The sequence below is a fragment of the Vulpes vulpes genome, chromosome 2 (genome assembly GCF_048418805.1).
Source record: "Vulpes vulpes isolate BD-2025 chromosome 2, VulVul3, whole genome shotgun sequence".
Taxonomy (NCBI): Eukaryota; Metazoa; Chordata; class Mammalia; order Carnivora; family Canidae; genus Vulpes; species Vulpes vulpes.
This window is the reverse complement of record NC_132781.1, coordinates 18,955,171-19,231,898: the sequence shown is the minus strand read 5'-3', so window position 1 is coordinate 19,231,898 and position 276,728 is coordinate 18,955,171. Positions and strand designations below refer to the sequence as shown.

The 276,728-nt window shown below is 51.5% G+C and overlaps 13 protein-coding genes and 1 long non-coding RNA gene across 63 annotated transcripts; 6 read left to right on the top strand and 8 right to left on the bottom strand.

Annotated features, from left to right (window-relative positions):
* The first annotated feature begins 21,080 nt into the window (after positions 1-21,080).
* Positions 21,081-26,236, top strand: NAGS (N-acetylglutamate synthase). 2 transcript variants are annotated; one of them, XM_072747077.1, is made up of 7 exons: positions 21,081-21,633; positions 22,234-22,508; positions 22,619-22,832; positions 23,089-23,269; positions 23,605-23,776; positions 23,872-24,054; positions 24,640-26,236. In XM_072747077.1, the coding sequence occupies exons 1-7, from the start codon at positions 21,199-21,201 to the stop codon at positions 24,791-24,793; spliced, it is 1,614 nt and encodes a 537-aa protein (XP_072603178.1). In that variant the 5' UTR covers positions 21,081-21,198; the 3' UTR covers positions 24,794-26,236. The 2 variants fall into 2 exon arrangements, with proteins under 2 accessions (XP_072603178.1, XP_072603179.1); XM_072747078.1 differs by lacking the exon at positions 23,872-24,054.
* TMEM101 (transmembrane protein 101) lies at positions 26,207-30,000 on the bottom strand. The gene is made up of 4 exons (XM_025986894.2): positions 29,733-30,000; positions 29,274-29,454; positions 27,998-28,144; positions 26,207-27,212 (listed from the first exon to the last, which is right to left on the bottom strand). The coding sequence occupies exons 1-4, from the start codon at positions 29,867-29,869 to the stop codon at positions 26,904-26,906; spliced, it is 774 nt and encodes a 257-aa protein (XP_025842679.1). The 5' UTR covers positions 29,870-30,000; the 3' UTR covers positions 26,207-26,903.
* A 10,804-nt stretch (positions 30,001-40,804) lies between these two features.
* LSM12 (LSM12 homolog) lies at positions 40,805-65,924 on the bottom strand. 2 transcript variants are annotated; one of them, XM_072747076.1, is made up of 6 exons: positions 65,458-65,924; positions 63,484-63,748; positions 61,543-61,676; positions 44,797-44,906; positions 43,261-43,387; positions 40,805-42,462 (listed from the first exon to the last, which is right to left on the bottom strand). In XM_072747076.1, exons 2-6 carry the CDS (start codon positions 63,605-63,607, stop codon positions 42,370-42,372), a joined length of 588 nt encoding a protein of 195 aa, XP_072603177.1. In that variant the 5' UTR covers positions 63,608-63,748; positions 65,458-65,924; the 3' UTR covers positions 40,805-42,369. The 2 variants fall into 2 exon arrangements, with proteins under 2 accessions (XP_072603177.1, XP_025842658.1); XM_025986873.2 differs by having other exon boundaries at positions 63,484-65,584.
* Positions 65,925-65,929: 5 nt separating this feature from the next.
* Positions 65,930-70,480, top strand: G6PC3 (glucose-6-phosphatase catalytic subunit 3). Its single transcript, XM_025986895.2, has 6 exons — positions 65,930-66,496; positions 68,364-68,470; positions 68,851-68,941; positions 69,135-69,253; positions 69,445-69,586; positions 69,817-70,480. Exons 1-6 carry the CDS (start codon positions 66,279-66,281, stop codon positions 70,178-70,180), a joined length of 1,041 nt encoding a protein of 346 aa, XP_025842680.1. The 5' UTR covers positions 65,930-66,278; the 3' UTR covers positions 70,181-70,480.
* A 1,962-nt stretch (positions 70,481-72,442) lies between these two features.
* On the bottom strand, positions 72,443-109,536 carry HDAC5 (histone deacetylase 5). Of its 17 annotated transcripts, none has more exons than XM_072747074.1 (29): positions 108,865-109,002; positions 103,325-103,535; positions 98,773-98,895; positions 96,159-96,233; positions 93,807-93,935; positions 84,690-84,949; positions 84,439-84,583; positions 84,219-84,333; positions 83,763-83,893; positions 83,485-83,631; positions 83,282-83,394; positions 82,827-82,958; positions 82,376-82,598; positions 80,057-80,268; positions 79,499-79,792; positions 78,587-78,752; positions 77,818-77,951; positions 77,340-77,460; positions 76,816-76,865; positions 76,545-76,652; positions 76,071-76,126; positions 75,836-75,923; positions 74,559-74,678; positions 74,205-74,302; positions 73,912-74,030; positions 73,286-73,419; positions 72,948-73,032; positions 72,650-72,815; positions 72,443-72,564 (listed from the first exon to the last, which is right to left on the bottom strand). In XM_072747074.1, the coding sequence occupies exons 6-29, from the start codon at positions 84,918-84,920 to the stop codon at positions 72,525-72,527; spliced, it is 3,228 nt and encodes a 1,075-aa protein (XP_072603175.1). In that variant the 5' UTR covers positions 84,921-84,949; positions 93,807-93,935; positions 96,159-96,233; positions 98,773-98,895; positions 103,325-103,535; positions 108,865-109,002; the 3' UTR covers positions 72,443-72,524. The 17 variants fall into 17 exon arrangements, with proteins under 17 accessions (XP_072603175.1, XP_072603168.1, XP_072603169.1 ...); XM_072747067.1 differs by lacking the exon at positions 93,807-93,935 and adding an exon at positions 86,503-86,622 and having other exon boundaries at positions 108,865-108,999; XM_072747068.1 differs by lacking the exon at positions 93,807-93,935 and adding an exon at positions 86,503-86,622 and having other exon boundaries at positions 96,159-96,230; positions 108,865-108,999.
* Positions 109,537-109,979: 443 nt separating this feature from the next.
* LOC140597735 (uncharacterized) lies at positions 109,980-119,315 on the bottom strand. Its single transcript, XR_011999622.1, has 4 exons — positions 119,190-119,315; positions 115,088-115,246; positions 110,855-110,948; positions 109,980-110,079 (listed from the first exon to the last, which is right to left on the bottom strand). It is a non-coding gene; the product is annotated as an uncharacterized lncRNA (long non-coding RNA).
* Positions 119,316-124,071: 4,756 nt separating this feature from the next.
* On the top strand, positions 124,072-139,106 carry HROB (homologous recombination factor with OB-fold). The gene is made up of 10 exons (XM_072742660.1): positions 124,072-124,325; positions 125,236-125,286; positions 128,897-130,039; positions 131,294-131,377; positions 133,150-133,290; positions 134,071-134,179; positions 134,364-134,449; positions 134,711-134,836; positions 136,381-136,498; positions 138,449-139,106. Exons 1-10 carry the CDS (start codon positions 124,323-124,325, stop codon positions 138,538-138,540), a joined length of 1,953 nt encoding a protein of 650 aa, XP_072598761.1. The 5' UTR covers positions 124,072-124,322; the 3' UTR covers positions 138,541-139,106.
* Positions 139,107-143,113: 4,007 nt separating this feature from the next.
* ASB16 (ankyrin repeat and SOCS box containing 16) lies at positions 143,114-151,585 on the top strand. The gene is made up of 5 exons (XM_072747057.1): positions 143,114-143,535; positions 145,574-145,841; positions 148,791-149,283; positions 149,698-149,811; positions 150,260-151,585. The coding sequence occupies exons 1-5, from the start codon at positions 143,235-143,237 to the stop codon at positions 150,443-150,445; spliced, it is 1,362 nt and encodes a 453-aa protein (XP_072603158.1). The 5' UTR covers positions 143,114-143,234; the 3' UTR covers positions 150,446-151,585.
* Positions 151,586-159,643: 8,058 nt separating this feature from the next.
* On the top strand, positions 159,644-163,907 carry TMUB2 (transmembrane and ubiquitin like domain containing 2). 8 transcript variants are annotated; one of them, XM_025986946.2, is made up of 5 exons: positions 159,644-159,779; positions 160,329-160,453; positions 161,132-161,294; positions 161,813-162,379; positions 162,631-163,907. In XM_025986946.2, exons 3-5 carry the CDS (start codon positions 161,290-161,292, stop codon positions 162,995-162,997), a joined length of 939 nt encoding a protein of 312 aa, XP_025842731.1. In that variant the 5' UTR covers positions 159,644-159,779; positions 160,329-160,453; positions 161,132-161,289; the 3' UTR covers positions 162,998-163,907. The 8 variants fall into 8 exon arrangements, with proteins under 8 accessions (XP_025842731.1, XP_025842728.1, XP_025842733.1 ...); XM_025986947.2 differs by having other exon boundaries at positions 159,685-159,779; positions 161,039-161,294; XM_072747056.1 differs by having other exon boundaries at positions 159,720-159,833; positions 161,039-161,294.
* A 77-nt stretch (positions 163,908-163,984) lies between these two features.
* Positions 163,985-171,916, bottom strand: ATXN7L3 (ataxin 7 like 3). 4 transcript variants are annotated; one of them, XM_072747051.1, is made up of 13 exons: positions 171,443-171,916; positions 169,969-170,079; positions 169,543-169,675; positions 169,166-169,337; positions 168,889-168,986; positions 168,661-168,683; positions 168,288-168,354; positions 168,048-168,133; positions 167,667-167,735; positions 167,350-167,393; positions 167,006-167,077; positions 166,754-166,911; positions 163,985-166,640 (listed from the first exon to the last, which is right to left on the bottom strand). In XM_072747051.1, exons 2-13 carry the CDS (start codon positions 170,017-170,019, stop codon positions 166,492-166,494), a joined length of 1,122 nt encoding a protein of 373 aa, XP_072603152.1. In that variant the 5' UTR covers positions 170,020-170,079; positions 171,443-171,916; the 3' UTR covers positions 163,985-166,491. The 4 variants fall into 4 exon arrangements, with proteins under 4 accessions (XP_072603152.1, XP_072603154.1, XP_072603153.1 ...); XM_072747053.1 differs by having other exon boundaries at positions 168,048-168,076; XM_072747052.1 differs by having other exon boundaries at positions 168,288-168,333.
* Positions 171,917-177,196: 5,280 nt separating this feature from the next.
* Positions 177,197-193,450, bottom strand: UBTF (upstream binding transcription factor). Of its 8 annotated transcripts, none has more exons than XM_072747045.1 (21): positions 193,013-193,450; positions 189,954-190,079; positions 188,333-188,508; positions 187,694-187,777; positions 187,441-187,596; positions 184,992-185,056; positions 184,585-184,705; positions 184,116-184,226; positions 183,644-183,777; positions 183,339-183,480; positions 183,004-183,045; positions 182,766-182,879; positions 182,523-182,678; positions 182,004-182,159; positions 181,791-181,901; positions 181,314-181,402; positions 181,020-181,209; positions 179,999-180,046; positions 179,825-179,896; positions 179,583-179,726; positions 177,197-179,493 (listed from the first exon to the last, which is right to left on the bottom strand). In XM_072747045.1, exons 2-21 carry the CDS (start codon positions 190,009-190,011, stop codon positions 179,368-179,370), a joined length of 2,295 nt encoding a protein of 764 aa, XP_072603146.1. In that variant the 5' UTR covers positions 190,012-190,079; positions 193,013-193,450; the 3' UTR covers positions 177,197-179,367. The 8 variants fall into 8 exon arrangements, with proteins under 8 accessions (XP_072603146.1, XP_072603144.1, XP_072603145.1 ...); XM_072747043.1 differs by lacking the exon at positions 193,013-193,450 and adding an exon at positions 192,548-192,723; XM_072747044.1 differs by lacking the exon at positions 193,013-193,450 and adding an exon at positions 191,204-191,336.
* An 18,665-nt stretch (positions 193,451-212,115) lies between these two features.
* Positions 212,116-228,877, bottom strand: SLC4A1 (solute carrier family 4 member 1 (Diego blood group)). Of its 3 annotated transcripts, XM_025986922.2 has the most exons (20): positions 228,680-228,877; positions 225,136-225,217; positions 224,921-225,011; positions 223,744-223,823; positions 222,731-222,911; positions 222,494-222,629; positions 221,942-222,065; positions 221,747-221,828; positions 221,424-221,605; positions 220,710-220,920; positions 220,271-220,483; positions 219,946-220,094; positions 219,639-219,833; positions 218,172-218,345; positions 217,627-217,716; positions 216,981-217,147; positions 216,181-216,434; positions 215,006-215,175; positions 214,736-214,912; positions 212,116-213,802 (listed from the first exon to the last, which is right to left on the bottom strand). In XM_025986922.2, exons 2-20 carry the CDS (start codon positions 225,169-225,171, stop codon positions 213,722-213,724), a joined length of 2,793 nt encoding a protein of 930 aa, XP_025842707.2. In that variant the 5' UTR covers positions 225,172-225,217; positions 228,680-228,877; the 3' UTR covers positions 212,116-213,721. The 3 variants fall into 3 exon arrangements, with proteins under 3 accessions (XP_025842707.2, XP_072603143.1, XP_072603142.1); XM_072747042.1 differs by lacking the exons at positions 224,921-225,011; positions 225,136-225,217; positions 228,680-228,877 and adding an exon at positions 224,127-224,379; XM_072747041.1 differs by lacking the exons at positions 224,921-225,011; positions 225,136-225,217; positions 228,680-228,877 and adding an exon at positions 223,982-224,350.
* Positions 228,878-252,369: 23,492 nt separating this feature from the next.
* Positions 252,370-261,984, top strand: RUNDC3A (RUN domain containing 3A). Of its 9 annotated transcripts, none has more exons than XM_072747035.1 (12): positions 252,370-252,433; positions 252,525-252,694; positions 256,374-256,489; positions 257,070-257,218; positions 257,387-257,472; positions 258,437-258,526; positions 258,637-258,717; positions 258,817-258,982; positions 259,081-259,238; positions 259,975-260,112; positions 260,244-260,350; positions 261,378-261,984. In XM_072747035.1, exons 2-12 carry the CDS (start codon positions 252,588-252,590, stop codon positions 261,518-261,520), a joined length of 1,341 nt encoding a protein of 446 aa, XP_072603136.1. In that variant the 5' UTR covers positions 252,370-252,433; positions 252,525-252,587; the 3' UTR covers positions 261,521-261,984. The 9 variants fall into 9 exon arrangements, with proteins under 9 accessions (XP_072603136.1, XP_072603139.1, XP_072603137.1 ...); XM_072747038.1 differs by lacking the exon at positions 261,378-261,984 and adding an exon at positions 260,772-261,139 and having other exon boundaries at positions 257,082-257,218; XM_072747036.1 differs by lacking the exon at positions 261,378-261,984 and adding an exon at positions 260,772-261,139 and having other exon boundaries at positions 252,400-252,433.
* Positions 261,985-262,625: 641 nt separating this feature from the next.
* Positions 262,626-268,316, bottom strand: SLC25A39 (solute carrier family 25 member 39). Of its 5 annotated transcripts, none has more exons than XM_025986890.2 (12): positions 267,335-268,316; positions 265,945-266,044; positions 265,757-265,816; positions 265,592-265,636; positions 265,227-265,360; positions 264,797-264,864; positions 264,530-264,654; positions 264,181-264,354; positions 263,740-263,849; positions 263,436-263,517; positions 263,270-263,350; positions 262,626-263,154 (listed from the first exon to the last, which is right to left on the bottom strand). In XM_025986890.2, the coding sequence occupies exons 2-12, from the start codon at positions 266,027-266,029 to the stop codon at positions 263,039-263,041; spliced, it is 1,080 nt and encodes a 359-aa protein (XP_025842675.1). In that variant the 5' UTR covers positions 266,030-266,044; positions 267,335-268,316; the 3' UTR covers positions 262,626-263,038. The 5 variants fall into 5 exon arrangements, with proteins under 5 accessions (XP_025842675.1, XP_072603140.1, XP_072603141.1 ...); XM_072747039.1 differs by having other exon boundaries at positions 268,097-268,305; XM_072747040.1 differs by having other exon boundaries at positions 265,227-265,336; positions 267,335-267,885.
* Between the last annotated feature and the right edge of the window lie 8,412 nt (positions 268,317-276,728).

The following is a 276,728-nucleotide window of genomic DNA, read 5'->3' as shown; positions in this document are numbered from 1 at the left end:
GCAAATTAGATCAACTCAGAGTAATCCGTTCTTAATGATTTCTGATCATGTCTTCCTTTCCACATACTTGCAAACTGAGGGTGGTGGAAAAGGCGTGGATCCTGGAGACAGACTGTTCTGGGTTTGAATCTCACTTGGATTTCTCAGCTGTGTGACTTTGGGCAAGTTGCTTGACCTTTCTGAGCTTCTCTGCAGAAAGGGAATAATAAAGCCCATGTCACAGGCTTCTCTTGATAAATAAAATAACAGATATATCTGTGTATCCCTCCCCATCCAAACTGTGGTCTCCTCGAGGCCAAGGCCTGGGCTTCTTATCTTTGCATCCCACAGTGCCCAGCACAGAGGGGGACCCTCACCCCACCCCCTGCCCCCAATATCCCTTCCACTCCTCACTCTACTTCTCCACCCCCAGCATCTCCCCACCCCTCTCCACATCTCTCACTAACTCCCTTTCCACACATTGTCCCCTCCTTCCTCACCCAGAGCCTCTCACTTCTCCCTCTCCCTCTCCCTTACCTCCCCTGCCCAGCCCAGGTGACAGGTTTCACCCCTACTCCACCCCATGTCCCCTGTGCAGCCCGTGGCCTGCTCCACGGCCCCCATGGAGTGATAAAGTGGTGTCAACTCATTTGCTCAATCACTTGTTAGCAGCTCCATTAGTTCTGAGGCTCCATGGAAAGCCATTACTGTGACTCAGTCTGTGCCATCCATGCCCGGAGCAGGCAGGTGACAGCAGACAGAGGAGAAAACACAACATGACCCACCATCCGCCCTCCTGGCGCCTCCCAGGCCAAGGCCCAGGCCGGCTGCTCTGAAACTAGGGCTCCAGAAGCCTCTCCCTGACACCCCCTTGTTCCCACAGGACCCAGGGAGGGTGTGGGCGGTGCTGCCCCCAGCTGGAAGACACTGGCCTGAGAAGGGGGGGGGCGGCACAGACCCGCCCATTCCTCACCATGACAAGTTCCTGGCCCTCCCTGCTTCCCCCCTCCTTCACCCCTCTGGCCACTTTCTCCGGCCTCCCTCCGCCTGCCTCTCTCCTCTGCTCAGCGCTGGGGTCCCCGGAACCACAGCCCAGCCGTCCCGCTCCCGCCACTGCCATAGGGGTCTTTCTGCTCGCAGGCCCCACTCCAGGCTGGGGCTAACGGGGAAACCTCGTGCAACTGCTGTCCCAGACCCAGGGCTCTTAAAAACCATCACTAGCTGAGAAGGAGATTCTCTCTACAATAAGCATTCTTTATTTATTAATTTTTTTAATGGTTTATTTACTTATTGGAGATGGAGAAAGAGAGAACGTGGAGTGGCGGAGAGGAGCAGAGGGAGGGGTAGAGAATGCAAGCAGCTTTTCCACTGAGCAGGGAGCCTGCTATGGGTCTCGATCTTATGACCCTGATCACAATGAGAGCCAAAACCAAGTCAGACACTTAACCTACTGAGCCACCCAGGAGCCCCTACAATGAGATCTTGGGACGCCTGGGTGGCTCAGCGGTAGAGCGTCTGCCTTTGGCTCCAGTCGTGATCCCAGAGTCCTGGGATCGAGTCCCACATCAGGCTCCCCACCGGGAGCCTACTCCTCCCTCTGCCTATGTCTCTGCCTCTCTCTTTGTCTCTCATGAATAAATAAATAAAATCTTTTTTAAAAAAGAGTTCTTAAGCAGGTCCTGTGATGGGCTTTGGGAATCTGTGAACCCCTTGAAGTTGCATGACAAAATTTGTGTGAAGGGACATCCTTCTGAGGAAGCCCATCGGTGGCTTCCAGGAATATTTAAAGCCCCTCCATGCTCTCCCCCCAGTCACCTCCCTCTCCTGCTGGTGAGGCCTGGCAGCATTGGGAATTACACCCCAGACACTTCGTTTGGGTTCGTCCATCAGAGAGAAATGCAACACGTTCTCTATAATACTTTGCTATTTGTAAGTCACACAGTCAGGATTTTTCTTTGCTCCTACAACAGTAAAGGTAGGAGGAAATGCTGCCTGTAGAGGTCACGCCCACTCCCACTCTGTGGCTGGGCTCCCCAAAGCACAGCCCTCAACATCCTGCATCCGAAGGACAGAGGTGCTTGTCCGTCTGCCCGCTGCACTGTGGGCACCTCACATGCAGTGTCCTTGACTTACTTCTCTGCATCAGAGTCCCCAGTCGAGTGCCAAGCTGGAGAAGAGCTTCAATATATGTCTGTTGGACAAAGATATGAAAGACTCTCTATTTCACAGACAAAGATATGAGACACAAAGAGGTAAAGTGACTTGCTTCCATGAGGTCACCTAATCTTAGTCAGCTAGGTCTGAGTCTCTGAAAGGCCTGGCTCTCTGGTCCTGGGCTGATGGGGTGGCTTGGGATGTGTTCTCTAACTCTTCCTGATTATCCCCAAATCTATTCTTCTCTTCTTCATTAGTCAGATAACCTCAGACTTAGCTGAAACCTAGCCATCCAGAATTAAAAAAAAAAAAAAAAAAAAACACAGTCCCAATCTCTCTTGCAATTAGTTATGTAGATGGGACTAAGTTCTGGCCAATGAATTGCAAATGAAAGTAATATTTATAATTTCCAGGAAGTGTCATTAAAGGCATTTTAAGACACCATAATAGTGTGTGGTATGTTTTTTGGGTTTTTTTTCTGCTTCTTCCTCCTTTCTGTTTGCTGGAGAAAGACCAAATGGTTGGAGCTCAAGCAGCCATTTTGGACCATAAGGCAAAGGACACATCTTAGCCAGAGTGGAAGTCCTGACAGGCCCTGGATCCCTGACAATTCACTACCACACCTACCCTGGAGAATAAAACTTTGTATGTTTACAGCAATCATTCTCACCTCACAACTTGTTAGAAAGACATATTCTCAAGCCCCATCCTGAACTACTGAATCAGAATCTGGGGGTAAGGACTGGGTTTTAACAAGGCCTCTGCTTGATTCTGATGCACACTCAAGTTTGAGAACCACCAGGTTGAGGCATTATAAATTTCAGTTTTTCTTTACTTTCAGCTGGACCTAATCCCCAGTGCTAAAACATCCAAGGGGAAACAAGACTCCTGGGCAAGGATGGCATCTGCCTATACAGCATCTTTGTGGAAAAAAAAATTTTTAAGTACTCCCTTCTCTAATAACAAGAAAAACTGTAAATGTAGTTGACTATAATCCCATGACTTGAGCAACTAGAAGTAGGCCAAAGGGGAAATGAGGACGTTGGCATCCAGATGAGGCCTAGGGATGGGAGCGATGGAAGAGGAGAAGAGGAAAAAAACAGGGCAGAGAGAGTTTAGTCTGTGACAGAGAGCTTAGATTCATCCAAATGGTAGTTCTATAAATGTGTTTTTTTAAGATTTATTTATTTGAGAGAGTGTGTGCATGAGCAGTGGGAGGAAAGTGGGGGAGGGAGAAAGAGAATCTTAAGCAGGCTCCGTGCCCAGTGTGGAGCCTAACACAGAGCCTGATGCAGGGCTTGATCTCATGACCTTGAGATCATGACCTGAGCTGAAACCAAGAGTCAGACGCTTAACCAACTGTGCCCCTCTATAAATGTTTTAAATTTTTTTCAACTTTTTTATTGGAGAAACTATACATTGCTGTGAACAAACTGCAACTGTTCAGTTCAATGGGTTTCCACAGACTAAACACACCAGTGTAACCAGCATCCAGTGTAAGAGATGGAACACATTGCCAGTCTCCCAGAAGTCCTCCTATTACCTATATGCTAGTACTTGGTGGCCTTGCTCCCAGGCAGGAGTCAGGCAAAAAAAAAAAAAAAAAAAAAAAAGAGGTTTAGCCAAGGTTCTGGCAAAAGCAGGAGTACTAGGAAATAAAGCAGATTTGGGCATGTGGCAGAAACAGGCATGACTGGACAGAACTGGACAGTCATTCAAGCTAATGAGATGTCAGTAAGGCTTAGGTTTGAAACTGGGCCAAGCTGGATTCTGGGCTCCACTGGGAGCCTGGGCCTTTCCCTGCTCTGGGGGCAGCTGTTCATTTTGTCTTAGAGAAGATGGTTTGTCCTTCAGACAACCTTGGCAAGGGGTACCTGCGAAGGAAAAGGATGGTGGTGGCTCCAAGTCTGTGGCCTCCCGCAGCATGTTGAGATCCTGAAAGCAGCTGGGAGGGGAAAGCAGGGATCTAAGGAGAGTTTGGGGGGCAGAGCTGACTGCCTTGGGACGAGGGAGGTGGTGAGAGGTTGTGGTCACCTCCCAAGGGCTCTCCCAGTGAGGCCCCTCTCTACCTCAGTCCCCAGCTCTGGAGCCTGCTCGGTGTCCCACAGCCCCCAGCCCCACCGGGACTCAGATGGCCTAAGCCCCCACCCCCTGCTTCTGGGACCCTGTCCCCAAGGGAAGGAGGGTGAGAGCTGGTAGGGAGTAGGGGATAGATCCCTGGGGCCTGGCTGGAGGCGACACCGCTGGCTGGGAGGGCTGTTACCCCAGGGGCTCTCATCACGGGAAGACTCCTTCAGATGCCCACCTGCACCCACCGCCCACCCTCCCGCACGGCGCGCACCCAGCTCTCACCCTCTGGGCGCTGGAGGCCGCAGGCGGACCCGGCGGGCAGGTCCGCCCACTCCGCGCCCTCTCCCAGCCCTGCCCCCACACCCGGGCGGCCGGCGGGGACGGCCACGGTCGCACGCCGCCCCGCCCTCCCGGGGGTCCTGCGCCCGCGGCGGCGCGAGGCGAGCGGCAGGTGTTTGCACAGCTAAGTGGCGTCTGTGTACAGAGCCGGCGAGCGCCGCGCCGCGCTTATCTCCCGCAAACACATTATCTCCCGCAACCGCAGCAGCGCGCAGCGCCGGAACCCCTCGCCCCGCCGCGCTCATCCGGCCGGCGCTGATAAGGACCGGAGGGAGCGGGGGACACCGCCACTTCCCGGCACCCTGCCCGCCTCCGATCGCCCCGCGGATCCGGAGAGGCGATGGGGTCGCTGCGAGGAGCCCCCCCCCCCGGGAGGCCGGAGAGCCCCCGCGCCCTGCGCCTCCGGCTGCCCGCCCCCACCGGCCCCGGCCCCTCCTCTCCCGGGCCCCGCCTCGGCCACCGGGCCTGGCTGCCCCGTGCCTGTCTGTCTGTCTGTCAGCCCCGGCCTCCTTCCCCTGGTGGCGGCGACACAGCCAGGGAGCCACGTCTTGACCTGGATTCCCAACGGGTGGGAGCCGGGGCTCGGCAGGAGTTCCTAAACACCACTACCACCGCCACCTCTACCACTACGACTGCTCTACTACTAGATCTAGTTTGACCGAGGCTTAACTGGGGCGCAGGGCGCGCACCCAGCCTGCGAAGCATCACAATCACCCACTGCATTTTCCCAACAAGCTCTCAACCTCTCGGTGAGGGAGGCACGGTTAACCGATTCCCACTTTGCGGAGGCGGAAACTGCTGACTTCGGCTGCAAACCTTAGCGCACAGATTTGAATCTGGCGCCTTGTGAACCCAGAGCCTGCACCGACCTCCTCCCAAGAGACCAGCGGGTCGGTCCAGCCTCCTCGGTTTACCGAGGAAGACACTGAGGCACAGCGGCAAAAGGAGCTGACATCTGGGTGTCAAGGCACGGACTCGGCTCTGAGGTCACTGAAATTGATTGCCTAAAGTCTAGACTGGGACCTGGCCAGATCGTTAAATCTCGATTTTGCTCTTAATTAAATCCAGTCTGGTTGCACGAGACGGTGGTACTGGGCATGACTTTGTTCTCCTCCAAACTTGTAGGAAAGTGGTTATGTGACTTTTACGATGAAAGTGAAAAAGCCCTTCTAAACACATAGAAATAGGGGATCCCTGGGTGGCGCAGCGGTTTGGCGCCTGCCTTTGGCCCAGGGCGCGATCCTGGAGACCCGGGATTGAGTCCCACGTCGGGCTCCTGGTGCATGGAGCCTGCTTCTCCCTCTGCCTGTGTCTCTGCCTCTCTCTCTCTCTCTCTCTCTCTGTGACTATCATAAGTAAATAAAAAATTTAAAAAAAAATTTAAAAAATAAATAAATAAATAAATACATAGAAATAACATGACAATAAATGAAATGAATACATTAAAAATGTGTAAGTTAGACTACATTAAAATATGACATTTCTCTATATAATAAAAAAACTAAATTATTATTATTATTATTATTATTATTTTAAAATTTATGATAGTTAAACAAGAAATAATTAAAAATAAATATATAATCCATAAGACATTGTTCTCTTTATTTTCTTGGCACTCTAGCCCCAGCTAGGAAATGATATTTTTCAAATTTGCTCAGGGGGTGGGAGACCCTGCTTCTTCCTCGTGGGATCCCCCCTGACTTCCTGAGAGCTGGCCCTAGGCTGGCCTGCCAGCAGGGACATCTACCCTAGTGCATGAGTATATCACCCAAACTCCACCTGCTGTCACCCCTTCTTTCCTGCCTGGCCTCTGCAGGGTGAGAATTTGTCCTGTCCACCAGCTCCCTGTCCCCTGTCTCCCCATCTTGTCAGAAGGCCCCAGGACTACAACTTTATGTCTTCCACTGTCACCTCCCTGCCCCAGAGCCAAAGCCTGGCCCCCTCTCCCCAACCCCTCCAGCCTTGATCCAGCAACAAGGCCCAAGGAAGGACCAGAGCCCAAAATGGCTGTGGTCTCAGCAGAAAAAAAGCAGAGGCCAGGCTCTGTGCCTAGGAGGAGCAGAGATTCAAGATTGGCCAGGAGTAAGCAACAGGGAGGGCCCCTTGGCCCATAAAGAGAAGTGAGTGTCTAGGTCTTTTTCTCCTGAAGACACCCAAGTATATGTCCATAAGGTGAGGCATTTGGGGTGTCTAAGGAGGAGGCTAGCTGCCCCCATTAGTCTGCATGGTTTACCCCAAGACTGAGTTTCTTGAAGTATAAAGGAAAGGATCCTTTGAGGACTGTGGCCCCAGACAAGCCTAAACTGGAATCTCAGTCTTAAAGCCCATTGATTTTGCCTTTCTGAGCCTCAGTTTCCATCATATGTAAATCCCATCCTTGCAAGGCCATTGGAAGGAACACAGAAAATAGACGAAAAAACTGTGAAACCATACCTGGGGCTGTAATGCCTGCCCCAGGACTCGGAACCACCATAAGTCACCATCAGGGGAGCCTGCATGTTCCTGCCTCTCTACCCTGCCACCTGCTCATAAGTGGATGGATTCTCCAGCCCAGCTGCCATAAACCTTTTTTTTTTTAAATCCCAGCTCAGTGTGTCTGCTGCACGCTGAGCACACTGCTAAGCATGTTACGTTTACGCCCCATTGCAATCCTATAAGGTCTGCGTTATTAGCTCCATTTTACTGATAAAGAAACTGAGGCTCAGGGAGGTTAAGCAGCTTGCCGCAGGTCCCACAGCAGGTAAGTGGATACCACAGCAAAAGCTGAGGCCAATCTGGCCCTTGGTCCGAGCTCCTTCCTCTGTCTCCGGCTGCCCTCATGGAGCCCGATGGCTGCACATTCCTTGGGCGTCTGTGTCCACTCCCCTGGTGGTCAGCACAGACGTGGGTGACTCTGAAGCCACATCTCTATTACCAACATTTCCAGACTGGGCAGGGCTCTCCCCTCCTCTGCCCTTATTAATTTTACCAGGAGCCTCCTGAGAAAACCAGACCTCCCTCTCTCCCCGCACCCCTGCTGCTCTCTGGCTTAATTACTTCTCCTCCTGGCTGTAATGAATGTCTCTGAACCCCTGAGACAGGAAGCTTCATCAGGAAGAGCTGCCTTCATGATTCAGCCCTGCCTCCCCCAGCCCTGTTCCTTTGGACCCAGACAGAGGCCCAGCCTCAGCCTCATCTCCAACACAGCCCCAGCTTCAGCTACAGAGGGCATCTCTGGCTGGGAGACTCCCTTGGCCCCTCAGCCTCCCTGCCCCCCATGGATTGCAGGCCCTAAAACCAGACCATAAGTGGTCTGCCCCAGACTTGGGGGTGGGGTCTAGATCTTTGAACCCTCATCCGCAATCTGCCCGCAAACATTGGAGCTGATGGCTCAGCAAGGCAACTCCTCCTGGCTTCCTGTGTACCCACACCCCCAGAGGTCAGCACACAGAGGGTGTTCTTTCCTCTTATTCATTCACCCCATATTCCAGGAGCACCTACTCCATACCAGTCCCTGCTCCAGGCACCTGGGGATATAAGAAAGAGCAAGATAGACAAGCGGTGAGCCCTCTGGGAATTTATGGTCCAGCAAGAATACAGCCCAAAACAAGTGAACAAGCACAGAAATACAATTACCTTTGACCCTGGAACAACACAGGTTTGAACTACATGGATCCACTTATACGTCGGCCTTTTCAATAAATACAGTACAGTCCTGTAAATGTATTTTCTCTTCTTTATGATTTTAATAACATATTCTTTTCTGTAGCTTACTTTATTATTATTTTTTTAGATTTTATTTATTTATTCATGAGAGATCAGAGAGAGACAGAGAGAGAGGCAGAGACACAGGCAGTGGGAGAAGCAGGCTCCATGCAGGGAGCCCAACGTGGGACTCGATCTCGGGTCCCCAGGATCACGCCCTGGGCTAAAGGCGGCACTAAACCACTGAGCCATCCGGGCTGCCCTGTAACTTACTTTATTGTGAAAACACAGTATATAGTACATCTAACATAGAAAATGTGTGTTAGGGTATCCCTGGGTGGCTCAGCGGTTAAGTGCCTGCCTTTGGCCCAGGGCGTGATCCTGGAGTCCCAGGATCGAGTCCCAAGTCGGGGTCCTGGCATGGAGCCTGCTTCTCCCTCCTCCTGTGTCTCTGCCTCTCTCTCTCTCTCTATGTCTATCATGAATAAATAAATAAATAAATCTTTTTAAAAAATGTGTGTTAATCAGCTGTTTATAAGGCTTCCGGTCAACAGTAGCGTAGTAGTAGTTAAGCTTTAGGGGAGTCAAAAGTTATACATAGATTTTTGACTGTGCAGGGGGTTGACATCCCTACCCCCCGCATTGTTCAAGGGTCAACTGTATTTATAGTGGGAAGTGAGATAGAGTGATAACTTGAGCAGCAGCGATGGGAAGGAAGAGATGGCACAGACGCTTCCATGCCATCCTATTCGAACCCTATATTGGAAGCCCTTACAGCGGCCTGCCCATCATCCTTCATACGTCAAGGGCAGCAGGGTCTTACTGGGTCCTCACCTCCAATCACCTGGGGCTTCCCCCTCTATACCCACCCCATCCCTCACGTCAAACAGCCACGGGGAGAAGAGAGGGTCACCGGTGTGGGAGCCCCAGAGCCTTCATGTCAGGGAGGAGGGCGGCAGAATGAAGACAGTATCCTCTGCAGCCCCCCGACATTCCCCTTCTGCCTCTCCACCCTCCCACTGGGGTCCCTTATCCTTCCTTCAGACCCCGCACCCATCACCGAAGTAATTTCCAGGTAGACTAAAGAGTTACACATAAAAAATAAATTGAGCCACAGAAAATCAGGAAGAAAGCACAATCAGAACTCTTGAGGGAAGAGGTCTTTACAGAGGACTGGACGAAATCACAAGAAAAAGGTCAACAGCTTTGCCCACAGAAGCATTAAACGCATGTGTGTGTCATAAAAGCGCAACTGAAATGACGCATGAACACCCTCTTTTAGCCAGGCTCGCTCCTAATCTGTCCTATATGGAGCCCGGAGGAAGCTTCCCTCCCTCACCCCCAGCCCTCACCTTACCGAGTGTGGGTGGGCTGTCGCCCCTGAATGCTCCCTGGCACCCGGCTGCTGCTCCGTCTTCTATCAGAGCGCCTTGTGAATGTCGGTTTCAATTTTGATCCTCATGGTCTATGAGCACCTTGACATCTTGTTGTTTATATTTATAATCTCCACACCTAGCACACAGAAATACTTTACGCAAACTAAAATTCATTAAGTTGTTTAGTGGATATCTGCTCTATTTTCTCCTTCTCCGGGTTGTTTTTTTTTAATTATAGTAAAATATCCATAACCTAGATGCGCCTGGGTGGCTCAGTGGTTGAGGATCTGCCTTTGGCTCAGGTCTCGATTCCAGGACTCCCGGGATCCTGGGATCGAGTCTATTATCAGGCTCCCCATGGAAAGCCTGCTTCTCCCTCTGCCTGTGTCTCTGCCTCTCTCTGTGTCTCTAATGAATAAATAAATAAAATCTTTAAAAATATATATACATAACATAGACACCAAAAAAATTTCACGTAACATGAAATCTACCATCTTAAGTTTGAGGAAATGCCATACTGTTTCCATAGCAATGACACCATTTTACATTCCCACCAACAGTGTGCAGAGATGCCAATTTCTCCATATCCTCACCAACACTTGTTACTTTCTCGTGTTTTTGACCGTAGTCATCCTAACACATACGAGGAAGCATCTTATTGTTGTGGTTTTTTGGGGGTAGCTAATCTCTTTATTAATCTCTATGCCCAACATGGGGCTCAAACTCACAACCCTGAGATCAAGAGTTGCACGCTCCACCTACTGAGCCAGTGAGGCTCCCCTTACCGTTGTTTTGATTTGCATTTCCCAATAACTAGTTTTTAAATAAGTCAAGAAACTAAAAAGAAAAGAAAGAAATCCATATAACAGATATGACAAAGAGTAATAGCTTTTTTAAAAATATATTTTATTTTATTCATGAGAGACACAGACATAGGCAGAGGGAGAAGCAGACTTCCTCTGGGGAGCCCCAAGCAGGACTCGATCTCAGGACCCCAGGATTACGCCCTGAGCCGAAGGCAGACGCTCAGCTCCTGAGCCACCAAGGTGCCTTGACAAATGGTAATATCTTTTATATGTAAAATGAATACACTTCTTTTTTTAATTTTTATTTACTTATGATAGTCACACAGAGAGAGAGAGAGGCAGAGACACAGGCAGAGGGAGAAGCAGGCTCCGTGCACTGGGAGCCTGACGTGGGATTCGATCCCGGGTCTCCAGGATCATGCCCTGGGCCAAAGGCAGGCGCCAAACCGCTGCGCCACCCAGGAATCCCTGTAAAATGAATATACAAACCTCTACGTAAAACATTAGGATACAAAAAGATAAGTGGACATGAAGAGACAACTTCGAAAGAGGAAAGGTAACATAAGAACAGATGGCATCACTGGTCACCAAAAAAGACAAAATAGAATACCGTGTTTTACCTGGGAAGATTTCAAAATGTAAAAAATAAATAAAGAGATAAAACTCACTGCTGGCGAGAGTGCTGGCATTCTCAGACATACTCATCCATTCAGGGCTGATGAATGTGTGTTGGGACAACCCTTTTGAAAAGTAATTTCCAAAGACTCAGTGGGAATTTATGCACTTTATGGATTCAGTTTCTGGGCACTTACCGAAATAAACTAATTTCAGCAATATTTGCAAAAATGTGTACCACAGTTTATTTATAGCAGTGAAAACTTGGAAGTAGCATAAATCTTTAATAACAGCATATTCAGTAATAAATTTTAAAATATTCCTACAAAAAAAAAATAAAATAAAATAAAATAAAATATTCCTACAGTGTAACACTGGGCAACTGTGCAGTTGATTGTGAAGTTTATGAGATGAGAAGCTGTTTGGGACCTTTAAGTGGGGAAAGCAGAATACAAAATTTTACCTGCAATATGATCTCAACCCAGAAAAAAAAAAAAAATAAAGGTAGAAAGTGTGTATAAAAATATACAGCAGGGGGCGCCTGGCTGGGGCAGGTGGTGGAGCCACTCTTGATCTCAGGGTGAGTTTCAGGTCCACATCAGATGTGGAGATCACTTAAAAATAAAATCTTAAAAAAAAAAAAAATACAGCAGACTGGTGGAAGCTTTCTCTGGCTGATGAGCCTGTGGGTAACTCTTTTCCGCCTGGGTGCTTCATCTCTTCTCATCATATACCTCTCCCCAAATGGAAAATGTAATCACAATCTTTCATAAACTTTGACCAGATAGTCCCTTTTCTGAATATTTATCCTTAAAAAAAATCATTCAGCAATTTGAAGGAAAATGTTATGCGTGAAGTGCTAATTATGGGGTTGGTTTTTTTTTAAGATTTTATTTATCCTTCTGAGCCGGGAGCCTGATGTGGGGCTTGACCCTAGTACCCCAAGATCATGACCTGAGCTGAAAACAGACACTTAACCTACTGAGCCACCCAGGCGCTCCTATGTTTATAATCACATATAAGTTGGATGCAAATCGAATGTTTAATAATAGAAATTAATTAAATGAACAAGGGAATTTTACCCTTGTTGAAATCTTTGTCACTAAAAGGCACAATTAAGAAGTGTGACAGGTTGAATTGTGAACCCCCCCCCCCCAATAAAAGATATGTTGAAGTCCTAACACCTAGTACCTCAGAATAGTACCTTATTTGGAAACAGGATGTTGCAGTCTTAATTTGTTAAAATGAGGTCATCCTAGAGTAGGGTGGCACTTAATCCAGTATGTCTGTTGTCCTTCTAAGAAGAGGAGACAAGCCCAGGGAGAAGGTAGCCATCCAACCCCAAAGACAGAGATGAGTGGTTCATCTACAAGCCAAGGAATGCCAAGGATTGCCAGCAAATACCAAAAGTTGAAAGAGCCAAGGAAGCATTCCCCCATATAGGTTTCAGGTGGTCCTGCAGTCGTCTGGATCTTGGACTTCTAGCCTCCTCACCTGTGAGGCCATAAATTTCTGCTACTTCCAGCCACCCAGTCTGTGGCACTTTGTTAGGGCGACCCTAGGAAACTAATATAGGATCTAATGTGAAAAACTTTCCTGACATCTTAAGTGAAAATCAGAAAAATATTTGTAGGTACACAATGACACAGCCAATGTTTGTTTCTTTAATGTACAAGAAGAGCATGGAACCACATGGACCAAATGCAAAAGCAGCTATCCATTGGTAGGCTAGGTAGGTTTTATTTATCCAGTTTTATATTTTTATAATGGGGAAAAAAGGGGGGTTGGGTTTTTGTTGTTGTTGTTGTTATTTTTTTAAGTATACCCTGAATGTGACCACCAGCTCCTCTTTTCACTCCCACTGTCAGACCCCTGGTCCTGCCTGGGATCCACCATCCCCACCCCTCCGACCCACCCCTACCCTTAACCTCCAGGAGCCCAGCTGAGATCGGGTCCCTCATTCCTCAAAGTCCTGCAGTGGTTCCCCGGGTCTCCTTACCCTGCACCCACTCCACTGGCCTCACGACCCACGGCGTTGCCCTTCCCCACCCCTGCCCTTGCCCTGCCACACCAGCAGGTTCACGAACATCGGTACTTTCCCTGGGGTTTCTCAGTCTGACCTGCAACCACCGGTGAATCAGTAAATCGGGAGGGAAGTCAGCTTTCTCCCCACGAACAAGACCAAAGGGAGTGGAAGCCAGTCTGTGAGGCTGGGACTTGAAACCCCGGCGTCCGACCCCACATCAAGGCAAGGGCGGAGCCTGCCCCGGGTCCACTCGCCCAGCGCCCTGCCCGGGCCACAGTGGGCGCTCCCTTCGGTTGTCCCGACTCAGGACGCCTGAACCCCCTCCTCCCACCTTTGCCCCCCAGTAAAACCTCCCAGTCCTCCTGACTCCCCCTTTGGCTGCACCCTCACTCCCAGAGCTGGTCTACACGCGGGAGGTGTCAGGATGCGAGAGCAGCGCACGAAGAGGGGGTGGCTCTGGAAGGGCGTGGGCTGGGGTGGGGGCAGCCAGAGCCCGGGGCGGGCAGCAAGCCTGGGCACGAAGGGACCAAGAGCCTGCCCCCCAACACGCGGCCCCGGTCCGGTACTCGCTCGCCCCTGGAACCGATAGCTGTAACTCCGCAAGGAGCGCACCCGGCCTCGGGCCGCCGGGCCGACACCGCCCTCTCGTGGCAATGGGTGTAATTACAAGCTGCAGCCGCCCGCGGAACAGCGTCCTTATCCGCCAAGGACCGTAGAGCCTGACGGTAGAGCCCGAGGTTCCCTGAGTCCAGAGGGCGGGCTGTTCAACCTTAGGACAGTTTCCTAAGCCCTGATACTCCACAATCCCCTGCCTCCACAGCAGCTTCGCCTTGGGACGTGCACATATTAGGATGAGGCCATATGAAACTTCCATTTATTGACTTACAAAAACACAAAACATACGAAAGATACACATAAGCTCAGCCCCACACCTCACCCTTCATACATGCCAAACCCCTCAAACACACACACACACACACACACACACACACACACACACACTCACTCACTCACTCACTCACCTCTACACATTCCTCTTTCCTCTGTGGGACACACAGTTGGCTCTCCCCCCAGGAGCTCTCAGCCATGGGACTGACCCAGAAATACCACCCAGCACACCACCACCTTACCCATGAGTCCCACACGACACTCAGCCTCCACGGAGCCATAAACACAACACCCCTGAGTCCAGCTCCACCCCAGGGTCTCCACCTCTCCCTCCACATCTTCTCTGGCCTCAAACTCACTAGGGATATCCCCATATTGAATGCCTACCTTTCTTGACCTCTAGAGACCAGCCTACAGACCTGCTCCAGTACTTTTCAGATTTTAATGCCCATAGAATCCCCTGGGGAGCTCATTAAAATGCAGATGCTAATTCAGTAGGCCTAGAGTGGGCCCCAGATTCCGCCTTTCCAACCAGCTCCCAGGTGATGCTATGAACCATGCTTTGAAGAATGAGGCTGGGGGATCCCTGGGTGGCTCAGCAGTTTAGCGCCTGCCTTTGGCCCAGGGCACGATCCTGGAGTCCTTCCGGCATGGAGCCTGCTTCTCCCTCTGCCTGTGTCTCTGCCTCTCTCTGTCTATCATGAATGAATAAATAAAATATTTAAAATAAAAAAAGAATGTCACAGTTCTCCCAGAAGTTCCTATGGCTTCATCCCAGGCCTCTCCCCAACCATCTGCCACTGGACTTTCCCACCCTACTCCCTCCCCACACACACACATACACACTCACACACTAAAATGGGAAAGTCACTGATATGTGAAACCAAAGGCCTTTTCTCAGGCTCTGAGAGGCATCTATGCTGTGGGCTGCCCCTTTCTTCTTGAAACATCTCCACCTATGGATTCTGGGTGACTCCTGGTGGGCCCTCTTCTACCTCTCCATTGTGTTCTCTGCTCTCTCCACCCCCTCCCTGGCAGCTCGTGGCCACACTCAGGGCCTCTCCATCCCTGACCTCTCTCCTGAGCTCCAGGATCCTCTTCCCCTTGTCCACTAGGAAGCTCTGCTTGTGCCCTGAAAACACTTTAACTCCACTTGTCTAAAATCCGTCTCCTTGGATCCTTCGTAATAATGGTAACACCTACTTTGTGGTGTTAGTCGGGAATTAAATAAATGAATACGTATCATGTGCTTAGAACAGTACCTGAGGAAGAGTTTGCCATCAATTATCTTCAAGACAGTAAGTAGCCTGTCCTGGGACACCTGAGTGGCTCAGTGGTTGAGCATCTGCCTTCAGCTCAGGTGATGATCCCCGCAGGGAGCCTGCTTCTCCCTCTGCCTATGTCGCTGCCTCTCTCTGTGTCTCTCATGAATAAATAAATGTAAAAATCTTAAAAAAAAAAAAAAAAAAAAGACAGTAGCCTCCCCTAAAGACTCCCAGGCCCTAAAGATTGTAGGCTGTAGGAAGACATCCCATTGTAGGGTTATGGACAAATTCTGCCTTCTGTGTATATGTGTCTTTTTTCTTCTGTCATTTCCCAGAGAAGGTCTCTATCAGACACTAACAGGTCTGCAGCATAGCCCTCACACTGCTGCTAGCTCCCTCCTTTTAAAACACTCCCAGGGCAGCAGCCAGAGGAAGAGGCAGAGAGAAGGGAGTCCCCTGCTGGACAAGAGGCTCATGGCAATACCGAAATTCTTAAATCCATAAATTATATATTTGTGGAGTATTTACTGTTTCACATATTCATGCCTTGCAGGAAAACTACTCATGGAAGGGACGCCTGGGTGACTCAGTGGTTGAGTGTCTACCTTCAGTTCAGGGCCTGATCCTGGAGTTCCGAGATCGAGTCCAGCATCGGGCTCCCTGCATGGAGCCTGCTTCTCCCTCTGCCTCTGTCTCTGCCTCTCTCTCTCTGTCTCTCATGAATAAATAAATAAAATATTTTTTAAAAAAACTATTCATGGAAGAAGCAAACTCGCTTTTATTGAGTGTTTGCATGTCAGACTGGTAACTGCCACCTATGGGGAGTTCATTGAATTTTCTCATTTGTCCGATCATACACAGCAGTGGGTAGATAGTATAATAAATCCCCTGTACCCATTGCCTAGCTTCAACAAATATCAACTCCTGACTCATAGTGAGCCTAATTGCATCTGTTTCCCCACACTGCTTTCTGCCCTCCAGGGTTATTTTGAAGCAAATGCAAGACATCTTATCATTTCATCTATAAATATTCATCATGCACCCTAGAGTACACGGAATAATTTTAAAAACACCACATACAATCATAGCATACCTAAAAAATAATATATCAAATATCCTTTGTGCTCAAATTTTTCCAATTGTCTAATTTTTTAAGGTTTGTTTGATTCAGAATCCAAATAAGGATTAAAAGAGACTTTTTTAAAGATTTTATTTATTTATTTGGCAGAGAGAGAGAGAGAGAGAGAGCAAGGAGCAGGGGCAGAGGGAGAGGAAGCAGCAGGCTCCCTGCTCAGCGGAAAGTCTGCTGAGCAGGGAGCCCTGGCATGGGGCCCTATCCCAGAACCCTGAGATCATGACCTGAGCCGAAAGTAGATGCTTAACTGACTGAGCCACCCAGGCGCCCCTAAAAGACATATATACTTTTGAAGCTAGGCAATGGGTACATACACTGCTGTGTATGATCGGACAAATGAGAAAATTCAATGAACTCCCATAGGTGGCAGTTACCAGTCTGACATGCAAACACTCAATAAAAGCAAGTTTGCTTCTTCCATGAATATATACTTTTAGGGGCACCTGGGTGGCTCAGTCAGTTAAGCCACTGACTCTTGATTTTGGCTCAGGTCATGATCTCAGTTTGGGGGATTGCCCCCCCCCCCCCCGTGAGGCTCCGTACTAAGCACAGAATCTGCTTGAGATCCTCTCTCTCCCTTTCCCTTTTTCCTGGCTTGCACTCCCTCTCTCCCTCTCTAAAATACATATATACATACATGCATCTTTTTGGGGCACCTCACTGGCTCAGTCAGTAGAGCATGTGAATCTTGATCTCATGGGTGCGTAGAGATTACTTAAAATCTTTTTTTAAAAAATACACCTTTTCATCTAATTCCACCCTTCTCTCTCCTCCTCTTTTCCTTGTAATTTATTTGTTGAAGAAAGCAGGTTACTTGTCCTATAGTTTCCCACGGTGTGGGTTTTGCTGACTGCATGCCCATGGAGAGCTCTTCATCTTCACTATGATGCAATGAGATTAAGTTTTATTCTCTTTCCCCCTTTATATGTGTGAGAAAATGGGAGCTCAGAGAAGTTAAATGCCTTGGCCAAACCTCTTTAGTCAAGGAAGTAGCAGAGCCAGGCCTCCTGACCTCCAGCCAGGGAAAATGGGACTACATCCTCAGGGCACCCTGATCACCGCCTGGCACACGGTGTGTGCTCACAAAACTTTATAATCTCCCACTGGGCTCTTCCTCCTCACAGATGAGGAAGGCCACCTTGGGGCTGTCTGAGTAATCATAGGACCAATCCCACGACAGGGTCTACAGAGCCAGTCTCCCCTTTCCATAGGGCCCTACCTCTTTCTTGCTGTTTTCTCTTCATTCAGTCATTCATTCATTCAGTAAATGTTTACTGGCCACTTCTCCCATGCCAGACACCATTATGGCATGTGAATCAGTGTGGCTCTGGGCCTCTGTACATGGGTAGATGGGTATGATCTTAGGATGTATGTCTGCTTCTAATTCTGTATGTTGTGTGTGTGTGCATGTGTGTGCATGTGCACACAGAAGTCTGTGTATATTCATGTCTCCAGATCTGAGTGCCCCCGTTGTCATCACTGACAACAGCTGGGTGTGGATTTGTGTGTTCTCAGTACCTGTTCATGTATATGCTGAGTCACTGTGCATGTAAATGTGCACAATTCTGCATGCCAATGTGTGTCTGAGTGGACCTGTGTCTCTCTGCAGACCTGTTGTGTCTATACATGTGTATCTCTCCATGTGTACATCTGTGTGACTTTGGATGGTGTGGGAATCCATGTATTCTGTGTATCTCTGTACACCCGTCCGTCTACACATCTGTGTTTCTGCGTGCATCTTCATGGATGGTGTGGGTTGCTACGTTTGTGTACTCTGTGTGTGTGTGTGTGTGTGTGTGTGTGTGTGTATCTCTTTGCTCAGGTGCTGTGACTGGAACTGTCAGCTGTCACCCCTGGACCGTCACCTCCATGCCCACCTGTCCTGAGTGGCAGCCAAGGAGGGCTCTAGTAGGAGGGAAAGCCTTGGCCCTTCAAACCAGCTCCTGTGCTCAAGGCTGAAGCCCATGCTAAGCGGAAATATCTGGAGGGGTTGGAAGGTTACGTCTGTTCTCAGCATCTCCATGACCCAGGGCCCGGTGAAAAGACAGGAGCCCGATTCTGGGCAAACTGACAACAAGCTTTGCTCTGAAAAACAAAATAACGGCTTGCTTCAGAGGGGAACAAAGAAAATTCGAGCTGGAACCACAGACTGACAACAATACTATAGCCCCTCAATTCAGAGATATAGGGTCAGGTGGGGGTGCTGACCTCACACCCACACTCATCTCCTCTGTGAAGCACTGCCAGCTCTCCAACCAGAGGCTGGCCTTTCCCCCCAGGAGAGGCAGTGGGGACACAGTGGCCCTGGGGTCACTGGGTCTGGAGTTAATCATTTACTCAGGGTATTCCTGGGCCCATTGGCTGCGTGGGGACACGGCCCCCTGGGCTAAAGCCCAAAGCAGTGGGAAGCAGCTCCCCAGCTGGTGTCACCAGCCCAGGGGAAATGGGGCTAATGCTGTTGGCTTCTGAAAAGGGTGGGCCCTTGGTCTGTGGAGGGAGAAGTCAGCCCTGCCCTCACACAGGCCCCGAGTTGGCAGGAGGCAGGACTTAGCCACAGCTGTGGGGAGAGGGCCTGGAAGGGGCCTGCATTTGGGAGAGGAGTGAAGAGAGGCCAGGGCTGGGGCGGATAGACGGAGAGGGGGAGGGGGAACCCCTGAGCTCAGAGGGGCCAGGGAAGGTGGGAGCTCAGATGATGGGCTGGGACCCCCTCCTCTGGTAGATTCTGGGAAGTGCAGGCAAGAAGGGCGTGGGCAGCCCTATCCTGAAAAAAGAAGGCCCTAGAGGTGACCCCGCAGAGTAGGGGGTACACTCTTCCTGCTTTACTCTCTAATGGAACCCAGGATTTCTAAAAAGGAAAATGGAAAAGTCAGTGGCGGAGGTCACAGAGGTCAGCTTCCCCGCCCTCTGCCAGGAGTCTTCTGCCTGGGAGGGTGCATGCGTGCACGTGCTGTGGTTCTTGCAGGGGATCCCCAGAAGGGGTTGCAATCCTCACCCAGCATCCTCTGGGATACTCAGGAGAGAAGCAGCTCAGGCCACCACTCGCCATTTAGGCAGAGACCTCAGGGTCCTTACTCCCCGCACAGGGAGCATAGAACTTTACAGAAGGAAGAAAAGAGCAGTGGTGAGAACTCAAGATACCTAGCATCTGGCCATGACACTAACAGCTATGTGACCTTGGCTGAGTCACTGCTTTTCCTCTACAGCAACACAAGTTGAGACTCCAGCACAGTGTACCCGAGCGCAGGATGTGTACAAGTGATAGCATACAGGGTGCTTTTAGGCAGTGAGCAGATACAGTACCAAATAACAATGAATCACATCCAGTGAAAGTTTTCATGTCCTTTTCATTTTTTTAAAGATTATTTATTTATAATGAGAGACACAGAGATAGGCAGAAGGAGAAGCAGATTCCCTGCAGGGGGCCTGATGTGAGACTCGATCCCACGACCCTGGGATCACGGCCTGAGCCAAAGGCAGATGCTCAACCACTGAGCCACCCAGGTGCCTTTCAAATTGTGTTTAAGAACAAACATTTGGGGGCACCTGGGAGGCTCAGTAGTTGAGTCTGTCTTCAGCTCAGGTCATGATCCTGGGGTCCTGGGATCAAGTTTCATATCAGGCTCCCCGGAGGGAGCCTGCTTCTCCCTCTGCCTATGTCTCTGCCTCTGTCTCTGTCTCTCATGAATAAATAAATAAAATCTTTTTTAAAAAATGGGCATAATAATAATACTCATCCTGGCCTCATCGTGAGGATTAAATGAGTTACTATATGTGAAGGGCTCTGCACAGTGCCTGGCATTCTTCATATATCAAGAGAAAGCCTCCCAGGGTGCTAGGATAGCTCTGACATTGGGCCCTTACTGGCCTTATGTGTTACCAAGAGACCAGGCAACACTACCTAACTGGAATTTAATAACAGTTTGTTCTGGATTTATTCTTAAGGCTTTCTTCTGTTTATAGCAAGTGATATTGGTCTTCTAGTTATAATCTTGATAGGGATAAACTTTAAATTTGAAAACTTTAATACTAATAACGGGGATTTACCCTCTGGTTCCCTTCCCATTGGATGGATCTAAACACTGGTCTTGGTAGAAAGGAGCATACATTTTGGGAAAAGAAGGAAAAGGGACACTGAAGCTGTCCTCACAGCACTTTATAGTCTGATATATAGCTTATGGCCTAGTTTCAAATAAGGTAAAATAAAATAAAATAAAATAAAATAAAATAAAATAAAATAAAATAAAATAAAATAAAATAAGGGGTGATTTGTGAATATGACAAAATTCTTCAAAGTGGTACCCAGTGTCTGGAGCTTGGCAAACCCTGGTAACCTCATGATTCCAATCTTTGCGTTCAGATGATAGGAGGGAGGCATCCCCGCCCTCCAGTAGAGTTGGCCCGCCTCCACTCTCCTTCCACTTTTCCCCACCTCTCCTTCCAGTCTCCTCCCTCAGTCCCGATAACCTTAACCGTCACTTGCTCTCCCCTCTTGACCTCCTCAAACTCCCCTTTAATCATCCAGAACCTTAGAGACCCTCAAAGCCACCCTGGGTCCCCTGGGCCCTTCCTGGAACCGGCCTTGGCAGCAGATTAAAGACGCCCCGCACCCCTTATCTCTGCCTCGTGACCTGCGCGCGCTAGTGGGTTCCATCCCCCTTCCCCAGGGGCGGGGATACTGTTGACCCCGCCCCCTGACCCAAGGCCTGACCCTCCTCAAATGCACCCGGAGGCACTCAGGGCCCCCAGTTCGCGGCCCGCCCCGGCTGGTCCGGCCCCGCCTTGCAGCAGGTTAAGAGCCCCCCCAGGACCCGGAGCTCGGGACAGAAGCGCACTCGTGGGGGGGCCAGCCCGTCTGGTTGTCATGGCGACGGCGCGGTTGGCCTGGGCCCTGCGGGCCACCTCTGCGGGAGGAAGGCTGCGCGGTCCCCGAAGCACCGGGGACGCCCGGAGACTGAGCGGCAGCGCACGACGGCGGGCGGCCAGGGGCGCCAGCCCGGGGCGCCGGCTCAGCACCGCCTGGGCGCCCGCCCAGCCGGTACGAGAAGGGACCGAGGGCGCCGAGGACGACACCCACGCGCCTGCCGCGGAGGAGCCGGAGTGGACGCCGCCCCCCGCGCCCCCGGTCCCCCCCGAGCCCCTCGAGCCCCCCGGGCCCCCGGCAGGCCGCTCGCTGGTGCAGCGGGACATCCAGGCCTTTCTGAGCCAGTGCGGAGCCAGCCCCGGGGAGGCGCGCCACTGGCTCACGCAGTTCCAGACCTGCTACCACTCCGCGGACAAGCCCTTCGCCGTCATCGAGGTGAGCGGAGCCGGGCGCCGGCCGTGTCACGGCGAGGGGATGGACGGGGGCTGTACGGTTGTACCGCGACGTGTCGCCAGGCATGGGGGGACCGGCTGCGGACTCCGCGCAGCGGAAGCGGGAAAAGGTGAGACGGGCCCGGACGAGTGCCGGGACTGGGTGAGGCTGCGCACTGCTCCAGTAGTCTCCCGCCCAGCCCAGGTGAGGAGACCGGGGACCCTAATCCGCCAAGTGTGATGCGCTGGAGAAGTCCCCACCACCACCACCACCACCACCACCACTGACGCAGTTAGGGGTTCCGATGGCAAGTGGGGAACCTAGACAGGAGCCGCCTGGCTCACCCCTCCCCCCAAGGAGTCCTAGGGTCCAAGGTCGCAGGGAGGCACAGAGGGAGGAACACCAGTGTGAGATAAGGGGATGGCAAGACCCAATGGGGCAAAGGGCGGAGCAGGTGGGCGCCGGTAGCCAGAAATGGAGCCTGACTGTTCCTGGGGAGGGGAGGTGCAGCGACAGGGCCCTGCGGGCCAGGCTGCAGGAGCAAGCGGTTGTGGCAGGAGTCAGGGCCACTGAGGCCCCTTCTGAACGCTCACTCCGGCGCAGGTGGACGAGGAGGTACTCAAGTGCAGTCGGGCGGTATCCAGCCTGGCCTTCGCCCTGGCATTCCTGCAGCGCATGGACATGAAGCCACTAGTAGTCCTCGGGCTGCCGGCTCCCACCGCACCCTCTGGCTGCCTTTCCTTCTGGGAGGCCAAGGCACAGCTTGCCCAGCACTGCAAGGTGCTGGTGGATGAGCTGCGGCACAACGCTGCCACTGCCGTGCCTTTTTTTGGTGGTGGGTCAGTGCTGGGAGCTGCTGAGCCAGCCCCTCATGCCAGGTTAGTGCCGCCCGCCTGGCCCCAGTCCTTAGACCTCACTAAGCTGCCTGCCCTGCCCCAGCCGGGCAGGCCTGGAGGGGGCCCTCTTGAGCATCACGTCTGGCCCACAGCTACGGCGGCATCGTCTCAGTGGAGACCGACCTGCTACAGTGGTGCCTGGAGTCGGGCAGCATTCCCATCTTGTGCCCCATCGGGGAGACGACCGCACGCCGTTCGGTGCTCCTCGACTCGCTGGAGGTGACCGCGGCTCTAGCCAAGGCGCTGCAGCCTACCAAAATCATCTTCCTCAATACCACCGGAGGCCTGCACGATGGCACTCAAAAGGTGTGTCCCCTCCTTCTGGGTCCCACTCCTGTGACTCTGTGCCTGGCTGAGCCCCTCTCATGCCCCCTGCTCACGTTCCAGAGGGCTTCAGTCATTCTCCAGCCGGGTGGGTCGGGAATGGCGTGGTGCCGGATCGGAACCCTCCCTGGCTGAGGACTCTGGGAGGAAGTGCGGGTAGAGGAAGGGTCGGGGAGGGCAGGGGCAGAGTCCGTAGCCAGCTGCAGGCCAGAGGCTCACCCCCTGGCCCTGGACATAGGTCCTGAGTAATGTGAACCTGCCCGCTGATCTGGACCTGGTGACCAACGCCGAGTGGGTGAGCACCAAGGAACGGCAGCAGATGCGGCTCATTGTGGACGTGCTCAGCCGCCTGCCCCACCACTCCTCGGCCGTCATCACCTCCGCCAGCACGCTGCTCACCGAGCTCTTCAGCAACAAGGGTGAGGGCCGTGCCTGGGGGCGGGGGGGGGCGGGGGGGGGAGACCCAGCTCGGGGAGGTAGGTGGGTCTAGGGGAAGTAGGTGGGACTACAGGCGATGGACCGAAGTTGAGGGACAACAGCCAGCGGAAAGCATCTCACTGTGTGAAAATCATGTACATATCTATGCAGACCACAGAAATCACTTCATTGTGTAGGTCTTACAAAGAGGGGCACTGTCCCACCGGCCCCTGTTCTATCTGGACACCCGCCCGCCCCCACCAGGCAGGGCAAAGGCAGGAGCGGACTGGACCTGGCTCTTGGTCCCTTCCTCCTCCATCCCCCACCCCACCCCCAGGGTCCGGGACCCTGTTCAAGAACGCCGAGCGGATGCTGCGGGTGCGAAGCCTAGACAGCCTGGACCAGGGCCGCCTAGTGAACCTGGTCAACGCCAGCTTCGGCAAGAAGCTCCGGGATGACTACTTGGCTTCGCTGCGCCCCCGGCTGCACTCAGTCTACGTCTCTGAGGGGTGAGCCTGCGGGCCCCAGGCAGGGACCGAGGGGCAGAGCTGGGCAGCTGGGGGCCAAGGAGAGGTCCCAGCCTGCCTCTCCCCTGCTGCGCCAGGTACAACGCGGCCGCCATTCTGACCACAGAGCCCGTCCTGGGGGGCACCCCGTATCTAGACAAATTTGTGGTGAGCTCCAGCCGCCAGGGCCAAGGCTCTGGCCAGATGCTGTGGGAGTGCCTGCGGCGGGACCTGCAGACGCTTTTCTGGCGCTCCCGGGTCACTAACCCCATCAATCCCTGGTAGGTCCCGCCCCTCGGGGCTCTGGGCTGCCTCCCCCCACCCCTTCACAGCCACGCCTCAGGGGAGCAGACCACACAGGGAGCCTGAGATTTCCCCAGAAGCGGAGCACACTTAAAAGCACTGGGCCCCACAGCGGTGGATTCCTTGAAGACACTCCCCAACTCTCCAAGAGTCCTGAGAAATCCTGACCTTCCAGGCTCTATTCCACCCTCCAGAGTTGCCGAGCTCTGGCCCCCAGCCCACTGCATGTCTAGTTTTCCTCTGCAACTATCCCCTCACCCAGGTCTGTGGGGACCAACAGGTGAACAAGAACCCCTCCCCTGGATGCACAGACAAGACTGGAGAGAGCAAAGGACGTCCTCAGTCTAACCTTCCTAGCTTTGGGACTCTGGCAAGTCAACTAACTTCTCTGAGCTTTAGCTGCTTCTTTGTGAAAAGAGCATTAATACTACCAGGCTCTTGGCTGCTGCTGTACGGATGAAACCAGATAATAGCAGGGTGCCTCGCATGTAGGAGGTCCTCAAAATAACCAGTGAATAATGAGCACTGGCCTTGCCCTAAAGGCACCCCCCTTCCCCCACCAGGTACTTCAAACACAGTGATGGCAGCTTCTCCAACAAGCAGTGGATCTTCTTCTGGTTTGGTCTGGCCGATATCCGGGACTCTTACGAGCTGGTCAACCACGCCAAGGGACTGCCAGACTCCTTCTGCAAGCCAGCTTCTGACCCAGGCAGCTGACCCTCACCACCAGCCTGCAGGCCCTGGGACAACCAGGGTGAACCAAAAGCCATGCCTGCTGGAGGAGCTCCCAGACAGCCACAGGCTGGACCAGGCTTGATGGCTAAGTGATCTGCAGAGGAGGAAGCAACCCCTACTCTACTCTGTCCAGAGGGGGATGCCCAAATGGGCACAAGCACAGGAAGAAGGGTGTGCCAAGACACACCCCCTCCCCCCCCATCACTGGCTCCAAAGCTATAACCAGATGGCCTTCAATTTTCAGTCTAGGGATTTGGGAGGTGAGGGTGGGGGGCTGGCCTTCTAGGGCTCTACTGAGGGCTAACCTTAAAGGTGGGCCAGTTTCTGTGGTCTCTGTGCTGTTTCGAGGCTCCCTTGCCCAAAAGACCACCCCCCAATTGCTTGATATTCCACCACGTATTTTAATTCCTTCGGGTCTTACAACTTTTCAGGAGGCCTTGATTAAAACAAAAATACTTGTCTGAGAGTCAGCTCACACTTAAGAGGAAATGAGCAGTGCCCTTCTGGGAGCAAGATCTTGAGGGCTGGAGAACCAGGGGACTCCTAGAGGGAAGAGAAGAGCTAAAAGAGATGGGAGTGCCCCAAAGATGTATGTTGTCACCGTCTCCCTCACCTGGGTGTCAGCAGCCCCCGGAGGGGCTCCCCTCCATCCCCCAGTCAGACCAATAGCGATTCCAGCTCTTTCCAACCCAGACCTAGACTTGGATGTTTCCCCCTAGGCCCCACTGGAAGCTGTCACCATCTGCGGGAACAGAATATCTCAGCCGGTGGGAGTCCAAAGCCAGAGGTTTCGTTTCGCATTTTTGACTCCCACCATGTGCCAGGCCCATACTGGCCACTGGGCTATTTTCAATCAGGAGGTGCATGGACAAGTAGGGAGAGGACTACCATGGCACAGCAGAGCCACAACAGAACCGACCCATGAGCAGTCTCTGACTTCCTCAGGAGAGGGGTTGACACAGCTATGTGTGGGCATTAGACAGGTCCGACCTGGAATCCAGCTGTGGCTGTGGCTGGATTTGCTATGTGGCTTGAAGTAAGCTGCTCACCTTCTCTGAGCTTCCATTTCCTCATCTGTAAGATGTAAAACCCTCACAGTGAACACTTAACATTAGTTTTCCCCACTAGCTGCTCTCACCAAAGGTTTCTTCCAAAAAACCAGGAGGAGAAAAGGGGAAAAAAAGGCTAAGACACAGGAACTGGGGACAGATCAAAAGCAGACTATAGGGAGGATCCTGACTAGAGAGCCAAAGGCCTGTGGGAACTCCCAGAACAGGGCAGAGGTCACGGGAGGACTGAAGTAGGCCTTAACCAGATGTGGTCTTTCAAGAACCCAAGATCAATCCCAGCCAATGGCAACGTGCCTTGTGGAGAGAACAGAGAAGCAAAGCCAAATGTCTATATAAAATGTTTATTTTTGGAGGACTGTGTGGTCTGGTGTTTGGGAGGGCACTCACCCCAACCAGGCCAACCATAGTGCTAGAAACAGAATGCAGGAGGCGGGGAGTTAGCCGCTGCCTGCCAGACCCCTGCACACCCCAGACTGGGGCCTGCTCAGCTCTCAAGCTGGGGCAACAGGCTAGAGCTGTTTCGGCCCGCAGCATGCCCTGAGAACTCACGTGACTTCTGTAGTGCCTGGCCCCTCAGCTTCTTTTGGCCCAATCCATATGTCAACACACATACTCACTCCCAGTCTCCAGAAAGCACTGCAGAGCCTACCTGACTTGTCAGGCTCAAAAAGGAACTTTTCACATTTGCTCACTTCTGGTTCATGGTCTTCCTTCCTCTGTACCCCCACCCAAGCCCTGTCTTACTCCCTTCTCTGAAACAGGAGACCCAGGAAGCAGCTGGCCTTGGGTCCCTAATAACAAATGGGAAAAAACCCTGGAAGGCATCTTCATGAGGCCTCCCACCACCCCCAAGGGCCGAGCCCAGACACCGGGGAAGAGACCTGCCTCCTACCAACACATACACACAGCAGAGAACCAAACCAACAGAGCAGAAAGCATAAAGAAACAACTGGGCCAGCAAGGAGGAAGGCAGGGTGGCCCTGGGTGACCCCCTGCACCCATCTCAGTCCTCGCCATGCCGCTCAGCCATCAGTGGCCAGGATGACAGCAGCCCCGAAGATGCCCACGCTCTCTCCAAGGAGCTTCATCTGGTTCCAGAACTCAACGCGCCGTGTGTTGTGCCAGTAGGCGACATTGCCATCAATGAGCAGCATGACCGGGGGCAGCAGTACAGCCAGGATCTGGGCAGCCAGGGTCACGTAGTAGCCTGACAGGAAGGCCAGGGCCAGGACGCCATACAGAACGAAGAACAGCTGGATCATCAGCTCCCCTCCTGGGAGATGGTTCAGATATGCCAGCCGGTCCTCCTTGCTGTGCTGCAGTGAGTAGGCCTAGAGACACACCATCCTCTAAGTCTCTCCAGCAGGCTGAGAGGAGCCGGTCTGGGGATGGCTGCCCTGGAGATGGCACCTGCAAGTCAGCCTCTGCAAGGTGGGCTTCTGACTCCCATCTCAGACTTGGGGGCTCTCTGAAAATAGGGCCTGCATCTCTCCCACAGACTAAGGAGCTCATGAGGCTAAGGCCTGTCTTTCCTCACCTTCTAGGCTCAGAAGAAAGTGTGTCTCCACAGCCAGACTAGGGCTCTCACCTCTGAATACAGAACTGCACATGGGATACGATGCCCAGTAACGAAGATGAAGCCAAGTGACCTAGAGCCTGTCCAGGTCCCCATCCACACTGGCTCCCTCTAGGTCCTCCACGAGGGAGTACCATAACTGGCTACCCTAGACAACCCCCACAACTCTAAGTGGTAGATCCCCATCTGGGGTCTGAACCCCACCAAACCTCTCTTTTGTCCCCTCTCCCATTCCTCTTGGGGCTAGAGCCATGAGATGACCAGTCCACTCTGTTCTTCTCTCAGGCTTGGGACTGAATGGTCAATCCAACCTCTTTTCTCCCTGGTGGGCAATAATGTTGGGAGAAGGAACTCTCAAGCAGGTCTCAGGAGACTGAAGGGCCCTTGAGGCCCCAAAACTGGCTGAGGAAACCCCAGGAGGTAGACCCATCAGGAAGCACATGCAAGGCCTTATTCTGCCCACCTCCCTGGGTGCTGCCAAGCATGGGCTCAAACCTCATTCCCAAGCAAGCACTTCCAGCCAACGGCCCCCCAACCTACCACACAGATGAGGTAGATGCCCAGGAACACCTGGCCGGTGGACTGGAGGGAGCGGCTGCGGGGTTTCCGGCGGTACAGCTCCCCAGCGCCGCTGGCCAGCACAAGAAAGCCGCCGATGATAGCAACTGTGCGCGAGTACATACGGACCTGGACCGAGGTAAGGGGACCCCAGTCAGGAACTGCAGCCACATTTCTCCTGGCTGTCCAGAGCAAAGAACGGCCCATCTCTACACATCCCATTCCACCTGATGAACCCTCTTACCATTTCCAAGTGTGGTAGACAGGTACAGCAGAGATAGATAATTTTTATCAGAAGTGGAAACTGAGGCCCAGAGGGATTAATAAAATTGTCCCAGGTCCTACAGAAAGTGGCAGAACCCAGATACCAAGAGTTGCCCCCTCTGCACCCCAGACTCAAATCCCAATGTTCTTTCTGCTATATAAGACAGAGTCTGTCCCATAAAAAACAAACAAAACAAACAAACAAACAAAAAAACATTAATCTCATTGTCCTGTAGCTGTTCACTCATCTGCCTCCCCTACTGGACTGACAGTCCATTCCTTGAGGGCAGTGCCTTTGTTGAGGATTATCTACAATCTTGCAGTGCCTGCCATAAGTTCTGGCACTTTCAGGTTTAAATGCTCCACTAGGGATCCCTGGGTGGCGCAGCAGTTTGGCGCCTGCCTTTGGCCCGGGGCACGGTCCTGGAGACCCGGGATCGAGTCCCGCGTGGGGCTCCCTGCGTCGGGCTCCCTGCGTGGAGCCTGCTTCTCCCTCTGCCTGTGTCTCTGCCTCTCTCTCTCTCTCTCTCTGTGTGACTATCATGAATAAATAAATAAAATCTTTAAAAAATAATTTAAAAAAATAAATGCTCCACTAAATTAAATTTTGTAAAATTGGATGGTTGAAACCGGTACTCTCCAAGGTCCCTTTTGCCCTATAATCTGACATTACTAAACTAATGGTTTAAAGGGTTCTGGGAACTAGTGACCCAGGTACTAGTCTCACCTGCAAGTGGTGTGACTTTGAGAAAGTCTGTTTCTCATCTTCGGACCTCAGTTTTCCCACTCTGAAAGGCAGTCTTGTGTGGTCTCTAAGGTCCTTTCATTCATGCAGTCTGGAATAATCTCCACAAGCCTGGGGGTTCTGCATTCCCAGGCTTCACACTAAGCACCTGGCTAGCACCATGCATTACCCAACTGCCCGGGGCCCGGGGTACTGGCCTGGGGCTCCTCATCCCCTTAGCAAAGTCCCGCTTTGGGCCGAGGTGCTCACCTTCAGCCAGTCCCCGTAGTGAACGTAGCCCCCGATGTAGGCGGCGTAGGTGCTAATGGCCAGCTGGAGTGCGGCCCCCAGTGCGAACCAGCGCCGCTTCACCCCAAAGGACATGAAGCTGGCGCACAGCACGGCCGCCCCCAAGTCGAAGTACAAGTAGGGTACTGGGATGTCGGGCTTCCTGCGAGCCGGAGAGGGGAAGAAGCAACGAGGACAGAGTGAAGCGGGAGAAGAGCCTTACGACGACCCCTTGAGTTCCCACAAGCTCCACTGCTCCCCCGAACCGGACGCCCTTCCACGGCCAGGATCCCTGCACTACGCTCGATGCCCACCTTGCCCCAGACCAGAGCCCCTAAAAAGCCCGAGGCCCCAACTTCTTCCCCACCTCACCGCACCCCCGTTCTTGGGACGGGCGGTACCGCCCCCCACCGCACTCGGCGGCCGCGTGGGCCCGCTCACCGGCGCGCTTCGGCCCTCTCAGCGTACAGCATGAGCTGGCTGAAGCAGCCCCAGAAGGGGCAGCGTGTGAGCAACACCGAACCCAGCTGCATTATCAGCTGCAGCATCCACCGTCGAGAACCCATCTTCGACGCCATCTTGGGGAAGGGCAGTCCGCTGCGGCGTCACCCCCGACGGGGAGACCGGCGCGGGGAGGCGACACGCAACTTCCGGCTCTCGCGGAGCGGCGGGGGTGGGGGGGTTGGGAGCAGTATCTTTCCCTCCCGACGGGAAACCATGCTCTCGCTCTCTAGTTCCGGACCGGAGCAGGTGTTCCCTCTGCAGATTTCGACCTTTCCCTCTGCTCATGGCGGCTTAAGGATCCTTCCTCTTGGCTGCAAAATTGAAAACTAGACTAGAGGAAGGAACAGTGGGTTCAGCTTACCAGAACCGTGGGCAATAACCTGATGCAATGAAGCTTACTAGTCTTTGCATGCTGCTAGACCTGGGGTCCAGGCTTCAGTCCAACCCTAAGGTTCTTTGGGCATGTCCCTACACTTTCCAAAACCCATCTGTAAAACGAAGAGGACATTTACCTCACACTGTTGTTATGAGATTTAAATGTGACTGTGTTGGTACCAGCTCATAGTAGGGGGGTAGATAAATGGTGTACACAGACACACAACCCCTCTACCTCTGTTTGTTTTCAGAGTAAGGCGTTCTCTTAGCTAAGTCACTTGTAGAGAAGTTTGGTCTCCTTCGTCCCCTGAGAGAAGAGCAAGATTAGACGTTTGTGCACAGGACATCTCAAATGAGTCTATCCTTTCCAGCTCCAATGCTCCCGCTCTAGCCTGAACTACCATCTTCTGATGGTTTAACCACATCAGGCTTCCATCCGGCTTCCCCAGTTTCTCCTTTGTCCTCCTTGTTTATTCTTAGCTCCCCTGGTTTATGTTTTCATGACATCAGGTACCCTTCATTTTAATCCCTCAGCACAATGGCAATTATGTATTTTGGATTCTTTCTTAATAACCAGATTAACCCTAGATTGTGAGCTAGGTGAGGGCAAGGATGGTGTTTGCTTTCTGTTTACTGTTATATCCTTGCAGCCTAGTGTACAGGATGCATTCAGGAAATACATGCTAAGTAGATAAATGAACAAAAGATGTTGCCACTAGGTCTTGTTCATAGTAGGTACTCAGGGGTTATTTGTTAAATAAGTGGGCAAAAGTTCTGGGCACTCCAGGATTGCCACCACAAAGCCATCTCCACCTATCTTCCTGCACCACCCCCCACTCCTTGCAACACACAAACCCATCTTCCAATACTGAAGTTAAGACTCTACAGGCATGGGCAGCCCTGGTGGTGCAGCGGTTTGGCACCACCTGCAGCCTGGGGTGTGATCCTGGAGACCTGGGATCGGGTCCCATATCGGGCTCCCTGCATGGAGCCCACTTCTCCCTCTCCCTCTGCCTGTGTCTCTGCCTCTCTCTCTGTGTCAATAAATAAATAAAATCTTAAAAAAAAAAAAAAGACTCTACAGGCACTCCCACTAGGCTATTTAATTCAGGTCAGTTTGTTTACAATTCCCTGGGGTGGGGAGAGGAGCATCCCCACTTAAAAATTCCCACTCAGCTAGTAAAAGCTAAACAAAACACCTCTCACATCTTATTTTTCAGTCACTGGGATAAAGCCTGAGTATAACAGAAACCTGAGGGAGGCATAGATACATCCATACAAAATGTAGGAAATGGGATTGTGTCCATGTATGTAGGGGTGGGAGTGGGGGAAAGCAATCTTCAGATGAAGGGAATGAGAAAGGGCTTGGATTAAAGGCCATTTTGTCTACCTCCCCCCATGCGCCAGTAACAACCACATGAGGTAAGTTTTCCACAGGCCCATAGTACAGAATCATATTTTCAATTGGTTTTACTTTTCCAGTCTCTTCACCCATCCCTGATTCAAATGTGACAAGAACACACAGCCCTCACCGTCACCGGGACGGGGACAGTGTATGTCCATAAAATAGTTGTAGAAGCCTGACCAGGCTGTGCCCACAGGAGCAGTACCACATCCTCATGACTTTAGCAACAGCAGAGGCCAGGGACATGTGTGGGGAGAGGCAGGAGACTGGGATTAACAAAACTTTCCTTGGTACCCACCCTACCCTGACTCCCTCTGATCTTCAGTCTCTGCTTTCTAGTGTCCTAGGCCCCAGAAGATTGTGGAAAAGTACTAAGGGTCAAATCCCTTTCTTGGGTTGGGAAGGATGCAAGCATTGTACTGGGTCAGAGAATAGGTGAGGGGTAGGGTCACAGGCCCTGAGAGAGGAAGACAGCCATGTGTCCCCCACAGCACCACCACCACCACCACTCTTCCCACTCCTGCCCAGGGGTGACAACCCAGCTGGACAGACTTCTGAAAAGCAGCCCTTTTCGTCTTCTACATCTCTAGCTGCTCTCTCTGCTCCAGCTGCCTCCATTTCTCTCTGCAGCACCCCTATCTCTCCAGAGGGTTCTCACTGCCCAGCTCCTCTGGAGTCCCGCCTGCGCTTGTTGGCTGCCATCTGACCAGCATGGTGCCCAGGATACCTGGCACAGTAGCTGCCTCGGGGTGGTGGGCAGAGCCAGGCCTCCGTACTGCTCAGCACCTCCCCCAATTGCTGAGAGCCAGAATTTAAGTCGGGTCGCCTACATCGGCCACCCACAAGTGCCACAGGTGGTCCAAGCTTCTGGAAAGCACCCCACAGCCCCAGGGCTCGCACCCAGGGGTTACTGGCCATCCAGATGTCCACCTTACCTTGAAACTGAAGCAGGGCAAACAGTTGTCTACAAGAGAGAAGATGTCCAGCACCAACAAGCCACAAAGACCCCAGCCTCCAGCTCACTGATGTCACTCCCAGCCAGAGAGGACCTCTAGGCCTGACACGGTGGCCAGGCCACATGAAACAGTTTCCAGCCCACAAGAGCCAGCGTAGACAGACAAGGCCCTAAGCCTGGCTGTGCCCAGCTTGGTCAGCTAGTGGGACTCAGGTAGAGCTGCTCCAGGTTCCGGGTGCGGGTGAAGACCAGGGGCAGGTGGGCCAGTTGGTTGTGGCTGAGGTGCAGCCACTCTAGGAAATCCAGGCCCCCCAGGGCTCCACCAGCCAGATCCCACAGGACACCATGAGAAAGCAGTAGCACCCATGGTCCCCACAGGCCCTAGAAGGAGCCACCTGGCAGGCAACTCAGATTATTGTGGCTTAGCTCCAAGAGCCACTCTGCCAGGGAGCTTGGGAGGGAGGCTGAGTGGGTGGAGGCCCCCACAGTCCACCACACTTCCTGCGGCTGGACAGATGCATGATGCTGGCCACCAGATTCTTGGGTAAGCCCATGGTCACACCTGCCCTGTCCTTGCCCCTAAGGGGCTGGAATGACAGTGGCATCAGGCTTACAGCAGGCACTCATGGATACACAGACCTTCATGCCTCACTCCTCCACCCAGGACTCTGGGACAGTGTGGGCGTGCTAGGGAGAGGAATAATAGATACCATTCAGGGGTCTCACCATTTGCCATGTCCCCCAATATGGTCTTAAGGACACCTCACTCCCACAATTTAGCCTGCTACCAAGGCTCTGGCAAGAAGTGTCGCAGCCCGAGACCCCAGCATCCCGATCCCCTACCCCAGCCACCTCTCACTCCCTTATGCCTACCAGGATAAAAAGCCATTGGGGAAGATGGCCTTTTTAACCCCCGGCACCCCTTCTTTCCTCCCACTCCATAGCCACCCCCACTTATTTACCACACAGCCCAGGAACAACTCTACCTTCTCCTCCCCCTAAACATCCCCTGGGTCACTCAACCAGCCAACATTTGCAGAGTCTCTGTGCTGCAAGAGGACACAGCCTTGACTAGATCCTGGCCTAATATGGCCACTGAGGTTAGGGCCTCAGGCCATGAAGTTCAACACACTCACCTGTATTCCTGGCACGACCTGCCAAGTACAGCCCTGGCCCAGGAGTGGCAGTGGAAAGAATCTCAGTTCTAGTTACTTGCACTCCTGGCTGCTTGCTGGAACCCTAGCCCCAAGCAGTAAAGAGGTCAGCTCTCAGAGAAGCCACAGCACTGAGGGTGGGATAGAGGGGTGGGGTGGGGTGGGCGGGTCAGATTGAGGACATCTCCAAGGCCTTGTGGCCTTATAACCAGCAGAGCAGGATCCTGCTCTGCCTTTCTAAGAACACCACTCCTCACCCCACCATGGCCTTCTTTTGAGCCCCACACCCTGTTCCATTGCTTGTCAGGATGGCAGCCTGAGGTCCCTTGGAGGTTTCAAGTCACCACACCTCACATCCAGAAGTCAAAAAGGAGCCAGGCATCTTCTCTTTCATCCTATACTGCCTGCCTAAGAAATCTGCCATCATCTGTAATTCACTTAGGTCTTCTCTAGACAAAGGAAGGAAATGCTCTTTCTTGTCTCACTAAGCCAAAGGTCAAAATACTCTGGCCTTTGAGGAATGTCCAGCATTGCTGTCTGACACAGTGGGGTCTGGAGCCAGGGTTTCTGTACCCAGCATTTCTACCTTGCCCTAGGAGGCCAACCAAACAAGTTACTTTCTAGGTTCCCTTGTGTGCTCCCCAGCCCCATCCAGCACGACTCTTAAGAGAATCATCATGGCCATATGAAAGAGATGGTTACCAAGGCCAAGCAACTCATTAAAGACTTCATTTAGTCCTCTACTGAAACACACATTTTAGAGGAAACTAATGGTTGGCAGGGATACAATGGCTGCCAAGTCACCCAGCTAAGGAGTGGCAGAGATGAAATCTGACATAACCTAGACCTGTTGGAATCCACCCATGCTCCTAACCACTAAACCACAGTGCCCAAAGACAGGGCCTACTGTCCCACATGCCAGCCAAACACCCCTCAAAGAAGTTAAGGTCTACAGGTGAGTAACACAGATTATCTCCAGAATGGGAAGAGCAGATGAGCCATCAGCAACCTAGGATATGAATCTGAGCCTTTGATTGATCAGATTTGAGCCCAGCCCCCTCGCCTTTTTTTAGATTTGAGCCCCTTTGAATTAATTTAAGGGATCTGGTTCAAGGAAATTATAGTGAAAAATATGAAAAATCACTGTCAATAATCTTTGAGGGGTGCCTGGCTGGCTAGGTCACTGGAGCATGCAACTCGTGATCTTGGGGTTTTGAGTTCAAGCCCCACTTTGGGTGTAGAGACTACCTAAAAAAAATGAAATCTTTTTAAGAAATTATAATAATCTTTGAGACAATATTGCAAACTGAAGGTTGCCAGAGACTTCAGCTCAGTAAAAGTTCCAATTTTCAAAAGTCAGACAAGTGTTACAATAGTTAACAAAACTCAGAAAGTTTCATTGCTTATGTTGTGTTACCTGGAACATGGCATCCGCTAGGAGCTCACATGAGCAGACCAAAAAATATACTCAAACAACTTTAATTCCTTTTTTTTTAATTCCTTTTTTGATAGGGTTACTAGATGAGTATCATAGATAAATATCTGGATTTTTTTAAGATTATATTTATTTATTCATGAGAGAGAGAGAGAGGCAGAGACACAGGTAGAAGGAGAAGCAGGCTCCATGCAGGGAGCCTGATATGGGACTCGATCCCAGGTCTCCAGGATCATGCCCCGGGCTGAAGGCGGCACTAAACGTCTGAGCCATCCAGGCTGCCCAACCTCTGGATCTTATTAAAGTCTCTCATCACATCCCTTCAGATAATGAGAACACAGAAGACAAACTGGAAATAATACAACACTGGAGTGGCTAACTATTGGGTTAGAGTATCAAGATTTTTTCAAAGCTCTCAAGAATTCAGAACAGTTGGCCGAAAAAAGCCATTTCACTGGAGAAGACTAGACAGCTCCCAGGCATATCTATGTACCTCTCATGAAGGGCTGCAAGGAAAAGGAAACATCCCAAAGAGCAAGGACTAGCATTCTGGAGACCTGAGCTCTAGCCAGTTCTAGAAATGAGCTACTGGTTAGAGGACAAAAGGGCACAGTACCACATGTTGTTTCTCAAAGCAAACAGCTCCCCATCAATGAAAGTGTTCAAGTACAGACAGTCTGTCAAGGATGCTACATAGAGGATATTTAAACTGAAAGACAGGGGATCCCTGGGTGGCTCAGCGGTTTGACATCTGCCTTTGGCTCAGGGCATTATCCTAGAGTCCCGGGATCGGGTCCCACGTCAGGCTCCCTGCTTGGATCCTGCTTCTCCCTCTGCCTGTGTCTCTGCCTCTCTCTCTCTCTGTCTCTCTCATGAATAAATAAAACCTTTAAAAAAATAGAATTAAAAAAAATAAATAATAATAAAAACTGAAAGACAGGGCACCTGGGTGGCTCAAGTTAGTTGGGCATCTGCCTTTGGCTCAGGTCATGGTCTCGGGGTCCTGGGATTGAGCCCTGCATTTTGCTCCCTGCTCAGCAGGAGTCTGCTTCTCCCTCTCCCTCCGACCCTCCTCCCGGCTTGTACTCTCTGGCTTGTACTCTCTCTTGGTCTTAAATAAATAAAAATCCTAAAAAGACACAAAATAAAAAACTGAAAGATGGGGGCACCTGTGTGGCTCAGTCAGTTAAGTGTCTGCCTTTAGCTCAGGTCATGATCCCAGGGTCCTCCTGGGTTCAGAGTCCCGAATCATCAGGTTCCTTGTTTAGCGGGGAGTCTGCTTCTCCCTCTCCCTCTGCTCTTTCTCTCTCTCTCTCTCACTTTCTCTCAAATAAAGTCTTTTTTAAAAGCTGGACTATTTCCATATGAGCTGCAATATCCCTGGCATTTCTAAGTCAGGATATCTGTGCTGAGCTTCTGATACCGCAGGGGCCATGCCTGGCACTGGAAACATCCTCTATTTACACACTGTTCACATACTGACTTCTGGCTTTACATGGCTGCTTATCCTTCCCATAGCCAGGACATCAAGATGACAGTAGGACACTTTCAGAAAGGCTAATCCAAAACAAAAACCAAAGTGTATTTTGATGACAGCCTCCATCTCTATGGGGTAAAGGGTCCATTACTAGGCTCACTCCCTTGCAGACATCCTCAGCCAAATTCCCTTCTCCTCCATAGTACACACCTGATAAATAGCCTTCATTGCACCCAGCTATCTTGATCTATACCTCAGTCACTTGACAGGACTACCACAAAATCACACAATGGGCATCTGGTTACACCCTGAATGTATGAGTACGGACCTCAGCAATCACAGCATTTGCCCCGTGGTTTACTGAACCACAGGACACGTATCCTTTTCGCCCTCACTTTCCTGTCAAATCTACGAACTTACAGCAACTGTATGGTCTTCTCCTTCCTTCCTCTTTATACTGGAAGGGCCCCCTCCTATCAGAAGCCAAAATATCCTCCGTGGCCACGGATCTCTTTTCCCATCTTCTTGGAATTCACGATTAGGTAACAAACTCTTAAACATCTAGCTCCATCTTCCTCCCCACTGAATCCCAGGCTTGTCATCCAGCTGCCCAGCTACCATCTGCTCTTCAGGGTTTCACAGGTAAGACAAACATGGTAAAACAGGACTCGATTTTTCCACAAACCTCTTCCTCTCCCACTGTTCACCATCCACACAGAAGCCACTCAGTTCCTCTCTTCCCCTCACCACCTTGGCCCCAAACCTTACATATCAGCAAGCCCCATCCATCGTCATTTGTCACCACCGTGTCCTTCCTAGATTACCGCAACAGCCTCTGAGTGCAGTGGCCTTTCTGCCTCTACCTTGGCCACCCGACATCAGACTAAAAGCCCTCACCAGCTTACAACCCTCAAATGGCTCCCCATTGTGGCAAGAATAGATTCCAGTCCCTATAGCGCTGACAAGATCCTGCGTGATCTGGCTCCTGCTCATGAGGCTTCAGCCACCTATCTTCTAGTACTTCCTAAACACTCCAAGCTCTTAGCACCTCAACTTAGCACTTCCTGTTCCCTCTATCCAAGCACTCTTGGCTAGCCCCTTGTTCAGATTTCAGCTTAAATGACATCTCAAGAGACCATCCCAAAATATTCTCTTCAGAGCAGTACATGTACCTCCCCACAGTTAAGCATGAACAGCTACTTGAAACTAGGACAGAGACAAGAATAAAGGGGTGCCAGATGAGAAAAGCCATTACCCCCTCCACTAAAACTAACTGCTAGAGTCAGCATCAGAAGGGTTAGCAGAGAGAAAGGAAGGAAAGGTTAGAAGTAGGCCTCACCCTCACCTTACTTTGCCAGTTCAGGAAGATACTTAGTTCTCCTTTAGCCTTTTCGACAAAATTGAAAATGACAGGAAAATGGGACAGGGAGGCCACAACCTGACCAGGGTTGGTCCCTGCTGTCAAAAGTTTGCTCTCAAGAAACCTGAGAGCCCCACTGCTCCCCACTTGCTCCTCATCTCCCATGTCCTCTACCAATCCCTTGTCCTCTTTCTAAGCTTGATTTCAAGTTGTCCTCAAATCCCACTCAAGTCCTGGGTCGCTTTTCATCTTGACTCTGGAAACTCATCTAGTTATTACACTGGTAACTTTCAAATGTCTGCATTCAGTCGTGTTTAACCACTGGGTTGCTAGGGAATAATACAAAAATGAGTCGGTCATTATCCTTGCCCTCCCCATCAGACCGCTCCAGGGAAACCTACACAAAGAACTATAATGCAAGTCATACACACCACGTGATATGAGGGATCCAAAACAATTCTAGGAATTGCCTTCCACTTTGACGAGGATGGCTTCACAGGTGGCTTTGAAGCAAGGCACTGGAGGATCAGACAGACAAGATAAAACAAGATAGGCTGGGAGTGATCTGAGATCACCTAGCCCCATACCTCTTCTATTATAACAATTCCAAGATGCTAAGATTAGAGTGCACTTCGTCAGCTGGGGTGAGGCAACCAGTTGGCAAGTATCTTTCTTCTGACATTGTGAAGTACGCCGCGTTGAAGTATGCTGTGTTGTCAGAAGTACAAGGAGTGGGAAGAAGTGCTTTAGAATCTAGAGGGTATGAAAACTGTTAGCCCCAGAGGGTGGGGGGGGGAACGTTTGCCTTATTTTCTAGCTTTCCTATAATGAGCCCTGTAAGGCTTTTATAATAAAACAGAACAAACTCGTTGTGAAACTTTATTACCCAACAGAAGTCTATGACCAGTGGATGGCAGCCTAACAGCATCCTTTTGTCACTTGTAAGGTACCTGGTACTACTATGTCGAATCCCTTAAGCTTGGGCAGTACACACTGATGATTTCGTTTCTCAAAGGGGAATTCTCTGGCATGAGCAGCCTCCAACAGTGATGAAAAGGCAAACCCACCATGTGAACAATGACCATCATCCAACCCAGATGACCAAGCCCAGTTCCCAAACCTAACCCTGCCTCTCTCCCCACCACTACTCACCCTGCACATTACAGGTCCTCGTCTTGTATGTTCTCACCATAGGTCAACAGGATAGTAGACTCTATCCCCATATAGGACTGAAAGCTCTCTACATTTTCCTTTACTAACTAGTATGCCTTGTGGAAGAACAGATTGCAACACACACATTCTTGACTTCAAAAATGTCAAGGAACCTTTACCCTAAATCACTGGATCCCGGCTGAAGCCCCTGACCTAACCCTGAAGGGCCTGAGTAATTTTCAAAGCAAGAAGCTGCTCAGACTCTGAACAGCACTATTTAATATCAACTCACTGTGGGAATGCTCCTTATACCCTACTGACTCCACGTTCTACCCAGCAGTACACCCAAAAGCATGTGGCAGTGGGGAGGGAGGTCATTGGGTGCCAGGGTGGAGGTTTATGTATACTGGGGAAGAGAAGGCTGCAAGACCAAGGAGACACTATAGAACTACCTGCGCATGTCATCAGAGATGCAAGCCCTCCGAACCACACTCTTCAGCACCTCAGTGCTCTTCCAATCTAGCAGGAAATTCCTGTGCCTCTCACCCATCTATGTTGCACCCCACACCTGGCAAACAAGTGAGCAACGCACATGCCATTAGTTTAGAAAGTCACAGAGCAGAATTAGGAGCCTATGGGAGGATAAAAGGCTGGGGTTCCATTCCAGCTCTGCCACCATGGGTAGCCGGGGTTCTCAGGACAAGTCACTTAACCCTGTGGAACCCACTCTCCTTCTGTGAAAGGAGTGGTTTCCATATTATAATCAAAGGAATTTCCCAGGACTCCAGGGCAGAGGTAGAGGTGAGATCAGAGACAGAAGGCAGGATTCTTGAGACACCCCCATCCTTGCCCGTTTTATGTTATTGGCCTCACTTAAAACACAATCTAGAGAAGACTTCTGAAACAAAGCCAGAGTTTCTGCTGACCATCTAATCCAATCTCATCCCCAGAGTCAACCACCCCAGGACCAAGCTAACACTGACAGAGCACCTTCTAGGTATCAAGCATTCTAAAGATATTTAGCCTTCTACACCAACTTTAGGAGATGGGTATGGGCTCCATGTTGACAATGGGAAGCGAAGGCTCATGCTGGTAAAATGACTAACCCACAGTCTCAAAGTGAGGAAAGGGAGGTGTGGGGATGTGAGCCCAACTATTTATGCCTCCAAAGCCCTGGTTCTTTCTTCTTCACCTGCCTTTCACACAGTCGTAACTCCACCTCTTGAAGTGCTTAAAGTTGCCCCACAACATTTTATAAACGAAAACTATAGTCAAAAGTACTCCCTATCAGAGCTTACAAGGTCTCTCTTCTTTCTCCCTTTTTTATCTTCTCCAGCAGCTTATACTTCTGTGCAAACTAAATTGAAGGCCTGGTATTTTAAATCTAGCTCTGGCCAATAGCAGGTGGATATAAAAGTCTTCTCTTGTTTTTCTTCCAAACAGCCCATAACAAACTGCCTCATGTATGTGTCCATCCCTCTGCGCCCCTACCCCACTCACACATACCTCCCAACCCTGAATCCCTTTCTTGAAATTATACACTTTGCACTATATCCCTGGGTGAGCTCCAGGGGTAGGAGGAGGAAGGGTAAAGAGTAGGAAGCAGAGAATCTAAAGGGAAAAATTACCAAACACACTTCCCCTTACACCCCCTCCCTCTGGTGTCTCTAGAGCATGTACAAACCTGAGACATGAGTGATGGTTAAAAAAATTTGGGTTTTATTGTTTTTGCTAAACAATACTAAAAAAAAAAATTCATTTTGAAGGCAGGGCTTGAATTATTTAATTTTGATCCATTTATTTAATTAAAAAAAAAAAGGAAGGGGAAAGAGATCATGGCCAAAAAGATAGTAGTTAACCCCCACCCCACCCCCAAAGCTCCAGCCAGTCACATGAGCATCACCCACTTCCCACTAGGTGCCTGATATTCAGCTGGTGGCACACTCTGCCCCACTGGACTGCCCTGAAGACACAGGGACAACGGGTGCCAGTTTTCGTGCTCAGCAGGTTAGTCAAACCAGACAAACTGGTGGGCTAAAGTCCAGAAGTTCTCTCCAGGTTTTCTGCCCATCGGCTGAGCATATACAAACTATCGTAAGCTTGTAAAATTTAAGTGGGGTGGGGAAGGGCATAAAAGCAGGAGGTTGGTGGGAGAAGAGAAACTACAGGTCACCCAGGCTTTCTCCTGGGCTAGTGGCTCTGGATACAGACTTCGAGAGACTGGGAGAGGTGGGCTCCAGGTTTCTTATGGAAGAAAATCATCCTTCGAGGAGGAGCTGAGACGTGCCATGCAAAATAGTTCTTCCTGCAGAGGGCACGGGAGACAGGGCAGCTGACTCTCCCATCTAGGAGACGGGAGAGTGGTGAGAAGTTCTTCTAGTACCATGAAGTAAGACAAAAGGCAGAGGGAGAATCCTGAGGTTCTGGCCAAATCTGAGACTGGTACACACACACAGACTAAAAAGCCATCAGGAACCCTCACAGCCGAATCCCACCTGCAAACACTGGCTCTAGAAAGTGCTGCAGAAGATTCTTGCTGTGAACCAAGTCAAGTTAGTTGCCTGGCTATAGGTGGTGGGGAGGGTAATACGTTTTTATTTTCGAAGGGATGAGGTGGGAAGAGCGGCCATGATCTAGTAAAAAGAGACCTGCAAGAAGCAGAAAATATTTAGAGAACATTTTAATATATATTTTCATATATATATTTAAAGTTAAGAAAAATAAAACTAATTCAAGCCATGCCCTGTGCAAAAAAAGAAAAAAAAAAAAGAAAAAAGACAAATTTAAAGTGAGACCTCTGTCTGCTGCTCTAGTCTCAACTTAAGTATCACAGTCAGCTTGTTACTTTTATTTTGGAAGAGAAGATGTAAAAGTTTCTTTCAATCACTCAGAAGGCAAGTGTAGCCACTTATAAAAACAGAATGGCAGGGACAGACTAGGAAAGTCAGAGGTGAAAGGGCAGAGCAGGAAAGGAATTTTCAAAAATAAAATTAACAAGGTGACTGTTCCAGAAGGGGCTGTGAAAAGGACATGGTGGACCGAAGTCTGTTAGTCAAGTAATGATTCAACTTTTAAATTATTCTCTTGTTCTTTTTTGTTGGGTGTTTTGTTTGTTCAAGTCTAAGATTTGGAAATGCTGACTCTGTTAACAAGAGCCAACAGGAAATATAGGATCCCTTCCCTCCCCCGGCCTGCCTCCGCCGAAGCCACCACCATCGCCTCGTTGGCTGGATGCTGGAAGAGTCCTCCGTGTGTGTGGACTCAGGATGACAGGGCAGCCTCCTTCTGTGGTTGCTGGGCTTGTGAACGCTGCAGTATCTTTTGGCTTTCCACGTCTCTAAAATGTTTTTCAACCTGAAAGAGACCAGTTCAGCCTAGGTCAGAACAGGAGATGGGCACCAAGGCCTCCCAAACAGTTCACTCCGGGCATCCACAGCCCGTCTCGGCTGTCCATCTCATGGACCATTCAGGCACCTCTCCCCTTGGTGTCTGCGGGCCTTCCCAGACAAACGTAGGCAGGGGCCTCTTGTTTCAACCACATTTGCTACAGGTTCAGCTAAGACTGTCTAAAAGAAGGTGAACCTATAAACTAAAACACAGCATGAAAGGAGATTATTATGCCCAAACTCCCTCCCCACTCTTCACCTAAGTGCAGAATAAAAAGCTGACAGGGTATTAACAGTATTAGAATGTTTACATCCACAATGATGTCTCTCAATGCTCAGAGTGTTCTCACAAATGCTGCCACTCAATCTAGACAGTCACATGATATATGCAAGGTCAGTGATGCCAACATCAACTGATTTATACCAACCAGCCCTTCCTGAGAAGAACCCAGCCTGGGATGAGAGGAACTGCTCAGGCTCAATACCATGGAATGGTCTGGCTAATTCCAAAAAGCCACAGTGCTGAGGACATGGGGCCAACCACTCACTTTATTGCACGCTGCCCAGTGGGTTCCATCCCCACAGACGTGGCCAAGCCACAGCTGCAGAGCACTGCAGCGCAGGGGGCAGGGGGCTAGGCAGAGCTGCCCACAGGCTGATAGGTCGCACCAGGCAGGGATTAAAGTACAAGGTCCTGCCCTGATGCTGGAAGGGTAAAGGCCAAGGAATCATCCTTTCTCTAAAGGTTCACAGCTCCTTTACTTACTATTTTGCGTACATGGCTCAGTGCACTCCCCTCTTTGCCTTTACAGTTTTCCACTTGATATGGGGGTGTAATAACAACTTCTTCCATGACTACGATGTTTTTTTCTTGCCATTTACAGTCTTTAATGCTGGAAGGAGAAGAGAGCAGGTGAAAGTTGCCTCTTGCAGGCATCCCACACCTCCTGCCTGATGAATAAATAACTCCAGAAAACTGACCCCCACTTCTCAGCTCACAGCTCAGGCAATAACCAGATGCCAGCAGCCCATTGGGTGTAGTAGCCAAGAAATACTTCCTGGGCACCACTGGCTAGGAAAAGCAATGACATGATGCATATTCCATTCCGAGGAGAGCCCAGAAGAGTTACTCTGAAGCATTAGGGACAGCCTATATTGGTGGCAGCCTCAGAAGTCTAATCCAAATTGAATTCAAATGAACAGCTAGGAACAGGCCACTAGATTCAATTTAAGTAGCAGCCTAGGGCAGGGGTTGGCAAACTTTTTCGATACAGAGTCAGACAGCAAGTATTTTAGGCTTTAAGGGCCATACAATTTTTGTCACAACTACTGAACTCTGCTGCTGTACCAAACTACAAAAACAGCCACAGATGACATATAAACAAACTAGCAGATTTGGCTAGAGTTTGCCAACCTCTGACCTAGGGGGAAATAGCACCTTTAGAAAGACAGGAAAAAGAAATTCCCCATCTTACTGTGATCTATACTCTGCCTCCCACCTCCTAAAATGGAAACTGCTCCTCAAACTGGCCCTTCTCAATTTTCAGACAGCTGGGCACTTGCCAGACTGGGAAAACCCATTCCAGTTCACACTTGGGGAAACGCAGGGCAGCTGATATTCTTCAGAGTTCCTTCACATACCTGTAAATGTTCAGATACTCATTCCACGGCCTCAAACAGCTCTGATGCCAGCTGCCATCTGTGCACCAGACCCAGGTGGTTAAATAGGGTAACAGAAGGCAGCAGGGGGGAGGGGGAGTGTCAAATGTTTCAGTTTTTCAGCAGCTAGGGAAGCTAGTGGAGAGTCAAATGACTTCTGCTGTGACAAAATGTCTTTTAGGAGGTGGTAATAAGGTGGCCTTCTGCTCTCCCTGACTCCCTATATACACCCCAATGTACAATTGGAGAGAGACAGAGACATGTAACTTTCCTTTAATAAAACTGCATCAGCTTCTGGAGTAAGGTACAAGAAGATCAAAATAATGAAAGAGAAAGAAGCCACAAGCTCTAAATTATTGAACACCAGCTCTAAAAGGGACCTTTAGGATAATCTAATCCCAAACCAAATTTTACATATGAAGAAACTGAAGGTAAGAGAAGACAACTTGTCCACAATTACACCATTTTCCTGTGCAGAAAGGTAACAGACACCCACATCCCTGGACACCGAGGTGCTGCGGACACACTAACCAGCATCTCTACTGACTTTCAGGAACACAACTACCCAACAGCTGGCTACCACACAGCACAGCCAGGCAGCATCACCCCCAGGACAAGGGACCCCTATGCTCCCCCAACTCACGTCTTGTGTATGGTCTGGAAGAGCTGCTGGCCCTCTAGGGAAACACCAGCGCTGATTGCATAGGCCTGGCTCAGCTTCTCCTCCTTCTCTGTCCGTGCTTTGCTGGCAAGCTAGGGTGGGGGAGAGGAAAGAGACTCAGAAAAGCATTCACCTTCGTTCTTCCCAACAGTCAGGACCTGTTTAGGAAAGGAGGCTGGAAAAGACTGGTTTGGTAGATTCCGTTTTTTTCGGAGTTTATGGAATACATACATGATATACCTGAGAAGTTACTGCTACAGTGGCAAACATTCCTTCCACCCAGTACTTACTGAGTGCCCACCAGGTACCAGACATACACTGCGCTAGACTTGAGATACAGCACTGAAGCAAGGACTGGACACAGACTACAAATAAAAACACAAAGTAACTTCAGACAGTACTAAGGAGCTAGGAAGAAAACAATGCAGGGCAATGTTACACAGCGGGACTGGGAAGTGATGGTCAGATAAAAGATAACACACACATTTCTATGAAAGGAAAAAATTAAGAATTTTTATCAGCCATTGCTAGAGTTTAGAAATTAATATCTACAACACTTTCAAAGACCAGAATTTGAGGTTCTAAAGACTACCTTTCTGATACCACTATCTGTACTCACATGGGGAGCCAAGACTCAAGTAAACCTAACCCATGGATACTGCCCACCTTCAATGTGAGCTACTGCTATCCTGCTCTTTAGAAAATGGAATGGTCTGCCTTCTACCTTACATCTGTTCCTTATCTGCCCTCTAGTGGAACACTCATAAACTGATCAAAAGAAATTCTAATAAAATCTATAGTATAGTAGTTTCCCCACCCCTCCCTTATCCAGGGTCAACCTCAGTCTGAAAGCAGATGATCCTCCTCCTGACATATCATCAGGTCAGGTTAACAGAAACCTACTGCTACATCACAGTGCCTACATCATTCACCTCATTTCATCTCATCACGTAGGCATCTTATCACCTCACATCAGCACAAGAAGGGTGAGTAAAAACAATACAATGAGATATTTTGAGACAGAGAGACCGTGTTCACATAACTATTATTACAGCATATTGTTATAATTTTTCTATTATTGTTGTTGTTAATCTTTACTGTGCCTAACTATAAATTAAACTTTATCACAGTTATTGATCTACAGGAGAAAAATTAGTATATACAAGGCTCGGTACTATTCATGGTTTCAAGCACCCTCCACGGTCTTGGCATGTACACCCTGCTGCAGATAAAGAGGGGGACTACTGTAGTCTACTAAAATCTAGTTAAGTCCCTCCCAATAGGGGTGTGTTGCCGTATCAACCTCTACTGACCCCCCAATACACTTCTAGTCCCCACCCTACAGTATTTGGTGCTAGAGACTCCAGGAATACAAATTTAAGGGTAAGGCAAAACAAATATGCTGGACTAGACGGCCAAAATGAAAAGTAGATAATGCATCTGAAAGTCAAACAAATGATTTGGAGATTTTTCAGGCCCACAATCATGAACAGCTTAGTATAATGATGCTCCAGCTAGTATACTAAAGACATATACAGACACACACGTGAGAACACATAATTTGTCCCCAAAGACCAGTTCCTTAAAATAGGGAGATCATACCTCACACACATCCCCAAAGTACCTAGATATTTGGCTTTTTTTTTTTTTTTTTAGATTTTATTTTATTGGGACGCCTGGGTGGCTCAGTGGTTGAGCGTCTGCCTTCAGCTCAGGTCGTGATTCTGGAGTTCCAGGACTGAGTCCCACATCGGGCTCCCTGCGAGGAGCCTGCTTCTCCCTCTGCCTGTGTCTCTGCCTTCTCTCTGTGTCTCTCATAATAAATAAAATCTTTAAAAAAATTTTTTTTTATTTATTTGAGAGAGAGCGTGCGCATGCTGGAGTATGAGCAGGGGGAGAGGCAGAGGGAGAATTCAACTCCCTGCTGAACAGGGAGACTGACCAAGGACCTGATCCCAGGATCTGTGACGTGAGCCAAAAGCAGATGCTTAACAGACTGAGCTGCCCAGGTGCCCCAATATTTGGAACTCTTAAACATTTATATCCCACTGTAACAGTGACCCTTCAAACCAGAGATCAAGTACAGTTCTAGAGGCAAAGTTCTAATTGTTAGCAAAATGAAGCACTCTATTAAGGTGTGGGTTTAACTATGAAGAAGAGAAAAGGAGACCTTCAACTGGGATATGGGGAGCCCTACCTCTGAGTTTCAAAGATCATCTGAGGGGTGAGGGGTGTGAAAACAGAAGAGAGAGGTCATACACACTGTCATTTCAGTGTCCCTAGAGGCAAGAGGAAAGAAACACCAAAACTCTGCAGTGATTTGAATGAAGCCAGAGCTCATTTTTCACATGGTCCCCAGGACATGAAGAGACAACTACAGCAGCACTAAAATAAATAATCTTTCAAGCCTGGTCCTGCTATGCTGGCCCCATCAGGCTGGAACTCCACAGAGAAATACATGCATAGGGCTGACAGTATTCCCATGAGCCTTGGCAATCCCAACTGCAGTAAGAAAGCATTCAGTTTCTATGGAAAGAGAACCACTGGTGGTGTATTTTAAGCAGCAAAAAGCAAAACTTAGTCACCAAAAAAACCCTGATAACAAGGAGTTTCCTTGAGTCTCACTGTTCCAAACAACCCTGTAAAAAATCTGAAGTCTCCAAGGAAAGAAGGAAAAACTAGGGGACAAGAGAGCTCCCCTGATTAATCATGCTCTTGCAGGGCTCCTACAGAGAGCAAGTGACCAGGTAGATGTTTACCTTACCCCATGAACAGGTTCGAAGGTCTCATTTGGAGGTCTTTTTATCTTTTTATTTTTTAAGATTTTATTTATTTAATCACGAGAGACATAAAGAGAGAGAGAGAAGCAGAGGGAAAGGCAGGCTCCATGCAAGGAGCCCGACACGGGACTCGATCCCGGGATCACGTCCTGGGATGAGAGGGAGCGCACCAAACCGCTGAGCCACCCAGGCTGCCCCGGAGGTCTTTTTAAAAATGTTTATCCCTGAAAACCAAAAACATCTCCCAGTATTGGGTCAGACCAAACTGCTTCTATAAAGCTTGTGTTGACTAAATAATACACGATACCCACAGCAAAACATCCTTGTCACCTACATAGATTAAAAACAGAACATCACCCATTCAATAAGAGAAGAAATGGCTCAGGGAAACCAGGCACCTATGCAGAATATTTAAGAATAGAACTGACAAATTTAAGCTAGAAGAAGAAGGAAAAAGGCTGAGAGAGGAGTCACTTTGAATTTTTGCCAGAGGTAGAATAATCTGCATATAAATCTCAGCCAGAAGGGATTTGTTTGGACAGCCTGAGTAACAGCAGCACAACAGTTAAAGAACAAGAATTTCAAAAAACATTTCTAGCCCCCTAAAATACAAATTGTACAATCTCCTCCAAAGACTATCCTGAAAGCAAAAGAGAATAGACTAGATGATTCTCCACGTGAACTCATAGTGCAAACAGATCCCAAATGCTAAATGATAAAGAAAAGCCTTAGATAAGGGGGAGTCTGGGTGAGCTCAGTTGGTTAAGCATCCAACTTTTGGTTTCAGCTCGGGTTGTGATCTCAGGGTTGTGAGATCAGGCTCTGTGTCAGGCTCCACACGGAGTGTGGAGTCTGTCCCTCTCCCTGCACCCTGCCCCCGCCCATAAATAAATAAATAAAATCTTTACCCCCCTCCAAAAGGAGGGGGTCTTAGAAAAGTCAACAAAAATCAGAGTAAACTGACTGTATTTTAATTTGCCCCAATATCCTCAATTACTCTACCTGTACCTGCAATTTTGCTTTGGTGGATCTGGACACACTGCAATCCTTGAAACCTCCAGCTGTCAGTTTATGAATTGCATTTTCATGGCATCTGAAAAATGTTTAAATCTGATATCCAGCTACATAGATCTGCTTTCACCAGGAACTTGTACAAAAAGGGTAAATTTCTCCCACAGAAGAACCTATCAATAAGGTGCAAGGAAGGTTACCCTCACAAAAGGAATCTAGCAGTCTTCTCTCAAAATTAGGAGTGAGATTACCTTGCTCTTTTTAGGAATGTTCCTGAAAACTCATGAAAAATGTAGATAATCACCTTTTATAAACCCAATTCTACCCTCAAGTTAGCAGTTACACAGATTTAAATTCTCCCACATATTTTTGTAAACTCATCCATATGTATAAATGGTCCAGTTATTCCAAGACAAGTTTAGTTATTGTCAAACCACTAGAGGGAACCAATAAAAGCTGCCCTCAGTGGAGGTGTAGGGGTGTGCCTTTCAAGCTTGGGAGGGTTACCACGAATACAATTTTTTAAATTCAGTGACTACCACCGTACTGCAACCATTTTCAATGTAAACATGCTAGCTGCTAGCCTCGCTTCCAATCAAACCTGAAAACACTAACTGGTTAGAATCTCAAAGAGTATAAAGGCACCACTTTACAAACACATGGGGTTCAGGCAAAGTGAGAAACACAAACCTACAAATATTTGTTACTAATGTGTATGTGGCTTAAATGAAATGAGTGCACAAGCCAACCTGTACTTACCTGCCTTTTCTTGAAACTCAGTGAAAATAGCTATTCCCTGTCTACTAACCAGTGCTTCCTCCCATGGCCATTTTACATATAGCAACTTGAGTGGGCACTGAAGAAAAGTACACAAACTTGATACCAAAGCACATCAATATTAAAAGGCATCTAGTCATGCCTGCTGTTGGGTAACCCTTGAGAGAGTCAATTAACAAACATACGCATCTCCTCCTGTGCTCAGTGACATGGAGAAAAGGGAGCAGCCACAACAACAAAATCCAAGCAATATGCACTTCATCTTGTTATTCAGTCACCAGCTGGGCCATCTTAGTCCCACACACCCAGACCAGGAAGGCACAGGTGCTGTGGGGAATCCAGAGGGATTCCTACTTCAAGTATTTAACAGGCTGTGACAGCTGATACAACAAGGGAAGCAGAGTCCAAAGAGGAACATGCTGGATGTGACCTACTGACTCCAATGAGCCACTCTGAGTTTGTCTTCTCTGTGTATGCAGGCTGTCCAACCAGCTGCCCTCATAGAGAGGTTAGGAAGTACTGCAGCTGCTGCCCAGGAACTGCCGGCACTGCCCGCAAGGCCTGGTAGAGGCGGAGTGGTGACAGACCAGGGCAGCCAAGAACCATTGGCATACTGAGGGCCAGTGCTTGTTTCTTTTTTTTTTTTTTAATATATGTATTTTTTAATTTATTTATTCATGAGAGACACACAGAGAGAGACAGAGACACAAGCAAAGAGAGAAGCAGGCTCCATGCAGGAGCCTGACCTGGGACTTGATCCTGGGTCTCCAGGATCACACCCTGGGCTGAAGGCAGCACTCAACCATTGAGCCACCAGGGCTGCCCGCCAGTGCTTGTTTCTGATGTTTCGATTGCAGGCTGTGCTCTTGGAAAGCCCTCCTTCCTAGCTAGCAACAAGCAAGCTCTGAAAATATTTCTTCCAGCTATCAAATCAGTATCCCAAGTCTTCCTGTTCCCTAGCTGAAAGCTCCTGTCTGACAGTTTCACTAAAATACTGTTTTTTCCAACTCCAGATAGTTGGGAACTCCAAAAATAGAGTACCCCACTTGTCGTTGTGTCTTAGAATACATAATAATGAATCAAAACACTGAATCAAACAGGAACTGTAGAGCCTAAGAGGCCTGGTAGTGAATATTAAAATTTTGGGCAGCCTGGGTGGCTCAGCGGTTTAGTGCCGCCTTCAGCCCAGGGTGTGATCCTGGAGTCCTGGGATCGAGTACCACACTGGGCTCCCTGCATGGAGCCTGCCTCTCCCTCTGCCAGTGTCTCTGCCTCTCTGTTTCTCTCTGTGTCTCTCATGAATAAAATCTTTTTTAATAATAATAAATAAATATAAAATAAAATTCTAAGACCCAATTTGTTAAGCGAGAGCTTACTCCATCCTAGGCACCAAGCTACACACTTTATATGTATCAAAATATTTAATCCATACAACAGGGCACCTGGGTGGCTCAGCTGGTTTAAGCATCTGCCTTCAGCTCAGGCCATGATCTTGGGATCCTGGGGTCAAGCCCCATGTCAGGGTCTCTGTCTGCTTCTACTTCTCTCTCGGCCCCTTCCTCCAACTTGTGCTAATAAATAAAATCTTAAAAAAAAAAAAAAAATCCAGAGGTACCTGGGTGGCTCATTCAGTTAGGTGTCTGCCTTCAGCTCAGGTCATGATCCCAGGATCCTAGGATCAAGCCCCACATCAGATTCCCTGCTCAGCAGAGAGCCTGCTTTGTCCCTCTCCCTCTTCCTGCCACTCCCTCTGCTTATGCACATGCTCTGTCAAATAAATAAATAAAAACTTAATAAAAAAATCCATACAACAAGCCTATGGAATGGGGACTAAAATCCCTCCTACTTAATGGATGGAGAAACTAAGTTACAGCTGTTAAGAAACTTGCCCAAGTTTACCAAGCTACAAGTGGGGGAAAGTCTGGATTTCAACCTAGTCTGACTCCAGAAGCTTGCATTCTTAACCCTGTACTACAAACAGTTCCACCTAAGAGAAATCAGTCTAAATTACTGGTGAAAATATAAAATTTGAATGCAAAAAAAATATTTTCAGAAAGGAAAAAAATTTTTTTCCAAAAATGAAAAACTCAGCTGTCATCTCCTCTTTTTGTCAGTTCATTCTGGCATTCCCACCGATGCCCCCAGTGCAGAACACAGCTGTCTGCCTTCTAGTGAAAGACCTCTCTTTTCTGAAAAGGGCCCCAGTCTCCCCCTGAACCTCAAGGACATTTCTTTTGTTAAAAGTAAATCACGGGAATGCTTTTCAGAAAACAGATCTTGTGTGGAGAAAGCATTTCAGGCCAATAATGACAGGTAGCCCCTGGACCCATCAATTTTTTTTGTTAATATTTACCTATTTAAGTGATCTCTACCCAATGTGGGGCTCAAACTCACAACCCCAAAATCAAGAGTTATATGCTCTACCAACTGAGCCAGTCAGACGCCCCGTGGACCCATCATTTTCTGATTGGTCCAAGACTAGAGAAGCTAAGTCAAGCAAGATATGTTGAGTGCAGGGGAGCCTTGGGTGGCTAAATTGGTTGAGCCTCCGACTCTTGGTTTCAGCTCCAGCTGTGATCTCATGAGTTGTGGGACAGAGCCCTGTATGTAGGGCTCTGCACTTAGTGGGGAGTCTGCTTAAGGATTCTCTCCCTCTGCCCCTCCCCTGGCTCATGCTCCATCTCCAAAATAAATAAATAAATCTTAAAAAAAAAAAAAAGATACATTAAGTGCTTTGAGCTATGATGAAAAACACCCTGCAAATCCAGGGGCCATGGTGACATGATACTTAAATCATCATGTTGCTACTACATAATATAGACCAGCCTCAAGTCACAGCCAGTCCAGGCCAAGGCAAAGGTTTTTCTCTCACCTATTTTATTTTATTTTTTATTTTTATTTTTTTTTTAATTTCTATTTATTTATGATAGCCACAGAGAGAGAGAGAGAGAGAGAGAGAGAGAGAGAGAGAGAGGCAGAGGGAGAAGCAGGCTCCATGCACCGGGAGCCCGACCATGCACCGGGAGCCTGACGTGGGATTCGATCCCGGGTCTCCAGGATCACGCCCTGGGCCAAAGGCAGGCGCCAAACCGCTGCGCCACCCAGGGATCCCTCTCTCACCTATTTTAAAATAAAAACTACTTGTCATTAAGTCAGTAGTTTGTTAGCTATTTGTAATTATGTCACTAAACACAATTCATAACTACAAGAAAACTAAACTTCCAGGACACTAATTCCCTACTCCCAAGACCCTGAAACTAGTACTGCTGTGGAACCTCTACACAGCCCTGTCAGAAAGAGAAATTGCTGAGATACAAGCTGAAATCTGACCTCAACAACCTATCTCACTCAAATTAGCTCACATGTAGCTGCGAGGATTAGGAGAGATGCCCCCCCCAAAAAAAAACAAAAAAAAAGGAGAGATGCCCCAAATGAAAACACTAGGTGAGCTGTAAAACACTGTACAAGTATTAGCTGTTAACACTATTTTTATAACATCCTTATTATTAGCACAAAGAAGGTGGCTTGTGGGTCATTTCAGAAAAATCCATACAATCCAACCTTCCTTTAGCCAATGGCTCAGTGCCCTCTCCTTTCTGGTTTCTATATGAGCTGCTAGAGAGGCTGTAAGTCCCAAACAGAACATCTTCCAAAACATAAATGGAATAGTAAGTTGGAAATGCCTTTATGTGCCAAAACGGGGGGACTACTTAAGGAATAAAGAGTTGACTTGGGGTGCCTGGGTGGTTCAGTTGGTTAAGAGTCCAATTCTTGATTTAGGCTCAGGTTAGGATCTTAGGGTCCAGAGACAGAGCCTGCTCAGAAACCACACTGAGTGTGGAGCCTTAATATTCTCTCTCCCTCCCTCTGCCCTTCCCCCACCTCTCCTCCCCACTCTCACCTTCCCTCCCCTGCTAGGGATAGGGAGCACTGCTCGCTCTTTAAAAAAAAAAAAAGGTTGATCTTATTCAGTGATAGTCAAAGAGCCATGCCCTGTTTCCTGGTCTCTGAAGAGAGAAAATAAAACAGAAGAGCCACACACACCCCTTACTCCCTCAAAAAGTAATTCCAGCTCAAACCCCTGCCTACCACACACTAGCTGCATGAACCTGAGCATGATGCATAACCTCTCCAGAGCCTCAATGCATTCATCTGGGGCCTATCCTGAAGGGTTATTGTTGGAAGTTCAGTAAGCATGTAACACCTAACACCATTATCAGCACATAACAAGTCCCTTCCCTCCCTCTCAGAACTAATAACCTCCAGGTTAGCTTACTGACAGAACAGCAAAAGTTTCTAAATTGCAGAGATGGGCAAATGGAGCACCTTCCAAATTAAAATTAGCTTGATTCCACTTAGCTTCCTTTTATCTAATTACTTATTCTTCAAAACCCTACTCCACTATTACATCAGGAAAGCCTTCCCTAAAATGTTTAACTACTCTATGCCAAGGGTTGGCAAACTACAGCCTGTGGGCCAAATTTGGCCAACCACCTGTCTTAGTTACGCTTTATTAGAAAAACCATGCCCACTTGTTTATATATCATCTGTGGCTGCTCTTGCTACAAAGGCAAAGTTGAGTAGTTGTGACAGAGAATAGACAGGCCACAAACCTAAAATATTTACTATGTGGCCCTTCACAGAGAAAGTTTGCTGGCCCCTGCTCTGTGCTCATAGCATCTTGCTCATACCTCCACTAACACTAATCCTGCCATACTGTCAGCACTGGTTAAACAATGCTTTCCCCTTTCACTACCAACAAACACAAGATTCTTGTGGGCAAAGGCTTCTTCATCATCCTAACATTCCCAGCACCTGGAAAGGAGGGGGAGTGAGAAGAGGATAAAAGGAAAAGAAACCTCAACTATTAGTTTCACAGAACAGTTCCCAGTTCCAGTTAAATGACTAACATACGGTCACACAATTCATTAACAGCCCAGCTGTTAAAAAAAAAAACAACAAAAAAAAAACCTAGTTCTTCAAACTCCCCACAATCTACCACAGACAGTTAGCTTTTGGCAGATCCTTTCATTTTCCACTTCAGGTACGATTTGCTTGTCTCTCCAGGGTAGTTTCTGGTATTTACCTAAGCTAATCTCAAAATTCCAATGCTAGAACTTGACTGCATCACCCTTTTCCCTCCAAGTCTGTTCAGTAGTGGAAAGGCTAAACAGAACGCCCCTTAACAGAAGACGCAATACCACCATTGACTCACCAGTAAAGCCCTCATTTTGAATCGACTCCAGGTCAGAGTGCAGAGGTAGCTTCAATAACACACTGATGCACACCTCTGCCAGTCACTCAGGCACAGCAATTTGTCTTTTCAGGTGGACGGCAACTGCCTCCACACCTCATGATGTTAAGAAAGCCCCCTTTGGAACCAAACCCTTAACCTAATGAAGGTTCACAGGGTCAGCTGGCTGCCATGCATTATGGCTTGAACTGAGTCATGAGCCCTAGCCTGAAGCACTGCATCCCCCACTATGGCTGTCAGTTTCAATGCCACTGAATGTGACATCCTTCAAAAGGCTAGTGGATTTTTCTTTTTTAGGCTAGTGATTTTTTTAAGTAGGCTTCCTGCTGTGCATGGAGCCTAATGTGAGGCTTTAATTCACAAACCTGAGATCAAGACCTGAGATCAAGAGTCAAGTGCTTAACCGACTGAGCCACCCAGGCACCCCCAGAAGGCTAGTGATTTTTAAAATGGCAGTCAGTCAGGGAGCCTGAATGGCTCAGTCGGTTAAATGACCAACCCTTGATTTTAAGCTCAAGTCATGATCTCAGGGTCCTGGGATCCAGCCCTTTCTCAGACTCCCTATTCAGCAGGGAGTCTGCTTGAGATTCTCTCTCCCTCTCGCTCTGCCTCCCCCACCAAAGTAAATAAACGGGCATATGGGTGGCTCAATCAGTTAAGCATCAGCCTTCAACTCAGGTCATAATCCAGGGACCCTGGGATGGAGCCCACCAAGCAGGGAGCCTGCTCCCCCTGCTGTTTTCTCTGTCAAATAAATAAAATCTTTAAATAAATCTTTTTTAAAAATTAAAAAAAAAAAAAAACAAAACAGCAATCATTCTACCTAATTTTATCTGATACTACTTGCTACTTAACACATCCCATCAGTTGACAGTAATGGGCTCATCATCATCACCCCCAACCTGTATCTTCATGAGGAAACAGCTGTGTCGGGACGCCTGGATGGCTTAGCAGTTGGGCTCTGCTTTCGGCTCAGTGTGTGATCCTGGAGTTCAGGGATTGGGTCCCACATTGGGCTCCCTAAGGGGAGCCTGCTTCTCCCTATGCCTGTGTCTCCCACCTCTCTCTCTCTCTCTCTGTGCCTCTCATGAATAAATAAAATCTTAAAAAAAAAAAAAAAAAAAAAAAAGGAACCAGTGTCTGTTCACATCCAGGTACAAAACACTGATCTCCAACCTGGTACTGGGACCCTGACAATATACTCAAATCAAGTGAGCCAATAGGTTATATACAGCTTCTAGAAGCTAGAAAAATTTTACCTGACAAGAAAACCTCTTTTTTTTTTTTTTTTGAAGATTTTATTTATTTATTCATGAAAGAGACAGAGAGGCAGAGGCAGGCTCCATACAGGGAGCCCAACGCAGGACCCGATCCCAGGACACCGGGATCATGCCCTGAGCTGAAGGCAGACGCCCAACCGCTGAGCCACCCAGGCGTCCCAAAAAAGCCTTGCTTTCTCTAGAAAAGGAGTTATTTCACTTCCCACATTTACACGTATTATTAACTCCTACCAATATACACACAACCTAAGCATAGTGTGGTCAGGCCATCTGATTCTATTTGGTGATAACACCATACCTCAACACATTAGGGTCACAATATGGTCAAGGACCAGCTAACAAGATAGATCCATGAACAAAGGCCACAATGCAGCAGCTATTAACTACCCCAGGAGTTTACTCATACTTTAAAATTAACCTTCAAAAAAAAATTAAATTAACCTTCAAATCACTGGAAAGTCTACAGTTATGCTAAATCTTAACTTTGAAATTGGGAGACCTCAACACACACAAAAAAGTCAGCTCATCCCTCAATGTGACATCATACCTAAAGGTGAGCAATTGAAGTTAGTTTTTTTAAAAAGTGAAGTCTGACTCTTCCATTTTCTCAGCCTTACCAGAACCACCCCCTGCCCCAACCGATCTCCAAATACTCCTTTTATCCAAAGGCAGCCAACTCTTTCTTCATTACCAGGGGCTAACGATAAGCCTTTTGAATCTCTTCTTCCTCGTTGCAGGTGATAACTCACGGCTTGTTACTAAGATATACATGGGTAATAAATAAATACAAGAGGCTGACAAACTAGTCAGTGGTTTGGTAAGGGAGGTGGACACCTTATCTGTGGATTTCAATTTTCTATGCTTTGTCACTTTTCCTGCCTTCCCCTACAATACACAAATATCTCAAGAAAGTCTTCTGTAACTCAACAAAGAGAGAAGACAACTTAAATGCATTTCATTCAATGCATGAAATGCATTTATCTAAACAAATACAAACATTTGCCTTGGCTGTGTCCATGTGTTCTTTCCTAAGAGTCTCAGAGTTGAAAGCACAGCCTCCTGGGTTCTGTGACTGCTCACTCTAAACCCCAGTACTCAGCACTCAGCCAAGTGTTCACTTAACTATACCACCTGATAACACTGCTCTGGAAGTTCAAGTTAATTCTGGTCACCAAGAAGAGATCTCCTTAATACATTTAACGACACTACATATTAACAGTATTCAATACAATTTTGATTTCCCCCAATCTTGGGTTGGCAAATTTGGATATCTGGAATGAATGTCAGATCCAAAGCCAGGAGACACTGACATAGTAATAGCATTCATGTTCTTGGCTGCCTTCCCTCAGTCATTATGCCCCTTTCCCCTCATCTTACCCCTATGTCTATTCAAGGAACATCAGTTGGCTACACATAGCTAATACAGAAATAGAGAACATCTGCCAATTCTAGTCAATTGACCTAATCCCCACAACAAACTCTATAAGTACTAACATCATCCCATTTTTACAGTGAGGAAATTGTTGCTTAGTAACGTTAATAGGCAGAAAAGTGACTTTAAAAACTCACCTTCTTGGTTTCTGCTTTTTCTACTAGACCACAATGCTCCTGACCACACAGTACAGAGATGTCTATGTAGAAACATTACTTTACACAAGACTTTGGCAGTCAAAATATCAGACCTGAGTTCAAATCCCAGCTCTATGACTTAGTAGTTGCATGACCTTGAAATACTAACTCATTGTCTCTGGGCCTCAGTTTATTCTATGAGATGTTGATGGTACCCACACCATAAAAACTGTTGTTAGAATTAAATGTCTACCAATTTCTAGTTCAGAGAGTGGCTCATGAAAGCATTAGTTCCCATACTACCAGCCATATAACCTAAAACAAGTCACTTAAACTAATAAGCTTGTCTTCTCACCCATTAAATGAAAAGGAAGGGATCCCTGGGTGGCGCAGTGGTTTGGCGCTTGCCTTTGGCCCAGGGTGCGATCCTGGAGACCCGGGATCAAATCCCACATCAGGCTCCCGGTGCATGGAGCCTGCTTCTCCCTCTGCCTATGTCTCTGCCTCTCTCTCTCTCTCTCTGTGACTATCATAAATAAATTAAAAAAAAAAAAAAATGAAAAGGAAAAGAATACACTCTAAAGATCACATGGTGTGGTTGTGAGAATGGAATGAGAGGTGTCAAAGCTCTTTGTAAATTGTAAAGCACGAGAAAAATGTAAAATGTGGTCCCCAGCAGAGCTTCCACAACACATTGCACAAAACAGATTTCCAGGAAATGTTTTATAATGCTACACAAGAGAGAACCTTGCTAATGTTGACATGTCCCAAATCATCTCCTGAGAGCACTAGTAACCCACAGGTAGTCTTTATCCCCAAAGAACCAGATGCAGAGCCAATTCAAAGGAACCTGTTAAGAAACACATTTCATTCTGCCTCGTGGGCCCTAGGGTTCTTCTCAGCCTAAAGCAACATTTAAGCCTTTCTCATGGTGGAATAAACTAATAAGCCACAGGGTGAGTAACCTGAACCTCGCTTATGACTGGTTTTGATGTGCTTTTGTAATTTTATCGAAATGCTTCTGTCTTAGGAGTCAGAAAATCAGAACACTTTAACAGATACAATGGTACTGTGGAGAAGATCAAATGATACTCATACTTCCACCTTCAGCAAACCCACTGTCCTCTTCCAAGCTGCCTCTCGCATCCCACAGCTGTAGACACAGGACTCCCTAGCCTGCAGTGAACTGTCAACAGAAAGCACAACACGCTCATCTCTAAGAACTGCTAGTTCATACCTTCTCTAGTTGGGCTGGAATTAAGCATTTTCTTTAAAAGTCTTTTTCTTCCATTTCCTGCTGGGTCAGAGTAAACAAATATCCAATTTATATCAACAGGATTAATTAAACAGAGCACTCACTATATCAGCAACATGAGCCAACATGTGATGGTATCTTCCACTGGAAGTAGAGCACACAGGTGGTGCTCCCCCAGACTGTGAGCAGCAACAGTTTAATTCCAGGGATCTCTGAGCACTTTAGTTCCCTTCTAACATGCTTAAACAATCTCCATCTTATTTTTTTTAATGTTTTTTTTTTTTAAGATTTTATTTATGTATTCATGAGAGACACACACGGGGGGGGGGGGGGGGGGGGCAGAGACACAGGCAGAGGGAGAAGCAGGCTCCATGCAGGGAGCCTGACATGGGACTCGATCCTGAGTCTCCAGGATCACATCCTGGGCTGCAGGCGACACTAAACCGCTGCGCCACCGGGGCTGCCCCAATCCCCCATCTTAAAAAAAAAAAAACCCAAGTCCATGCTCTTCAGTGGAATGAACTTTTTAGTTCATTCAAGCAATATGTAAATAGTTGCCCAGATGAAATTTTCAGTAACAGTGCAACAGGCTCTTCTAAGTCTAACCAAATTCAGAGAGGAATCTCAAAGCATCCTCAAACAATGGCTTCAAGGCAAGGCCAATATAGCTTACTCCTAAACATCTCTGCAAATGAAACGGTGGGTAAATGAAGTCCAAAGATAGCAGCCCTCCAACCTAATTTTGGTTTTTAGTTTCTGACTCTTCTATCCAGCAAACCTTTTTCAAGACCTGGCAAGCAGGCCACAAAGTAAAAAAAGTAAAAATTTGGTCTTCCCTAACCTATTGATTCCTGCTGCTTTCTTGAAAGAGTGGGTAAACAACTAATTTACAACAATGCTAATAAATTAAAACTGATCAGCAGAAAGCAAAACCCTAACAGCAAAGATAATCTGCAAATTCAATAACCAAGAACTATTTATATTTGAGGTCAAACATAAGAGAATTACCTCTTAACAGCACCTACTTAACAGTCCCACTCAGAATATTCCAAGCCCTCTCAAATAAATGATGGCATGTATTGGTCACAAGAACAGAAACTTAGTTTTTTATGTTTGTGAAAATCATCCCTCTTTCAGATAATCTTTCCTCTGCTACTCACTAAAGACCCAGTTGTTTAGTAACAAACTTCTCATACCCTATAAACACTAAAGGATAACTTAAAACCTATTTCCTCTTCGACATACTAGTAAGAATAAACTATTTCACTTGAATCTTTTAAAAATCTCTTCAAGGTGGAAAAAAAAAAAAATACAACCACTCAAAGGGCTCCTACACTCTAACAAAAAAAGAAGGTACGTAAGCCAGAGTTTCAAAAATCTATAAAGTTTCTAAGAATGGGACATTCTATATTCAACAGCCTTTAATACGAAACTCAAGACCATTCCGAATCTGTCCTCAGACATCACTAAAACACAAGTGGCATTTCCCTGGAATCTGAAAAGAAGGGAGCTCCAGATCAGAGGTAACTATATTCCACCAGCCTCAGTTGCCCTCTATTGTTTCAGCTGCCTGTGTTTCCTTGCTTTGCTGAATTGTAGCCAACATACCATATTCCAGAGAGGCAAGAAAATATAAGTTATTACAAGACTCCCCCAGAAGGAGAAACTTCCACCACACTAACTCAAGAGACTTAAGGAAAGGCACCTGCTACTAAAATCGAAGGTTTAATATTATATTCAAAGAATATTAAGCACTTACTCTGCACAAGGCTCTGTATATTCAGCCATGAACAAAACAGGTATGGTTCCCATCCTCACAGAACAAAGTTTGGTGAGACAGAAAAGCAAACAAATGATACACAATTATAATTACAAAAAGGCTATGAAGAGGGCAACCTTAAGTTCCAATATGCCCAGTACACACTCATCTACACTTGTTCAGTGTAAACAAAAGCACTCTGCTTTATTCTCAACAATGTCCCAAGTTGTACTATAAACACTATGTCACCTTAGCTCTAAAAGATAAGGTACTATGAGAGAATAATGGGGGCAAATTACTTTACTTGGATGATCAGAGAAGACTTCCTAGAAGAGGTGCCATTAACAAAGTCCTAAAAGATGAGGCTCCAGACATTCTGGAAATAAGAGTGTTCAAAGTACAGGACAGCAAAGACGACAGGACATGGAGTAGTATTATTTTTATAATACATGAAATTTTGCCTGATAGAACTCATGAGCCAAAGTGATTTGGGGGTTCCCAGATATCAACATGTAAGATTAAAATACTCTAAACATCTAATTCTGTCAGACCTCAAAATTCAAACATAAAGACAAAAATGAAGCTTTAAGGCAGTAGTTTTCAAATTTTTGTAGGTCATGAATCACAGATCTGCAAAATACTCCATATGTTCACCAAAACCATATATATTCATGTGTGCACACATACACACAATTTCAGGAGGTTCACAGGCATCACCCCTACCCAACCCCACTAATACCAGAAGTTCACACACGGACTCCAGGTTTTTAGAAAACAAAACAAAAAAACCAGCCCTCTTTCACTAAGGACAAAAGTAAGTTTGCAATTTTATTTCTCTATTTGGGCATTAGAAGGTTTCTTAAGTCTGAAGGTAAGCAGAAATAAAGAGAAACCTAAACCGGTATGTTTTTCAAAAAGGTATCAGAACAAACAATTTTATGTTAATGAAAAAATGAAAAACAACAAACAATGTATGTATCACCAAGAGCCAAGGAGTCTCAATGTTTCCCATTTTGGAGCCAGAACTGCCCACAAGTCCTTACCTTACTAACATTGAGTGAAGCTAGGGGAGGAGGGGTTTCTGTTCGGTCATTAATTATTTCCACTTCTGAAACATACTGTAAGTTTATGAGCAAGATGTCTGCATGGTTGGGCTTTCCACTGGAAGAGGGACATTCTGGTGAAAAAAATAAAGTTAAGGAAAATAGAGGCAAACAGCACTGACGCATCCCAAAAGGGGCATAGAAAACAACTGAAATGAGGCTGGTGTAACAGGTGTGCCACAAGCAAGAAGGGGGAGCATCACAAGAATCATAGCTCTCCTCAGGAAATCTCTGCCTGTCACCTTCCACCCGCTCAAAACCCCAGAACCAAAAGATCTCAAGCTTTTCAAAGCCAAATACCATCCAAAATTGGAAGCCTCAGAAAGGGTTTCCGTCACCTCTCTACTGGTTGTATGGAAGCATAATGCAGTGTTAATGCCATATATAGAGTTTGTCTTGGACCTAAGGAACCACACAGAAGAGGCATTACTCTCTGTTCTTGGTATAATACTTTCATCTATATTCTGCTCTTTTCACTTTTTTCGATTTCAGATTTCCCATTCCGCAGAGGAGAAAACTATAGGACTGGAAAGGAGGCTCACTCAAGGTGAACCCAGCTACTTAACCCATTTATCTATATATATGTATTCATTCATTCATTCATTCACTCACCCCTCCTCCAACTATTTATCAAGAGTATACTATATGCCAATTAAAAATAAAGTAATTCCTCATTCCAAAACCCTTCCAACTAACCCACTAATGTAAAAGGTCTTATTTGGTCCAGGTCTGAGTTTTTATATTTTACCCAAAAAAGCAACAGTTCTTGCTGTAGAGGACATCTTCCTAAGCTAAAAATATCTACAACTAGTGGTTAAATAAATTAAAATACTTGCCACTCAAATGCAGCATTCAGTAGAAAACTTCCTTTTGAAAGATGCCATAAAGGATTACTCCTCAAAAAAATAAACCCACCTGTGGCTCAAAAAGAGGGGAAGGGGTGGTACATTTATTACAACCAGGAACTATTTTGTTTCCAAGACTGAGTTTCCTGGAGTAATTCAGAAATCATTTCCACCCCAAAGAAGCAGGCCTTCTTTTCCATTCTGTTAATCACCACCACTTCCAAAAGGGGAGGAAACTACTATGGAAAAGTCAGGACTCCATGTGCTGGGCTGAGCAAGGGAACGTAACTTACTCTTTCACCTGTAACCCACACAACCCTACACGAGCCCCTAAAAACCGTGGCCACCTCTCTGGGACCAGGTTTCCAATGGAAACATTCTCAAAACAGCAATTTTCAAATGACTGAGAAACCTAATTCAGTACTCCCCGCCCCCAACAGCACCACGCACACACACTCACCAGCAAAATAAGCCCCTATCCCCATTTCAGATACAAACTGTCCTGCAGTTACTCTCCCCCCAAAGCAGGCGAGGCCCATTTGGTCACCACCCCACCGCCGTTCCTTGAACCAAATCCTCCCAGCAGACACCCCCTCCTAAACTCCATACCCCAGCCCTACTAGCAGCTCTTTACTCTACACACCCCCTCCCCACATGATTCTACCCGCCCCCCTTCCATCCGGGCTCCAATCCACCAGCCCCCTCCCACGACCACCCTCTCTCTCTGGAGCACTGTATCCCCCTCTCACAGCGTTTCCCCCGAAAAGGCATCCGCGTGTCAAGCCCCCCTCCACCCACTGACCCTCGCTCGGGGCCCAGCTCCCACAAGGGATGGGAGACAGGGTCCCCAAAGCGGACCGAGGGACACGCGAAGAGGGGGAGGGGAGCTCAGGGCCGTGCGCATGCGCTCCGGGCGCCGCGGTAGCCGGTCGCCCCTAGGCCCGGAGAGGGCCCCAGCCGCCGCCGTCGTCCCCCACCCCCCCACCACCACACATACATGCCGGCCCGGGCTCGGGCTCCGCGCAGCGAAGGATACTTAAAGCCAGCATTTTGGACTGGTAGTCGAAGGCTACCACCTCGCCCTGCAGCCGCTGCTCCTGGCACGTCCGGCACGACACCTGGCTCCCAACGCTGAAGTACTCGCCCGGAGGAGCCGCCATCTTGGGAGAGCAGCCGCGGCCGGCGGCGGCGGCGGCAGCAGCGGGCGAAAGCCGGGCCCCCAGTGAGCGCCGCGACGCGACGCACGAGGCGTGCTGACGTCACACGCCAGGGCGTGGCCTGGCTCTGGGTGGGGCGGGAGCCTAGGTGGAAAGGGAAAAAAGAGGAAATAAAGGGAATCTGAATAAGTGTTTGTGCAACTGCGCCCGCTTATAAAGTGCTTGCAGAGTCCATTTTAGAAGTTAAAGAAAAATGACCTACGTGGCATGAAAAGGGGAAGGAGAAGGGAGCTGCAATCTCTATTATGTGCACACCTTGTCACAAGAGTTTAATGAATGAACTCTATTTTACATAGAGTAATCTGAGGCCCAGAGGTCTTAAGGAAATTTGCCCAAAACGATTATACCCAGTTACAAAGTACTAGTGGGAAGAACATAGCCTATAGTATTAGCTAAACTAGGATCGGAGTCCCAGGTCTGCCACTTAACGAAGTTCTATAACCTTGAGCAAATTACTAACCCTGACCCTGTATCATTACTTTTTCTATATTATTACTTACTGAGCATCCAACAATCTATTGAGGTGAGAATCAACATCTTCAGTTTACATATGAAGAAACAAAAGTCTTAGACTAAACTTAGCTGAGGTCGCACAACTGGAAAGAATTCGGTCTACCTATTTCCAAAGACGGTGCAATTTATTGCATTAAATAATATCTCCTAGAGTATTAGGAGGTTAAGTGAGATAATGTGTACAAATGAATGCAGTTCCTCCATGATCGCCCATCACCCTTGGAACTCAAGATGCTTCCACATCTCCCATCTTGTCCTCTCTAGAAAGCCAGGCAACGGGCAGGAATGTGGAACAGTGGTAGTGACAAAGGTGGCCTTGGGGCAGTTTTGGCCCTCCCCCATTAGTGTCCATCTGATATACGAAATCCACCTGCTCTCATCCCCCATAGAAATTCTGGAGCCTCATGTATGAGTAATAACAGGTTGATCTTTCTCTAATCCAGAGGGAGGCAAAGGGCCAGCCTTGGCACTACCTAACCTGAACACAGTTCAAAAGCGTTTCCTTACCCTGCAAGAAACATCAACTTCCTAATGTTGGGTGTTTATTAGTACAATCATTGTAGTAGGAATAAAAGTACTGCTTGCTCCCTCTTAGTTGTGTTTTTCCAGGGAACTTTCAAGTCTGACCCTCACAAGTCACATGTAACTGCCGCTCCACTTTTTACATGGCATTGTGATTATAGGTTTTCATATATATGACTGCCCGGTACTGTTAGGAAAAGCTTCCCGGAGGAAGTGAAAAAAATCTGAGACCTGAAAGACAAGCAAGATCTCTATAAGGAGAAAGAGCTTGGTGATTTCAAGGAACATAAAGCAATTCAGAAATATTATGAAATGGAGTTGTGGGGGTAGGCTGGTAAGGGTTGTCTCACCGGAGCCTGAACAAACTTTTAAAGACCTAGAAAATGTAGGCTTTCTCCTTGGGGCAATTGAAAAAATTTAGCAAGGTAGTACAATGACATTTATATCCAGCTTCCGTTCCCCACACCTTTTTAATTAGTGAAATTAATCTCTTTCCAAGAAGAACCATATTTACATTCTCATTTTCATCCACCCATCAGAAAACTCTCCAAGAACAAAGTTGCTGGAGGTAGGAAGAAACCGGGGAGCCACTCAACAGTCTCCTCCCACCCCAACTCTGCCTCCAGGCAGGATCTCGCCCAGAATAGCTGAGGTTTCTATTTTGTGTGTGTGTTCCTCGAGAAGATATTTCCAAATTTTGTCGTGGATGTGTGCCCCTCCTCTTCCCATTCCAACCCAGCTACTACCTCATAGTTTACCTGACCAACGGGGTTTTGGGAGGCAAGAAAATGGAAGGAGGGAGAAAAGCAAGCCTAGAAGTGAGAGGAAGTGTGACTTAGACTGCTACGTGTAAGAATTCGCAAGTGTTTAGGGAGGACTCCTCAAGATGAAGAGGCTTATCTGTCAGCATCCGAATCAATAACCGATGGATTCGGGCCGGAGATGCTGGGGCTGGGGGCGAAAGGCACGGATTGATTAGCGGTGTACGCAAATCTAGGGTCCCGCTTCAGCGCCACCGGAGATGCCTGGCTCCTCCGACGAGGGAGTGTCCGTAGCCCTCTCTCTAAGAAATCTCGGGATATCTTTGGAGGGTAGCGGTACGGGAGAAAAGAGGTCTGGTCTGGAAGGAATCCTGACACTGAAGATTACACATCCATCTTCGCAGCAGCACAGCAAGAAGCCCGGGCGCGTCGCCGACCCCTAGGCTTAGTCCTTCCCTTGACCCGGAACAGCAGCGAGAGCCGCCGCTGCGCCCAATGCCCACGTGCCGGCAACAGCGGCCACGTGGGGCTCTGCGGAAACGCCCTCGCAAAGGTTTGTCCCCTGCGCTGCCCAGTAGAAAGGACGGCCCGGGAAGAGCACTAGAGGAAACGTACCGGCGAGGGGCCGGACTCCCGCGAGTCTGGGACTGCCGAGGGGCGGGGAAGGGGGCGGGGCCTTACTGGCCGCTGGCTGGAGGCGGAGCCTGGGGCTGAGAAAGGTGGGCTTTGGACCGCAGTGGGGAGCCGCTTCCTGGCCTCCGAGACTCCCCGGCTTCCGCCTTACAGCAAACCTCCGCCCGGCCGGCCCCTGGGTCGCCATGGAGTCCACGCTGGGCGCGGGCATCGCGATGGCCGAGGCGCTGCAGAACCAACTGCCTTGGTTGGAGAATGTGTGGCTCTGGGTCACCTTTCTGGGCGATCCCAAGAGCCTCTTTCTTTTCTACTTCCCTGCGGCCTACTACACCTCCCGCCGCGTGGGCATCGCAGTGCTGTGGATCAGCCTCATCACCGAGTGGCTCAACCTCGTCTTCAAGTGGTGAGACAGCGAAGCCCTCGGCATCCTGGTCCCCCACCCCCATGGGCCCTGAGTCCTGGGCAAGCCCTGAGCTCTCTCAGCAGGTGCCTCAAAGGCTCGCCCCCCCCCCGCCCCGCCCCAATGAACCCCATGGCCTTAAGACCTCCTCATCCCTACCCCGTGGGCCCTGACGTTTTTCCTTTGAGCATCATTGTGCATCTTGGTCTCAGACCTAAGACCCATCTTACTTCATTAGACCAGTGTTTCTCAAACGGGCCTGATCAGAGAAATCACCTAAGAGGTGTGTTTAAAAAATGCAAGTACTTCATCCCACCTCAGACGTGTTGACTTAGACATTTCAGGGGAGGGGTTGGGAAAACTCTATTTGAAGGAGCATCTATGGCAGCTTAGGTAGCAAAAAGTCCTGCTTCTCAAGTCATTCATTCATCTAGTCATTCATTTATTTGACATTTAGTTGTTAAGAAGCGTGCTTTGTGCAAAGGCTTCACACTAGTTGCTAAGGTCAGAGAAGGCTGGAAAATTAAGGCGCGTTTTCCTACCATGACCAGCAGAATAGGAAGCACTTGAAAACTTGCTAGAAATGCGCCATCTCAGGGCCCAGACCAGAGCTCCTGAATCAGAGTTTGCATTTTAACAAGGACCTCAGGTGTTTGGAGTAAGGCTTGAAAAGCACTGCTTTCCAGGGAACACTTTCTTCTTCCTTTTCTCCTCCATTCACTAGTGGGCTCTTCACACAGACTTAGAAGCCAGGCAAGTGAGTGGGGCCCTCAGGGGTTATCTCTTTGTGCCACCTGTTCTCTCTTGGGTGAAGAGAGGAGTTCTGCCTCCTGCTGGGCATGAGCTGCTCCTCCCCTCCCCTCACCTCACCTCAGCCTCCGTTCCCTGCCTGAACCCTGCCTGGAGGAGGGAAGGGAGTTCAGAGGAGACACTCGAATGGGCTGAAATGACTTGCTGAAAGACAAAATAGGAATTACCTTCCTCTCCACTCTTCTCTGCAAGGGCTTCATCCCTCCTGAAAACGGAAAAGCAGCAGTCTCATCATTTCCTTCTTGCCTAATTGCCCTTTGCTTTGTGCTGTCTCCCCGCTCAGAGTCTGTGTGAGCCTCCCTCTCTGCTGGTCCCTACAAGACCACCACCACCGCCTTGACTAGACACTCTCAATGCCCCCTCCCACGTAACAAAGCAAAGCCCCTATTCATTTCCTAAGTGTGTTTTGAACACCCAATGTGTAAACCTGGTGATGAGGGAAGGCAGTTCCCTTTTGTGTCCCTCCCCCGCAGCAGCTTTTCTGCTCTCACCTATTCTCATTCTGGCAGCAGTAGCCTAGCCTCTTCAGGGTCCAGCAAAACACCTGCTGGGCCAGGGGACTTTGAACTTTTGGTCCTCCTTGTCCTTTCTCACCCTCTGTCCATTTCCCACTCCTGATTTCAAACACAAGAGACTGGCCTAAGGAGTTCACCTGTAGATAATTCCGGCTAGAGTTTAGGAAATGGGGAGAGAGGGAGAAGCAGGAGGGTCAGTGGAGGTCTGGAAGCAAAAGAAAGAGGCAAGGCCTGGGCTCTCTAGGAATGAGAAGAGCAGGGCCAGCCCTGTAGTAGGAGGGATAAGAGCAGGACCAAAGAACATTTCAGAGCGTGTAAGTGCACACACACAATCTCTTGTCTCTTTATCACTTAAAAAAATAGCGCACGTTCTCCTGTTCCAAGGCAAAAAAAAAAAATCCTTGCAAGGTAATGCACAGAATTGGAATCTCTTTCTAACCCCACCCTGCAGGCCCTCCAGTGTACTCCAAGGCATCCTTCTGTTCCCCACCTGTTTCCTTGGCTGTATGTGTGTGTAATGTCATCTTGCATCTGTTCTCTCCTAGGTTTCTGTTTGGAGACAGGCCCTATTGGTGGGTCCATGAGTCTGGGTACTACAGCCATGCCCCAGCCCAGGTTCACCAGTTCCCCTCTTCTTGTGAAACTGGTCCAGGTGGGAAGCCCCAAACCTCCCTGTCCCCGTGTGGTTGGGGTTTGGTGAGTGTTTCAGAGTACTTTTTAGCTAGGGTGGTCTAACCGGAGGCCCAGCCTCTCAGTTACTAACCCAGAGAACAAAGAAACCCCAGGAAGACTGAGTTGAATTCTGGGAGGGAAGCACCCATACCAGAGTGCCAGCTGCCCACCTTGTTTAGAGTAGATCCAAGAGATACTGGGCAAAGGAGAAGCCTGAGAGCAGTGGCCTCAGGCAGAAGTGAAGAAGGCTGTAGGGTGGAGAGAGCCATGGACCAATGATGGAGGGGATGAAGGGGTGCAGTGATGGCAGCTGTGTCCAGCTGTCATCCTCTCACCTCAAGCTTCTGGATTCCCCGGCAGGCAGCCCTTCTGGACACTGCATGATCACAGGAGCAGCCCTCTGGCCCATTATGACAGCCATCTCTTCCCAGGTGGCCAGTCGGGCCCACAGGTATACCTTGGCATTGCCTACCAATGGGGGCAGGGAGATGGTACCCTGGATTCAAAAGACACAGCAGGAGGGCAGCCTGGGAACTGGAGTTCTGGGGACCCTGGGGCATTTGGTCCAACCATGAAATACTTGGATGCTGAGAGAAGCTATGCTGTGTATGGACACCTCATGAACCATTTGCTTTTCTTTGTAGCCGCTGGGTGAGGGTGATACCTAGCCTGGCTTACTGCACCTTTCTTCTGGCGGTCGGCCTGTCTCGGATCTTCCTATTAGCCCATTTCCCTCACCAGGTGTTGGCTGGCCTGATAACCGGTGAGCAACTGGGGCAACAGAGTGGGCCTAGGGGTTGCCACTGGCAGTGGGAGGACCAGTGTAGGTTCTTTCCATCATACAGCAGGCCCAAGGCCCCCTTATACCTCAGTCTATTCTGCCAAACTGCCCTATAGCTCAGCGGGGCTCATATCCCCAAACTCCTTGAAGCTGCTGTCACCCCACTTCACTAGGTGCTGTCCTGGGCTGGCTGATGGCCCCCCGGGTGCCCATGGAGCGGGAGCTAAGCTTCTACGGATTGACCTCACTGGCCCTGTTACTGGGTGCCAGCCTCATCTATTGGACCCTCGTTACACTGGGCTTGGATCTTTCTTGGTAAGTCCTGCTTTGAAGCTTGAGCACGCTGGGGCCTGTTCTGCTTTGCCCGTACCTAGCCTAGTGGGTCCCTGGTTGGCTATAGCTAAAAGGGGACACATTACCTGTTCACACAGACTCTCCTGAGGTCACAGCAGAACGTGGGGGTAGACCCCAAAGAAGCTAAGAGCCATTGGTCCTCTTGTTTCCAAGGGAATGTGTCTCCTGGCAAAGCCCTCTCCTCCCCACAGGTCCATCCGCCTGGCCTCCAAGTGGTGTGAGCGGCCTGAGTGGGTGCATGTGGATAGCCGGCCCTTTGCCTCCCTGAGCCGCGATTCGGGGGCTGCCCTGGGTCTGGGCATCGCCCTGCACTCTCCCTGCTACACCCAGGTACGGCGGGCACAGCTGGGACACGGCCAGAAGATAGCCTGCCTTGTGCTGGCCATGGGGCTTCTGGGCCCCCTGGACTGGCTGGGCCATCCTCCTCAGATCAGCCTTTTCTATATCTTCAATTTCCTCAAGTTCACCCTCTGGCCATGCCTTGTCCTGGCCCTTGTGCCCTGGGTGGTGCACATGTTCAGTGCCCAGGAGTCACCACCCATCCGCTCTTCCTGACTTCAAGTGCCTCCCGTTGCCACTTGCCCATGACAAAGCTAACAGTCCATGACCTCCACACTCCAGAAAGTGGGCCTCATCCCCTTCCAGCTCCCAGCAGGTCCTGTTCATCCTCAGTCTCCCACTGCTCCACCATCTGGTCTTAGCCCCCAAAAAGGGCCTTCTCTCTCCCAGAAAGGCTGGTCCTCCTGCCTTCTCCCCCCCCTGAATCCCCAGGGAGCTAAGGCAACATCAAGACCTGTGGGCTCCTGTAACACTGTGAGGGGCTCAGAGCAGCCCCAATAAAGTTCTTGAATAGTTCTGGATTTCTTTCTTGCCTGTGCACACATTTCCACTGAACTTGCCTGTGTGTGTGCAAGTGAGACCCTTGCCAGGCCACCTGTTCTGCACTGTCCCGCCCCACCACCACCACAGTTTCCATGGAGACCTTCAGTCTGGGCCCTCTCCCCAGCATCACCACCTAGGCCACAAGAGAGGTCCTGTGAGATGCTATGGCTACATTCAGTGAAATCTTGTCTTTAACCTACAAGGACAGAGACTCACTCCCTCCCACCCCAGCCTTGTTTCCTAAATTGGCTAGTTCAGTGGCTGTAGAAAAGAAGAGCAGTTTTTTCTTCGCCAGGATGGGGAATGAGAACCTCTACTCCATTTGGAAGCCCAGAGAAGAGACATCAGCCCCAGCAGGCACTGCCAGAAACAAGTTTATTTACATAAGGACACACAGTGTAACAGATTACAAAATCCTTAACTGAAATCCATATCCAGGGAGACAAAGCAAGGAGTGGGTTTACATGAGAACCAGACCGGCCATGGGGAGAGGGAGGGTTAAGGACCCGGAGCTGGGGCTCAGCACGGGGAGGCTTGGTACACTGGGCCTGGCCCCATCTGCATCCCACAGGAGGATCTAGAACACACTAACAACACACAAGACACAAGCACACGATGAACCAATGGTGGTGAGACTCCTGCCCCTCCCCTGGCTCCCTCAACCCTACTCAGGCCCCCATTAGGGAAATAAATATGTAAACAGATTGGTGAGGCCCGCAGGACAGAGTGGAAAGAAAGTATATGTGGTATCGGGAGAAGGAGGGAGGAAGACTCAGCCCCCTAGGAGTCACTTCCCATCTTTGGTTTCCTACAGGCTAGACAGCATTCCCTAGAAGCCTTGTGGGCCCCCAGCCCCAGAAACGGCTGGGCTGGGCTGGGCTCCTAGGAAAGAGAAAGAGTGGTGCCCAGCCCCTCCTGGTCTTCGCTCCCTTGGGCCAGTGGCCAGCAAAGGAAGCACAGGATGAAGGGAAGCTATAGCTAAGGGCAGACTCCTGGGTTCCTGGGTTCTGGCCCTGCCCCTTCTAGAATCCCTATTCTCACCATCCCCAGGCTTTACAGTAAAAGGCCCCAGGAGGGAGGTGGGCCACTGACCCTTCTCATGGCATGCTGGATGGCTAGGGAAATGTGGTCCTGAACAGCAGGGGGGCTCTCACCAGCCTGGAGTCCCCCTGCAGGGACCACCTCCCCCTCCCCAGGCTGTGCCAGCAGAGGGACAGGGAAGCCAACAGAGTAAGGCAGAGAGCAGGCCTGCTTCTACAGCTCCTCCTGGTCCCTCAGAACCCAGGAGTGCAGCCCCACCACTCCCCACGCACTGTGACCCTCTCCAGCCCCTAGGAAGGGGAAATAGGCCCAGAGGAGTGTGAAGCAACACAGCCCTGCCTACAGAACATAGGCCCACATTCTGGGGCACTAGCCTTCCCCTCACTACTGAGGCCCAGAGAAAGGAGAAGAAGGGTTCTGTGCAGAAAGGATGAGGACAACAAAGAGGGAAAAAGGTAAAGAACAGGGTAGGAGCCCCCCTCCCCTCCATTCTGTATCTTAAGACTGTAGAGCAACCTTCTGGATCTTCCCCTGAGGTTGGAGAGGGGAGGAGGCTGAAATTAAGGCATTTCCCCCCAAGTCAGCTAAAGCCAAGGCACCAAACTTACTGCTCCCTCCTCTCTCAGGGAGACCCCAAAACCAGACAGTACTGCCTGGACCCCCATGCCACCCTAAGCTGGCCCAGGCTCCAAGGGGGAAAAGGACAGGATGCAGGAAAGTGGGCATGGGACACAACATGGAGGGTGGCTGGAAAGTGCCCCCCCCCCAAACCATCCAGGGGAGCAAACTTCTAGAGTGGAGACCTGGGCCACACTGAGAGAAGCCAAGGGGGAGGCCTGAGACAGCTTTGAGGAGCAGGGAGGCAAGGCTGAGAGACCCACACAGCACACGTTGTTGAATGTGTGACTTTTTGTTTTTAATAGAAAAAATAAACAAAATCACAATGATGAAGCCCAGAGGGATGGGGGCCAGGGTGTCACAGGGCAGGCTCCTGTTCCATGGGCTCCTCTGCTGGCCTGTGGGAACAAGCACACAGAGGGGGGGATTGTTGAGGTGGGGGCACTCACTTGAGCATAGGCAGAGGTCAGGAAGGCGGCTTACCTGGGGCTATGCTCCCGGGCAGCAGCAGCCTGGGCCTGCTCTGCCCCCACCGACAGCAAGGCCATGGCGCTCACAGTCTCTGCCTCCTCCGTCTCACCTGCCTGGGCCTCCCGCAGGGAACGGCCTAGACCAGCAGCGAACCTCTGGACACAGCTCCAGTGCTTGCCTGAGGACGAGGAGTAGGCAGGTGTCAGGGAGTACAGAAAGCCCAATGCTACGTCCCCAACCCTGGCAGACCCACAGGCTTCTGCCCCCTTGGCAAGCTGAGGGCTGAGCCTCTCTGCCTGTCCCCACGCACTCTGGATCTCGATGACTTTCTCTAGTGTGGCCACTGCGTTGATGTTGGGCTTTTGTTGCAAGACTGCCTCGTCCAAGGGCTGCAGCTGGTAGGGGAAAGAAGAGAAGGCTTATGGTAGGGAATGGCTGGTGGTGCCTGGCCCTCTAACCACCTCATTGAGCCTCAGACATCTCCCATGACAGGGGCAAACCTAGCTTTCTGGAGGAACTCTGGGTCAGAAAACCCTCCCTGGCCACCAGCTGTCTTTAGGACTCAGGAAGACCTTCCCACCTTCTTGGTCAGTGCCACTTGATCAAGAAAGGGGCCCTTCACCCCTAGTGCCTCCCTGCACCCCTTACCTCCACGCTGAGCAGAGCTGAGACACAGGCCTCAGAGGCATCACAGATGGCGGTCAAGTCGTGGCCTCCCTCCAGGGCCAGCACCACCCGGCCCCCTGCCAGCGTCATCAGCTGCCTGGTCAAGTGGCCAAAGCCTTTAGGAGGATGAGTGAAAGGAGGAAGAATTAAAAAAACAAAAACAAAAACAAAAACAAAAACAAAAACAAGAGGTGTAACAAATAGCACAAAATAAAATGGTGAATTTAAACCCAAATATATATCAATAATAAGATTCAGTATCAACGGACTAAATGCTCCATTAGAATAGATAGGCTAAATATATTCCAATTACATGTCATAAGGAGCACCACTGAAACACGAGGGATCTACAAACTCCATCTCTAGGACTCTGGAAGGAGATATACCCTCTGCTACCCCACAGCCACCCGCTTCCCCCCACCCCAAGGCCAAGGTCAGCAGAAGGAGAGGGGGAGGCTCCTGCCAAGATGATTCCAGGTTCTGGACCTGCCCCCCACCAGCCCCCGCTTCCCTCCTCCCAATCTATGCAATACCAGTCTATTCCTGCCCCGTGCCCCCACTTAACCCCATCCTCACTGCTCCACAGCCTCAATCCCCCAGCAGCTCACATCTGGCGGTGACAGAGTAGCCACCCAGTGGAGACAGGTGTCCCTCAACAGCATCAAACCCGGCAGAAACCAGGACCACGTCAGGTGAGAACTCGTGGGCAATGGGCATCACCACTGTCCTGCAAAGGGAGGGCCCAAGCTAACCCAGGCAGGTGGCTAGGCCAGGCCTCACCTCACTCTGTGTTCCCCCCAGAGACAAGCCCCTCCACCCACACCAAATTGAGTGTTTTCTGCCCCTCCCATGGCAGGGCCCAGGGTCTCCCACCCCTCCCTCGGCCCTTCTCAGTCCCCACCTGAAGGCCGTTAGGTACTCCACGTCTCCGATGGGGGGGTCCACACCTCCCGTCCATGCCACGTTCACATTGTACCCAATGCCCGGCCCTCCGCCAACCTAGCAGCGTGGTGGGGGAGGGGTTATTCTCACTGCCTGGGGACCCCAGACACTGCCCCTGCCCTCAGCCCTGATTCCAACCCTTACTCCCACTCACTACTGCTCTGCACGGAAGGGCAGTTGGCCTGCATGGTCCTCCCACTAGGAGCCCAGATTCCCCAGGGAACCAGCACTACCACAGGCATCCGTGGCTCCCTGCTAGGTCCCCTTCTGCCACCTCCCCACGGGGCCCCATATTTGAGCCCAGGAACTATACCTCTTCAGGAGCCCCAGAGCCTGGAAAGAAGTTCCCATTATCATAGCGATGCAGGGAAATGTAGAGCACAGACGGGTCATTGTAAAATGCTTGCTGGGTGCCATTGCCATGGTGAATGTCCTAGTGCAGAGGGGTGGAAGCATTAGAAAAAAAGCTCTGGCTCTGGCCCAAAGGTCAAAATTCCACTCACCCCCACCTCCACCCTATGGTGAACTCTGGGCATGCAGTCCACCACAAGCTACAGGGCATCATGCTCCATTCACAACAGTATCGTCCCCACTTTTCTACCCAGGGTCTATGGGTCAGGATATGGCACTGTGCAGAGGAGATGCAAAGCCATGGGATAAATATGGGGGATCTCCCTGTAGAACCCATTCTACTCAACAGTGTGGAGAGAACATTAAAGCTAGTAAGGAATTGAAAACATACATTCTGAAGAACCTAAATATTCCATGAATTTTTAAACCAAAGTTGGACTTCAAAGAGACTTCATCTTTGCTGAAGACTGCTCCTGGGTACTTCCTTTTCCCTCTGCCACAAGAGGCAGGGTTTGAGAAGCAGTGCCCAGCAGCAAGACCAGAAGTGTTGGGGGCCAGAGACCTGATCTGAAGCCCAGTGCCAATATCCCAAACTATGTGACTTTGGTTGGCTACGTCACCCGACAGCTCAGTGTCTCCATTTCTAGAAATGCACATCCTGACTTGTACTACTCGAGGTGGCCATGAGCAGTACTGTGTGTCCCAGCACTGAGTGAACCCCCAGTCAAGTGTGGCTCTAGGGGCACCTGGGTGGTGCAGTTGGTTAAGCAACCAACTCTTGGTTTTGGCTCAGGTCATGATCTTGGGGTTGTGAGACTGAGCCCCACATCGAGTTCCGTGCTCAGCGCAGTCTGCTTGGGTTTCTCTCCCTCTGCCTAACCCCCATGTGCGTGTATGCACACACATGCATGCTGTAAAATCAATCAATCTTTAAAAAAAAAAAAAAAAGAAGAGTGGCTCTAGCAACGGCGGTAACAGTCTCTACTGTTCAAGGTAGGAAAATCTCGGTTGCTTGAGGCTACAAGGTGGGGGCCAAGAGGGACCAGGGCTAAAACCACTTTCGAGTCTTAGTGAGGAGGGAGCCCCATGGGAATAGGAGGGCTGGGCTAATGCTCCAGCAGGAAGATATCTGGGAAGCCACCAGGCCCAGCAGTGGTGCAGGCAGCTGAGGAAGAGAGGGCAATGTCGGGGTGGAGCCTTCCTGAAGGCCGACCCTGACCCCACTAGCCCACTGCTTACCCAGTCCACGATGAGAACCTTGCCCACATTCAGTTTCTGCTGCAGGAGTTTGGTTGTGATGGCTACAGAGTTGAAGAAGCAAAATCCCCTGGTGGGTGGGGAGAGCAAAGGGTTGGGGAGGTCAGCTTCAGCAGATGTTTGCTCCATGAGCAAAAGATACATAGCAACTCGGCTGAGAGGGAGAAGGGAAGGAAGGAGGGCAGTGGGTCTAGTGCAGGGCTGAGGTGGCACTCACATGGCTGTGGATTCCTCTGCATGGTGTCCCGGGGGCCGGATGATGGCAAATCCATTCTGAAGAAGGGCAGACAGAGGGGCAGAGATGACAGACCGACAGGCAGGCAAGGTGGCCACAAAGGGGGTGGACACAAAAGGAGAGGAACACAAACAAGGCAGGGAAGAGAACACAGATCAGAAACATGTCTCCCGCACCCTAGGAACACAGCTGCAGGCCATGTGGGCAGGCAGGCACCACCTCTGACCTCACCATTCCCACGAGCATCACACAGTAGTGCCTCTTCGCCAGTCCCTCTTTACCCCTCGCTCCCAACCTGGCCCAGGAGCTATCACCTCCTCCCCACTCTGGCACCTGAGAGTGAGGCTTGCAAGGGACAGTGCCTTGCTCAAGGGGAAGGCAAGGCAGCACCCATCCTCCACCCCTGAGGATGCAGGGCCAAGCCTCGTGGTGCCGAGGCCTCGGGCACATGCTCACCTTGAGCTCTCCTGCGGCCACCTTGAAAGCAAGCTCTACCAGGCAGCCCACTGCCATGCGCACAGCACTGGAGGAGTGCATCTCATTCCACACGGTGTCACTGTCCACCTGCGGGGGCAGGAGAGCAGGCTTCAGCGTGCCCCCTGCAGGGGGAGGGCAAGAATGGGGGTGGGCACCTAGACAGTGGGCCAGCAGCCATGCTGGGCAGGAAAGGAGGGGCAATAGCTGGGAGAGCCAACCGCCCATCCCTACTGGCAGGTGCCCTACTCACCCCAATGCCCCCACAAGGCAGCATGGCGTACATCTTCTGGCTGATGGGGCCTGCAAGGAAGAGGGACAAAGCTACTCTGGAAGTTGCCTCAACTGCCAAGACTACAGGTTAGGTCCTGTGGAGGGTGGCGAGCCCCATCACAGAAAAAGGAGGCCAGGCCCAAGCATAATAGAGAACTTTACAGCCTACTCCTCTCCAGTTGGAAGAGGTCTGTCCCCTATTCTGGGGCGGCAACACCTTATTTCTGCGGCAGATGGCAGGAAGAAAGGGGCACAATGTGTTAGGGAGAGAGCAAAGCACACTCCCCCATCTCTAAGCCTGACCTACCACCTCTTACTCTCCTGCAATGCCCCCCACCCGTGTGGTACTCTATGTGCATGGCGCGCCTGGAGGTGTGCAATGTGGCACTGTAACACCTCTGCCCAGGGGATGACCTGTGCCTACTGGGACCCACTTGCCTACCCTGACAGTTTCCTATCCCACCAGGGCAGTGGACGTGGCCTGGCCCACGCCTGCCGGCTCACCGAGCAGCTTCTTGCTGTCCAGCTTCTGTCGGTTGAGGGGGCTGGTCCCATAGAGCAGGGTGTGGTATTCGGAGTGCACGGTCTGGATCTCATCCAGCGTGGCTTTGCGACCCCGGATCCGCTGTGTGGGGAGAGCAGGAGGAGAGGCCAGTGAGGGGATGCACCGAAGGCCTAGCTCTCCCTGATGCCCAGGCCCTCTCTGCCCCACAGCCTGGGACACATGAAGTCACTTTCCGGCCTTAGAAGAATCCAAAGGTTTTTGTAAAAAGTATGCCCCAGCCCCAAGGCACCCCAGTCCAAGACCACTCCTATACAGCTAAACGGGCTGCAAGGGATGGAACAGAGAGGTGGCTAAGGGACTGCCCCTGAGGTCAGGGGTTGAAAGAAGGATGAAGAAAACAGAGAGGCTTCATGCACGGGGATATACAAAAGCTTTCGCTGGGTGTGAGTTGGGGGCTGGAAGGAGGGGCTCCCTTACCTCACACTTGCTAAGCAGGCCTGTCTCCTGCAGCCGGGACCAGATGCTCTGGATCCGGCCAGCATGTTCAGGGTGCACGTGTGTGTTTCCACACATGCACTGGTGCTTCAGCATGAACGTGTCGTAGACCACACCTGGACCAGAGACACACCCGTCAGCCAGCACCACTCTGGGCCACAGCAGCCTGGCCAGCCGCCGTCATCCTCAGCAGAGCTCACTGAGCTCTCCCCTAGCCACTCCTGGCCCAAGGACCTCCCTATGGCCAGCCTAATCGCCTTCCCACGCACCTACCCCTCTTCTCCTGTGGTTCCCTTCTTCTGTTCCTGCTGGTCAAAAGCCTCTGGGCTTTTGGGACCAGGCTGCCCCTGAGACCCACTGGTTTTCATTTCTGCCCACCATGCTCTCAACATGGTACCCCCCTTCAGGGCACATCGTCCTTCCCCCTACTCTGTCACAGCCCCTGTGTACTGATCCCCTGAACCCCTACACTCCATGGGTGAGGCAGGACCATCCCCAGGCATCTATGCCCCCTGAGAGCCCAGCACAGGGCAGCTTCATGAGGAAAAGCTTTCTGGAATAGGCTGAGGTCTCACTTTTGAGCTCAAAGAGAAGAGAACAGGAAGCTAGAGGGTAGGGCCCAACTGAGATAGTGAGTTCTCTTCACCCAGGGCCCCAGGGTTTATGCGGTCCCTCAACAGGTTGCACAAGGCTAGATACCATGCATAGGCACCTGGCACATGGTAGAAGGACAGCTGGAGGGGGGGCTCACCTGTGGTGAAGAGGTGCTTGGCGGGCTGGTCTGGGGGGCTTTTCATGCCCCCAGGGGCAGCAGGTGAGGACTGGGTGCGGCCCAGGGCCTGGTGGGGCACAGTGGCCAGGCTGAGGGGGGCCTGGTACACCTGAAGTGGCTGCAGCTGCTGGGCATCAGAGAACACCTGGGCAGGAGGAGAGTAGGTGGGAGCGGGCATGAGATCAAAGTGAGGATGAGTGTCCTAGGGCCTCCAAGGGGGCCCATATTCCAGTCTTTCTCTTCCAAACCTCCTCTTTCCCCATATCCTTCTACCAGGAACAGGAGGCACTCCAGCCTTCGCCATCTCCACCTCCCAGGAGATGGGGGGGGGGGGCACGCGGGATGTGATGAGTCACGCCAGAGTAGCACTGAGGTAAGAGGCTGGGAGGGATGGGGGCGTGGGAGGGGGCAGGATGAGTCAGGCCGGGAGGGCTCAGCAGTGTCCGCAATGAATGGAGCACAGCTAGGTGCAGGGCAGACTGTAGTAACAGTGGGGGCGTGTGTGTACACATGCGCACATGCACGCACAGACCAACGCACAACCGACCCTATGCAGGCAGAAACGCAGATACCCAGGCCATGTGCATGCACAAGTGTGCATCCGCGAGTGCACAAGCACACGCACGCGCGCGCACGCACGCACACACACACACAGCAGTCTGGAGGGGTGGGCGGCTACGTCAGAGCCACAGCCACAGAGAGAAGCAGGCAGGCTATGGCCAGCTCTGAGGCCAATGCAAGCACACACAGAGCCCCCTTCCACAGCCAGCTTCTCCTTCCTACTCTGCTTTGGCTCTCTCTAGAACCTGCCCCTGTGCAGCCAGAATGGGGAGAGGGAAAGGCAAGTGTGGAAAGGGGTGCAGGAATCAAGGGCTGGGGTGGAGGGGGCACCTTTTTGTAACCAGCACTGGACTCATCCAAGTCAGGCCCCTCCTCAGCGCCACTCTCGCCCTCCTCATCCTTGACCTGGATGCACTCCTCCTCCTCCTCTTCCTCCTCCTCCTCCTCTTCCTCCTCCTCTTCCTCCAGGTCTTCCTGCGTGCTCTCACTCTCCGTGGAGCCTTCTCGGGGGATGGTCAGGGCTCCCTCCCCAAGCAAGGCCTCCTGTTGCTCAGTCAGCTCCTCCTCTGTCTCCTCAGGGTGGGTGGTGGGCTGCCGTGGCAGCTCCCCAGTCTTGGTGAGGATCTGGGAGAACAAGGGGGCACACAGGCTGGTGGGGAGGGGCACAGCCATGCAGCCTGTGGCCCCAAAGGGTCTGTCCTTCCCTGGCCTCTCTCTCTGGCAGCCGCCCTGCCTATATAGAGCTTCTCCAGGAGGCAGGCTGGAGCAGAAGCGGCTTGGGGGGTGGCCTAGGGCATCAGCCCCCATCCCCTTGTCTGTCAGCCTAGCCAGTGCCCTGTTGTACCTGGCACCTAGCACCACCCTGGCCCTGGGCTGCTCCTGGCTCACCTTGCCCAGCTGCAGCTGCTGTTGCTTCTGTTTCTCCAGGAACTGCTGGTGCTGCTGCTGCATCACAAGCTGCTGCAGGGCCTGGGGGCTCTGGGGCAGTGGGGAGGACTGAGTACGACTCAAGGGACGGTGCCGTGGGAGCTTGCCCACTGTCCGCATGCTGGTGGCCACACGTTCACCTGTCACCAGCGGGGACTGCCCATGGAGTGGCACTGCGTGGCGGGAGGAGAGAGTCACCATCACTGACAGGGCACCGGGTACCCCCATCCCACCCCAAGATCTCCCCCTCCTAGAACACCACAACCTACATAATCAGGAAAAACCCAGGAGAAGCCTGGGGCACCCTGCCCCCAAACCTGAGCCCCATTCTTCCTCCTCCTCACAACAGAACAGTCCTGCAGCTTAGAGCCACTGCCATCAGCAAGCCTTCCTGGATTCACCACTCTCTCCCTTTGATTCCCTTACTATTGCACATACAGTTATAGGCCCTCAGGGTAGCTGAACAAGGCCTAGTTTTCCCCAACTGCAACAGGCTCTCCCTGATCATGGACATGGATGCCAGCAGGTGGGGAAGCCTGGGGCCCACGGTCACGTGTCTTTGAAGCCAAACCTCTTCTGATGCCACCAGCTGCTTAAGGTCTGACTCTCCAAAGCTATGCTGTCCAATTCCATAGATGCCAGCCACATGTAACTACTGAGTGCTTGAAGTGCGGCCTGGCTAGGGACGTGTGGGTGGCTCAGCAGTTAAGCATCTACCTTCGGCTCAGGGCATGATCCCAGGGTCCTGGGATCTAGTCCCGCATCGGGCTCCTTGCATGGAGCCTGCTTCTCCCTCTGCCTCTGCCTCTGCCTCTGCCTCTGCCTCTGCCTCTCTCTCTGTCTCTCATGAACAGTTAAGTAAAATCTTAAAAAAATAAAAAATAAAAAACAATAATAATAATAATAAAAAGAAATGCAGCCTGGCTCAATTGAGATGGGGGTGCCTAAGTGGCTCAGTCAGGTGAGTGTCTGACTCTTGATCTCAACTCAGGTCAGGATCTTGGGGTCATGAGGTAAAGCCCCATATTAGGCTCCACACTCAGCACTGAGTCTGCTTGTCCTTCTCCCTCCCCCGCTCACATTCTCTCTCTCTCAAATAAATAAATAAGGGATGCCTGGGTGGCTCAGTCACTAAGCATCTGCCTTCAGCTTAGGTCATTACCCCTGTTTCTTGATATCGAGCCCCAGGGGATCCCTGAGTGGCTCAGCGGTTCGGTGCCTGCCTTTAGCCCAGGGTGTGGCCCTGGAGTCTCGGGATCGAGTCCCACGTTGGGCTCCCTGCATGTAGTCTGCTTCTCCCTCTGCCTATGTCTCTGCCTCTCTCTTTCTCTCTGAATGAATAAATAAAATCTTAAAAAAAAAAAGGAAAAGTCCTGATATTGAGCCCCATATCAGGCTCCCTGCTCAATGGGAAGTCTGCTTCTCCCTCTGCCCCCTACCCTACTTGAGTGTACTCCCTGCCTCTCTCAATGAATACAATTCCAAAACCTTAAAAAAATAAATAAATTGAAAACTACTCTAAGTGTGAAACATACATTGGATTTCAAAGACAGTATGAGACACAAAGTAAAATGTCTCACTGATAACTCTATCGATTGTATGTTGAAATGACAATACCCCAAATCTAAGTATACCTTTTTCTCTTTTTAAGATTTTACTTATTCGTGAGAGACACAGAGAGAGAGGGGCAGAGACACAAGCAGAGAGAGAAGCAGGCTCCATGCAGGGAGCCCAATCCCGGGACTCCAGGATCACGCCCTGGGACAAAGGCAGACGCTCAAGTGCTGAGCCACCCAGGCGTCCCAAGTATACCTCATTAAAGCTAATTTCATCAGTTTATTTTCACATTCTTTTTAAACATTGCATCTTTATGTAATCTCTGCACCTAACCTGGGGCTCAAACTCACAACCCTGAACCAAGATCGAGAGTCGTATGCTCTACCAACTGAACCAGCCAGGTGCCTGCCCTTCCGTTTACATTTTGTAATGTGTCTCTAGAAAACTTTTAAGTTACATATGCGGCCTGTGTTGTGTTGTCTGTCCACTGGACAGCATGGCTCTGGAACATGAGCACATCACAGCAGCAGACGATGTCGAGGACAGCGTCTGGTAGGCTGTAGGTGCTCTATCATGTCTGTAGAACACACAAGATATCAATGATGCCATGGAGGAGAGCTGTGACAGAGCTGGAGTGTCCCTACCTATTCCCTGATGGCTGGCCTACACCCTCCGAAGAGGGGCCTGATACCCACTCCCTTGCACCACTGCCCGCCAGCTCACCAGCAATGAGGGTGCTCTGCTGCCGAGCCTGCTCCAGCAGCAACACATGCTGCAGCAGGGAGGCGTGCCCATGGGGGCTAGTGTCGCCCTCCAATGCCACGCCCAGCAGACAGCCGGGGATGGAGGATGTGCTCATGAACTTGCCCGTCAGTGCGCCGCCCTGCCGCAGGGACTGGAGGGCCTGCCTCTCGGCCTCCTGCTGCGTGGACAGCTTCGGGGAGGCCTGGCAGTGGGGAAGGGAGATGGAGATGAGGGAGGGGATGCTGGCCCCAGTCCTGCCACTGCTGTCCCATGGTCAGCATCCCTCACCTACCCTCTGCCCACCCCCCAGCTCTGAGGAAGGCCATGTGATCTCCATCACGGTCTGGTGAGGACAAGAGCCCCAGCTGGAGGCATCCAGGACCACAGACCTCAACACCAGAGGAAGGATGGGGCCCGTGCCCAGACTTACGGTGAGGTGTGAGTTGGTGACAGTGACTGTGGCCTGCAGCCCTAGGGAGATGTTGGGCAGAGAGGGAGACGTGTAGAGGCTGAACTGGTTGGGGGAGTTGTCCAGAGGGAGGGCCCGGTGCTGGGGGAGCATCTAGGGAGCAGTTGGGAGACACAGGCATGAGAGCAAGCAAAGGGGGGGCCACCTGGTGCAAAGGGCTCTGAATGGTGCCTCGTGCCTCGCTCCCCGCTCCCCACACCAAGCCCCACCTGGGGGATACTGAGAGATCACAGTCCTTCAGAGGCCCGCAGGACAAAGCCCATTTAAAGGCAACAGGTCCCTGTGGCCTGTCCACATGGCAGAGAGTCTGCTGAATACTCTCAGCAAGACACACATACAGGAAGGAGCTGCCTTCCGTCTTCCAAGGGAAACGGAGCAGTTTTGGCCCACCCACCCAGCCCTATAAAGGCCTGTACCTCGGTGGGGATGTTGGGGACTGAGCCAGTAAAGCCATTCTCAGCAATGGTGCTGTGGGAGCTGTTGGGAGAGCTGGGGCCGGAGCCTGGTGCACTGTTACACACGGAGGACACTATGGGAGAATGGGCTGTCACCTGGGCATGCTCATAGCCACCCACCCACTCCCAGGACTTCCAAACAGGAACAAGATAGGAGCCCTTACCCCCAGGCCCAGCACCGGTGATCTCAACAGCTCTCTTCTTAAAGGTGCTAATGACTGTCCCATCTTTGCGGCGCAAAAGGGGACTACTTCTCCGCTCAGCCACCTTCTGCTTTAGCCTCGAACGTACTTTCAAATTGGGTTCAGAGGCTGGGGCAAAGGGAACCAGGGCTCAGATACAGCCACAGGAACAAGGCACACACCCGTAGCCTGGCCCTCTGAATTCCAACCCCTACCTCTAGGGAGCCATATTCTGGAAAGCCAGGTCAGGCACTACACACCTGTTTTGCGGAGGGGGAAGTCATCGCGGCTGTCGTAGGGCCCAAGCAAAGGCAGTTTGTAGGAGGGAGGCGTCCCAGGGGGGCCACTCTGGGGAGGGGAACTCTGGTCCAAAGAAGCATGGTGGGCTCCCCTGGAGGGTGTGGAGTGGGGACAGAGACAGACCAAGGTTATCACCCAGCCGACTGCACCTGCCTCCAAGCAATCCCATTGAGGAGCTGCCCACTACATCAAGGGACAGGAGACGGGTCCTGGGGCGGGAAGCAAAGAGAGAGGCCAGGGTGGGGGGTGGGGGTAGGGGAGGAGTTCTACACCCTCAGAGAGACTGCGGGGGGGGGGGGGGGGGGGGGGGGGGGGGGGGCCTGTCTCTGGTTCCGGCCAGGAGCCCCCTGCTGTCCTGGCAGCCACGCAGCTGGAGCAGGGCGCCTCTATGACCCGTGCCTGCCAAGAGCCATTACCAGCATTTGGGGTGCTGTGGGAGGGAATGGTTGAGGCCGCCGGGCGTGGGCTCCTTTGACTTCGACAGAAGGAATTCCTGGAGCCTCAGCTTCACCTCGGTGCTGGCGATGGCACCTGCGGGACAGGGTGCAGCTGACCTGGTGCTCGGGGCCCGAGGGTGCTTGGGGCAGGGGCCCGCGGCCAGGGGCAGAGGGGCAGGAGGCGGGAGGCGAGCCTTACTCTCTTTGCTCTTCTCCTTGTTCCGCAGGCTGATCAGCTGCTGCTCCAGCCGCTGCTTCTCCAGCTCCTCCTGCCGCCGCTGTTCCTGCTGCCGCTGCTGCTCCAGCTCCTGCTGCCTTTTGGCCGCCAGCATCTCCTGCTGCTGCTGCAGGGGCACGGGGGCGGGGGGGGGGGGGGGGGGGAGAGTGAGCCAGGTCCAGGCGGGGGGCAGAGGTCCGGGCACCCCCCCCCCCCGCACCCTCCTTGCGCACCTTGAGGTGCTTCTGCAGCTGGACCTCGTGCTGCCGGGTCAGGTGGTCGTGCTGTTTCTGGAACTCGGCGAACAGGAGCTGCTTCTGCAGCTGCTGCTGCTGCTTGAGCGCCAGGAGCTCCTGCTGCAGCTGCTGCTCCCTCAGTGCGGGGTCCACAGGGCCTGCCAGAGCCCCCCGTAGCTCCGCGGGGCTGGGGCTGCCTCCTCCCCCACCCCCCATGGAGCTGGGCATGGCTCCGGGCAGCACCGGCTTCACTTCCACTGCGGGGACAAGAGACAGGCGTCAGAGAGCCTAGGCCAACGCCACCATGCCCTGGCAGCCATGCCGGGGGCCCAGAAGGCTACCAGGCAGGACCGCCAGACCCAAAAGAATAAATCAGGGGGGAGAAGGGTAGGCAAATCCCTCTGCTCCACAGAACTGGGTTCTATCTTAATCATGTGAAGTCAAAGCCACGAACTTCAATAAGAAAATATGCATAAGCTGGGGTGCCTGGGTGGCTCAGTCGGTTAAGCATCCGACTCTGCATCCGACTCTTCGTTTTGGCTCAAGTCATGATCTCAGGGTCCTGAGATGGAGCCTCACATTGGGCTCCACACTTGGCGGGGAGTCTGCTTGTCCCTCTCTCCCTCTCCACCTCCCCTACTTCAAGCTCTTTCTCTCTAAAATAAATAAATAAACCTTTGAAACAAAAACAAAGGAATAAAAAAAATATGCATGAGCATGAAGCACACTCTCTGGAAGATTGTGAGTGCTCGACACATGACTATATTGTCATTGATCATTAACACCACTAGGCGTTTTACTGATGAGGACACTGAGCTTTAGAAAGGTTTAAGTACATGACCAAAGACATCTGGTCAGGTGATCAATGAACCCAATGTGAATCCAAACCCTATGCTACTTAAACCACTGTCCTTTCCTTGCCTCCTCCCCACCACTCAACATGATGAGAAGCCTATACTACAAGAGAAACTGAAGCAGATGTTGGTTCTAGAACTGAGGGGGCTGACAGCCAGGGCCCTTAGTAAACCCAGGAGAGACCCGTGGGGCCCTTCCCCCACCCTCTCCCCTTTTCTCTGTCCCATGCCCAGCTGGGGCAGACAGGACCCAAGGGAGAGGCTGTGATAATAGGGAGGGAGTGGGGGGAGGGGCAGGAGGCCCCAGGGAAAGGGGGTGCAGGGCTGCACCAAACCAGGGACAGGAGGGGGCTGGGAGTCAGACTCTGCTTCCTTTGCTGGATTATCTCCTTTCAACAGTTTTATTGTAATTACCCTGAAAATGCCGCTATATATAGAGTGAGCCAAACAGCAGCTGTGCCTGGGGGGAGGGGGGATCGAGAGAATAGGCGGGCGGCACAGGGAGGAGGTGGGAGGAGGAGACAGGAAAGGAAAGGGAATCAGACAGGAAGAAGGGTAATGCATGGGGGGGGGGGGGGGCGCAGAGGCCTGAGCTCAGACAGAGATCTCCTGGACTCTGGTCTCCAGCCTCTGGGAGAACCGGCAAGGAAGAGAATGGGGGGAGGGGCCTGGTGGGGACCATGGGCTCAGGGGTCCTAGGGAGAGGCACATGTTCCAATGGGCTCACGCAAAGCTCCGGTCTTAACCTCTTGATCCCTGTACGCTGTCCTCTGGTCCCTGAGTGTCACTCCCCACCACTGCCCTGGGGTTGCCAGGGCAACTGGGCATACACCACACCAGCAGGGAGCCCCAAGCCCAGCCCACACTCCACAGAGCCGCCCAACTCTAGCAGGAAGGGGAAGGCAGGCTATCCACCGCCTGGGAAGGAGGAAGTGAGAGAGGCAGGGCCAACCCACCTTGTTTCTTTTCCATTTCTTTCTCCAAAGAAAGCCCTCACTTTTCTCACTCCAGCCCAGGGAGGCCACAGGGAGCTGGGAAGACCTTCCTGTGGCAAGGCAGCCCACTCCGGCCTGGGCCTGGAGAAGGAAGGACCCCAACATCCTGGTGGCTACCAGTGTCTCCTGCCCTCGTGAGCAGAGCCTCTCTCTGCCCAGGCCCCCACCATCAACCCACCCTGGGAGTGGACAGAGAGTTGGGAGGGGACTAAGGGCTGAACTGGGAGGCTCCCATACCCTGTGCAGTCAATGGGCCTGAATCTCTCCCAGGAACCCATGTTGAATGAGTGTCACCTAGGCAGGGGCTGGGCCTGCTGAAGGTGAAGGCCCTGCTACTACCCTTGTGCCCAAACACGGCCCCTGGGACCCACCAGAGGCGGCGGGGGGGGGGGGGGGGGGGGGGGGGGGGGGTAAAGGCTGAGCAGAACAGCTCAGTCCCCACCAGCCCCTTCTCCACCCAGCACTGCTAGGCACATTCCTCTGTGGTTTGCCCGCCAGCCACACTGACGACTCTGTGGCCACGAGGCCAGAGCCACATCTGCAGGAGTGGCCAGATGTGGCCAAGAGGGTGGGGTTTCATACAGACACAAGTACACTCACTCACTTTCCCTCCCAGCCCGTGTCCTCCCCCGGCACCAGGAGGAAGGGCCTTTGGAAAGGCCCTGCAAAGGGCTCCTCTGGAGGTGGCCGACCTCGTCCAGGGTGCAAAGCAGGGTGACAGCAAGGAGGGAGCAGTCAGCCCCCAGTCTCCCCAGCCCTGGAGATGCTCAGCAAAGCACCGGGCTGGCTGGAGAGTTATCTATTCCTCGGCAAGGATGGCTTGGCCCGTGGCACTCTGACCGTTCAGCCAAGAGAAGGACAGGCTTCAACCTGCTGCTCCCGGCAGTGCTGGGGCTGCAGGAACCGGATGACTGCCAGCCTGCCCTCCCAGGGAAGGGCAGGGGTCCAAGCGCTCCTGGCTCCCAGCAGATAACCCTGCCGCCAGCAGTGCTGGCTTCCCTTGCAGGAGCCCTGCAGAGAGGGCACGGGCTCGGGCGATGGGAATCTCCCACTGGGGCTCCCACACAGCCACCACGATGGCAGAGAGGCTAGGTCCTGGCCACAGTAGGAGCCACAGCCCCACTGGTACGCAGGTGGCAGGACGGTCAGTGGGCTCTGCCACATAGCCTTGTTCACATGCAAGCAGGAAGCACAGCTGACTAGAGAATATTAGTCTGCAGGCTCTGTGGGGGCCTGGACAACATGCAGCACCCCAGAGGCCTGCCAGGTCATAACCTGGCTCTAAGATGGAAGGGGTGACAGCTGAGCAGCTGGAGTCAGGGAAAGAGTGGGGGGAAGCACAGAGTTTCCTGAATGAAGTTTTCTGGGCACAAAACCCAAAGCCTGGCTGGCCCTGCACCCCCTAAAGGATCTGTGCCCTCTGCCAGCCTGGCATGAACAGAGCAGGTGGCAGTAGCCACCATTAGAATCAAATACCTGGAAGGAGAAATGGGCATGTGAAGATTAGAGGAGGCTCTCGACCGCCTCCTGGTGGACCAAGAAAGGGGGGAGGACCTCTGAAAAAAGGAAGCGAGTAAGCTGAGAGACACTGCTCCCTAGGAGGAAAGGCTGGGAACTCTAGCTAGCAGAGTCCCCAAAAAGGCCAGGAGAGAGGTCAGGTAGGAGGGCAAGGCCCTGGGTCCCACCCCCAGCCCCCATGCCTCCTTCTGACAGACAGCTAGAGAGAAAAGAGAGGAAGCTAGGCAGCCAACACAGTAATCTCCTAGAGGGAAGATGGAAGGGTTCAGGCCTACCCTACTCCATAACTTGACTCCTGCGGGGCTCTGACCTTTCCTCCCAGGAGTGGTGGCCTTAGGAAAAAGTGGCCATATCACCCTGTCCTCTAGTCTTCTGTAAAGACTGACTCACACTGCCTCCATTGAGGAGCCCAGTAAAGGTAGCTGAGTACGCAGGACTATATATTTCTAGAGTGGCCCTAGGCATACCAAGCTCTGGCTCAGAAGGGGGCCACCCTGCCCAGCGTCACAAGCCCACCTGGGCAGTGGCAAAACCTTAGTGAGGACACTTCCCTCCTACCCAGCTGGGTCTCCCACCTCTCCGTGAACCCCATCAGCCCAGTGGGGGCTCCCACTGCAAATTCTTTGGGCAGTACAACAAGAGATTGCCTGGCTCCTCACGCGGAGACAAGGCAGGTACTGATGGGACAACCCTCAGGTCAACCACCAGTACAGCCTTAGATTAAAAAGAGTATCCAGGCAAAGGGATGCTGCCCCCTAGCAGGCAGGAGACCTGAGATATGAGGAGCAGGTTTTAGCAGCATGTTTAGGAATGAGAGTTCAAAATAAAAAAAAAAAAACATGGGACACCAGGGTGGCTCAGGGTGTGATCCCAGAGTCCGGGATCAAGTCCCACATCGGCTCCCTGCATGGAGCCTGCTTCTCCCTCTGCCTGTGTCTCTGCCTCCTCTTTCTGTGTGTCTCCCATGAATGAATAAATAAGAAATCTTTTTAAAAATTAAAAATTAAAATAAAAAAAATTAAAAAAATTAAAAATAAAAAAAAAAAACGCAAATCTGGTTGCCCAAGGGTAAGGCCAGGCCCTCCCCCTGCTCGGAACATCCTGCAAGCCATGCCCCAGCACCATACCCTCAAGTGAAGAAATCACCAGTTCCAGAATCCCTGTGCCCCAAACTCTGGCAGCAGGAAAATAGTACTTTTAGTACCCCACACACACACCTCCCAGAAGCCCTAGATGGAGGGGGTCGACACAGCATGTGGACCTGCCCAACAGACCTAGAAAGCTTAACACCTGGCTCTTAAAAGACCCTGCTAGGGACACCTGTGTGGCTCAGCAGTTGACTCAGGGCATGATCCCGGAGTCCGGAATCGAATCCCACATCAGGCTCCTGTAGAGAGCCTGCTTCTCTCTCTGCATATGTGTCTACTGCTCTCTCTCTCTCTCTCTCTCTCTCATGAATAAATAAATTAAATTTAAAAAAAAAAAAGATCCTGCTCCCAGGAGCCACCAGCCACCGAAGGCTAGGGGAGAAGTAAGAGACCCAGGGTACACAGAGTATGAGACAGGGGTACACTATGCTGTCTGGAACATCTCTGCAAGATAAAAAATGAGGCCTCTGCAGCTAAGTCCTAGATAAAAGGAACTAACTTATGAAAAAGAGGGGAGAGGGTGAAGAGGGCCTTTGAGATCACCCGACTAGGCTCCCTCTTTGCACCGATGAGGAAATCACACCTCTTAGGCTGCTGTGCAAAAGATCCCACAAGCTAACTAGCAGGGACTCACACCCTCTGAACACTAACCTGAGTACCCTGGTTCCACTGTAGGGCATCCCAGGCCCTCCACACCAGCCAGCCTGGGTAACTGGCCCCTCTGGAGAGTAATGTGCTGGCAGCCCATCCAAGAGGGCAGGACCTTCCACCAGAACCCGTGCCCTGAGGAGCTCCCTCCCCAGGCTGGGCAGTCAGCAGCTTCCTGCGATGTCTAATGACCCCGTTCTGTCCCTCTAGAGAATGGGAAAAGGAGCTTGTCCCTTCCTCGGCCTTGAGGGATTCGGGAAGGAGGCAGGCAGTAGCATTTCGCACTCCTCCCCATGACGCCGATGACCCCTCCCCACCAGGGACGGGTTCCCATGATCTATTTCTGTGCTCTTACGTGACTAGTGAGGCCAATTTAGGCTCAACAGGTTCTACCACAATTCAGACAGTATTTCCACATGTGCAAGCTGGGGAGGACTCTCACCTAGCAATTTTCACAGCTCCTCATGTAACGCAAGCGAACACACATCACGTGATGGTTAAGAGCCTTGGCTCTGGGGTAAGAGAATGCCAGGGTTCAAGTCAGGCTGTGCCACTTCCTAGCGCAAGGTGCTCAGTACCTTGCTCCATGCTCCAAGGTGCTCTCTGTGCTCCATGCAGGTCTCTGTGAAATGCAGTACCTTCTTCCCAGAGCTCTCAGGCTCTGGAGAGGACTCTCAGATGAGCTTCGCACTGGGCCCAGGAAGATCTCAGGGGCTGCTAGTGAGGACTGGTACTAATGGCTCCTGATATATCTGTGTGCTCCTCTGGCAGTCTAGCTAAGACTTTAGACCACTTCTCAGAATGCTTCTAAAGTGTGTGAAATAAAATACTTAGAACCCAGGGTGTCTGGGTGGCTCAGTCAGTGGGCATCTGCCTTCGGCTTGGGCCATGATCTCCAGTTTCTGGGATCCAGCCCACATCAGGTTCTCCACTCAGTCGGGAGTCTGCTTGACCCCTCCCTCTCCCCTTAGCCCACTTGTATGCTCTCATGTTCTCTCTTTCTTAAATAAATAAAATATTAAACAAACAAACAAACAAACAAACAAAAAAACTTAGAACTGTGCCAAGCTCAGACCACTACAAGAGGGAGGCCTGAGCTCTCTCGTTTCAGTTTGCTTCAAGGTTGTTCTGTGGTCCTGTCCCCATCAAAGCCCTGCCATGGGCCCCACACAACACAAACAGGAGTTGCCAGCAGCTAGATCCCAGCACTCGAGAAGGAATCGCTGGGAACAGCCTCCTCCCAACCACAGCACATCCAGGCTGTCTCTCCCACCTTGCTGCCTCCAAGAAGGGCTGCTCTGTCCTCTGTGGTTCAGTCCACGGCTGTGGCATCCCTCCGGTCCCTCAGAAGCATTACTTAGCACAGACGAGCCCAAGTTTTGCTCTGTGTTCTCAGGGCCCCAACTCCAAGTGGTCGGAAAGTCTTCCCTGGTATCCAACCTCGAAGTGACAGCTCTCTCCCAAGTAGTATCCCACATGATCTATCCACATTTCTGAGCCCCTCTTCTTGAAAGCCAGAAGCAATGTGCAACTGACTTCAGGGGCTTTTAGAATGTTAGTGCAGGAAAGGCCTGCAAATCAGCAACTCAGCTTCCCAAACTGAGAGAGGACGTGAGACCCCAGCTGAAAGAGACTTGCCCAGCGTCATCTGGAAAGGAGGCAGAGGAGCTAGGGCTTACTCAGGGTCTTCTGACTCTCTGCCTCCCACTAAAAACAAAATAGAACAAAAACACAAACCAACAATAACCACCACCACCAGGAGAAACTATGAGGGCCACTCCTGCACTTAATGAGAGAAGGATGCAAGGATCTAGACAGGGCATCCAGTTGGCCGTCCGGCAAACCAGAGCCCAGGAGCACAGGCGAGAAGGGTTCAGTGGTTAGAGTCCCCAGAAACCTTGAGGCTGACTGTGCCTCTGAAGGACCTTAAGACTAGCAGGTGCAGAGGCCTGGTGGAAGGCACAGTGTCTCGCTGGTGAAAGGAGAGCTACTCATTGATCTCCCAGTTGCTATCTGGAGGAGAAACAGACTCACTTCTCACAGACCATTTCCAGGAAACACTGGGGCACCAAGCTATGGCAGCTCAAAGTCACACTAATCATTCAAAGCCTCCAGCTGTTGCTGGGCCTGTTCACTCCACACCTGGGGTGGACAGCAGGGGCTCCAGGGTGGGGGCTCTGCTTCCACTCCCGAAGTGCAACCCAGCCCTGAGCATCCAGCAGGGCGCACTGCCCACCTGCCCACCTGGCCACTTGCCATAATCCCCCACCCCAGCCGGGGTTTAGACACCTGCTGACCAGTGTCTCAAGGCATTCTCCCTCTGCAGACTGCCAGGCTGCCATGGGCTGGGTTTGCCTCTGACTGGGGCGACAGCCTTCCTCCCTGCTTCAAGGAGTCCAGAGCCTGCTGAGGCCCTCCAGAGTTGCTGGTGACATCCACTGCAGACTGAGAGGCCCCAAGATCCCGTCCACACGACTTCTGTCCGCAGAGCCCAAGTCTACTCACATCAAAATCACCGGAGATGCGTCAAAAATGCCCTACAGAATCCGAACCCGTCAGGGGGCTAAGGCTTGGAGCTCTTCAAGTTAATATATTCCCTTAGTACTTCTGATACAACTGAAAGTTTGAGAACTACTTTCTCATGGTCTGGCTACACTCATTTCTGCTGCCAACCTGACAGCTGTTACAGCTGTGTGTGTGGACACAGTTAATCTGATTTCCTGTCTGGCAGCTGTGTAGCAGGGAAGGGACAGCTGAGGGTCTCAAAAACAAGAGGAGGGGATGAAGGAGGAGGAGATGGGGGGTAGGGAGGCTGTCTGAATGGGATGGAGTGTTCAATTTTGTTCCTGAGTGCCCTGCTCCCCTGAATTCCCTGCAGGGAGGGAGAGAGCTGACCCACTATTCACAGAAAACAAAATCTCTTGGAAACCTCAGGAGCCCCCTCTTCCCCCCAAAGCCAGACTGGTCTCTATTCTCTAGAAGCACAAACAGGAGACACAAAGACAAGTTGTGCAAATTGTATACTACATAAGAGCACCCAACCACAGGGGCAAGTTGGGGCTGAAATCTAGCCCACGCTCCAACTGCTAAGCCACGTGCTCTGGCATGTAGATGTATCCACCCGGAAGAAGGGCCACCTCTCAAAAATGTATACAAAGGAACATTTGTATGGGTTGGCAGTAGCCCTACAAAGAGACCTGAATCCGAATCCCAGCTGTCACTTACCCTGTGACCTTGGGCAAGTTCCTTTACCTCTCTGATCCTTCTCAATTATACAACATGCCTAATAATACCTTACTAAAAGAGACAAGGTAAGGAAAGCATCGGATACTTTTGTCACTTAGGACATTATTAGTTCCTGTCCCACCTGAGCCTCGCCCTTTCTACCTTCCCCACACCCCTACACCTACACACCCACACACCCATCCAAGCTTAGAATGGTGTGAAGAACATGAATAAGAATATCCAGGGGAAATCCCAATACCAAACCCAAACCCCATGGCACTTCCCAGCATACACAGCATCCCTTCCTGGCACAAGCAGGATTCACACCCTCCTTCACTGGGGAAAGGAGACTCCTCCTCCATGCCTGCTCATAAAATCCTACACAATGCCTAAGCATCAGGTCTGCCCAGTCCGGGCCACAGGGGAATCCAGGGCCCACAGAAAGGAAACGGGATCCCCTAGCACTGTGTCCTTGGGAATCCCACACAGGAGTTGGAGCTCTGAGGCTCCCCAAGCTGCAACGATGCCTGAATGCTCGGGGTGGCCACTGTGTGCCAGGCTGTTGTGCAGAAGCCAGGCAGAGACCCCGTCCATCGAGGAAGACCTCTGATGGCACTATCAGAATCTATGGCTGGTTCCCCTCATCAAGCAGGAACAGCAGAGTGCCCTGCATCCCCTGTGGGCTCCCCCAGCCAAGGCTCTGGCTCACCCACTGGGGCAACTCACCATATCTGTCTATTCACCCACAGGCCAAGCTCCAGAATAGAACCCAGGAATCCTGAAATCAGCCCTGGACACCAGCCCCTCCAAGCAACATTCATTCATCCATGCGCCAGGCACTGTGCTGCAGAATGGCTGTGAACGAGACACCCAGAGAGCAAAGGATGGCCCTAAAAGAGGGTTCCAAAGACTTGCTGCTGGAGTAAGTAAAGTCCAGGTTAGACAGCCATCCTGGCAAGCCCTGTTCCCCAACCTCTTGGGCTGGGGAGGACTGGCGACACATACTGCCCAAGAAGCGTCCCTGGACACCTGCTTTTTTAGCCACAGGCTTTTGCATCCTGTCTGGAGACTGATCAAGAGATGGGGAGAGGAGGCGGGCGGGGGTGGGGGGGGGAACACCAGGCTGCCTGAGCCCTCATGGCCGTGTTTATCCGGGGTGGATTTTTTTTAACCCAAAGGTTAAAGCGTTTCTATTTGAAACATCTATTTACATTCCAGAGTCCAAAAAAAAAAAAAAAAAAAAAAACAAGGCATCCGAGCTCCAGGCCTATATCTGTCCCTAGCCGCGTCACAGACACAGCATCAGAGCTGCGCAGGGGGAACATTCTTAGCCCTCTCCCCGAGCCGCTGAGGTGACTCACGCCTCCCTCCTGCCAGCATGGACCACACCACCGATCAAAAGGCTAGGCAGTGTGTGTGTGGCAGGTGGGGGCATAGGGATCTGGAGAGAGGGGCTGGGAGTAGGGAGGTCTATGCAGACAGGCCGCCTTAGGGAAGGTATGGGAGTAGCAGGATTCCATCCTGCAAGGATTCTAGGGTCTAACTTGAAAGAAGGTAAGAGACCATGCTGAGGAGAAAACTTTAGGCCAATTGCCAACTGCTGCCGAGAGGCTAGGGACGGGGGGGGGGGGGGGTGCAGGAGGCAGGATGGGTGGATCGGTATGGCATTTGCCTGATAGGGTCGAGCTGCCTGCAAGAAATGCTCTGCAGTCAGTCCTTTGCTCTCCAAGAGACAGGCTTGACTCTCAGAGGATTCCGGGCAGGGTCATTGAGCAGGGTCTTCAGTTAGAGCTTCTGGCTCTACCAGACCAGGGCCAGAGCAGCCCCCTGTGTTTATACTCCCTCCCGGTGGTACTGCATAGGTCCTCTGCACAGCTGGCATCCCAGGGACCTGTGTGAGCATCCTGCAGGGCTAGCCCCTAGGGGTATGCCCTGACCCTAGGAGACTATGTGGGCATCACTGCCCAGGCAGAAGGCAGGCCTTATTTTAAGGATCTTCCAAAACTTCCCCAAACATTCATCCTCTGATACATCTTGGTCCAGATGCAACCTTAGCTCTGGAAGGCTTCTAGAGCCAAATCACAGGTACTTGTGTAAGCAAACAGCTCCCACCTTACAATTCAAAGCCTGGGACCCACACCCACGTATCCAGAGGGAAAGACTCCCGATACATATGCACACGGACGCCCACACCCAAGTGCAAAGCCACTGCCAGGAGGGGCCAAGCCGGCATGGGTCCAGCAGGCCCCTCCCTAGAAGAAGCATCTTGTGGTGCCGGCCTGGTGGGAAGGCTGTGCCAGAAAGGCCTGATGCTGCCAACAGGTTCCTGGGAGGGAGGAAGAGAGGGAGTGGCCCAGCTCTGGGGGACCCCACCCCCAGCCAAGAGCCAAAAAAGTCCCTGCTAAGGTGGCAGGACTGGGGGTCCTCAAGCCCAAAAGAAGCAGAGTAACACTCCTTCACCATCACGAGATGGGATGAAACCAAGGCCTGAGGGAAGGAGAAGACAGATGGGGGAGCTAAAGGAGTCGGGACCCCTGACATCCCAGCTGCCAGCCTCCACCTGACCCTACCACAACTGCATCACATCTGACTCTCCGGGAACTCCTGACTGGGGACTTACAGAAGCTGTTATTTCCAAGAACCTGGCCAGAGGAGCTGGGGTAGCCTTTATTCTTGTAGACACTTGGCTATGGCTTATTCCCCTGCCCAGACCTGGGGAGCAGGCCACTGGAAGGCAGGTCACTGACCCACTTCCTCCCCTCCCACCACAGTGCCAACTAGGCCAGGATCCTCTAGTAATCCACAGCCCCCAGCAGCTTATGCAGACCCTGCCGGAGGCCAAAGAGACTCAAGAATGCAGCAGAGTGCAGCTGGAGGGCATGGCAGGAGGCTTGGGCCACAGAGAGCAGGGAAGCCCACCTCAGTGAGAATGTCTCCCTTGACCACCCAGATCTCAATAAAACCCTCCAAAAAGATTTAGGCAGGATCCCACCTGGGCGATGCCTGGAGCCAGATACTCAGCCCCAGGGACAAGGATGCTCAATGGCAGAGGGCAGGCGGGGACACCGAGGCACTTACCTGCCACAGGGATGCCGTGTAGAGGGGTCCGAGGCAGGATTTCCAAGGATGGTTCCCGGCCTGACATCCCATCTGCTGAGAAACAGGATTCTGTCTCATAGATGGTCTGCAGCATCTCCACGAGCCCCTGAGCCTTGGGGACCAGCAGCATGCCAGGGAGGGGGCCGCCGGAGGCGCGAGTCGGCCAAAGGAAAGGTGGTCGGGCGGGGCCCTCACTGCTCAGGGGCTCCCTGAGGCCACTGCCACTGGGACCCGTGCTATAGGGAGGTGCCTCATCCGGCCTGGGCACTCCTGGCAGCAGGAGGAGCCAGGAGGCCCCAGAGCTACAGGCCCAGCTCTTCTCTAGAGTGGCATCGGACCCCTGGCCTTTCCCCAGCTCCCAGGAGCTGGGGTATGGCTGAGCACTCAGGGGACAGGAAGGGGAGCTCAGCAGGCAGGCGGGCTCTCTCTGTTCCCTCCCAGCCCTGGGTGACAGCTCTGGGCCTGGCTCCCTGCTCCTCCTTCCCGAATGAGCCGCCGGCAGCTGGCAGGAGACTGAAATAGCAGTTGGGGGAGGGCCCTGTCTATAAATAGGTGGAGCATGCTCAGGGAGCCGCCGGCCGGCTGCCAGGAGCCCGGGCCTGGCGGAGGCCCCATGGGGGGGGGGAGGCGCGTTCCACCCCAGGAGGAAGCGCCAGGCAGGGGGATGGGGAGAGGGGAGGGCCCGAACTCAGGGCCAAGGCCACAGAGCCCGGTGGCCAGAGTCTGGGCTGGGGAAGGGCACAGGCCAGAGGACCCATGTGTCTGGGAGCAGCTCTGGTGCTATTCTTGGCAGGCAAGGGGCCAGAGACCCAAAAGCCAGATTCCATCTCTATGTTCCCCCTCGCCATCGGAGCAGGTAAAGAAACCAGAAGGGTCTGGAGAGGGTGGCAGACAGGGCCACCTGGCCTAACCTCACATCTTCCCTGGAGTCCTTCTAAGAGCCAGATGGGAGTTTATTTAACTTCCGCCCTCCCTCAGAGCTGGAAGGTGCCTCCCCACCCCCTCAACCAGAAGGGAGACCCCTGAGCAGCAGCGAAATGGCACCTCCCTCCTACCCATTAGCCGTGTTGCCTCCAGGGGCTGCTCAGCTTCCTTCCAGGGAGCAGGGAAAGAATCTTCCTGGATAGGCCTTGCCCCTAACCATGAAGGGGACCAGCGAGCATCTGCCCACTCTAGGAGCACACGCAGCTCCTCCCTGGCAATGTACCAGGTGCAACGCTGGCAACAGCACATACATCACCTCATTTACTCTGCAAGATAACCTCAGGAGATAGGTGCAGGTGGGGAAACTGAGGCAGCAAGATGCAGTCACTCTATATCATACAGTTGCTTAAACGGTAAGGCCGGGATGTCTGAGGCTCTAGTCTGAGTGCTAATCACCACAGCCCACTGCCTCCTACACAAAGGAACACGTGAAGCTGTCATAGGGTTCCCATTGATAGGTAAGATGACCTCCAGGACCCTGAGAGAAACAACCATGAGGCTGGAGCCCCTCTAGGAAGACTCAAGCAGCTGTCAGGCTGCAGCCCTTCTCTACCAGCACAAGGCTTGGCACAGCTGCCCACGCTCCTGGGGCCCTGGTGGGACCTGGGGCTAGTGCACCACGAGGACTGGTGACGTCTGCCCCCCTGCCCACTGCTGGCTAGTCCCTTCTCAGGTTGTGCCTCCCACTGGTACCGAGATTCCACTTGGCCCCCTGACCTCACTGGAGCCTTTTAATAGCCTGGTTATTCCTGGGTCTGGGTCCCCCCTCCCCCTTCCTGATGTCACAGTTGCTATTTTGGAGCCCCCCTCCTGCCCCCTCCTTGCCCCCAACTCCAGGCATGGAGCCAGGGACACCTGTCCTCTCCCTGGACTGGATGACCTCACCCTCCTGTCAGGAGCCCTGGAGGACCTGGCCAATCAAGGACACAGTAGCCATGGCTCCTGCAGCCCATCTTAGCCAGCTTCCACCAGGCAGGGAGGATAGCAAAGGGGCCTCCTGTCCGGGGGGGGGGGGGGGGGGGGGGGGCGGCACACAGGGTTGGTGGTAGAAGAGGTTTTTCCAAGGCCCTGGACTAGTTATCTTATACAATAAGATGTACATTGGGGTGGGGGATGGGAAAAGGACCCGAACAAAGATCTGGAGCTTCAGCTTCTCTCTCAGGGCAGACTCTAGAAAAATGGTGATGGAGCAGTGCTCCCCAGAGGGGTTTGGAATTGGGAGACACCTCAGTGTGGGCCTGGGAAACTCATTCACCACCTCCTGCTCCAACCTCATCCTGGCCAACCAGACTCTTCCTAAAGAGGAAGGGAAGAAAACACCAAGGTCCCCCCCCCCCACAAGCGGGTGATGGACAGTAAACTCAAGGCAACCCAAAAACCAAAAAGCCGGGGGCAGCAGCCCCTCCCAACTCAGGGCTCCGCCCACCCACGCTGGGAGCAACCAGAAGGGCTGGCTAGCCCTGTCCTGGCTCTCTCTGCCTGCCTCAGGCACAGGAGAGTAAGGTAGGGGAGCCCTGTTCTGGAGGAGAGGAAGTCAGCAGTAACAATGACTCAAAAGTAGGGCCCCCAGAACCTGGAGCAGCCAGAAACCAAAGGAAAGAGAACTTACTAAGGGAAGACAGGAGCACTCAGCAGACTGGGCACCCAGAGGTTAGAACTTCCCATAACAGCATGAAGTGGGAACCAAACTGTCAGACAGCCGGACAATCCTCAATGCACTTCCCAGAATCCCCTAGGGGAATTAGAGACAAGGCCTGGGGTGGGGACCAGTGTCTTCTTTTCCTCTGAGACTCAAGTGATACAACAAGGTCTTCCTCATGTCTAACCTCAATCCTTCATGCTTTCTGGCTCCTCTACTCATGGTTCATTTCTCTTCTCTATCCCAACCTATCCAGCTCTCCCATGTGTTGTCCCACAAACCTTCCAGAGCACCCACCAAGTATAGGGCGCATGAATTCCACTGGGAGCCAGCACCATCTTCTCTGGGTCACAACCAGAACGACCTTGTTCCCTTCCTCAGAGGCTGGCCTCGGGCCTCCGAACCCTCAAGGCCTGGAGGAGGAAAAGAGCCCAAAGCTGGCTCCTTGGGCTCTTCCAGGCTCCCATTTCCAGGGCACAAAAGGTTGGGTTTAGGCCCTGACCTAACAGAAGAAAGCAAGTCCTCTCAGTGCACAGGAAAAAAAATCCAAGGGCTGCCTCAGGAGCACCTTGGATGGGGGGGGGGGGGGGGGGCAGCTGCCCCAGGGCCCCAGAAACATCAGGTCTGCCTGCCCTCCAGTTTTCTCCTGTCCTCAGAGGTCCATCATGATGGAGTCTATCAGCACTGCCTGGAAGCTGCCATGTGCCAGGTTCCATGCTAGGTGCTGGCTGAACCCTCTCGTTTGAATCCAAAGTCCCAGAAAAACATGAACACCTACTTTGGCATCTTTCACATCCCCTCAGGGTTGACCCTGCCTCTGACTGCCCCATCTAAGCCTTCAATCCCTTTTGACTGATGAAGTAGGGAAGAGGAGGGCGGAGCAGATCCCAGTCTAGAGAGAGCACAGGTGCAGTGGGGGCATCTAAGTGTAGAATGGACACCAGGAGTCCACTTCCCAGACCCTCGCCCCACGCCCACACTGACCCACTTTCTCCTCCTCCAGGCTGGCTGCCTGCCTTCCCCGGGGGCTCAGAGGCAGAGCAGGAGCCCGAGGCTGGGAGGCAGGACGCCGAGGTTCCTGGCTCCACCCCACACCCGTGCCCCAGTTTCTCTGGTCACCCAGAGGGGGCAGCTGCTTTCCTCCCTCCTTCCTGGGAAAGAGAAAGAGAGAAAGTGTGGAGTGTGCTGGGAGGTGCTGGGCAGGCAGGTGTTGTCATGAAGCTTGTCTCCCCTCCCACGCTGGGGATAAGGAACCTGGCTGCCGCCTCCTGTCGCCATCCACACTGGCTCCCACAACAGGCCTCACTTTTGCCCTCCCTTCTGGGCAGCAGCACAGAGGACAGGGCAGAGATCAGAGCAGGCCTAGGTCCTGGGTCCCAGGCCAGCTCCTCCAGCCTGGCCAGGCCGAGCCCAGACAGGGGGCAAGTTCTGTGAGTCCTTCAACCCCACTAAGGGGAGCAGAAATGATCAGCCCCAGAAAAATAAAGAAAGCCTCACTCCTTGAGCCCTCTTTGGCCTAAAGAGAAGCCAGATACCAGAGAGTGGCCTCCTCAGGGAGGCAGGCAGCCCCACCAGTGGCCTCTGCCTGTACTCTCAAGGTGGCAAAAGAGGCAAATCAGGTCAAATGCTGGCGTTCAGCCCAGCCCAGACCAAGTCAATCAGCCCCTACTCCCTGGGGAGGAGTGAGCCCCAGAAGTAAACTGTTTGCCCTGCCTGCTGCCCCTCACCCGGGACATTCTCTCTTCCTAACTCATTTGCTAGGAGGGGAGGGCTGGACCATGTTCTATTTTTCTTCTGTTTTCCTGCAGGCTGAGCTCAGGGTTGGGCGTGTTGGGGATACTTAAGGACTTGCCAGATAGGAAAAGCTCCCACCCCGGGAGAAATTGAGGGGGCGAGGAGACAGCACTGTTCTGTGCCCTGAGGAAAGAGGAATGAGTCTTGGGGACTCAAGAGAAGGTGAGAGGTACTCAGGGGCCAGGGCACCCAGGTGCTGGGGACTACTCCTCATCACTCTCACTCCTCTCCCCAGTTCCAGGGCTGCATGCTCTTCCTGGGGCTCCCTTCAGAGCATCCACAGCAAAGTGAACACCCACTTGCCCAGCTACAGTTTCATTTTACTCCTATGGAGTCCAAAGGCACATGGTCCCTGGGCTTGTGCCAGACTCCAAGCACCAGCAGCCCCAGCCCAGATGCTACTCTCAGCTCTGGGAATAGCAGGTGCTGGGCCCCTCAAAAAAGGAGAGCTGTGCGGAAGCTACCCATCTCCTTGGCCCAGAGCAGCTCTTCCTCCACAAGAAGAGGCTGCCCCGGAGCCCCAGGAAAACTAGATGGGAAGAGTCTCCCGGGGGTGCCCTCGAGCAATGATAGCAACTCTGAGGCCTCTCCATGGTCCTAAAACGCAGTTCCCAGTATTTGGCCCCCTCCTCCTCTCCCTCCTCTCCAAACGTGAGAAGACAGCATCTCCCCCTGCTGGGGGGAGCTGGAAAGCCAGCCAGGAAGTGAGACAGCCCTCTAAGCCCCACTCCCACGGGCCCCTCCGGGCCTGGCTCCTGGCTCCATAGCCCTTCCCAGACTGCCAGCCTCCTGCACTGGGGGACACCTCCATCTACCACCACACTCCTACCAGCCCTGGCTGAAGTGGCTACAAGACAAACTTGGACCATTGGCATCTGGAAAGGCAACTTCGTGACCTCCTCTGGCCAAGGTTGATCATTTGAGCCTTTCACTGTAAGGGAATAAAAGCCCAAAGCTGGGAAATGTCCTTCCCAAGCCATCATCAGATGCCTCTGGGCAATTTCTGTTCCCTTGGCCAACAGTTTGACAACCTAGGCTCGGTGTGACTGTATATGGCCCCTAGATAAGTCAGCATAGTAGCTCAGAAGAAAGGAGAGGTTGGCACATGACCCTGCTGCAGGAGGGTCCAGCTGAGGTGGCCAGGGACTGGGGAGAAGCCCCCTCAGGTGGTTCTCTCCCTTCCCTTGGCCAGCCTAGCCTCAGAGGAGGAAGCAGGAAGTCAGAGCTTGACAGTCACCCCCCACCCCACCACCAGAGTCCCGTTGACCTCTCTCCATGCCTCACTCCTGCCACAGCCCCTACAGGTTGAATGAAGGCAGGGACAGAGGCAGGAGGCTCTGAAGGGGAAGTACAAACCCTGCAGGAGGGGGCTCACCAGGCAAAACTGACCTGGTGAACCTCAAGAGTCCGGCCCTCACCAGCTGGCACTCTACTCTGCTTGCAGCCCGTGACCTGAGTCTATCGTGCCAGAAAGAGAAAGGGGGGCAGGCACAATGTTGACCAAAGCAAATGGAGCAAAGACGAATAATCCCACCAGCTTCCAGCTCCCCTGGGTCTACTAGAAGCCCCAGGACCTGAGTCAGGACCTCTGTCATAGAGCACTAGCATTGGGTCCCCAAGAGAAACAATCAGGTCCAGCAAACTGATAATAAGCAACGAGATGGGAGGTGGCCAGGATCCCTCCCATTCCAAAGATGTTGCATTCCATCCAGTAAATGGGTTTTCATCTCTAGTTCCTAAATCCCCTAACCCTAAAAGAAAGGAAAATATCCCTCTACTCCTACAGAAAAATATGTGGGGGTTAGGCTGGGCTGTGGGGGTTAAAGCCAAACAAGATAGACTCTGACCCTCTAAGACTGTACAGAAGAAGACAGCCAGGGACAGAAGGCAGTTATTACTCTGACCACACTGACCCATGACCCTCCTGGGAAACTCCTGAGGGTCTGGCTCCAGCCACTGGGACACATCCTCACGGGCATCCACCCAGACCCACCCATACATAAAGCTGCCTGGAGTCCCACCCAGAGACTATTTCTGGCAGCACTAGGCAGCCTCCTAGGAGCAGAGGGGAATAGGACATCGCAGAGTCAAAGACCCCAAATTAGGAATCCACCATATCCAGGGCCCAAAAAGAGAAGGGGGAGTCTACCCAGGCTCAAAGGAGAGAGCCAAGACTCCTCTACCAACATGTCACCGCACCCATCCCACTACCACATGTTCCCAACAAAGCCTGAGGCTAGAGGCCCTGCAAACCTCCCCTACGAAAAGAGCATGGAAGGCAGATAAACTCTCCACCAGGAAGAGAAGCAACCACCACAAAAAGGAAGCTGCATTCAGCTATTGCAGGAAACCTTCCAACATCATCCCCAGCCGGCCCAGAGACATTCGGGGACACATATTCCCTCTCAGGCCTGGCTGTCTTGGCAAACGGGGCTGGGCAGAACTGGAACTGCAGGCCCTCCGAGTTGAGAGGGCCGGCGTGCAGACAGAGTTGGACCCGTGTCCTCCCAGGCCCAGGCTGGCCTGGCAGCGCATCAATCTCCAGTTCTGCCCATCAATCTTCAGGTTTGCCTTGGTCCTTTTTTCGAAATGCTTCTCTGTTCCTGACCCCTTGTTCCCTTATGGCTCAGACCCCCCAAAGGTCAGCTGGCCTGGGCTAGAAACTCATACAGCCCACTCTAGCCAAAACCACCCCAGGGTGCCCTTTCTCTGGCCTCCCAGCTCTTACCCGACTCGGTGGGAGAGTTCATGCCGGCTCTGGGCCCACAGGAAGCTGGCGTTGGGGGCTGGGATGGGAGGGGGTGGAGCTGCGGTGATGTCAAGAGGGACAGACGATAACAGACAGACGGACGGGACAGGAGCCCGGGGCTGCTGTGCCTCTAATGCCCATCAGAGGCCATCCTTCGGGGCGAGGCAGTCAGGCACTCAGAACGGCATCCCTAGGGAGAGATGGAGCAGGGTTAGAGGCCCCCAGCTCAGGAACCCGGAGAGTTGAAGGAGACCTCAGGGCTGGTCAGTTGACACCTGGGGAAGAGGAGGACACTTGCCTGTGGGGGGGGTGGGGAGGCCACAGAGGAAAACAGCAGCACTGGCCAGACCCTGGCTGCTTCTCTAACGGGTGAGGCTGCCAGCACTCAAGGAAAGGGAAATGGCTACACTAGCCACACCCAAACTCCCTTTACAGGTGACAGTGTCCACTGCCAGGTGAGGGGAGACCTTACAGACTCGCTTGGGTGCCTGACGTGGGACTGGGTGTACATGAAAGGAGAAAAGCACAGGAGATTTGAACTCTGTCTGTGGTAGTGGGGAGATGCAGGGCTGGAATCCTTGGCAAAAGTTAAGGGAGAAACTAGTATCCCAGCCCCAGCTGGCTGAGCCGGGACTCTTCTGCACCATGTTACTTTCTTCATGTTACTGCACCATGTTACTCCCTAAGCCCTGTGCCACCCAACCCTGGAATTGTGACATACTTCTATCTTAGTATCCCCTGTTCAACAGTAGGTCCAGGAAAGACGATAAGAGCCTCTCTTCTACTGATAACCCATGCTGTTTTCCAGGAATTTGGAAAGGCAGTGACATGCACCCCCCCCCATCTAGCACTCCCCAGACGAGGGTTCAGGGCCCAAGTCCAGGGCTTTATGTGTATTGTACAAGTTGTGCCCTACATAAGGAGGTCTGAAAACCAGCCTGTGCTCTGCCTGCCAAGCCACTGGTCATCCAGGCTGAGACCACCCAGAATAAAAGGACACCTTTTCCCGGTTTGTACAAAGGCCCCAAAGATTCCAATAGTAGGTTTGCCCAGACCAATACAATAATGGAGGACATCCCAGTATTCCAGGACTGTAAGTTTGCCAACCTGTCCCCACCCCTTCAGCGCCTTGCCTCCCTCCAGCCCCATGGTTAGTCTTCAAGCCTCAGACACTACGCAGGCACCCACCTGGGCCCATCCCTACACGGCCCATGATCCACCCCAGACATGACCTCATTCATTCTCTTCCAAATGAAGGCAGGCCCTCCAATACCCAGTGAAAGCAAGGGAGCAGGAGTGAGCCAGGAGGCTGAAAGAAGCTAGATGTGTAAGCCCTAACCCTGCTCCCTCAGCCAGGAAAGGGCAGTCAGCTCTACCCCATGGACAGCCCCACCTCCTGGCAGGATTAATTCTCAGTAAGCCTTGCATTCTCATCAAGGATTCCCAGGAGTGTTGTCCATTTGGAGCCAGTAGCCAGGGATTCAGGCATAGCAGGGACACAGGAACACGAATATACAAACACACATATACATACACATACACACACACACACACAAGACCCTGAGTCTTCCTAGGCCTGCTGCCCCCTGCTTTCACCCACAGGTCTGGACTCTGTAGCTGGAGGAAGGTGCACTCAGATGGGGAATTAGAAGGAGGCAGAGTCAAGGGGCTGAACTGCTCCTGGCAGGCACAGGTGTGGGGCAAGGACAAAAGAAGCTGCGCAGAGCTCAGGCCAAGCTCAGGAATGTGGCAGGTGGGGCAGCTGGTGCCCTGGCAGGGCCCGCGTGGGCAGGCAGCTCAGCCCGTGCCCACCCCAGGGCTGGCGCCCAATCCTGCTCACACCCTTTCCCGTGGGCTGGGGAACACAGGTTCAGAAATTCCCACGATTCCCAGCAGCCAGAGTGGCCCAGCCCATCTCCTTAGTGAAAGGTGGCTCCACAGCAGGGCACTCAGAAGGGGCAGAGCTTCAATGGTACAAAAAACATGAAGATCAACTTGGAGCCCCCATCATCTTCACTCACTGGAGAGAAGAGGAAGGGAGGGGCTCCTAGAACTCCATTCGGCTCAGGACTCAATTAGGCCACACTCCTCCCCAGCTTGCCGGGTGCAGCAAGACCCCAGGGGCCCCTGTCCACCTGCAGAGGGTGTCTGCCAACACCTCTATCTAGCCTCCTGAGTGAACAGGGGCCTCCCTGGGAAACAAAGCAGAGTTCATTGTCTGATCAGGACTGACATGGATTATTTTCTGGGGTGAGGTAAGAAGGGGAAAAAGGACAGGGGGATGGTTAAAAGCTGGTTATTTGCTCCATCCTCTGTTGCAAAAATTCCACTGTTGCCTATAGCGATAGGAGGGTCTCAGTGGGCAGTCAGGGGCCAAGAGCAGTGTCCAATCTCCGGGATGGCAGGGCACGGAATGAGGGAGACCAGGTGTCCCTCTCCCCCCAAGCTCATGGCCAGACCAGGGGAGATAAGGCAACCCCCACCCAGCCCATTCATGAGAAATAAAACTCTGGCATAGAGTGGGAGAAAGGCCGACAAGGACGGAGACATGGAGCAACGTGATGCCCCCAAAGCCACAAGTTCACAGTACTACCCTGCAGCTTATCTGTCCCTCAAAAAATTCCCTTGGAATTCCTGGGGAGTCAGGTGTCCCTTTGAGGGCCTCTCAGGAACCTGGACTCCAGTACCACCAGGTAGCCTTCTCCCCAGTCCTGAGCACTGTGGTCTGGGGTACCCTCCCCAGGTCCCAGATGGTCAGGCAAGAGGTCTGAACCAAACCCTGTGAACCTGACATTGCCTGGAATCTGAGATCTGTTGCAAAGATCTCATCAGAAAGCTGCAAACCCATGCGTCCCATCCCAAGGCTCAAAAGACTTCTCATCTTGCCCCCTCCCGACTGTGACCATGGCAGATCACAGTTCCCCGACCCCCAAGAGCTTCTACCACCTTGTGCCTCCCCCAGGCTGGGGCGCCAGAAGCCTGGGGTTACCAGAGCCAGAAGGGGTAGCCGACTTGGGATGTCCAGGCCCCAAACTAAGGGGAGGGGGAGAGAACAGGAAAGGAAAAAAGGCACCAGGCTGACAAATTCATTTTTGCAATCGGCCCATTTCTGTTTGTCTGCTCAGACGCAGCTCCAGGCATCTGCACAAGCCAGATGGAGGAGGCTGCTATTTCTAGAAAAAAAAAGGGGGGGGGGGATGAGAGGGGAGGGAGGGAGGAGGTGGAGGCAGAGGGCAGAAGACCGGGGTCTGTCTGCCCTAAAACCTCAGGCAGACCCATACCCCCTCCCCAGCACTACCAGACAGGGTCCCCATTCAAAAAAGGACTTGGGGGGGGGTGCCTGGGGTGAGGTGGGGTAGGGGAGAAGAAAGGCAGAGAAAGTTTAATTAGCCCAAGTCGACTACAATAGGCCCCCTCATGGGCCGCATCAGGTTTTCATTCATGAGCAAGCGACAGTGCTCCAAAAATGCCAAGAACCGCCCCCCCCAGCAGTCTCTCCCCCCCCCCCACAGGAGCGCGTCCTCTAGCAGGCTGGCTGAGCCCGATGCTGTGTTCCAGACATCCCTCCTCAAAGGGATGTGAGTAGGAAGAATTCATTATTAAAGAGCAGCTGGTACTTCGGCACTGACTGCACACTCCCCCCGCTCCGAGAGCCGATCCCCCTCCCCCTTTATGCAGAAACACAAACTACACCCCCCCATCCCCAGGCCCCATTTCTAAACACACAGCTAGGATGCCACCCCTAGGGAAGGGAAAGCAAACCTTTGTCTCTCCAGCTACTTGAAGTGGGTGGGGCATGTGATACCGCTGCCCTGCACCCCCATTACTCAGTCGGGCTACTCCGGCTACTTGGGGAGGCTAGACCGGAGGCTAGACAGGGGAGGAAGGGAAGGCTGGCACGCAGCTAACATGGCCTCCATCCTTGCCCTCAAGTAACTTGCACCCGGTGTCTGTATCTCAGGTCCCTGGTCCCCAGACAGGACAGAGTGGGGATACTGGGGGCCCACCCCTCTAACTTGGAAAGACCCCTACCAGATTTAACAGCAAGAGGAGACAGAGCAAGGAGATGATTCAATAGAGGCAGGGGGCAAACTAAGATCTCCCAAGCTTTGTGTTTAGGAGGGAGAGGGAAGGAGACTGGAATGAAGAAGCAGGCAGCCCCCAACATGGCTCACCCACCATCCACAGCCCAGCCCAGCCCAGCCCAGCAGCTCAACTTATCCCCCTTCATCTCAGGGACCCTGGTGCCTGGAACTCAGACTGAGGACCCTCTCTGCCTTCGTCCTCTGAACCTAAAGGGGCCCAGGGCGAGACCCAGTCCCCGGCACCGGTCCTGCAGAGCAGTCTGGGTCAGGAGCCCCTCTGGCCAAGACCCCTGGATCTCCCAACCTCTGCCTCCTTTTGTTCCTCCGACCTGGCACCATCCTCCCCTCCCAGGTAAACCCAAGCATCGCCATCATCACCCCCAATCACCAAAACTAATCCCAGGTCCCAGAAGCACAGTGGTCACCATCAGAGTGGTGGGTCTCTTGAGCACCCCCTCAAAAGTAACTGCAGCTGCTACCCTTCCTCTCTGGGGACACACCTAGTTTCAGAAGGCCAACAGTGGGGGGATCAGGTGGTCACCTCTTCCCCCAAATGGGGCACCCCCACTTTCCTCTCTTCTCCCCCCTCCCCAACAACCAGCCTCCCCAATTAATTACTTATCACTCAGACAGCTCCTCATCTCCCCCCCACCCCCCAGGCCCCAGAGGAGGGTGGGGTAGGGAAGCAGCCTCCCTCAAGTTAAAAGGCACAAGCACTGTCCCTGCCTTTATGAGATACAGACCCAGAATTAAAAATGGGGGGCATCCACCCCAGACAGGAAGGAGGGGAGCCTTCATCTCTCCCTGGCTCCAGGGTGTCAGACAGAGAAGAGGGTGGGAACAAACGCAGTAACGCCTCACCGGGGAGGGGGTGAGAATAAATGGGGGAGAGAAGTAAGGTGGGCCCGGAGGCCCCCTCCTCACGCACGTAAGTCAAGGACACAAAATCGAGGATGCGTTCCTAGGTTTGGGTGGAAGCGCTGTGGGGTGGGCAGCGCCCCTCACCTCAGAGGACCAAGAAAGGAGTGTCCAGCGAAGAGGGGTCTGCATAGAATCCGGGTGCAGGGCTCGAATCGCTCTGCAACGCAACAAGCGCCGCCAGGGAAGGGGCAGAGCGGGCAGCCTCCGCCGGTCCCCGGGCCGTTTGCGGGTGCGGGTCGCGGGCAGGCGGGCCCCTCCCTCACCTGCAGGGAACGCGCCCCTGCACGGGAGGGGCGTGGAGGGGCGCGCGCCATCACCCCGAGGCCCGGCTCCCCGGCTGGCGCGGCTCCCGGGGGGCGCCGGCTGGCACCGGGCGCCGGGAGGAAGGAAGGGGGGCGCGGAGCGCGGCGCGCGCGGGGAGCCCGCGGGCAGCGACGGCAGGAGGAGGGGGGCGCCGCCTGGCGTCGCGGGGCCCCGGGGGAGAGGGGGTCTGGGGTGGTGCGGCGCGCTCACCCCCTGCGGCTCGAGCTCCGGCTTCGCGGGCGGCGGCGGCAGCAGCGGCGGCGGCAGCAGCGGCAGCGCCTCCTCGACGGCTCCTCCATCTTTGCGGCGGCTCCTCCGGCTCCGCTCGCCGCCGCCACCAACAACAACATTCGGAGACGTCACTCCCGTCACGTGACCCGACCCAGAGCTAAAAATAGACCCAGACCCCCCCCTCCCCTCCAGCTTCAGCCACCACCAACTCCTCCCCTCCCTCTCGGCCCTCCCCGCCGGGCGGGGCCAGCGGCGCCACCGTGACAGCTTCTTAAAGGGCCGGCACCCAGCAAAGGGTTGGGCTGGGGAGGGGGTGGCAGGCGAGGGATCAGGGCCCGGCCAGTGGCGGTGGAAGGAGCGTCCCGGGGGACCCGGTCTGGCTGCTGCGCCCCGGCCTTTGGGACGCTCCACTTTCCTCCCTGCGCTTCCTCGACTTCCTATTCAAACCGTGGATGGTGCAATCGTTGCCTGCTTAAGCTTCTCCCTAACACGTCCTCCTGCGGTGGGGGAGGGCAACTGGGGATGGACCTCTAGGGCCTGGGAGGGCCGCGGAGGCCCCATCTAGGGGGCTAGGCTGGGGGCGGATGACTGGGACGAGGTCCCGAACCCACCAGAAGCGACCGCACACGTTGCATCCTTGCCAGGGAAAGAAAAGACTGGGATAGGCCAGAGAGCATGGCTGTAACAGTTCAAGGCCTTCCAAAGGAAGACTTCCGGTTCCTGACTTTGATGCCATCCTCCTCTACAACTCCCCTTAGGACCCAATATGAAGCTATGTGATTGAACCTAGACAGTTTGTCAAAGACCCAGTCGTTTCACTAACAAAAATTTATTCTAAGGAAATAAGCATTGTGTTCAAAAATAAGTGTAGACGGAAAGAGATTGTTTATATTGATGTGAAAAGTTAGAAACAACCTAAATAGTCATCAGTAGGGAATTGGCAAATAAACGAGTGTACATTCACTTAGCAGAATACCATCCAGACATTAAAAATTATATATATCTATTTTGACCTGAAAGATGCTCATGGTTCGTTTTCTTGAAAATCGAGAATCAGGTATTACAGAATTGTTCCATTATTATAAACAACTACAAACTAGATCCATATGTCTGAATACATATGTATATTAAAAAGCCTAAAAAGATGTATACCAAAATACTTACCTTTTGCTCTCTTCATCTTTTTCTGCATATCTGAAATTTTGCAACAATCATGTATTACTTAATCAGAAAAAGTAAATGACATAAATAAATGTTTCCGTAATGAATGATAAAGGTCCTTTTTACAAAGTATCTCATGAATCAGTCCACTCTGGTCAATCCCTATCCCTACCACATGGTCTAAACCAAATCATCCCTTGCTTGAGACACTAGCTGCCGTAGTGACAGGTCCACTCCTGCTTCCATCCCAGCATCCTTCCAAAGCCAGAGTGACCCTTTTGGAACACAAATCTAATAGGCGGAGGGCTTAAAACCTTTCCAATTTTGTCACCGAGATCTGTATCTGGACCAGAAAAGTGGTTTCCCAACTTTAGGGTACTCACAAATTACCTTTTTCAGCAGAGATGGGGCCCACAAATATTCATTTTTAATAAATACCCCAGGGAATTTTGCTGCAGCCCATCCTTCCTTCATACTTGGAAAAAAGGAAACAAACAATGTAGAAGCTTCTGTGTGATCTGGTCCCTGCCCACCTCACCTCTCTTCCTTTAGCTGGCTTTCTCTTATGTCCTTGAACTGTGTGTCCCTTGCTCCTAAGGGCCTTTGCACAGGCTGGTTTTGTTGTTGTTGTTGTTATTCTAGAATGCTCCCCTCCCCTTCTTCCCTTTACCTGGCTAACTCTTACTCATCCATAGAACTCAATTAAATATCACTTCCTGAAAGCGGCCTTCCTTGGTTCTTTAGCTAAATTAATTCCCCTTGTTATATATATTTTAACTGACCCTGATAATAACTTATAAATATGCACCTATTTATGGCATTATGGGTTCAGTGTCTGTGTATTCCTCTGAACTGCGAACTTCTTGAGTGCAGAAACCACACATCTCCTCCCAGCACAGTGCCTGGAACAATAATAGAAAGACTTCATGACTATTTGTTGAGTGAAATGAATGAGTATTAAAAGATTAAGTCGGGGTGCCTGGCTGGCTCAGTGGGTTGGGTGTCTCCCTTTGGCTCGGGTTGTGATCCCAGGGTCCTGGGAAGGAGCTCTGCATTGGGCTTCCTGCTCCACAAGGAGCCTGCTTCTCCCTCTTCCTCCTCCCCCCTGCTCATTCTCTGTCTCGGTCTCTCTCTCAAATAAATAAATAAAATCTTTTTGTTTTTTTTAAAGATTAACTCAAAGTGAGTACTTTCTGACTAAACAATGGACTCTAAGCAGAAAGACCACCCCCACAGAGTCATCCCAAGTCACTTTAAAACAGAGATCCTCTTGCCTTCACCCCATAATGATGGCACCACCCATTTGCTTTTACTCTTGGTCAGCCTTATGTTGTACCTAGGGCAGTTGGGTTGGGATTTTGCTTTCTCGGTGCTTATGTTTTGCCTCCCCAAACAGCATATGAGCCACTTGAGAAAAGAGATAAGATCACATTTCCTTTTGCCTTTCCAGCACCTAGCACATCACCTTGCACGTAGCAGGTACTCAGACAAGATCCTACAGACTCTGGAATTTCTTCTCTCAAGATCGCAGAACCTGGGGAAAGAATCCCCCACAATGGGATGATAGATGCCAATCACTGTCATGGAGAACCTTGGCTAGGCACTTCCCATTCCACAGATGAGGAGACTGAGGCTCAGAGAAGCTAAATAACTTGCCCAAACTCACTGGGATTCAAACTCAGGTCTCTCTGTCTCCCAAACACAAGGGACAGGGCCTGAAGGGGCTGGGCTCCCAGTCCTCTAGCCCTGTCCTTCAGAGGTCCTGAGATTATTACCTCAGTCCCCCAGGGGCCAAATGCCCCAGAAGTTATAAGAATTCACCATGTGGGGGGACACTTGGGTGGTTCAGTGGTTGGGCATCTGCCTTTGGCTCAGGGTGTGATTCTGAATTCTGGGGATCGAGTCACACATCGAGCTTATTGCATAGAGCCTGCTTCTTCCCCCTCTGCCTATGTCTCTGCCTCTCCTCCTGTGTCTCTCATGAATAAATAAATAAAATCTTAAAAAAAAAAAAAAAGAATTCACCATATGGGGCCTGATGAGCCTTCAGATTTCCCTTTCTCAGGTAAGTGGGGGTTAAACAATCATTCACTCCCTCTACATATGTTTTCAAGTACCTGTGGTAGGTATTGGGGATACAGAAATGAATTGCCTTTAAGGAACTCAGAGTTCCTCACAGAGTAAAATTGTCTTTTGTTTTGAGTTATAGGCCCTTGCTAGGACCATTCACCATGGAAACAAGGGTCATGGGGCTGTCTTGTTAAACACTGCCTCAGTTTCCCAATGTAGAGTAAACCTGCAGATAGAAGCTAGTAGCTGATTAGGTAACTTCTGCCCCAGGATCCAATAGTGAATTTGGCCTCTTGATGGAAGGAAATTAATTTTGGAGGAGAGCTGGCATTGAACAGCTTGATAAGTTGTCAGCACTACTGGACTTTAAGAAGAATGTATCAGGGGAGAAGACTAAGGACGCTGAGCAACATTGCTAGGGGCTCTGGGAGTTGCAAGCGCTATATGGCCAGTACCTGGCACAAGAGAGAGAAGGAGCTTCCTCTGTGCTCAGTGGACACTGCTGAACTGATGGCACCTGTCGCTGCCACACCCCCTCTAGCTCGCTCAGGCCTAGGCCCACTAAAGTTAGTATTGCCTGGGGATGTCTGGCTGGCTCAGTGGGTAAAGCATGTGACTTGTGATCTCGGGGTTGTGAGTTCAAGCCCCACCCTGGGTGTAGGGATTGCTTAAAAATAAAGCCTTTTAAAAAATTAAAAATTAAAAAAATAAAATTAGCACTGCCTGCCGAACAGACAACGCACCCAGTTCAAATGTGCCCTCTCTTACACACTCTGACCCAGAATTTCTTATACAGCAGAAATCCTCAGATCCATGGACAGGATTCCAGAGGCTCTGGCCAGAGTGGTGGAGCCTATAGTTCCAACCTCTGGTGGAGCAACCCTTACGTGGTCCTGCTGGCCTCCAAAGAGTGCCTGGGGGTGAAAATAGTCCAGTTATGCCTAAATATAGCCTCAGGCAGAAAAGACTATGGAAGAAGGAAAAACTGAGCTGATAAGCCCAAGCAATAAGCATTTACTACATATTTATCAAAGGAAATATGCATTCTTTAAGTCTTTTATCAATTACCAAGGGTGATTTGTACACATGGTATCTTGTTTCTGTTTTATCCAGCAAGAACTTACTGAGCATGTTGAAATGTTATGAGGTCAACACAACACAAGGTACTGTGGAGACTGCAAATAAAAGAGGAGAAGAAGAAGAAGAAGAAGAAGAAGAAGAAGAAGAAGAAGAAGAAGAAGAAGAAGAAGAAGAAGAAAAGAAGAAGGAGGAGGAGGAGGAGGAGGAGGAGGAGGAGGAGGAGGAGGAGGAGGAGGAACAAAAATAAACAGGATAGGAAGTGGGACAACCTGGGTTCTAGGATCAGCTTTATCCTGCTATGTTGTTGGATGAGTCATTGAGTCATTTTCCCTCTGGACCTTGGTGTCCTTATCTGAGAAACAAGGCTTGGACTTCTGTTCTCTGAGGTCTCTTTCAGTTCTGACATTCTGTGAATTCCAAATTAGATGTGATGGCAGATGTGACCACATCCAGCATAGTGCTGGACTTCAAAGTTTGGGCTGGACCTTCATTCCTTGAGATGCTTTAAGGTCCAGTCCTGCCCTTGGGCTGTTTACAATATGTTCCAAGAGCCAGAAGAGGGTTTATTTCAGGGCAAACAATTCCTATGCCCAGAGGCACAAAGCAAAGGCCATCACTGAGGGCTGAGATACTCAGAGTATAATGAAAACTGCCCCCAGGATGCCTGAGTTGGGCTCAGGTTGCCCTGTGTGACCCTGAATAAGTCCTTTCCTCTCTCTGGGCCTCTGTTTCTTTACCTGTAGGATTAGAAGGTTGGACTGGATTTTCTTCCTTCTAGCTAGAGACACTTCTGGGTGGTCCAACAAGGTAAAGTTGTGAAGGAAGGGTGGAAAAGGGGTTCCTCCTTGCTTCCCTTCCTCCCTTCTCTCTAGAGTCCTCTTTGGGCTTAGGGCTAAAGGGAGCTGGTCTCAGGTCAGCATCCAACAAGAATCATCTTGACTGAGATGTTTGGGGGAAGAGTGACAGACAGGTATTTAGCAAGCTACCATTCTTCTACTGGTATCCTCATCTGTAAAATGGTATGTTTGGATGGATAACTTTTTTTTTTTTAGATTTATTGATTTTATTAAAGAGAGAGAGCTTGAGTAGGAGGTGCAGAAGGAGGGGGAGCGAGGGAATCCCAAGCAGACTCTTTGCAGAGCCCGACACAGGGCTTAATCCCATGACCCCGAGATCATGACCTAAGCCGAAACCAAGAATCAGACACCCAACCAACTGCGCCACCCAGGCACCCCTGGATGGATAACTTCTGAGGTTTTTTTTTCTAGCTCTGCAAGCCAACAATTCTACAGTTGTAGCTCAAAAAACCAAAACCAAAACCAAGAAGGCCTGGCTGGAGGCGAAGGCCTCAGTCATCCACTTGAGTATTACCTGCCCTCCAACACCTCTGTCCCTTCCTAGGCTTCCCAGTTCCTGCCTTCCAGGATCAGAGATTGGGAACACATCCCTGTCTCTACACTCAGCAATGATCAATCCTTGGGAAAACCAGAATCATGGCTCATAGAATAAGCTATGAATTAATTTAAAAACAGACTGTTCTAGGTACAGCTACCATCATTTGTCATAGCGCATTTAAAAAGATACATACGCACATACACACAAATACATATTTACAGAGAAAGCGCAGAGAAAAGCTGCCAGTTTTCTGATCTGTAGTTCCCAGGTCCCACAACCACCAAGAGCATCTCACAGCAGCAAGGTATCTGCTAAAGGGCAGCAGGTGACCAGAAGGCCTAGGACAGAGGACAATGCTTCTTAGCCTAAATCTCCCCCAGGAGCCTGGAGTGTTTCATATAGAACCTTCTTACTGCGCTAGCAGAAAGAAGAGCAGGAGGTCTAGGGGGATGACTGAAAAGGAAGCTTATCCTCTCCCCTGCGTCCCTGCTAGGACCTGGAAATGAGGCCCAGGATTTCCTGGACTGTACAGGGTTCCTCCCTGCCTGCTCAAGAGTCAAGGCCACATGAACACAAGAGCACAAGTGACAGCTGTGGCTGGTCACGTCCCACATGTCTGCAGGTTCCTCCAGTGTCTTCTCTGGGCAGAGCATGCCTGCAGGGAGGGAACAGAGGATGCAAGATGTAAGTGTGCCTGCCCACTCAGAATTTATGATCCTTTGGGGATGCCTGGGTGGCTCAGTGGTTGAGCAACTGCCTTCGGCTAAGGGCATGATCCTGGAGTCCCAGGATTGAGGCCCACATCAGGCTCCCTGCATGGAGCCTCCTTCTGCCTATGTCTCTGCCTCTCTCTCTCTGTGTCTCTCGTGAATAAATAAATAAAATCTTTAAAAAAAAAAAAGAATTTATGATCCTTTGGAAAAAAACAGAGCCCCCCCAAAGCAAGATGAGGCAGTGGAGAAGGAGGGAGCCTGGGCCTATAGAAGCTCAGGCAAATCATTTGCCCTCTCTGAGCTTCAGTTTCCCCTCTATGATTAGAGGATTGAATCCTCTAATTCAGGAAGGCCCTCTTGGCCCTGAAGTCATGAAACAATAGAGAACAAGACATAGTGGACTTACCTGCAACATGGAAGGACATGGACTGTAGCCACTCAAAAACTGGCCTAATTGCCCCCCCTCCAGCAAGTAGTTCTTCAGGTGACATACATTTTGCCCCCCTTTCTTTGTACATTTATGGAGCGATGTCCTTTTGAAAGGCCTTGTCTTGTATATCATTGTTCTCGAATACAACTCTAAAATAACTCTTCAAGGTAGATATTATGCACTTCATCTTCTATGTAAGGAGAAGCCCTGGGACATTAAGTAATCAGTAAGTGGCAGGGCCAGGGCACAATCCAGGCTCTCTGGATATAACACCAGGTGAGGTCTCCCCAGCTTTGTGGGAGTCTTCAACAAATAGGCAGAGACAGCTATGTCCTCTTTCTCCAGGGAACTCCTTGAGGACCAGGACCTCCAGAGGAAGTCCTTGATTCATGTGTCTAGAAGGCATTTTCCAACACTTTTAAGCAGCAGGGTCTTTGGCACATCAGTCCTAGTCAGTAGACAGCAGCAGACAACAGACTTCACCAGTACCATTTCATTTCATCCTCTAGTCCACGAGATGGGCATTATTACTATTATCTCACTTTTAAGATGAGATTTGAGTGACTTAAACCTACCAAAACCCACAAACCCAGTAATTAAGATACCTTCCTGGCCCAGACATCAGGAGCAGGCCCCGTCACTATATTTAGCAACATCAGCACCTGGGGAGAGCCAGCATCAGGGCTCCTATGACAAGCTATGAATTTGTTTAAAAACAAAGATTACTCTAGGTGCAGCATAGCCCAGGTGAGCAGGGCTCAGAGCCTGCTTGGTTTAACCACTGGATTCTACTGTCAATGAAAGGGTAAAGACCCAATCAGGACCGAAGCTCTGCCATTTACTAGCCTCGAACTTAAATATTTACTTAAACTCTTCAAATCAATTTTCTTATCCCTAAAAATGGACAACATCCTCCTCACTGAATAGCTGGGGCATGACATGGGCACTTGGGTGAAACGCTAGCTTGGGGGTCAGCAGAGGGTATATCCCTCCCCTCCAGCTTCTGTATTACCACTCCAGAGTTCTGGGGTGGTTGAGGTGCTACTGGCCACTCCCACTCCTAGAGCAAGGTACTCACCTTCCACACCTGAAATGACTCCTGTCCCCACCTGCTCTCACCTTGCTCTTTCCAGCTCTTTGAGTTCCCCATCCTACTCTCCCAGGCTTTGTACAATTGCCTTGGGGATGGGTGGAGATCCAAGCCCAGATGTCCAACCCCCCCCCCCCCTTCTCTGCTCCAAGAATCCTGCAGGACCAGGGACTCCAGGCTGGGGTAGCCAGATTTAGCATATAAAAAGTATGCCCAGTGAAATCTGAATTTCAGATAACCAAGGAATACTTTTGTAGACTTATATTAAGAGTTCATGACTTTAAAAAATTTATTTATTTTTATACTTATATTAAAAGATTATTCCTTATCTGAAATTCAAATTTAAGTGGGTGTCCTGTATTTTATCTGGCATCCATACCCCAGACCGCTCCTTGGAAGACTGGCCTTAATGGTAGACAGCCCGGCAAATGGCTTTTATTAAGAGAGTTTTTAAACAATTTTAAGTATAATTTACATAACATAAAATTTGCCCATTTTAAGTGTACAAGTCAATGTTTTTTAGTGAATTTACCAAGTTGTACAACCATCACAAAATCCCGTCTTCAGGAGCACCTGGGTGACTCACTGGTTGAGCATCTGCCTTTGGCTCAGGTTGTGATCCTGGGGTCCTGGGATTGAGTCCCACATCGGGGTCCCTGCAGGAAATCTGCCTCTCCCTCTGTCTATGTCTCTTTTAATAAATAAATAAATAATAGATAAATAAAATCTTTTTAAAAAATCCAGTTTTCAAATATTTTCATCACCCCAATAAATGCCCACTTATAGTTAATTCCCATTACTGCCCCCACACATTGCTTTTTTTAAAACCTTTAATAAATAATTGTTTCTTCTGCTGTAAAAAGTCATACACTCTTAATGAAGAAATTCTGGGGGGAAAGACAAAGAAGAAAATAAAATTACTCCTAAGTCCACAGTCTCATGGAGAACATTGTTATAACTGGATACTTTTCTAATCTCTCCATGCTCATATTTTTTCAAGAAAAGTGGTATCACACTGTACACAATATCTTACAATCTAATTTTTTCTGTAATACATCATGAAATTGTTCCCATGCCATCAAATCTTCTTCCACATCATTTTCAGTGGTTACATAATATTCTGTGTTGTTTTACCACTTTCTTTATTCAATCCCCTTTTGATGGACATTTAAGTTGTGTCCAATTTTTCATCATTTTTTAAAGATTTTATTTATTTATTTATTTATTTATTTATTTATTTATTTATTTGACAGAAAGAGAGAGAACACAAGCAGGGGGAGCAGCAGAAGGAGAAGCAGGCTCCCCTCAGAACAGAGCGCCTGGCTCGGGGCTCAATCCCAGGACCCTGGGATCACAACCTCAGCCCAAGGCAGACGCTTAATGGACTGAGCCACCCAGGTGCCCCTTTTCATCATTTTAAATAATGCTGTGATGCATGTTCTTATAGCTGTATCTTTGTACACATCAATTATTTTTCTTAAGATAAATTCTTAGAAGTGGAATTGTTTTGTCAAGGGTCTATATGTTTGTAAAGCTTTCAATAATATTTTCTGGCCCAGTAAGGGACACAACCATGGGACCAGTTGTCCAAGTCAGAAGCCTCAGGTAAGGCTCAGTCCAAGAAAAGAATGCTGACTGATGGGAGGCATGGTGTATAGGTGGTGGAGGGGAACAGGTGGGATGAGTGCCAAGGAGAGAAGCCACTAGGCTTCGAAGATTGCCTGGTTCTGGGGAGACATTATCTGGGACTTCCCTGGAAACCAGAGGAATACTCTTGTCCCCTCCTGGTCCCCTCCTGACCACCAGCCACAGGTGCTCTAGGCAGCACCTTCAGGACCTCTTTCCCTGCCACCCCCTGCTCCTCTTGATGCTCCTCCAAACAAGCTGGATGACAGCTCTCCAAGATCCAGCCAGCTGCAGCCTGCCCTGAGCCCTAGCCAACCCCACAGCCTTGAGTGGGTCAGCCTGGCTTCCAAAGGCAGACCCTGGCACCTCACCAGGGGTCCAGCCTCTCTGCCCAGTCTCCCCCGTCCCCCCCACTTTCCCAGCCCTGGAGGAAGACCAACTAGGAGAGAGGCTAGGGCAGGTGGGTGTTGGATTGGGGGCGTAGATCTTGAGATGACTCACGCAGCCCGATGGGGAGAAAGGGGCTGGGGGGGAGGGGGGAATGAATGGATTGCAAACCAGAAGGAGGGGCTGCGGAGATGAGCTTTGGTGCCTTGATTCGCCGCGTCAGTTTCTTCAACATCTGCAGTGCGTGGGGTTTAGCGATCCCACTGGGGGGTTGTAGGGGGTAGGGCTGGGAGGCTGGCTGACGTTTGCTTCCCGCCTGCTGGGTCGGCCGAGCAGTTCATGAATGACTCACCTCATTGTCAGGCTGATTCACTGCTCTCCTGGGGACTTGGAGGGCGGGGGGAGGCTGCAGCAGCCCCCTCTGAACGACTCATACTGTCGCACACACGCGCGCACACGCGCACACACGCGCGCGGGCGGGGCTCCAACGTGTCCACTTACCTGCTGGGGTCAGGACCCCATAATCGGGTTTCCGGGGTGGGAAGGGGGCGATGCAGACCGCTTAGTCTGTGGAGAACAAGCCTGAGTTTCGGTCTTGTTTACCCGTGGGTATTTACATTTAAATTAATTAAAATTAAATACAATTAAAACTTCAGTTCCTCAATCTGACTAGCTACATTGCAAGTGATCAGTAGCCATGTGTGACTAGTGGCTACTCTGTTGGACAGAGCAGATAGAAAATACTTCCATCAACACAGAATGGTCTATCAGTAGCGCTGGTCTACACAACCTTCACACACAAAGCTGCACAAATAGATCAGCCTTCCCCCAGACACTCAGCACTACCCTCTATGCAGCTCACAACAGACATTTAACTCCACACACTCAGTCACACAACACCCACCCAATAACAAGGCCGTGCAAGACTCTCAGTGTGTATACACATTTGCAGCGTATGCCACTGTCCATACCAAGGCAAATGTAAATATAAACACATAAACACACATCATCACACTGATTCACATGCAACGGCTCATACAATAAAAATACAAATTAGGGCAAAATGCATTTGCAAATATGCTGAAATAGATACAAACTCAAACCATGTGGTTCTCATAACAAATCTCAGCACATGTTCCCAAACTCAAGTAGGGGGGAAGGGAACCCACATTGCTGAGCCCCGGCCAACATGCCAGGCATGGAGTTAGCCATTTCAATGCATTGATTCATTTAATCTCACAGCAACCTTGCAAGGAAGATGTATTATTCCATTCAATGGATGAGACAGTTAAGTTTCAGAGAGGTAAAGTAAATTATTCAAGGTCATGCAGCCAGTTAGCAACAGGATCAAATATAAACCAAGATTTGTCTAACTTCATAGCCAATACAGCATGCTGTCTCCAAACATACATGCACAGGCATGCATGTGCATATATGCACACACACACACAGATACTCAATGTGTACCCTCCTTTGTACCTAAGACAGTAAATCTTCTCATCCAGCAACTGCAGGGATTTTTGGAAGTAAGCATGGAGTTGCCCAAATTAATTTACATTCCTTCCTGAGAAATGGCATTAAGTCATTCAACAAACACTTGCTGAGTGTCTTCCATGTGTCAAACCCTGTGCCAATGCTGGTTCACAAAGGAAATGCCACACTTGTTGCCCTGAAGGAGTTCGATGTCCAGGAGGGAGGTGTGAGGAAAACCTAAAGATAATATAGGATGCACAAGAGACATAAGGTATAATGGAAGTAGTCCAAAAATGCAGAGAACCAAGAGAAGCTAAGCTGGGTCTCCTGGAGCAGTAAGGAAGGCTTCTTAGAGAAGGCAGCCTGTGAGCTGGGGCATGAAAGAGGAGTGGGAGGGAGAGGGATTGGCATTGATTGGGAGAGTGGTTGAGAGATGAGCTAGGGCAGGTAGGCAAATGTCAGACACTGCAGGCCCTGGGGATTTTATATGTCATTCCCCAGCAACTGGGGGAATTGAACATTTTCTTTGGTGGGAAATAGTATCCCATTTGCATGTTAGAAAGAATGGACAGAAGGGAGGAGATCTTAGACTAGAGAGATCATGCAGGAAGCTACCACCATAGCCCAGGCAGGAGTTGGTAAGGCCTGATGCACAGTGGAAGGCATCTGGGCAAGGTGAGGGATAGACAGGGATGGGGGAGTTGGGGTATATCCTGTTGCTGAGAAAGATCAAGGCAACAGATTACTGACCCATGAAAATGTGATAAAACACATGGATTCTCCCTCAGAACAAGGCATATATGCATATGCACACCATCTTTGGCACATAATTATAGGGGAATTTTTTTTTAAGATTTTATTTATTTATTCATGAGAGACACACACAGAGAGAGGCAGAGACACAGGCAGAGGGAGAAGTAGGCTCCATACAGGGAGTCCTATGTGGGACTCCAGGATCACGCCCTGAGCCAAAGGCAGATGCTCAACTCAACCGCTGAGCCACCCAGGTCTCTCTTATAGGGGACTTATATTCCCTGATGCCCCAGGTTAGGAACCCAGTGTTTTGGAATTCTAACAGGCAAAACAACATGGTGGTTAAATCTGTGGAGGCTGGAATCAGACAACCTGCTTCCTCATCTCAGCTCTACCACCTATTGCTTATATGAGTTTGGGCAAAACATTGACCCTCTCCTCTTTTGTAAAGCAGAAGTGATCCTAGCACCTATATCGAGGTTTGTTACAATGATCAAGTGAGCCACTACATGGAAAGTTCCAGAACCTTGCCTGGAACACAGAAAGTACTCAGGAAGTTCCAGCAGCTATTATTATGGGTTAAATCAGAGTGTTATTAAGACCCTCCCCTCTTCATGGAAAGCCTGGGTGCCTCAGTCTGTTAAGCATCTGACTTTGGCTAAGATCATGATCTTGGGGTCCTGGGATTGAGACCTGTGTTGGACTCCCTGCTCAGCAGGGAGACTGCTTCTCCCTCTCCCTCTGCCCTGCACCATCCCTTGTGTGTACACACTCTCTCTGCCTCAAATAAATAAAAAATATTTTTTTAAATGACCCCCTCACTACACTCATTCCCCTTTGTACCCCACTTCATAGCTGGGGATCTGATGTCTTCTGCCGTGGCCCTCCATAGCCTAAGTCCTAGCATCCACTTTGCGCTTTCCCAGAATTCATCCCTTTCTTTCCTGCCTGAATCTTTCAGCCTGGGCAAGCCTGGTTCTGAGAGTTCACGCTAACTTCTCTTCTAAAAGGAGGTAAGGGCACCTGGGTGGTTCAGTTAGTTAAGGGTCTGCCTTTGGCTCAGCTCATAATCTCAGGCTCAGGTCATGATCTCTGGGTCCTCTGATCAAGCTCCTTGGCAGGCTTCCTGCTCAACAGGGAGTCTGCTTCTCCCTCTCCCTTTGCCCCTCCCCCCACTCATGTGTGTGCACTTGTGAGCGCTCTCTCTCTCTCTCTCTCTCAAATAAATAAATAAAATCTTTAAAAAAAAATAAGAGGAGGGAGAAGAGGACATAGGCCCCATTACCAGGGAGACTTAGCCCTTGTCTTTCCCATAGATGACAGCACTGGGAAGAAGACATTTGATTTGGGAGAAGGGGGACCCTTCAGCATGGGAGTCCTTCCCAACTCTAAAATCACAGATCACCTCCTCACTGTGTCCTGCCAGCTCCTCTGTAAAATGTCCCAGGTCGGGCAGTAAAATGTCTCTGCCATTCTCTCTCTGTCTGTCTCTCGTGAATAAATAAATAAAATCTTTAAAAAAAATTAAATGTCCCAGGTCCACATTTTCCATTTGCTCCAACCACCTGCCCCCACCCCCATCCAGGTCCTAACAGGAGGTGGGGGCAGTAGTTGCCAAATTCATTTAACTTAGAAAAAAAGTGATGGAGGAGGCACTTGGGATTTCACTGAGAAGAGAAGGCCTGCAAGTGGGAGTGTTGGGGTTTTGTACCCCAGCTTGGAAGAAGCACAGAGGGTGTGAGGGGATGAGAGTTAGGGCTCCAGCTTCCATCTCCCACTGACATTCTTTCTTTTTTTTTTTTTTTTTTAAGATTTTATTTATTTATTCATGAGACAGACAGACAGAGAGGCAGAGACACAGGCTGAGGGAGAAGCAGGCTCCATGCAGGGAGCCCAACATGGGACTTGATCCGGGGTCTCCAGGATCACACCCCGGGCCGAAGGCAGCACTAAACCACTGAGCCCCCCGGGCGGCTGCCCTCCCACTGACATTCTGGCTTCCATTCTGACATAGGACAGACAGGTAAACTGGTCCATAGAAAGCTATGATGGCTACCCAGAGGTGAGGCCAGGCCAGCCCCTGGGGAAGATCCAAGGCTGGTTCAGATCACATCATTAAGAACTTGAATTAGCTACCTTCCTCCTGCCTTTTGGGTCCTTAAAACTATGCAGCCCTAGTGTCACTCCAACTAGCCCTATAATGACAAGCAAGAAGAAAAACAGAGTGAGGACCGAGGGCTGGCTCAGGGATGGACGCCCCTGCCCATTTCTCTGCACAACTGTCCTGAAATATATTTTGACCTGTGTCTCCCTGACTCGTGAATTTGAGGACACAAGGAGTCTTATTAATTTCCCTATCCTCACTGTTAAGTACTGTGCCAGATACAGGGCAGTCATTGTGTCATTCATTCAATAATTCTATGGAGCATTGTGCTAAGTGCTGGGGACAAAAATGTTGAACAAGCCCAAGTGCCTGCCCTCATGGAGCTCATTTTTGTTTGCTTGCCTGTGTTGCTTGTTTTTTGGTACTGAAACCTGGGAGCTCATATTTTAGGGAGGAAGACACAAAATAAAGATGTAAACCACGATAATTATAAATCATGGAAAATGCTGAGAAGGAAATAGAGTGTTGGATGGGGGAAGGATGTTACTTGAGAGATAGGTGAGAGGGAAGATCTGGGATCTAAGTTTAAATATGAAGGATAAAAGGAGCAAGACCTAGAACACCGTTGCTTAATATATGTCTTGCAAATATGGATAGATGGATGGTTGGGGCGGGTTGTAGTGTGAATGAGAGTTCTGCTCTAGGACCCAGTCCCTAGCGTGCTTAGCTCAAGAAGGGTGGGCGGGCCTGGGGACCCAAGATTTCCAATCGGCTCTCCCAGAACTCCTGTTGAACCAGCCGACCGGGCCCGAGAAGCCGCTGGGGGGCGCCCGAGAGCCCACTCGTTTCCCTTTAAGGCCGAGGCGGAAGACCGACGGAAGAAGGGCCTTTGGGTCGGCGGGATAGAAATAGGCCCGCCCCTTTAAGAGGGCGGAGACGCTGGAGTGGCGGCCACTTCGAAAGCGGCCTCGGGCTCCGGCCCCCGGCTTCCCGGCGACCCTCTCTCTTCCCCCGCCTGCGTCGCAGAGCCGCGTCTTTCCGTCCTCGCACCGAGACACCCTGCAGCCGGGAGTCCGACTCTTCCGCCTGGGACAAGCCGAGGCCCCTGCGTCCCCCCTTCCGCCCCGCACGGGCCGGAGCCCGTCCGCCGTCGCCATGGTAATGCCGCGCCCCGGGGCAGCGGAACTGCCTTCCAGCTTGCAGCCCCTCCCGCACTCGTGCAAGCTGCGTGCCCGGGTTAGGGTTCGGATCCTAGTTTGGTGGCTTCGGGACACCTGGACTCTAGTCAGGGCTTGGGAAGGTCCGCCCCACACACCTCCCTCGGGGCCTGTTTCCCTCGTGCTGCCTTCCGTCTGTTCTTGGAGAGAGGGTCATCCCTCCCGGTGGCTCAAACGTCGCGCCTCCGGAGCTCCACCCCCTCCGCCTGACCTTTGGACACCGGGGATGGGTTTGTCAGACGGTAGCTCTTGCTGTCCCGGCTTCTGGGGTTAGGCACAGCCTGCTGCTCTGGCCGTGACACAGGTCTAAGAGCTGGCCCCAGCAGCCCTGCTGCCTAGAAAGAAGGACCTGTGGCCTGGGGGATCCTACCCTCTTGGGACGCTGGCTTTGGCACATTGGATTCGCTAGAAGGAAACCACTTTTTTCAGAAACAAGGCCACTGCTCTAGGCATGCTTCGATTTATAGTAGTCTGTCTTGTGGTTGACATGGGTTCCCCAGGCCAAATCTTTGGGATGTTGCAGAATCCTTAGGCCCCTGTGCATAGGGCTGGGTCTAAAGAATGACCCATGCTCCTTTTGGGAGTCTTCCCCTTGCCTCCTCCTCCCTCTTCCAAGGCCAGTACAGATGAACCTGAGTGGATTATTTTTACTAGAAAGGATTCTAAATCACCTAAATCATTAAGTAAATCCCATCTCTTCCCTCCTCATCCCTTATTCTTCCCTCAGCACTCCCAAAAAACAACAGTACACCTGATGGTCTTGTTAGAATTAGAAAGAAGCAGAGTGAGGACAGAATGTACTTGCAAACAGTATTTCTCCTCCAACCTCAATTGCTTTGTTTTCCTTTCAGGCATGCAGTTTGCAGAAGCTGTTTACTGTGGAAGAGGAGTTTGAAGATGAGGTAAGGAAGTGTTGGTGATCAGAGATAGCAGAGGAGATCTTGAGTGGAAAACACCCAGACCCAGAACATTTTGAAGCAATGTGCCCCAGCCTCCTTTTACTTGACATGTATAGCTTTTTTGTCTGTGAGGAGCTGAGAGAAAATGAGACATGTAAACAACCTTCTTAACTGTTTTAGAGACAGGAAAAAAAAAAACAGAGATGTAAGCTGCCTAATTGGCATACCTTTAAATTACAAGGGCCCTTGCCTGGAAGCTGTGTCATGTGGATGATTCAGTTCACCTTTATGATGGCATACTTGAGGTGGGAAGAAAGTTTATGGAGAGCCAGACAACACGGTTAGTGGGTGACAGGAGGCCTGGGGTCACCAAGTGGCTTTGTGAGCCAGGGCAAATTACTTCATTCTCTGACCTTCTGTTTTTTCTTCTACAATAGAAAGGATGTTCTTTTGCCTCAAATGCTCTTCCCTTCCCTCTCAGAAGATGAGGGATTAGACCAGATTGGAAGCTGGCATATTAAAATCACCCCTGCTGAGGCCCTACCCCACACCAATTAAATCGGAATTTCTGGGGATGCGCCCAGGCAGGGCTATTTCTAATCTTGGGGTATAGTCAGGGATCACTAAACTAGCTGGCAATCCCCAAAGCTCTCTACCCGCTCAAATCCAATGGATGTAGTTTCATCTGGAGGCCCCAAATTGCTACCTGGAATCCGTTTCAGAAATAGGTAGGATTTAAGTGAGTAAAACCCAAAAAAGGTAAGTTAACATGGTGAAGAGTATAGCACCAACAACCAGGGTGAGGTCTTGGCCTCCTTATTCATCTAGCATACATACACAATAAACTACATTTATAGAATAGAATTGCTTTATTTTATCAATGACAAACCATTCCAACTTACTTTTTGTCTCCCAGTGTTGTGCTTTAAAAATCACGTTTAGAATTTGTCGAGATGGGGACTCCTGTGATCCTGGAGTCCCGGAATCAAGTCTTACATTGGGGTCCTGGCAGGAAGCCTGCTTCTCCCTCTGCCTGTGTCTCTGCCTTTCTCTGTGTCTCTCATGAATAAATAAATAAAAATCCTTTAAAAAAAAAAAAAGAATTTATCGAGATGCCCAATTTGTACCTAGTATAGTGATGCACCAGGGATCCTTCTGGCAGCCCAAGCCCCACGTTCCCTTCCTTTGAGGCATTTGGTACCTAAGATTTGAAAGGGAAAACAGAACTTCCTCAGACCTCTTAAAAACTGGTGTATGGGTTGTCTCATTCATTGAGGCCCTAAGACATAGTGACAAGGGCACATATGGGTTCTAGTCCTGGTTCTGTGAAGTTACTTAACTTCGGAATCTCCGTTTCTACATCTGTACAACAGGAATAATAATACATTTTAGGGCCATCATGAAAATTCATTGAGAGAATTATAGTAAAATGTTTACAAAGTCCCTGGCACCCAAGGCAATTTCAAATTGTTAGTTGTTTTTATTATCACTTGGGGACTTAAATTTTGCTTTCACAAAAAATTTAAAATTGCCAGCTTTGTTGAGAAGATGTGTCCTTGTCTTTGTCTTTCAGCTTTGGAGATGTGTGATTACAGGCTGAAAAAATGACTGCTAAGTGCCCCCACTTGGGTCTTACCAAGTGATGGGAGAACTCCTGGGCCCGCAATGGGATTAAGAATAAAGGTTCCTGGGGCACCTGGCTGGCTCAGTCAGTGGAGCTTGTGATTCTTGATCTTGGGATCTTGAGTTTGAGCCCTATGTTAAGCATAGAGATTACTTAAAAACAACAACAACAACAAAAAAAACAAAAACAAAAAAAGAGTGAAGGACTCTGACAGCTCAGGTTTCTGTTCAGTCCCTTTCCCCCTTCCCAAAGCAGGTGACGTCATGTCTAAGAGTGAGCTCTTTCGGAGAAAAGGGATCCATCAGCCTCCAGGATCGTCAGGATTTTATTGCTGCTGTAATTCTGATATTGTTATTATGGCTAAACTCCATGGTAGTCCTGCTGAAGTGTGCTACTCTCTTGATTATACACAAAGCAGGAAAAAAATCTTTCTCTGGCCCAGAGAATCCAATGCAGCAGCAGGGGATGGGGGTGGAGGGGACCTTCCTGTCAGTTAAATCAGCAGTTCTGACTCAAAAACACCCTCAGAACAGGTCTGTTGCTCTTGGAGGTGTCAATCTCACCTTGCTTCCCAACTGGAATCCATACTTAATTTAACTTACCTGAAAAGCTATATTTAACTTCTGCCTATTTTGCTGGATCTAAGGCCTCTCTGGCTTACTGAAGGCTGTGTGTTTGTGTGTTGGGGTGGGGGGGGGGGGAAGGGGTTGAGGACGGGCAACATGACCATCTGGATAGACTCCTATTGCACAGGCTGGACACCAAAAAACTTATTTCCTTGAGATGGGTGTGCGACCTTGGATGTTTTGATTCCTTAGTGCCCTGGTATGTTTGCTTCTGCCACTCCCCTGACTGCCACTGCTCCTTCACCCCCTGAGAGAATCTACCTAAAGACTTAGCCTTTGAAATGTTTCTTTTTTTTTTTAAGACTTTTTTTCTTCAAGTAATTAATTTGTTTATTTTTTTTTAAAGAATTTATTTATTCATTCATGAGAGACACACAGAGAGAGGCAGAGACACAGGCCGAGGGAGAAGCAGGCTCCATGCAGAGAGCCTGATGCGGGACCTGATCTCGGAATCCCAGGATCACACCCTGAGCCAAAGGCTGACGCCCAACCACTGAACCATCCAGCTGTCCCTAATTGGTTTATTTTTTAGGAGGGGGAGGGGCTGAGAGAAAAGGAGAAAGAATCTCAAGCAGACGCCCCCCTAATTACAGAGCCTGTTGTGGGGCTTGATCTTAAATCTGAGACCATGATCTGAGCCTAAATTAAGAGTCAGATGCCACTGAGCCACCCAGGTGCCCAGTTAGTTACATACAGTGCTAAAGATTTTAAGTAATCTCTCCACACAATATGGGACTTGAACTCACGACCCCAAGATCAAGAGTTGTGTGCTCCACTGACTGAGCCAGCCAGATGCCCACCACCCTCAGACTTCTACCAGAAATATTCTGGGGCACCTGGCTGGCTCAGTGGTGGAGCATGTGACTCCTGATACTGAGGTCGTGAGTTCAAGTCCCATGTTGCATGGAGAGATTACTATATTATTATTATTTTTTAAAGATTTTATTTATTTATTCATGAGAGACACACACACACAGAGAGGCACAGACACAGGCAGAGGGATAAGCAATCTCCATGCAGGGAGCCCAATGTGGGACTCGATCCTGGGTCCCCAGGACCACACCCTGGGCCAAAGGCAGCACTAATTGGCTGAGCCACCAGGGCTGCCCTAGAGATTACTTTAAAAAAAAAACAACAAAGCAAAATCTTAAAAAAATCAATACAATCTACAAAAAAAAAAGAAAATCTGGAAGCGGATGCATGGACAAGTTCAAAGGTGATGAGAGACTCCATCATTGCCTTCCATGCCTTGGTTTCTTGCTTACACATATCTACGCTTACATGTACACCTGCCTAAAACTGTAAAAGCAGAGTATTTCTTGATTTCCAGATGCCAAGACTCACCACCTCTGCTTCTTTGTAGGACTTCTTGTCTGCCGTGGAGGATGCAGAGAACCAATTTGCTGGCTCACGGCCTATGAATGCTGGGTGCCTGAGACCTGTCTCTTCCAGGCTACAGGACACTGCACAGGCACAGTCTTCTGGGCAGTTGCCATCATGCCCCACTGCTCCTTCAGAGGCTTTAGGTCTGTCAGCCCTGGGACTCCATCTTCCTACCTCCAGCGTGCCCAGGGCCCTCCGGAGTCTACCTTCCATAGGAACAACCCCCCTAAGACCTGCCTTGACTTCTAGCCATCAGAGACGAGTGACCCTGACAGAAGGGCTCAAAGAGCCAACCAGACCCCAGACCTCAGCCACTCACCCCCTGCTCACATTTGAGAGTCAACAGCAGGTGACTGGTGGCTTTGAGGGGCCTGAACAAGATGACTTTGATGAGGTCTTGGCAAGCATGGACCTGGAGCTTGGAGTCCACAGTGAGCCCACAGGAATCTTGCCCACTTGGTGCCAGGAGGACTCAGCAGTGGCTAAAAAGGCCCAGGTAGCTGATCCGAGCAGGTCTTGCCCAAAGGAGCCCATGCCTGCCACCCACATGACTGGTGTCATGTCAGCCCACAATGAGCTTCCAGAACCTGTTGTTCACTGTAGGACTCCACAGCTCCACTTGAGATCTGGTGCCACAAGCAACCTTCCCGCCCCAAAGGCCCCAGGACATCCTGCTCAGCAGCCCCCGTGGGAAGCCTGTCAGAAGGACCTCCCTCTTCAAGCACCACAGCCTCCCCAATCTGCTAGCGGGCCTATTCAGAGCAGCCTTCAAAACCATTTCCCTGGTCACTCATTCCAGGCTCCAAATGCCCACTTATGTGGCAAATCTCATTTTCCCGGACCACGGACTCCCAACTCCATCTGTTCTATTCCCCCAAGGACTATCTCTGGATCATTTCCTCAGAGCACCTTACAACCCCGAGCTCCAGCATCTTCTGTCAGGTGTCCTGTCAGCATCCCACGGAGCCCCCATTCCTCCCTGCCTCCCCAGGCAGTCCTGCAGTCTCCCATAGTCACCAACCACCTCGTGCAGCTGGTCACTGCCGCCAACCGGACACCCCAGCAACCTGCCCACACCAAAACACGCCGCTTCCCCGGCCCGGCAGGTATCCTGCCTCACCAGGTGAGGGGCAGCATCTCTTCAGCAGAAGCCAGAGCTGTCCAGGACATTAGGGGTGGGGGGCAAGGGGGAGAAGCAAAGTTCCAGTGCCATCCAGTCCCAGAATATCTTCACTCCTAGGGGGTGGGAGGGAAGGAAGGAAGTGCAGAGAGCGGGTTTTCAAAGCTACGGAAGAAGTCAAAAGAAGTGGGAAGAACTGAATGCTTGAAACACCACAGGTGAGAGGGGCACTTCAAGCTCTAAGAACTTCATGACTTCCTTTTGTTGAGCACCTACTGTTTTGCTAGCCCTGGGACAGGAAGATTCACTCACATAGCGTTTGGTAAGGACTTGTATGCGTTGGGCAATTTGCTTGGAACCGAGAATGCAGAGGTTAAAATAGAAATAGCTCCTGTCCCAAGCTGTCCACAGCACAGTGGAAATAGATGCAAAGGAACGATTATACATAAAATGCAGAGTGTCCCTGGATGCTGCGAAGACACTGGGTTCCTTGGGCTTGCTCTGTAAGCTTTGAAGGTACAGGCAGGAGGTTAACAGGTGTGTATGGGAAGGTTGTGCTCAGGGAGACCTTTCAGCAGTGGGAAGACAGGAAAGAGCACATGCAAAGGCAAAGGTGCAAGGGCAGGATGCGTCCGAGGTACATGGAATAGTTCGCTGTGGCCAGTGTGTGGGGTGAGTGTGCAGAAGCTGTGCTGCATTGACAGTTCAGATTTCAGCAATGGTAGAGGGACAGTATCCATGAAACTGTCTCGGATCAGATCACAGATAGCAGGACCCCGAGGGTCTGGTCTCCTTGTGATTGGTGCACCCCTTTTCTCGCATTCTAGGGGTGGTTCAGATAATTTCTGCCTGTTACTTGCTCTTTGCTAGCACTTCACAGGAAATCCAGCAACACCGTCTGTATTCCTTCTGGGCTGGGTCTCTGTAGGGAAGGTCTAGGTCCCTGAGAAGGGACCTGGGGAAAGCTGACCCGTGCCTGTGCCCGGCCTCTCTATCCGGGTCATTGCCTCCTTCAGGAAGCCCTGTGTTTTGCTCCTGGGCCAGCTTCAGCTTCCTCACATTCCCAAAACAATCCCCAAAGCATCTTTTTTGAGCTGCCAACAAGGCTCCTGAGACTTCGTTAGGAGAGATGTGATATGTGTTAATTGTCCCCGATAGTTTCCTGAACTCATTATGTAACCCAAACAAGAAGCTGTACTTGTAAGTAACAGCTGCTGTGCTTGCTCCTGCCCTCCCCTCTTCTCTCTCCCCTTGTAGCACAGTGGGAAGAATCTGGAGGAGATCATGGTTTCTACACCCCAGACTCCAACTCACGGTGCTCTGGCTAAATTCCGGACAGAGGTAACCATTTCTATGCAAATGCTGACTTCCTGGGCATCATTTAAGAGTGAGGGACATTCCCTGCATGTTGAGGAGTTGAGAAGCAGACTGTGCTGCTGGGCCTGTTACCAAGGTCATGCATCAAAGGCATGTGGGAAAGGCAGTTTGGGGAGGTGGCAATTTTACTGGCATAAGGTGAAGCCTGTCCTGATGTAGACCCATGCCATGTGTCCAGTCTTCGTTCTCATCTAAGAAAGGCCCAGCTAACTCCCATCTTCCTTCAGGAGAGGGGAGTGTAATAAGTATTCGGAAATTGTATCTCGGGAATCCCTCCTCTCAGGTTTCTGGAAATTGAGCTGGGAAGGATATGCCTTCACCTGGCCTCCAGTGGGAGGCCTTTTTGGTGGGTGAGACTCATCTTCCCTATTCACTGGGATTCTCGTTGACCTGCTCTGCCCTCAGACCCACTTTTGCTTTTAATTCTCTGTAGCAGTTTTTACTCTTGACTGCAGTTCTACAGACCCACCAATCTGCTTCAGATCCAAATCAGCAAATACTCATTTGGATACAAAGCATTTTTTTAAAGATTATTTATTTAGTTATGAGAGAAAGAGAGAGAGAGCATGAGCAGGGGAAGGAGCAGAGGGAGAAGGACAAGTAGACTCTGTATCAGTGGGAAGCCTGACACAGGCTCGATCTCAGGACCCTGAGATCATGACCTGAGCTGAAACCAAGAGTCTAATGTTCAACCAACTAAGCCACCCAGGTGCCAAAGCATTTTTTTTTTTTTTTAAGATTTTATTTATTGGAGCACATGGGTGGCTCATTGGTTAAGCATCTGCCTTCAGCTCAGGTCGTGCTCTCAGGGTTGTGGGATGCAGTCCTACATCAGGCTCCCTGCTCAGTGGGGAGCCTTCTTCTCCCTCTCCCTGTTCCTCTGCCACTCTCTCACTCCCACTCTCTCTCAAATAAATAAAATATTTTTTTAAAAAATTTATTTCTTTCAGATAGAGAGCATGAGCACGGTGGAGAGGGAGGGGTAGAAACAGACTCCCCACTGAGCAGGATGCCCAACATGGATGGTGCTTGATCCCAGGACCCTGAGATCATGACCTGTGCCAAAGGCAGACGCTTAACCAACTGAGTCACCAAGGTGCCCCAAAGCATTTTTTAATATAAAAAGGTTAATAGTTGGGATGCCTGGGTGGCTCAGCGGTTGAGTGTCTGCCTTTGGCTCAGGGCATGATCCTGTAGTCCCAGGATCAAGTCCCACATCGGGTTCCCTGCATGGAGCCTGCTTCTTCTGCCTATGTCTCTGCTTCTCTCTCTGTGTGTCTCTCATGAATAAATAAATTAAATCTTAAAAAAAAAAAAAAGTTAATAGTTAAGCCAGAGGCATCCCAAATAAAATATGACTGGTCTCAGAATGGCTAAGGCACTCCGAAAGCCTGTCATTGTATGTGGGGGCTCTCTGGCCCTAAGACTTCTTGAGTCTATTACATAAAGAGACCAGCATGGATAGCCTTTTGCTTCAACGCAACTAAAATAAAAATTAAAATAAAATAAAATAAAATAATAAAATAAATAAAATACACCTTTGCTATTGCTGCTAAGTGAAAGATGGGCTATGCAACAAGATCTCATACCATTTTGTGATGTAGGGGAGGAGGGACTGTGGCCACCATGCTACGGGGAATTTGCTCTCCCCTGCCAGCCCTCCATCCTGTCTCAGTCAAGGTCTGTAGCAGAGTGGATCCATTAATGCAGGCTCCCCGTCTGCTCTGTGGTGCCAGATTGTTACTACTTCCCAGCCATCAGTGGAGGAGGATTTTGGACGAGGGCCCTGGCTGGCCATGAAATCTGCTCTGGGCTTGGATGAGAGAGACCCTACCTGCTTCCTCTGTGCCTATAGCATCGTCATGGTGTTGCGGAAGGTAAGGATCCTGGGTGCTCATATGCGGAAGAAGGACTGTTTTTATCCTTCTTACCAAGCTGCTATCCTACTCCACCTTAGGGAAGGGGTTGTCCGTTTGTTCCCTCTTACCCCAGGCCTAACTGAGCAGCAGCATGGAGTCCCTTTGGTTGTATCCACCATTCACCTAGCATTTCACTACTATCCACAGTGTTGGGTACAGTTGGAAGGAGAAGTGGGTTATGGGTATGTCTCTGGATATCCAGGCCCCAGATGAGGTGTGATACGCACACTGTTACCCTACGAGCTTCCTAGAGGTCAAGAGTCATGTGCGGACACATGCCCATGGCCTGCAATGATGGAGCTCTGTATAAATACATATATGCTAGGGATGCCTGGGTGGCTCAGCAGTTGAGCGTCTGTCTTTGGCTCAGGGCATGATCCTGGAGTTCCAGGATCGAGTTCCACATCGGGCTGACTCTGTGGAGCCTGCTTCTCCCTCTGCCTGTGTCTCTGCCTCTCTCTGTGTCTCTCATGAATAAATAAATAAAATCTTTAATTTAAAAAAATACACATATGCTGGAGAAAGGAAGCAAGGGGGATAAATGGGACCTGCCAACCTGGAGTCCACTAGAGAGAGACAGAATGAGTCCTTTTTACTGCCTTTTTGCCCTCCACAAAAGGAAGATCATCACCACATCTGCATCCTGCCTTCCCCCCAGCCCTTGGGTTGTCCCAACACACTTGGGAACCTCACAGGTGGGATGTGGTTTGTTCATCAGATGCCTCTTCTTGTCACCAGGCAGCCCTGAAGCAGCTTCCCAGGAACAAGGTCCCCAGCATGGCAGTGATGATCAAGTCCCTGAGTCGGAGTACAGTGGATGCCAGTGTGGTATTCAAGGACCCCACAGGTGAGGAGTTCAAGGACCCCTGGGAGCATTTGATGAGTGGCCCTCATTGAGTTGAGATGAGGAGGAGTCATCCTCTCCATCCAGAGATGGGAAAATTGAGGCAGTGAGCAGCCCACTTCCCAGTCAGGGTCCAAACCACTTTGCTGCCCTTGCCCCAGACTGACGGGCCATGTGGTATTTGCAGGAGAGATGCAGGGCACGGTGCACAGGTTGCTGCTCGAGACACGTCAGAGTGAGCTGAAGCCTGGTTCGGTGCTTCTGCTAAAGCAGGTATGGGGAGCTTCTCTCTGGCCTGCCCGCCCTGGAGAGGGCCCCCCTAGTTGTCTGTCTGGCTCCTATTCTTCAAGGTAGATGGGGATGAGGGGAAGATGGTGTGGTAGGCGGGGCTACTGTGGCACCAGGGCTGGGCAGAAGTGGTTTGTGTGACCCTGGTGCAGAGGCCAGCAGAGGAGAGGCCAACAGGAACCAGGCAGCATCAGACAGCATCTAGTGCTCTATGAGGGCACTCACCTTCCCCTTCGTCCACTCCAGGTGGGAGTGTTTTCTCCTTCACTCCGAAATCACTACCTCAATGTGACGCCCAACAACCTAGCCCATGTTTACAGCCCAGATTCTGGGGATGGGAACCTTCTCAAGCCATTGCAGCCCTTCCCCAAGGTAAGAGGAGCAGGTTGGAGTGGGGGCTGGCTGATAGGATGGATCTTCTGGTATCTTCTCCTCCTATACCCTGGGGAGCAGAGGTGTGAAGGGGGCAGTGGCCCTGAGTTGAAGAGATGCCTTTGGGGACAGGGCCATCTCCTCCTGTTCCTGGTCCAGCCGCCTGCCAGACGGTACAGTAATAGGACCTAGAGCATCTGGCTTCTTGGTGATCTGATGGCAGGCTTAAGCATCGGAGAGGATAGGAGTCACTTGAGAACTAACCAAGTTGTGGGTGCCCCAGGCGGTGTGGCCCTCAGCAGGTGACTAAGGGTCAGATCCACTACAGGTGGCAGTGCATATGGCTTGTCATGTGAGCCAGCCCCTGCTCTGTGTCTTCCCTCCTGGCCTCCACCTCCCGTAAGTGAGGGGGCACCCACACAGAACTCAAGTGGGGACACTCCCCTTTGGGAACTCAGGGAGACGGGTTCCAGGCAGCTCCACTCCAGGTTCCAGGGTAAAGAGGGCAGAGCCAGTGTCTTAACTTGGCGCACAGTATCTCTCCTCCCCCAGCCCCCACCCACTGTGGCCACCTCTACCCTTCCTGGGATCCTGAGTTGTTGTCATGGCCTGGCCTGGGGGTCAGGAGACCTGGGTCATGTCCCTGCTCTGCTGGTAATTTGTTACATGACCTTGGGCAAGTCCTGTCCCCACCCCCACTGTTGCTTCATCTATAAAGCGAATGGGTTAGACTTGATGACTTCTACTCAAGTTACACCTTTAGGTGTGACATGCTACTTTCATTTCCCTCACCTTTCCCTTAACCTTCCACATTTTCTCAAAATCACCCACTTCCAAAAAATCATCTTTCTCTTTTAAATTTCAAGATATCCATACTCATTGACAAAAATCGAAATGGTATGGAATAAAGCAAAACATGAAACTCACTCTTCTCCATTCCCATTCCCTAGGGCTAACCATGGTTAACAGTTTAATTTCTATTACCTTTCTGTATGTTAGCAAGTGTGGGGACTGTTAAAAGCATGCTCTCTCTCTCGCTCTTTCTCTCTCTCTTTTTTTTAAGGGTGGGGTGGGGAAGGACAGAGGGAGAGTGAAAATCTTAAGCAGGCTCCATACCCAGTGCATGAGCCCAGCACAGGGCTTGATCTCACAACCCCTGAGATCATGACCTGAGCCGAAATCAAGAGTTGGACACTAGACCAACTGAGCTACCCGGGTGCCCCTAAAAGCTCACTTTTAATCCTAGGCTAAGTCTTCGACATATTTCTGAGTGGTGTCTTTCATTCTCTGTTCCAGCTATATATAGATTTACTAAAACACCAGATACCAACAGAATTAGGAAAGAAAATCGCCCCAAATTATCTGCTATTTTAGATGTTTGGTATTTCAGCTCCTTCCTCTCGGTGACTGACCTCTGCCACACTCCTCTGCTGTGTCTTTCCTGAACCCCCACCTATTCCTTTGAGGTTGTCTGGGTGGACATGGAACTATCCAGAGGGATGTCAGGGGCCACAGGCATTGGTAACCAGGCTCTCTGTTCCCAGGACCCAGGAAGCATCTCTGGCAACCTCCATCATGAGACTGCAAAGTCTGGAAAAGGCTTCAGAACAGCACAGAACACAGAGACAGGGGCATCCCCTGAGGAAGAATTCCCAGAAGCGGGTAAGACAGTCAGCCCACCCAGGAGCAGAGGAGGTTCTCCTTCCATTTCCTTTTGGACAGTGCAACCAAGGGAATGTGGCTGCATCTGCTCCCTCCTTCTGTGAATCTTTAGGTCTTACAGAATCTTTTTTTTTTTTTTTTTTTTTTAAGATTTTATTTATTTATTCATGAGAGAGAGAGAGAGAGGCAGAGACACAGGCAGAGGGAGAAGCAGGCTCCATGCAGGGAGCCTGATGTGGGACTCGATCCCGGGTCTCCAGGATCACACCCTGGGCTGAAGGCGGTGGTAAACCGCTGAGCCACCTGGGCTGCCCGGTCTTACAGAATCTTAAATCAGATGTGGTGTCTTTTTTGGCAGGGCTGTGGGCCATGAACCAATTAACAGTATGATAGGGGCCACATAAAGCCAATACAGTGTGACCCACAGGGCTCCCCCCATTTCTAGGCCATGTGCTGTTAATCACAAGGAGAAGATGGACTGACGCCATCCTTGTACCACAACCTTGAGTCTTCTGAGGACTGATGGCCAGACCACAGAGGCAGAGGATTTCCCCATCCTGACTAAGCTCAGAGACCCTCCAGGCAGTGCTAAGGAGTTGAACATCCATGTGGTTAGGGTGGGATTAGGATACAGACCTGAGAAGCCCAAATACAGACATGTTAGGGTATGGCTAGCTGGTTCCTCAGGAGGCAGCATCACCCAAGTGAAGCTAGCATAGCCCAAGTCTGATTACCTTTTGATTCCATAAATTCAATCTTGTCTGGCCCCAAAGTTCATGGGATTATGAGTGTGTCACATTAACCAAATTCACATTAGACCAGCCCATTTTTAAATTTATTATGATTTTTTAATTTATTTATGAAAGACACAAAGAGAGAGGCAGAGACATAGGCTGAGGGAGAAGCAGGCTCCCTGCAAGGAGCCTGATGTGGGACTCGATCCTGGATCCAGGGATCACGCTCTGGGCCAAAGGCAGACGCTCAACCACTGAGCCATCTAGGTGTCCCTTTAATTAAATTTTGAATGCCACCTAACAGACTTCTTCCAGCAGCAACATAAATCGAGTGCTCTCTGCCAGACAGAAGCCAGCCTCTGCAGGTGTAGTTTCTAGTCTGACTGGCTCTGTGGGCTGCCTGAGTCCATCCATCACACAGGAGTTTTCTAACTGGAAGCTGTGACTCTGGCATCAGATGGAGCTGGAGTCTGCTCACCAGGGGCAGTTTGTTTGACCTCTTTAAACTCCGTTCTCTCAGATAAAGTGGGGATTGTAGCAGGAAGAGCCATGCTCTGCAAAGAATATTGTGAGGACTGAAAGCGATGAGTCCAGCAGGTGTGGCCCTGTGCCCGGCACAGAGCATGCGCTCAGTGAGTGTTAGCCACTATTGTTAACAGTAATAGTACCAGCAGGGATTACTGAGGTCAGCTCTATTTCCGAGTTCTCAGACATAAGCACCCAGCTGAGAACTACCGTCAGGGACAGTTACTTCCTTCCAAATGCCCAGGAAAGCCCATCAGGGAAGGGGCTGATGTCTTGCACTATTCTGGTGAGAAACCAGATTAATGAATGCCATGATTCTGAATGCATCTAATGGCTTTTCCCAGCCTTTTGTCTTCCTCTGTCCAATGAGAGGGCTGCACTAGAGGACCTCTGAAGCCTATCTGCTCCAGCACTATGCCTCTGGATAGAAAGAGAGGCATCACCAAGGCCGAGGGGGAGTGTCTTTCTTCACAGAAAGGCCCGGGATTTTTGTCCCTGCCCGGGGGGGGGGGCGGGGGCACCGAGGAAAGATGGGAGTCAGGCCAGCCTCAGGCCCGTTAGCACAGTCACCACTGCCCAGGGGGAGTGTGGCTGGGTCCAGGCTCCCCTGAAAGGCAGGAGCTTTGGACCTGAGTCATGTGGAGGCTCTAACATCCCTAAGCCTACCTACCCTCTCCATCTCCCCCTGCAGATGACCTGGATGGGCTCCTGAGTGAGCTCCCTGAAGACTTCTTCTGTGGGACCAGCAGTTGGGACTGCCCCAAGGCAGGGCACTTACCCTAAGCAGTCAGCCTCTCAGCACCCAGGCAAGGCTCTGGCTGTGTCTGATCGGGTCCAAGGGAGAGAGGAAGCCCAGCATGATGGGAGAATAAACAAAGCAGAGGACTTTTATGGTTGCCCCCACCCTGGATGCTTTCCCTAGGAATGCCCTCGTCTCTCGGATTTTGCACTACTGTCACTCTGGATCTTCCTTTGGCATTCCAGAACTCAGTCCTGGGATGGCCCTTCTGCATTTCTCTGCTCTACTGTCCTCCAAGTCCTTCCTACAGAAGAAATGCAACTGTTGCTTCTCCCCTTGCCAACCAGGAAGGTGCGCCCCTCTCCTGCCTCACCTGGACATTAGAGCACCCTGATCCCTTCACTCGCTATTCCCTGGACAGCTGAGGAGTCCCACCACATCAGTGGTGACCTGTCCCTCTGGTCAGGGGAGGAACACACTCAGACTTCCCTCTGCTTTGGTTCTCGAGGCCTAAAGCTGCCCAGCTCACCTGTGTGCCAGGCTCCTGGGGGCAGGAGGTGGGGGCCAGGCTGGGGAGTCTTGTTCTGAAATAAAGCTGCTGCCTGCTTCACTTGCCTCCCCCTCTACATTCCACCCTCACTGCTCCTTGTCCTGTCTATCCTGCCCAAGGTGCTTTGGCCAGGGCAGAGCCAAGCTGCTCATTTTCCTCTCTCTCTCTCTCTCTCTCTCGTCATAAACTTTTAGATAGTTTTAGGTTTACAGGATTATTGCAAAGATAATACAGGGAGTTTCTCTATATACCCCCACACACACACCCAGTTTTCTCTAGTATGCACACTTCTTACAACTCATCAGCCAGCGTCAGTATCATTTACTGAACTTTGTGTTTTATTCGAATGTACACCTTTTCTCCTGTCATCCTTCTCCTGTTCTAGGATCCCATGTTCCATTTAGGTGTCATGTCTCCTTAGGCTCCTCTTGGCTCTGGCAGTTCCTCAGGCTTTCCTTATGTTTTAGGACTGACAGTTTTGAATATGGGTCAGGCATATTATAGGACGTCCTCCATTGGAACTTGTCTCATTAAAGAAAGATGAGAGCAGGTTATATGTTTTACAGAGGAAGGCATATGCTCATCACACATCAAGGGTTGATGTTGACCTTGACCTGGCTGAAGTAGCATTTGTCAGGTTTCTCCACTGTAAATTTTCTTCTCCCTTTTCATACTGTCTTCTTTGGAAGGAAGTCTCACTAGGTGCAGCTCACACTTAAGGAACAAGGGGTTATGTCCTGTGTCCCGTTATATTCTGACAGCAGAGTATCTATATAGATTATTTGGAATTCCCCTTCCCCCCCTTTTTTTAAGATTTTACTTATTTATTCATGAGAGACACACAGAGAGAAAGAGGCAGAGATATAGACAGAGGGAGAAGCAGGCTCCATGCAGGGAACCCGATGTGGGACTTGATCCCAGGACTCCAGGATCACGCCCTGAGTCAAAGGCAGGTGCCCAACCACTGAGCCACCCAGGTGTCCCTTCCTCCTTGTTTCTTATTCAGGCGTATATTTATATGAGTGTGGACTCATGGGTATTGGTTTTATGCGTTGGGTTATAATCCAGTACTACTTTACTGTGTTGCCAAGCAACTCCTTGTCATTATAGCTTTGCTGTGCCACCTTTCAGACCAGAGTTGGACAAGGGGCATGTGTGGGGTGTAATTATACCAAGTTGTCAACCTTGTTTTCCTCTCTGGAATAAAGGGAAGAAAAGAATCATCCCCCAACTTATGGTTGAGGGGGTGTAGGTCAAAGACCCTAGTCTGACCACCAGTCTCCCCGCCTCAGGCCCAGCCTTCCCTAAGGTGGTACTGCTCTTGGGGAAGGCGCTAATCTCTTTCTTCCCAAAGAGAAGCTGATCCCCTGGATCCCAGTCTCAAAGCTGAAATGAGCAAACACTATAAGAACTAGATGTTGGTTGCAGTGGGACCCTGTTCTAGAAGGCTTTTGTGTTCCAAGCCCAGGAGCAAGAAGGGGCTAATTCACTAGCAACCTTCCTACCTGAACGGATTGTGTACTTTTTTCCTACCCACTCCTAATTCCCCAGCTCTGCCCATGCAGCTCAGACCTGAGCCAGAACGTGCCTACGCTATATGGTCTTCCTGCACCTGAGCCACCCCACACCCCTAGCCTGCACTACCATTCCCAACTCAACTGCCTTCAGCCCTAGTCTCTACTACTCACAGTCCTGACCAGTGTCCTGGTTTCTTATGTGCTTTGTCACCCTACAGACTCAGCTCTCAAAACGTGGGGTGGTATCCAATAACCTAGCCCTGTTCCTACCACCAGAACCAGGTTCCCTGTGGGTTCATGTGTGGGTTGGAGTAAAAGCCTCCTTTTTCTGCCCTCAGGAAGCTAAGGACAGGAGACAGAACACATGATATCTTTGGGGACTGGGTTGTAGTCAGAGTACCTCCAGGCCTGTATGACAGACAAGGAGCCTGTAGACAGGCTGAGGTCAACCCAGACTTGCACCCTACACATCATGACGACTGTGTGCCTCAAAGGGAAGGGACGCCCACCCCACCTTGGCCCCTCTTGGCCCCACCCGGCCTTGTCAGCTCCCAACCCTGGGAACCCAGCTGTGGGTGCTCAGCCAGGCCGTTGGCGGGGCAATTAAAACACCAAGTGGGTTCCAACCGGGTTAATCACAGCTGCATTTATAGAGGTGCCTTTCTCTGAGGCTCTCTAGGACCTTGCTGTGCATGATCTCATTCCTCCCTCTGGGATCCCCCACCCTGGAATACCACCAAGAAGCGGGGGCCAGAGTGGGTGAGCAGCAGGGTAAGGACAGTGCCGGAAGCAGCCCAGGCTGCTGCCACCCACTTGGGCAGGCAGATGAGTGTTTGCTCTGGCAGAGAACAAGGCCCTCAGTCAATGCCCTACACATAAGGGGCCAGCCTGCTACGAGCCAGGCGCTCCTAAACACCACATCAAGACCTATTGTGTGCCAGGCCCTGCTGGGCTGCAGAGACCCAGCTGAATCAATTCAGGTCCTGCTCTGGAGCCCACATCCAGTGTCGCAGACGCGTCCACAGTACAACAGGATAGGTCCTTTACAAAGAACATATGCGGTCCTCCTGGAGCACGGATCAGGGGATGGCAGGGAAGGCTGAGGAGTTGGGATGAGGATGTCACATGACGCAAGGCCGAACTTAGGGATCGGGCCTCCCTGGAGAGGGCTGATGTTGGAAGTCAGCCGGAGTTTTCGAGCTAGGAAATGAACCGATTTAGACAGATCCTTCCACTTGGGCAGCAGAGCAGAGACACTGTGGCAGAGAAAGGAACGCCAGGAGTCTGGCTGGACCTTGTTTGTGTAAAGGGACCAGGGAGAGGAAGTCAGAGGTTACTAGCAGGGGTGGCTGCAGAGCCAGGGAGGAGAGGAAGCGAGGCCAGAGGAGCTAGGAGAGCCCGTAGCTGGGGCAGGGGGTGGAGAGACCAGGGCATCCTGGCCTAGGCTGGCCCCCAGGGGCTGAGGGGCCTCCCACCAGCACACTGGGTGAGGTAGGGCCGCTAGGAGAGCTCCCAAGGCAGGGGCTAGTATCCCTTCCACCCTCTGCCCTCCCCTTCCCGGACTCAGCAGAGCCACAGCCAATGCTATTTCATGGCCTCATTCCTCCCCCTAGAGGCTCCTGGAAGCAGAGCTGCTTTCTCCTGAGGGTGAATGGGTTTGTGGCTTGAAGGTTTCTTTGGTCAGTCTCCAGAGTTGCCAGGTCAGCCCCTTGGCCTTCCTTAGGCAGGCTGGCGAGCCCCGTTAGGAGCTGGAGGGTGAGGGGACGCAAAATTCATTGTGGGCAGCTTCTAGAGATCGCGCTGTCCTACTAAGGAGTAGGGAGAGGCTCTTCCCCTTGTCCGCCCTCCTGTGGCCACAGCAACAAGAGCCAGTGTGCCTCATCTATGCCGTCTGGCCAGCTGGGGTCTGAATCCTGGCTCCTCTGCTCACTCACAAGCCTTGACCTCGGGTGAGATTTTTTTTTACCAGGTTTAGCCTTATGTTCCTCTTTAGTAAAACTGACATAAAACCACCTATTTCAGAGGTGATTCAACAACTGTGATCATTAGCCTGACTGTATGATTTATTGTCAAAACCAAGCTACTGACCTCAATGAGCCAGGAAGTATGGCCCTCAGAGTGAAGATGGATGTAAAAGTAATGTCATTATCATAGAGCTCTGTGTGTATACGTGCAGAGTTAACGGTGATGACTGCAGACGCTGGAAGAGCTGCTGGGATTGTCTCCACCTGCCCTTACTTCCTGGGCGGGGGTCTGCCCTCCAGCCATCTGAGAGGCCAGTGGCCCCAGGGTGCTTCCTCCCTGTCCTGTCCATCTCCTAGATTGACTGCTTCACTCACCTCGGACCTTGCCAACCCAAGATGCTCACTCCAGAGAAGGGGAGGATGCTGACCCTGGGGCTCTGCTGTCCCATCGGGAGGGTATCGGCAGGGGCAGGGCTTGGCCTCGGCCCTGGGCTGGGGGTTGGCCCAACACCTTCTCTGCACCAGGATCATGACTCCAGGCCAACCGTGTTTACCAGACCAGCGAAGGACCTATTTATAGCCTCAGCTGCTCTTCTTGCCGGGTCACGAGTGAGGTTGCAGGGTGGCTCCTCAGAGCAAGGGTGGTAGTCGGGCTGAGGGCACCCTCTGCCCAGCTGCCACTGCCCAGACCCCTGGGGCCCCTCCCCATGGCAGAGGAGACCTTCCCCTTCACCTCCTCCACACTGCGCGCTCTCCGCCTGCAGCGGGAGTGGCTGGAGTGGGAGGACCGGAGGCGGGCGGCGGCCCAGCAGTGCCGAAGCCAAAGGTGCCCCCCCAGTGCCCGGGCCCGGCTCGCCAGGCCACGCCGCTGCTGCCGAGACCCAGCTGTGCACAATGCTCTGTTCTCTGGTGACCTGCAACAGGTCCAAGCCCTGTTCCAAGATGAAGATGCTGCCAACATGATTGTGGAGACTGTGAGCAACCAGCTGGCCTGGTCAGCTGAACAGGGTAGGGAGCACCCAGTGGGGCAGAGGGGGAGGGTAGGGGTCGGGACAGGGGGAGCGTCTTGGTCCCATCCTCTCCCTCCAGAACACAGCCTAGACCGCTGCTTTCCACAGCCTATTCTAGTTCCTTCCTAAGAAGACATGAGGCATAGTTAGTGGTTTGTATGTCTTTTCAGAATGAAAGTTATATTAACATATCAATAACATAGGAACACAGTTTATTCTAATGCAATCTTATATATATTAAGATTTTTTGAGTGGCACCTGGCTGGTTCAGTTGATAAAGCATGTAACTCTTGATCTCAGGGTTGTGAGTTCAAGCTCCACCCCATGTGAATGAAGCCTACTTAAAATAAAATTTTTTAAAATTTAAAAATCAAAAATAAAATAAGATATTACTTTTTAAAAAATATTTTATTTATTTATTCATGAGAGAGAGAGGCAGAGGGAGAAGCAGGCTCCATGCAGGGAGCCTGACATGGGACTCGATCCCGGGTCCCCAGGATCAGGCCCTGGACTGAAGGTAATGCTAAACTGCTGAGCCAACTGGGCTGCCCAAGATTTTACTTTTAAGTAATCTCTACACCCAACGTAGGACTTGAACTCACAAATCAGGAATCAAGAGTTGCAAGCTCTACCAACCAAGCCAGCTAGGTGTCCTCACATAGCAGATATATATATTTTTAATTTGAGAGAGTGTGCATGCACAGTAGGGAGGGGCAGAGGAAGAAGGAGAGAATCTCCAGCAGACTTCCCACTGAGTGCAGATCCCAATGTGGGGCTTGATCTCAGGACCCCAAGATCATGACCTAAGCCAAAATCAGGAGTGGGACACCTGATGGAGCCACCAAGGCACCCTGTCCCCACATAATATTTTAAATAGGTATTTTAAATAATGATCAATTTATCAATACAATAAATTATATTGTATGAGTGTGCCATAATTTATATAACTAGTGCCCAAATAGACTGGGTGGATTGGGTTCCTTTCTTGTAAAATTATTTTATTTATTAATTAATTTATTTATTTAGTAAAAGTATTTTAAACAGCAATATGATAAACATCTTTTGTGTACTTCCAGATAATTTCCTTAGGTTCTGTTTTGACCAGTGGGTTTGTCCATGTAAACCAAATACCTCCACCAAGATCACCCCGCTTTTAAGACTGACAGAGACTGCCTCAAACCTCACCCGTGGATCTGGGGGTTCCAATCCTCATAAAGCTTATGTTCTCACAGTCACTGCAAACTCCAGATTCCTGCTTGGCTTTAACTGTTAGAGATGTGACCTTACCCAGGGTAACATGCTCTCATCCTGCAGCATGCCTATCATCCCCTGAATGGAACTTGGCCTTAATTTCAATCCTAATAAAAAACAAAATATGATTTACCCAAAATCTGGCAAACCCAGGAATTTACTTCACCATAATGCAAACAACTTAGAGTTGGATATTAGACATCTATGTCCTTTTCTACAATTCAGATCCAACACTAAATCCAACATCTCAGCCCCTGACCCCACTCTTCCTTTCCCCACCCCCACCTCTTATTCTCCCCTTCCACCCTTCCCCCCCACCCTACCCTCCCCCTCTGCCCCAGGAATATCCTAGAACTCCAAACCAGGCTCTTTCAGCTCTGCTCTTAGGTCACTCCCAAGCTCAGCTCCAGGCCCTCATACGCGTAACTCAAACCCACCCCCCATACCAGAACACTCTCCTGAACAGCAAGAACCAAGGGGCTCCAAGACCCAGAGGTTTATTTAACAGGATTAACTCTCTTTAGTTGCCCTTGTGGTTTTCAAGAGCAATTACTTTTTTTTTCTATAAGACACATGCCATGTTTTGTTACAGATTGACAAACCCTTCTAAAAGGCTGTTCAAATTCACACTCCCAGTTCAGGCTTGCATGAGTCCCTCTCCATAGGTAGCCTGGCACATCATTGCCAGGGGTGCTAAGGGATGGTCGAGGGCAGTCGCAGTCGTACACAAGAGTCTGCCCTGTGAGTCTCACATACCACTCCCCAACGCTGCTCGCTTTCCCCAGGGTTCTGGGTATTGACCCCCAAGACGAAGCAGACAGCGCCCCTCACCATTGCCGCGGCCCGAGGCTACACTGACTGTGCCCGCCACCTGATCCGGCAGGGAGCTGAGCTGGACGCTCGAGTTGGAGGCCGGGCAGCCTTGCATGAGGCCTGCGCCCGGGCCCAGTCTGACTGTGTGAGGCTGCTGCTGACCTTTGGTGCCAAAGCCAACGTGTTGTCCGAGGAGGGCACAACTCCCTTGCACCTCTGCACTGTCCCCGAGTCCTTGCAGTAGGTACCCAGGGGAGAGGGGTGTGTGTGTGTGTGTGTGTGTGTGTGTGTGTGTGTGTGCAGCTAACTCAGCCAGGAGAAAGGGAGAAGCACCTCACGTCCACATGTCCTCACGACAATCTAGGAGAGACAGGTCTCATTCTACTGGTGAGAAATCAGGCTCAGAAAGGTTTAGGCACTTGCCCAAGGTCACATAGGCTAAGCCCAGGAGGCAGAAGCCTTGTTGTCTTTTTGGAAAACCCTGTTCCAACTACAGTCCCCTATCCCCTGTGACTCCTATGTAGCCAAATTCCTGTTTTGACGTAGGCATCAAGAAAGACAGTAGCCCAGTGTTCCCCTACAAACCCTACCCCCACACCCCCTCCTCCCACATTTTTAAGATCAACAGTTTTTTTGGGGGGGTGGAGGGGAGTGGGAGATACAGGTTTCCAATTATGGAACAGGTAAGGCATGGGGGAAAAAAAGGCTCAGCATAAGGAATATAGTCAATGAGGGACACCTGGGTGGCTCAAGCAGTTGGGTGTCTGCCTTTGGCTTGAGTCATGATCCTAGAGTTCCAGGATCGGGTCCTGCATTGGGCCCCTACATGGAGCCTGCTTCTCCTCCCTCTGCCTGTGTCTCTGCCTCTCTCTGTGTCTCTCATGAATAAATAGATAAAATCTTTTTAAAAAAATAAATATAGTCAATGATATTGTAATAGCGCTCTAACAGGACAGATGGTAGTTACACTTGGGAACGCAGCATAATGTATAAACTTGTCAAGTCACTAAAGTCTTGCACTTGAAACTAATGTAACATTGTGTGTCAACTATAGGAAAAAAAAATCAACAGATTTTTGAACCCCCTACACGATGGTTTTCATACTTTCACAAATCAGGTTCACAGCCGGGGCTGGCAGTGGTGGAAAACACTCTATGGCCCACATGCTGGGGACTTCTCCCTAGCTGGATCTAGATCAGTGATGGACACAAAAGGGATTTTGATTTTCCAGCCCTTTCTTGAATTCTTAGGAGCACATAGTACACTTTCCAACAGACTTTTCCTCCTTTTTTTTTCAATAAAGATTTTATTTATTTATTCGTGAGAGACACAGAAAAAGAGAGGCAGAGACACAGGCAGAGGGAGAAGCAGGCTCCATGCAGGAAGCCCAATGCGGAACTCGATACTGGGACTCTGGGATCACACCCTGAGTCAAAGGCAGACACTCAAGGGCTGAGCCACCCAGGCATCCCCAGACTTTCTCTCTTTAAGAGAAACTTACTGAAACTCCACTGAGTGAGTTTTTCAGTGTTATTTAGAAATAAAAATCAGCCCATGATTAGAATTGACTCAGGATATAAATTCAGTAGTTTACAGACGGCTAGCTGCTACTCAATTCCTACTGGAGCCAAGCACCAACTAGACCTTATGCCCAGAAGGGAGCAGGAATTCTAGCCATTTTGGGGAGGGACACGGGGTCATCAAGGTTTTGTTGGGGTTGCTGGATCTGCTTCTGGACTTCCCGTGGCTGCCATTCTGGCTTTTTAATGATAAATTATTGTTAGTTTAATTACATCATTAATCAAGTTTGTTTCAAGTTTGGTTTACCCCCTAGTGGTTAATGTGCATATTTGCCTCAACAGTGTTCTGGCCTATAGTTTTTGGTTTTGTTTTTTAGAGAGATAGCATGTGTGCACATGAGATGAGGGGGGAGAACGGGGAGGGGGAGAGGGAGAGAATCTTTTTTTTTTTTTAAAGATTATTTTATTTATTTATTCAAAGAGAGAGAGAGGCAGAGACACAGGCAGAGGGAGAAGCAGGCTCCATGCAGGGAGCCAGACGTGGGACTCTATCCCCGGTCTCCAGGATCACACTCCTGGCTGCAGGCAGCACTAAACCCCTGCGCCACTGGGGCTGCCTTGAGGGAGAGAATCTTAAGCAGGCTCCACACCCAGCACAGAGCCCAACACGGGGCTCAATCTCACAACCCTTAGATCATGACCTGAGCCGAAATCAAGAATCTGATGTTTAACCCACTGAGCTATCCAGACGCCCCATGCTCTGGCTTATAGTTTCTTAGGAACTGGGAGACAAGTGAAACACCAGCTCCCTAAAGTCTTGTTTTTGTTCTTTGGTTCCGTTTGTTTTCTCTAGGGGAAAATGGAGTAGGCTGATCCCCAGGTGCCTTCCTTTGCTTGAGTGGGTGTCACTGGTCTGGAAGGGTGGACTTCAAGTTTGGAGGCAGGAAGAAAATATCAGGACTTCGTCTGTTTTTCTTTACAGCTCATACTCTTCAATTTTCTAGGTGTAACATTCATAGTGGACATAGTAGTGGGTTTTTCAAAAGTTTTTGTGCTATCAAAACATTAGGAGACCACTGACAAGTGATTCAGAACCAGGCCTTGGGCTCCCAATCCGCTTGAAGAGTCAGCTTTTAGAAACAAAAATTAGCCAGTGATTAGAACTATCAGAGGAGGGTCAGGGACACCTGGGTGGCTCAGTGGTTGAGTCAGACTTCAAGGCGTGATCCTGGAGTCCTGCATCGGGCTCCCTGCATGGAGCCTGCGTCTCCCTCTGCCTATGTCTCTGCCTCTCTCTGTCTCTGTGTCTCTCATGAATAAATAAATTAAAAATCTTAAAAAAAAAATAACTTACCAAGGAAATAAACATTCTGGGAGGGAGCTTTGGAAACAACGAGTACTAATTCTGTAGCAGCCTCTAACTTGCTGTGTGTCCTTGGCTGGATGCGACCTTCCTCGTCTGAGTTTTTCATCTGGGAACTGAGGATGCTCCTGGTGGCATCACGGGCCTCGCAGCCCTGCTGTCGCGGGCTGCTGTGAGTCTAACGTGGGTGCCAGGCTCCCCGGGTGGCTGGCGAGCGGGGTGGGGGGACAGGGGGAAGGGGAGGACAGCGGGCCGGGCCCCGGGCCCTCAGGATTCGTCTCTCCGGGCCTGGCGCCTCGCCCGCAGGTGTGCCAAGCTGCTGCTGGAGGCCGGAGCGACCGTGAACGTGGCGGCGCAGGACAGCGAGGTGACGCCCCTGCACGTGGCGGCCGCTCGCGGCCTGGACGAGCACGTGGCCCTCTACCTGGAGCGCGGAGCCGACGTGCACCTGCGCACCAGCCAGGGCGAGACGGCGCTGAACGCGGCGTGCGCGGGGGCCGAGGGCCCGGGCGGCGGCCGGCAGCACCAGGCGGCCGCGCGCAGGCTCCTCGAGGCGGGGGCCGATGCCCGCGCTGCTGGGCGCAAGCGCCACACGCCGCTGCACAACGCCTGTGCCAATGGCTGCGGGGCCCTGGCTGAGCTGCTGCTGCGCCACGGGGCCTGCGCGGGGGTGCCCAACGCGGCGGGCCACACGCCCATGGACTGCGCGCTGCAGGCCGTCCAGGACGCCCCCAACTGGGAGCCCGAGGTCCTCTTTGCTGCGCTGCTGGACTACGGGGCCCAGCCGGTGCGCCCTGAGGTGCGCAGGGAGGCCCGTGCACAGAGGCACAGAGGCCCCGGTGGGCGGGGAGCCTGTGGCTGCAACTGCCCTGCCGCCAGGAAAGCCGGTGGGGGTGGGGGTGGGGGTGGGGGTGGGGAAGAGACTGAGAGCCCGGACCTGTAGTCACAGGTCTGTCCCCATCTTGGGAAGGACCACTGAAGGCTATAGGGGAGTATATCTAAGGAGGAAAGGGCTCCCAGGGCAACTGGCCAGGACCAAGAGGTTGCAACCCACAGATGGTGCGGTAAACTGAGGAATGGGAAAGAATGAGGAGAGACTCAGACCTTAGCCTCCCAAATTTGACTGTGAGTGGACCTTTGACTTAGACTGAACTTGGTTCTGCCCTTGGTTGGGAGAGCCATGGTGACCCTAAGACTGTCTTTTGATTCCTAGATGCTGAAACACTGTGCCAACTTTCCCCGGGCCCTGGAAGTCCTGCTAAATGCCTACCCTTGCGTCCCGACCTGTGATACTTGGGTGGAGGCAGTACTCCCAGAGCTGTGGCAGGTATGTCCACCCCGGGGCGCAGCTCTTTCCTGGGCTCTGGGAGAGATGCAGAGGAAGGATGAGCCCCAGGCCTTATTCCCTCCAGGATGGGCTTCCTGGGGTCTCTTGCCCCCTAGCAGCTCAGAACAACTTCTAATCTCACACACCCCACCAGCCTCTCTCACTTGTAACCAGCGTGGACATTTATGAGGTATCTCTGACTCAGCGGGCACTGTGCCGGTGTCTTTGGAGTGGTGGGTGGAGACATGGCCAAGACCCTGCCCTACAATGTGGTCCCATCCCCCATGACCCCTGCAGGGCTTCTGGGCCCTGAATCTGAGTCAAATTGCATCAAACCCCCAGGTGGGTGCATGTTGTAAATTCCTGGGGCCCCCAGTGCTAGGTGGTCCCAGATGGAAGGGCAGAGTCAAGTGTTGGGCCATCTGATCCTGTTCCACTCCTGGCTTAGGAGCACGAAGCCTTCTACGTCTCGGCTCTGAGCATGGTGAACCAGCCGAGGAGGCTGCAGCACCTGGCCCGGCTGGCTGTGCGTGCTCAATTGGGTAGCCGCTGCCGACAGGCCACTGCCCGCCTCCCACTGCCCCCGGTCCTTAGGGACTACCTGCTGCTGCGTGTTGAGGGGCGGATCCAGTGAGCCCCATGCCAGGTTGCTCCCGGAGCTGGCTCTGTCCCCTCTGTCACCTCCCTACAACCCTGGAGGACCAATCCCTGGCTCTCTTGTTCCCCACTCGGCATGCCCTCCCCGGCCAGCTCATCCCTCCATTGGCTTCTTGAGTTACTTGCTGACCTCCAGCCCAACCTGAGCTTCAGCTGTCCAATGGGAAGGTGTGCAGACTCCACCTTCACCCATGTCCATCTCCTCTGCTTAAGTGATGGCTCCTCTATCCAAGCAAGATGGGAGTGATCCTTGTTGCCCCCCCTCACCTGCCACCTATGTGCCTGTTTGGCAGTCTAAAGAGTGATAGATTCTGTCTCTAGTTGCACTGGCTCTGGCCAAACTGCCTTTGTCGCTTGAAGGGAAGACCTCACTGATTGGTCTTGAAGCCCATGCCCTGCAAGAATGCTAGAACTCCCTTTGGGAATCACAACTCTGTTCATGCCCTTCAGTGGCTCCTCACCATCTTCAGGCTAAAATCTAAATTCAATAAGACAGATCTTCTCTCCCTGCCTCTGCCAAGCTCTCTGGTCTTCTGATCCCCCTCTGATCCGCCTTCTCCCTCGGAGATTCCTGTAATCTAGCCTCATCAAATTTTCCAGCCTTGCTCGTTGCCGGATATGACCTACTCTGCTTTGCTTCTAGGCATTCTGCATGTGCTGTTCCCTCTGCCTGGTATACCCTTCCCACATTTTTTTTGTCCTGCTTGAAGCTGATTTGATCCTTCAGACTCAGCCCAATAGCACCATCTCCTCAGAGCCTTCCTTGGATTGCATTTACTTAGTTAAGAGTTTGTGTCTGCCTCAGAGTGGCTGAGACTGAGACTATATTCCTTGCACAGGCATTTCAGCAAATGGTTGTTGAGGAAGGAATAAATGCATGATGCTTGGGACCCATTTATGGTCATGTCTTCCCCGCTCCCAACCCCACCCCCACCAGTGATGCAACAATAGTCACTACACTGTGGTCTCTAAGGGCCCGTGACAGGAGGACAAGCCAGTAGCTGTCCCTCCTCTCTCTCACTTCCTCTTCTGGTCCCAGAGGCAAAAGTACCATCGTTCATCTTTAAGCCAAGCTAGTTTTTGTGAATGAAAATAAACGATTTGTGCACGAACCAAAGTGTTGATGTGTTAGGTTGACATGTGGCTGAGATAGCCTTCACTCCATGTTTATCGCCAACCTTTGTACTGTTCTGTGGTTCTCAAGTTTTCTGCATGGAGCACTTGTTACTCTTGTGATAGGAAAAAAGGGTATAAGAACAGCAGAAGGCCCTTGCCAGACCCCAAGCCTGCAGTAACCACCTCAGAAGGGTCCTTCAGCTGAGGGACCATAGGCTGTCCACTCCCCATTACCATTTGGAGTCACACAGTAGAGACGGGCCAAGGGGTCCTAGGGTCGGCCTCCTGCAACTGGGCTAGTCTACTCTCTTTGTGGACGGTTGCATCCACGGAGATTCCATTTCACCAACTCGAAAATGTACCTTGTTATGCAGAACAGCAACCTCTCCTTTCTGGAAGAAATGTTTGCTTTAATTTTGCAGAGCCAAAAGGCAGGGAGGAAGAGAGGGAAATCCTCTCTAGTCCTGGCCCAAGCTGGGTGCCTCTCCCTCGGGGGAGGATGCTGAGCAGTCCACCCCTTTACAGGAGGCAGACTCCAGTGAGCTCAACCTTTTCTGTTGTATTTACAACTATGACAACATACCACTTAAAAAAAAAAAAAAACGGGATCCCTGGGTGGCGCAGCGGTTTGGCGCCTGCCTTTGGCCCAGGGCGCGATCCTGGAGACCCGGGATCGAATCCCACGTTGGGCTCCCGGTGCATGGAGCCTGCTTCTCCCTCTGCCTGTGTCTCTGCCTCTCTCTCTCTCTCTCTCTGTGTGTGACTATCATAAATAAATAAAAAAAAAAATTAAAAAAAAATTAATTTAAAAAAAAATAAATAAAATATCTATGATTTAAAAAAAAAAAAAAAAAAAAAAACAACCCAAAAGAAACATGAGATTATCTGTATTTATTTTGGGGTAGGAGATATTCCATCATGAAAGCATAACAGAAAAGATGAATTGATCTGGATACAGAAAAAAAAATAAATTTGGTTATAAAAGTACCAAGTTGTAAACACAAGTGAAATACTGGGGAAAGAAAATCCTCAACTAAAAGATTTCATTTCCTTCATCTGTGAGGACAAGAATGGCATCTTTTTTTGAAGATTTTATTTATTTATTCATGAGAGTCACAGGCAGGCTCCCTGCAGGGAGCCTGATGTGGGACTTAATCCCAGGACCCCGGGATCACGACCTGAACCAAAGGCAGACAGATGCTCAACCACTGAGCCAACCAGGTGCCCCAGAATGGCATCTGTTTTATTTGCCACTGGTGACTTGGTGCCTGTACAGGGCTTTGCAGAGAGTGGACACTCAAACATTTGCTGTATCAATGAATCAACCTCACCAGCACTCAGAGAAATACAAATTAAAACAATAATAAGGGGGACACCTGGGTGACTCAGCGGTTGACCATCTGCCTTTGGCTCAGGGCATGATCTCGGGGTCCTGGGATCGAGTCCCACATTGGGCTTCTTGCATGGGGCCTTCTTCTCCCTCTGTTTATGTCTCTGCCTCTCTCTGTGTGTGTCTCTCATGAATAAATAAATCTTAAAAAAAATAATAAGGTAGTTTCCCTAGTAGATAGAAGGAAGTTGTAAAGATTGATAACAGGCAGTGCCCACGAAGATCTGAAGATATAAATTCTTGCTCATCCTATTGGTGGGAAAGGAAATTGCTTTTTTGGTAGGCAATTTAGCAGCACCCTTTAAACACTGCCCTGCCCCCGCCCCGGTTACATAAAAGTTTGGTACACATGGGGACATTCACTCCACCATCGCCTGCAACAGTGCAACAAGTGGGAGGTAGTGGACAAATCCAAATTCTGGAATACAATGCAGCCCTTACAAAGGGTAGTCCCCACAACAGGAAGGAGCTGGGGAGGGATGCCAAGTGATCATCACAGACATGGCCTTGGAAAGATTGCCAAAACTGTTGTTAAGGAGAAAGAAACAGGTTGGAATACAATATGTACAGCCAACAAAGCCAAACCTCATGATTGTAGATGAAGAGAAAAAGGCCCAGAGACAGGTGCCCAAGAATTCTCCTCCAGGGAGGGAAGAAGGCCTGTGCCAATGGGGCATTTTATGGTCCGTATTTTAAATTTTTTAAAACTTTCAATTCCACTATGTTTTTTTAAAAAATATTTTATTTATTCACAAGAGACATAGAAAAAGAGGCAGAGATACAGGCAGAGGGAGGAGAAGCAGGCTCCATGCAGGAAGCCTGATGCGGGAGTTGATCCTGGGAATCCTGGATCACACCCTAAGCCAAAGGCAGATGCTCAACCACTGAGCCACTCAGGCGTCCCCCACTATATTTTTTTAAAGTTTTTTTTTTTCTCATATTTGTAATTTTTTTACAAAGAGATACCTATGGATTCTATTGAAATTAATTTTTTTGAGGATGTGAAGTAACTTTTTTTTTTTTTTTTAAGATTTTATTTGAGAGATAGAGACAGCACAAGCAGTGGGGAGAGATAGAAGAAGCAGATTCCCTGCTGAGTGGGAAGCCCGAGGCAGGGCTCACTCCCAAGACCCTGAGATCATGACCTGAGCCAAAGGCAGATGCTTAACTGATTGAGCCACCCAGAGGCCCCAGGATGAGAAGTAACTTTAATCATGACCCTTAGGGGCAGCAGGAGTGTCTAAGTGTGGGGCCACCCTTAAGAGTAGCCTGGGTAAAGATTTTTTAAGGGAAGAAAACACAAAAGGCCCAACAATTAGTTTACAAAGTGATTGATGAAACATGAAAAACTGGAAACCTCACTAGTGATCCAATGAATGAAATCAAAGGAACAGACACACTTTTGTCTATCTGATTGGCAAACATGGAATGAATGACATGAAGTGGTTAGGGAATGAGCAGTTTTAGTCAAACAGATTTACTATCTACACATTGGGTTAAGGCAGCATTCTCAGATCACAGATACATTCACCATTCTATATCCATCTTAATTGCACATAAAGAAAAAAAATTTAAAAAAATAATTGCACATAAAGTTATAAAAACGCCTAAGTTAAAAAAAAAAAAACCTAAGTTCCAGGGTTAAGAAAAGCAAACATTTAATGAACTATATCATTAAAAATGTCCAAAGAGGTCAGATCCATTAAAATACTCTGTTATGGGGCACCTGGATGGCTCAGTCAGTTAAGCGTCTGACTCTTGATTTCACTGTCATGAACTCAGGGTCGTGAGATAGAGCCCCCAGTTGGGCTCTGTGTTGACTGTAGAACCTGCCTAAGATTCTCTCTCTCACTTTCCCTCTGCCCGCCCCCCACTCGTGTGCATGTGCACTCTCTCAATTAATTAATTAAAAATACTGTTAATTTTTTTATTATCACTATTATTTTCAAAAGAGGCCAGCTTTGGGTGGTGATAAGAGTCCCAACAACTGCAGGCTTCTTTCCTTGTTTTCCTCCCATAATTCCTCCACCCTCAAATACCAACCCTGAGAGCCTCTCTTTCAAAACACTCTTAACTGCATCTTGTCGTTTGCTGTACACATTCATAAGATGCATTCTTTGCCAGACTCAACCTCCCTTCTTTTTCATTTTTTTAAGGACTCCATTTATTTATTTGATAGAGAGAGAGCTTGCAGAAGCAGGGGGAGCAGCAGGCAGAGGGAGAGGGAGAAACAGGCTCTCTGCTGAGCAGAGAGCCTGATGAGGGGCTCCATCCCAGGACCCGGAGCCAAAGGCAGATGCTCAACCAACCAAGCCACCGAGGCACCCCTCTTTTTCCTTTTTTTTTTTTTAAATTGTATTATTGAAGTATGATTGACATACAGTGATTAGTTTCAGGTGTACAACATAGTAATTCCATACATTACACCAACTCCACTTTTTCAGCCCTTCATCCCAGCAGCTTATCCCTAGCCAGTCCTTCCTTTTCTGTTCCATCCATTTTCCTCATGGCCATGGCTATCTTAAGACTTCACCTTTGGGGGCGCCTGTGGATTCTGGGATCGAGACTCACATCGGACTCTCTGTTCAGTGAAGAGCCTGCTTCTCCTTCTGCCTCTGCTACTCCCCCTGCTTGTGAGCTTGCTCCCTCTCTCTCTGTCAAATAAATAAATAAGTAAATCTTAAAAAAACAAAGACTTCGCATTTGGCTAGCAGACAGAAGAACTCTCTCAAATTCCCCATGTCTTCCCTCCAACTTCTCTGAATACATCCATCATTCATTTAAAAAATCTTTACCAAGTAACTGCTGTAGGCAGGCACTGGAATTGATTTGGGGGCTAGTGGAATAAAAACAAATATAGCACCTGCCTTTAAGGGATTTGGTAAGACAAAAAAAAAAATTAAAAACAACAATGCAGGGGCACCTGGGTGGGACAGTGCGGCAAGCCTCTGGCACAATTTTGGCTCAGGTGATGATCTCTGGTCCTGAGACAGAGCCCCATGTCAGGCTCCATGCTCAGCAGGGAGTGTGCTTCGGATTCTCTCTCCCTCTCCCTCTGTCTCCCCCAAATAAATAAATAAATCTTAAAAATAAAAACCACAGGGGGATCCCTGGGTGGCACAGCGGTTTGGCGCCTGCCTTTGGCCCAGGGCGCGATCCTGGAGGCCCAGGATCGAGTCCCACGTCGGGCTCCCGGTGCATAGAGCCTGCTTCTCCCTCTGCCTGTGTCTCTGCCTCTCTCTCTCTCTCTATCATGAATAAATAATAAAAATAAAAATAAAAATAAATAAATAAATAAAAACCACAATGCAGTTTGGTAAGTGTTCTGGCAGAAGTCAGTCCATGCAGTTTGGGAAACACAGTGTATGTACCTAATCCCAAACAGATTGATCAGTACCTGGGGCAGTGAAAAAGCCAGATTTGTAGGCTCCTCAGCAGGGCAGCCATGGCCATCAGCTCTACCCTGCTGGGCTTCAGAAGTCATTGCTCAGTCAGTCATTTATTTCCTTCTTAGATTTCACTTACCCCCTTTCCCTCAGCTCTTTCCCCCTTATAACATCTTCAAGGATTGTCACGTCTCTCAGAATCTCCCTCATTTATTCCCTGTTTTCTCTCACTTTCACCCTGTTTTTTGGGAAGGGAAACAGTAGTTGGTGCCACTCACACTGCCGTGGGAATGGAAGTAGGTACACGCTTCTGGAAGACATGGATCAAAAACCTGAACAATGTGAACACCCTTTGATCCAGCAATCCCATTTTCAGGAATTATCCTAGGGAAAACATCATGAGTGTGTACAAAAATCTGTCATCAAAGACACACAAAGATGCCTATGAAAATACTTTGAAAACAAAGTACTGAAAACAATCTAAATGTCCATCCAAATGAGATAATAGCTTAAAAATTATGATGTAACACGGAAGATGATACTGTTGAGCACCTTAAAGCTATGCTATGATACTATAAAAACATTCATAGGAAAAGCTTACATAGGAAAAGTATTACATAGGAAAAGCTTCATGGCATATAGTTGAATGAAAAAAGGAGGGGACCAAATATTGAGAATAAGAATATATATATATACAGAGAGAGCAAGAGAGTGTGAAAATGAGCTCGAGCACAAGCACTAGACAACTTTAGCTAAAGCACTAGTGGCATAGTTTGGACAACTATTTATTCTTTATGAGCCTCAGTTTTCAAGCCTATAAAATGGGTATAATAGCTATTTGATAGGGCTCCATAAGATAGTGTATGTGAAGTACTTACCACAGTACCTGGCACATAAACTCTCAGAAGCATTTTTTTTTAAAGATTTTATTTATTCATGATAGACATAGAGAGAGAGAGGCAGAGACACAGGCAGAGGGAGAAGCAGGCTCCATGCAGGGAGCCCGATGTGGGACTCGATCCTGAGTCTCTAGGATCAGGCCCTGGGCTGAAGGTGTTGCTAAACCACTGAGCCACCAGGGCTGCCCAACTCTCAGAAGCATTAACAGTGGTTCGGCTCCTTGGTTTATTCATTCCATCAAGCATGTATTGAAAGCCCTTGAACTTGCTACTCTCTCTGGAACTTTGCTTGGTAAACCTCTATTTACTGTTCAAAATTCTGTTTAACTGTACTATGGTACTCTACCCCTCCTGCATTCTTCAAAATAAAAACACTAAATTTTTAAGCCCCCAAAATACATGTATGCAGAAATTTAAAAATACCTTTCATTTTACAAACATACAGTTGATCAAAAGAAACCAGACAAAAGAGTTGAAAGCAAGGACTCAAACAGATACTTGCACATCAATGTTCATAGCAGTACTATGCACAATAGCTGCAACGTGGAAACAACACAAATGTCCATTAATAGATGGATGGATGAAGAAAGTGATCATATACATACAATGGAATATTATTCAGCCTATAAAAGGAATGAAATTTTGATAGGGTCTACAACATGGATGATCCCTGAAAACATTGTTAAGTGAAATAAGCCAATCATACAATACAAATTGGGAAAAAGGACAAATATTTTATGATTCCACTTATATGGGATACCTGGAATAGGAAAATTCATAGAAAGTAGATTGGAGGTGGGAAGGAGGCATGGGTATTGCAAATGGATAACCATGATGGGTGTACATTATGAATGTACTTAATGCCACTGAATTAGCCGCTTAAAATGGTTAAAACAGCAGGGTGGAGCACACCTAAAGGGCTCAGTTGGTTGAGCGTTTGCCTTCAATTCAGGTCATGATCTTAGGGTCCTGGGATCAAGTCCCACATTGGGCTCCCTGCTCACTGGGGAGTCTGCTTCTCCCTCTACCCCTCCCCACTGCTTGTGCTCTCTCTTTCACGCCCTTGCTGTCTCTCAAAGTTTTTTAAAAAACCATCTAGAAATGGTTAAAGTGGTAAATTTATGTGTATTTCACAATAAGACTTGGAAAGAAGAATAAGTCAGATGGCTTGATTCCATTCATACAAAGTGCAAAAACAAAACTCATCTATGGTAACAGAAGTCATAATAGTGTCTATGCTTTGTAAATTAGTGGCTGGAAGAGAACATGGGGGGGGGGGCTTTGGGATCATTTTCTATTTCTTTATCTGAGTGCTGGCTCTATTGGTGTGTTGGTGAAAACCACTGAACTCTTATGAATTTGCCTCGTCTGCCTTTTTTATACTTCAATCAATAAATAGTTCGTCAGAAAACAACAAAATCCTAACATGTCTTTTGAAGAAAAAACTTTTTTTTTTTTTTGAAAAAACTTTTTTAAGACTTATTTATTTTGGAGAGAGAGAAAGAGAGCAAGGGGGAGGGGCAAAGGGAGAGGAAGAGTTCCAAGCCGACTCCCCGCTAAATCTGGAAGCCCCTTGGGGGGACTCAATCTCATGACCCTGAGGTCATAACCTGAGCTGAAACCTTATTTATTCATGAGAGACACAGAAAGAGAGAGAGGCAGAGAGAGAAGCAGAGGGAGAAGCAGGCTCCATGCAGGGAGCCCGATGCGGGACTCGATCCCAGGACTCAGGATCAACCGCTGAGCCATCCAGGGATCCCCAACTCGAAAGAATTTTAATTGCAATATCCGGCTACGTTTTTGGGAGCTGAGCCTTTTTTTTCCTTTTTTTTTTCTTTCTGGGCTCCTTTTCTTGGGCCTTAAGTCTGCGCTGAATCTGTGCCGTCTTTGAAATGCTTTCTCGCCTTATTTACCAAGGTCTCACACTACCTGGGGCCGCATCCTTGGACCACCCGAATGGTGACTAAATGGCCCCGTCTTCTGACTAGCCCTGAGTTGAACTTTTGGAGGTCAGAGAGCCCAGTCCCTACTGATCTCGCTAACCAGGAGCTTAAGGCGCGTTACAGAGCGATGATAAACCCAGCCAGCTCGGGAGGCTGGGAGAAAGGCCGGAAGAACACGCCGGGATGAGGCAAGCGCCGCTCATGTTCCGCCCGGCTTTGCCAGCACGCCGGTCTTCCAGACGCGAAGCCACGCCTTCTCCCAAGCACCTCCCCCAACTCCATGTGGCCCCGCCCCTCACCCAGGGGCTCTTTAGGCCCCGCCCACTGAGCGTGGCCCCGCCCCAGAAGGGCGCTGATTCCGCCAACAATAACTCCGCCCCTCCTTCCGCTGAGAAACCTGTCCCTATTAAAGAATACGCTTACGTCAGCCCGCCTTACGTAGACTTACGCCATCAGTGCACAGCGCGGAGGCGGGACTTCCTGTCTCTGATTCAAACAGCTTCCGGGAGAAGCCGGAAGAGACGGGACCCTGGACAGAATCGGGGATACCAGCCCCTCCCCCGGCCCCTACGGAAAGGTGAGTCCATGGGCCGTCCTAGCGAAGTCAAAACACTTAGTCTGGCCGTTTCAGGTGAGGAACTCCTTCTCTATCCAAGCACAGTACCGGTTCAGTCCTCCTTTAATTTCCCATGACTCCTCGCGTCCTCAAGCCCCGCCCCCAGGCCCCCAGCCCCGCCCCGAAGTTTGAGGGGTGTGGATGGTTTGTGGCCCCCTCACGGGTCTCTACCCCTTACGGGCCGGGAGAACTGAGCTTGGCGGCCAGGGACCAGGCAGCCTTTCTCTCGGGTGGGTCCACGGACTCCTCTCCAGCCCCGCGGGAATAGGGCCGCCCCACGCGGAGCCTTCGCCTCAGAAAAGGCAGGGTCGGGACCCCTCCTCACCGCGCGGTCCGGGTCGCCCACAGACTGAGAAGACAGCAAAGGCCTCTGAGGCGGGAGACCTGGGGTCCTGCTTGGCCCCTGCCCACGAAAGTGCCGTGTGTCTGTGCCAGTCGTTTTCGCTTCTATTCGCTGCAATTTCCTTTTCTGTAAATCAGGGTCGGTGACATTAACCTTCTTACCATTAGGGGCTAGTTGTGGAAGCGATAAGTAATTGCTACCATTTATTTATTGAACTACTGCAATGTGCCAGACACTGTGCTAAGTATTTTGCTTCGATGATTTCCCGTCACCGTCAAAACAACCTTATGAGGTAGGTACTATTTTTAACCCCATTTTACTGATGAAAAAGCTGAGGCCCTGAGAAAGTTGTCCGAGATTACAGAGCTAGTAAGAGGCAAGGCTGGGATTATAATTAGGCTTTTTGTTTTTCGGTGTTTTTTGGTTTTTGGTTTTTTTGTTTTGTTTTGTTTTGTTTTTGTTTTTACTCCAGGGCCCATGTTCTAAATAAGGATGTGGAAGCTATTGAGATGTTGATATGTCCCACAAGTATTCTTCCAGCAGCTACTATGGCATTATACTGAGCACTAGGGTACATAGAAAAATACATGGTGATCCTTGTTTTCCAGAAGCCTAGTAGGGAGAGATGGACAGGTAGATAAGTATAATGAGGTTTTTATAGGTATTGTGAGGATGGTCTATTAATGATAATCATTGGATTGGATTTGCCTGGGGATAGCTGTGAAAGCCGCACATTCTCCAAGGGAAAGAAAAGGCACTCTAAGGAGCAAGCCCAGGTCCTTCTTGCCTTTCTAAGAAATTGCCAAGGGAAACCTATACAGTACATGAAGAGAGAGAGGGATATGGTTTGTGAGAGCTGTTTTGGAATCTTTTCCAGATCCTTTCCACTTAGGTGGTGGTTTTGCCGTTGTGAGCCTGTGGTGACCCAGGAGGGTAGTGTTTCTCGTGCCTGTCCTCCTTTGCTCCCTAGGACTTTCAGAAGAGTTTCAGAGGTGGGCAGACAACAGTGCCTGCTGCATAATGTCTGCTGCTGGCCCCTACAGATGTGTCCTTTTGGGATGGTCTATGCTTCTGACGGAAAATTAAATTTTTGGTTCTTGACATCAGAACCTGAATACGTGACCGTGAATGAGGTAGGGTTCAAATGAGACATTCTGGCAAGAGTGGCTGCACTATGCCTCCAGAAGACCCTAAAATAAAACATTTCATAGTTTTTGGTCTTTCTGAAGCCACCTTGGAGGCTTCTCAGGGGGGCATCATTGCTAGACCAACTGATAGAAATCCCAGAGGAACTCAGGGCGCAAAAAAGCAAAAAAAATTTCCCCTACCTACAAAAAAACAACAGCCAGTTGCAGCAGCAGTCACCAAACAAAGCCACTAGGTTTTCCCGGTGATCCGTGCTCACTGGGAGCTTGAAATGTGAGAGGGGGAAGATGTGGAACCTGAAAACTAGTGTCTAACAATAGAGGCAAAGGGTTAAGTCCTTAGCTTTAGGTTGGAGGTCCAGAGGTAGGACGGTTTGTTCTCCCTTCTACAGGACACCGAATTGTATTTTCTTTCAGCATTGGGTCAGTTAGGACCTAAACAAACTAGGAACCTGGTTGCAACCCTATATACCCTGCTGATGTTATGCCCCCCTTTGTTCCTGCAGTGTCGACCCAGTCAGCAGCCAGGCCATGGAGCTCTCTGATGTCACCCTCATTGAGGGTGTGGGTAATGAGGTGACTGTGGTGGCAGGTGTGGTGGTGCTGATTCTAGCCTTGGTCCTAGCTTGGCTCTCTACCTACGTAGCAGACAGCGGTAGCAACCAGCTCCTGGGCACCATTGTGTCAGCTGGAGACACATCCGTCCTCCACCTGGGGCATGTGGACCATCTAGTAGCAGGCCAAGGCACCCCAGAGCCAGCTGAACTCCCCCATCCATCAGAGAGTAATGATGAGAAGGCTGAAGAGGCTGGCGAAGGTGGGGGAGACTCCACAGGGGAGCCTGGAGCTGGGGGTGGTATTGAGCCGAGCCTTGAGCATCTGCTTGACATCCAAGGCCTGCCCAAAAGACAAGCGGGCCCAGAAAGCAGCAGTCCAGAGGCCCCCCTGAGATCTGAGGATAGCAGCTGCTTCCCTCCCAGCCCTGGCCTCATCAGTGTGCGGCTCAAATTCCTCAATGACACCGAGGAGCTGGCTGTGGCCAGGCCGGAGGATACTGTGGGTGCCCTGAAGAGGTGAGTGGACTGGAGAGTGGGAGGCTGCTCATACCCTATGCCCTCAGCCCTTGGTCACCCAAGAGGAGGCTGGTACCCACCTGGGAGTGGCAGGGATCTATCAGGTCCAGCCCCCACTAGGGGTGGGTGGGATCCTTCTCAGAAACTCACCCTTCAGTTCTTCCCTCATTGTCCTGTTTTGTTGGTCCCGGCCCGTTTGCCTTCTCATTCCTCGCCTTGTCTTTCCTTCTCTCTCTCTCTCATCCTTCCAGTAAATATTTCCCTGGACAAGAGAGCCAGATGAAACTGATCTACCAGGGCCGTCTGCTGCAGGACCCAGCCCGCACACTGCGTTCCCTGAACATTACCGACAACTGTGTGATTCACTGCCACCGCTCACCCCCAGGGTCAGCTGTTCCAGGCCCTTCAGCCTCCTTGGCCCCCTCCTCGGCCACCGAACCCCCCAGCCTTGGCGTCAGTGTGGGCAGCCTCATGGTGCCTGTGTTCGTGGTGCTGTTGGGCGTGGTCTGGTACTTCCGTATCAATTACCGCCAGTTCTTCACAGCACCTGCCACTGTCTCCCTGGTGGGGGTCACAGTCTTCTTTAGTTTCCTAGTATTTGGGATGTATGGACGATAAGGACATAGGGGGAAAATGAAAGGCATGGTCTTCCTCCTTAATGGCCTCCCCCCTTTCCTGGCCAGAGCTGGGCCCAAGGGCTTGGGAGGGGAAGGGTGGAAAGGATGTGGCGGGTCCTCCTCCCTAGGACATAGGAAGCAGGTACAGGGCCTCCCCTCCACGTCTACGAGGGTACAGACATCCCACCTCTGTGCAAGCACAACTCAGGTAGAAACAAGGATGTCATCTTCTTTCACTTTTTAGGTCCTAAAGTTCAGAGCTGAGCTGGTGGCCCAGCTCAGCGGGGAGCCAGGGCTCCAAGGATTCCCTCCCAGCTGTGGCCCTAGCTCTTTTCATTGTCCTGCATGTCTGCTCCTCAGTACCCAGGGCTGCCTGCCAGGGCAGCTCAGCATGGCCCCAGCATACTTCTGTAGGGAGCCTGGAGTAGTTTTCTGTTTCTTAAGGGAATATCCATCTTTTGAGACTAAAGTCACACAGCAGGAATGAAGGTCGTGTCAGCTTTCTGTGTAGGCACCTAGCGGCCTCTACCTTCTCCCTCCACCCCTGTAGCAGGAATAGGGTGTTCTCTGTGTTCTGGATAGTTTCCAGTGTTCTCCCCTTTTTTCAAAGCACTTTGCTTGTATTTTTTTTTTTTTTTTAAAATAGTCCTTTATAGAGCTCAGTCAGGAAGGGGATTGGGGCACAAAGCCAAGCCCCCAGCATTGGGAGAGGCCAAGCCACAGCTGCTGCTACCCTAGGCCTAAGGCTGTAAGCAAGAGACAGCTCTGGCTCTCAGCCAGTGTCCTATCCTGCCCAACTCCAAGGACGAGCTCTGGGTATGGAGCCCTGGGCCCCAGGCCCTTGCCTCTGGGGTTCTTGGATGGAGGGTCAGTGTTTGTGACTAAATAAAGTTCCATTTTGTGGCTGTAAAGCCTCTTTTCTGTGATGTTAAGAGAATGGCTTTGCTCTGCCCCCATCAACATGGTAATGAGGGTGGGTAGGCCAGGCTACCAATGGGAGATGCAGTTTATTTACACCAGCAGCCATGGGGGCAGGGGAAATACACAGCGTTTACAAAGTTAGCTACCTGTACAGGATGGATTACATATGCAAAAATAAAAATCTCAAGACCACAGGACAGCGTGAGCCCCACCCCCCTCCCCCAATGACCCCAGCATGCGGTAATGCCAGGCGGGTGGCCCCTGGGCATGCGGGGGGGAGTGATGCATGGAAGGAAAAGCCACCGGCCATGGAAATTAGTACAGAACCCCCCCACACACACTCAGACACATGATAGGATACAGGGTGGACGACACCTAGCTGGGGTGGGAAGGATGGGAATTGAAACCCACACAGCCTGCTGTTAGAGGGGAGTGGAGAGCTCCTAGCCCCTGTTCAACTACATGGTAGGGGGGCACACTCTCCCCAGAAGGAAAGGGGTTTGCTCCCTCAGGGTCCCTGCTGGACCAAGCCCATCACTTACCCAGCTTGGGCAGGGGGCTCTGCCCTGAGGGTGGGCCAAGGAACAATGGGGAAGTGGATGTGGACAAACCAGTTCCCAAACTACTTCCCACTTCTCCCTCCTCCAAGCAGAGGGGGGAAAGGGAGAGGCCAGAGGGGAAAGGGTATGGTAGGGCCTGAGCTGCAGCTGCCTCTCAGAAGGGAGAATGGCCCTTGGCCTTCCCCCCTTCACCTTCAGCCACTCCCAAGACTTCATTTGGAAGCAGGCTGGAGGCTGGCTGAAATCCTCCTTTCCCTCTGGCTTCCCCTTAGAGGGAGAAGACTATGGAGGGTCAAGAACAGAGGAGCCCAGGCCCCAGGATTTATTCTAACTCCTGCCAAAATTTGTTTGGCTTTTTAAAAAATAATCACAATTCTTGGGTTAAAAACCAATTTGTAACCAGGCATCAGCCACAATCAGAACCCCCCTGGTGGGGGGTGGTGGGGGGTGATTGGGGTTCCAGACGGTACTGCAGCCCTATCTCTTGTTGTTCCCTTAACCCTCTAGGGTCCCTAACCCAAATTAGTCCGACCAGTCCTGGGTACTAGCTACCCAAATGTGGGATGGCTCCTCCTGGGAAGAGGGCAGGGTTCACAACCAGCAAATGCCAGAGAACATGGCTCAGGGTCAACTCCATCCCTGTGTCAGTCAGCTCTGCTCCCAGCCCAGACTGTAGTCCTCCAGCTCGGCTCTTGGAAGCGATGGTGCCCATGTGGAGGTGGAACAGTACATCTCTTCGGGATGTAGACCAGGCAGGTGGGCACACTGGCATGGTAGTCCCACAGAGGGGTGATGCCTAGGCATGACACCCCTTCCCCCTCCACTGACAACCCAGAGCACAGAGACTAGCCTCTTCCCACCCCAACTCCTAGCAAAGGGGGAGAGGGAAAAGATCAGGATTTTCCTCAGAGCCCCAAACCACAAGTACAGAATAAATAACTTAAAAGCGGCTAAGGAAGGGGAAACAGGGCAGGCGTTGGAGGCAGGAGCATCGAGAGAGGAACTGAAGCTGGGCAAGGTGAAGGAGGGGGGTAGCAAGCAGCAGTTGGGAACTTGGACTGCCCTGCTAGGGCAGTGGGGCAGGGTAGGCGGGAGGAACATGGGGCCACCCCAGGAGGGTGAGGCTGGGCCCCTTCCTGGGGCAGGGAATGAGGTAAGAAAACATTTCAAATAAAGCAGCACCGTTCCCTCTCACCTTGGGGCCCCACTCCTCACCAGCCCTGGGTCAGGGAGGAAAGGTAGGGTGGGGGGGGGTAGTCATTTTGATACACAGCTCCCTCTTCCTACCCTCCCCTTGCCCATTCCTTGAAGCTGTAGAGGCTGGAGGCCCTTTCCTGGCACCCAACAACAAAAGGACAGCTCCTGCTGCCAAGGAGGCCCCTGGGGACTGAGGGGAAAGGGCTGCCCCTGTGCGGGGCAGGGAAGGCGGTGGCAGTTCTGGACGCCCACCTCAGCAGACAGCTTGCTGTGCCTGCCTACCCCTGGGATTGGGGGCGTTGGATAGGATTCTGCACACAGACAGGACACGCCCAGCCCTGCCCCTCAGCTCCAAGCACCGGACCCATTCACATTGCTGAGGGCAGCTGGGGGAGGCCCCCTCCAGGCTCAGCTGCCAACCCACAGCCTCCCGGGTAGCCACAATGCTCCTCGGCAGGGCTTAGTCCAGTTCCTGGGGTGGGGGGCAGGCAGTGCCCTGGCACAGTGCCCAGGTCAGGCCCCTGGCCTAGCTGGACATCCAGTAACTCACAGAATAAATAGGAAAACTGCCTCCCACCAAACTTATGTCCAAGGCATAATATGTCCAGGTCTGAGTCCTGCATGCCAAGGGGTCATGCTCCATCGCAGAGGACCCTGACACCCCCCAGGGGCGCATATTTGGATCCTCTGCCTGCCTGGCCCACCAAGCTTCCCAAGCCCAAACCCCCAGCAGCCGTCCATTTGCCAGGCTTTGCCACCTGGGTGGGGGTTGGGAGAGAGGGCTCTGCTCAGCCAATGGCTATCCCTTGCACCCAAGTCAGTTGATGTCATCGTAAATGCTGGGCGTCGGGGGTGCCGGTGGCTTTGGCTTCTTCTTCTTGTTGGAGCCTAGGCTGGAGGCAGTCCCTACCAGGCTCAGATGGGATTTCTTTTTCTTAGTTTTCCGTGACTCGGAGCTGTTGGTACCTAAAGAGAAAGAGGCACCAGGGATGAGGGCTGGGCTGTGTGAGGGAACACAGGGTGTCCCCACAACCCCAGCTTTGAGCAGACAGCCTATGGGGCCCACATGTATCACCTACCTAGACCCCATCCCTGATTCTCACTCGTCTTGGAGGAGCCTGAATCAGAGGGTGAAAGGTCAGAGGAGCCGTCCCACTGAAGCCGGCTGATCAGGGCCTGGCTGTCAGTCATGTCAAAGCTGTCATTATCCAGGGAACTCTCGACCTCTGGGAGGACGCTGGAAGAAGAGAGGGAGCACAGAAGGCGTTCAGGGCTACCCATCATCATCCTACTTTTCCCTGGCCTACCACCCTGCCAGGAGGGTCCCTTACGCTGAGGGTCCAAGGAAATAAATCCGCACGGCTCGCCGCTGCTCATCTGTGTGCTGGGGGCAGCGCAGGGACCTAGTGGGAAGACAACCACTTAAAACTCTGACAAAGCAAGAAAGGTCTGAGGAACTCAGGTGAGGCCCCTTCCCTCAGCAGAGGTGGGAGGAATAGACAGACGGGGAAGGGATAAACAGAGTGCCCCCAGATTGTGGCCTAAGGCCTGACCATCAGAGGAGGGAGGGGAAGGGTGGGAGCCCCATTGCTCAAGTCCAAGGGTACTCCCGACCCAAGCCCAGGGTGAGTGTGCAGGAGGGCCCCCTGGCCCCCTTTCTAGGTTCTGAGCTCACCTTGTGCACATCTTCTTGGTGTGTTCAGAAATCACCCCACATTGCTGGAAGAGGAATATAAGCTGAAAGGAGGGATGGAGGGGAGCCTACTCTAGACCCTAGACATTCTCTTCTGTACAAATGCTACATTGCACAAGCAGCAACGGCCCCAAGGTGTCCAGAACAGCCTGTCCCAGACCACCGCTGGCCAGAAAACCTAATTCCAGAGAGAGGGAGCTATGTGGCCCTGACTGCTGTCACCAGCCTCCTCCAGAGACATGACCACTGCCTGCGACTCCAGCCCACTCCCAAGGGCCTCCCCTTCCCTGGTCTCTCACCGTGGTGAGCAGGTTACGCAGCTCGTCCGGCCCCAGGGTCTCGTAGCTGATCCCAGTTGAGTTGTTATACTGGGGAAAACCAAATGTACAGGTCAGCCCAAGAGGGAGGAGGAAGGGCCCGACTGGGGTGGGGAACCAGTCCCTCTCACCCTTCTCTACTTGGGAGGGCCCTGGGACTACCCAGCAGTTTGCTAGTGATTCTTCCCATCCCACCTGTGCATCAGGGAGGGGCTGAGACCCAGCAATCACAAGAATATGCAAGATCTCAATATCCCATCTAGTGCTTCGAGCCATCAGGAGTCTGATCCCCCCACCTGTCCAAATCCCGCCCAACTCAAAAGGAAAACAAGAGAGAACCTGAGAGGGGCAGTACCTACTCACCTTAAAAGGATCCGAATTGCTAAGTTCCCCTGAAGAAGAAAAAAGAAGGGGAAGGGTGTTTGATGCAGAGGTACAGACAGAGAACCCTGAAAATAACCAGAGAGGAAGTGGGGGTGACAGAAGGATCACAGGCCCTCCCTCGATCATCCCCCTGTCCCCTAAGCCCCCCACCTCCACCCTCCAGCAATGAGTCCCGAAAGACGCAGCTAAGATCATCCCCATTGTTTAAGCCCCACTCACCATTTTTGTGTTTTAAAGACTTGGATCTTCGAGGGGAATTGGGGTTCTGGAATGGGAGATACCACAGCTTTGGGGAAAGGGTAACGATAAGGGGGAGCCGAGAACCCAGGGAAGGAAAAAAGATTTGACAAAGAAACATCCTCAAATTCCTACTCTTGCTCCCCAGTAAGAGGCCCACCTACCCGTATTTCCTCCTCCCCTACTCCCACCAAGGCCTCCGTGGCCCTCCTGCCCACCAGACACCCTCATCCCGAAACCCAGAGAGGCACCCGATGACCTCAGACTTGAGTCAAGATACCCGAGGACTCCCTGCCCATAAGGGAGGGTATCCGTCCTTCGCCCCAATTGCCCTCATGCTCGCCCCGGCTCTCACCTTGTCCGATTTTCTCTTCTTGGCTGTGTAGGACAAAAAAGAAAGGAGAGGATCATCTTAAGCCTTCAATCTAAGGACCCCTACAGAAAAGCACAAAGCTACATTCTCCCCTTCTCATTCAATATAACGACCTGTGACCCTTACATACCCAATTCTTGCTTGCCCGCCTCACCCTGATGGGCTGCATCCCCCCGCCCCCCCAGCCAGTTTCCCCAAATCCCCAAACACCTTTCTTCTCTGAGCCATAGGACCAGTCGTTGTCATTGATGTCATCGTTATCCTCTTGGTCACTCTCTGACTTGTTCATATTGTTGCTATTGGCAATCCTACCAACAGAAGGGAAGAGAAAGGGTCAAGACAGCTACCTCTCTCTGCCCCCAACCACAGAGGCCAAGCACGAATCACCCTCTGTGCCCTACCAATGCCCCTGGGGGACTACACCATGCCACAAGTTACAAGAGGTGGGACCAGCATCTCTGGTTCTAGCGGAGAGAGACGCCCTCACCGGCGGTTGGCGATGCGGCTGCTGTTCCGGCCCATTCCCAGGCACTTCTCCAGATGGGGAGCGAAGCGAGAGGCAGCAATACTACGGCTGCAATTGGGGCAGACACACTCCTTGCTCTTCCACTGGTTGAAAACCTGTCCAAAGATGTCCAACCCCGGCTGGTCCACGATCTCTGGGGACAGGAGAGGCGTGGCGATCAGGGCGGGCAGGGGACCCTCACCTCTTGTCTCCCGCCCATGGCCCCATGGCCTCTTGAAACCCCCTGCCTGGGCTCACAGGAGCCCCAGGTACTACGTCTGGTGCAGTTTCCAGAGAAGGAACTTGCAAGTATCCCCGGGACAGGGGCCGGATGGCTCTCCTTCAACCCTGAAGCTCACCAAAATCCTTCATGCTATCAGGGTCCGTGTCGTCCAGGAAGAAGTAGCCACACTTGACAGCCCGGTGTACCTCAAAGCAGAATCCCAAACAAGAATCCTCGACCAGGTCCGCGTATATCTCCTGAGCGATGGCCTGGGCCCAGGGGAGAACATCCACGGTCAGGAGTCTTGGCCCCCTGGACTGAGAGCAACTCTCACCAACCAAATCTGCCAACTCGCCCTGGCCAAAAATAATGCTTTCTTTGCCATTTTCCCCATCTTGACTTCGCATCCTTTCTTCTTCCGGAGCCTTGGGCCTTTTCAGCTGGCTATTCCCTTTAAGGAACCAGGCTGACTACCCAAATTCCTCTTTGGTGTGAACGCCAGATATAGCGACGTAGAGACATCAAGAGAAAGAACTAGAGGCACACGTGGGGGAGCCCTCACCTCTAGTTTGCTGTTATCCAGGCCAGACAAAGACATTTCCTCCATTTTCATTTGTAAACTCTTGTGGAGACGGCGCTCTGACTGCTCATAGCACAGCGGGCGGCAACACGGCTGCACACATGGGGGTGGGGGGATGTTGGTGTGAGTCCAAGACACCTCTGGAGACTGCCACCTCCCCTCTGCACCTCACTGCCCAGAGCTTAATGCTGGCATCAGGATCTACCCTTCTCCAAGGCCTAGGCTCACTAAGTCTGGATGGTCCTTCAGGGCCTGAAACCCAAAGGCGGCCTAGTCCTTCCCAGGACTGAACTCAGGCCCTGGACTCTGCTACCAGTCCAAGTCTGAGTCCATAGGAGGCAGCAGCTCACCCCAGGTCCCCCAAACTCAAACCCCTCTTCCATACCCATGGTGCAATGCAGCAGGGGGAGGAGAAGGAACTCTAAGGCCTCAAAGCAAACCCACAGGGTGTGGCAAAGAACTGCACAGACTCCTAAATACACCCCCCCCCCTTCCCTAGGCTCTCCTCAGAGTCACCTCTGCTTTCAGCCAGGATGTCCACTTGGGGGGGTACTGCTACCAGAAGTAGGAACGGCCCTAGAGCCCTACAACCTTCACCCCACTGTGTCTTCCCTTGAAATAAGCCTGTGACTACAGAAGGGGCACAGAGCCCACAGAAACCTAGAGCTGAAGGAGCATTTCTAGCCATCATGAGCAGGAAGGAGGGGTAGAGCCCGGTGGGGATGGCATGCCGGGAGTGGGCACTCCCCTTACCTGTTCTTCTTTTTAGATAACCACCCTCCCTCCCTCAGGACCAGCCCGGAAGTCTCTCCAAGAGCCCCAAAGTCCAGGAATCCCCACCAAAGGATTCTGAAACAGCGCCCACAGTCCGGGGCCCCTCTTAACGGTGGGTACGAGTTTAAGGAGCTGCCGGCCTAGAGTGGGGTGGGGACTGACAAATGAGCCAGGGGCACCGGGGAGGGTAGGAGGCCGGGCCTCGGCTCTTCCCCCGTCCCTGCGGCACTGCTGCTGCATCATACCGACTGGGGGGAGGAGAGCCGAGCCGCCCGAGGCCGGCGCCGGTCCGGGACAGACCGACCCCTAGAGAGTGGGCAGAGTGGGACGCGTCCCGGCCCCTCTCCTTCCCCGCCCGCCGACAGCCCCAGCCGGCCGGGGAGAGGAGTCCGGGAGGGTGTCTCTATTGTCCCGGGGGCTGGGGCCTGGCTCCCTAACAAAGGCCCCGCGCCCCCTCCCCGGCCGTCCCTGCCCCGCCCAGGGGGGACCCAGACAGGGGGAGAGCTGGGGGCCCCGGCCGGGCCGGGAAGCCGGGGGAAGCCGGGCGTTTCCGCGTCGGCCCGGGGGGAGGGGAAGGGGCGCTGACCCAGACCTGGGGGGAGGGGGCCCAAGCCCCGCCTCGGGCCCCGCCCCCCGCCCCCCGCAGGCCCCTCCCCCGTCCCCGTCTCCGTCCCGTACTCACCCCGCCCGGGGGGCCGCGCCGGGGCCCGGCGGCCTCTCAGGGCCGCGTCCTCCGGCGGCGGCGGCGGCGGCGGCTGCTCCGGAGCCCCATGTCCGTCGGTCCGTCCTCGCCTCTCCCCGGGGCCCAGGGCCCGGGGCCGGGGGGTCGGGCCGCCCCCCCGCCTCGCCGCCTCACCGGGCGGCCATGGCCCCTTCCCCTCCCTTCTCGTCCCGTCGCCGCCTCCTCCTCCTCACCTCACCCCGCCCGCGCGCAGTCCGCGCGCCGTCCGCGCGCCCCTCCCCCCGCCCCCCACTCCAGCCCGCCTCTCCCGGGCGGGGGGTGCGGCGCGAGCCCGGAGCGCGCGCGCGTGCCGCGACCGGAGGATGGATGGATGGAGCGAACGAGAACGCGAGCGTGCGCGCGCGCGCCCCTCTCCCCCTCCCTCCGCGCGGGCGCGAGGCCAAGCGCGAGCGCGCTCCAACCTCCTCCTCTTCCTCCTCCCGCCCCTCTTCAACACCCCGCCCCCGCCCTCCCTTCCTCTTCCTTCTTTCGCTTTCGCGCGCCCAGCGACTGCTCGCGCCTGCTAGAAGGGCCCGAGCGCGTGCATCTGCCCCGCGGCCGCAGCTCGGCAGCATTTGCTCCAGGGGGCGGGGACCGGGCGGGGAGGAGGGGCGCCACGCCGCCGTCCAAAGTACCGGCGGACGGGGACGGGGGCGGGGAGATGGGCGGGGCCTTCGGCGGCCACCTCGGCCAATCGCCGTCTCGCCTCGGTCCGGCCGGCCCAATAGGATGGTGGTGGGAGGAGCGCCGTTCAAGGTGAGGTGCGCGGTGCGCTGGGGGCGGAGACGTTGTGCCGTCCCGGCCGGCTCCGGGGCGGGGGCAGCGGGTGGCGTCGAAAGAGAGCGCCGGCTCCAGCCGAGCCTGGGACGCCTTCCGGCCCAGGATCCCCCGCCCTTCCCTCGGGGCTCCCGGCTCTTCCCCCCCCCTACACACACACCTCCTCCCGCCCCCCGGCGCCCCAACGCCGGCATTTACCCCGTAGCGTGCAGCCACTTCTCGGAAGAGGCCGGAGTTGAAGTGGGGCTCTGTTAGCACCTCAAGGCAGAAAAGCTATGGAGCCAGAGGGGCTAGTCCCAGCCTCCGATCCCCTGTTTCTGGGCGGGTCTCAGCCCACTGCAGGCCTGCGAGCCAACGAACGCCCGAGATGAGGGTCCTCCGCTGAGGGCGGAGGCCGAGCTCTGTCCTTCTGAGCCGAGCGCCCTCCCCGCCCTCAGCCTAATTTAGATCCCACACCTGCTCGGCTTTCCTGCTTCCGGAACCCACGCTGGACCCCCCACCTCTCGGACAGCTTGCCTGGCCCCGGCCAGACCCTTCCCCCGACCCCGCGCTACTCCCCGGGGTCGTACTTCCCCGTGGTCGCGCGCCCTCCGAGTTCCCCTTTGCCTTCTGGAGGAAAAGGCCTTTCCTAGCCGCGACCAGTGCCCAGACTGGCGCTTCCACCTCGGTTATTCTCTGGGTCTGCAGTGTTGGAACGGGGGTCTGACAGCCCCCTCCCCCTAGAAGATAGGATTAAACGAGGAAAGTCCTCAATCATACACCTGGGGGCCGTTGTTGACTGTTTGGTCTTCAGCAAACATTGAGGCAATAGTCCTAAGTGGTTAAAAACAGGAGTCAGATTTGAATTTAAATCTGTGGACTTGGCAAATGAACTCGAGCAAATGAACTCCTGTTGCCTCAGTTTCCTCTGTTGTCACCGGGAATAATGATAGTACCTATCTCCTTAGGTTGTGAGGACTGATAGGTCAGTGCATGTGAAGCTCTTAGCTCCGCGTAAGTGCTTTATAAATTGTAGCTGTTATTATTACATGCTGTAAGAATTCTTACAGTGTCCTGTGCTGGGATGCAAAGATGAAATAAGACAGTTGTGCTTTCTCAAGAAGTTCATAATTTGTACGGTAGACAAAAGTGTAAGAAAATAGTTGCCAAACACTCTGATAAAAAACAAGAGGGCGCCTGGGTGGCTCAGTCATTTAAGGGTCTGACTTCTGCTCAGGTCATGATCCCAAGGTTCTGGGATAGAGGATCCCTGCTCAGTGGGGAGTCTGCTGCTCCCTTTCCTTCTGCCACCCTCCACCCCCCACCCCGGCTCCTGTTTGTGTGCTCTCTCTCTCAAATAAAATATTTTTAAAAAGAGAAAGAGAGAACACAGGATGGGGTGCCCAGAAGGACAGATGAAATGATGTAAGAGAGTTGGTCAGTAAAGTCTTCTTATAGTGGGACGTGAACTAGGACAAGGCAGGCTGGGAAGGCACTAGACATCCCAAACAGCAAGCTTCAGGAGTACGGCTCAGTTTGGGGAATTGGCTGGAACATGGGAATGGATGGATAAACAGCAGGAGGTGAGCAGGTCAGACCATACAGGACTAAAGGTGTGCTGAGTAATATGGGCTTTAACCCTATAGACCATGAGGAGTCCCCAAGGTGAACCGTTTGATCAGACTTGGATTTTATAGATTACTCTGGCATGCTGAGTCGGTAGATTTTTGTTACTGATTGAGGTGTATGCGGTAAAAGACAAAGAATCTCTGAAAACACCTTTAACCAAGATGGGGAACTCTGAGGAAGAGATGTGAGAATATAAAGAGAATGACAAGTTCTGTTTGGTATATGTTGTAGGTGCTGTGGGACCAGCTGGTGGAGACTCTCCGAAGATCATTGAACTTGGCCTTCAGGAACCTCCAAAATGTGAATCAGGAATTCTCAGTTCCAGTGATTCTGATCTGTTTTTTAGACTCTGAATATGCCCAGTATATCTGCACTGAGGAATTTACACATGCCCAGGAAGCCTTCCTGTCTCCTCCCTGTTTACCTAAATTCTTCCTCACTTTCCCACCCATGGCCATCCTCACACCAAACTCCTTTACAAGTGGATTGTTCTATTCATCCGGCCCTTGGCCTGTGCTGCTGTGTGGCGGTGACCTCTTTGGGAACGTGCCCGGTCTCCACAGTTAGCATCAGTCAGTCAATAAACACTAAGGACTGCGCTGGTCTGGGCACTGGGCGAGGCCCTGGGGTTACAGCAGCGAGCCAGAGAGACACACAGACTTTGTCCTAGTGGAGTTTATACCCCAGCAGAGTCTGATGAGTGTGAAGGTATCCGGGCTGCTGAAGAAACAAATGACATGGATATCTTTTAATCAAGGGGTCAGAGAAGACCTCCAACCACCACTGAAGAAATGATCTTTTTTTTTTTTTTTTTAAGATTTTATTTATTCATGACAGAGAGAGAGGCAGAGACACAGGGAGAGGAAGAAGCAGGTTCCCCACAAGGGTCCCAATGTGGGACTCCATCCCGGATCCCGGGATCAGGACCTGAGCCCAAGGCAGATGCTCAACCGCTGAGCCATCCAGGCATCCCGAAGGAGTGATCTTTTAAGGAGGGCCCTGAATTAACTAGACAGTGAGGTGAAGAGGAACATTAGAGGCAGAGAGAATGGTTGTTTGTATAGGCAGAATGTGTACTGACCCTGAGAGAGAGTGTGGTGTGTTTTGAGACATGGATGACTAGTATAGCTGGAATTGGTGCAGAGACCAGCAGGGGCAACAGGTTCCCCAGGGCCTTGTCAGCTGTACTTACTAACTCATTCAACAAATGTTTCTTGAGTGTCAAATGTATACCAGGCCATTTTAGGTGCTGGGATTACTGTAGACAAGCAGATAAGGTGTCTTCTACTTGAGGACATAGACAATAAACAAGTAAACAAATACAGAAACAAGATGTAGGGGATGCCTGGGTGGCCCAGTAGTTGAGAGTCTGCCTTCGGCTCAGGGCATGATCCTGGGGTCCTGGGATCGAGTCCTGCATCAGGCTCCCCACAGGGAGCCTGCTTCTCCCTCTGCCTGTGCCTCTGCCTCTCTCTTTGTGTATCTCTCATGAACAAATTAATTAATAAATAAAATCTTTTTTTTTTAATTCTTCTTTATTTATGATAGGCACACAGTGAGAGAGAGAGGCAGAGACATAGGCAGAGGGAGAAGCAGGCTCCATGCACCCGGAGCCCGACGTGGGATTCGATCCTGGGTCCCCAGGATCGCGCCCTGGGCCAAAGGCAGGCGCCAAACCGCTGCGCCACCCAGGGATCCCCTAATAAATAAAATCTTAAAAAAAAAAAAAAAAAACAAGATGGAGGAGGATGAGGCCTCACTAGGAAGGGATTATTAGGGAAGGCCTGTGTATGAGGTGCCATTTGAGCTAAAGCCTGAAGCATGAGAAAACCAGCTGTGGGTAGAATTGAGAGATTAGCATTCAGGGCAGAAAGAACAAGTACAAAGGCCCTGTGGTAAGCATGTTTGAAGAACAAAAGAGATCACTTGGCTGGATCATTGTGGGTGATTAGGAAGAGCAGGGTGAGAGAAGGTACGAAATGGGAAGCAGGGGCCAGACCTTTTAGAGTCATGTAAGTTGTACAGAAGTGATAAGATTTCTTATCTTTTTAAGTTTGTTTGTTTTGTTTAAGTAAGCTCTACACCCAATGTGGGGCTCAAACTCATGACCCCAAGATCCAGAGTCGTACACTTTTCAACTGAGCTCACCAAGAGCCCCCAGAGTTCTTTTTAAAACATGACTTTGGTTGCTGTGTGCAGAATGGACTGTAAGGGGCAAGAGGACAAGCAGGAAGGTCAGTTTTAGGAAGTCTTTGCAAAAAAGTTGTAGTGGCCTTGATTCGGATGGGGTTGACAGCATTGGGGAAGGGTAGACAGATTTGGGAGAGATACAGGAAGTAGAATGGACAGGTCCAGGTGAGCAAATAAATATGAAGGTCTAAGAGGGAGAGAAGTGAAAGCTGGTATCCTAGTTTCTAATTTGAATAACTAGAGGGTGACGTTTTGGGCCTTGAGCTGCCTGCAAGAGACCTCAGACAATACACAGAAACCTACACAGGTTTTCAGTTTGGAAGAGTGGTCTCTGTAGATACCACCTTTTGGATTGGTTACCTATAGGTGATAATTGGAGGTTCATAAGATGACTTAAATGCCTAGGATAGAATGAGGAGTCAATGCCAGCAGAATAGACCAAGAAGTCAAGAGATGGACAACTGTCCACTGGATGGAATGATGAATGTGCTGGTGAATTTAGAGTCACCCTAGGGAAGTGGTTAAGTGGGATGTGACGAATTGGGAGACCACGAAGCGTAGTAAGCTTTCCAGCAGTTTGGACAAGAACACAAGGGTATGGGGCCTAGGTCTCCGGCCCTTGGCAGTTCCAGGAACCTGGCCAAGGCCTGTGCAGGGAAGGCTATCTTCCTTAACCCCAGAGGGCGAGTCATCTCAGCCCAGCCCGTTTCCCCTAAGAGCCCTGGGTGGAGCTAGGGGAAGTCATTTCTAACCTTGGGTGAGGCGGAGAGCTCAAGGTGGGAGGGTCACCCCAACTCCCAATGATAAGTCCGTACACGACCAGGGTGAACCCCTGACCCTAAGAGTCCATTGCTGTCAGTTTCCCAGGGCAATACACTCTGGGAGAAAATAATGTATCTGTTCCTCAAATTCTGAGAGTCCTTAGTGGTTTGACAACCCAAGGTGAATAAACTGAAATGGAAGTGCAATAATAGCACAAAACAGTATGAAAGTAGGTTGCCTATGGAATCCTCACGAAAAGAAAGATGGTTCTAGAGAAGGGGCAAACAAGCTAGCTTCAAGTCTTTCCCTATTGAACCTGTTGGGTAACCCCTGCACCCCACCCTTCATTGAGTCCAGTGACCAGACAGCAGTCAAACCTTTGTTTTTCACTTTATTGTACAAAAAGAGGGAAAACAAAACTTCTACAGTTGGCCTTAAGCTTAGGCAGACACCTCTAAGACACTCCCTCCCACCTCCCATGATACAAATTCAAGTTGTGGTTGTTGTTGAAACCTACAAAAACACTCCTTAAATATTAGAAAAAAAGGGGAGAGAGTGGGGGGGGTCCTCCCACTCCAACCATCCCATCCCAGTGCCAAAATGCACTCAGAGTGACCTCTTACAGCACCAACACCCCCATCCCCACAGCCCTGTTCGTACTGTAAGAATTTTTGATTTTTAAAACACGAAAAAAAAAAGTGCCCCGTTCAAAGTTGTCTTTAAATGAAAACACATTCCACTAAAACACAACAGTGTAGGGGCATTCAGACAGGAATATGGGGTTCTTTGCAGGGGCTCTTGGGGAAGAAATAGAACCTATGAACCCCTGTGTCAGGGTCAGGACAAAGGAAGGGGAGTGGGAGAGGGGAGTGTCCCCCCCAGGTTCCCCACCCCCAGCACCACGTCCATCCGAGGCAAAGCAGATTGTTTGCTTTCCTTTGGGGGTGGGACCTACCTTTCCCATCCCACCTCCTGGGTGGAATTCCCATTCTTCCCCCATCCCTTGGCTTTCATTCAGAGGGGGAAGGCAGAAAAGCACAAAGCCCCCACTAAATAGGTCATTAACATGATTTTAAGGAAAAAAAAGCCAAAATTTAATAAAAAATAAAAAATTTCAATCCACAGAGATAAGGTGGCTTGGCTTATTAAGGGTCTAGGGATTAGGGTACCAGACATTTGGAGATGGCCAGGAAGGGTTAGGACAGCTGCAAAAGCAGCCTTTGCAGACCCCTTCCCCACCTGGGGGTTTGGAGGGGCGGGGAAGGGAGCAGACCTGAGAAATCAAAGGGAACGGGGTGGGGGTGTGGGGGAGCTGGAGGATACAGGGAAAGGCAGGAGGGGTGTGTGTTAAGAGCTTCCCATCTATCTCCCCAAGCCCAGTTTCTGAGCCTAAGGTGGCCAGGCAACCTCCCAGATGAACTGGGAAGGCCCTTCCCACTAAATAAAAGCTCTTTTAGGTGCACCCAGTCTGTCCCCCTCCCAATGCCCCACTGGAGACCAGCGGCGGCTCAGAGTCATGTGGCCCTGGCAGAGGGGAGCAGATATATAGGAAGCATTAGAGTGGTCAGTACACCCCCCCATCCCGCCCCCCGCCAATTGAATCAGAGATTAGGCAAAGCAGAGAATGTGGAGAAAGGGGCTGCCCCAGCCTGTTCCCACCAGGATCAACATCTCCCTGGCCCTTACCAACCCATTCACCAGATTCAGACTGAGGTGGGCTCCCCCTTCTCTTACACACGCGCGCGCACACACACATGCACACACGCCTATGCACACATCCACAGGTGCACCCATGCTATGTACAGGCGACACACGCTCGCGCGCACGCACTTTTCCATTCACATCAAGACCGTTTTTTAAAAAGTCCCAAACCTACCCCCTAAACCCTCCCTCTCCCAGAAATGACAACAGAGACGGCAGCCGAGATCGGTAGGAAACGTCTCGTTGACAGCTCAGAGCTTAAAAAAAAAAATATATACACATATATAAAAAACACTTCTGCCCCCTCCCCCCCATGAGTGGGTCCAGGCAGCTCCTTCCTGCAGAGGGCAGGGGAGAGGGCTATGGGGCGGCGCCTGTTCTCTCTGAGGCTCCTGCCCTCCTCTCCCCCCACGTGTTCCCTGCCTCCAGTTCCAATGCAGGGGTCCAGTCGGCAAGCCCCTCCAGGACAGGAAGGGTCTTCCCCAAGCTTCCACCCTCCCATGGGTCGGGCTGCAGGTGTGGAGGGCCTCACTGAACTCTTTGGGACCCCCCACCCCACTCCCAGGTCCATTGTCCATGACGGAACCCCAAGTGCAGAAGAGGGGTGGGCCGGGCCGGTCCAGTGGTGGCTCAGTCTGATGGTTGCACTCCCTGGAGGGCCCCCCAGGGCTGATGTCTCTGAGGCTGCAGAGTCCTGGCCTGGGCTCCTCCAGCCCCTCCCCCACCGAATTAAAAAAAAAAAGAAAAAGAAAAAGAAAGAAAGTGGGGGAGGCCAGGGGCAGGGGACAGAACATGGGGGAGAAACAAAGGTGGTCAGTTGGGGAGGGGAGCCCTGGGTGGGATGAGTCTCAGTTGGAGTCAGAGTCCGAGGAGTCCCCCGAGGAGGAGGAGCTAGAGCTGCTGCCCTCAGACTCATTGTCCTCATCCTCATCGTCGTCCTCGTCATCGTCCTCATCCTCATCATCCTCCTCGTTCTGGGGGGTGGGGGGGCAAGGAATGCGGTCACCAGGTGGCAGTCCTGGTAAGGGCCACCCTGCCCTCCCACCACACCCTGCTGCCTGACCTCATCTCCGTCCTCACTCTCGTCCTCGCTGCTGGACTCGGAGGAGTCCCCACCATCCTCAGAGGAATCCCCGTTCTCATCATCCTCCTCCTCTTCGTCCTCATCCTCATCCTCCTCATCCTCTTCATCATCCTCCTCAGACTCCTGGGAGGGGCAGAGGCACGTCAGTGGTCTGTGCCACACCCCTCCAGGCACCAAGGACCCCCCCCCCCCCCCCCCGCCATCTTGGAGGAGCTCCTTACCGACTTGGACTGCAAGGCAGTCCTGCTGGATTTGGGGTTTGGGCCTCGAAGCTTGGTCATGCTCTTACGTTTCTGCAGGGAAGGGGAACACAGACGAAGGGAAAAGCCAGGAGTTCCAGACAGTGGACCCCCAAACCTCCCCTTTCCCCAGCACCACCCTGCTCCCACACTCACATTGGAGATGTACTCTTTATACGCTGCACGGTCCTGAGGAGACAAACTCTGGGAGACAGAGAAGGAGGTAAAGGTTGGAACGCCACCCAAACTACTGCTGATGGGAGTGTGTTGACCAAAAGCCAGGCAGTGGGTTAAGCATTTATATACCATTACCCCATTTTACTCCTGCCACTCTCCCCATACCTTGGGTCTCTGCAGAGTGCCCCCCAGGATCTGCGAAGACAGTCCAGGACTAACGCCTACGAAGCCCTGAATTCTTTTCTAAGTTACCCTGTATTAGGACTGTGGTTTTCATGTCCCTCCTACTGTTCTACAGTCAAGGGGAGGCTCCAGAGTTAGGGCCTTCCTCAGCAGAGAACCCCCTACAATGACTATCATAGCCTGGTATCATCACTCCCACCCAACAAGCCTAGAGCCACTGATAAGGGAGTCTGTGGCTCTCCAAAACCTCTAGACACTTAAACCCTGCTATCTCCCAGGGTCCCTGGCTAACTTGCCTGGATAGCTGGGGGTGACAGAGGTGGCTCTGCCCACATTATAAACCTGACTGCTCAACCAAGGTGCCCAAGAAGAGCTCTGAGGCTTGAGGCCAAACCAGAGTCTGGGAGACGCCCTCTGGTCCCAGCTGGAGTAGGACAAGGCAATCTGGCTTGGATTACTCTATTTACTAGCTGTGTAACCTTGGGTAAATTACTTAATCTCTCTGAACCTTAGTTTCTTTTCTTTGATATCGATCATAGGACTGCTAGGACAATGAATGGAATTGTGGAGGCAGGCCAGGAAGATGCTGCCTTCTCCTTCCAAGGGTCCCCAGCCCTCTCACCTTTTTTTTCTTAAGATTTTATTTATTTTTCATGAGAGACTGAAAGAGGCAGAGACCTAGGCAGAGGGAGAAGCAGGCTCCCTGAGGGGAGCCCAATGCAGGACTTGATCCCAGGACCCCAGGATCACACCCGGAGCCAAAGGCAGATGCCCAACCACTGAGCCACCCAGGTACCCCCGCCCCCAGCCCTCTCACCTTGACCCAGAGGTCCAGATGTACTTTGTACTGCTTCTGCTGCTCCTCTGCCAATTTTTTGTAGTGCTCCTTCTGGCTCTGGGAGATGCGCTGCCAGCGGCTGCCAATCTCCACCATGCGCTCTTTCAGCGGCAGGTGGTTCAGCTCCCCATTGGACAGAAGCTCCTGGGAGAACTTCTGGTAACCGTTCCTAGGCGGTGGAGTGGCACAGGGAGGGTTAGGACGCCTACCCTACAGCCATCCAGCCATGACCCTTCCTGCGGCCAAGGTGGGTTCTAGCCCCCTTAGACTCACATGGGAGGCTTCTTGGGTTCTCCTTGGAACTTCATCTTCTTGGATGAGTTTGCAGCAGCTGGGGGTGCCCGCATCTCACTCAGCTCTCTCTGTGGGGACACTCAAAGGAGTCATGCTCACTCCACCCCTCACCCAAAATTATTTCTACCATCTGCCCCACGCCATCAGTTGCCTTAGAAACTGAGGCCGAGAGGAGGGGCTACGTCCTAACAGGTCACACCTGGGCCAGGCGCCCCTGCTTGGAAGTGCTGTCACAACTACAGTCACATGACTGGTCTCACCGCCCCCATGTACTGACTGATGTGTGACTGAGGCACAGAGAAGGAAGCCGGCAGATTTGCTCAGGGTCACACAACCAAGGCTGGGACTCCCAGCTCCACAGCCCACCCACTGAGGACAGCTGCCAGCCCAAAAGGGTACTCTGACCCCCAGCTCCCTAGGGGCCACCATGCTGACCAGCAGAACCCTTCTTCCCACCTCGTATCGCTTTTGGTCTTCGGCTGCCTTCTTAATCCACATGAGTTTCTCTTTCTTCTCCATGTTGTTCCAGGTCATCTCCATGGCTTTCAAGGCCTTCACCCGGTCATTCTGGAGACAAACAGAGGTATCAGCTATGGGAGGGGTCACCTGGGGCTGGAACCGGCACGCGAGGGCAGGCCACTGAACAACCCCTTTCGGGCTCCCTGCCACCTTGAAGCGGGCCAGGTAGTCCCCGATGACGCTCTGCTGCCAGATCTCCTCGGCTCTCTTGGGTGACTCGGGCAGCTTGCCCCGGTCCTCGCGGTCCCCGCCTGGCTTCCTCTCCGACTGGGCCTTCAGCGCCGCCTCCCGGGCCTTGTACTTGGCCTGCGGAGGGCGGGCAGGGCGTCAGCCTTCCGGCCGCCCCCAGGGGGCGCGCGTCCCCCGTCCACAGTGGAGGCTCCCCCCCCCCCCCCCCCCCAGGCAGGGCGGGACCGGCAGAGGCTTGGGCTGGCGCAGATGTCCCCTGCCTGGGGCTCAGCCTGGGGCTCGGCCCGCTGACCGGCTCTGCTCCCCGGGGAGCCGGCCCCGAGGCGGATGCCTTCCGCCTTCCTGGCTGCGAAGGCTGCGGAGCTGCGGCCCCCTGGCACCTGAGCCCAGGCACACGGGAGGGCTAAGGGAGGGCTAAGGCGCAGGCCGTGGCTGAGGAAGTGTGGCCCGCCCCTGAGGGAGAAGCCCCCGGAGCCTGACCTTCTTCTTTTCCGACAAGTCGTTCCACATGCGGGCCAGAAGACGGGTCAGCTCGCTCTCCGAGAGCTCGGGCCGCTCCTCCTGCAGCTGCCGCCGCTTCTCTTCAGAGAAGATGAACATGGCCGACACCGGCCTCTTGGGCTTCTCTGAACCGCCCTGTCGGTGGACAGAGGTCGGGTCTGTGGGGGTGTGGACAGGGAGCCCCATATTCCCCCACCACCGCCCGTTGTGCCCCCTGCCCACCTTGCCCCCTTCCTGCGAGGGCTTCTTGGAGGCGGGGCTGGTGGCTTGCTTCTTGTTGATGCTTAACATCTTCTCCTCCCCCAGGACCCGCTGCTGTTCCTCCTCTGGCAAGCTCTGGTTCAGAGACAAGACGTGGCATGGGGCTGCGCACCTGGGAGCCAGCTCCTCCCAGGTAGTCCAGAGGGCCCTGCTTAATCCCAGGGCCTCTGCCCAATGCCCCACCTCCGAGAACACTCACCTCTAGGAAACGGAGAAGCTCCACCTCATAATCTTTCTTTTTCTAGGAAAGAAGGGGAGTCAGGGTCAGTGTGGGCACATACCTGCTCGTTCTCAAGGGACAAGAGCCTTCTACAAAATGTTCGGAGCTTGGACAGGGCCTAATCTCCTTCTATAGACACTAGACAGGCAGCCCGGGGCCATCTGGCTTGATCAGCCCAGATGCTAAACCTAGCAGACCAGACCAAGTTTGTAGCAGGTATTTAAGACACGTTTGACCACTGACTGACCCCTAGTTGGGGTCAGATACTCCCAAGGCCCCAAGGGTCTCCAGACGTCCTCTTTAGCACAACCTACCTGGTCACACTTCTTGTGGTAGGCATCCTTCTCCTTCTGGGAGAGCAGTTTCCACTGCTGGCTGCATAGCACCATGCGCTCAGTGCTGGGCACGTCCTTCATGTTGGCCATCAGCTCTGCGCAGTACAGCGAGTAGCTGTTCCTATCAGAAACAGCAGGAAACGAAGAGCAACCCCCCTGAGTGACCAGGGCAGTCCAGGGCACCTGGCTTCCTCAACTTCAGAACCTGGCCGAGATCCTTGGATGGCCCAGCTCCCTAGAAGCCCTCGTGCCCACTCACCCACCCACCCCAGGGCAGTGCTCACGGAGGTGGCTTGGTGGGTCGCCCATCAAACTTGTCCTTGAGCTGGCGTTCGGCCTTGGTGAGGGTGGACTTGGTGATGCCCTCCTCACTGATGTTCAGCTCGGGGTGCTTCTGGATATAGTCACGCATAATCTCCTGCAGAGTGAGGTGGGGGGATGGAGGGCAACGGGGTGTGGGGTTAGTGGGGGCTGGGGAGGGGGGAGAGCCGCTGGGGAGGGGAGGCAGGGAGCAAAGCTGGGGGGTGGCCGTGTGTCTGCTATGTCACACGAGACGTGGTGCCCTGCCCTGCCCTAGCCTGAGATCTCATGGGGGGGTGGGCGGGGAAGGTAGGGGCAGAGGTGAGGGGCCCAGAAGGCCCCTCCCTCAATGAAGGGACAGGGAATGACTGCCTCCCGCAGAGTGCGGAGGCCACAGAGTCAGAGGGCAGAGGCTCTTGAAGAGCCGGATGGGGAGGAGCGCAGCGGAAGCCTAACCTCGTACTCCTTCCGCTGCTCCAGGGCCTTATGAATCCATTTCAGCCTCTTTTTGTCCGAGAGCTGAGACCACTGCTTCCCCAGGGAGTCCTTCACCTCCTTCGTAGTGGCCTGCAAACCAAAAGCCGTCAGACACACACAGGCAGCCAGGGGCAGGGGGAGGGGAGAAGGGGGAAGGGGGCACAGAGGCCCCCACCCCCTCAGGCCACAGGAGGTCACAGGAGTGTCCCCCACAGGCCAGGAGGGGAAAGTAGAGGCGGGAATCCCGCCTAGGTGCAAGGGGACAGGCTCACACACGCACGCACGCACACACTCGCACGCCAGCTGGCCCAGGCCCTGTCCATGCAGCCCACCCCTGGGGAGGGGCCTCCTCTCCTGCTCCCCTGCACCGTGCCCGGCCGACCTGGCGCGGCTCCCCCCTTGCCACCACCGTGCGCCCTCCATCCCTACCCCCTGGCCGGACACTCACATCTGGCCGCACTTTGAGATACACCTTCTTCTCATGGGTGTACCACAGCTGCTGGGGGGTTTTGGGCTTCTCAGGGATGTCCGACTTCTTGGCATTCTGGATTAGGTCAGGGTGATCCTCCCTAGCCAGGGCATGGGGAGCAACAGTCAGCGGGTACAGGGGGATCCTGCCAGGGAGACCCCCAGCTAGCTGCCCCACCCGCCAAGGCTCCTAGGCCTACCAACTGGGGCCTAGTGGGACAGTGGCTACCTGCCTGTCCCTGCCCTTGAGCGTGACCCACTAGGGTCTACACAGGACCCATCCATCTTCCATGCCTCACAGATGGCAAGCTCGAGGCTCTGGTTGGTATCACCCTAACCTGCCACACCCAGTGCCCTGTGGCCCTCCTCTGGGCTCCACTGCCTTACCTGAACCGGGCCAGGTTTCGCTCGAACTCCTGTTTCTCTCTCTGGAAGTCCTGAATATATTTCATCTGGGGGAGGAGGGGATGGGGTCATCCACGACCCAAAGCCTGAGCTACAAAAGCCATTGAGTCCTCCTTGCTAGCTATTTTGCCTCCCGGTGGTGATATGGATAGAAGGTGGTGTGAGCTGGCAGGGGATGGTGGCCTGCCTTCCAGTGGGCGGGGTGGGGTGGGGGGACTCAACCGTAGCCCCAACTGCTAGCTTAGAGCCACACAGTGGGAGCTACAGGGGCCTCCCAGAATACATCCTATGTCCTATTCCCTCCCGTCAAGAGAAGGAGAGTCCCAGGAGTGGGACCCAGCATTACCCAGTCACAGTGAGCAGTGACACAGCAGGGACTCCCCCTGACCTTACCTCCCCACCTTTCCCCAACACCGCAAAACTCTCCTCAATGCATTAGGAGGAGGTGTAGGCCTTGCCCCTATTATTCCCTCCTCTCAGGTCTGTGGCAGCTACTGTTGGTCTGTTGCCTCAAAGATGGCTCACAGGGCCGGGGGCAGGCTGAGTCTTGCTTTCAAGTAAGGCCCAAGGGTAGACTGTGTTGAAGGCACCCAGAGTGAATTCTTGCAACGTGAATGACATTCTCATAGATCTCTCAACTTGAATTTTCTTCCCGATCTGCTGAGTGGTCCCCCTGGAACCCTGACTATCCTTCATATGCCTTCCCCATCCCAAACCCCTTCCCATCACCTTCTTCCCTGCCTCTGATCCCTTCTCCAAACTCCTGGCTGGCAGGCTCCTCGAGCTCCCCTTCCCCCACCCGACTGGTTCTCCTCTGCCTTGGCTTCTCTTCCTTCTCCTCCACCTCTTTCTATAGGGCTGGCCTCCCTTCCCGCCATCACCCGCCTACTTCCGTTTTGTTCCTGCCTCTTCATTCCTCTCTTCTTTTCTTCCTTCCTTCATCTACCTCCTGTCCTCACTACTGCTCAACGTCCAGCTCTCCTTTCTCCCTTTTTCCCCCAATTCACAAGAGTCAGCTGTGGAAGCATCCAGAGGCTCATGGCAACTGAGTCCAACTCCTGCCTTTCACAAGAGGCACCAGGCACAGGAGGAACCAGCTTCACCTTTCCCTGTGGTTCTTGTAGAAAATGGGGAGCAGAGCCCAGCCTACTCTGCCCTATCTCAGCCCTCCTCACACAGAATAGCTGCTTTCAGAATAAGGCACAAGCAGACTGGGCTTATCCTCTGCACCTCAGATAAAGACCATATCCAGAGAAATGAGGTAACTTACCAAAGGTCACACACAGAGCAATTCAGTGGTAGTCAGGAGCAGAACCCAAGTCTCGTGTCCCCCAGGCCAGCACTCTGTCCACTCTACCACATAGTTTCTTAACTCTCCCTGGTCCTCGGACCCTCTGCCTCTCCCTCCCTCTCCATGAGAGTCTGGGTGTTGTGTGTACAGTCAGCTCTGCAACATCCCCATCAGAGAGGCCAAAGAAAACTCTTAATTCCTACTCCTGCGTGGCCTGGACAGCAGGTGTAGACAGCTGGTTTCACCCAGCTAAGCTGGCTTCCTTTTGGATACAGAACCAAGGGCACGGGGGTCTGCAGCCAGAGTGCACAAACCAGGAAGACAGAGGGCTATGTATGGTGTGGCAGCCGGTGCCACGTCCTGAGACCTGGCCACGTAAGGCTTTGTCTCTTCTTCCAGTAAATGTGCGTTCTTGTCTCTCCCACTGTCCCTCACCGACATCTCTCCCTGGCTCCACCTCACAATCCAGTACCCTGGCTGTCCATCTCTCTCCTCTCCCCATCTCACTTGGGGCCCTGCTGCAGGCTCCTCCACTGCTTTGCTGCCCTCTGTGAGGGTCCACTTGACAGCACGAGGCCACAAGGGACAAGGTGCAAATCCTTGGCTGAACGTGGAGGAAGGAAGCCCACTTAATATGTGTGGACATGGCGGTGAGAAGAGCACCCAAGTGCTGTTCTGCTGTTGCTAGTTGTGTGACCCAGGACGCAAGTCCCTCCTGGGCCTCAGTTCCTTGCCCACACAACCGGAATAACCCCTTCTCTGGGGGTTCCCTTTGAGGATACTGCACGCACCAAGTGAGACCACAGTGAAAACTGTCCAAGGATGAGCTGCTGTGCCAGCCTAACGGTGAGAATGCGAGCATAGAGGTAAAGCTGGATGAGGCAACACTGGACTGTCTGTGGGGGGAAAGGGCTGGTCCGAGCATCTGCTTCAGTCCGGGTCACACCTTCGACCATGCCTGCACTTGATAGTGCATGGGAGTGGGAGGAGGGGACCGAGTGTGGCTGCCCAGGACCCTGCACTCTGCTGACCCACCCCCATCCCTGATGTCCCTCTATGCCTTCCCCCCACAGCTGACCTACACTGCACCAGCTGCTCCCTGCCCTTCTCCTCCTCCCCACTTTGCCCCCCTCCCCCCACCTTCTTCTTCTCCGGCAGCTCCTTGTATTTCTTGGACAGAATCTTGGTCAGGTCCAGGTTGCTCATCTCAGGGTGGAGTTTCGCATACTTGGCCCGCTTCTCCATGAAGAAGCGGAAATAAGGGGTCAGGGGCTTCTTTGGGAAGTCCGGGTGTTTCTGGAAGGAGGGTCAAGGACACGGTGAAGGTCAGACAGTATCTGTTCTTTGGACCATTCCTCTTTTACACGTCATGCTCCTCCTCCTGGAAACTCACCTTGAGTTTTTTGCCTTTGTAAGGATTTTTAACATGTTCCTGAGCATCAAGGATCAATTCTGTCAATGTTCGGAACTTCCTCACCTGGAGAAGAAAGGAGGTGAGTACAAGAGGAAGTTCAGGAGAGGGAAACACCACCCTAGAGCCTACCCCCTTTCCCAACAGGTCTCCTCTACTTTCCACTACACTGAATTTATCAGACGAGGAGGGGCAGGAGCCAACAGCCACGACTCAGCCCCTGACACGCAGACAACACCCGGGCACTGGCCCACGCCTATGGCACAGGACCAGACAGTCCGTACACACCAAAGGACGACAACAAGGTGACCACCTGACCTCAATGTGTTGTCCATGCCAGCACCTCATTCAATCCCCAGAACAGCTCAGGCGAGAGAAGATCCCAGATGTAAGTATTCATGGCCACACAGCTAGGAAGCGGCAGAACTGAGAGCTCTAGGCCAGTGCTATCAACCGTGCCACCTCCCCAGTGCACAAGGGCGACCACATAAGCACCTCGCCTGGTCTCTTTCCTTCCTGTTTATTGACTTCTGTTTCCTCTCCCCCACCGGGAAGGTTGAGGCAGGGGTTCACGCAGATGTGTCAGGAAGGGGGCAGCAGAAGGGGGAGGGGATCAGTTACCTCATTAGAAATCTCCACCCATTTGAGCTTGCACATGTCTCCAGAAAAGTCTTTAAATGCTACTTTTTCCCAATCCATATGTGACTCGGTTGTTTTGAACTTGGAGCTGTCATTGGATGGAAGGTTGTTCTTCATGCATTCCAGCAAAGTCAGCATGTCTTCCTGGGACCAGCGGTCTGGGGAGGGGCAAGAAAGGCAAATCATGCCCAGCTCATGCTTCCCCCCCATCTGTTCCCCAGTCCTTAAGTGCTCAATCCTTCTTTCCCTGGGCATCCCAAATCCCTGGGGATCTCTGATGTGAAGGCAAAGACAAGACATGACCTAGTCACAAGAGAAAACTGTGACCATGTGGATTGGAACGGGTATTCCAGACCAGAGAGCATCATACCTAGAAAGCCAGACTTGAAGTCAAGTCTGGTTTACTTCAAAACTATGGTCATTTCTAACATGCCAGGCTGCCACAGACTACTATTTATTGCGGGGAAGAGAAAGAAATGAAGCTACAGTGATTTGGGACCTGGTGGGAAAACAGCTAACTTACTAGGAGAGGGGAGGGAAGCAGGGAGGCAGACCACGTCGAAATGTGTCGCCAAGTTTAAGTTCTAGGTGGATACCGTGGATGTGCAAGGGCTGAGGATGGAGTGTGGGCAGTAAGGAGAACCCATGCAGACATTTCTCTCTGGCACAGCTGGAAACTAACATTGGAGACATGGGCAATTTTGGGCAAGTAAGAAAAATGGAATGGAAATGGAAGAATCATACAGGGCAGCTGAGAGGCAAGACAAGCAGATGAGCAAAGGTTCTCAGGGCCCTGGCTCCAGGGAGAACCCCCAGAATTCTGAGTTGTCTTCTGGGTCCAACTCCCCGTGGAGGCAAAAAAAAAAAGGGGGGGGGGTCTGAACCACCTATTTCCAGCCACTGAATTAGCCTCAGCAGGCCTCTCTGGAGGGTGGCTACCCTGGAAGGTGAGCTAGGAGAACAACCAGGGCTAGGAGTCAAAAGGGCTCTTCATTTGCATTTGCATCTGGTAACCAGGGTCAAGGTTGCCACAGGGTGGGTCACATGGACCAATAATCCTCAGTCCTCTCAGCGTCCCAGTCAGGGCCAGATGCTCAGCTTCATCCAACCCCCTGCCCCCATCCACACAGGATGCCTCCAGGATGGGGTAGGATCTAGTTATGGACCTCCTATGGCTTGGAGCCTCAAACCACCAAAATATCCTGTCTCCACCTGCCTCACCCGAAACCTTGTCCTCTGAATAACAATAAAACACCTGAAAAGCCTTGCCAATCCCTCCCTTCTCCCCCTCCCCCCCCCATTGCTCATCCTTCCTCCCATTCCAGGACTCTGGGTGAGGAAAGGGCAAACTCTGGCCAGATGGGAATCCCAGAATGAAGGCTCCCATAAGCCTCTCTCTCTAAGTGGGAGAATGAAGTGTGGAAAATACAGTTTATAGCCTCAAGGCCAAATAACTTGGGTTTAGCCAAACTTGACTCATAAAACTGAAGATACCCCCCTCACCTCGATTCACAGAACAGGGACTGTCTAACCCCTTTCGAAAGAGAGGGGGTCCCGCAAACAACCATGTGGGAAAAGAGGACGTAAGTTAAAGTGCTCCTACCTTGGCCTTTGGGGGCGGCCATTTCCAGGTCTGTGGGGCAGTCAGCTTCTCCGTTCATTCTTTAGCCGTCCAGCCTCCTCCTTGGGTCGTGCTGGCCGGGCAACCCGCGGTCAAAACCACCTCACCCTTTAGAAGAGACACCAGTCCCCACTCAGGCGGGATGCGAGGTGAGGGACTTTCTATTCCTCCCTCCCCCAAGGGGGAGGGGGGCACAAGTCCGCACTTTAACGGAGACCCTGCCAAGACCCTAGTAGACCTAAAGGGTCTGTGGGTGTGGGAGTGCGGCCCCCCCGCGCCCCTGCAGCCCGGCTCCACCGCGTGCGCCCTCCCCTGCCCACGCGAGAGACTGCTCCCAGCTCCCGCGTGCAGCGAGCGCCCGCCCTCCGCCCTCCTTCCCCCACCCGGGCCAAAAAAAAAAAAAAAATCTCCTCCTCCTCTGTGCGCCCGCCCCGGGGAGGCCCCAGGCTGGAGGGCGGGGGAGGAGGAAGGGCGGGTAAAGGGCGCGCGCGGCCGCGGAAGCGGGCGCGCGCCGCAGTCTCCTCCTCCCGCCTCCCCCCGGCCGGTTCCCCCCGCCTCCGCAACCCGGCGGGGACCCGGACGCAGCGCAGCCGCCACCGGCCCCGGAGCGTAGCGGCCGCACCGCCCCCGGGGACCGGATCCGGATTCCCGCCGCCCCCCCTCTCGGGCTCCCGACGCCGTCCCCGCCCGCCTGGGCGGGCGAGCAGCCGGAGAGAAGCGGCCTAGCCTGCCCCCCGCCCCCGAGCCACCCACCCCGGCCGGAGGCGCCGCCACCGCCCAGCCACCCCGACGCGCACGGAGGAGCCCGCCGCAGAGGCGCGACCACGGCGGGAACCGCCGCCTCCTCCCCCGAGCTTGCGGCCCAGCCCCGCCGGCGCCCCCGCCCCGGCCTCCGGGGAGCTGAGCCAAGGAGAGGGCGGGAGGACGGCGGCCGGGAGGCGGGGGCGCAGCGCTCACCGGCCCCGCCGCCCCCTCCGGCGGCCGGCGAGAACTGCGCCTGCCGGCTCGGAGAAGCGCGGGCTCCAGTGCCCGCGGCCGGGGCTCGGCTCGGGCCTCGCTTCCTGCCCTCCCCTCCCCCGGCTCTCGGCGTCCTCTCCAATGCCCTGATCCTCTTTCGTCCAGTCCCCTGCCTGGAGGGCGGCCCGGGTCTCCCCCGGCGTCTACGGCACCCGCGGTTCGCTCCCCGCCGCCCGGCCCCGACCCCGGCGCGCGTCCTCAGCCGCCTCGGTTACCCGGCGCAGCGCGGCCTCCGGGCTTCCCGCTCCGGCGGCTCCCTCCCCGGCTCTGAGCGGCGGCGCCCTCCCCCGCTCGGCCGGGCACAGCCGCAGCTCCCTCCCGCGGCGGCAGCGGCTCCTCCTCCGGGCGCGGCGGCGGCGGCGCTGGGGCGGCGGCTGCTGCTGTGGCGGCGGCGGCGGCTGTGGCTGCTGCTGCCTGCTGCTCCTCGCGGCGAAAAGCACAAAGCACAGCGCCCTCCGCCTGCAGGCAGCCCGCCCGCCGCCCGCCCGCCGGCCCCGGCCTCAGCTCGCACACCCCCCGCCGCCGCCGCAGCCTCCGCCGCCGGAGCGGGGAGGAGGAGGGAGAAGGGAGGAGGAGGAGCGGGAGGGGGGGCGGGAGAAGCGGGGCAGCGAGCGCGTCCTTCCCCGTAGAGCGCACACCGACCCCCGGGGAGCGAGCGCCAGCCCGCCCGCCTCGCCGGCTCCGCTCCCTCCCACAGCCTGCCCGGGCGGGCTCCGCGGGGGGCAGCTGGGAGGAGGGGCGGGAGCTGGGGGGACCCGGGCGGCCGAGGCGGAGGGAAGGAAGGAGGGGAGGGGGGTGGTGGTAGTGGTGGTGGTGGTGGTGGTGGTGGTGGCGGCGGCGGTGGCGGCGGCGGCGGCTGCTGCTGCTGCCGGGGAGGGGGGGCCGGGGCAGGGAGACACGCAGCCGCCCGGATGGCGGCGGGGCTCGGAGCCGAGGCGGGCGGGCGGGCGCCGAGAGCGACCTCGCCAGACCCGCGGGGGAACTAGCAGGCTCGGCCGGCGCGGGAGGGAGGGCGCGAGGCGCGGCCGCCAGAGACGGTGCCCGGAGGGCCCCCCGGCGGCCGGGGAGGCTGAGGGGGTGCCCGCAGCCCTGCTTCGGAGCTCTCCCCCAAGTCCTCCCAGCTCAGATTCGGGTTTCCACGGCAGTCCTCACCCGCTCCCTTCTCCCGCCTCCTGGAGCGGGCGCTCCGCGCCCACCCTCATCCCCGGAGCGTGGCCACCGGCTTGGGGCGCACGCACGCCCATCCCGGCGCCAGGCTTCGGCGCCTACCTCGCGGTCCCCTTGCTTCCGAACAGCACACACACGAAACTTAAAAAAAAAAAAATACCCGTACAAAATGCCCTGCCTGCAAATTTAAAAAAAAAAAAAATCCCCTTTGCTCCTTTACACCCCGGAAACGACGAGGGGGCGATGGGGTCCGGCGGAGGAGCTGCTCTGGGAGCCGGTTCAATCCAGCCCGGCATGGCTCCCCAGGCCTGCCCGGGCGCATGGAGATCGGCGCCGCCGCCACTCGCAGCAACCCCTCTCCCCCGAAATCCGCGGAGCCCGGGCTCACTTACCGAGCGTGTGAATGGGAGCGCGGGCCAGGGGCGCCTAGGGGTGCGGCGGGCCGAAGAGCGGAGCCGCAGCTCCGCCGCAGCCGACGCCGGGGCAGCGAGTCGCCAGACAAAGCCCGAGATGGCGAAGCGGAGCGACGGCTAATGGCGAGCCCCACGCGCCGCGCTCCGCCCGCCCCGCTCCGCCCGCCCGCCCGCCCGCCTCGGCGCAGCGCAGCGCCGCTCCGAGCGCTCGCCCGTCAGAGCCGCCTCGGCGCCGCCGCCTCCCGGGCCACCCCGGCCTCGCCTGGCCCCTCCGCCTCCTCCGGGCCACTCAGCCTCACCCCCTTCCCTCCCACCGCGATGGGGGCTGCACGAAAATAAAAAAAGAAAAAGAAAAAAATGCTTTTCTTTCTTTTTTTGTTGGGGGGGCAGGGCGGGCGTGTTGAGACTTTTGGGGTTTTTTTTTTGCCCCCAGCTCGCACTCACCTGCGGAGCCGCCGGGAGGGCTGGGGGTGGGGGCGCGCGGGGCTGGAGCCGGCGAGCGCGGGTTGAAAGCTAGCCAAGCTCTGCAGCGCCCGACCCGGGCGTATACGCCGCCGCCAGTCCCCGCAGAGAAATCGTCCTCCTACCCCCGCCTCCATCGCTCTGCGTTTCTCTTCCAATCAGCCGGTCGCTTGGCGGCTCCTCCATTCTCCGGCCAAGCCCGCTGCCTAGAGCGAGCTCCACTCCTCCATCTGCTAGCCCGGTTCCTGGCTCCCCTGCCGGGGCCGGCGAAGCGACGTGGGGCCGGAGGGGGATTTGCGAGGGAACCTGCCTGCTTCCCGCTCCCATTGCTCCCTCCCCGCTGCCTCCTGCCTCCTGCTTCTCTCCTGCGTCTTTCCAACTCTCCCCTGTCGCCACTGGTGTGTGTCTGAGTGTGTGCGCGGCTTTTTTTTTTTTTTTTTTTTTTTATTGCTCTTTGCTTTTGCAACCCTGAAGCCAAAGCGAGGGGGTGGGGGATAAAGGAGGGGGGGGTGTTACAAAAAAAAAAAAAAAAAGTAAGAAGCTCTTAAATTTGCAACACATTGAAAAACCGAGGGAGCACCCCGCCTCGCCGGATCTCGGCTCCCCGCGAGGGCCTTCCGGGTTTTAGAGCGAGCCTCTCGTTCTCAACGCCCCTCACCTCCTCCGGGCTTAGGATCCGAGGTGTCCGATCAAAAAGTTCTCCCCCTGGGCCGTAGCAAGGGGTGTCAGGGTGGGAATTAGGGGGATTTCTCAAGAAGCAGCAGCCTCCCCCCCACCCCGGTTTCGGTAGTTGGGCCGGGGTTGGGGCGGAGAGCGTGATCCCGGTGGGTCTGCGCCAGGGGCTTCCGGGGCGAAGCGGGAGCCAGGAGACCGCGCTTCGCGCATCTCCCCCTCGGTCTCTGCCTCCAGTCCCCTGCCAGCTCCCCCTTTAATTTTTTTTTTTTTTTTTCCCTCTCCTTTAATCTAATTTCTTCCAACTCCACCTTTGTTGTTACCGGCGTCACGCCCGGACCAGCCAATCCCCGCCATGCAATCAGCTTGTCAAAAAGGCTCGGCCAGCCCTGGGAAAGCAGGCCGCGGGCGCTGTGCCCCCTCCTTCCCCCAGCGGCGGCGGGGAGCCGCGAGGGGAGCCTGGCACCCGGGCCCCGCCGCCCGAGCCGCCGCGGGGCAGCCTTCGCCCAGGCCTGCGGCACTCCGCCGTCCTGCGGCTCCGGGGGCGAAAGGCCGGGGCGGGGACCGCCATCCGCCATCCGCCCTCCCGGGGCTGCCGGCTGCCGTCGTCGGTCTCTGCCTCCCCTCCTCCGAGGCAGGGTTGTCAGGACGCAGGGAGCCCGAAGACGAAGAGCGCCCGCTTCCCAGAGGCGAGCCTGCGGTCTGGGCCGCCGCTCCCCGGGCAGCGCCATCGCGCCGGGCCCCGGGGCTCCCGGGCTGCCCGCCTCCCGCACCGACTCTGCGGACTGCCCGCACCGCGGCCAGCCGGGGCGCCGGCCCCTCTGGACTCTCCGCTGGCACACAGCCTTCTCCATCCTCACTCAGCGGCCTCCCTGCTGCTGTAATTCCTCTTGTCTCCTGGGAGAAATGAGATTCCTTTCCCAGGACTTCCACAGCCCACATCTGCCACGTCTTACAAACAGGGAGGAAAACCTTGTCAAGATCTGGTGTGACCGGATTTTTGAGTGGGCAGGGCACGTAGGAGAGGCCGGTTGACCTTGTTGCTAATGAAGCTTCAGCTCATGGCCCCTCATTTGCGGGGCCTTGTAGTGCCCTGTTCTTAATTTTATTTCATCGTTGGGTATTATTTTTGTTAAAGACCCACACATACACACATTGTACAGCTCAAGTCTGCACAAATCCTGCTCTGCCCTTGGAGCATACTCAGAGCATTTTGTGTAGGATCAAACCACCTCACACTGTACTTAGAAAACGGACTGACTTTCGTATGTGTGTTCTAAGATTTTATTTATTTATTCATGAGAGACACAGAGAGAGGCAGAGACATAGGCAGAGGGAGAAGCAGGCTCCCTGTGGGGGAGCCCCATGCAGGACTGGATCCCAAGACCCCCAAGATCAGGACATGAGCCAAAGGCTCAACCACTGAGCCACCCAGGTGCCTCCTGACTTTTGTTTTGTCTGGGAAAGAGCAAAGGGTTTAGAGTCAGAAGTCACAGCTCCCAGCTTCTCAGCTTCCCCACTGTCTTAAGCAGTATGTGTTTGATCACATCTCTTAACCTCATCTGCTGATCCTGTTTCCTTGTCTATAAAATGAGAATAGCAAACCTGCGTTCTCTGCTTTCTTCCCCAGGGGTTGGAGAGTCATCAGAGATGATGTATATAAACTGTAGGTAGAATGCTCCACAATGTCACTTGCCACAACTGAGAAACTTGGATCCCAAGAAAGGTTCAAGTCTTTCACACACAGATCTAGAATCCAGGTGTCCTGGCTCCTGGCCCTGAGCTTCTTGGCTGGGCCAAGGGGCCTTTCGGTAAAGTGCTCTGGAATAAAACAGGATGAACATGAATCATAAAAATGATTATTATTGATTTTTCATTCCTTGGGCAGCAAAAAAAAAAAAAAAAAAAAAAAAAAACCATCTGGCACTCTTCCCACTTGGAAACCAACTGCCTTGTTTTACATCTATTGTGTCTCTCTGGTGAGGTCAAGAGTCTAGGACTTGGGACATGAGCCAGACTCTGAGGGAATCTGCCCTTGGTCCTTCTTCTTTGCCCCCTCTCCTAATTTACCTTCCCTCCCTTCCAGTTTTCCACCCTGTACCTTGACACAAAGCCTTAGCCTTCCATACCTCCAGCCAGGCTGGTGACAAGGCATAATCCTAGCTACACACTCTCCACTTGGCCCCAGCACTTCTCTGGGTTGCCAGTATCCCAGCAGCAGCTCACATCAAACCCCTAGTGTGCCTGGAATGCGTTAACCAAAGTGTAGTGTTTGAATTCCTTGTGTACGGGAAGTAATTTTATTTATTTATTTATTTAATTTATTTCGTGGTATACAGATGAACATTCTTTTCTTTTATTTTCTTTTTTTTTTAATTTTTATTTATTTATGATAGTCACACAGAGAGAGAGAGAGAGAGAGAGAGGCAGAGACATAGGCAGAGGGAGAAGCAGGCTCCATTCACCGGGAGCCCGACGTGGGATTCGATCCTGGGTCTCCAGGATCGCGCCCTGGGCCAAAGGCAGGCGCCAAACCGTTGCGCCACCCAGGGATCTCTGAACATTATTTTCAAACATGTGTCATTTAATGTGTATTGGAAATGTTCTGCTTTTTATTTTTATTTTATTAGTTTTTAAAGACTTTATTTATTTATTCATGAGAGACACAGAGAGAGCCAGAGACATAGGCAGAGGCTGAGGCAGAAGCAGGCTCCCCACTGGGACTCCATCCCAGGACCCTGGGATCACAACCTGAGCTAAAGGCAGATGCTCAACCACTGAGCCACCCAGGTGCCCCTAAAAAATGTTCTGTTTTTTAATGTTTATTCAAGATAATGACATAAAGATGTCTTACTTTTTTTTTTTTTTTCCTGAGCTGCTGTCCCTTATTTTTTCCTAAAAGATTTTATTTATTTATTTGAGAGAGACAGAGAGAGGGCAGGAGAAAGGGGGAGAGGGAGAAAGAGAGGGAGAAGCAGGCTCCCCCCTAAGCAGGGAGCCCTGTTCCAGCCTGGATCCCAGGACCCCACAGGAATCATGACCAGAGCTGAAGGTGGATGCCTAACAGACTGAGCCACCCAAGTACCCCTATTTTTTCTTTTTTTTAATTGATAAAGAAATAAAAATTGATATCTTTTTCTTTTTTTAGAAAAGATTTTATTTATTCATGAGAGACAGAGAGAGAGAGAAGCAGAGACACAGGCAGAGGCAGAAGCAGGCTCCATGCAGGGAGCCCAATGTGGGACTCTATCCCCGGACTCCAGGATCACGCCCTGGGCCGAAGGCAGACGCTAAACCGCTGAGCCACCCAGGGATCCCCATATTTTTCTTTTTTTACAGATAATAAATTGCCCATGTTTTAAGTTTACTGCTTGATTTTTATGTATGTATACATAGTATATATATCATGGAACTGCCACCCAGACCAAAGTATGGAATGTTTCTAGCATCTAACAAGGTTACTCAAAGTCAATATTTCCCTCTAAATGTCACCAGTATTCTGAGCCCCATTGCTATAGAGAAAGAAATTTAACCTGTTTCTGGACTGGGAGTTCACATTCATGGAATCCTATGCATGTAACTTCTTTATACCTAATCTCTTGTTTTTAAAATATTTTATCTATTCATTCATGAGAGACACAGAGAGAAAGAGGCAGAGACACAGGCAGAGAGAGAAGCAAGCTCCATGCAGGGAGCCCGATGTGGGATTCAATCCCAGGACTCCAGGGACACGCCCTGAGCAAAAGGCTCAACCTCTGAGCCACCCAAGCATCCTGGAGCCACCCAGGTGTCCCTACACCTGACCTCTTTCACTCAATGTTATGTCTAAGATTAATTTGTGATGCTGCAAGTAGCCGTGGTTCCTTCATTTTCATTACTATGTAGTATTCCATTGTGTAAATACATCACAATTTATCCTTTCTACTCTTAATGATCATTTGGGTTGTGTCTAGTTTTTTTTTTAAGATTTTATTTATTTATTCATGAGAGACACAGAAAGAGAGAGGCAGAGACACAGGCAGAGGAGAAGCAGGCTCCATGCAGGGAGCCCAATGTGGGACTTGACTCCAGGTCTCCAGGATCAGGCCCTGGACTGAAGGCAGCACTAAACCGCTGAGCCCCCCGGGCTGCCCTAGTTTTTGACAATTAAGAATAAAGTGGCTTCAAACATTCTTGTACATATCTTTTGGTAGATATATGCATTCATTCCTCCTGTGTATATTTCCAGGAGGAGAATTCCTGTATCACAGAATATAAATATATTGGACATTAATAATATTGCCAGATGGTGTTGTCAATGTTGTTGGATTTTGGCCATTCTAATAGATGTGTAATGATATCTCATTGTTTTAGTTTGCAATTTCTTAATGGCATATGATGTTGACTATCTTCATATGCTTACTTGCCCTCTGCAGGTCTCTTTTGGGAGATGTCTGTTCAGATCTTTGGCCCATTTTCCAATCAGGTATTCATTTTCTTATTGTAGACTTTTAAGACTTCTTTGTATATTCTTCATAATAGTCTGTTATCAGATATATCTTTTGCAAGTATTTTCTCCCAGTCTGTGGCTTGTCTTCTCATTTTCTTGACATGTCTTCTGTAGCGCAGAACTTTTTTTTTTTAATTTTATTTATTTGTTCACGAGAGACACACACACAGAGAGAGGCAGAGACACAGGCAGAGGGAGAAGCAGGCTCCATGCAGGGAGCCCGATGTGGGACTCGATCCTTGGGCTCCAGGATCACGCCCTGGGCCAAAGGCAGGCACTCAACCACTGAGCCACCTAGGCATCCCAGAACTTTTTTATTTTATTTTATTTTTTTCAGAACTTTTTTATTGTAATAAAATCCAGTTTATCAATTATGTCTTTCATGCCTTTGGTGTTATATCTAAAAAGTGATCACCACAGCCAACATCATCTAGATTTTCTCCTATGTTATCTTCTGGAGTTTTATACTTTTGTGATTTACATTTAGGGCCATGATCCATTTTTATTCAATTTTTTGGTGACAGATGTAAGGTATAATTATATTAAATTTGTTTTTGGTTTTGTTTTTAAGATTTTATTTATTTATTCATGAGAGACATAGAGTGAGAGGCAGAGACACAGGGTGAGGGAGAAGCTCCCCCCACAGGGAGCCTGATGTGGGCCTCAGTCCCAGGACCCCAAGATCATAACCTGAGCCAAAGGCAGACGTTCAACCACTGAACCACTCAGGTGTTCCTAGATTAAATTTTTTTTTTTGCATGAGGATGTCCAGCACCATTTGTTGAAAAGACTATCTTTCCTCCATTGTATTGTTTTGCTCCTTTGTCAGACAGCAGACTATATTTATGTGGCTCTATTCCCCGGCTCTCTATTATGTTCCATTGTTCTATATGTCTATTCTTTTGCCAATACCACACTGTCTTGATTACTGTAGCTTTATAGTATGTCTTGAAGTCGAGTAGTATCAGTTCTCCAGTTTTGTCCTTCTCCTTCAATATTGTATTGGCTATTCTAGGTCTTTTTCCTCTCCATATAAACCTTAGAACCAGTTTGTCAATAGCTACAAAATAACTTGATGGGATTTTGATTAAGATTGCTTTGAATCTTTAGATCAAAATGGCAAGAATGACACCTTAACAATATTGAGCTTTCTGGGGCTCCTGGGTGGCTCAGTGAGTTAAGCATCTGACTTCAGCTCAGGTCATGATCTGGGGTTCCTGGGATTGGATCCTGAGTTGGGCTCCTCACTCAGTGGGGAGTCTGTTTGTCTCTCTTTCTCCCTCTGCCCCTTCTGCCGCTCATGCTCTGTCTCTCTCTCTCAAATAAATAAATAAATAAATATCTTTTTTTAAAAACCCAAACCAATATTGAGCTTTCCTATCCATGAACATGGAAATCTCTCCATTTATGTAGTTCTTTTTTTATTTCTTTTATCAGAGTTTTGTAGTTTTCCTCATATAGTTCTTAAACATATTTTGTTAGATTTATATGTAAGTATTTCACTTTGAATGCTAATATAAAGATAACATATTTTTAATTTGAAATCCTTCTTGTTTATTGCTGGTATATAGGAAAGTGATTGACTTTTGTATATTAACCTTGTGTCCTACAACCTGGTTATAACCATTAGTTCCATGAGGTTTTTTTTTATTGTTGTTATTGTTAGTTCTTTCAGATTTTCTACATGGATGATCATGTCATCTACAAACAAGACAGTCTTTTTTCCCCCAATTTGTGTGCTTTTTTCCTTTGTTTCTCTTCTCCTTTTATTTTATTTTATTTTATTTTATTTTAATTTTTATTTATTTATGATAGTCACAGAGAGAGAGAGAGAGAGGCAGAGACATAGGCAGAGGGAGAAGCAGGCTCCATGCACCGGGAGCCTGATGTGGGATTCGATCCCAGGTCTCCAGGATCGCGCCCTGGGCCAAAGGCAAGCGCCAAACCACTGCGCCACCCAGGGATCCTATTTTATTTTATTTATTAAAAGGCAGTAGCAGGGCACCTAAATGGCTCAGTTGGTTGAGCATCCAACTCTTGGTTTCTGTTCAGGACATGATCCTGATCAGGGTCCTGAGATTGAGCCCTGTGTCAGCTCCAGGCTCAACAAGGAGTCTACTTGAGAGTCTCTCCCTCTGCCTCTCCCCCTACTTGGACTCTCTCTCTCAGATAAATAAGTAAATAAAATATTAAAAGAAAGAAAGAAAAAGAAAAGCAGTGACAAGAGGGTACATCCTGCCTTATTCTGGATCTTAGTGGGAAAGTGAGTTTCTAACCATTTAAAAATATTATTTATTTATTTATTTATTTATTTATTTATTTGAGCGGGGGAAGGGGAGAGGGGCAGAGAGAGAAGGAGAGAGAGAATCCCAGACTCCACACTGAGCATTGAGCACAAGGAGACATGGGGCTCGGATCTCATGACCCTGAGATCAGCCCTGAGATCACGACCTGAGCCAAAATCATGAATCGGCTGCTTAACCAACTGAGCCACCCAGGTGCCTGAGTTTCTCATCACAAAGTATGATGTTAGCTGTATGTTTTTTGCAGATGTTCTTTATCAAATAGAGGGAATTCTTCTCTATTCCTAGTATGCTGAGAGTTTTTTTTTTTTTAAGATTTTATTTATTTATTCATGAGAGACACACAGAGAGAGGTATAGAGAGAAGCAGAGACACAGGCAGAGGGAGAAACAGGCAGGGAGCCTGACATGGGACTCGATCCTGGGTCTCCAGGATCATGCCCTGGGCTAAAGGCGGCCCTAAATTGCTGAGCCACCCAGGCTGCCCTATGTTGAGAGTTTTTTTTATCATGAATGGTTATTAAATTTTGTCAAATGACTTTTTCTCATCCATCCCATTAATATGATCATATAACTTTTCTTCTTTGGCCTATTGATGTGACAGATTATATTAATTGCTTTTTGAATGTTGAATCAGCCTTTTGTATACCTGAAATATATCCTACTTGGTTGTGGTGTATAATTCTTTTTATACATTGTGGAATTCAATTAGCTAATATTTTGTTGAGGATTTTTACACCTATATTCATGAGAGATATTGATCTATGGTTCTTTTATAATCTTTGATTTAGGCATTAGGGTAATACTGGCCTCACAGAAGGTGTTAGGAAGTATTCTCTCTGCTTCTATCTTCTGGAAGAAATCGTAGAGAATTGATATAATTTCTTCCTTAAAAGTTTGGTGGAAATGACCAGTGAACACATCTGGGCCTGGTACGTCATGTTTTGAAAGGTTATTAATTATTGATTCAATTTCTTTAATGGAGATAGGCCTATTCAGGTTGTCCATTTCTTCTTGTGTGAATTTTGGCAGATGGTATCCTTTCAAGGAATTGGTTCATTTCATCCATTTATCAAATTTGTGGAATTGTTTATAATATTCCTATATATCCTTCCAATGCCTGAGATTGGTAGTGATGTCCTCTCTTTCATTTCTGGTATTAGCAATTTGTGTCTTCTCTCTTTTTTTCTTAGTCAGCCTAGTGAGAGGTTTACTGATTTAAAAAGAGCAAAGCTTTTGGTTTTGTTGATTTTCTCTATCAATTTCTTGCTTTCAATTTCATTGATTTCAGCTCTGATTTTTATTCTTTTTCTTTTTTAAGATTTATTTATTCAATTTGGGCAATGAAAGTTTGGCCTGTGATCTCACTTCTCTGACAGATCTACAAAGAATTGTTTATCTTTCACCTTTTTTCTTGTTAGGATTCTTTTCACCAGCTTTTTTTTTTTTTTTTAATTTTTATTTATTTACGATAGTCCCAGAGAGAGAGAGAGAGAGGCAGAGACATAGGCAGAGGGAGAAGCAGGCTCCATGCACCGGGAGCCCGACGTGGGATTCGATCCTGGGTCTCCAGGATCGCGCCCTGGGCCAAAGGCAGGCACTAAACCGCTGCACCACCCAGAGATCCCTCTATTTTTAATTTTTGAGGAAGCACTATACTGTTTTCCACAGCAGCAGTATCATTTTACATTCCTACCAACAGTGCACAGGGGTTCCAATTTCTCCACTTCCTCACCAACACTTGTATTTTCTCTTTCTTTTATTATCCTAATGGGTATGAGGTGGTATCTCATTGTAGTTTTGATGGGTATTTCCCTAATGATTAATGATGTTGATCATGTTTTCATGTGTTTATTGGCCATTTGTAAATCTTCTTTGGAGAAGTGTCTATTCAAGTTCTTTTTTTAAAGATTTTATTTATTTATTTGAGAGAGAGAGGGAGAGAGAGAACAAGAAAGCACAAATGGGGGAGGAGCAGAGGGAGAGGGAGAAGCAGATTCCCTGCTGAGCAGGGAGCTGGACTGGGGCTTGATCCTAGGACCCCAGGATCATGACTTGAGCCTAAGGCAGATGCTTAACCTACTGAGCCACCCAGGCACTCTTTCTTTTTAAGATTTTATTTATTTATTTATTTATTTATTTATTTATTTATTTATTTATTTATTTATATAGAGAATGAGAGAGAAAGCACAAATGGGGCAAGGGAGAGGCAGAGGGTATTCAAGTTCTTTACTCATTTTTGAATTAGGTTGTTTTGTTGTTATTGTTGTCTCTATTTATTTTTTTTTTTCTTTTAAGATTTTATTTATTTATTCATGACAGACACACAGAGAGAGAGGCAGAGACACAGACAGAGGGAGAAACAGACTCCATGCAGGGAGCCTGTCGTGGGACTCGATCCCCGGTCTCAAGGATCACATCCCTGGCTGAAGGCGGCACTAAACCTCTGGGCCAGTGGGGCTGCCCTCTATTTCTTTTTGAATGAGCTTTGACAGTTTGCATTTTTTAAGGAATTTGTTAATTTCATCAAAGTTGTGAAATTTATGGATATTTATGTTTGTAGATTCTTTGACTATCTTTTTAATGTCTTAGGGTAGTTATGTCCTCTAATTTCTATTATTTATAATTTATAGTTTTCCTTTTTTTCTTGGTCAGTATGGCTAGAAGTTTATCAGTTTTATTGATTTCTTTCCCAAAGAACTAATTTTTGGTTTCACTTATTTTCTCTATTGTTTGTTCTCAAAGTCTTTATTATTTCTTTCTTTCCACTTGAGTTGGTTCTAATTTGCTCTTCTTTTTCTAGTTTTTTTTTTTTTAAGTAAACCCTATGCCCAAAATGGGGCTTGAATTCACAACCCTGAGATCAAGAGTCTCATTCTCTATGCTCTACCAACTGAGCCAGCGATGCACCCCCCTCTATTTTTTTTTTTTAAGGTTTTATTTATTTATTCATGAGAAACACAGAGAGGAGAGAGACAGAGGCAGAGACACAGGCAGAAGGAGAAACAGGCTCCATGCAGGGAGCCCGACGTGGGACTCTGATTCCGGGTCTCTAGGATCACACCCTGGGCTGAAAGCGGCGCTAAACCGCTGAGGCACCCGGGCTGCCCACCCCCTCTGTTTTTTTAAGGTAGAGGTTTAAATTACTAAGTTGAGATCTTTCTTATTTCCTGACCTAAGTATTTAATACTGTTTCCCTCTAGACACTGCTTAATTGCATCCCACAAATTTTTTTTTTTTTTAAGATTTTATTTATTTATTTATGAAAGACACAGAGAGAGGCAGAGGCACAGGCAAAGGGAGAATTAGGCTCCATCCAGGGAGCCTGATTCAGGACTGGATCCCGGGACTCCAGGATCAAGCCCTGGGCTGAAGGCAGGCGCTAAACCGCTGAGCCACCCAGGGATCCCCTGGCTCCCACAAATTTTGATGTTTCATCTGCATTCAATTTAAAATATTTTCTAGGGGGATCCCTGGGTGGCTCAGCGGTTTAGCGCCTGCCTTGGGCCCAGGGCGCGATCCTGGAGTCCCGGGATCGAGTCCCACGTTGCGCTCCCTGCATGGAGCCTGCTTCTCCCTTTGCCTGTGTCTCCACCTCTCTCTCTATGTGTCTATCATGAATAAATAAATAAATCTTTAAAAATAAAATAAAATAAAATATTTTCTAATTTCCCAAGACTTCCTCTTTGATCCATAGGTTATTTACAAGTCACTTGGTTAGTTTTTAACTATTTAGGGTGTTTCTTTTTTTTTGTTCCAGATGTTTTTCTGTTATTGATTTTTAATTTAATTCTGTAATGGGCATAGATTATACAACCCATGATTTCAATTCTTTTACATTTGTTAAGGTTTGTGTTATAGTCTATTTTGGTGAATGATCCATGTGCAGTTGAAGAGAATGTGCATTTTGCTATTGTTGGTTGGTATGCTCTTCAAACATAAATTAGGTCAAGTAGGTTGGTAGTGCTCTTCAGGTCTTCTATATCCTTAATAATTTTCTGTCTGCTTGTCCTATGGCTTATTGAGAGAGTGGTTGTAGTTTCCTACTATAATTGTGGATTTATCTGTTTTTCCTTTCCATTTCATCATTTTTTGTTTCATGCATTTGAATTTGTGTTTAAAAATTACATATAAGGGATCCCTGGGTGGCTTAGCGGTTTGGTGCCTGCCTTTGGCCCAGGGCGTGATCCTGGAGTCCCGGGATCGAGTCCTGCATCGGGCTCCCTGCATGGAGCCTGCTTCTCCCTCTGCCTGTGTCTCTGCCTCTCTCTCTCTCTCTTTCTCTCTCTGTCTCTCATGAATAAATAAAATCTTTTTAAAAATTACATATAATCTGGGATCCCTGGGTGGCGCAGCGGTTTAGCGGTTTAGCACCTGCCTTTGGCCCAGGGCGTGATCCTGGAGTCCCGGGATCGAGTCCTGCATCGGGCTCCCTGCATGGAGCCTGCTTCTCCCTCTGCCTATGTCTCTGCCTCTCTCTCTCTCTGTGACTATCATAAATAAATAAAAGTTAACAAAAAAATTTTAAAAAATTACATATAATCTATTTTTTGTAAGGATTTTGTTTATTTATTTGAAAGAGTGAAAACATGAGCAGGGGAGGGGCAGAGGGAAAGGCAAACTCCCTGCTGAGCAGGGAAACCGATGTGATGCAGGGCTCCATTTCAGTACCCTGGGACCACAACCTGAGCTAAAGGCAGACACCTAACCAACTGAGCCAACCAGGTGCCCTCGTATGATCAATTTTTAAAAATAGGTAAATTACTGTTCACATATAAATCAGTCCGCAGGAATATAAATGATTAACAGTGATTACTGGGGATTTTTTTTTTTTGTAGGCTTTTATTCTCTGTGTTAGGCTTATAATTTTAAGTGTTTTATGTACAGATTTTTAATAACTGAAAATATGAAGCTGTGGTTTAAAGGAAAGAGACAGTTATGTGCCTATGAATGTGTCTTCCCACTTGCAAAGCAGTCTCTGAACTACTGTGAAGAAGAATTAGCTGGGCACTCTCTGCCGGTCCTGTTCCTGCCAAGCTCCTCAACCATGACCCAAACCTCTGCTTCTGCTTCCTTACCAGCTCTTCCTCACCTCCTGTCATTTGGCTTTGGGCCCCGGTGCCTGGGAAAGAAACAACTTTCTGAGACCACCCACCATGTGGCCTGCCAATCCAGTAGGCTTGCCACCATGTTATTTGACTTTGCTGAGCCATTTCACCCACTTTATCTTCAGAGTATTTCTTGAATATAGTCATTTTCTTTCTTTCTTTCTTTTTTTTTTCTTTCTTTTTTTTTTTTTTTAAGTAATCTCTACACCCAATGTGGGGCTCAAACTCATGATCCTGAGATCAAGAGTCACACACTCTACAGACTGAGTCAGCCAGGTGCCCCTGAATATATTCATTTTCTAGACCTTTATTCCCTCAAGACATTCTCCCTCTCTCACTACTGGGCTAGCTCTTACTTTTTCCCTTAGGATTCAGAACAAATGTTTCTGCCTCCAGGAAGCCACGCCTAATTCTAGCCCTGCTCTGTTCTCACCACTCCGTGAAAATATTCATCACTCTTGTTGAATGCCGGATCCCCATGCTGACTGAAGGTCCTGTGGGGGCAAGGGCTCTGTCTGTTTGCCTCTGTTACTCACTCATTTACCTGCAGACTCCCAGTTTGCCTCCTTGGAGCCAATCCCTCCTGGATATAGCTCTCAGGTGAATCACTTTAATCATGTCACTCTCCAGTTCAAGAACCTGCAATGACTCCCTAGTATCTACTGAATCAAGTCCAAACTCTTCCTTTTGGGTGTACCTAATTACATCAAAATTAAAGATTTCTTTTTTTTTTTTTTTAAGATTTTATTTATTTATTCATGATAGACACAGAGAGAGAGAGAGACAGAGGGATCCCTGGGTGGCGCAGTGGTTCGGCACCATTCAGGGGGCCTCTCTTTCTCTCTCTGTGACTATCATAAATAAATAATAAAAAAAAAATAAAAAAATAAAAAAAAGAGAGAGAGAGACAGAGACACAGGCAGAGGGAGAAGCAGGTTCTATGCCGGGAGCCCAACGCGGGGCTCGATCTTTGGACCCCAGGGGCCAAACCGCCGAGCTACCCAGGGATCCCCAAAATTAAAGATTTCTGATCAATGATGTGAACAAAATTAAGAGAGCGATGACAAGATGGGAGAATATTTTAGCAGGGTCTAAAACCAACAAAGAAAAAAAACAAAAATAAAACCAACAAAGGTAAATTGTAAATCAACATCCAAAAAGGCATCAACCTCCATAGAAACATGACAAAATGATATGAGAAAATATATGATAGGAAATTTCTTCTAAAGATTTTATGTATTTGAGAGAGAGAGAAAGCAAGAGAGAACACGAGCAGGGGGAGGGGCAGAGGGAGAAGCAGACACCCCTCCCCCCAGCAGGGAGCCCAATGCTGGGATGTTGGGATGTGACATGGGGCTGGATCCCAGGCAGAGACTTAAACAAGTGAGCCACCCAGGTGCCCCTATAATAGGAAATCTGAAAGACTAATCAAATGCAGAGATGCTCAAACTCTTTAGTGACCAGAGAGATGCAACAAAAAAACAATGAGGTAATACCTCAGTCAGACTAGCAAAAATCAAAAGGGCTGAATAATGTCAATAATATGGGGATATAGGAATCTCCTAGACTGCCTGTGGGAGTATGGACTGGTGCAGACAATAATAGAGAGAAATACAGACATATTTAGTCAGGTCTTGAGAGAGACATGTTTATACCCTGTGACCTAGCAAATCCACTCCTGGCCCCTGGGTACATCACCCAAAGAGATTCTCACCAGAAGCATAAGACGACATGCACAAGGACTTGCTCTGCAAGTTTTTGGTGGGAGGGGAGTAGGGTACAGTTGTGTATCCCTCCCTGGGAGAGTGAAGAAACCAAAGACAGGTGTCCCATGGAGCACCACACATGAACTAAAGTAATTCCGTGTTCACAGAACAACTTCTGGATCTTAAAACCATAATGCAGGGCAGGAAAGAAGATCAACAGAACCAGGACTAGAACACAATACTGATAATGTATAGGAACACCCACACCCACACCCACACACACGACAAACCAATGGCAAAGAGACATCTTGAGAAATTTATTAAAATTTATTATAAATTGGATATTAGATTATAATAATAGTTATTTTTTAAAAGATTCCATTTATTGATTCACAAGAGACACACACAGAGAGAAGCAGAGACATAGGCAGAGGGAGGAGTAGGCTCCATTCAGGGAGCCCGATGCCGGGACTCGATCCGGGGACTCTGGGATCATGCCCTGGGCCAAAGGCAGACGCTCAACCGCTGAGCCACCCAGGCGTTCCCCACCCCACTTTTTGTTTTAAAGATTCAATAATTGTTATTATTATCGCACATTTTCTTGGGTGTGATGGTGGCATTGCAGTTGGTAAGAATGTTCAATGTTGGTGGGATGATGCATAGCTGAAGAATATAGGGGTGAAACGGCATGATATCTGAGGTTCATTTTAAAGTTCAGGGCTGGGATCCCTGGGTGGCGCAGTGGTTTGGCGCCTGCCTTTCGCCCAGGGCGCGATCCTGGACTTCCCGGGATCGAGTCCCACGTCGGGCTCCCGGCATGGAGCCTGCTTCTCCCTCCTCCTGTGTCTCTGCCTCTCTCTCTCTTTCTCTCTCTATCATAAATAAATAAATAAATCTTTAAAAAATAAAGTTCAGGGCTTTCTGGGTGGCTCAGCGGGTTAAGCATCTGCCTTGGGCTCAGGTCATGATCCCAGAGTCCTTCTACGGAGCCCTGAATTGAGCTCCCTGCTCAGTGGAGTCTGCTTCTCCCCCTGGCCCTCCCCCTGCTCGTTCTCTCTCTTTCTCTCAAATAAATAAATAAAAGCCCCCCAAATTTAGAGTATTTAGTTAAGGAAAAGGAAAAAAAAGAGAAAAATGAAACAAATGTATTTTAGGCAAAGATGTAGGCAAGATTTTAAGACAAAATCGTGATAATTTTTGAGTCTGGGAGATAAACATATGGGGGTTTGTTGTACTCGTGTCAACCATTGTGTATATATTAAAAATTCCACAATGTAAAGCAATATCAATGACATCTTTTCAAGAACATGCCCACACAAAAGGATACATGTTAAACATGTTAGAATAGCTGCCTATAGAGGGAGAAGAAAAGAGGAGTAGGGGATGGAGATAAAGGGGAAGGAAGGATGGAGGAAGGAAGGAAAGAAAGAAGTAAAGAAAGGAGAATGGTCAGAGGCACCTGGGTGGTGCAGCTAGTTAAGCATCCGATTTTTGGTTTTGGCTCAGGTCAGGGATTTCTGGGTGTGACCTCAGGGTAGTGAGATTGAGCACCCCTTGGGCTCCACTCTCAGCGTGGAGTCTGCTTGGGGATTCTCCCTCCAGCTCCCTGTGCCCCTCCCCCACCACTCTCTTTCTCTCAAATAAATAAATCTTAAAGAAAGAAAGAAAGAAAGAAAGAAAGAAAGAAAGAGAAAGAAAGAAGAAAGAAAGAAAGAAAGAAAGAAAGAAAGAAAGAAAGAAAGAAAGAAAGAAAGAAAGAAAAGATAGATCAGTGGTAATCTACCCTGAACTGAGGATGACAAATTTAATCCTTCTCACCAAGGGTGTAGACGCAAGAGGGGAAAAATCAATATCCCCTATAACTCTACCACCATGGCATTTTCATTTTTTCCTGTCTAAGCCTCTAAGCCACTTCTGCATGGCTGTTACTTTGAGGGTCATAGCACTCCATGCCTTGCTTAAGAAACAAGAATAAACATTTTGTTTACTAAATGCCAGGACTGGGCTAGGACCTCGAGGTGTGTGATCTGATTTATCCACTCAGTAACACTGTGACATATCATTACCTCCATCTTACAGATGCAGAAAATTGAGCTCAGAGATGAGGTTGTCTGTCCATCTCCAACTAAATCACAAATCTAGAATTCCAAACTCATTGACCTCAGAGGCCCAGGATCATGTGATTGCATGAAGCTGATCCAACAGCTTCTTCACCATCATTATTTTTTTTTAATTTTTTTCTTATTTATTTATGATAGTCACAGAGAGAGAGAGAGGCAGAGACATAGGCAGAGGGAGAAGCAGGCTCCATGCACCGGGAGCCTGACGTGGGATTCGATCCGGGGTCTCCAGGATCGCGCCCTGGGCCAAAGGCAGGCGCCAAACCACTGCGCCACCCAGGGATCCCTTCACCATCATTATTATTTGCTTCTTTTCTTTTCTTTTTTATTTTTTTAAAAAGATTTTATTTATCTATTCATGAAAGACACACAGAGGGAGAGGCAGAGAGAGAAGCAGGCTCCATGCAGAGAGCCTGATGTGCGACTCGATCCTGGGACTCCAGGATCATGCCCTGGGCCGAAGGCAGGCACCAAACCACTGAGCCACCCAGGCATTCCCTTCTTTTCTTTTCTTTTTTCTTTTCTTTTCTTTTCTTTTCTTTTCTTTTCTTTTCTTTTCTTTTCTTTTCTTTTCTTTTCTTTTCTTTTCTTTTCTTTTCTTTTCTTTCTTTTCTTTTCTTTTCTTTCTTTTCTTTTCTTTTCTTTTCTTTTCTTTTTTCTTTTCTTTTCTTTTTTCTTTTCTTTTCTTCTTTTCTTTTTTTAAAAGATTTTTATTTATTTATTCATGAGAGATACAGAGAGAGAGGCAGAGACACAGGCAGAGGGACAAGCAGGCTCCCTGCAGGGCATCCAATGCAGGACTCAATCCCAGGACCCCGGGATCATGACCTGAGCCAAAGGCAGATGCTCAACCACTGCCATCCAGGTGCCCCATTTGCTTGTTTTCTAAGTAATCTCAATGCCCAATGTGGGGCTCCCTCCAACAACCCCAGGATCCAGAGTCACATGCTCTGCTAACCAAGCAAGCCAAGCGCCCCTCATCATTATTTGTAGGGCCTGCCTAGTCTATTATACTGAGGAAAGGTAATTTGCTATAATTTACTAACCACTCTCCTCTTACAATATATTTGGGCTCTTTCTAGTTTTTTGCTTCCATAGATAGACCCATAAAGAATATCTTCAAGTATAAGGGTGGCTGGCTCAGTTGGTGGAGTATGTGACGCTTGATCTTGCGATCCTGAGTTCGAGCCCCATGTGTGGAATACAGTTTACTTAAAATTAAAAAAGAAAATTTAAAAAGAATATCTTCAGGTATAGAGATTTTGGATTCTCTTGAATTATGCCCTTACCTGGAGTGGGGTTATACTTTGTGTTCACACAAAAGTGTGGACCTCATTTTGGGTAACCAATTTCCAGTGAAGTAATCTTTAAGAAAGGGTCAAACAAGGGGCACCTTGGTGGCTCAGTTGGTTAAGCATCTGGACTCTTGATTTCACCTAGAGTTGTGATCTCAGGGTCTTGGGATTGAGCCCCTTGTCAGCTCTTCCATGCTCAGTGGGGAGTCTGCTTGAGATTCTCTCTCTTTCCCTCTGACCCTCCCCTGACTCATGTGTGCTCTCTCTCTCTCAAATAAATAAATCAATCTTTTATAAAAACGAGGTGGAATGGGTGGGCAGGATTTAGAACTGCAGAGATTTTTGAGGGAAGTATGTAAGTATTGGGGGGTTGGCATGGGACGGAAGGACAGCTCTTAGAGGAAATGTGGGGGACGGCAGAGAGAGTGGGGCAGGGCATCTGTAGGGGGAGCAGGAAATGCAAGGGGAGTGAGGCCTCTGACAGGCAGGAAGTCATGGGATTGTTTTCTATAGACTCCACACTTCCCTAATGCCTTTGCCGCTCAAGGTGGCCAATGAGGTTCTGGCAAACACTGAGGACAGGCCAATTGCTGTGGGGACATGAAGCTGCCGTGTGTGTGCGTAGGAGGTAGACAGCTGGACGGCTTTCCCCGGGGCCAAGGTAACTCTCTGGCCCCTTGGCGGCTGCCCTGGGCAGCCCGGGCGGGGTCAGCTGGGGATAGGCCACAAATAAATATAGATGCAGGGAAGGAAGCCAGGCGGCCCAGCCCTGCACTGACCTCTTGCTGGAAGGCTGAGAAGGGTGGGGAGGGGCTATGTTCTGGCAGCCTCTCTCCAGGGAAAGTGAGCCCTGGCTCATCAGCCCCCTAGAAATGCTGGAGGCAGCTGGCCCTCCACGGGGACCAGAGTGAGGGCTAGTGGAAAAGCTGGTCGGGAGATGCGGCTCTAGTAGAACTGAGGGCAAATCACATTCCCTCCCTGGTGATCCGCCTCAGGTGCTGCCCAGCTTGATGCAAGCAGGCCAAGGGGCTGATTGGCCCAGAGGACCCCCGGGGCCCCCAGTACAGGGGGCAGGGGGCAAGGCCAACTCACAGCTCCCCTCCTTGCTCCTATGGGCCTTGTTTATTCTGAAGAAGAAGGATGTCCAGAGTGTAAACATGTCTTCCTTGCTCTCCCACTCTCTCAGTGGCAACCAGTGTCCGCCTTAGGACTCTTGGGGGTTCCAATTCTGTCCCTGCTCCCAGCGCCACTGCCTGGCTTTCCTTGCCACCACCCTGGGGTTAAAACCCTGGCACCAGCACCCCACCATGCATACCGTGTCCACTGGGTCTGATCAAGACAAGACCCTGTGGCACCCCTGAATCTGGGAGGGAGATTCCAGCAAGGCAGTCACTCCATCACAGACGCATTTATTGGCAAAACCTATAACCAAGCATTGAGGGGAAGGGTGCTAGCAGAGTGGGTGACTTTCTTTCCACTTTCCTTAGCAGTGTTCAAGGAGCAGGAGGAGGGAGGGGCAGGGCTTTCCCAATGAGGATAACCACACCAGCAGCTAACATTGATGGAGCACTTCCTCTGAGGCCTGACATCAGGCTGTGCTAAAGCACGTGTTTTACATGCATGGTCTCATTTAATCCTTACAACAATCCTACAAGGTAGGTACCATTATCGTCCCCATTTCCCTGACAAGGAATCTGAGGCACAAGCCAGCGAAGTGGTGAGGAGCGGCTGTCAGCACTCAGGCTGCCCTGAGGGCCTCCCGCCAGGTGCCCCTGGTTCTCCGTTTCAACCATTTCTCACCACTTCCAGCTCTCTCAGCTCTTTATATTTTTGTTTTGTAAAAAAGAAAAAAAACAAAAAAGATTATGCCCATATTCTGCAGAACCCACTGGCTTTTACCCTAGTTGGTCAAATCAGGGTTCTCCCCAAGATTCAGCTGGGGTGAGACTTTGGACAGTGTGTCTCAAACTGGAGGCCTGGGCATTTATGCGAAGCTGAGGTACAATGAGAGCTCTTACAAAATACACAATAAATTACAAACCTCCTCCCCCCCACTTCCTCCCCCCCCAAATCTAAAACAGACTGTACATTGCCCTCCCACTCCCCATCTTATCTCAGGTGCCTCTGTATCTGCAGGGTCTGGGGCCCCCTGTAAATGTTTGTGGAATGAGTGTGTGAATGAGTGTGAGCATGGCAGGAAGGAGTGAGCACTGTGGAGTCCTGAGTCCCAGCCCTGATTGTATCCTCACCCACACCTTGTCCTCACCAGGACACCTCCCTTTGCCCCAGAGAAGAGGGTCCCTGGGTGGGGGTGGGAACAGAGAGGGGAGGGGAGCAGTCAGCAGGAGTCAGCATCTCTAGGCATGGGAAGGTAGGTGACTGAGGTAGAGCATAGGGCTCCGGCCTCAGAGTCAGAAGACCTGGTTCAAATCCCAGCTGTATGGCTCAGGAGGTGTGTGACCCTGAGCCGACCTGAAGAAGCATGGCGACTACCGTATGATAGCCCTTTCAAAGCTGTCAAGGCCCCCTTTTCACATTTATCTTTGGTCCTCAGTAACCATTCTGTAACATGGGTATTATTATAAATATACCCATGTTACAGAAGAGGAAGCAGAGGCTGGAGAAGTCAAGGGGCTTGCCCAAGGTCAAATAGCATGCAAGAACTTGAACCCCACCTCCTCTACCTCCCTAGCTACTATCCGGTCTGTGCTGTGAAGAGGTTGACTGGGCTCCAAGTCCTCCAATTCAGGAGCTTCACGTGGCAGGGTGGCAGCGGGAGGGACTAACAGTAAATTCCCCACAGTGTAGACCCTACTGACCATCTCCAGCCATAAAACTTGGTTTATCCCTCGTGGAAGGTTGCCTGGACACCCCTTCCATCTGCCACCCACAACCCCAGGAGGGATCTGAGAGTCGATGAGATACCCATAAACTTCTGCTTTTCCTGGGAGAGTGGGGAAGTGGGAGGGTGGAGGGGGCTCTGAGGCTCACACCTTCCCTCACACCGGCATGTGCACCTCATTGTATTCATCCTGACCTTCCTCTTCATTGAAGGTCGGCTTGGCATCGTCAGCATCCAGCTGGAGGGTAGAGGAGGAAAGAGAGGGGGTGAGGTTTGGGGGAGGGATGGGGCCGATGAGCGCTCACCCCAGTGCTGAGAGCACCTCTGGAGTGAGGAGAGGGCATGACTCTCTCTGGATTGGACAAGTCACGTCCTCCTACCTCAACCCCTAGGTTTGGTCTACATGAGTTGTTTCCAAAAGGGTGAGGAACCCCTGGGGATCTGGCACTCCAGCAGGGGAGGGCCTCCAGAGGGTGGGGCACCTGTTCACTAGGGCAACCCCACAGTGACTGTCACGTCGTGGAAGAATTTTATTAGTGGAGCAACTCTGTCCAAGGTGACTTGGAAGACCACATGGAGGGCAGCCCGGGTGGCTCAGCAGTTTAGCGCTGCCTTCGGCCCAGGGCATGATCCTGGAGACCTGGGATGGATCCCACATCAGGTTCCCTGCATGGAGCCTGCTTCTCCCTCTGCTTGTGTCTCTGCCTCTCTCTCTCTCTCTCTCTCTCTCTCTCTGTCTCTCATGAATAAATAAATTTTTAAAAATCTTAAAAAAAAAAAAAAAGAAGACCACATGGAGAGCTGCTCAGTGGTCAGAACAGCTCATGTGGCACACACCCTGCGTGCTTCTTAACCGTCTCTCCATCCCTGTCCTTACCTTTCCCTGCTCAGGTGAGCAAACCCAGGGCATAGAGGAAGGAGGCCACCTGCTCCAGGTTGGACACCAGGACGAGGCAGTGCCAAATTTGGATGAGGGCCCTGGACCCAGATCTTCACCACCGCCCTCTACCGCCTTCCTTTGTTTCCAGACCCACCCCTCCTATTCTTCCAGCCCCTGGGAGGATCCCTCCCTGTCCCCCAGCTCTGGGGTCCCTGCCTCCAGCCTCTGCCCTCTCCTCACCGTCCCTCCTGCCCCGGGCATGGAGGGTAGGGGTGGGGAGCAGCCACTCACACACTGGAGCTCCAGCTTCCTGAAGATGAGTGGCAGCAAGAGGCGGCGCAGAGGCACAGTGAGGATGAGGATGAAGGGCAGGGTCAGGGAGGTGGTCGGGAAAGTTTTCATTGTCCACAGCACTGCCAGGCAGATGATCTGGATGACCGTGAATAAGTGCATGCGCCAGGTCTTTACCTGCAGGTGGAGGCTGCGGTTACTGCCTGCCCAGCCCTGGCACCCAGCAACCCCCACCACGCTCTGGGCTGAGCAGCCAGGACGGCTCTGTACCCGCTTGACGTAGGGCACATCCGGATGGTACTTGGGCGGCTTGAAGAGAAGCAAGACGCGGTCAAATAACTGGATGCCGCTGAGGGACGTGACCCCCATGTAGAGGAAGATGCCAAACAGCACAGCCAGGGGGATGAGGGACAGGATGGGCCCCATGAGGATGGACACGCCTGCAGGGAGAACCATGCACTCTCAGTGCCCGGGGCCCCAGAGGGCTGACAGCATCGGGGGCTGGGGAATGAAATTACAGGGACCCTAGGAAGCCCTTTCTGTGGATTCTCTTAATAGGTAATACCCTCATTTTTCAGATGAGGAAACACTCAGAAAGGTGAACCAACTTGCCTAAGGCCACACAGCTACAGAGCGGCAGATCTGGGAGTCAAACTCTTGCCTTTGAAAGATTAAAACCTACTCCTTTAGCCTCGGGGGTTCACGGAGGTCGGAGGTCGGAGAAGCCCAACTTCTCCATGCCCCAGCCCAGAACACCTCCATCCCCCTCCACCTATCCAAACCCTAACCCTCCTCCAACTAACATCAACTTTGCCTCCTTTAAGAAGCTTCCCTGGCAACTCCACCAGTGACTGTGGCACTGCCCACGCTAAGCCTAGCTGGACTCTCAGCTGCTCCAGAACTTGAATCAACCCCAGTGATCCTGTCTTCTCCTCTCCCACCCCAGATTATGCCCGGAGCACTGCCCTTGGCATCAGTCATAAAGCAGCCAAGCCAGAGAGACCTCAGAGGCATCTAATGAACCCTCTCATGGTACAGACAGAGAAACTGAGGCCCAGGAGGAGGAAGGATACTGAGTTAGCAGCAGAGCAGGGCTGGGACCCAATGTTCACTGAGCTTCTGTTGAGTAAAGCTCTGAATACTGGGTCCTATTTAGAGAAGGTCTCAGTATGGAGTACCCCCCCCCACACACACATATCCCCCCGCCGCCCCCATGCTTCCTCCTCTGCTCAGATGTCTATCTCAGTGCCTTGGGCCTTGGGCATTTCCTCCAGAACTTCCTCATGTGAATAGATGACCCTGGGGAGACATGGGGAGGGGGCATGTGGGGAGACCAGGCTGTGGGGTGGACAGGGCTGATGAAGGCACTGGATCCTAAGGGGCAGGGGCTGGGGGCTGGGAGCAAGGCCAGAGGGTGGTAGGGAGTGCGGCCAGCCCCTACTCACCCACGAGCACAGCGACCAGAAGCCCGCTGATCCGCTGCTCCCTGACCTCCTGAATCTGGGGGGCAGCTCCCGGGATGTTCGCCTTGCCCATGACAGTGAGCGCATTGGCGTGGGTGACTGAACGAACGGTGGTGGCACTGAGCCAGGGCATCCCAAAGAGGGCAGCCACACCGCCCATGCCTATGACCAGCAGCAGGTCCAGGTGGAAGCCAGAGCCCTTGACCATCTTGCGCTCTGGTTTGCTGATAATCAGCCTGGAGGTGGTGTGGGAGGTCAGGGGTAAGCAACATTCTCCGTCATCCCCACCCTCCTGGCCCCCTCCTTTCTTCTCCATACTTGGGTCCCTCTGTATCTTAGTTTATCCTGCTGTGCTCATCTCCCTTAGAATTCCTCACTCCCCTCCTCCCATCCCGTCTTGAGAATCCAGACTCTAAGAGTGCAAGTATCCTAAGATAGCAGCACCTAAGATAGCAGCACCTAGAATGCCCGTCCACAGGCAGATTTACGCTGAAGCCAATGAAGCTGAGCTTCTGGGAGCCTCACTGGTGAAGGTCCCTTCCGGGTTGTGCCATCTCATTTTGTAGTTCTCATTTTGTCTTCTTTGTCTCAAAAAGGCCTCCCCAAATTATACCATGTCAGGTCCCACAAAACCTGCACCTGCCCCTACCCATCCATCACTCCTGCTCATCAGGAGGGCCACAGGTTCCACTGGAACTAGAGCTCAGTCCTTGGTGTCATGCCTGCCTGGAGCCTGTCCCTTTCCCTGCCTCAGACCCTCCCAGGCCCAGCTCTGCCCTTACGTGGTAATCTGGGACTCCAGGAAGATGAGGATGAAGACCAGCAGGGCAGGCAGGACAGAGGCAAACATCATCCAGATGGGGAAAGGCGAATACAAGCCCAGTGGGTGGATGACCCAGCCCCGGGCTGAGGCGTTGGACACTGAGAGGCCTCTAGGCACACTGAGTTTCTGTGAGAGGGGAATGCTGGTGAGAACATTGGGGCAGAGAAAGGGAGGCAGGGGCAGGGAGCCAGGGTCCTGAGCATTTGGGGACTTATTTATATTGAGCACCTACGTTGTACCCAGTCACTGCACTAAGCTTTTTACAAACATCTTCTCATTCCCCACTTTATAGATGAGGAAACAGGATTAGAGAGGTTGTGTAGTTTGCTTTGCTTTGCACAGCTATTTGGTGGGGGGAACTGAGATTCATACTCAGATCTCCCTGGCTCCAAAGCAGATTCTTTCCTACTGCCTTGGTAAAAGGCAATCTGTCCCAGGCCCTTGCTTCAGCCAGAGGTGTCCTGTAAGGCTGTGGGAAGATCTTGGGGCTCTCAGGGGAGGCAGGAATGAGTAAGGGTAGTTCTAGCTGGCTTCAGGTTTGGGAAAGCTGTTCTTGGGAGGGGGCATATTGGGAGAATGAGCTGACAGTGGGAGGAGAGTGTCACCTGGGTGTAGGTGTCCGTGATGAAAAAATCCACCATGACCATGATCAGAATGGAGATGGGAACCCCGAAGTCCCCGATGACCCGTCGCAGCTGAGGGCAAGCAGAGAAATCAAGTCAGTGCCCAGTTGTTTCCCCACCTCCTACTTCCCACTTGCCCCCACTCCTGCTCCCTTTTCATCCAACTCTTCTTCATCCTTCTTCATCCTTGCTCTTCCCAGGGGATCCATCAACATCTATTGCCCTGTCCTACATCTCAATGCACCTGCCTCCTTTCTTCTTCCCCTGGCCCAGCCCCACCACTTGCCCCACGGCTGCTCCACCCCTTTCTAAGAACTCTTCCCAGCTCCCCACTAGGTTCTCAGCCTGGACATGCTGAGAAAGGGTGGTGGGCTTGCTTGAAGAGTGAAAGCCTAAATGAGAAAGGGGTCAGGGAGGCTTGGAATAGGGAAAGGAGGAGAGCTAATGGCACTGAGGAACCTGGAGAAGTGCTTTGGATGGGGATAAGGCAGTATAGCCAAGGGCAGGGCTGGGGTGTGTGTGCTGACCTTGCCAGGGAAGTAGGAGCTGTTCTTGAACTTGCGCAGCATCATGGCGAAGAAGAAGGTGCCAGCCATGAGCACAAGAGATAGGAGGGCTGTGTTGGGCAGGGGACCCTGAGGTTTGGGTATGACTGTCATATTGTAGTCATAATGCTTCTGCAGTGGATGGTCCTGGAAGATCTGCAGCAGAAAACAAAGGCATCCTATTCTCTCTCATCCACCCATCCATCATCAATTATCCATTCATCTATCCATCCATCCACCTATCCATCCATCTATCATCCATCTACCCCATTATCTATCCATCAATCTGTCCATCATCTATCTATCTATCTATCTATCTATCTATCTATCTCTCCATCCATCCACCCATCATCCATCAATCAATTTGTCCATCATCTATCCATTCATCCATCCATCATCCATTATCCATTCATCCGTCCATCCACCTATCCATCCACCTATCATCCATCTACCCCATTATCCATCCATCAATCTGTCCATCATCTATCATTATCTATCCATCCATCCATCCATCCATTATCCATCCATTCACTTATCTTCATCCTCAATTGAGAGGAAAACAAAGAGACAATGGAATTCTATAGCTTAGTTTTCAGGAGTGGAGACCAGGCTCAGCTTGGGTGGGGCAGACCATGACAGCAATGAGTATACATGTGTGCATGTCAGCACTCAGGACCTGGGAAACATGAGAAGGCTGGTGGGCGGGAAAGAAGTGCTAAGGAGGCTCCTAAAAAGGCCTTCAAAGACTTGGAAACAGAAATCCCCACCAACTGACAGAGTCAGAGGCAGACATGCAGTGTCCACCCTCCCTCTATATAAAATGCAGATGCAGAGGTAGGCGTAGTTTAAAGTAGTGGAGCTGAGGAGGCAGAGTGCTCCACCCACAAGCCCTGTGGTTCTTTTTTTTTTTTTTTTTTAAAGGATAGTATTTATTTATCAGAGAGAGAGAGAGAGAGAGAGAGAACAAGCAAACACGAGGAGCTACAGAGGGGGAGAGAGAAGTAGGTTTCCCACTGAGCTGAGAGCCTGATGTGGGGCTCAATCCCAGGACCTTGGGATCATGACCTAAGCCCAAGGCTGATGCTTAACCGATTGAGCCAACCAGGCACCCCAGCCCTGTGGGTTCTTAAGGGTGAGTCCCCAAGTGGGTGTGGGGGACATCAGAGCCTCTGGGACCCCTGCTACCTCTCCATGAACCCAGTCTTCCGGGTTCAGTCTCACATACACACTGGACATGCTCACACAGAGATGCTCCCTCAGGCAGGTGCTCCGCATGGTCATGGCCAGAGTACCAGCCCACAGGCAGCAATGTTGCCGTGAATGTGATCATAGCTACACATGATGAAGACACAGCCACACACGTGCTATAAGGACACCTGTGCAGTGATGCACACGGCCACGTGGTGTGTGCACAGAGTCGCACAACATCAACACTCCCATAACCCCCACCTTGACCAGCTTGACGAAGGTCTCATAGATGAAGATGAGGGAGATGAGGAAGGAAAAGATCTCTTGGGTGTAGCGGGAGATGAAGCGGACTAGGAAGCTGCCCTCGAAAGCCACCATAAGCACCACGAGCAGGACGAGCCAGAAGCCGATCCACACACGACCCACGATGTACTCCAGGTTGTTACTAGCACAGAACTGCAGGGGGGTCAGAGAGGACTGGGTCAGGCAGGTGGGCCCAAGTACCGTGCCTCAGGCAGGTGGGGCTGGGGCCAGCTACACGGACAGAGTGGGGCCAGAACAGAGCTACCGAGAAAAAGGCTTCTTCAAACACAAGCAGGGGTCCTGAGAAGCCAACCACAAGCAAGGGCTGAGCCCCGAGCAGGGAGAAGAGGATGCCCTGCACCGCGGTGGAGATGAGCAGCTCCGACACCCCCATCTGGTTCTGGGTCTTTTCTCCTGTGGGTAGAAGTTACAGAATGGTCAAGGTCAGGAGGTCATTTCCAGGTCCAATTGAGCATTTCCCAAACAGGCTATTGTAGGGGTCTGGACTGTCAGATTGGAACAGAAGGCAGGGTCGACACAGAGGCCAAAGGGTCAGGGGTGAGGGCTGGGGGTCATGCAGAGCCACTGACCTAGGAGGCCACCGAAGGTGATGGCAGGTGACAGGGCAGCAAAGTAGATGAATATGACAGCGGCCAGGACCTGGGGGCTGAACGCGTCTGTGATGTCACTCAAGTAGAGGGGGTAGCGGCGCCGGATGTCACGCACCAGGCCCCCAAAGAGCAGGCCTGTTCGCTGCAGAGGGTCGTCGGACTCACCAGGGCCCCCGGGTCCCCCATTCAAATCTGTAGTCAACAACAGGACCATGGTCACGGAGGGTCACAGGAGGAGGTATGGGGAGAGAGGAATTGTGGATAGCATCTTCTGATGGGAATGGGGTGGCCGAGAAGGCTGGGAGGCATGAGGACAGAAAGAGGGGATGCCGGGGTGTTGGATGGGAGGAGGGGAGGCAGGGGCTCACGGGGCCACGCTGAGGTATCTAAGGATGTGTGGGGGCTTCGGGGCAGGTACCTAGGCCCTTGTAGAAGTGGGGGTCCGGCTTGGCAGGGCTGAGCAGGTAACGCCTCCGCAGCAGCTCCTTCTGGACGGGCACCAGACTGAGCAGGGCCTGCTCTGAGGGGACTTCGCAGGGCGGCAGCACAAGGCTGCAGTCCAGGAAGCAGTCCAGGTTGCGGACTAGCTCCTCTTTGGTCTGGGCCAGGTAGGCATCAGTGCGGAACACCTGCGGGCCAGAGAGGGGGTCAGGACTGCCTGGACCTGCCAGCCCGGAGGACCCAAGCGTCCACATCCATGGCCTCCAGGGCCAGAACCCTCTCACCCAGCTCCCTCTGGCTAGGAATGGCCTGCTCTGCCACCCCCTTACTTCTGTGCCCACCACAAAAGAGTTTTGGAGAGGCAGATGGGCCCTTGAGCGGGGAAAGGAGAAGCACTAAAACAAACCAGGGGGAGCTTAGAGCAGACCAGGTGGAACCAAGTAGGCTAGACCAGACCAGGCCAGACATAACTGGGTAGAACCAGGTCAGAGTGGCCCTCACCCAGGCCCCATGAGGCAGGGCTAGGCCAGACCACACGAGCCCAGACGACCTACCCCTGGCCAGACAGGGTCAAAGCAGCCAGGTTAGACTGAACATGCCAGACTAGCAAAACTAAAGTGCCTACCCAGTGAGTGACCTCAGCTGCCACCCAGCCCTCAGGCTCCCCCAGGCCTCGCCAGCCTCTCCTCACCCGCTCCGACATGAGGGTGGCAACAGCCCGACCCAGTTGGGTGTAGTCGGTGTTGGGGGCCTCGGGTCCCAGCAACACGAAGAGGAAGCGTACAGGCAGAGGCAGCCCCAGAGCGTCCAGCTCCGTGGCCATCTGCAGCCGCACGAAGCCCAGTACCGGGCGCTCCAGGAACGCCGCTCGGCCTGTGAGGGGAAGGGGCCAGGACAGGCTGAGGAGGGACCGCTGGGTCTGTGCTGACAGAGAGGGAGGCTGGGCCGGGACAGGAGGCAGAAGCGGGGGGCATGGAGGGGTTATGGGGATCAGGGGAGGCACCAGCTGCTTACCCACTAGCACCAGGGTGGCCTCCGAATCTGGGGGAATCTTTTCCAGAATTCTAGATGGTGAATCCTCTGTGCCCCCCTCTCCCTGTGGAAGGAGGGTGGTGAGGGGAGTCGTCTGGCCACTCTGAGCTTCCAGCCCTCTCCTCATCTCAGGCTGGTAGCTTTCTGGCTCTGCTCATAGCCCTGGTACAGCCTCACCTGTTTACAGAAGAGCTGCATCTCTAATGAGGGTTGCTGGGGGAGCAGAGGCTGTGAGGGGTCCCCAGAACGCAGCAGAACCGCGGGCTTCACACCCCCCAGGGCCTCCAGGTCTCCGGCGTGCCTGCGGACACAGGGGACTTGGATTGAGTGAAGCTGTTCAGACTGGGATGTTAGTAGCACGGAGACCAGTGGTAGGAGGGATCAGGTGGGGCTTCCCAGTGACCAGACTAGAGGGACCCCGGGGCAGAGGGACAATCAGCCTTCTTTGGAAGGACATTATGGATGCAAGCGGATGGTCTGTGTCTGGAATGACATGGTGGAGCCTGGAGGGAGGGAGGGAGGGGCCTTGAGAGCCTGCACTCCCGAGAACGTGGAGACATGGTCACGGTCATTCAAGAGGTGTCAGAGGCAGGAGCCATCGTGGAAGAAAAGTGGGCCCTGGTCTGGTGGGGGAGAGACCACCTGGGTCTCCAGGGAGAGCTTGGGGCAGGTGGGCTGGGCAGGTTGACCCCTTGACTGTGGAGTCCAGGTCCTGGCAGGCAGGGGCACCTGTGCTGGAGCAGCAGGACCCGGAGCAGGAGGTCTCGGTCCTGAGGCCGAATCTGCTCCTCGTAGATAAACTGATCCAGCAGCTGGTTGGCCACTCCCGCTAGGGAGGTCTCTGGCAGATCCAGGAGGACAGTGCCTGTGAGGGGTGGAGGGGTGAGCTGGATGGCTGGGTGGTGGCCCTCCTGCCCACCACCACGCCTATGTGTGGGTCTTGCAGAGGGGACCAGCAGGGCTCACCCTTGACGAAGGCTTTCTGCAGCTCCAGGAGGCTCCAGAAGGTGAGGTAGGACAGGTGTGGGGGGCCCCAGACCCCGTCCTCCCCCAGGTTCTCCTCCAGCCGCACCCAGTGCGCTGCCTCCATCCACTGCAACTCCTGGTTCTTCTCATCCATTACCAGTTCCTGCAACTCCACATAGATCTGCAGCCCCAGAAGCCTGAATCAGTGTCTCAGGCCCCAAGGTGGGACCCTGGGGGGAGCATGGTGGGCATTAAACAGGCTCCAAGAGATGTTTGGAGGAGGCCCAGAGTCCTGGAGCACTCAGGGCAGACCCAGAACTCAGACTGGTGGAAGCAGCAGCCTAGCTGGGTTGAGGAGGTAGGGAGTTGGGGGGTGGGGGGAGAACAGCCCACAACTCTGGCTTTGTTCCCCAGCTCCCTCACCCTATTTCAGAGGCACTTGGAGAACCTCTGGACCAAAAGGGATGCTAGAATGGACACCTGGGAGGAGAAAGAAAAGGGAGCCTTTGGGGTTATCAGGTGGGTCTCCTGCCTCCAAGACTGTTGAGTGGGCTCGACATGCCTTTGGGTTTCCTTGGGGCCAAGTGGCTGCTCCCAGGAGCCTAGCTGAGGGTAGATCCAATTTCCTAACCAGCTAGACAGTCTGATGCCCAGCGGGGATGTGCAGGGCCAGGAGGGCCTGGGCAGGGGGGGAACGTATTTAATTCGGAAGCACCTGACAGCCCAGCCAAGGCCAGAGGGCCCGAGAGCACAGACCTCTGGCAATCCCTTTATCTCTGCCCAGGGAGCTCCCTGCTCAGTGGAAGAGAGACCCAGGTCTCCTCCCTCCACAGGGGTGTCCTCTTCCCTTCGGTCTATTTCCTGAGATGTCCACTCCTGCCCTGCCCTGCCTGCTTGTGGGGATCCCCCGTACTGCAGCTGGGCCTATCCCTCTTCACCTCCCTTCTCCTGGTAGAAGGGTAGGTTCACAGGCGGCACAGAAAAGAGAACCGGGGAATGCCGGGGGTCCTCACCTCGTGGGTGCCTGCGCGTGGTGTGGTGTCTGGGTGTGTTACGGTGTCCTCGTCTGTGGCTGTCGGCTCAGTGGGGTAAGCTGAAACCCAAAGGTGGGTGAGTGTTGCCCCCCAGTAATCCCTCCCTTAGGGTCCTCCTCCACTCCACAGGTGCCCCTCCATTGCAAGCTTCTGAAAGCAGCATGAGATGATCCCCACTCCCTCCTGTTGCCACTGGCTAGGACCCGGGTGCCCGCACCCCACTGCACTCCACTCCACTCCTGCTGTTCAATGGTCTGTGGCTCCCTGTGCCTGTTCTTGGCGCAGCCTGGCTCTTTTACGCCCCATCCAAGCATTGTGGAAGACCCCCGGGAGTCATCTTCAGTGGTGACAGAGAGGGTCACCTCCAAAGTGGAGCGTCCTGAATGGCACTTCTCAGGATTCTCCTAGGATCTTCTCCTTCTTCTGGCACCTTCTGGGATCAGCTTCCCTTCCTTCTTCTCCCCTGCCTCAGGAATCCCACCAGCCCAGTACTTCTCCCCGTCTCCTGGTGGAGCTCTGGGAGCCAGGGTGGGCTCTGCCTTATATTGACCCCCACTTCTCACCCCACTCCCAGTCCTCATTTCCCAGAGGGGCCTCTTATCTTCAATACCAATTGCCAGCACTTAAGTCCTGTTGACAGTAAACAGGTGCCCCCCTGGGGCTCCCCAACTGAGACCTTGGCAGAGCCGGGAAGGTTTCCTGATGTCTTTCTTCCCTGAAGGTCCCTACAGCCCCTCATTTCTCAGGACCTCTAGACCCCCAAACAGAAATGATGTTCCTAGAATCGGCCCAGTGCCTGGCCTAGAAGTCAGCATTGGATGGTCACAGATGGCATGTGGGCTCATGCCCTTGTCACAGACAGGCCTGGCTGCCCTATCCCAAATCGAAGGGCCCCGCCATGGGTGACTAGTCCTGCCCCCACCCCCACCCCCAGTCACCTCCTGTGATCATTTCAAACAAAACTCTGTTTATCCTTCAATCAGCCAGGATTGTGGGAGAACTGGCCCTGGGGCTGGCAGGAGGAGGGGGTGTAGAGAAGGGGGAAGACAAGTTCCCCTACTGTCTCTCTGTCTGGGGATCAGCAGCTCATCCCAGAGAGAGAGACAGAGACAGAGAGAGAAGAGAGAGAGAAGAGAGCGAGAGAGATGGGGCTCACCTACTGGCTCCTCCACCTGAACCATGGGGACATACGGGTCCTCATATTCCTCCTGTTCCAGAGTGTCCTCCAGCCCCTCTTCATGGTCGTCCTATGGGAAGTGGCCATCAGGGCTGGGCTGGGAAGGCTTCTCAAGCCACCATGAAGGTAGGAGTCCAGGGTTGGGTTCCCAGAGTCCCCAGATAGGAGCCCGGCAGATACCACAAAAGACTCACCTGCCATTTTTCCATGGTGCTGTCCTGGTTGTCCATTGTCCACGATGATCCAAGCCCCCAGCATAACCCGCACTGCGGGTCCCTGCAGGTAGGAGAGCACAGGCTGAGTGAGGGACAGGGCATCCTGGGGTCTCCTGATCCTCCCCCAGAGGGGGCTATATTTGAGTCAAGGGGGATCCCAGGTGTTGGGAGGCAGTGGAGGCAGGGGAAGGAAGTGGGGGTTGGGTGGGGGAAGGAGCTAGATTTATTGGTGTGAGGACAGGTGTATAGGAGACAGGAGAGCTGGGGCAGGAAGACCCATCAATCAGAGGGTGTTTGAGAGGGTGAGGGTGTCCCTCGAATTCAACATCTCCTTCCATCTACCAATCCTCACTTGGCTTCTTCTCCTGTCCATGCCCAGGACTTAGCCAACTCCAGGGGCATGACCTATTCTTTCTTCAAGGAACTTAGCTCCCATGAGAGTCTTCACAACATACCCTCTTCTCCCAGAAATAGCTACTTTCTGCTGGGCGTGGGGCTGTAGCATCTTAGGGAGTGTCTCAGAGGTGCTGAATGATATGGCCTCGTTTCTCTCCTCCACTCCATCTTGAATTCCATCTCTCTTGCTCACTCCTCATGTATCCCATCATTCTTACCAAAGCCCTTCCTGCCCCAGGGCCTTTGCACACACAGTTGTCCATATCCTCAGTGCCCCTCTCCCCCACCTCAACCTTTCTCACATCTGAGCTCTTCAGATTCTCTTCCTGACCACCCTAAACATTCAGTAACCCAATCTGTCATTTTCTGGTTTCTTGACTCATTTGTGTACATATTGTCTGAGGATGCCTCTAGAAGGGAAGCCCCTCGAGTGCTAATATCCGTATCTTGGTCCCCACTGAATCCTTTACTCCTAGCAGAATGGTTGCCACATAGTAAATAGTAAGTAGGTGCTCAATAAATATATGCCGGGTGAATGTAAGAGCAGCTCCCCCTTGCAGGCCTGGGCCTCTGGGACTGAGGAGGCAGGACTTAGCCAAGAGGCGGCCGAGCCTGTGCATCAGCTTTGCTCAGTTATGTCTCTGGCAGAGAGGAAGTATGCTCACCCCAGGAATGTGAGGCCCAGCCCAAGGGGAGCACAGAAGTCCCCTAGGGTGGCCCTAGACTGGGTGTGCAAGGACTCCCTTTCCCCCTCACCCACTGCAGGCAGGGTGCTCCAGCAACAGGGATTGGGGGCAGGTGGCACACATCCCCACTCTGTACCCAGATGGTGCTGAGCGGTGTGAGTTGAGATGAATGAGATGCTGCCCCTCCTCTTGAAAAGCCCCCTGCTCTGAGTGGGGAGGCAAGTTGGGAACGTGTGACAGGCCAAGTGCTTCAGGAGACAATACGTCCCCCAGACAAACGAGAAATGAGCAGAAGGTGTTGGGTGCCAAGGATCATATGGCAGGACGAAAAGGAGGACCTACTGGTGGCATGGGGGATGGAGTGTCTCTGAGCAGGGGACACTGGGGCTGGGCCGAGGAGGCTGGAGGGATGTGCAGGGCTGAGAGGGGGAAGGATGGTCCAGGTGTGAGAAGGACCGTACAGAGGTCGGACCGTGCCAGACAGGGCTGGCTTCTGTGTGAGGGAACAGGGCAGGGAGGACGTACAGAAAGAGTTACAGAGACATTTCTCCTTGGGGGGGGGGGTGCTGCAGCCCTGAGAGATAGAGATAGGGAGAGAGCATACAGAGCCCCACCAAACTGCAAAGGGCAGGTGTTCCTGCCTTGCGGTGGTGGCAGGGGAAGTGATGACCAGGGGACAGTCCCATCTCTATTTTCTTCCTTCCTTCTTTGGCCTTGCCCTCTGCCTGGACCTCAAATCCCTAGCCGTCTCAAGGGTATTAGCCTTAGGTGCTAAAAGTCCCACCCGTGGGGCTGGGCTCTGCCCTCCACTTCCTATCTGAGAGGTGGACTGGGGAGAGGGGCCCTCCAGAGCCAGAGGAGGCTGCCTGTCTGCTCCAGCCTCTCTCTAGGACTTGGTCATCCCATCTGGACAACGGGAGCACCTTCCCACCAGGATTCTGAGACCTCAGTGAGAGAGAAGAGGGGAGAACGGAGGTGCCTTGAGCTCAGCTTGGGGCCTTAGAGGGTGCACCCATGACCCAGATTGCAGCCTCCACTGGGCCCAGCCCCCCCACTCCCCAGCTTCGGGCCTTGCTCTGGCACTGATAAGAGCTTAGAACCCGATCACTGCTCTGCGTCTGGAAGCTCACCAAACACCTGGCCAGCCAGCCAGGGCAAGGCCAGATAAGGGTGAGCATGGCATCTGGAGCCCCGGAGGTGGGGCACAGCTGGCAGAGGCTGGGGGGGGGGACGACCAGATGATGGGGAGGGCTCCCTGGTGGCATAGCACTGCCTTTGTGTAATCGCCCCCACACCGCACAAAGCTGTATTGCCTTATTTCTCATAATCCTCAAACCACTCTGTGAAGTGGGTAATGTCACTAAGATGAGAAAGCTGAGGCTCAGAGAGGTTAACTTGTCTTGGTCCTCTGGCAGGTAGATCTCAGAGGCAGGACTAAACTGTGGCCCTACTTGACTCCAACTACATCTCTAGCCATCACGCTGAGCTGCCTCCCAGAAGAGAAAACAGCTCCAAGCTGGCTTAGTGCCACTGGTTAAAAAACCATGGACTCTCCAGCTGGACTGCCTGGGTTCAGATCCTAGCCCTGCCACTTACGGTGTGACCTTGGGCAAATGACTCAACCTCTCTGTGCCTTGGTTTTCTCATCTGCGAAGTGGGGTCATAATAATGATGCCTATCTTACAGGCCTGTTGTAGCTCTGAGTAAGTTGATGCACATAAAGCACTTAGAATATGCCTGACACATAAAGAGCTCCGCGTAAATGTTTGCCATCATTATCCCTGTGACTGTGATCAAACTCAGACTTGCTGTCTTTATCTCTCTCTGATTTTCCTATAATTCCCATGGAATCAGCCCAAGTGCTTTGAGATCCTGGGGGGATGGGGGACTCCTTTCCCTCCAAACACTCCCTAGGCTCTCTCCCTAGGAGAGATCTTTTAGGGCCACAGTTTACTCCTGCCTCACAGTGCCAGGTCTGCCTGGTCGACTCCCTGGAAGTGTCCCAGAGGGAAGCAGCGTCAGTGGACAACTGTCCTCAGAAGAAGGAGATAAGATGGCCTGTGGGTCCCCAGCCATGCAGGAAAGAGGGGGCTGGGGGCTAAGACCTGAGTCTGTGGGATCCAAGGGGCTGGTAAAGAAGAACCTGAAAAGGACCTGCACCTGGAGGGGGAGCACATTTGTGCCCCCCGCCACCAGCCACACATACTTCTGTTGCCACGTGCCAGCCTCTTTTTCCTAACACCTGCAGCCCCGCACCCCGCAGCTACAGGTGCCAACGGGCCTGTGCCCTTAGGGGGAACAACACGCATCCTATGGTTCTTATCCCACCCACCTGCACCCCCTTGAGGGTCAGGCACCTGTGTCCACCTGGGCACAGATTTCAGGCTGGGCACCTGCAGAAACCCTTAAGACCACCTCCAGCCCCTCCCAGCCCTGCTCACCTGCTCACAAGCCTTGAGGGTCCCTCAGCGAACTCCTTCAGCCACGGGTATCCTCTGCCACCAGCTGAGCTCACAGCTGCTCTAACAGCACCAAGTCCTGGCTCCCAAACCCCGGGGGCAGCTCCCAAACCCCTGACTCATGCCCCCGCCTCCTAATCTGCCCGCCCCACGGTCCCGGGGAGCCCCTTCCCACCCCCCGCCCTACTCCTTCTGGGTGCCCAGTAAACAGAGTTATCTCTCACACACATCTGGACAGCTGTGAGTCTGGCCCACCCCACCCCAGCCAGCTAGCCCCCAAGGCTTCCTGCTGCCCTCCTGGCTCCCAAGGACTCTCCTGGGTCTTCCTTCGTGTACTAAGGTTCAAGGGCTGGGTTCTCAAGCTCTCAGCTTCCTGGCAGGTCTGCCACAGCTTCTGGATGCCCCTGTCCTGCGTCTGTCTGTCCTCGCTCTGGCCAGGCTCCTCTACTCTGGCCCCAAGATACACAGGTGCTTTCTCTTCTCCCCATTGGTGTCCTCTCCCAGAACTCACTCTTGCTCTACAACCTTGCCCACAGGACCTGCTCAGTGCGCACAGGGTCCAGGCAGCGCCCTCCCCTTCTTGCTCCAGACTTGCTCCCTCCCAAGCCACCTCTCCCCTAAGACCCTGGGTGGCTCCAAAGAGCCAGGCCCTGGGTTCTAAGATGCAGCCCCTCAGTCAACCTGAAACAATGTCAGGTCAACACAAACAACCTTCCCCACACGGAGCTTAGAGCTCACAAAGCCCCAATGTTTGGGCACACTGGCTTCTCTGTTGGCAGCCTGGCCCGGGCCCCCAGGCCAGAGCAGCCGGCATTCTCGGCCCCCGCCCTACCCCTGCCCACACCCCCCCAGCAGGGCAACCTCTGCTCCTGGGGGTGCTGCGGCCAGGCACCTGCTCCCTGGCTCTGGTTAGAGAAGCAGAGACTGAAAAATGAGTTCAGATCGGCAAGAATGAAGAGAGGCTCAGAAGCAGACAGAAAGGGGGGTTTTGTAGATCCTGCTCTGGGCAGCCAGAGAGGAAGCCATCCTCGCCCAGCACCAGAAACCACTGGCTGGTGGGACCCTGGGCAAATGCCTGCCCTCTCTGGGCTTCGGTGTCCTTATTGTGAATGGAGAGCACCCAGTTCTGTGGCCCTTGGCCTCGGGGTTCCCTGCTTCAGGCTCAGAGACAGGGACAGAGAGGTGGCGTATCCAGCAGTTTCACCACCATTTCCTGGGTCCCTACCATGAGCCTGCCCTGTGCCAAGCCCAGCAGAGTGGGAAAGGGGGCAGCTGCTCAGATGCGGAGCTGATTCCTCCTGTGTGTGGACACCGTGCTGGGAGCTTGACCTGGCAGTCACAACAGGAGGCACAAAGTGACAGAGCAGTCAGGTTGCTCCCTAGTGAAAAGAAGAACCGATGGACAGACACTGTCTCCAAGCCCCTCTGAGGAAGGCACCCCTGGTGGTTGTTCTCTGACAGACGAGGAGGCCAGGGGCGGGGAAGTGGGCTACCGACCCCAGACCTCTTGGCTGGGGGAGCGGGTGCTGGCACTCAGGCCTGCTCTCTGCCTGATGCTAAGCCCTGTGCTCCCTCCTGCCCCCCTTGCCCTTCACACCAGTCGCTAACAGAAGCCCTGGCTGAAGGCAGCTGGGGGTGCCTCCTCCCTCCTGTCCTGGTGCTCACTCTGTGGGCCTGTCCGATCTGTCTCAAGCCCTACCCAGATTGGGCTGCTCCCTGCGGTGGCAGCAAATGCCAAGCAAAGGCCCTGCCCTCTCACCACAGCCCAGAGGGTCCGGGCACCTTGCCCATCTGCCTGCCCTGGGAGTGAGAGGTGGCTGAGTGCAGGAGGCAGCAAGGGAGCCCCTCCCCCAGGCTCAGAAAGGACTGGCAGCTGGGAGTGGGGGTGGGGGTGGGAACATCTGGCTTAAGAGGACAGTTGGCACAGCTGTTTGGCTGTTCTGCAGGTACCATGCCCTGACAGCCCACCAGACACTCAAGCAGCAGCAGAGCAGGTTGGCATCTGATCCTTTCTACTCATACCATGTGTTCTAGGTCGTCTGTTGCCCTGAATTAATGTCAATGTTTCCCCAAATATGCACATCACATTTGGCTTGTTTATGCTTTTCCAAGAAGAAATGATGGCTCCTATCACTCATTCCAACTTGGACTTCAGTTCATCTGAAGGTTCCACATGCCTGGCACTGAGTTAGGTGCTGAGGAAATAAGAGAGAAGCTTGCCTCCCTTTAGCCATACCCCTGTCCCAGACTGAGATGGTCAGAAAGCTTGGCATTTGAGAAAATGAAGCAGGGCCCAAGGATGCTTGAGTGGGTATCCTGATTCTCTCTTCCCACAGAGTCCTGCTTGCCATCCTTCCTGTCCACCCCCCGCCCCCGGCCACCCCCAGTTCCTAGTTCTAAAGGAAGAGCCTATCATGTTCCCCTCCCCAAGGTCCGTGGGTGTCCACATCCAAGTCTGCCCATGGAAGGTCGGGAGCCAAGGCAAAGTGTCAGCAGGTACAAGGTAAGCTTAAGGGTGGCCCTCTCAGGCTGAGCCTGAGGAAGCCCACCCTGAGCAGGAGCCTGGCTGTACTGCCCATATGATGTCATTCCAGACCACACAGCCCAGACTGTGGGCTGGGATAGGTTGCCCCAGAGGAAGAGCCTCTGGGCAAGGGGTATAGTTCTCCAGAAGGGATGAGACTTTCTCACTTTCCATCATCCCGGGATGTCATCAGTCCTCAGTGAGAGGTGAGGATGTGGCAGTAGGCCTTGGAAAGGAGACTGCCTTCTCTCTCTTGGCCTGAAGGAGCAGAGGCTGAAATTTCACATGAGAAAGGGAGGTTTCATGGCAATTCAGCAAGCTGTCCCTTGCAATGGACTTGACAATGAGGTGTTCGGTGAAACAGCCTGGGCCTGGGACCACTGAAGGCAGACACAGCTCATAATCCCACACCTGCTTCTGGGAACCCATTGGGTGAATTTGGTGGCTCTCCTCAAGCCACCAGCAAAGCCTTGCTGGACAATTCCCCTGCAGGCACTGGTGGGGAGATCTGGGCCTATGTCCAGAGCAAAAAGGGCCATGGTTTGCAATGGCCTCTCAGGTGACGGGGATGTCCAGATGGCATGGAGTAACCCACTGAAGAGAGCCAGGACGCTACCAGAGGAGACAGGGTCTGGCCAGGTGACCTGGAGGGGCCCATGGGTATTTCCTGGTGAAGATATGACTTCCTGTGCCCTCAGGAGCTGGGGACTCAAGCCATGGGAAGGTGCCCCATGGCTGAGACATCTAGGTTCAGTGGAACTGCTGAGACAGGGGGCTTTGTGACCTAGGGGGATAGGTGACCTTGAGTTGGCCATATCGTCTCTCCACTCTTAGTTTTCCTCTCTGGCCTATTGTGAAGACCAAATGAAATGAAGTCGGGAAATGGCTTGAAAACATAATCTGCTCTGGACACAGTTAAGTGACTGGGTTGTATAGGGGGAGAAGGAGCCATGGGAGCTGAATCACACAGCAGCCACCCTCAAGGGGTTCGTGTCCAGTGTGGATGGTAGCACATAACAATGCAGAGTGCAATGACAGGGGTGCGAATAAAGGATGGGGGGGCTTGGGAACAATTTGGGAAGTGGAAATGTCCCCAGGAAGTCTTATGAGTTGAGTCTTAGGAAAGTGCATCAGAAGAGGGAGCAAGGCCTCCTGAGTGGAAGGACCAGTGAGGTACAGCGTGAACTGGAGGTACAGAGCCCGCCAGGAGGCACGGGGAGGAATGGAAGTGGGGCGGTAATCCTTGGACATTATGAACGGACCAGTTGTCTTCAGGGCAGGTGAGGGATGTGGGGCTGGGAGAATAGGAGAGGTGGGGGGCTGGACCTGGAGAGGTGCTTAGGGATGAACCAGCCCACCCTTCCTCCCTGGGAATCCTGTACCCTGGCATCTCACTCCTCAACCACTCCAGGAGCCTCCCATCTGATTTTCTGGCTTCACTTGAGCGCCCTAGGTGCCCTCCAGCACCCAGAGTGACCGTTTATGTATTTATTAATATATTTTTAAAGATTTATTTATCTATTTGAGAGAAAGAGAGTGTGTGTTGGGGGGGGGGGCAGAGGGAGAGAGAATCGTAAGCAGACTCCATGCTGAGCTCGGAGCCCAATGTGGGGCTTGATCCCACCACATCATGACCTGAGCCAGAACCAAGGGTTGGATGTTTAACTGACTGTGCCACCCAGCTGCCCTGCAGAGAGATCTTTTAGAAACATCAGAAGACATCATTCCCCCATGTAAAATCCTTTGTGACTTCCCCCCAATGTGGGGTGACACCCATTTCCTACTTCAGGCCACTCCTGCCCTTTGCTCACCACCCCCTTCCTGCTCCATTAAGGCACCTGCTTCATTCCTGCCTGTGTCTCCCCACCCTGCCTGGCTGCTCTTCCCCAGTGTCCCCTGGCTGCTCCTTCTCACCATTCAGGCCTCAGATCAATGTTACCCCTGCAAAAGGCCTTCTTCGAACATCCATTCAGAGATGACCCCCAGCCACTCTAGCACTGTGTCAAGTCCACTGTGTCAGAATGGACCATGTGTAAGAGGAAAACCCCAAATCTCCATGGTTTAAGTAAAACAGGAGTTTATTCTCTATGATGTAAAATCTGGAGGTAGGAGGTCCCGGGCCGGCTTGGTGCTCCACAGCGGCAGGGGCTCCACCCAGGTACCTTCTATTTTGTAGCATCTTTGGCAAGTGACTTTCTCTTCGTGGTTCATCATGGCTGCTTAAGCATCAGACATCACTTCTGCATTCCAGCCAGCAGGAAGTAGGAGAGGGTAAAGGAAGATGTGTCCCTTTTCTTGAAGGACATTTCCTCGAGGCTGTTTCTGCTTATACCCTTAGGCAGGATTTAGTCACATGGCTCTACTCAGCTCAAGGGAGCCTGGGAAATGTAGTCTTTATTTTGTGAAGTCTTATGTCCAGGGTTCTAGGACATGGGAAGAAAAAGAGAATGAAAATTAGAGGACACCTAGTAATCTCTGCCAGAATCACATCATCCATCACCTGCTAAAACCCTTTTCTTTTCCCTGATACCATCTGATAGTATTCTGCTTAATTGTTTATTATTATCTCTCTCCACTAGAACACAAGTTCTCTAAGGGCAAGTTTTTTGCCAAGTTGGTCTATCACTGTATCTCCCGAGCCTAGAACAGTGCCTGGCACAGGTAGGTTCAGAATTTTTATTGAATGAATGAATGACTCCCCACAAATAGCTATTTGAAGACATTCTCATTATGAGAATGAGACATTCTGGTCTGGTCTGGTAGTGCGGTTTCCCTGGGAAATTCCACCACAGGTTCTCACCTTGGCAGTCCTTTAGCTTCTAATGAGATCAACATAAGAACTGGTAGGTTTTTTTGTTTGTTTGTTGTTTTGTTTTTTTGTTGTTGTTGTTGTTTTTAGAACTGGTAGTTTTGGATGAGTTTCTGTAACTCTTCTGCAGATCACTGGGTGAGGACGTTACATCGAAGCCATGAATTAGTTCCTCCTGGAATGGATGCTAGGAAGAGGTCTGGAGCTGCAGATGAGCGCTAGGTTTCTTTGTTTCAGTCCAGAAGGAGTTACCTACCTATCTTTTTTTTTTTTTAAGATTTTATTTATTTTTTTTAAAGATTTTAATTGATTTATTCATGAGAGAGAGAGGCAGAGACACAGGCAGAGGGAGAAGCAGGCTCTGTGCAGGAAACCCGACGTGGGACTCGATCCCAGGTCTCCAGGATCACACCCTGGGCTGAAGGCAGCGCTAAACCGCTGGGCCACTGGGGCTGCCCCTAAGATTTTATTTATTTATTCATGAGAGACAAGAGAGAGAGGCAGAGATGCAGGCAGAAGGAGAAGCAGGCCCATGCAGGGAGCCTGACGTGGGACTCGGTCAGGGACCGCAGGATCACGCCCTGGGCCAAAGGCAGGTGCTCAACCGCTGAGCCCACCAGGCATCCCTCTACCTATCTATCTTATCAGATCTTCCCCTCACCTCACCCCAGTGGCTGCTAGGAAATTTGGAGTTTAAATGACATGCCCAGAGGCAGCCCCACCCTCAGGAGAAGTGCTGGAGTGGACAGATGGTGTGTGAGTGTGACTTGGATCCAGGGCACCAGGACTTGTGTCTCAGCCAATGCTCCATGAGCAAGAATTCCAACTTCCCTGAACCTTAGGCCAGTGGTTGTAAACATATCATCCTTCCTTCCCAGGGCCCTTAGGAGGATTAAATGAGCCAATACATGGGAAGACTCTCTAGAAGAAATGCCTCAGTGATGCATAGATGGTTGGGCCTTACCGCATGCAGTAATGGGCACCCTGCTCACCAAGACTGAGCTGCAGCTTCCCAAGCCTCAGGAATTCTCTGATGAGATTGCAGAGTAGTCAGGGGGAGCCTCCAGGAGGCAAGACAAGTGAGACCCTCTGGTGCAGAATACTGGCAGCATTGTCCCTGTCCCCTGGAGTGCTGTCCCCCTCCTTTTCCCAACCCAGTGGGCCCTGGCCCAGATCATCCTTTTTGGTACTTTCTCATGCTACCCTAACCTCATGGCCTAGCCTCTGTCCCTAGGGGTAAAGCACAGCTCAGGGGGGAGAGAGAAGCTATAGGAAGATGCCTAAGTCTCTGCCAGAGACTGAAGGGCTTTCGAATGAGGAAGAGTTTAGTCTTGGGACAAACCGCAGCCTGGGGAGGGAGGCTAAAATCTAGGCCCTTCCCACCTCATCTCTTTCCCATTAACCAGCAACCTCTGACCCTTTGCTTTTTCAGCCCTACAAAGAGACTTGATCATAGGGCACCAGAACCAACCCCAATAAGGTGAGCTGTCTCATAGGCTGTTCTTTGTTAATTCTCAATATTTGAATAAAGTGGAGGCACAGAGTTCAAGTTAACTTCCCAGAGGTCACACAGCTCATAAGCTTGGACCTGGAACAGGATTCCCACTCAGACAGCCAGGGTACAAAGCTTGGGATGCGGACCAGGAGGGAAACCCCTCAAAGAAATGGCTCTTCTTAGGGACACCTGGGTGGCTCAGCGGTTGAATGTCTGCCTTCAGCCCAGGGCATGATCCCAGGTTTGGGGATTGATTCCCGCCTCAGGCTGCCTGCAAGGAGCCTGCTTCTTCCTCTGTCTGTGTCTCTGCCTCTCTCTGTGTCTTTCGTGAATAAGTAAATAAGATCTTTAGAAAAGAAAGCAGAAAGAAAGAAAGAAAGAGAAAGAAAGAAAGAAAGAAAGAAAGAAAGAAAGAAAGAAAGAGAAAGAAAGAAAGAAAGAAGAAAGAGAAAGAAAGAAGAAAGAAAGAAAGAAAGAAAGAAGAAAGAAAGAAAGAAAGAAAGAAAGAAAGAAAGGGCTCTTCTTGGCCAGGGAAGAGTCCCCGGTCAAGCTGCCCCAGGGAGCCAGACTCTTGGGGACCCTCAGGCTCAGGCAGGGCTGCAGCCTCACAGCAAGCTTACCAAGGCCTGGAAGGGCGGACTGGACGGGTTGGCTGGCCCCTTTGTCCTGGCCCGAAGCCCCATGTGAAGATCACTCACCCCCTGCTTTGCCCACCCAGAGGCCAGGCAGCTTGCCTAGGATGCGGGCCTGTCTGTGGGGACCTTTGGGGAGGGGCAGAGAACCCACGGTACATGGGCTGGAGAGAGGCCCCCGTGCCTGGACAGCCCCTGCGTGGGTGCCGTGCATGGGTGGGGGGAGTGTGGAGAGCAGCCCCCTCTTCCTTCCCGCAGGGCTAGGGGCCGAGGGCACATAGGAAGCCACACACAGGCCCCAGCCACACACAGAGCCTGCTGACCCTGCCCTCTCTACCCCACTCCCAGCGGCTCCGGACAACCTCAGGATAAAGTCCAAATTCTTCCTTCTGACCCAGTTTCTGTTGACCTCCTGGCCCGGCCTCCTGGCTGTGAACTTGCTCTTGATCCCACGGCCTGCCCTCCTAGTCCTGCTCTCTGCTTTGTCCCTCCCCTGGTCAAATGTTTAAATTGAGCTTGGTCCCTCTCCGGGCCAGCCACCTCCCCTTGGTGGACTTGCCACCTGTTCCCCACTGTGGCTGCTCCTCTCAGGTCTTCCTGCAGGGACCTCCATGCCATTCCTCACCTTCCAGAGGGCACCCTTGTGACTCAGTGTCCCTCTGCTTTCAGGGCGGGCCTGCACCCAGTAGGACCTCAGAACTAGGTGGGGTGGGGACTGAGCAAGCTTATCTAGGCTATCAGCCATGGCTGGGAAGCTGCCCGGCCCTCCTCCCTCTTTTCTGTGCCTGACCCTTTGAAATACTCAGAAGTATAGAGCAGCCTCTTTTGCTGGGGGGTGGGAGTGGGGGGTCAGCCCCAGGCAGTGTCCCTCTGGCCTCAGGATGTCCCTGATGCCAGGAGCCAAGGTAGCATGGTGCCTTGTCTAGAAGGCTGCACCTGTGGTCCCCAGGGCAACTTTTGCTGTGTGAGCAGTACCAAAGCATTAAGGAAGGGTCTCCCCCAGTCACCCTTTTTGTGCTCTTTATTTTGAAGTAAAGGGCTGATAAAATGTGTATCGTTGCAGTGGCGATTCCACATGTAACCTTCACAGTAAGTAAGGCCTGGAGCTCCACACTTGCTGGGCCTGGGTTGGGAGAGGAAGGAGCGAGGGGGGAGGAGGTGGGGGTAGCAGGATGAGGTGCAGGAATTTTCTCCTGTTTGGTGCACCTGAGCAGGAGAAGGAGTGGAGAAGGTCCTCTTCCTTCTTCCCTCTGACATTCCTTCTTGCTCCTGGCTTGTCTCTTACATGCGTCCCCTGGGGTCTCTCTCTGGGGCTGCCCATCCTCAGCGCAGGTGGGCCTCCCTGTCAGTCTGGGCCTCCTCTCCCAGCCCATGAGGGCCCCTTCTCTCACCATCCCTTCTGGAGGAGGGGACAGATGGTTCCTCCAGAAAAGGGACTCGAGGGACAGCTCCTCCCTCCACCAACAGCTTCATCCCTTCTCAGGCTGACTCCTATCTGCTGAACCAGATGTTTGGCGCCTCTGCCTGACAGCTGACTGCAGGGTCTGTCTCAGGGCCTGGGCCTATGGGTGTGTCCCCACTGTGTGTGTGTGTGTGTGTGTGTGTGTGTGTGTGTGTGTTGCAGGGGAGTTGTGGTTAAGCCAATGGCTTTGGAGACAAACCAGCTGCATCTGGCCTCTTGCTAGCTGTGTGACCTTGACTAAGTCCCCAGATACCATTAAAGTCTCAGATCCTTCACCCATAACATCCAGCCTCCGAGAGGTTATGAGGTAAGATGAGATTTTGTACAGGAAGCCCTGTCCATAGCTCTAGGCACATAGTCATGTTTGATAATTAGTAGCTGTTGCCACAGTTAGGAGTAAACTCAAGTCAGCACAGGGATCTCCTGGGGCACCCTGAAGTGTGATGCTCCCAGCAGGTGGGGGTGGATGCCCAAAGGCCTGGCTGGTGGGGAACAAGAGGCACAAGGCCTCTGGGTTTCAAAACCCCAGACCTTAGCTTCTCTTCCTCTGCAGACTGTCCCAATCAGGGCGCCTTGAGCTGCCCACCCCCATCCCAACAGGAAGGCTGAGCTCTGGGGAGACTTTGTGGGGGGACCTTCAGACACCTCTATTCCTCCTGTGCCCCTGTGTCCCTGGGTGGGGAGGCCAACAGGCTCCAGCAGACTCAGCTCAGTAACATAGCTGCACCACCCAGAGCCTGGAGGAGGGGAGGTGGCCCCCAAGTCCAAACTCACTGGGCTGACTGCTCCTTGTTTCTTTTTGAATTAACCTTGGAGCAGCCAATCAGGACCCAGAACTTCAGGCCCGCCCCCACACTGGTTAATTTCAACTTGGGCCTGGCCAGCGGTGCAGAAGGGGCCCTCCGTGGGGTAGGGTGGGGTGGGGAGTAGAGAGCAGTGTCTGCAGGGCTCAGGCCCCTATCTCAGAATCCAGTGCTGTCAGCTGGGAGCCTTGGGAGGGGACATCAACTCATCTTGCCTTGGAGAAAAAAATACCAGGTCTGATATGGGCGGGAAGTGGAGGATGAAGGAAGGGTTTCTAGTCTATGCCTCAGTTTATCTTTTGGATAGCTGCAAGACGTGGGGTTTCTTAAGCCTCAACTCTGAAAAGATGGAGAGTGAGTTCATTTATTCATCCAAGAGGCAGGTCCGTAACATTTATTTTGTCCTATATTGCGTCGGGTACCATACTAGGTACTTGGAGATACAAAAGCTTGAAACCCACACTGAGGGGCCCAGGGCCTCAAGTCTGGGAGAGAGTAAACCCCACAGTCCTGGGACTGTGCGGAGAAAGGCAGCAGCCCAGAACCTGTGGGAGCCTCCCACGCACCAAATCACACATCCTTTTGGCCTGTAAACCTCAGGAAGAGCAGGGATTCCCTCCCGGGATGTAGCAGAGAAGTAAAACAGATGTGCTCAAACCACCGTAGGTGGTGTGTCCGTGACACAGCGGACCTGCGGCTTGGTGGGTGTTGCCATCCTTTCTCCATCTCAAATGGGAAGACCCGAAGGGCAGCTGCCAGGTGACTGTAGACACCCTCCTCCATCTGCCTCATTGGCCCAGCAGCCCCCAATCCTCGCATGATCCCACCACAGGCATGTCTTCTCACATCCAGAACTCAGTTGCTGGAGGTCATCGCTCAGACCATATGTGGCCCAATACCCCAGCTGTTCTCTCTAATAAGTTCTCCACTCAAAGAGAATAAGATTCCCAGGATGATTGTGGTTTCCCATCCTAGAGAAGCAAGAATATGGTTAAGGATGCAGGGGGCTGGTGCTGAGAAGTCCTTCTGCTGGGCAGGCACAGTGTGAGCAGCAGAAAGGTAAGGATAAGTAGGCTGACCTGAAATAAGTCAGGTGTGCAAAGAAGCAGGACAACACAAACAGAATGTCCAGAAAGTCAAAATCTGCTTCTGACCATGGATAAGCCTCTACAGAAGTGGGCACCTTTGTGACCAAAGGGGCAGAAAATGAAAGCAAAAAATGAGCAATGACATGAGAGATGCCTCTCCAGGGTGGCTGTAGGTTCTCTCTCCTCTTTTTGTACTTTAAAGACAGAGTTTAGGGGCACCTGGGTGGCTCAGTTGTTGAGTGTCTGCCTTTGGCTCAGGGAGTGATCCTGGGGTCCTGGGATCGAGTTCTGAATTGGGTTCCCCATAGGGAGCCTGCTTCTCTCTCTGCCTATGTCTCTGCCTCTCTCTCTCTCTGTCTCTCATGAGTAAATAAATAAAATCTTTAAAAAATGTTTAGAGAAGAAAATTTGCTTAGAGAAATTTAACTTGTCAAATTCCCAATTTGGGTGAATTTGTTGGGTGAATATTAGAGAGATATTAATTGCTTAAAGCAATATCAATTACTCAATAGATTTAGAAGGTTAATGAATGGGACATGAAACCAAGTTCACATACTAGTGAGGATTTCTTTCTACCAGTGAAGGCCCTTGGACTTTCAAGAATTTAATAAATAACCTCTCCTACCCCTACTTCCATTAGCTTGTCTGTAGTGACACTGCCGCCCTCTAGGGGGCTCAGGCTGTTCCTTGTGACTTCTTCCCTCACTGCTCCCACCACTTCCTGTCTTCCCCCTTCAATGTCTTCCCCTGCACCCTCGCTGGCACCTTCACTACAGCCCTAAATGAGCTCAAACCTACTCCATTAAAATAACCAGTTTTGTCTTGACCCCATGCTTGCCCTGTTGCTCTCCTCACAGCTTAACTCCTCTTCCTCACCTCTCATTCCCTCCCCTGCCAGACTGTCCAGCATCTCTCCATCTCCCCTTTCCACTAATAACCAATTAGTTGCTAAATCTAAAGGACACTCCAGCTCCCCAGCTGGATTTCTCTGTAGCATTTGACATGTGCAGCCTCTCCCTTCTTGGAAATGTCTGCTTTCAGTCCCCTTCCTACCTCTTTGATAGTTTCTTCTCTATCTTCTAGGATGGCTCTTCTTCCTCCTATCACCTCCCCATGTCAATGCTCCCCAAAGTTGGTGTTTCCTGAGCTATCTTCTCCTTATACTCTGAACACTTTTGTAATTTGGTCCTCTGCCAAGTTGCCCTGTCTTAGTCAATCACATCCCTATCCACCCATTGCTCAAGCCAGAAACCCAGAGTAATTGCAAAACTTCCACCTTATCTGGCCAACCATCAAGGAGCTATCCATTGGCTTCCATATAGCTGATGATCTTTCTACAGCCCAAATCTGAGCCTATCACTCTTTGCTAATGTTCAAATCTCATAGCTCTAATTTCCAGGTTCCTTCTTCCTCTTCATTCCCTCCAGTGATGCAGTAGACTACATGTAGACTGTGGATGATTATCACAGGGCATGGCACACATTAGATGCTCAATAAATATTTGTTGAATGAATGTACATGCTGAAAGGTATAGGTAAGAAGATGGGAAAAAGAAATACCATGCAGTTCTCAATGGTCAAACTTATAACAATCTGAGCAAAAAATAAAGTAGTATTGGATTATAACCCAAGGTATAAAATAAATATCCATAAGTCTATATTGATATATTTAATATATATTTAAATGATTGACTAAATTAATAAATGGAGGGGAAGAGATAAATCTAAGCAGAAGAATTCTAAATAATATACATTGATATTCCGCCCTCAAGTGGGGGGAGCATAACTCCCCACTCTTCAAGTGTAGGAAGTGCATAGTGATTCCCTTCAAAAAGGCTACAGTTTGGGAAGTGTGTCAGGGGGAAGCACATAACTTTATAATGGGTAACTGGGCAAATGCTACCTCAGCCAGTGAGCAAGGTCCACATCATTAGTCATTAATTATGTTGATAGTATGTATACTTGATATGATGGGATGAATATGGGACTCTATGATCTTCCTTCCTAAAACTCTTGACCTCAATCTAACCATGAGAGAAGAATCAGGGGTGCCTGGGTGGCTCAGTCAGTTAACCATCTGCCTTCAGCTCAGATCATGATCCCAGGGTCCCAGGTCGGGCTCCCTGCTGAGTGGGGAGCCTTCTTCTTTCTCTCCCTCTGCCACTCCCTTGCTCCCCCTTCTTGTGCTCTCTCTCTCTCTCTCAAATAAATACAATCTGTTTTTTTTAAATGAGAGAAGCATCAGACAGATTCCCATACACAGTGTGATAGTTAGGTCTATGTGTCAACTTTACTAGTCTATAGTGCTCCATCATTCAATCAAACACCAATCTAGGTGTTTCTGTGAAGGTATTTTGTATATTTGATTAACATCTGCAATCTGTTGACTTTAAGTAAAGAACAATATGGATGGTCCTCTCCAATCAGTTGAAAGACCTTAAGAACAAAAGTAAGGGCTCCCTGATGGAGAACTTCTACCTGTGGACTGCAGTGTCAGCACCTGCCCTACAGACTTCGAACTTGCCTAACCAGCCCCCTCAATTGAGTAAGCCAATTTCTTGGCAATAAAGCAGTAAATAAAATATACCAAATATTTATATTTAAATATCTCTATGTGTTTATTAGTATATAAACATTTATCTATAAATATCTAAAATATAGTAATAAATATATAAATATATATATGTATACATGTATACAGACAGAAAGACATGCTTATATATCTCTATCTATAGATCTCTTTCTATCTGTCGTGTTGGTTCTCATGGATTAAAGAAGAAACCAAAATGCAAATTATAAAATTTTTTGAACTGAATGAAAAAATATTTGTGGGGTATGGCTAAAGCAATACATAGAGAAAAAAATTATGGCCTTAAATGTATATATTGGAAAATAAGCTTATAATAAACAATTTATTTTTTTTTTTATTTTTTTTTATAATAAACAATTTAAATACTATTTCTATAATTTATCAGGAGAACAAGATGAGTTCCTTAAGAGTAGAAAAAATGATGAAGAGAAAAAAATACATAAAACACAATTTAGAATATATATATAGAATATATATATATATATAGAATAAATATAATAGAATAAGTAACAACAAATTCATTCTTTTAAAAGATTTATAAGGGGGAATCCCTGGGTGGCTCAGAGGTTTAGCGCCCTTCATATAATATATATTATTATATTAATATATATTAATTATTATATTATTAATATATAATACTATATATTAATAATATATATTATGTATTAACTATATAATAATCTAAATAGTTATCTTATGATTCGTTTATTCACTCCTAGATATTTATCCAAGAAAATAGGAAATATATGTTCACGAAAACCTTTTTTTTCCACAAAAATCTTGATTGAGAATGTTCATGGAAGTTTTCTTCTAATAACCAAAAAACTAGAAACAGCTCAAACATCCAGCAACAGGATAATGAATAGACAAACTGTGGTATACTTCTCATCAATAAAAATAACAATTACTTACCCATGCTTCAACATCAAGGAATCTCAAAAGCATCATGCTGAATTAAACAGCCAGTGACAAAGAGTAGTTATTGTATGATTTCATTACATAAAGTTCTAGAATAGGCAGATTCAATCTATGGTTCTAGAAATCAGTGGTTGCTTCTGTGGTAGTAGGGATTGACTAGGACAAAGCACAGAGAATGTCCTCAGGGTTATGGAAATGTTCTGTGCCCTAACTGATATGTGGGATACATGAGTGCATCTATCTATTAAGTTTATGAATGGCATGCTCAAAAATTTAAACACTTTGTGATATGTAAATTACACCTCAATAAAGAAGAATAGGGTACGCCACACACCCACTGGAATTGCTAAAATTAAAAAGAATAAAATACTGAATGTTGGCAACTATTTGAAGCAAGTGGACCTCTCATGAATTGATGATGGGAATGTAAAATGGTACAACCACTTGGGAGATTTCTTATAAAGTTAAACACATACTTAACTATATAACCTAGCAATTTCACTTAGGTATAAATCCAAGAGAAATGAAAATATTTAATTACAAGTATTGAAAATTTATACAACACCACCTGTAATAGCTTTTTTCTTTTCTTTTTCTTTTTTTTTAATTCATGAGAGACACAGAGAGAGAGAGAGAGAGGCAGAGACACAGGCAGAGGGAGAAGTAGGCTCCATTCAGGGAACCCGATTTGGGACTCAATCCTGGAACTCCAGGATCACGCCGTGAGCCAAAGGCAGACGTTCAACTGCTGAGCCACCCAGGCGTCCCCATTTGTAGTAGCTTTAAAACCAAAATAGTGGAGAAAAAAAGAAAGAATCAAAACAATCCCAATGTTCATCAACAAGTGAATGGACAAATTGTGCTACATCCATACAATGGAATACTACACTTTATCTACTATATTTATCCACCAATCCCCATTAGCAATAATAAGGGATGAATCAATGATGCTTGCATGACATGAATGAATTTCCAAAATGTTATGCTAAGTGAAAGAAGCTAGACACAAAATTTTACCTCCTATAGGATTCCATTTAAATGAAATCCTAAACACACACACACATGCACACACACAAAACTAGTCTATAACTACAGAAAGTAGATAAATGGTTGCCTGGGGCCGGGGTGATACAGAGGATTGGCAAGGAAGAGGCACAAATGAATCTTTTTGGTGATAGAAATACTCCATATCTTGATTGTCAAAACTCACTGATTTGTGAAATTAACCTGGGTGCATTTGTTGTGTGTAAATTATTCTTCCATGATGTTGATCTTTAAAAAGGGAGAAACCAATTGACAAAGCCAAAATAAAAAACTAAGAATAAAAAAAGAATAAACAGAATGCCCAAATAATCCACAAGTATTAAGGAAATTGAATCAGCAGTAAAGGACAGTTCCATGTCCAGATAGCTTCATCACTAAATTCAGTCACATATTAAAGAAGTGAACGTTTCCAAAGATACACAATTATTCCATGAAGCATAAAAAATGATGTGGCATGTCTTAACTCATTTAACAGCATAATCTTAATACCCAAACCTGGCATGGATAGTACAAGGAAGGAAAATAACAGGTCAATCTCACACATGAACATAAATGTTTAAATCCTAAATGAATAAAACATCTAGCAAACTAAAACCAGTAGTATATTAAAAAAGAGACAATACACCATGACCATATTGGCTCATCCTAGAAATGGAATTTTATAACATTAGAAAAATCAGTTAATGTAAGCCTCCATATGAATATGAAGAAAGAGTAAAAACCATATATTCATCTCAGAAACAGAAAAAGCATTGATAAAATTTGCCATCCATTAATGATTAATAAATACTCTGAGCAAACTAAGAATAGAAGGAAACTTCTGTAACCTGATAAGGAAGATCTATGAAAAAAAACCTATAGCAAACATCACATTTAATAACTAAATCTTTCCTTCTGAGGTCAGAAATAGGACAAGGATGCTTGTTATTTGGTGCGGAAAAGCAAACCTGTTTTTATAAATGACCTAATTGTGTGTCAAGACAATCCAAAAGAAGCTACAGGTCAATTATTTCAGCTTATAGAAATTTTTATTTTATTTTATTTTATTTTATTTTTAAATATTTTATTTATTTATTCATGAGAGACACACACAGAGAGAGAGGCAGAGACACAGGCAGAGGGAGAAGCAGGCCCCATGCAGGAAGCCTGATGTGGGACTTGATCCTGGGACTCCCAAGATCACACCCTGGGCTGAAGGCAGATGCTAAACCGCTGAGCCACCCAGGCATCCCCCTGCCCTTTTTAAAAATAAACTTATAGAAATTTTTAGTAAACTAGAGCATCAGCTTAAAAATCAATTACACAAAGACAACTCAATTAAAAAATTGTCAAAGAACTTCAATGGTCAAGATCTACAAATGGCCAATAAACGCAAGGAAAAATATTCAACATCATTAGCCATTAGGGAAATGCAAACCAGAACCACAATGAGATACCATTTCACACCTACTAGGATGACTATTATTTTAAAAAATGGAAAATGCGGGGCAGCCCCGGTGGCTTAGTGGTTTAGAGCCGCCTTCAGTCCAGGGCGTGATCCTGGAGATCCAGGATCGAGTCCCATGTCAGGCTCCCTGCATGGAGCCTGCTTCTCCCTCTGCCTGTGTCTCTGCCTCTCTGTCTCTAATAAATAAATAAAATCTTTTTAAAAAAATGGAAAATGGCAAGTGTCAGAGGAGAAATTGAAACCCTTATATATGACTTGTGGGAATGCAAAATGGTTCAACCCCTGTGGAAACAGTCTGGCTGTTCCTCAAAAAGTTAAACATAGAATAACCATATGACACAGCAATTCAAAAGAATTGAAAATAGGCACTCACAACAGATCCCAGATGGCCATTTTGGTCTTTCTGCCCATTACAGTAATTATGTCCACCTTGACTCTTGATGATTGAGTGCCATCACCTGGCCTCTGTTCTGGGCTCCTGTCATACCTGTTGACTCTAGGAAGCCCACTTCTATAAGCAGTTTCCACTACCATCAACTTTTGCCTGCGGAACAGAGCTGCTACTGAGCTGGCAACTGGTGCCAGTGCACATTTCTTATCACTTTAATGAAGGAAGTATCTCTGGAAGTTCATGAGGTACACAGGAGGCTAGAGGGTTCTCTGGTCACATACAATAATAATTTCGTTCTGGTGTGCCCACCTCTCTGTGCCTTTGAACCCCTTCCCCAGTACTCTGCCAAGGAAGTTACAGCATCTCTACCTCATTTGCTGTAATGCATAGATTTTCCTAAACTTTGAAGATCTATGCCAGTAGCATATTGCAACTGGCTTCAGATGTCATTGCCAAGCCTTTAAAATGTTAAATTCTCAGTCATGGTAGAGTATCCCAGATCAATAAACTCTCCATTATCCAGACTTATTTATATTCCACCCCCTGGCCCCAGTCCAGCACTCTCAAGATCCATTCTCAACCATGTTCTCCCAATTTCTGCTGCTACAGGTTAGCCAGATCCTGAAGTCTTTTGATGACTAATCCCTTTCTTCCCATAGCTGGGACAGTACTCCCTTCTTGGTTCATGGTGACATTTGACCATAGCTATTGGTCTAGAATCATGGAGGGGGGCAGGGTCAGATCTTGAAGAAGGCAGGTACCATCTTGTGAGGCACCTGCCTCAGGTGAGGACTTTTCATGGTATCCAAGCAAGGAGAGGCTGCTCTCTCCACCAAAGGGAAGAGACCACTTCTGTTGGTCCAAAGCATTCAGGAGAATCTGGGGGTTCCAGGACAGATGATCCCATACCAGGTCTGAGGGTCCTACTCCTTCTCTACCAAGTCATGACTTGCTGTGTCTTTAAGCACATAATTCGGCTGTTCTCACAATCAGATCATGGGATTGATTTTCAGCACAGTCTGCTCTGCACAAGCTGCAGATGAGAGTTTTCTTAAATGCTGCCATAGAGGCCTTCTGGCTCTTACACTGTACCCTGAGTTGATAGTTGGCTGATGTGAGTCTCAGTTTTGTCTTTTAGTACTTTGATGGCATTTAACAACAACTTGCCAACTCCACAGTCCTTATAATTATCATTTCCCTCTTACATCTCAAAAATTAGAGATATGCACATGTAGTACATCCTTGTATTCACCATGGTGAGACTAATCACGATGTACAGCACTCTAGTGGATATCAGGGCTCTGCTTACCTCAACAATGGAATCCTTATTGCCATCTGAATGGAAAGTGATCTAATTCCAGAATCCTATCCTGGGGATCTGCTTCCTAGGACCACTTCAGATACCAGTTATATTTTGGCGAGTTGCCTTAGAAGTAGACCGTAAGTCAAGGATTCAAAAGCAAGTCTTTATTTGAGAAATGATGCTAAGAACCACCAGGAAGCAACTGGGAAAGTAACATGGGGAAGGAAAGGAGGCTAATAAAAGGGTATATGCTGTCAAGCAAGTTAAGAGTGTGAACCAAGAGAGCTTAAAATTCTGTTGAGAAACTCAGGGAACCAGTAATAATTGAGCCTCAGGACCATCCCACGTGAGGGCTGAGGGAGCTGAGGTATTTACCATCAATCCTCATCCATTATTCCCTGAAGGGTTGCTCTGGATGGGAGTACCATTCCCCAGAACTTTCAGCCTGCTCAGTATTTGGGTAGAGCAGGCTCCAGTGGCCAGAGGGAACTCTCAGGGAAAGATTTGCAGTCTTCCTGGCAGTTAGAGGTTCTTCTAGTGTACCCGAGGGCTTGGGGAACGTGGAAGGAACACGGACAATATCGACTAACCAAGGGAAGAATCCTCTCACTAGATGCAACAGTGGTCCCACTGAACTGGCAATTAAGGCTTTCCTGGGCTCAGAGCAAAGACGGAAGTTACTTTCTGGGGTGACTATCCCAAATACCAAGGGATACGGGGTTGCAACTACACAATGAAGGTAGGGAGGACTATGTCTAGAACCCACGGGATTCTCTGGTATGGCTCTTTCTTCTTCCATGTCCAGGAGCAGCAGTTAAAGAAAAAACATAAGAACTCAATTCTGAGGATTAGATTCATCAAGAATGAAAATTTGGTCACCTGACTTGGTTAAAAAACAATAATCAAGGTTTTGGCTAAGGGCAAAGTGAAAATGAAATGAGTAATGGAATAGGAGAGTTATAAAGATCAACTTCTTTTTAAAAATATTATATTTATTTTTATTTTAAAATTATTTTTAAACATTTTTAAAAATATTTTATTTATTTATTCATGAGAGAAACACACACAGAGAGGCAGAGACACAGGCAGAGGGAGAAGCAGGCTCCATGGAGGAAGCCCGATGTGGGACTTAATCCCGGGACCCTGGGATCATGCCCTGAGTCAAAGGCAAAAACGCTCAACCCCTAAGCCATCCAGAAGTCCCTATTTTTTAAAGATTGTATTTATTTATTCATGAGAGGCACAGAGACAGAGAGCCAGAGACATAGGCAGAGGGAGAAGAAGGCTCCCTGTGAGGAGCCTGATGTGGAACTTGATCCCAAACCTCGGGATTACAACCTGAGCCAAAGGCAGGCACTCAACTGCTGAGCCACCCAGGTGCCCCTTAATGATCAACTTCTAACAAGTTACAGAAATAAGGATTCTAGAAGCTACTGGTATTTTCTCTCTTTTTTAAAGATTTGTTTATTAGAGAGAGAGAGAGAGACAGAGAATGAGCAGGAGGAGGGGCAGAGGGAGAGGAAGACAAGCAGACTCCCTGCTGCTTGATCCTAGGACCCTGAGATCATGACCTGACCTGAAACCAAGAGTCAGAAGCTTAACTGGCTGAGCCACCCAGGTGCCCCTAGAAATTTTCTTTCTTGCTTCTTTTGTACTATATATACCCTCTCTCTATTTTAATTGATTCCCCCCTCCTTTCTTTCCTTTGTTATTTTATATAAGTGTTGTTGTTGGTAGCGAACTTTATACTTTAGTCTTTAGGTTACAGTATCCTCTAGAGGAAATGTGGCTGAACTAGGAGAGGTATTAACATCACCCAGAAATGGATAGTGTTACTGTAGAGACTTTGCAGTTCCACTTTTGGGGGAGGGCACCAGAGCACCTTCATTTGTACCTTCATGTGTCTTGCTAGGCAAAGTCATGAAGTTTGTTACTGTTCAAATATATGTAGAAAGATGTGTGTAAATGTTGAACAGGAAAAGAGGTAGACAGACAGCAGTTATTAATTTCTTGCCTTTCTGCTCCAAATCCATCCTTTGTGTCTCTGCTGTCTGATGCTGGGTGGGACTAGGACTCTGCAAACTTGTTTTCCAGACTCCATTACTACCCAGATTTCTGTTAGGTTCTGCTAATAGGAGACACTAGAGATGGATGGAAGGCAGGAAGAAGGGAGAAGACACTATCTTCCCATTTTTCTGGTATTGTTCAGAGTTGCTCTATTGTTGGAAGTTGACTTCAGCCTTCAGCTTCTTTCTGCATGCCAAGAACGAGCTTTGTAGATGACTCCTCTCAGGAATGAGCAGCAACCCTGTTGATGAATCTGAAGCTCCAACTCAGTAGGGCTCTACCTGGACTCCTTGATGTAGTAATCTTATCTCTTCTCTTTTGTTCCTACAGCCCTTGCTGCTTCATTTAGTTACTAGTTCCATACAATCTTAGTGTTCTCTTTATCCTTTTGCTTTTAGTCTTCTAACTCCTGTGTAACCAATTCCTCATATTAAAGCTCCTCTATATGGGGTATCTGGGTGGCTCAGTGTTTGAGTGTCTGCCTTTGGCTCAGGTCGTGATGGTGGGGTCCTGGGACTAAGTCCCGCATTGGGCTCCCCACAGGGAGCCTGCTTCTCCCTCTGCATTTCTCTCTGTGTCTCTCATGAATATATAAATAAAATCTCTTTTTAAAAAATAAATCTCCTCTATCTGAAATACATAATGTGACTTCTATTTTTCTTATTAGGTTCTATCAGATACACAAAGTTACCCTCAGTGATAGAATAGATTAACTGTAGTATTGACATATATTGGAATAGTATACAAGGAAAATAATATAGAAAGAATAACAAGAATAATATAGAAAGAGTTTTCTTTTAATAAAGAAACATTAAGTTAGATATTATTTTAAATATTTTATTTATTTGACAGAGAGAGCCCACAAGCAAGAGGAGCATCAGGCAGAGGGAGAAGGAGAAGGAGACTCTCTGCTGAGCAGAGCACCCGACGTGGAGCTCAGGGCTCGTTCCCAGGGCCCTGGATCATGACCTGAGCCAAGGTCAGATGCTTAACCAGCTGAGCCACCCAGGCGCCCCTAAACTATATGTACTTTTTTTATTTTTTATGTTTATTTTTATACTTTTTTTGATAGACACATGGGTGATAAAACTATTAAGAAAAGCAAGGACATAATTATCATAAAGGTCAAGATAGTGGTTATCTCCTGGGGGTATGGATGGAGATGAGATCTGGGAGAAGTATATGGGAAGCCCTGAGTTCTTGGCAACTTTCTATTTCTTATATCTTTTTTCCTTTTTTAAGATTTTATTTATTTATTCATGAGAGGCAGAGAGAGAGAGAGAGAGAAGCAGAGGCATAGGCAGAGGGAGAAGCAGGCTCACTTCAGGGAGCTGGATGTGGGACTCAATCCTGGAATCCCGGGATCATGCCCTAAGCTGAAGGCAGACATTCAACCGCTGAGCTACCCGGGCATCCCTAGAAGCCCCTCTTATCATCCTCCTGCCTCTAGATACATAGCCGATGCCAATCTTGATGGTCTTTTGATTTTCAATTTCAGGATATGTTATATGTACAAAAAAGCATATAAAACACTATTTGCAGCTTAAAGAATATTTGCAAAACAAACACCTGTGTCATCACTTTAAAGATCTAAGAAATAGGGACACCTGAGTGGTTCAGTGGTTGAGCTTCTGCCTTAGGCTTGGGGAGCAATCCTGGGGTTATGGGATCGAGTCCCACGTCAGGCTCCCTGCATGGAGCCTGCTTCTCCCTCTGCCTGTGTCTCTGCCTCTCTCTGTGTGTCTCTCATGAATAAATAAATAAAATCTTTAAAAAGGGGGGTGGCTTCTAGAAGTGAGATAAAAGGGAAAGAGCAAAGGAGGAATGGAAAAGACCAAATCCGAGATCCTAGAAGCCAAGAATTGAGGCTGAGGTTGAGTGGGCATGAGATCTGCACTGGGAGGTAGGACCTTCCCCCTGCCTCCAGGGAGTCAGATCAGGGTTGTGAACTTATATAGCCTTCTTTTCTCTTCCTCCTCTGTTTGTGCTAACAGAGGGTCCCTGCCTGCTGATCATATTCAGATGTTGGTGCACATCTAAATCTATGTGAAGACATGTCCCCTAGGATGAACATTCCAAAAGCCAGAGAGGGAAATTGGGTGGACCTTCTCTTAATCAACACAGAAAGATTTCTGTGGGAGCTGGGAATTTCAGTGTGTGAAAGAGAACAGATTGAATAGAGAAACAGAGCAGGTGAGAGCAGGGATAAGAGAACAACTGCAAGGCAAAGGGTGACAGGAAAGCCAGACTATTAATCCATTTCTTCCACCTTCCCCTAAAAGATGCAATCAGCTTTGGGGGCCCTCCTAGCCTTGTTGAGAGATTTGATGGCACCATGCAGCGATGCTGGCAGCCATAAGGTTAACCCTCAAGCCAGCTACCCTGGGGATGATGTGAGGGGGTAGGACTCTGAGAGAAAGCAGTGCCCTGGCACCACTGTGGACACCAGCCCTACTACTGGGATCCTCCACAGAGCCCCCGCCGGGAGCTGCCAGGCTAGTCTCCCTGTCCTAAGTAGTTCCAGACGCTGGGCTCCTACAGCCTATTCTGGATTCCCATCCCCCCCCGCCCCCCCGGAGCAGCTGAATCCATCCATTGGCGCTGGCAAGTCAAACGCCAGGTACAGAGTCTCCACTGCTCCTTGGCCTCCTAGGTTGGCACGAAGGGCCACCTGTGCTCTCTGGACATAGACTTGGCCGGGTCTCGCGGAGAATGCCTTAACTGAGGGGTGGGGAGGCGGGGCTGGGATGAGGGTGAGGACCTCCTTTCCCTGGCAGCAGGAGGAAAACTGAGACAACACCCATCACGGGTCAGAAACAGGGAGTTCAGTCGTCAGAACTCAGAGACGCGAGGCAAGGGGTCCCCAGCCCTGAGTGTGGGAGTGGAGAACAGGCCAGATGCCCCCTCTTACTCCTTCCAATCGCTGCCTCTTCCGGGGACCCCCTCCGCCCTCCCTCGGGCCCCAGCCCCCACCCCCAAATTCTGCATCCTCTGCGGATTGGTGGCCGGCCTGCCAGGGGCGGGGCCCGAGGGCCCTGACGTCACCCGCCGAGGGGGGCGGGCGGCTAAGGGAGGGGGTGACGGGCCCCGGCTCAGCACCTCGGAGAGCTCCCTCCCCGGCCTTGTTTTGCTCTGGAATCGTCGCCGGGGGAGGGTGCCGGGGGGCCGGGCAGCGGGAGCAGCGGCAGGGGGATGGCCGTGCAGGGATCCAGGGGCCCCGGCGGGCACAGGGCCCAGCCGTGATCCGGCGGGGAGGGGGCCGGGGCGCCAGGCGGGGTGGGGGGCAGCTGGTGGCGGCAGCAGTGGCCGCACATCTGGATGGAAGCGAGCTTTGTCCAGACCACCATGGCTCTGGGGCTGTCCTCCAAGAAAGCTTCTTCCCGCAATGTGGCCGTGGAGCGTAGGAACCTGATCACCGTGTGCAGGTGGGCGCCGCTGGCGGGGGGGTGGTCAGGGAGAGGCGTCGGGCCGGGCTGCGGAAATATGGACTGAGCGTGCCGGCCGGAGGATGCACGGCAGCCGCGGAGGAAAGGGAGGAAGCAGAGTTAAGAGGAGCGCATCGGCTGTCCCTCAGGCCCAGACCAGGAGGGGCTTTGGAGGTCTGGTCCCTACCCTTCTAGGCCAAGTAAGGCCTATGCCCAGCCCGGGGCCTGGGGGGTGAGGGGTGTTTAATTGGCACTGCAGCTTCCTGTGAACACCAGGAAGTGACATTGTGTGAGGGGGAGGGGGTGGGATGGCTGGCTCCCTTGCTGGGGGCGGGGGCGGGGTGGGCAGAAAGAACTGACGGGTGGCCGGGTGGCCGCGTGATGGCCCTCCAAGCATACCCTCACTGTCAGCCTGGCCTCTCCGGGGTGGGGCTTTCCTGAGAAAATTTCCTATGCTCAAGTCAGGGAGCAGAGATGGTGCCCTCCTCCATCTCTGGGCAGCTGCAGCCTGTGGCAGGGTCAAGTTGGGGTGTGGGCAAAGCCCCTGAATGCACCCGGGCAAGGTGAGGGGCACTGTGCCTGCATGGGAAGGACTGGGTCTGCCTGCAGAAGCCTAGGTCTCCTGGGTTCAGGGGAGGAGATGGGGAGGGCAGGGCCACTGGTCCCTGAGGGTGGGGCTGTCGCAGTATTGGGAAGATTCATCTGCTTTGGGGGGCCCAGGAAGGGAACCTTCCCACCTCAGCCCCGCAGTGACTCACCCTCCCTGCTTGAGCCAGGGGCGGCCAGCTGCTGAGCCACTGTCCCTCAGCTTCACCTGCCCTCCTCTCTCCCTCTAGGACCCCCTGCTAGCTGCCTTCTCCATCTGCAACTCCCCCAACCCCAAGCCACCTCTGAGGGCAAGGTGCTCCAGGTGCAGGGCTCAGCTGCCCTGCTTTGCCACCCCTACCTGCCCACACACAGGCCTCGGCCCTGCTCCTTCCCCCAGGAATCAGCACTTACCTGATACCCTGGCTCCTGCCTCCCACAGCTCCTTCCAGGTTCCCGAGCACACACCCAACCATACAGCATCTGTCTCACACCATTATATCCTAGTCCCTGGCACAGAGCTATTCACATCAGACCTCTGTAAAAATGCCTGGGATGTTATAGAAGGAATGAGTGTAGCATTGGCCCATCTGGCCCAAAGTACAGACCAATGCCTCCACCCTCACCCCTCAAACCCTGCCAGTGTGGTATAAAACAAAGGTTTCTGCCTTTGGGGCCAGAGCATCCTAGGCTCAAGCTCTTACTTCATCAGTTATTAGCTGTGCAACCATGGGGAATTCTCCTAACCACTCTGGGCCTTGGGTGCCTCATCATTCCCACTGTAGATGTAACAGCCACGCCAAGGAATAGCGATGGCATAATTCATGGAGGAGCCTAGCCCAGTGCCTGGCACACAGAACTAGCCCTGTCCTGATGATACCTTTCCTGTCCCTAAGAAGAAGGTGCTTCTTTCTCTTGCCTGCCTTCCCCTGTGTATGGGGAACGAGGGGAGCTCCCTTTGGCCTAGGCTGGAGAAGCAGAGGTTCTGGTGGATTGGAAGTAGGTGTAGAGCCGGGGTGTGAGGGATAGAGTTTTAGGGGGGATTGGGAGCATGACAAAGGCAGAAACCCCTCAGGCCTCTGCCACCTCATCACCATCATGTGGTTCGCCTCCAGCTCCCAGAACAGTTCCCTTTAGCAGGCCAAGGGCTCCCCTGGGCCCTGGCCTCCCTGTCTCCATGGTAACCTGCAGCAGCCACTGCACCTCCTAACAGGGAGCACACCATGGGGCTCCCGGGGGCGATGGCCAGTTCAGCAGCACCCCTGAGGAAAGATGGCAGATGGCTGCCATGCTGAAACCAGCCCCAGGCCCCCACTGAGGGCTGACCCAGATGACCAGAAAATATCAAGGAGGGTGGTGTGTGCTGCATAATTAGGCTCAGCTAATGCCCCAAACCGGACTCCTCCTGGCAGGGCCAACCTTCCCATTAACGGCCCAGTTCCTTGCCACCCCTGCCCAATCTCCTCTACACACGCCCCTTCTCCTAGTCCTTCCTGGAGTCTGGGGCAGGTACTATTATTCCTGTTTGGACCTCAGAGAGATTAAATAACTTGGCCAAGACCACAAGGGTATCACAAGGAAACAGGATTTGAGTCCACCAGGCTGCCTCCCCCTACTACAACCCCAAAACTGACCTGGCTCTGATTTCAGGCCAGACCAGCTCTAAGCCCAAAGAGAAGGGAGGGATGTCTGTTGGCTCAGTTCTGCCATTGGCCTGAGACCCTCAGAGGCCAGTGCTTAAGGGCTGGAGCCTGCAGAGTGGAAGGCAGAGGAGGCAGGGGCTGCTCCCAGGCCTTGGTAATTGTGACAGCCAGCAGGAAGCCACAAGATGTAGCAGAAAGAGCAAGGGCTTTAGAATCAGACATACGTACTTGACTCCTCACAAACTGTGTGACTCTGACCAGGTCAGTCAACCTCTTGAACCCTAGGTTAACCTTATCTGTAAAATGGGGGTGATAAGAGGACCTACTTCCCAGAGCTGTTGTAAGGATGGATGAGTAATACATGCAAACTACAGTGCTTGGCACATTACAGGGCTTGATAAGCTTAGGCGGGGAAGGACAGTTCCAAGCAGCCCTCATATCCCTGGATACCCCACTCCTGCCCTGCCACCCACAAAAGGGCAATAATGGGATGTTGGGAGCTAAGTCCTCATTTCTGCCCTACCCCACTGCAGGGACAGCAGGTGGAGATTGCAGAGGTAGGGACTGCAGAGGTAGCTGAGGCCCCAAGCAGGATGCAGAGAGGGATGAGGGCTGCTGAGCTCCAGTTCTCAGCCCCATTGGCTTCCCTTGGTTCCCTTCCTCTCTGAGAAGCCAGGTGTCTGGGCCCCAAAGATCCCTTCCAGAGATATGCTGCAAATGCCCCCTCCCACCCAGAGCGTGTGTCAGACCCACACCCTGCGCGCGCACGCACACACACACACACACACACACACACCCCGCCCCAGCCCCGCTCTGCACTGCCTGGTTCTGGGCAGCTGGTGTGTGGGCGATCAAGCTAGGAAGGAAAGGGGGGAAGGGGGGCATCCGGGTGCTAAGAGCCCACCTGGCCACCCCTGCATGCCCACGCTCCATGTGCTCAGCTTCAACTCACATGCCCTGGCACAGGTGACCCCCCCAGAAGGGACTGAAGTTTGTTCTAGCAGTAGCAGAAGACAGCTCAGGGCAGGGGCACAAACCCACTTTCTAATTTCTAGGTGACCCCCAATCCACACACATCAAAAATGTAACTCCAAAGCATGGGCAAGGAAGGGGCTCAGGGACAGCACCCCCACCCCGACTCTAGGTGCCTCATCTTCCTACCTATTGTCCTGTCTCCTCGCATGCCTTATTCCTGAAGCTTCCTCTCTCTGGCCATCACCTCTTGTCACCTATTTGTCAATCAGTATCACTCGCATGTCACAGTATCTCTGCAGTCACTGCATACCTCCCCTGTCTCTTATCTTCTTTTCCTTTGCCTCCCCACCACGCCCATGCTCTTCATGAACTCTTCTCTGCCCTTCGATCCCTCTCTTTGCTTAACACCCCTCCTCTACCACCATTACCCTCATCTCACTGGACATCCAACTGCCCCCTTTCCCCACCCCTACCAGGTTCTCAGTGAAAACGCTGCTGGAGAAATATACAGCGGAGCCCATCGATGACTCATCCGAGGAGTTTGTGAATTTTGCAGCCATCTTAGAGCAGATCCTCAGCCACCGTTTCAAAGGTAGGTCTGGCTCCTTGTCCCTCATTGTCCAGCCCTCCCAACTCCCAGCCTTTAGCTTCCAGCTACCCACGCTGATCTACCTCATGGCCTTCTGTACCCCATCATTGACCCTGGCCCCCCATATGGCTGGGCCATGCACACAGCTGGGAAAAGGGGAGGGAGTGTTCTGGCCACATACAGTGGGTGCCCACAAGCCCCACCAGCAGGTGTGCAGTTCCATGCCAGTGTGTCCCTGGTGTACATGCATACGTGTGTACACGTTTAAGGATAGGAACTGTGGGGCAGCCCTGGTGGCTTAGTGGTTTAGCCCTGCCTTCAGCCCTGGGTGTGATCCTGGAGACCCGGGATCTAGTCCCATGTCGGGCTCCCTGTGTGGAGCCTGCTTCTCCCTCTGCCTGTGTCTCTGCCTCTCTCTCTATCTCTCCCATGAATAAATAAAATCTTAAGAAAAAAAAAAAAAAAGGTAGGAACTGTGGGTGGGCGTGGCTGCTTATACTTATGCATGTGTGTACATACCCCATTACACGGACCCTCTGCAAACTCCCTGGTTTTGCTGAGCCCCCTCCCTGCCCTGGCTCAGCCTGTGCCCCAGCAGGTCCGGTGAGCTGGTTCAGCTCAGACGGGCAGCGGGGCTTCTGGGACTATATCCGGCTGGCCTGCAGCAAAGTGCCCAACAACTGTGTGAGCAGCATTGAGAACATGGAGAACATCAGCACTGCCCGAGCCAAGGTGAGGGGCCTGGGTGGACAGGGCCAGGGTAGCTGTTGGTTGCAGGGAGCTGGGGTGGGGTGGATGGGTGGGTGGGTGTGTAGCCTGCTCCTTGTTCTTCAAGTCTGCCTACCAGCACCGGGTAGAAGAGCAACCACCCAGTGGTGTACAAGTAGAGTGTCTTTCCAGGGCCGGGCATGGATCCGGGTGGCACTGATGGAGAAGCGAATGTCGGAATACATCACCACAGCTCTGCGGGACACCCGGACCACCAGGTCAGGCCCTCTTAGTCAGCTCAGACCACAGGCCCAGTGTGCACTTCCCTGCCTAAACATGTTTGAGCCTTAAATTCCTGGAGCAACCTCTGGTACCTGGACTACAACTCCCAGCATGCACTGCTAGCTCCCTTCCCCCCCTCCTCTGGCCGCTGAGCTTTTGGTCCCAGGACACACCTTTAGCACCACCACCATTTCTTCCAAGTCAAATTCATTCTTTCCCATCACTCCACAGTACTGATGTCATGCACAGCTCTAACCTTAGACACACCTCTGAACAAGCCTCAACTATGGTATCATTTTACCTCTTGGCATCGTTCCATGACCTGTAACACAGAGCCCTACCTACTCCCCAAACAGTGACAAGAAGTCTGTACTTGCCACCCATGGATTAGAGTCCCAGTGTGCAGAGCTTCAGTCCCCGCACTGTGGGTTTGCAGAGACTGGGTCTCAGGTGCAGGTTCACAGGCAGGATGTGTTTGAAACTGAGTACAGTCCGGGGCATGTGTCTCCCCTGCTCCCCATACCCCCGTCCCGAACTCCGTGGTCACGTACAACCTGATGGTTGTCCCATTCTATCTCTAGTCTGTCCTCACATTTCAGAGTTCACATCAACATATTTTTGAGCACCTACTATATGCCAGGCACTAATGATTAGAACTTGTTTCCTGACTTTACGGACCGGGATGACCTCATACTCGGTGGGAAAGGGGTAGTTCAGAGGATGGAGGAGAGTATTCTTGGGGAACACACGATCTAATACATGGGAGACACAGTGGGCACCACTCTGAGGGAAAGACAAGATCTACACCTGCGGGGCGAGCAGGAGAGAGGTACCTCCCTCTCTGGGACAGGTTTGTAGGAAGCCAACGCGCGAAATCCCGAGGGGTGGGGCCTCCCTGGGAGGATGCTGCACCATCAGCTCCTCGAGCGGGACCCCCTCTCACTCCCTCATCCCCCGCAGGCGTTTCTACGACTCAGGAGCCATCATGCTTCGGGAGGAAGCCACCGTCCTCACCGGGATGCTGATCGGACTGAGCGCCATAGACTTCAGGTTGGGACTGGGTGGCGGCGGCCGCGGCGGGAGTTTAGCCAAGAACGTCCACACTCCCATCCGCTCGTACCCGCCCCAACCCTGCGGTTCTCCCCCGGCCCCCACTGCAGCTTCTGCCTAAAGGGCGAAGTGCTGGACGGGAAGACCCCCGTGGTCATCGATTACACACCCTACCTAAAGTTCACCCAGAGGTGAGCAGCGCGGTGTGGCCGGGCGGGGGGGGGGGGGGGGGCGGCCCCGGGAGGCGCGCGCCGGCGGGGCGGGCCGTGCCCACTACTCGTTCCCCCAAGCTACGACTACCTGACGGACGAGGAGGAGCGGCACAGCGCCGAGAGCAGTACGAGCGAGGACAACTCGCCCGAGCACCCGTACCTGCCGCTCGTCACCGACGAGGACAGCTGGTACAGCAAATGGCACAAGATGGAACAGAAGTTCCGCATCGTCTACGCGCAGAAGGTGCGTGATGCGCGGCGGGGGAGCGGGACCCGGGGAGCGGGCGGGCGGCCGCTGGGACCCCGTGGTCCGGCCGCCCGGGCTGAGCCGGCGCCCCGCAGGGCTACCTGGAGGAGCTGGTGCGCCTGCGCGAGTCGCAGCTGAAGGACCTGGAGGCGGAGAACCGGCGGCTGCAGCTGCAGCTGGAGGAGGCGGCGGCGCAGAACCAGCGCGAGAAGCGGGAGCTGGAAGGCGTGATCCTGGAGCTGCAGGAGCAGCTGTGAGCGCCGCCGCCGCCGCCCTGCCCCCGTCCCGGCCTCCCCGACCACATCGCCCCCACTGACTCTAACATCACCTTTCTCGATAACAGCAGCCAGCGCAACCAACCGCCAGCATCCAACCACTGATCCCTTCACCTCCACCCCGAGACCCCCTCCCTCCCCAGGGAACTAAGTTACCCTCAACATAAGATCCAGGGACACCCGCCCCAGGCAAAACCGGCTCCCCACTTTATCAACTAGCATGGCTACAGAACGTTACTGCTGCGACCCCATTACTCCTAAGGACCTCAAATATTACTCAGCAACGTTCGACATGATCGCTTTATTCCCTCTCTGATCTATAACCACTGACCATCATCCCACAGTGACCCCTAACCCCACTAATCATCTCTCTGATAGCTCTCTCCCTAAACCTCTTAATCATCCTGTGACCTCCCAGCATGATCCCCCAAGATACTCCATTACCCTTCAGGATTCCCATTCTATTCTCTACCTACTCTATCACTGACTTGCTCCCACAACATCCTATTTATTCCCTCCAACCCCCAACGTGAGCACACTCTGACCCTCAGTACCCTCCACTGATTCCCAGGATCTGCCCTACTGGTTCTCAACATTCTGTCCCCATTTCTTCAGATTTCATTCATAACCCCGGCCCCCACCCCTTGCCGAGACCCCCCTTCCCCACTTCTGTTCCCTCTTCTAGTCAGGCCTGACCCCTCCTCCCCATCCCAGGACAGGTCTGATCCCCGGTGACCACGTTCCCCTGGCCCAGGGTTCCAAAGACCTCACCACGCCCCTGGTCAACCAATGGCCATCCCTGGGAACGCTGAATGGGGCAGAGGGTGCCAACAATCCCAAGCTCTACCGGAGGTAAGCCTCGGCCTGGCTCAGCTTGGGCCTTCGTGTTGGCCCTTACTGGGGAAGAGGGGCACTGGCAGGGGGCGTGGGAGGGGGTGGGCTGTAGGCCTCTGCCCACACACTAGCCCTCTGCTCTGCCACAGACACAGTTTCATGAGCACGGAGCCGCTGTCAGCTGAAGCCAGTCTGAGCTCAGACTCCCAGCGCCTGGGAGAGGGCAAACGGGACGAGGAGCCCTGGGGCCCCATCGGTGAGCTCCCCATTCCACACCTAACATTCATCCAAGAAGGGCTGAAGCCAAGCCTTGGGGCCTGCGGTCAGACTATGGCCAATTCCTTCCTTCATTCAGCCTTTCCAGAGAGCTTAGCACAGCACTTAAGAGCTTGGTTTGGGGTGCTCAGCAGACCCCAGTGCAAATCCCAGCTGCACCTCCTCTGGTTGTGTGAGCTTGGTCAATCAGTTCACCTTGCTGAGCCCTTCTTGTCTGCAAAATGGGGATGCTGATTCTAGTGTGGCATATGGTGGGGGTTCAATGGCTTTTTGCCATCATGATATCCTCAAGGGGCTCACACATTCTCGGGGAATTCTCTGCCTAACTGATTTGCTCTTGTCTCATGCATTCTGTGAACCGCTTGCCTGACCCTTGTTTCCCCCTTTTCTTTGGCTGCCAGGAAGCTCAGAGCCAAATTAGTGGCTCCCTTCAAGCGAATGTCCAGGACTTCAACGCATGCATTTTGTGTTGCCCTCCCCTGGCTTCACCTTGGTTCCCTACCCTAGTTTTCCTGGTGCCTGGACTTCCGCCTTTTCTTTCTAAACACCACACTGTACTGGATGACTTTAGATCTTCTTTGAGACAAGGCAGGCTATGGACGTGGAACCCCACCACACTGTGTTTGTGATTGTCTGTGTGTCTGTCTCCCCCCCCAGACTGTGAGCTCCGTGAGGGCAGGGACTGTGTCTCGTCCGTTCTCTGTATCCCCAGTGCTTGGAACGGAACAAGTGCTCACCGTGTGTTTAATAAACAGACAGAGAGGATGAACCTCAGGGGGAGACAGAGACATAAACTGACGATTACAATACAGTGTCCCCGGCACTGTGCATGGCATGGGCAGATGCTTATCGGGGTTTAATTGAAAATGGCAAATGCTCCAGAAATGAGGAAAACTTTCCAGGGGTGAGGGGGCTACCCCTCCACTACCTTCGCCTGCAAACCCCCCCGCCCCAGCTCACACGCAGCCAGACCGGTTGGCTCGGCCTCACCCGCCCTCTCTCCCCAGGGAAGGACCCCACGCCCTCCATGCTGGGCCTCTGCGGCTCCCTGGCCTCCATCCCCAGCTGCAAGTCCCTGGCGAGCTTCAAATCCAACGAGTGCCTGGTGAGCGACAGTCCTGAGGGCAGCCCGGCACTGAGTCCCAGCTGAGGAGCGGCGTGGGCAGCGCCAGCCCCACCTGCCAGGGGCGCAGACACCTGCTGCCTTTCCTCAGAGTTCCCCAATCCAGGCCACTCTTCCAGAGAACGCTGCCCACCCAGCCACGGGTCTCTTGCGAAAGGCACCCTTTGCTTCTTGCCCATTTTAACTTTCTGCCCAAGGGAGCAGGAGCTGCAAAGGGAAGCCAGTTGGGCCAGGACGCAGGGGTACCACAGCCACAGGGAGCCCTTGGGAAAGCTTGTCCCATTCTTCTGGTGGCCCTGGCACCTGGCTGGCTTCCTGTGGGACTCATCTTCGCTCATCCCCACCACCCTCCTCAGGAGCTGGTGGTCCAGCCTCAGCGCCCCAACCCCCTGCCTCTCCAGTCTGCCCTGTATATTCCCTGGAGTCCTCCCCCCTCAGCCCCCGGGGCAGGGGCTCTGATGGGAACAGGCAAATAAAAACCAGAAGACTGAGGGCAACTTTGTCTGTAGGGGGGGCCGGGACTGGGCACTGTCCTCAGGTGGCACAACTCAATAGAGCCAGTGCTGGACCCAGGAGCACGGAGGTGCTGGCAGACAGAATGGGTGTGTGCCCACAGGAGCAGACCAGTCAGAATGATCCCAGAAGTGGGTGGCTTTGGTATGAAGTGACTGTCCAGGGCAGGACCAAGACATGTAAATGCCCCACTTAACCAGATACTCTTAATTTGCTTAGCGCCAGCAGAGAAGACCCTGAACATCTTGGGGTCAGGATGGAGGAGGAGACAAGCCCTAGAAGGGCCCTGAGCAATTTAGCTTTGAAGATAATCCATCATCCTGAGCAATTCAGCTTTGGCCCAAAGTTGAGACCCAAAGAAGCAACCTCTATCAAAGTATGCCCTTGGGGCTAGATCTCACCACCCCCCACCCTGGCCCTAACACTACTTGTTGCCCCTTTAACTCTGGGTCCTCACCCTGACCAGGCACTAAGCTGGGGGGGGGGGGGGTCCTCTATATGGGTACCACCTGGGTAGTCAAAGCCAACATCAAGGTCCCTTCCAGGCCTCCTTTGTGCAAATCACTCACCAAGTCCCACTTGCCTCCCCGCCCCCAAAACACCCTGCAGTCACAGGCACTGGAGAGAAGTTCATCATCTTTAGATTCCAGGAATTAACAGGAATGGGTACAGACTACACCAGGCCCAGGGTTTTGTGGCTCCTGGGAGCAGACCCAGCTACAGCAAACACACAGGAAAACAGTGGGAAGGGAGGGGTCAGGTAGATTTGGTCTTCAACTTGGGGTGGGGGTGGGGGTGGAATAGTGATTATCCTTGGGGCTTGGGAATGTGAAATGGCAGGAAGAAAGCTGTTTTTGGGGGGTCTGAGCAGGCCTAGAGGGGTAGCCCCCTACCCCTGGGGCTCAGAGTTGAGGGGGAAGGGAAATGAGGCCCCTTCCCTCAGTGCTGAGGACAAGGCACTTGGCTCAGTCTCCTTCCGCCCACCACCCGTCCCAATCCATGGAAAAGATGGAGTCCTTGTCCCATCTCCTTCTAAGGGCCCAGAGGCTGTTCTCTGTTGAGCCGCTGGAAGAAGCTTTTGCCGAACTCATACGTGCTGATCATGATGGCACAGGAAGGGGCGGCCTTGATGATCCTTGGGAGAAAGCCTGCAATGAGAAGGGGCAGGAGGGTCAGAAGTCAGGGCCCCAGGGGAAGCCCCGATCCTTCCTGAACTTGGGGACACACGCACTCACACACGTGCGCACACACACACAGGTTTACCTGCAAAGAGCCCCCTGGTGCCTGACTCAGCCCTGATCCTCCGCAGCAGCAGCCAGGTGGAGTCGGCTCGTGGGGGCGTCACTGCAAATATGAGGCATGGCCCAGTAAGACCCCACTTGGGCCCCCACCCACCCCCCACCCGGCCCCATACTAGCCAGAACCTTACCTCTCACAGCCTCCACCGCTCCCAGCGCGACCTGGCGTTGAGTCTTCACCACGTCGAAGGGTAGAGTCAGGATGGCCGCCACCTGGTGCAGTGGGGAGAGAGCTTGTCTCCATTCCCCAAACCCCATACCCTGCATCCAGCCAAGCTCTGCCAACCTTAGCTAGGGCTTCCCTGGGGAGGGCGAGCATGCTGCTTGACAGGCAGCTGATGTGCTGCTACTCCAGCACTCTTCTCTTGAGTACCTCTAACAACCCTCAGGCCTCCCAAGGACACAGCTACCAGCCCTACTCCCTGATCAACTCACCGTCCCTGAGATGCCGCCAGCCACAAAGCTCATGCCCACGGATGTCTGGTCTTTTGGCCTGAGCCCACTCAACCAGCTTTTCACCAGCTCATAGTTGAACCAGTACAGGGCTTGGGGGAACGCAGAGGTACACTCATTAGAGTTGAGGGGGCAATGGGGTGGTCCCAAACCTCCCATTTTCCACTACCACACAATGTGACAACCCCTCCCTCCTGGTAATGAGGACTGCCTGCTGTGTGCCAGTTTCTGTAACGTGCCCTCTACAGGAATCTTCTCCTGATAAACCTGGGTGACTACCCTGCCTGCTGGGCCCATTTCACATAATAGTCAAGGCCAAGAAAGGTAACTTTAAAGTCAATAATAGTAAAATCGGGACTTAACCATAGACCTTGTGTGTCATCCAGAGGCTCCCCTACCCCACCCGCTGCACCTGATTCCTACCTGAAAAGGGCACATCCCGAAGGGCAGTGGGGCCCCAGCCCAGCCATAGCGAGCGCCAGCCACCCTGAGCCACAGCTGCTCGGACACAGGCGCCCAGCTCCCGGTAGGACACATGCTGGGCCTGCAGCTTTGTCCGCACCAGCTCCAAGGGGCTGATCACAGTCACGGTGCCCACTAGGAGGAACAGCGGGCAGGGTCAGCTCACAGGTCCCATCGGCAGCTTTCCCAGGATCCAGGGGCCCAAGAGATCCCTCTACCCGCCAGCTGCCAGATATCAGAACTGGAAGCCAGGACTAGGCTCAAGCACGGCTGGGAGTCAGAGAGATCCAGGGCCCAGGGCTATGCTCACAGCGGGCTAGGGCACCAGCCACCATGGGTGCGTAGAGGTCAGAAGTCAGGGCTCGACCACAAAGAAAGGTCTTGAGTTGGTCATATGCAGTGAAGTAGATAGCAGTGGCCGGCACAGTCATCACCCTGAAAGTGTGAACCGATGTCAGCGGAGACTCCCAAAGGCTCTCAACCTCCCAGGCCTCCCCTGCCCCGGCCAGCCCACAGGAGAATAAAGGGTCAGAGCATCTCAGCAGGGAAAAGCAATACGCAGGACCCAGATACTCACAAGGTGGCTGGGAGGCCACTCCACAGGGTCCTGGTGCCCTCGTGCCTCACGATCTTCACAAAAGCGTCCTGGCCACGCGGACACCAGCCCAAGGGAGGAAAGAGGAACATGATTAAGCTCTGTGATGGGGCTAACCCAGACTTGGCCCTAACCTGATGCTCTCATCTCTGCCCACAGCCCTGGGTCCCGCTGAGAGGCAGGAGACCCTCAGGCTGCACGCATGCAATCTCTCATTTACCTCCAAGCAGATTCCTTCTCACCCTTCAAAACTTCACAGACAGAAGCACTGCCTCAGGAAAGCCCTTCCCAAACCGAATGGACCACCCCTACTTCCGCTGCACCACCTGTTCTTTCCCAGGTCTGCCGTCTGACCAATGTGAATCCCTCAGGAACGCCTAGAGACCCAGCTGAAGGCACAGCTGCTCCTCACCATGGTGCCAGTGAAGCGGGTAGGGTCCTGAAACCAGGTGGCACAGCGGGCACCATTTGGACACAAGTACAGGGGTTCCAGAACACCATTGCAGTATAGGAGGCACTTCCCTGTGGATTGGAGAGAGGAGGGCACTGGGGAAGGGGAGGGGGCATTAGGACAAAAGTGCTCTGGAACCCTGCAGGAAGGTGTTGAGCCCCATCCCTAGGGGCCGGCAGAGGCAGTGATCCCTGGGTGGACGTTCTTGCTCACGAATTTGACCTGAAAGTGTGTTCTAGGGCTGTGGAGCCCTCAGGTCCCCTGGGGAGACTAGGACCCTCCCTCCCCCGGACCATGACAAGCCCCCTATGACTAGGGGAACTCACATTTGGCGTAGGGGAGGCTCCAGAGTCTGGAGGGAGGCATCAGCTCTAAAATACAAGGCAGTCCCTTAAGTCAGAAGAGCCACCTACCTGTCCCAGGGACCCCATCTCTGGAAGATCCATTTTGCCCATGCACCTCCCATGTTGGCTTCAGGGTCAGGCACTCACCACTGGCCATCGAGGGGCGCTGAGACTGCAGGCGTACTTTCACCACGTCCAGGGGTGTCACTGGAGGAGGAGGGCAGGTCTGAAGGCTCCTTTCAGGACCCCATCCCCGAGCCCTCCTCCAGGGCCAAGTCTAATCTCGGGTCTTCCCCAGCCCCCAGCTACCCGTCTCACACCTCCCCAGATCTTACTGAAGAGGGAGGTGACCACAGCCCCAGTTCCTGAGGCCACCATTTGTTGGAGGGGGCTAATAGCCCCAGGGTCCTGGTCAGCCATCTTGCAGCTTCAATTCTGAAAAACAAATAGTCAATTGGACCCCAATTCACAACAGAAATCAGTGGGAGGGGAAGAACCCAGGTGAGGGCACTTTGGGATCTGAACCAGCCCATCACCCCAATTCACTCACTAAATATGAATTCGAGCGATCCTCACAATTCACTTTTTTCTTTTTAAGATTTTACTTATTCATTCATGAGAGACACGGAGAGAAAAGCAGAGACACAGGCAGAGGGAGAAGCAGGCTCCATGCAGGGAGCCGGATGCGGGATTCGATCCCAAGACCCCGGGATCATGACCTGAGCCAAAGGCAGATGCTCAACCACTGAGCCACCCAGGCGTCCCACAATCACCGTTGAAAGCAGTTACTGTCATCTCTACTTTACCAATGAACAGAGACTCAGCGGGGATGACCTGAACAAGGTCACTCCGGGAGTAGTTAGGGAGAAAGCTGGAGTAGCTTAGGAAGCTCATGCTTAGTAGCTCATGCTTAGGAAGCAGTAATGGCTCACTGCCATTCCCTCATCTGAGCAACACGGAATCCCTGCGTCCCCCTCATGGGGGCAGGCGCCCTGTTTGGCCTCGGAACCCAAAGATCAGGACGCCTGAACCTGCCCCCCTCTCCCCTCACTCGCAAGGCGGGCCCCGTGTGCTCTGAGTCACGGGGCATGGAAGGTGGGGCCGAGCAATGCGGGAAACGTGTAAACAAATCTGATGGCAGGACGGTCGGCTCGGGCTGGAGGCTGGTGCCCGGCCCTCCCCCGCACGCACCCTCCTCCCGAGGCCGGAAGGGCCAGTCCCCCAGGTCTGGATGGAAAGGACAAGCTCTCCGCGCTCTCTCCCCAGGGCAGAGGCCGGGGCTTCGGCCGAGACGGTCGGGAGTTGGTTTGGGAAGACACACTCTCTCCCGGGCCCTGAGCAGGGGTCGCCCGGCGGGACCGCCCAGGTCGGCCGGGCGGCTCGCGACTCCCGGCCCCCAGTCCAGCCGGGGTTCAGGTTCCCCAGGACCCCCGGAGGCCCACGTCCGCCCCCACCCCCGGCCCAGGTCCACCCACCTGGCTCTAGGCCGGTGCTCGCGCTGCGCGGCGCCCGGGGCCCAGCGGGCCCATGGCCGCTCGGCGGCCGCTGTACGGTCCGCGCGCGCTCGCCCAGCACCAAGGCCGCCTCTGCAGGCACCCGGGCTCGCCCCGCCCCCAGACCGCGCCGCGAGGCCCCGCCCTCCGCCGGCCGACCAGCCGCACACCCGGAGTGCCGCCGGCCCCGCCCACTCGCTGCCTCTCGCGGACCCGCGCCGCGCCCGCGTACCCGCGCAGCTGGTGTCCGGTGGGTGGGGGCCCGGGGCCAGCGCCCCGAGGGCTTGGGTGCCCCTGTCGTGCGTGGCCTGCTGTAGTATCGCACTTAGTAGCGCTTTCTCACAAACTCCATCCTACCAGGACCCCGGCCGAGCGTTGCCCCGGGAGTCCCCGCGCTCCCCCTAACTTCCCAGACCCACGTGGGTAGCGCGTTCTCCCGCTCTTCCTCAGGGTCCTCCTGTGCGGGGAGGCGGGGGCCTGAATCAGTTCTTCCAAGGCCACGGGGCGGTCAGATAGTGACGCCTGACACCCGCCGGCTTCCTGCTGAGGTTTTACGACTTAATGACGACCTGCCGAGCGGGAATTACCACTGTCTCCATTTTACGGATAATCGACTGCGGTCCCGCTCTGCAACCACGTGGCAAACCGCTGGGTACCGCGGGCGTGCGGGCGGTGGGGTTAGACGAACTGTGACTCGGGCCAGGCAGGCTGGACGGGGGAGGAGGTTGTCCCCGGAGCCAGGAAAGCGGGGTCAGCCGGACTCGATTGAGGCTTAGTCCCACCACCGTGTGACCTTGGGCAAGGTACACCGCCCCTCTGGGCCTCGGGTTCCTCCTCCGCACTGAGAGGGGATTGAGGAGGGAAGAAGGGGAATGACATTTTTGCTTGCGTTGGTTACTCTCTCAGCGTTACTTCTACGCCCCCGAACTTTAGGAGTATCTTATCATCGGGCTCCTTTTCACAGGAGATGAAACTGAGGCTGGAAGTTAAGTACCTGGAATTGGAACCGCCCAGGTACTTCACTCTGCATCAGCCTGCCTCCCGGGGTGACAGGTGGGCTTAAATCCTGCGCTGACGTCTCTGATCCCGCTTCTCGGGAGACATCTCTTCCCCCACTGCAAGCTCTGCACCTGAGACCCCACCACTTGCCTCGCCTTTAACACTTTGGCGCGGTCGTCATTATTTGTCCGAACACAGAAAAGCGAACGCGGGGTGCGAACCTGCGCCTTTAAGAGGGGCCGACCGTGACTTGGACGTCACCAGCTTCTCGGGCTCCAGCCGCCCAGCCATTCGGCGCCCGGGAGGCTAGCACGTGGATTCCGAGGGGCCAACCATCAGCTTTCCCTGAAACCGGTTGTGCGGCTCGGGGAGGCTCGCAAGCCCTGGTTCAGCGGCGGGAGAGTGCGAACTGTAACGCGGGGGGTTAGTGGCCGCTGGGAAAGCGCAGGGGGGAGGCGCCCCTTGCATCCCTTCCCCAGCCAGTGGAGGTCTGAAATGACGAAAAATCCTTTTATAAACTGTATGTTCAGGCGAGAACCCAGCTTCTATTACGGTCTTTCACAGCCTCAAAGTTACGGTTTACCCGAACAGGTTCATAATCCACAGCCAAGAGATGACTCTCCCCATTTTACCGAGGAGGAAACTGAGGGCCTCGCGAACGATGACTCCCCGCGTGTCATGGAACCAAGATCTCTCCCGCGCAACCAGCGTTTTACGAATGAGAAAATGGAGGCCGAAGAGGTCAGATGGCACCAAGGTCACTCGAATGAAAGAGCCAGGATTCAAACCCCCAACTGCCTGAGTCCCACCACCCCCTACCCCCAACCCATTCTCAACTTGTGTTCTCTGCTCCCTGCGGTGACCTGCTCACCTCTGAAGGTTTTATGTGCTCTGGCCTCAGGCCTCGAGAACCCCAAGAAATATAGCCTGTGGGGCTTGTCTCAAGATCAGAGCCCTTGGGAGGCAGGGACCTGGCTCCAATGGATCCCGGCTGTTTCCTGCGGGAGCCGCGCCACCTCTAGCAAAGATCTTAATGCCTGTAAGCCCGAGTTCCACCACTTTATGAAATGAGCTGATGGGGAAAATAATGCACCCACCTCACAGGCAATATGTGCGGATTTAATGAGCTAATAGCTGTAAAGTGTTTAGACCCTTGTCTATCATGTGGCAAACACTCGGTGACTATTATTATTATTGTCATCATCTTTATTATTGATTCACCGCCACCGCCACCACCACCTTGGAAAGTTATGGAAAAGGCCTTTAGAGCAACCGGATTCTGGTCCTACCTCTGACTCCAAATGCAGGCACAGATAAGTAATAATTCCTGGGATCCCTGGGTGGCACAGTGGTTTGGCGCCTGCCTTTGGCCCGGGGCACGATCCTGGAGACCCGGGATCGAATCCCACGTCGGGCTCCCGGTGCATGGAGCCTGCTTCGCCCTCTGCCTGTGTCTCTGCCTCTCTTTCTCTCTGTGATTATCATAAATAAATAAAAATTAAAAAAAAAAAAAGTAATAATTCCTTACACCCCTTCCCGCCCAGAACCAAAATCATACAGCTGCAAATAAGTGGTCGGAAACAAAACCTGGTGACTTCTGAGCCTCAGTTTCCCCCACAGTAGAATAAGGGGCTTACATTCCATTTCTGGTGTTCTTCTTGCAATAAGGATGTCTTTGAGATTTGTCACTGCACCTGTTTCCTTATCTGAAAATAAGGACGATGTCACTCATCCCACCTGACTTGCAGACTCCTAGCTAAACACACATCTGTGAAAGCCATGTGAAGAGTCATCAAATGGTTCTGTGGCCCCTGTCAGGACCTCAGAGATGATCAACTCACAGTCCCTGCCTTCCACCACAGGAAAATGCTTTGAGGCATCATTGGTGTGACCAAAGCCCAGTCCCATGGCAGCAGTCTGGGCAGGTGGGAGAGGTTATCTGTGAGCTACGAGGCACCCCTGGAGCTGGTGGACACATCTCCCAAGGTTAGTCCTGGCAATTGCAGAGGGGAGCAGGAGTCTTGAGATACCGATGAAGCTCTGGAGCCCTGGCTAGACTTGCCTGCTCAGAGGAACAAGCTCAGAGACCTGTGGAGAAAGTGGCACTTAGCCATGGTTCACACTGACTGCAAGCACTCAGTGGTCCTTCCAGAGACACCATGTGGCCCCATGTGGCCCTCACTAGCCTCCTCATCAGATGGAAAAGCAGAAACTCCTTTCAATTGTAAAAGAGGAGCGAACGATACCAGTCCCAGGAGCTGTGGGGACTGATGGACAAGTCCTTGCCTGGCGCCGGGGGAAGAACATAAATAGAAGGTAGTTTATTGTGAGACTGAATTCTTCCCCAGCAAGCCCAGTGGCAGGACAGTGTCCCCTCCCAACCCCTCCGCAGCTTGAACCCCCAGAACCTAGGAAGACATGTGTAACGCCTGAATAGTGCTTAGCTCCTTTCCATGGACCCCCCCAGCACCTGCGAGTTCACGGCCAGTGAAGTCCCCACCTAAAGCTGCCTTCCTGGAGGCCAGGCCCACAGCTGCAGACCCCCCCTAGCTGGAAGGAGAGAAACCCAAACTCCAGGCCCAGAGCTAAATGTCAAGTCAGAGTTTTGATTGGAGCTCGAGGGCAGGGAGGGGTGGGTGAGATACAGAAAACTGTACTGGGCCTATTGGAGAAAACTGAGTGAGGCCTGTACAGTAGATACTGCTTCATCAATGTTGAATTTCTTGAGCGCGATAACCAGACTGGTTTTGCAGGAGAATGTCCTTGTTCCTCGGAAATGCACACTGCGGTGTTTAGGGTTGAATGCCTGTAACTTAGTCTCAAATGGTTCCGCAAAAATAAAGAGAGATAAAGCCAACGTAGCAACATGTGAACAACGAGTGAATCAAGGTGAGGGGTATATGGGGGCTCATTGTACCATTCTTGCAATTTTTCTGATGTTTTTAGTTTTCAAAACAAGTCGGTGGGGAAAGGGATTTCTCTCTCTGAAATACTTAAAGAATCAAAAAGCAACAAAGCTTTTTTTTTTCTTTTTTTCAGGATTAAAAAGGTATCTGTAATAACTAGGATCAACCCACCTGGGAAAGGATGTCTCTACTCACCACCCCTCCATCCCCATGCCCGGCCACACCCATGGCCTGAGAGGGTGGGTTGGGGAGCTTCTGGACACCCAAGACTTCATTGAGGGGATCCTGGGTGTGGTCTGAGGAGGTGGCCCCCAGAGGGTAAGGGTCCTCTCTAAGACCTTCCAGAGTTGGGGCACCCCTGGTGGCTCAGCGGTTTAGCACCACCTTCAGCCTAGGGCGTGATCCTGGAGATCCAGGATTGAGTCCCATGTCAGGCTTCCTGCATGGAGCCTGCTTTTCCCTCTGTGTCTCTCATGAATAAATAAATAAAATCTTAAAAAAAAAAAAAAAAAAGACCTTCCAGAATTCTCTCCCTCCACCCCTTCCCCTTCCCCCAGCCTGACTCCCAGAGCTCTGGGGACAGACTCCTTCCTGCTCTGCTGGAGAAATGTGAATTAATCTACTTCTGGGGAAGGCAGATTTGGCTCTAACTATGAAAATTCCAGGGCACCTGGGTGGCTCAGTGATTGAGCATCTGCCTTTGGCTCAGGGCATGATCCAGGGTCCTGGGATGGAATCCCACATCAGGCTCCTCACAGGGAGCCTGGTTCTTCCTCTGCCTATGTCTCTGCTGCTTTCTGTGTGTCTCTCATGAATAAATAAAATCTTAAAAAAAAAAAGAAAGAAAGAAAGAAAAGAAAAGAAAAGAAAAGAAAAGAAAAGAAAAGAAAAGAAAAGAAAATTCCAAATGCCCAAACCTGGTGACCCAGCCAGGGGACTTCTAAGAACTCCTCTGCTAAGGGGCATTCAGCGGCAGGAAACACCACCCCAACTGTGCAGTCGCTGTAGCCTTGTTTGTAACAGTGGAATGGCATCGACAGGGAACTGAGTGACAGTACCTCCACATGACGAATACCACTAATCTGGAAAGAGACTCAGAGCTCCACATTATGATGTAAAACAATCTCAAAGATAGAGTTAAATTAAAAAGCAGGGCTCTGGGGCTGGCTAGTTGATTTCGACCGTAGCGCTACCGCCCCCTAGGGGACGTCTTGTAAATTTATGAGCTGTTAGTAGTCATAAGATTGGGGCCCCTGGCCTGTGATAGATGGCAGGCCAGGGATGCTAAATATCCTTTAAAGTGTAGGACACCCTGAACAAAAAATTGTCCAGTACGCCACTCAGTTTTCCTTTGTCTCTCTGGCCAACCACATACATTAGAAACGTGTTCATAATGATCTGACCTGGAGGCTAGCTCTATTCCACCCACATCTTTTTTTTTTTTTTTTTTTTTTAATGCTTTTAAAATATATTGAATTTTCCAGGAATAAATTTACCATGCAGTCCTACAGGAGATTTGACTTTGTCTCTATTAGAATTTTATCAAGAATAATTCACTATTTCAGAAAATCTTTTCTCCATGGCCGCCGCCTGGCCCACATGAGCTGAGCTGCTAACCGGACGCTCCAGCACCAGGTTGACATTCACGGTTCTCCATTGCCAGTGAATCATACGCGTTTGCAAGATTCTGTTCCCTCGTGGACTCAAGCCTCAGCTTTCATATGCAGAAATGCATATTATTTTATTATAAACTCACTTTCCTTTTATTTTTCCTCTCTATACATTTCTAAAAACACTGTGCATAGGAAAATTATATTATCTTTGAATTTCAATTCTAAAAATCTGTTAGAGTACAAAACATATGTTACCAACTGCTGACTTTGGGTCAGATTCTATTGAGAACCTCAGAAGGGACTGTGATCTCCCCAAGTACATAGGATCCAGTCCCCTAGTAGTGACATGGCCTCCTGGAGGCTGCAAGTTCTACTCCTCAGTGCTATCTGGAGAACTTGGGCCCCTGGACCAAAGTGAGCACACTGGAGCTGAGGGCTGGTTGCTGTGGCCCAAATGGAGGAGGAGCTGTTCCAGTGAGGAAGTGGGGCCTGTACCAAAGGTCTGGCTGGCAGGCATCTCCTTTTTTTGATTTGAGTGTTTTTCTCTGTTTTTTTTTCTTTTTAGCTATTTTTGAATATTTGTTTTGTGCCAAATAGTGTTGTAGGCACAATAGTGTTGATACAGCAGAGAACAAGTCACGTAAGGCCCCTGCTCACACTTTCTGGTGCAGGAGATTGCAAACAGAGGAATAAATAAGACAATTGCAGACCGCGCGGGAATCCTGAGGGCAATACGACAGGTAATGTGACAGAGGGGGCCTGAGCCAGCCCAGAGACCGGGAGAACTAGGGGGTCAGGGAGAACCAGGGGGTTAGGAGCACTGATGGAGACTGACCCCCATGTGAGGGGCCACGGGAGGGTGGGGCAGGCTCTGCCAAAAGGAAGTGCGCTGGGATCCCTGGGTGGCTCAGAGGTTTGGTGCCTGCCTTCTGCCCAGGGCGTGACCCTGGAGTCCCGAGATCGAGTCCCACCTCGGGCTCTTTGCATGGAGCCTGCTTCTCCCTCTGCCTCTCTCTCCTCTCAATGTGTCTCTCAGGGATAAATGAATAAAATCTTAAAAAAAAAAAAAAAAAAAGAAAAGGAAGTGCCCAGGTGAGGGGGAAAGGATTTCCTAGAAACTTCCAAGGAAGGAGTATTGTGATGGGCACAAATACAGGCTCCAGGGCATACCTGGATTCAATTCCTGACTTCACCTTTGCCCAACTACAGGGCCAGTAAAGTTGGTTAATCTCTGGGCCTTTCTTCCTTCATTGTAAGGCAGGGTTCATAACTGTACCTACCTAGCATGGTTATGTTAAAGATTAAAGGAGAACCTTGTACAGAACCTAGCACAATGTGAAGCTTTGATAAAACATTAGCAGGACCCACTTTTCAATTTTTTAAAGAGTTCATTTATTTATTTATTTCAGACACAGAGAGAGAGTGCGCAAGTGCACACCTGCACGAGCAGGAGGAGGGACAGAGGGAGAGGAAGAAGCAGACTCACACAGGACCTTGAGATCAGGACCTGAGCCAAAGGCAGATGCTTAACCAACTGAACCAACTAGGTCCCTAGGACCCACTTTTTTTTTTTTAAGATTTTTATTTGTTTATGAGAGACACACAGAGAGAGGCAGAGACATAGGCAGAGGGAGAAGCAGTTTCCTCATGGAGAGCCCCATGCAGGACTTGATCCCGGGACTCTGAGACCACACCCTGAGTGGAAGGCAGATGCTCAACCACTTGAGCCACCCAGGCATCCCTCTAGGACCCACTTCCTTAAAAAACTGAAATCAAGTACACCAGCAACCACCATAGCATAAAAGATTGAGTCAAAGTCCCCCAAAGTGCACTTGAGTCCAGATTTCTCTGCTACCTTATTGGAGGAATTTATGGCTTTTCTGCTTATTTCTTTCTTTCTTTCTTTCTTTCTTTCTTTCTTTCTTTCTTTCTTTCTTTCTTTCTTTCTTTCTTTCTTTTTTAAGATTTTACTTATTCATTCATGAGAGAGAGACAGGCAGAGGGAGAAGTAGGCTCCATGCAGAGAGCCTAATGTGGGACTCGATCCCAGGGCTACAGGATCATGCTCTGGGCTGAAGGCAGGTGCTAAACCACTGAGCCACCCAGGGATCCCTGGGCCTCTGTTTCTTCATCTTTTTTTTGTTTTTAAGATTTTATTTATTTAGTCATGAGAGACACAGAAAGAGAGAGGCAGAGACACAGGCAGAGGGAGAATCAGGCTCCATGCAGGGAGCCTGACGTGGGACTTGATCCCAGAACTCCAGGATCACGCCATGGACTGAGGGCAGATGCTCAACCGCTGAGCTACCCAGGGATCCCCTTTCTTCATCTTTATAATAGACTATTCCTGGCCTTGCTTCCCTTCAGGACTCCTGAGTGGTTAAGACAGATGAGATGTGTAAATGGGATGTGTGACCAGGAAAGGGTGCTGGGGCCAGGGAGGGGGTGCTTCCATCCACCCCTTCCGCTTTTCTTGCCACTCTTCTCCCCCTAGGCTCCTGGAGGTGACTGTGACTTCACCTCTTTGAGCTGTCTGTTTTTCTTACCTAGACCCTGGCCTGGCACTTCAGAGATAGATCATCAGATTAACAAGAGGAACCCCTTTGATGTCCTAAGAAGAATGTGCCAGTTTACAAGGCCTCTTGGCTTCCATCATTCATTTGAACCTCACATGACTGTGTAAGGGGCACATGGGGGTTATTGTGTGCCCATTTTACGGAGGAGGAAACTGAATCTTGGAGGAGCTAAGTGACTTGTCCAAGTACCTTGAAGCAAATATTTCTTGGCCCCTACAGGGTCTGCCTGGAGAAGGGACAGGAGCACTCAGAGGGGTGGAAGGGCTGGGCTGAGCTGGTGTCAGCACATCCAGTGGAGCCTGATGTGGGATCTGAATGACTTGGACTCAGTACTGACTCCACCACTTCAGAGCCAGGTAACCCTGGACAAGGCCCTTAGTGTCTCAAAGCTCTGTGAGCTGGAGACACTACCCTGCAGTGTTGTTAGAAGAACTCAGTGAGGGATGTCTAGGTGGCTCAGTTGGTTGAGCCTTTTGCTCAGGTCATGAGCTCGGGATCTTGGGATCCAAACCCAGGCATTGCATGTCAAGCTCCCTACTCAGTAAAGAGTCTGCTTCTCTCTCTCCCTCTGCCCCTCCCCATCCCCACTTTTGTGAGTGCTCTCTCTCAAATAAATAAATAAAATCTTTTAAAAAAAAGAGAAAGAAAAGAACTCACTGAGCTAGTACAGAGTAGGCATTCAAAACACTGTCTTAATTCTTCTTTCCACTCTGCCCCCAGGTCTCTAAGCTCATTATCCTCCCAGCTCTAATGATCAATGAGTCAACAACCCAAACACTCCTTCCATTTCCACAGTCAACCTGTCCACTTGCTGCCCTTGACAGAAGCCAGGCTTCAATTCCTGGAGTCCCCCTGCTGTGCACCAACCAGTAGGCATAGCTGCCCCCAGGAGATTCTCAAGTTCAGAAAAGGCACAGGGTGGGAAGCGTACTCCAGGTACCCATAGGGAGTTGTGACACTGGCCAGACCACCAACAGGTCCCAGCTTTTCCCAGGCCTCGCAGCTCAGGGGGCACCCCACTCCCAGAGCAGGAACAGGGTATCCTGACCTGTGGGCCCAGGACCTGCCCCCTAGAAAAGCTGGGAAGGGTTCGGAGGACCTGTGCCCCTGTCTTGGGTTTGGCTGGATTCCTTTTTTCACCCCAGTGGAATCAGATTTTATATAACGGATTTTGTAAATTTGAATAGGAAAATGAATGCCTTGGTCCTGAATAAATGCAGTTTGGTTGTCAAAACTCTTTTTAAATAGATTTTATTTATTTATTTATTTATTTATTTATTTGAGAGAGAGAGAGCATGGTGGGGGGAGAAGGAGAAGCAGACTCCCCACTGAGTAGGGAACCCAATGCAGGGCTCCACCCTGGGACCGAGAGATCACAACCTAAGCCAAAGGCAGCTGCTTAACCAACTGAGCCACCCAGGTGTCCTAAAAGTTCTTTCAAACATAAGTGTGATGGAGAAGGAAATGAGAGTTTATTGAGGAAGGACTGTGTGTGTATGTGTGTGTGTGTGTGTGTGTGAGAGAGAGAGAGA

Excerpts from the sequence above, each read along its gene's own strand:
- SLC4A1 (XM_025986922.2), bottom strand. The coding sequence starts at position 225,171 with ATGGACAACCAGGACAGCACCATGGAAAAATGGCAG. Across the intron at positions 220,921-221,423 it reads CCACCCTCATGTCGGAGCGG|GTGTTCCGCACTGATGCCTA; the intron begins GTGAGGAGAGGC and ends TCTGGCCCGCAG. Across the intron at positions 217,717-218,171 it reads GCTCCTACTTCCCTGGCAAG|CTGCGACGGGTCATCGGGGA; the intron begins GTCAGCACACAC and ends GCTTGCCCTCAG.
- ASB16 (XM_072747057.1), top strand. The coding sequence starts at position 143,235 with ATGGCAGAGGAGACCTTCCCCTTCACCTCCTCCACACTGCGCGCTCTC. Across the intron at positions 145,842-148,790 it reads ACTGTCCCCGAGTCCTTGCA|GTGTGCCAAGCTGCTGCTGG; the intron begins GTAGGTACCCAG and ends CCTCGCCCGCAG. Across the intron at positions 149,284-149,697 it reads CCCAGCCGGTGCGCCCTGAG|ATGCTGAAACACTGTGCCAA; the intron begins GTGCGCAGGGAG and ends TTTGATTCCTAG.
- ATXN7L3 (XM_072747051.1), bottom strand. The coding sequence starts at position 170,019 with ATGAAAATGGAGGAAATGTCTTTGTCTGGCCTGGATAACAGCAAACTA. Across the intron at positions 168,684-168,888 it reads CTATGGCTCAGAGAAGAAAG|CCAAGAAGAGAAAATCGGAC; the intron begins GTGTTTGGGGAT and ends TGTCCTACACAG. Across the intron at positions 167,736-168,047 it reads GCAATTCGGATCCTTTTAAG|TATAACAACTCAACTGGGAT; the intron begins GTGAGTAGGTAC and ends GGTTTTCCCCAG.
- NAGS (XM_072747077.1), top strand. The coding sequence starts at position 21,199 with ATGGCGACGGCGCGGTTGGCCTGGGCCCTGCGGGCCACCTCTGCGGGA. Across the intron at positions 21,634-22,233 it reads AGCCCTTCGCCGTCATCGAG|GTGGACGAGGAGGTACTCAA; the intron begins GTGAGCGGAGCC and ends ACTCCGGCGCAG. Across the intron at positions 22,833-23,088 it reads TGCACGATGGCACTCAAAAG|GTCCTGAGTAATGTGAACCT; the intron begins GTGTGTCCCCTC and ends CCCTGGACATAG.
- UBTF (XM_072747045.1), bottom strand. The coding sequence starts at position 190,011 with ATGAACGGAGAAGCTGACTGCCCCACAGACCTGGAAATGGCCGCCCCC. Across the intron at positions 182,880-183,003 it reads AGCTTCTCCGTTTCCTAGAG|AGCTTGCCAGAGGAGGAACA; the intron begins GTGAGTGTTCTC and ends TCTCTGAACCAG. Across the intron at positions 182,679-182,765 it reads CCTCGCAGGAAGGGGGCAAG|GGCGGTTCAGAGAAGCCCAA; the intron begins GTGGGCAGGGGG and ends GTCCACCGACAG.
- TMEM101 (XM_025986894.2), bottom strand. The coding sequence starts at position 29,869 with ATGGCGTCGAAGATGGGTTCTCGACGGTGGATGCTGCAGCTGATAATG. Across the intron at positions 29,455-29,732 it reads GAGAGGGCCGAAGCGCGCCG|GAAGCCCGACATCCCAGTAC; the intron begins GTGAGCGGGCCC and ends TCCGGCTCGCAG. Across the intron at positions 27,213-27,997 it reads GCATCTACCTCATCTGTGTG|GCCTACTCACTGCAGCACAG; the intron begins GTAGGTTGGGGG and ends GTGTGTCTCTAG.
- SLC25A39 (XM_025986890.2), bottom strand. The coding sequence starts at position 266,029 with ATGGCTGACCAGGACCCTGGGGCTATTAGCCCCCTCCAACAAATGGTG. Across the intron at positions 263,850-264,180 it reads TCGGGATGTGCCCTTTTCAG|CCCTGTACTGGTTCAACTAT; the intron begins GTAGGAATCAGG and ends CGTTCCCCCAAG. Across the intron at positions 263,155-263,269 it reads CACCAGGGGGCTCTTTGCAG|GCTTTCTCCCAAGGATCATC; the intron begins GTAAACCTGTGT and ends TTCTCATTGCAG.
- TMUB2 (XM_025986943.2), top strand. The coding sequence starts at position 160,419 with ATGATTTCCCGTCACCGTCAAAACAACCTTATGAG. Across the intron at positions 160,454-161,812 it reads CGTCAAAACAACCTTATGAG|TGTCGACCCAGTCAGCAGCC; the intron begins GTAGGTACTATT and ends TTGTTCCTGCAG. Across the intron at positions 162,380-162,630 it reads ACTGTGGGTGCCCTGAAGAG|TAAATATTTCCCTGGACAAG; the intron begins GTGAGTGGACTG and ends TCATCCTTCCAG.
- G6PC3 (XM_025986895.2), top strand. The coding sequence starts at position 66,279 with ATGGAGTCCACGCTGGGCGCGGGCATCGCGATGGCCGAGGCGCTGCAG. Across the intron at positions 68,471-68,850 it reads TTCTTGTGAAACTGGTCCAG|GCAGCCCTTCTGGACACTGC; the intron begins GTGGGAAGCCCC and ends ATTCCCCGGCAG. Across the intron at positions 68,942-69,134 it reads GTGGCCAGTCGGGCCCACAG|CCGCTGGGTGAGGGTGATAC; the intron begins GTATACCTTGGC and ends TTTTCTTTGTAG.
- RUNDC3A (XM_072747035.1), top strand. The coding sequence starts at position 252,588 with ATGGAAGCGAGCTTTGTCCAGACCACCATGGCTCTGGGGCTGTCCTCC. Across the intron at positions 258,983-259,080 it reads GCATCGTCTACGCGCAGAAG|GGCTACCTGGAGGAGCTGGT; the intron begins GTGCGTGATGCG and ends GGCGCCCCGCAG. Across the intron at positions 260,113-260,243 it reads AATCCCAAGCTCTACCGGAG|ACACAGTTTCATGAGCACGG; the intron begins GTAAGCCTCGGC and ends GCTCTGCCACAG.
- HDAC5 (XM_072747058.1), bottom strand. The coding sequence starts at position 96,309 with ATGCTGCTGGTCCCCAAGGCTCAGGGGCTCGTGGAGATGCTGCAGACC. Across the intron at positions 83,395-83,484 it reads CACCGGTGCTGGGCCTGGGG|TGTCCTCCGTGTGTAACAGT; the intron begins GTAAGGGCTCCT and ends ATTCTCCCATAG. Across the intron at positions 73,420-73,911 it reads CTACTCTGTCACCGCCAGAT|GCTTTGGCCACTTGACCAGG; the intron begins GTGAGCTGCTGG and ends ATCCTCCTAAAG.
- LSM12 (XM_072747076.1), bottom strand. The coding sequence starts at position 63,607 with ATGGCGGCTCCTCCGGGCGAGTACTTCAGCGTTGGGAGCCAGGTGTCG. Across the intron at positions 44,907-61,542 it reads CTTCACTCAATGTTAGTAAG|CTTGCCAGCAAAGCACGGAC; the intron begins GTAAGGACTTGT and ends CCCCCACCCTAG. Across the intron at positions 43,388-44,796 it reads TTCCAGACCATACACAAGAC|CATTAAAGACTGTAAATGGC; the intron begins GTGAGTTGGGGG and ends TTCTCCTTCCAG.
- HROB (XM_072742660.1), top strand. Across the intron at positions 134,180-134,363 it reads GGTATTCAAGGACCCCACAG|GAGAGATGCAGGGCACGGTG; the intron begins GTGAGGAGTTCA and ends TGGTATTTGCAG. Across the intron at positions 134,450-134,710 it reads CGGTGCTTCTGCTAAAGCAG|GTGGGAGTGTTTTCTCCTTC; the intron begins GTATGGGGAGCT and ends CGTCCACTCCAG.